Source organism: Cylas formicarius, unplaced genomic scaffold (genome assembly GCF_029955315.1).
Source record: "Cylas formicarius isolate icCylForm1 unplaced genomic scaffold, icCylForm1.1 PGA_scaffold_1__22_contigs__length_36826433, whole genome shotgun sequence".
NCBI lineage: Eukaryota > Metazoa > Arthropoda > Insecta > Coleoptera > Brentidae > Cylas > Cylas formicarius.
Window position 1 is genome coordinate 12,067,006 of NW_026844264.1, and position 254,349 is coordinate 12,321,354.

At 34.6% G+C, this 254,349-nt stretch overlaps 15 protein-coding genes and 1 long non-coding RNA gene across 26 annotated transcripts; 7 read left to right on the forward strand and 9 right to left on the reverse strand.

Annotated features, from left to right (window-relative positions):
* Positions 1-27,074: 27,074 nt before the first annotated feature.
* LOC132696055 (nuclear factor of activated T-cells 5) lies at positions 27,075-62,933 on the reverse strand. 5 transcript variants are annotated; one of them, XM_060660604.1, is made up of 11 exons: positions 62,547-62,933; positions 62,152-62,485; positions 38,680-38,857; positions 37,053-37,229; positions 36,824-36,993; positions 36,616-36,767; positions 35,581-35,763; positions 35,362-35,518; positions 34,470-34,657; positions 34,161-34,305; positions 27,075-29,409 (listed from the first exon to the last, which is right to left on the reverse strand). In XM_060660604.1, exons 3-11 carry the CDS (start codon positions 38,844-38,846, stop codon positions 27,794-27,796), a joined length of 2,955 nt encoding a protein of 984 aa, XP_060516587.1. In that variant the 5' UTR covers positions 38,847-38,857; positions 62,152-62,485; positions 62,547-62,933; the 3' UTR covers positions 27,075-27,793. The 5 variants fall into 5 exon arrangements, with proteins under 5 accessions (XP_060516587.1, XP_060516589.1, XP_060516585.1 ...); XM_060660606.1 differs by lacking the exons at positions 62,152-62,485; positions 62,547-62,933 and adding an exon at positions 59,872-60,151 and having other exon boundaries at positions 27,075-27,521; positions 27,811-29,409; XM_060660602.1 differs by lacking the exons at positions 62,152-62,485; positions 62,547-62,933 and adding an exon at positions 59,872-60,149.
* A 2,126-nt stretch (positions 62,934-65,059) lies between these two features.
* Positions 65,060-72,158, reverse strand: LOC132696878 (probable citrate synthase 1, mitochondrial). The gene is made up of 5 exons (XM_060661972.1): positions 72,015-72,158; positions 70,345-70,506; positions 68,155-68,629; positions 66,124-66,677; positions 65,060-65,606 (listed from the first exon to the last, which is right to left on the reverse strand). Exons 1-5 carry the CDS (start codon positions 72,057-72,059, stop codon positions 65,442-65,444), a joined length of 1,401 nt encoding a protein of 466 aa, XP_060517955.1. The 5' UTR covers positions 72,060-72,158; the 3' UTR covers positions 65,060-65,441.
* Positions 72,159-72,911: 753 nt separating this feature from the next.
* Positions 72,912-89,299, reverse strand: LOC132697190 (bcl-2-related ovarian killer protein-like). Its single transcript, XM_060662495.1, has 6 exons — positions 89,142-89,299; positions 76,028-76,275; positions 74,036-74,206; positions 73,316-73,470; positions 73,116-73,262; positions 72,912-73,052 (listed from the first exon to the last, which is right to left on the reverse strand). Exons 2-6 carry the CDS (start codon positions 76,254-76,256, stop codon positions 72,915-72,917), a joined length of 840 nt encoding a protein of 279 aa, XP_060518478.1. The 5' UTR covers positions 76,257-76,275; positions 89,142-89,299; the 3' UTR covers positions 72,912-72,914.
* LOC132696584 (uncharacterized) lies at positions 80,351-85,919 on the forward strand. 2 transcript variants are annotated; one of them, XM_060661491.1, is made up of 3 exons: positions 80,351-81,767; positions 82,920-83,370; positions 85,012-85,919. In XM_060661491.1, the coding sequence occupies exons 1-3, from the start codon at positions 81,118-81,120 to the stop codon at positions 85,276-85,278; spliced, it is 1,368 nt and encodes a 455-aa protein (XP_060517474.1). In that variant the 5' UTR covers positions 80,351-81,117; the 3' UTR covers positions 85,279-85,919. The 2 variants fall into 2 exon arrangements, with proteins under 2 accessions (XP_060517474.1, XP_060517475.1); XM_060661492.1 differs by having other exon boundaries at positions 82,920-83,334.
* A 2,161-nt stretch (positions 89,300-91,460) lies between the features above and the next one.
* Positions 91,461-97,357, forward strand: LOC132696855 (zinc finger protein 431-like). Of its 2 annotated transcripts, none has more exons than XM_060661940.1 (9): positions 91,461-91,571; positions 91,737-91,995; positions 92,113-92,342; positions 92,398-92,575; positions 92,627-92,835; positions 93,346-93,692; positions 94,955-95,693; positions 96,813-96,998; positions 97,052-97,357. In XM_060661940.1, exons 1-9 carry the CDS (start codon positions 91,563-91,565, stop codon positions 97,217-97,219), a joined length of 2,325 nt encoding a protein of 774 aa, XP_060517923.1. In that variant the 5' UTR covers positions 91,461-91,562; the 3' UTR covers positions 97,220-97,357. The 2 variants fall into 2 exon arrangements, with proteins under 2 accessions (XP_060517923.1, XP_060517921.1); XM_060661938.1 differs by having other exon boundaries at positions 91,477-91,645.
* LOC132696856 (ubiquitin-like-conjugating enzyme ATG3) lies at positions 97,304-98,931 on the reverse strand. 2 transcript variants are annotated; one of them, XM_060661941.1, is made up of 5 exons: positions 98,663-98,931; positions 98,165-98,608; positions 97,884-98,027; positions 97,703-97,830; positions 97,304-97,586 (listed from the first exon to the last, which is right to left on the reverse strand). In XM_060661941.1, the coding sequence occupies exons 1-5, from the start codon at positions 98,732-98,734 to the stop codon at positions 97,436-97,438; spliced, it is 939 nt and encodes a 312-aa protein (XP_060517924.1). In that variant the 5' UTR covers positions 98,735-98,931; the 3' UTR covers positions 97,304-97,435. The 2 variants fall into 2 exon arrangements, with proteins under 2 accessions (XP_060517924.1, XP_060517925.1); XM_060661942.1 differs by lacking the exon at positions 97,884-98,027.
* A 415-nt stretch (positions 98,932-99,346) lies between these two features.
* Positions 99,347-112,437, reverse strand: LOC132696599 (mediator of RNA polymerase II transcription subunit 12). Of its 3 annotated transcripts, none has more exons than XM_060661520.1 (22): positions 112,329-112,437; positions 112,082-112,271; positions 111,677-112,028; positions 111,085-111,621; positions 110,562-110,825; positions 110,406-110,515; positions 110,033-110,314; positions 109,665-109,826; positions 108,830-109,607; positions 106,501-107,156; positions 106,229-106,442; positions 106,030-106,168; positions 105,446-105,484; positions 104,493-104,754; positions 104,170-104,439; positions 103,922-104,110; positions 103,484-103,750; positions 103,217-103,429; positions 102,639-102,872; positions 100,324-100,639; positions 99,769-100,272; positions 99,347-99,714 (listed from the first exon to the last, which is right to left on the reverse strand). In XM_060661520.1, exons 1-22 carry the CDS (start codon positions 112,340-112,342, stop codon positions 99,482-99,484), a joined length of 6,225 nt encoding a protein of 2,074 aa, XP_060517503.1. In that variant the 5' UTR covers positions 112,343-112,437; the 3' UTR covers positions 99,347-99,481. The 3 variants fall into 3 exon arrangements, with proteins under 3 accessions (XP_060517503.1, XP_060517502.1, XP_060517504.1); XM_060661519.1 differs by having other exon boundaries at positions 106,229-106,445; XM_060661521.1 differs by lacking the exon at positions 105,446-105,484 and having other exon boundaries at positions 106,229-106,445.
* A 278-nt stretch (positions 112,438-112,715) lies between these two features.
* LOC132696482 (endocuticle structural glycoprotein SgAbd-2-like) lies at positions 112,716-115,518 on the reverse strand. Its single transcript, XM_060661321.1, has 4 exons — positions 115,461-115,518; positions 114,264-114,412; positions 114,085-114,200; positions 112,716-112,995 (listed from the first exon to the last, which is right to left on the reverse strand). The coding sequence occupies exons 1-4, from the start codon at positions 115,479-115,481 to the stop codon at positions 112,796-112,798; spliced, it is 486 nt and encodes a 161-aa protein (XP_060517304.1). The 5' UTR covers positions 115,482-115,518; the 3' UTR covers positions 112,716-112,795.
* A 4,926-nt stretch (positions 115,519-120,444) lies between these two features.
* On the reverse strand, positions 120,445-121,638 carry LOC132696350 (uncharacterized). The gene is made up of 2 exons (XM_060661122.1): positions 121,624-121,638; positions 120,445-121,077 (listed from the first exon to the last, which is right to left on the reverse strand). The coding sequence occupies exons 1-2, from the start codon at positions 121,636-121,638 to the stop codon at positions 120,445-120,447; spliced, it is 648 nt and encodes a 215-aa protein (XP_060517105.1).
* Positions 121,639-125,365: 3,727 nt separating this feature from the next.
* LOC132696444 (uncharacterized) lies at positions 125,366-127,368 on the forward strand. Its single transcript, XM_060661261.1, has 2 exons — positions 125,366-125,999; positions 126,306-127,368. The coding sequence occupies exons 1-2, from the start codon at positions 125,991-125,993 to the stop codon at positions 127,305-127,307; spliced, it is 1,011 nt and encodes a 336-aa protein (XP_060517244.1). The 5' UTR covers positions 125,366-125,990; the 3' UTR covers positions 127,308-127,368.
* Positions 127,369-142,242: 14,874 nt separating this feature from the next.
* On the forward strand, positions 142,243-145,183 carry LOC132696859 (pupal cuticle protein 20-like). 2 transcript variants are annotated; one of them, XM_060661945.1, is made up of 5 exons: positions 142,243-142,364; positions 143,790-143,934; positions 144,248-144,401; positions 144,505-144,671; positions 144,728-145,183. In XM_060661945.1, exons 1-5 carry the CDS (start codon positions 142,347-142,349, stop codon positions 144,880-144,882), a joined length of 639 nt encoding a protein of 212 aa, XP_060517928.1. In that variant the 5' UTR covers positions 142,243-142,346; the 3' UTR covers positions 144,883-145,183. The 2 variants fall into 2 exon arrangements, with proteins under 2 accessions (XP_060517928.1, XP_060517929.1); XM_060661946.1 differs by having other exon boundaries at positions 143,790-143,925.
* A 2,317-nt stretch (positions 145,184-147,500) lies between these two features.
* On the forward strand, positions 147,501-148,619 carry LOC132696446 (small ribosomal subunit protein uS15m). The gene is made up of 3 exons (XM_060661263.1): positions 147,501-148,010; positions 148,066-148,339; positions 148,398-148,619. The coding sequence occupies exons 1-3, from the start codon at positions 147,638-147,640 to the stop codon at positions 148,573-148,575; spliced, it is 825 nt and encodes a 274-aa protein (XP_060517246.1). The 5' UTR covers positions 147,501-147,637; the 3' UTR covers positions 148,576-148,619.
* Positions 148,620-148,775: 156 nt separating this feature from the next.
* On the forward strand, positions 148,776-151,646 carry LOC132696443 (bystin). The gene is made up of 4 exons (XM_060661260.1): positions 148,776-149,193; positions 149,251-149,728; positions 149,793-150,228; positions 150,283-151,646. The coding sequence occupies exons 1-4, from the start codon at positions 149,059-149,061 to the stop codon at positions 150,503-150,505; spliced, it is 1,272 nt and encodes a 423-aa protein (XP_060517243.1). The 5' UTR covers positions 148,776-149,058; the 3' UTR covers positions 150,506-151,646.
* A 15-nt stretch (positions 151,647-151,661) lies between these two features.
* On the reverse strand, positions 151,662-153,236 carry LOC132696445 (ribonuclease H2 subunit B). Its single transcript, XM_060661262.1, has 3 exons — positions 152,997-153,236; positions 152,457-152,827; positions 151,662-152,150 (listed from the first exon to the last, which is right to left on the reverse strand). The coding sequence occupies exons 1-3, from the start codon at positions 153,079-153,081 to the stop codon at positions 151,662-151,664; spliced, it is 945 nt and encodes a 314-aa protein (XP_060517245.1). The 5' UTR covers positions 153,082-153,236.
* A 369-nt stretch (positions 153,237-153,605) lies between these two features.
* On the reverse strand, positions 153,606-155,324 carry LOC132696447 (transport and Golgi organization protein 11). Its single transcript, XM_060661264.1, has 4 exons — positions 155,222-155,324; positions 154,446-154,979; positions 154,035-154,298; positions 153,606-153,977 (listed from the first exon to the last, which is right to left on the reverse strand). The coding sequence occupies exons 2-4, from the start codon at positions 154,657-154,659 to the stop codon at positions 153,790-153,792; spliced, it is 666 nt and encodes a 221-aa protein (XP_060517247.1). The 5' UTR covers positions 154,660-154,979; positions 155,222-155,324; the 3' UTR covers positions 153,606-153,789.
* Positions 155,233-165,326, forward strand: LOC132696448 (uncharacterized). The gene is made up of 3 exons (XR_009618028.1): positions 155,233-155,300; positions 163,599-163,705; positions 165,153-165,326. It is a non-coding gene; the product is annotated as an uncharacterized LOC132696448 (long non-coding RNA).
* The last annotated feature ends 89,023 nt before the right edge of the window (positions 165,327-254,349 follow it).

Consider the following 254,349-nt stretch of genomic DNA (forward strand, 5'->3'; position numbering starts at 1 on the left):
ATGCATGACTGTGTCCGTGTGTGAAGGTTTATGATAAATTGAAAAATCTAATTTGTTTTGCGCTTTCCTAATAGTTAAGTCTAAAAAATTAATAGAGAATTTTATACGATTATGTAATGAGTTAATGTAATTTAAAAAAGAATTCAATTGCCTGTCCGCCCCAATGAAGCAAGCAAAAATATCATTCACGTATCCGCACCACCATAAATAACTTTTACTTAAAAGATGTTCTAGTATGATATATTCCAAATTATCCATAAAAATCTCGGCTAACAAAGGACTAAGTGGGTTTCCCATAATTAAACCTTCCTTAGAGATGTAAATCTGTCCATTAAATTCAAAATAATTTTGGTCTAAAGATACGCAATCTAATAAATTTTGTTTCACCAATGGGGTAACCTGTTTCCGAGTTAGGGTGAAATCTACTAAATCTATCACATCCATAGGTGGAATACTGGAAAATAAGTTTTGTACATCAAACGACAATAGTGTTGCGTTAGAAGGGATTTTGATATCTTTAATTTTGTTGATTAATTCAAATTTCTTTTTATTGCAAATTTTGGTTTAAAATCTGTGTGGAACTTTAAAATATTTACTAATTTTGTTGAGAGTTTAACTGATGGAGCTGTTACATAAGAAACGACTGGTCTAATGGGCATATCTTGTTTATGTAATTTAACTAAAGAATATAATTTCGGCGGTTGTGGATTCATAATTGTTAAAAAATATTTGTCTTTGTCACTAAATAGTGTGGAGTTTTTTGCAATAAAAAATTCTGTTGAAGTAATCAACAAAATTAAAGATATCAAAATCCCTTCTAAGGCATCACTATTGTCTTTTGATGTACAAAACTCAGTTTGTAAATATGGTGTTGTCGAAACAATTGTCATGTAAAAATATATAATTTCGTGAAAATCTGAACTTTTAGTTCTTATTTATTTTGATAAATGGATTTTCATCAAGTAAAAGCCCTCAGTTCAATTATTTTTTCTGGTTACACAAAATCTATAAGTGGGCTAGTAAATAAGAAATTTTAATTTTGAACTTGGTCTCTCCTTTTTAATATCAATTTTTAGACTAAAGCAATTATAGCCGAAGCCAATTATTGCGATCTAAAAAATGCGTTATCGACTTTAACGTATGGATCGTTCAGCACCGATAGGTACTTTCGACGACTAGCAGCGCATCGAAGTCTCCGTGACACTGTTTACACGGCCGCGCGTGGTCCACAGCCCTGTGGCGCATTTCTTCTCGCAAATTAAGCTGGTTTTTGTAGGTAAACACAAAACGCGCCCTCATCGGTTATAATTAATTTCAAATGACGATTCAGAAAGCGATTAAATCGTCGGTGGCTGTGGCCGGAGAGGGGGGTGGGGAGAGAGAGCGTGGAGAACCCGAAAAGCGGTAATAGAGGAAAAGCTACAGGGCGGGGCATCGTGTGGGCGTCACACTGTCTCGCAGCAGCTGGTTGCCGTGGAAACGGCCCCGAACATCCGAAATATTGATCTATCTGACCGTGGCGTTGAGTTTCGGCAAGTGTCCCGGCCCGAGCACCTCCGGAAAATGAGGTGCCGCCACCACCGACTGGAAATGGGAAAACGTGGAAATAGCGGCTACTGTCCGCCGCCCCCCGGTACATACCTTTTTCGCGTACCTGTATCTGGGATTTCATTGTAGCTTTACCATTTCGCTAATTCGTACATCGTGGAAATTAAAAAATTCAACCTGAGGTCAAAATCCAATCTCTCGCTTGACACATTAAGTATTGTCTAATGCTTTTTTCGGATTTATGCATATAAGTGGATTTCTGAGTTCGAACCGTTTTTTATTCTGTGGTAATCCCTGGAAAATACTAACATAAATGTAGAACTAATAAACCCATTGGGAAGCCTGTACGACAATCAAATAATACAACAAATACAAGGGTTTTGTCTATCGTCCACTCTATTCAAAATATGTCTGGAAAATGTGCTAATACAGTGGAAACACACTATTGGCGTAATCCTCAGCGACCTAATACTATAGGCAATATATTTTGCAGATGATCAAGTTATCCTACCCCAGATTATGAAAACCCAAATTACGTAACAAGAAAACTAATTAATGAATACGAATTCTGGGGAATGGAAGTAAACATATAAAAAACCGAATGCATCTTTCTAGAGGGGCAACACGAAGACATGAAATTAGAAAATACATTAATAAAGCGCCTACAAATATTTAGAAGTCACAATTACTCAAGGTCATATATTGGAAAGCGAAGCATATCAAAAGAGAACAAAACAAGAATATATGATATATAAGCTAAGATCATCACAAGATGTAGATCAGAAGCATCGCCAATTACAGGAAGTACAGAGAAAACCCTAAGAGCAACGGAAATGAACTTATGCTTTCAGCCGGAATCTTTAAAAAAGACAGACAGAATTAGGGAGATTATGGGTACCACACACACACACACACACACACATTAGAAACAATCAACTGCTATGGTGTTTCTAAAAACCCTGGTTTGATAACCCGAAGTGCGAAAGAGACTAGGCAAACCACGAAAGAATTGGAGAGAAGGGATAGACAGAAAGATTCAAGAAAGAGAGCTCGATTATGTCCTTTATAAACCGAGAAATATAGAACAAGGAAGTCGGAAGACGTAGAAGAACGTTATGAACTAATCTATATATTTATATAAGTACCGTTGTATTCACTGAAAATAATGACACTTTCCGCACGCATGATCTGTGTATAATTATATTAATGTATGTAATTGTATATTACTATTTATTAGACACTTGCTCCGCTGGGCTCCGCCCGTGCCAAATATAATCGTAACTCAAATACCGTTTAGCACACTTGTTGCATAATATACTATTAATGTGTAATATACTAATTGTATGTAATATATGACTTATAATAAAATTATAAATCATTATAATATATGACCATTTTTTCCTACTATTTCTACCGATGTGTCTAGTATTGAGTTAATTAAATTCACTTAACATTAGAACTGGTTGGTCTAAAATTTTTTTATATATTTCTTTTAGAATTAGATCCCAAACATTCTTTATGTGATTAATATCAAGACTGTAAGCGCGCTATGGCAAAATTTTATTGTTATTAGGAAGCAATCATTACCTCACAGCATTTGCTCTATCATGATATATTTGTCCAACTCATGGGTAATTATATCTTTCAGAACAGACATATAATATTCGGCGTTAAACCTTATAAACACTTATCCAACCCCATAATACATTTACTGAAAATCGTCAAAGACTGAATAATGACTGCTAATGTAGCAATCATCGAGTTATGTGTTGTCGAATTGGTTCATTATATGTTGACTGAAAAAAATCTGCAAATGCCGTTTCCCGCACTTGTTGCATAATATACTCCCGTCTATAAAATACCTAGTTACATACCGATCTAGCGTGCGGAAAGCGTCACTTTACCACGTCAATTTCGTTTTGGGAGCAATCGGATGTTTTCGGAGATATTTCCCACGGTTTGAATTTTGACGTTTGTTAATTCTGACGGTCATGTCAGTGAATGTATTCGTGTTGTTTTGCAAAAATGTACCCAAAAACTAGCGGTCGTAGTTTATTTTCAGTTAAGTGACTAGACATCCTGAAAAATTTTGATACTGACTGGATTGTCGGCCGTACATTATTTTTAATTCAAATTCAATCAAAATCTATTGAAACTATAACAATTGCAGTGTACCCATTTTTTATTAATATTATTGTACATTTAAAAATGATTCTGAACCTACTTTGCAGTTAGGATGACACCAAGGAATTTGGTCAAATATCAATGTGCCTTTTATAGGGAATAATCCCAGAACCTGCCACTATGAAGTCCTTCTTTACTCGTGTCCAGAAAGAAAGCTCTGTTTTTTTGCCTAATTTTGAGTAGTATTCACATGGTCGCGCACTTTGGTAAAAATTCAAATTATATGTCAAACTAACAGATTATTAGAGGTATAATAATCGTTTAATAATAAAAGGAAGCAATAATCGAAATGTTTAACTATTCGTGTATTATAATTTAACATTAAATAATAGTATAGTATGCAACAAGTGTTGTAAACTTATTTTTCAGAAGGGAGTAGAAAAACAAATTCGCTATATTATTTAATCTTATAACTCAGATAATATTTTTGTTTATCCATTTGTAAAACAGGAAACTACAAAATATAAATAAATAATAAAAGATTTTGTTAAATTGTGTTATTTCCAATACATCCTATCTCAATGTCAACGAATTAGAAATTAGAATAGAATTATAAATTAAAATTGTATTTCTTTTCAACTCCAAACTCATTATCTTGAAAACTGTGAATTTTATCCTAGAAGAAGAAGAAACAAAGATCACAGATAATATAACTGAGAGGCAGTAGAAATGAATCCCATATTTTCTGGCTTTCTGATTATTTGACTGAACTCAAGAACAAAATGTTGATGCGTTGTGCGTTTTTTTTATTAAAATGGTGACACCTGGTAACTTTTAATTAGTAACAAGCAGCGAATTGAATTAGAACTCACACCATGACTATTAAACCCAAAGATCTACTTAGCAACATGGCTGCAGCCGTCACCAAAGTAATTGAAATAATGTGAACAATATTATAGTTTGGTTTATAAGCAAATTATGCTTTTGTGCGCGGAAAACTTGCTACAAGTTTTTGGTTTCTACCTGCAAAGCTAATAATGTGCAGGCTTTCAAACTAGTTTTACAGCAGCGTAGCTCAAGGCTGTCCCGCCTTTGAATTTTACGGCATGATGAGCCGACGTGAAACTTTCTATCATATAAATTTAAATAAGGCGTTCTCAGTTAGAAACTTTACATGATACATATAAAGCAGACGACAGTTAGATCACCCTTAGCGACGCTGTAAGTTATTATCAAAAAGTGATATAGAAACCAAACTTCGCCCAGCAGTTGCTGTTGAAAATACTTAAAAATTGGATAAACTGCTATATAATTACTGGAAATGGGTATAGATAACAATTGCTGCCTTTGCGTTGATGCAGAATTTTTTTAGATTTCTTCGTTTTTATAATTGACACTGCATTTTTCGGATTGTTCAGGATAGTCGAAATTGGAGGGTTTTCACAAAAGAAAAGATTTCTAAAGAAATATTTAATGGAAGAAGAGATTAATTAATTTTTTTCTATTTTGAAAGTTACCCCTAACTTTTTATTTATGAGAACTACTGATGCGGTTAATAGTATATTATGCAACAAGTGCGGTAAACGACATTTGACTCACGAGTTTATTTGACACGAGCGGAGCGCAGCGGAGTTTACCGAACGTGTTGCATACTATACTTTTTCTACGACCGTTAGTTTTTGGGTACATTTTTGCAAAACAGCACGAATACATTCACTTACATGACCATCAGAATTGACACACGTCTAAATTCAAGGCGTGGGAAATATCTCCGAGAACATCCGATCGCTCCCAAACCAATGCGGTAAAATCCCGGAAATGTCCGAAGTGGCTCGGATCCGTGGGAAACGAAACTGACGTGGTAAAGTGATGCTTCCCGCACGCTAGATCGGTGTGTAATTAGTCATTTTACAGACGGGAGTAGAAAAAACATTATCAGAACAATTTATTGAGTCAAATACCGCAACATACTCAGTTTTTTTCTATGATACTCCGTTTTTTCACAAATGAATGCAACTTATTTTATATGATAGTTGGTTATGATTTTAGATACAGATACTCGCATTGACGTGTCTTCAATCATGTATGATTGTTCATATTTGTCATGAACAATTCTTAATGAATAAGTATCTCGGTCATGTCATGTAGTTCAAGAAGTTTTGATGAAAAATTTAACTGACTTTTGTAGTTTAGGTTAGCTAATATCTCAATTGGTAATGTCATCTCTAATCAGTTTTTACTGTTGAGTACTTCTCAAAAATCAAGAAATAGAATTTTCTTGCTAAAACACTCTAATTGCAAACACCGTGTACTTGCATTCTTATAAAAAGCAAAAACAAATTCGGGAGATTTTTCATAACTTCTCAGATATTTTTAAAAATTGATCCTAAACAAAAACTTCTTGCTGTTAATATGATCATTAATGTAGTCATTCTCGTGGTAAATGAATAGAAAATTCTAAGTATTATCTTTAACAATTTTTTTATATCCAAAAATCAAGAAACTAATATAAGGTTAAACATATTTTGTGTGTATCTTTAAAAAGACAATTGAGTGAATCTTTAGTTCTCTTCAACAGGAATTATGCTGATGTTATTTTTAACCTTAAACCAAGGAACCATGTGAGTCATAATATAAAAGATTTAAAATGTCTAAATATGCAAGATCTATTAAAGCTCCATTTACCTGGACATCGTCATCACTTTACTAGGATCAACAGGCGATAGCCTACCGAATGGGAAATCGTATTGACAGTAGAAGTAGGAGAAGAATATTAGAGCCCCATTTGGTTTGTGACCCTTAGGTGAAAAATACTTAGAAGCGGAACACCCCAACATTTAGGCAAAAAGCTCACTTTTAGATCCGTTGGGCATAAGTCAACAAAAATTGTTAAGTTAAGGCTTTTTGAACTTTAAATATGATAAAGGCTGAAATTTTAGCTTTCTTGGTTACTGAATGATCTTTATCTATTATATCACACATTTCTAGAGGCGATACTTTTAGTTATTGAAATACTGTAATTTGATTATAGGTTTGCATTTTGATTGTAGCTGAATCTAATGACATTGCATTGTTGGTGATGGAATATTTGTAATGTATTTAATTTATATTTTCTTTAGTTTTGTTTTGTAACTTAAGCAAACAGTTCTGCTATTCCTAATACTAAGTGATCTCATGCTTGCCCTTTCAGAAAAGCGATTGTCTCTTGGTATGACGAAAGGTAGATTTTATCCAATATCTACTTAAAAGAATCAGGTATAAAACTACGTAATCCAAAGCGATAGCGATGTTGGAAAAGCTAAAAAAATCATCCACTACTTTGTTTTCGAGGTTCAAGAAACGTCTAATGCATAATATGCGTGTGCTCATGTAATTTTGGCGCGTTTGTAAGTTATCAAAAGAATTTCCCCCAAGTTTGCATTCTTTGGTTGCCCGCGTCGTCGATGATTCCTTTAAGTTGTTAGGTCGTTACGCAATCTTACATTTGAGGACTATATGCTATTTTCTACAAAATCACGATTTTCTGCTCCCGTCTGTAAAACACCTAATTACACTCCGATCTAGCGTGCGGGAAGCGCCACTTTACCACGTCAGTTTCGTTTCCCACGAATCCGAGCCATTTCGGACATTTCCGGGATTTTACCGCATTGGTTTGAGAGCGATCGGATGTTTTCGGAGATATTTCTCACGCCTTGAATTTAGACGTGTGTCAATTCTGATGGTCATGTAAGTGAATGTATTCGTGTTGTTTTGCAAAAATGTACCTAAAAACTAATACACAGAAAAATGTTATGCAGTATATCAGACATTTTAAATACTACGTGCTATAACCTACAACCAAAATCTAGTGGACTAGTCGGTAAGTAAAGTGGCATTTATAATTTAAGTTTCCCACAGAAATATAATTATATACCGTTCATATTAACTTTTGGGGTTTTCACAGTTTTTATATTACTATCTTGGCAGGACCAATTGTACGATTTTCAAATATCCATCATCAGTACAAAGAAAACAAAATTAAAGCTTAAGACCCGCTTTTTTATCCAATTACAGTCTTTTTCTCCAAATAAACTACTTAATGATCAATTGTTAAAGTTAAAAAAACAACATAACGTTTTAAAATTGTTTTTTCCATTGGCTATATGATATATCCAGTAATACATCTCTCTAACGTACACAGTTAATAAGAGACAACAATAGCAAAACCGATCGGAACGATAAACAAATAGGTTTAATGGCAACTAGTAAATATTTTGTTTGAATGGCACGAAATTTAGTAGTTGTTAAATTCTTCTATTTTTTGGTGACGGTCGTAGAAAAAATATATTATGCAACACATTTGGTAATAGTATATTATGTAAAAAGTGCGGTAAACGGCATTTGACTCAGGACTTTATTTGACACTAGCGGAGCGCAGCGGAGCCAGCGTTTAAAAAACGAGTGACTTAAAAAATTTACCGAACGTGTCGCATACTATACTTTTTCTACGACTTAGTTTTTGGGTACGTTTTCGCAAAACAACACGAATACATTCACCGACATCACCGTCAGAATTGACAAATGTTGAAATTCAAGGCCTGGGAAATATCTCCGAAAACATCCGAATGCTCCCAAACCCATGCGATAAAATCCCTGAAATGTCCGAAGTGGCTCGAACCCGTGGGAAACGAAACTGGCGTGGTAAAGTGGCGCTTCCCGCACGCTAGATCGGAGTGTAATTAGAAACGGGTGGGTAACGAAACTGATGTTTTACAGTGACACTTCCCACATGCTTAGGGCGTAGAACAATTAAATAAAATACTAAATGCTTGTACTATTATACAACATTTAGAAAGCTATTGCAGCCTAAGCCACATAAGACAGGACATACGAGATCTTGTAGAAAGTCTTATCTTTTATGCAGAACACAAGGTTCCATTTTATTTCTTAAAATGGTTCCTGCCCATGAAAAACTGATCACCAATAAAAACAATAATGTATTTAACTCATTTTTTGTAAACCTTCATAGGTAGGATCTTATATAGGAGTCATCCCGTACATATTTCCTTTTTTTCTTATTGGTTGCTATTTTGCATAGTTCAAAAACATCAGATCGCTCCCAAACCCACGACTAAAGTACCGAAAGGATCTGCGACCTTGGGTAACGAAGCTGGCTTCTCAAAGACACTTTCCGCACCCTTGGTGATTAGAAAAAAATGCTTCTATTATTACGTCACCTCTAGAAAACACGAAAGTGGTATTGCAGCCTAGGCCACAAGAGACACAGCTTATAGAAAGCTTTATCCTTTAAGAGAAATACAGGGTGTTCTATTTAATTTTCAAAAAATGATTCCTATCGTTGAAAAACTGATTAAACATAAAAACAATGCTGATGTTGTACTCTACTTTTTCTTGTAAACCTTGAAGACATAAGGAGGATCTTATGTAGAGTTCATCCTGTACATATTTCCTTTTTTCCGTAGTGGTCGCCGTTTACATCGTTCGCTATATCATTGGGCCACGAAAATGACGCGAAATTAAAAATTATTCCGCTGGCATTGTAACGCAAATTGTATCCGCCGAGCGTGCGAAGTTCGGAATGCAATAACTACAACGTTTGAAGTTCGTAACGGCAAAATGAATAAAAAAAAATGGAGCCTGGCATCACCTCTGGCAACGCTGTATTTATTCTGGGCAAAAGTATGCATTATTCCCGAACGCGGGGCCCGGCTCTTCGACTAGATTTCATCTGCGAAGGGGTCGTTTCCATGGGAACGGACGGAATCGATAATCGCAGCTGCCGTAGCCGGCCGGGTGTTTCCTGGGAGGGTGCTCCTGCTTTCCCCGAGCCAGCAGGACCACGCTGGAAAATTCAGTCCTGCCCCGGAATACCGAGAATCGTCTTGAATTTCTCGTTCCTTTGTTTTCGACTGGTCGATGAAAGATCCAGTTAATTTAGCTATACTAGGGTCTAGTGGAAAAAAGGCTAACCGAAACTTGGGAGAAAAGTTCGGGTCTAGGCTAGCTATCGATTTTAATGCTTTTTCATCACTTTTGAAAAAACTTGGATGATGATTCGTTAACAAAATGGAAAATTTTATGAAAAATTATTGTGGCTGCATCTTTTCTAGTTGAGAGTAGACAATGCGGGTGCATAAAAACGAGAAGTCAGACCTAATTTGTTAAAACTGACAGTTGTAATTATATGCAAATTTGATAATTTGATAATTGTCAAGGGTAGACCAACAGGTAGTTGGCCTACCTGTGCCTTAGTATCTAAAATTAGAATCTTCCGGCACCTGTTTGCAAATTTATTTCTTGAAAATGACAAGTGTTTCTCAACTCAACATTCGGAGCTGCAAAAATAGTTAAAATGAGTTCTACCGGAGTTGGACAGTCAACATTAGACCGATTTGTGAAGAACCAGGCCCCATCAGGATACGAAAGAGAAGTACTGGAAGAAAGGAAATTGTAATAAGTGAGGAGGAAAAGACTGTCATCAGAAGAGAAATACACTCGTTTCACGAAAGAAAAAACATCTCAACTGGAAAAAAGGTGCTTTCATTCCATCCAGGGAATTGTGGAATTTTTTGAAGGAATTTTTGAACAATTTTGGTGAATAAAGGATATAAGGTTGGTAAAATATACCAGGATAAAAATTTAAAAAATGCGAGGCAAGCTTTCATGGAAAAGGTATTAGATTGGTAGCAAAAATGGTTTACTAACACATTTCATCAATACATCAATGCTGATGTTTTCGAAGACTAGTGCCAGCAATTGCTTGATCTTATCCCTCCTGGGTCTGCTATAGTCATGGGTAATGCCAGCTACCACTCAATAAAATGTGGAAAAATATTTATGCTGACATGCTGTAAAAAGAGGAGATTGTAAATTTCAATAAACCTTTTTTGTTCTAAATTTGTTGTCGACGAAATCGCTTTAAGACGAAATCCAACAATACTTCGCGTTTTGTCATATCACGGTAAATTAAACCGCTAGGAATTGGTATGAGAGCAAGTAAAAGGGTTTGTAGAGGGATATTGGAAGCTACTTGCAAGAAGGAATAAGGACAGTGGGTTGTGAACAATGGAGTAAGTAAAAGCCTCCAACGACTACTTCATGTTGCTGCTGTAAACATGATGACTAAAATTTACACAGGAAGTGGAAGTGGATGAATAGTGGATATATATAAATAGTAGACATTCTTACTTCTTTATTTTACTGTTTATTTACTTGATCTTAGAATAGTTAATATCTTCGTTATCTATCCTTCCCTATAAATATATGATTATCTATAATTATTATTGTTTATTATTCTAATAGACTACCTGTAGACACGCCGCCATCACCTAAGTTTTATTCACCAAATTTGTCTTTCGTTTGTATGCAAATTTGTTTTACTCTAATTTAGAAACGATTGGAGGTATGTGTAGTTCCTGAAAATTGTGGAAATATATAGTGACAATGCCTGGGGAATAAGTTCATACCAAACAAAATTCCAGGGTTGACTTCATCATGAAGATATTTTGTTTCAATGAATTTTACATTTATTTGTTGAGTTGTAACTAGTTGAAATTTCGTTATTAATTATTGGATTATTTAATTGCTGTTCTAGTATATAGTACAATTTATAAAGTAAATCAAAATCAAATCGCTTCTAACAAATAAATATTACGCAATTAACACCTTTCATTTCGTCGTTCCGTTTATAACGCACATTGTTAAGGCTCACGATAGCTGATCCATTTTTTCCATATGCCTATAAGATTGCCATTGCCTAGCTAGCCATTCTGACTAGTTCTAGTCAGTTACGCGTTCCATTTCTATTTTGCACACACTTTCCAAAACTTTTAACAAATCAATGGAAATTCAAATTAATTGCTTATTATTGATAAAAAATATTGCTAATGCATTTTTTCTGACCGGAGAACGTAGTTATTTAATAAAAAGAAGCATTTCCCCTCGCAATCATTCAATCATTCTCTTAGTCTAAATCCTGTCCCAAAAATGTTTGCGTTGTGTTGTTGGACGATTTAAAGCTGAATAGTTCTGATATTCTCCTGGAATTATCAGTCAATGACATAGGTCGGAAAATTGATAATATATTAAAATCTACTAATCATCTGACGATTTGCCTAAAAAAGGGATATTCAACCGAAGAGCAAGAAAGCTATCCTGCAATTCGTTTATGTTGTCTCACTTATGGCGGTAATGTGTGTAGACTCTTCTAGATTGTGTTAATAAATAAAGCACAAAAAATGATAAACTCTTGTATTATGTATTATTTTATGCGGCGTCGAAATAAAGTGTATCGCAAACTGAAAGTTCTTTGTTCTGATGATATGTTTCAGATATGTACTTTACATTCGGTATCTTTTTTAAATTTAAATTCCCCATATCTCTATAAAAAACTTTTGAATTCAGGTTCTTAGCCGTAATAAAAATGTATGAAAGACAAATTTACTTACCATACCAAAACTACCTACAAAACAGTAACTTAAAACTCCAAAATACCCCCCAATACCCAATTTGGCACATAACAAGAATGCGAAAAGTGTAGTTTTAAAACTGTATCCACATTATGTCGAACGGTATAGATTGACAAACTCTAGATTAGTTGTTTAGTCTATGATCTAAATCATGTAATGAATTGCAGTAAAGAACAAACCATCTCTTTCATGGAAATGGGATCGCCTGTACTGAGCCCTAGTAAGAGAAATAGAAATTGAAATAAAGATTCCAAAAAATGCAAAACCGACCTAGAGCTAGAGCAAGAAATAAGTAGAAGCATGCGAGCACAACTGAGAATAGTGCAAGCGAAGCATACATTAGCAAATGATTAGCCTGCCAAATTATGATGTTTTTTAGTCGATTTCGACATCCCAACTACAACTCCGGATACAGAGGTAATTTTTATATTAACCCTATTGCTGACAAGAGAGAGAGAGCTTCTTCGAACCTTCGTCACATCACATCTGTATTCCCATGTTTATCTACCGGTACTATACCTTTAATGTTAAATTTGTCAAGAGTGCTCATCTTTTAGATGCATAGCTACGGTTAAAGAAATGAAACGTGTTCGTGCAGTGGTTATAGTAATAGTAACGAAATTTTTATAGACTTAAATTAATCGCCTTTGCAACTGAAATTTTCACATTATTCGTTTTTGACCAACTGGTTAGCGTTTAATTGTGTTAGCTTGATGCATACTACACCGTTCAAATTATCGCTTTAATCTAGAGTGGACTTCGCCAGTGATCTGTTGCTCTATAACTGGATATGATAGGCGCAGCATTCGAAGAGTATGCCAACGGTATGAGGAGACTGGATCCTTTGCTAGGCGCCCTGGAACAGGCAGAAGGCGAATTACAACGGCTCGTGATGACTGCTTTATTGTGTCAGCAATAATAAGAAATCGACACCTTAATGCGGTTCACGTGCTATTAGTCAATGAAAAGTGAGAAGAAGAAGGAAGGAAAATAACCTGACCCCAAAAACAACTGCAATTGATCCAAAACTTAATCCAGCTCATCGACAAGCACGCCTACGCGTTGCACGGTATCATCTGACTTAGACATTGAACCAATGGGGATCTGTTCTGTTCTCAGATGAGACCAGAATGTGTTTTTTGGTAGTGACCGACGAAAAAAAGTGTACCGAAGACCAGGAGAGTGATTTGCAGAATGCTGCAATGAAGAGCGGAGCCGTTATGGAGGTGGTTCCTGAATGATATGACGTGCAATTTCTATGGACGCATGAACCGACCCTGTTTTTATCCGTAGGGGCGGTCGTGGTCAAGGGGCAAGTGATTTAACAGGTGCTAGATATATCGAGGATATTTTATCAGATCACGTGGTATCATATGTTGATCACTTTGGAGAAGAATTCATTTTTATGCATGACAGTGCTAGATTACAGTACAGAAATCGGTTTTCGAATTATGGAGTGGTCAGCATGCAGTTCAGACCTCAATGCGATCGAACATTTATGGGATGAGCTGAAACGGAGAATTCGAGCTAGACTTCGTACCCCAACCTCGATCCCAGAGCTTATTGCTGCAGTAGAGGAAGACATTCCACAAGAAATAATAGGGGGTCATACCGATTATTAAAAAATATGTGTAGAGTTGCTAATTGTCAATAACCGTATTTGTTTTCAGTAATAAAAAAGTTAATTTGACTCGTGCAGTTATTTTACTATGTTAAACCTAAAAAGGAGAAATAAATTTTAATAATTTTAAACTCGTATTAAAGCATATTAAATTGTCTTTTGAACAGCATTTTTTTTATCTGATCAGTAGTTTCTAAAAAACAATTAAATTGAAGTGAAAAGTTCACAATTGGCCGATTTGCCAATGCACGCAAGCTTATGTCAGTCAACACGTCCGCACATACTGAATAAGTGTGGACCCGAAGTTGAATGTATCGAATGAAAACTTCGTTCGACATAGTGAAAACATCATAAGAAGTCAGCTAAAGTGTCACTTTAAGGTGTCAACTTCCTTATTCGTCACCGGTACATCATTCAGTGAATGTATTAGTGCAAACATGTACTCAAAAGCTAAGGGATGTAGAAAAGTATAGTATAGAGCACGTTGATAGACATCGTTAGTCACTCGCACTCATGTCAAATAAAACCTGTGACTAAAATGGTGTTTATCAAACCTATTGCTTAACACAAATATAAGATTTTTAATTGTGACCACCCATTTCTTTCGTCCGTACTTAATTGTATTTTTTGTTTAATTCATGTTTAGGTTAGAATTTTTTATACTCTAGAATAGAAATTCGCTTATCAACCTTCACCTATTGATAGGTTTGACAGTTCCATTTATTCCTCATTGTTCTTTCTTTTCTTAACGTGTCTTGCTAATTCCAACTATATGTATTGTCTTTAAATAATTGAAATAATAATAATAATTATTATTATATAAATATTCGTAGTTGTTTGATTGGTGTGACTTCTTTTGTTTTTTACCAGAAGTCCAAGGCATGGTGTTTCCTTTTTTTTATTTTTCTATTTACTAGGCCTGCTTGGTGCAATTTACTAGAAATATTTTGCTTTTGTAATTTAGTAATTAATTTAAATAATAATTAAAATCATTAAAACGCATCACTTTTTGCTTCAGATGATTGAGCCCCAGTCATGAACCCAGAAATCAGTTTTCGCATGAAAACGTCACTTTAATGAGAAAGAAAATAAGAGTGACAAAGACTGAATATCCGCTCCCAGTATCAAGAATCCGGCTCCAAGTAGTAGGATTAATAATCACGGGATGTTATAATGACCATTACAAGCAAGGAGTTGGGACAGAAATTTATTCGTGCATCACACTTAAATGGAGGGGGGATTAATGAATAAGGCCAATAATGTCTTTTCTTTTGTATACGGCGTCTATTTTGGGGTGCGATCTCCATAGCCCTTTCTTATTCCGTTAATCATTAAAATCTTATCGTTGCATATTTTTGTTACATCCTCACCATTAAAAATAGAACAGTAAAATAAAAAGCTCGTTGAGAAATATCGAAACTTTTTGTGGACCTCTTCGTGAAAGAAACTAACAAAAGTATCTGTGGAAAAATTAATTTCGATGACCCACGCTTTTCCACAAAATTTTACTCCACATAATACAAGTCTTTAAATTCTAGCAAAATCCGGCTTATTAAATCCACATATCCTGCAAGAGAATCGGTTCCACCATTTTAACTACGACATCTGCTCCAATTTTGAGCTATTGTTTAATCCACTTTATCATTGGCTATTGTTTAGGAATTATGCTGTCGGACCATAAGCAACCGGTATTAGACTTGCCGTTTTGGTATATATTGGAAATGGAAATGTTTAATTCTATTCCAATTTTTATCTGTTTTTACAGAAATTTGCTTTCCACCCACTTCAACATCAAATGGTGCTAAACAAACTTGTTATGTTCTCATCATCTACATTTTTCTTTTACCCCTTGCTGGCTAATTATCATTGTAAAGCTGTTTATAATAAGCGAAGTTTCTGTCTAAATTTAAAATAAATGAACATAAATTATGTTTAAATTAATGTTGGTATTCAAAATCACTTATTTCGGTTTAATACAAATAATTAATAAGAAATCTGTTTTTCTCTCTTTTCTACTTTGGTGCATGTTTTTCATTTGCTTCCAAGCGAAGGAATACTGAGTCAATAAGTTAAATGTCGTTTTATAGCTAAGTTTTATTTATTTAAGATACTTTTTCCAGGTACTTTGCAATTCAGAAAGCTCCTTCCATACGATAGGGATAGGCGGATGCCTGTTTTATGAATTACAGTCAAGTATTAAAAATCATCTGACACAACAAACCTTTATTCTCTTTACATTTCCATTGCTTTTTGAAAAACTGCTATGTCGACTAATACTTACAGGAAATTTTATTGACTGAAAACTGAAACAGAAAACGCGCATATTTTATTTTAAATATTATATCAACCGAAGATGCTTATTGCGATTTATTTGGAGGTATTTGTTTCCAAATTCAACTATTTGTAAGTTTCTTACCAGTTGTATGACTGTAGGGCTACTGGAGTACAAAGACTACAATTATTAAATTAAAAACCAAATACAAAGTAACTAAAAATTACAGCGGTTATATGTATCCTTAAGAAATTGTAAAACAGTTAAATAGATAAGACAAAATATCTAAAGTTGAAATTAGAAGCTTATAATAATTATTAATAATGCTCGAGTTCCTTTTTAGAGGTAAAAGTATAAAAGTTCTTCACAACTTCACCAACATGTTTCTATAATGTTAGTGACTGTCTATTAAAATTGTATTTGTTATTTACTATACGCTGTAGATTGATTTTGAAATATTCTATGCAATATTTTAAAGCGGGCTTACATTGCCAGCTGAATAAATTTATTCCGTTGGCTGACATGAAATATGTGTCGCCCCGAGCAACATTTGCGCACGGACTAATAATATTACCCCGCATTGACGCGAGAGACTGAATCGAATGTGAAAATCCCCGCGGTAATGCAGTCGAAATATTTCAGTGGGTGCAATCGTGAGTCACCCTGTACGAAACGAACGAGGGTGAATGCACAAATTAAATATGCACCGCCCATAAAAACGAAATCGCAACCCTTTTGGAACTTTAACCTAGAAAATTAGATTACGCTGCATGCCGGTTGCTGCACTAGACAACATGTGTGTGTATTACTCGTTATTCGGACCTGGGGTCCGTCCATTAAACGGAATTAAGAGTAAGTCCTTAATTATTAGCGATTTGCTCCAAAGTACACCATTTCCTTCGTAATATTGTAACTGTAGGTTCAAAATATTGAACAAACTGAATTACGTTACAATTATGTAGCCTGGAGGTACTCTTTAAACTAGAGGATTCTAAAAACATTCTAAGGGTGTCCTAATTCCTATATTTTTTATCACAGGTCTTTGATGATTGATGCTAGCTTTGAGCCGGCAATAACGTTGGGACATGGAAAATCCCTTTGAACGATTTAAATATTGCATTTGGTTAAGAAAGTCAAAAAAAAGAAAAAACAAAAGAAAGAAACTCTTCTTCCTCTGAGTCAAATCTTGTTTCTATTATTTTAGACGCCATTTTTACAGGAGTCGCATTTTTCCTTATTTAAGACATATGACATATTAGTTAAGGCTTTCGCTGCCAGTTGGTGAACTCTTGTCCTGAAGGTCGGCGTCGGCTAGAATTGTTTCCTAACGTTTCGTTAGCACGAGTGGCAAGCTTCTTCAGAGGTCTGCACAGATTTGAATACTTGAAAATGTAGGTTATTTCAGATTCAGATTACTGATACCTTTATGACCGGGTAAAGAAAAGTGAATGATACTTTAATTCGTAATTAGGGCATATAGCGCCTCTATGTATATACGTGTTGACAAGATGTTGAAATAATTCTTCACTATCAGTGAGTGAAAAGTGAGCTATTACGAAGCTTACTGTACAAGAACTGTCGATCGATGTTCCCGAATGACCTCGAGCAGTAGTCCAGCAGAGCAGTAAAAGACCTTGATGAAGATACTCTTGCTTTTAGTAAGAAATACCTTCCACAGATTTTATTATAGTTTGGCTAGGGTGACAGTATTTTTTTAATAAATAGAAAACTTTAATGGATCACAAAACCAGTAAAACATGTCGTTAGTGAGGAGAAAATGTGGATCTCGACTACTTGATCGATCGGACAGTCGACTTGTTTATTATACCTCCAAAAAGAGATGACAGGTTCCTCAGATGACGAAGAATATTATTCTTTTTTATAATTTAATTTCCTTATAATGTATTTTTTGTAAAATGTTTAATAGAAAATAAGGGTACTTAAAACTATATATATATATATATATATATATATATATATATATATATATATATATATATATATATATATATATATATATATATATATATATATATAAATGTAATTTATGTTCTGTTAAAATAAATTTGTTTCCTTTTTTTGAGTATCCTACCGAGACACCTTTGGTACATCATTTTCAGCGTTGGTGAATGCATAACAATAGGCAAAAACCGTAAATTGATACAAACCCGGGTGACCCTACTTGCACCTGATAAAAAGAAAGAAGTTTGCAATGAAATCAATGCTCAACAATGAAAGTGGCTAAGTTTAGTCGCTAAACTGAAATAAACAACTTTAGCTTCAGGAAGCTTCAAGGTTATGGTTTTGAAGAAAAATATTTTTTAAGAGTCAGTGTTGGATAGAAATTTAGGACGTATTGCTGTCCGAATTTATAAAGTTAATTACCCAGAAGAGACATTGTAAATTTTCTAACAAGTACTATTTAAAAAATATATATTCCTAAAGTATTATTTGTTGCCCAAGGGTGCTGTTGTATACAGTTGTTCAATAGTCAATTTAATGCGTTGCATGGTGCATATCGTTTTTGGATGTTCCATAATTTGACTAGTTGTAAAATGTACCTTAATCGCATGTCAAATCATATTACGAACACCTATTTTTTAAATAGATGTTGTTCGTGAAGTGTGTCGTATAAATGAAACTATATTTTTATTATTATAACAACGATGTATTTATTCCTGGCTCATACATGTTATAAATCAACATCAGCCTACCTATAAGAATTTGAAATTAAATATTACCTTTCGGTTATCGAAATATTTTCTTTTTTTGTATTTTATGTTATCATTTATCATTATCCTCCTTAAAAATTTTACCTTTTAGTTTAATACAGAAGGTGTATTTATTGTATTGTATTTATATACGATTTGTCACATAATATATCAAAGTTAGGTTTTTTAAACTGGAAGCTTTGTAGATTACTTTATAAAAATAAAAATCCTTTTACTAGGGTTCAAAATAATATAACATGTAGTTGTTTTTTCCATTGAGGTCAAAGTTAGCTAAAAAAAAATTCGTCACTTAGTTGGCCGTCATGCATCATCATGGAGTTACGCCAAGGCCATGTCTTTTGTTTAATTATGACAGTTGTGGCATATCTCGATTATTATTATTATTGTCTACAAATGGATGTAATATATGTGCAAAGTATATAAAAAATGACGAAAACGTAATACATTTCATATAAAAGATGCAAATCATTAATATTATTTATTTCACCTCCACAAAAAGGTATCGGAAAGAGTAAGATATAAGCCATGGGCAGACCACAATATTATGTAGTATCCTAGAGTCCATAATCAAACAAATCGCCCATCCTCGAGGTGCAAAAATACATGCAAAACTAAGTGAGGATATTATTTTTAGCTAATTCGGACCTTAATCTAAAAATTTCTTATAACATGTATATTTTTGAAATCGGCGTAAAAGGACATTCTTTTTATGAAATAATATACAGGGAATCCAATTTTAAAAAATATAACTTTGATATATTAAGTTTTTTGTCACTCCTTGTATATAAATAAGTATGTAATACTAAATCAACACATTCAATTCAAAAATCTTGTATTATTTTTTTTTCTAAAATGTAAAATAAAAAGGTTAATGCTGGGTTATATTTATAATGGATCACCCCTCTACGCTTCCGAGAGATTCCGAGCAACTTACCAGACACCAAGTTCTTTAATTTTTTGCGTCGGTAGGCGCAACGTTGCGAGCGTCAAATATTTGCGTTTTTGGCGGCACCTACTTAATATCTAGAAGCGCCACTAACGGAAGAAATCATATCTTTCCTCTCTTCTTCCGTCGAATGCTGCTTGCTCTTGGCATTCACCGCGTGCCTTATGATTTTGCTATTCACATACAGGCCCACAGTGAACACTAGGAGAAAGACAAAGCAAAAACGCTGAAGGCTGAAATAGATAGGGGAAAAATATTAGATAGTAATATTAATGGTAATAAAGAATATCTATTAAGAGAAAGTAAATTGCAATTGCGTCGGTTTTGCATCTCTTAGTGGAGGAGGATGGTTTGCACCTCCTAGACAGAACGCTTAGGCCTTCATCAAGCCTTGCCCGCATAAGAGATGGCAACAAAATTCTTCTCCCTGATTTCATTGGGGGATGGATACGATTCGCCCAGCATGGCTTTACGTCTGTTCGAGATATTTGTACAGATATTTGTAGGGGTGCTGCTTAAACCTAACCTGATTTATTGTTTCTTAAGTCTTAAGTTGATTGAATTAACGTAGCTAAAAAATAGGTAAAACTAACTTTTTTTAGTTTTAATGATATAATGACATATTGTGTAAATTTTTTTGTGTCGCAAATATGCAATCTACCGAAGAAATGAATTAAATGATATAATGTTGTGTACGTCATGCTTTTTACAATATGCAGGTGGCTTATTTTGAATTATTTTACCAAAAAACAATCAAAGAGTGGAGTATGTGGGCTGTACCATATCTGGCCATTTTGTTTCAATTAATCCCTTGTACCTTACACAATTAAATTGAGAGGTCATCTAATTTCTAACTATTTTGAAAATGAGTTTCCACTTTTACACTCAAAAATTCCTTTGATATCATCGAAAAAGCTGCAACATTCGAAACGCTGTGTGTAATTCATTTAACGCTTAACAAAGACAAGTATAAGCAGGTCGATATCATTTGTTGTAGCAACAGAACGATTTCAGTATCATTAATAATTAAATCCATGTGGCAGTCTTTCCTACTTTACGTATATATAGGGTATAGTTAAGCGGATTGCAACTTTGGACAACAATCAACGGCGAAAACATTTTTCCTAATTACGACAGATAGAAATAACCTAATATGCGGTAAGTTTCGACACGCCAGTCATATTATCGACCGTACTGTACCCGTCACGACGGCCTGATCGACGCCGATGACGTTTTCGACGTCACGACCATCTACGCTAGGGTCACGCTCTAAAACAGCTGATAACTAATCCTTTATATAGAATACAACCGCACGCCATCATGTTCCGGACAACAACTTGCGAACTAGTATGGAAAGGGAGTTAAGTATCCGTGATATAGCTTCAAACGATAAGTCAGACTGAATGGTATATTGTATGGTGCTACCTGTAGTCTGTAAGACCATGCAAACCAAGTAGTCCATGTAACGTGATTAACCAGTAGCAAATTTTAAATTATTCTGGCAACGAAAATTTTACTTCTTCGATCTGGATTATGTGTAGTTTATTATTATTTGTCTATGATTTATTATTATTTTGAATTTAATGGAACTGGAACTGGTCAAAAAGATTTGATTTGTATGCTAATTTGTGACGATGATGTTCTTCAGAAGAGCAACATTCTCCTGCTAGCCTCTTGGAAGTTCTAAGTAACAATTGAGTCTCGCAGTTTTGATAACCCAAAAATCTAAATTCGCGCAAATGCTTTCGCAAAAGAACTCTCATCAGGCATGGCCGCATGGAATAAACTCCAGTCAACTCTAATTGGAATGTTGAGAAAAATATTTATATCGTTTTACCTACCTGTAGTTCTATTAAATATATTTCCGTATGTCGGTCTTCATTAATCATGCCCCTCTGTTCCAACTAATTTAGTTTATGAGATAATATAATTGTTAATCATTAGCACAAAAATTTAGAGTATGTAATGCAAAAATTACTGAGTTTTAATTTGAAAAGACCTGATGAATCTATTATAATAAAAAATTTGCTAAAACCCATGATCTCACTACTTATATTTGGTTGTTCTTAACTGAAGACATGAAAGATTTTCTTCACCGGGCTCTTTTTGAATCTGGACGGCCAAAAATTTGAGTTGTGGCCGATAAAACGATCTTAACTTCTTCGAGTTCAAACATGAATTTATAAAATATAATTTTTGATACGAATGATATTCACGCCAACATAAAATTATAAAATTACACCCAAACGTCATTAATTTATGATATTAAAAATCCCTTCGATGTAATATGTGTCAACTACGAAATATTCCCATGTCTGTCGGCGATCTTGACACGTGTCGTCGGATTTAGTGTACGAGGGGGCGAATAAAATGGGGTGGCTTGAAATGCAACCGAGTGCGTGAACAATGACTTATGGGTCCTTTGTCTATTACTGCTTTACTGCTATGGAAGTATTGCCTCTGATTCGAGAATTGCCGATCCGGACAACTCAAATTCCATATATTCATACCAACATGGCGGATATACTAAATACTCAACGCAATTGCACTACACGTACTACAAAAAAATGAGCTGGTATTGTTAAAATTTAGTCCTCGGCTCTATTTAGACCTTTACGTTGCAATAGCCTGAGCTTTAATTTTATAATATTCACACCAAGATGGTGGATGCACTAATTCAAGTCAATTGCATTGTGTTTATGGGTTTTAAATTAAAAGAAATGCACAAGGAAACTATTCCAACCTGTTTGGTAGACGGTTAGCGAACTAGTAGGTCTTATCCCCACCCCCACTTTAATCTTTTTCGCTCTGTGCGATTAGTTTTGATAATTATCACGATTATCCTTTCGATGTTGCTAATTTATTGCATTTTTGCATTTATTTCAACATAGTATTTTATTTACTTTAACAACTTGACCGATATCTTGTACGCTTACTATTTTCTGTTATAACCAAGTTACTCTTTTGTAATAATAGAATAGAAGTTATAGAATTTTTAAAGATATTTGTAGTCTTCACGAAAAAAAACAAAAATTTGTGGGCGAAAACTGGTAGAATAGGTACCATTTTTTTTACAAGCACCATAAAGTTTTATTGCTTATTCCAAAGTTTAAAAAGATTACCACAAAAAGGCATTATGAAATCGAAATTTATCAACGCAATGGATGGGGAATTTTAGTAACATATCGAAGAATGTTGATTAAAAGCACTTTTATATAAACAACGTCATAGATTCATAGGTTCCTAATGCGCAAGTGTTCTACACGTGAGTTTTTCGTTTAAACATAAATAGACAATTTTGAAAGTGGTTCGTCCTAAATGTTTATTCCGTATGGAAAGAAGTTCCAAGTTTCTCTGTAACTCTGAACATATCAACTCAAAATCGGAATCATTTATAAGAAGATGGGTACCCAAAAAGAAACTGCAAGAGCCGAGGAATGATAACGTTAAGGTCATCTTAAAAAATGCTTCAAAAACTGCCAGAATCGAAGAATATACAACTGTGTTGCGAAATTCTCTTTAGCGAAAAAAACGACTTAACCGTTAAACTATCCATATTCGAAAACATCAAGGAATTTGTAGATAAGCTTGATTTTTTGAGCCACCACGTATCGGGACCCGACCGTATATCGCCCGAAAAACTTTTATCTAATCTCTATTTTCGTGAAATTTCCAAATAACAGAGCGTGATCGATATGATTCCGTTTGCATGTAAAATACGCGACCACTGTCGTTACAAACATTTCGGTAACATAATCCGAGCTATGCGAGAGAAGAAAAAATGGCTAATTAGTGATGAATCATCACGTCGCGAACTTAAAGACACTATCCGTCACCGTTTCCGCGTTCGTCTTCTCAAACGATCCTCCTCTTTCGATTACAGGAGTAAAAAAAAATCAAAAACAGATAAAGGTGGGATCCGAACCAACACGTCCAGCTTTGAACGATCGTTACGTAAAACCCAATTAGTCGCGTCGCGTGAGGTGAAGAAATCGACTTCATCGGCCCAATAAAATCCGGTCGTTAAATGCACTAAGTATACACCTTTATGGATGGGGAGGCACAACCACCAAATAGCAATAATGACTTACCAAACACCCTCAAGTAGCACATTTACACCGCCAGACTTGTAGACGCCAGTCTGTCTACTCAGTATCTGCCGCCGCGACGGCCGTCACTGCCTACTCCACCCCGTGCGCAGCCATTCATCCCCCTCGCCTCTCGAACATCCCCTCCTCGTGCGACGCGCTCTCGCCATTGGCCGCACGGATTTTATTTCAGATTAATTTTTACCGCATCCGTTTTTTTTTCGCCGCGCTAGTTTTTTAGTTTTTTTTTCTACGTTTTGTTTTTTTTTGCAGACATTTCGCAAATTTTTGCAATTAGTATACGCGCGAAATCTCGACTTTTCTTTCCTTCAGGAGTTTCGACCATGACGAGGCGTAAATGAATATTATCACCCGTTATGGTGATGATGACGTTGGACAATTTTTTATTTAATTTATGGCTTGGGATTTAGAGATCGGGGTGGTTTGATATTCGTCGGCCCCCCTGCCGCCATTATACATAGTAAGTTTTGATCGATTAGACCATGGGAGTGTGCGCGCCGATGGGCGGGAAACTGGAAGCCGGATCGGTTTAGCCGGTCTCTGGTAAAAAGTGTAACCCAATTTTGGCGTAAAGTTGCACCAACCTCCCGACCATCAAAAATCAAAAACCGTTTAACGTTATAACAGCCTGCTCCTAGGCTTGTACAATTGCCGCTGCATCGGGGTAACAAACCATCCACTCTACAGGTCCGCTTCATCAATTTTATTTAAAATGCTTTTTTATAAACTTTTATTAAGTTTAGTTAAAGTTAGAAGAACGCACTGAGAGCAGACTCTGTCAAGAAAGGCGCAAATGATCACCGACGTGTTACTCTACATCCTAGTTGCAGTACAATACAGGCTAAAAGCTAACCCTCAATCTCTGTTGATTATAACAAGAAAATTATCAACTTTGTCTTTCAATAGAAATCTGAATCAGTTGAAGAAGATAATTGGGAACGTATTGACTGTATATGCTCGCTATTAAATTGCGAATATAATTCCACTTTGAGAAATGTATAGGAATTATTTTAGAAATGTTAGAACTTTTGATTAGTATATTAGTTGAGAATTACTTTATTATTTTTAATGGCATACAACGAGTATACATTTCCCGATTTTGAGATATTTAAACCATTAAAATAGCATCATAAAATTAATAATTTCTAGGAGATTCTTCAGAGTAACTAAGCTGATTTGTAGAATAAGGGGTCCAAGAGAATGTCCAAAAATTATGGAAAATTAAGCCCGCGAAACCTCAAAAATGTTAAGCAAAAAACCTCCTTTTTTATTCGCAACTTTCCGTTGTCTTCCCTGTACACAAACTATAAACGTATTCTTGCAATTTAGAAATATTTTCACTGGAAAATGGTACCGATCAACGGCATGGGATTTTCTTGTGACGAATGAATTTCATATATGCCCCAAACTGACAAGATGAAATTAGTTTAGGAAAACTATATATATACGCCAAATACTGTTCTAAGATCACATATCTTAACAAAAAAAAAAACGTTGAAATGGAAATTTGACATAGAGTTGGAAAATGAAGATACAGGACAGCACAAAACCCAAATAGCTACTATAGTCGCGGTGACCGACATAGTGCAGGGAGTAAGTTTTTGTGTCGAAAAATTCCCGATTATAAATCCTTGCATTGGTGCTACATCTGTCTTGTTACCCTTTTATCTATATTTCAACGAAAACGGTTTAAAAAATGATTTGAAAATTATTATGCTGATATATCTCTAGTCAACCTGTAGTCTTTTTACTTCAACAGGCTTGCAGACCGTTACAGTTACGTCACATATATATATATATATATATATATATATATATATATATATATATATATATATATATATATATATATATATATATATATATATATATATATATATATATATATATATATATATATATATATATATATATATATATATATATAGATAGATAGATAGATAGATAGATAGATAGAAAAAAGCAAATATTGTTAGTTTTTGATAAAAATTATCCTAATACTACTACTCGAAGGCATAACCTAAATGACTAGACTACTTTTCCTTAAACACAAATTTAAAGGGCTGTTCCCTGATTCCTCTCTATGCCGGGCGAAAATCAGATTTGTTAGCCGAATTTTTCAATTTCCAACACATATATCTCTGACTCCCTCATCCGTCTCCACCCGTCGGCAGGACTACGAACTGACGTCAGGGTGCTGAATCGTAACTATGGCAACCATCTGGGGATGCCGTAATCCATCTTGTTCCTTCCTATTCGCGTTCTCTGTTTCCTGGGGTTAATATATCTTTTTCTAATACAACAAATTCTGCCATAGCCGCTCTCACTCGCACCCACAATGTGTGCGTACCTTATTTTCGACAAAGCATCAAAGTGTATTATAAATAGATGCAAATATTAAAATTTTAATTAACCTTGTTGTTTGGTTGCTCGGCTAGGTTGTTTGCACACCGCGATGAAGAATTGGTAATTTTGAATTTTTTTGTGGTTCTCAGCATATTTTAACGTGTTGCATCCTTGAGTTGAGTCAGATGTTTAAATATGGAACGAAAGTAAAATTTCCCAGAATTTTTGAAATTCCGTTTTTATTTTCTATTTGGTGCAAGAACGAATAACACATACCGATATAGAAAATGCGATAGTTTCTTCATTTTTTGTTAACAATGCCTTGCATCGTGCTCTTGGTGAATTTTATTTATTATTACACAACTCTTGCATCTTAGCTTATTACATTAGATATCTACCTTTGTCTTATTTGAAGCCCATGTTTTGACCTTAGATTGAACATTGGTTAATTTTTTCTAACGTTCGCGTAAATTTAGTCGAAGATTAGTCATTTAAACATTTTTAAGTGCCAGGTTGTTGAGATCAACTTGAGACAGAGGGTTGGTTTTAAAGGGTATTTAATTATTATCTAAATTATTGCACATCATTATAACTAGTAGTAGTAGTCATATTGATAAAGATAATTATTTTTTAGACAAAGGTGTGTTTTAAAGAGATTAAATTAATAATGCAAACTTTGATACTAGTACTTCACCAAACTACCGCGGTTGATGCTTATATTAACCACTTTTCAAGTTTTTTGCAGCAAATTCTCTTTGTCTCCTCACTGTCGAAAAATTCGTTATGGTTTTCAGTGACAGTCACTCAAATTGGCTCGATGGGCCACCATTTATTTTGTGTTTGTCAAAACGTTTTGGCATGGAACCCAAATAATTTTATATATTAACGTGTTAGAAAAACACAACATGTAAACAGGCACATATTTATTTATAACATAATAAACACAGTAATAACATTTAAGTATACAAACATTCTCATATATAATATGGATATAACATATATATATTTTCCTTAGTTGATAACTCATTTTTACGAAAAAACATATATATAAATAATTTAGAATTTAAAAAAAAGAACAACGTGTACCTTGTCTTTCTTTCCTTATTTCAGGATATGAGTATAAATCAGATTTGCTTCTCCCGAAGCGGTAATTTTTCAATTATGATGTCAGTCCGATTTGAAAATGTACATATAAAAAATAGGGATCTATTTACAGGTCTCTCTTATACTCTAATAACATTTGCAATTAAAAAGATAATAACACTCTCATCGATAACAAAGCTGCGCTAAAATGCAAAATAAGGCCTCTGACATCAATAAGTAGGACATGAATTAGCCTCCACCAATGATTTAAACTGAAAAAAACAGACATGAAAATAGCTATATACCTACGATACGTTTTGCAAGAACCATGCAGTCTACCACGAATTTTGTAAATTTACACGCATCCCCAAGGAACTCCGTTAAAAATACTACCATTACAAGCAATCGAAAAAAAAATCCTCTACTTACAATCTACTTAAAAATATGTACAATTTTCTACGTAAAACTTTACGATTATACGACTCTATATATTATGTACATACTCTAGGAATTACTGCAACACATCGACAAGCAGGCGTGCCTCTTAATGGTAGCTATTACCTTGGTCGAAACAGCTGGGATTAATAAAGTTGATCAACTCGTTTTCCGTCAGTGCAGTGAAAGACTGCGGAATCATCCTATCGTCGGTCTTTTTGTCGGTGGCGGTAGAAGGAGATGCCAAATCGTTCACGGGCAAAGGTACAAAATCGCTTTTGGACTCTATACTTTTCATAGCTGCCGGACCACCGAAATGCTGCACGAAATTGCGATCCATGGAGCCATGAATTTGTGTCGCCAGAATCGGATTAATAGAGGTCGACGAAGACACTGTGATGTCGTTCACGCTCGTATTCATCTCGGAGATTTTCTTTTGGGTTTTGAGGAAATCGACAGCGGCCTCCAACAACACCGCCTTTTCCGGGTCGGTCGCCAATATGGGTGCGTGCATATGGGCAACTTGCGACATCAACGGCCGACTACTGCTAGTGATCAAGCTCGAATCGCCGACCGGTGGTGTCGCTTGGCACACGGCCGGCAAAAGAGATTCTGGCTGCACGGTAGTGGCGCTCTGGCAAATCATGGCGGCCGGCAGTATAATTTCCGGAGTTATGGCGTGCGCGTGATTCGACGGTACCTCCATTACGGGAGATGGCATCCTGGCGTTAATTACAGGGGACACCATCATCTGAGACTGCGTCGTCAACATGACGTCTTGCGGTGTGATTATCGTTTCTTTGTTTTGAAGAAAGTTGGTGTCGGCCGCGGCACCGATGTGAGACTCCAGCGTCGTGTTGACAATCTCGTCCAGTTTCTGATTGATGATGATCGGCTCCAGAGCCGACGTTAGGGACACCTCCGCGGTTTTGGAAGGCAACATGTCGCCGGAAAATGCAGCGGTATCGGTTTTGACGGCGCCACTTAAATATCCGAATTGCGATGCGCTACTAGCGAGAAGAGGGGTAAGCAGTTTCATCTTGTCACCGTCGGCTGTAACGGTCGACTTGGACTCAATCTTCGTCAGGTAGTTTTCCACGCTTTGAGCACTCTGGGTGGGCAACGGGGCGTTAGTGGGCTCGATTCCGAGCTTCTTCAATGTCGCCATAGACGTAGTCGTCGCGTAGTCACCCTCATCACTTAGAGGCAATTTCATCCTCAAATCCATAACTTTCTCGGTGGCACTCATAACCGCGGGTGGAGTTTCGGGTAACGTCGTCTTAGCCGCTTCAGCACTCTGATGGTGAACCACGTCGACGGTGTCCTCCATCGAAACGCTCTGGTTCGAGTTATCGCTAATCACGGAACCATGGTGGATCATATCGATAGAGTTGTCGTTGATGAGCGACATGTTTGAGTCGTGATTAACGTCCAGGGAGCTTTCGGAGACAGGTCGGTACCTCTCACGGTGCACCTCGATGGTTTCCGTCATCGAACTCTGGCTATTCTCGTCGATGTACTCTTGTTTCATGGTTTGTATCGGCGGAGACTGTACGTCACTAGACGACGGTAAACTTACGGACGATCTACGGGTGGACATGGGTACCAAATTAGATTCGGGCGGGGGCATAATTTCCAAATCGTCCTCCCTTTTTTGGAGCGGGGCAGACCACAAGGCACTTTTAAAAAAGTGAGCCGGTTGAGCGTGTTGGGCATCTAAATGCACTGCAAAATACAAATTCGGGTATCAGATACTTTATCTGGCGCGGCCGGGTCTCAATCAGTAATCCGCCATCTTAGCCACATTAAAAATAGGAGGACTTGCCCTCAAGCCAAGCATTACTGTTTACTTTGTTGAATAATATACCAATTTAATTGAATGAAGCAACAAAGATTATCGTGGCTTGATAGACATAACCCATAATATTGACGCCTCTCGTGCACTGTCATTTTGTCACCTCAACCCGCACTGACATTCGCGCATCCATTTTTGACAGATCATCTGAATCCCACAACAACCGCAAGGATATGTAGGACCAAATAATATAATCTCAAAAATTGATAAAATTTCAGGCCCAATAGAGTTTGGAATACAGATAATGTGATACACAAGAAACCTCTCTACCCAACATTACATTCCCGCGTATATCTAGTAGCAAAATTAAGATTAATTGTTCAAATCAAAGCCTGAAATCGTAATATATGTATAACACTCGTTATGGACTTAACTAGCATGCTGGACCTTTAAATTATTGCACTTGTTTAGCACAAGATTATAAACGTACACGCAATAATATATAAGCAGTGATGGAGATGAAAAATGAAAGCGCTAGCAAATACTTAATACGTATAGCACTCAACATTCAAAAAATATTTGTACAGTCCGCATGCAATTTGAAAGAAGTTATCGTATTTATTAAACAGGCTAAATCTCATAAGCTTGACCGTTTTTTTCTTGCTTGAAATAAAAGCAAACCTTTTTTTTTTTAAACAAATACCACCAGGTTAAAAAGTGAGAATAAAATTCTGCAAAACAAAACCCCTTTTAATTCAGCAGCAAAAAAAATCTCGGCTAAATGTTAGCTTGAACAAGAGAAAAATATTACTGAATTCATGTTTTTTTTTTTAATATATATGTTTAAAATAGAAAGCATCACATTAATTGAAAGACATAATCATATCAAGCACTCCACACATTTTGTAGAACGATCGAATAATGTTTTTACATGGCTACATGGAACAGCATTTTGATCTTACCAATATCATACAAAAAAATCCTTTTTTTTACTATCTCCCTTATATTTATAATTTTATAATAGTGTAAACCCAAAACCCAGTTCCCTAACGCAGCTTTAAATATTAAACAGGTCACTAGTAACAAAAATTCTTTTTATGTAATTCGTGTACAATCGATCCGCATTGACACGATGTAAGTCGTATATTGTTGTACAATAAGTCAGAAAAAATGCTGTATTCATTATATGGCCGAATGGTGCACAGAATGAAGTCGGTTAAAATTTAGTTATTGCACCATGTTATGTATCAATCACCTGTAGAGAGGATTCTTTTAGGGACTTCATGGGAAACGGGAAAACATCATGGAAAATCAAAAATTGAATACTTCATTTTTGTAGTAATTCGATATGTCTCTCATTCTCTCACTGCGTTAACATTTTGGGTTTTGCACAGGGTACTAGCCATATATAAAAATACCTGTAAAAATATAAAAATTAAAGTGTCCCCCGTAGGTGCACCGATATTTTTTTAGATGGCCCTGCCTTAAAAATATTGCTTTTTTTTTAATAATTGCAAATCTGATAATGTATAATCGGCAAATTCTACAGAATAAAACTTGCAAAAAGGCGTCATATTTCTTTTGTATACTATCAGTCATTAATAAAAATAACTGTGTGGTGACGAAAGTTTGTAATTGTTCTGTTGAAGTTATATAATAGTGTATGTGTATTGTGTGTGACATGAGGGATGTATATTGTAAGGGTGTTTGTATTTTTAAGATATAAAGGAAAGTGTAACAGTTAAAGTAATTCGAACTTTAAAGAATTCAACACCGATTTGAATTAACCTGTATCTATAATATATATAATATAATATCTATAATACAAAAAAAGTAGACGGACTAATAGTTTTAAACGCAGGTGGTAGATAACGCACTTAAAATATTTTTCTAAATTTGCCTCATTTAATTGTTTCATTTTGGTTGAACTTTCAAACCTAAGAGAAGTGCAAATCCATTAAGTTTCATAGAATTTAATAAGACTGTTTTGCAACAATCTCTACACTTATGTTAACTGGGGCGATATCTACCTAACAAGTGCTGAATTCATTCAAATCGGAGTGGAATAGGATAACATTAACAACTACTACTATTAATTATAAAAGGAAAACTTGAGAAAATAAACATCTTAGTGCAATGTTATCTTAATATGCTAGCTTTTTATAGAAACTGATAAGAATGATTCAAAGCAAACAACACAAATCGAAAATGTCGGGAAAGATGTGAAATGGTGCACTTAATCTAAAGCGTTGATTAAAAAAAATTGGACTCGCACTATCTTCGAACACCCACAAGCATCCTGTTTTCGTTTTACGTATTAAAATTTCGATATTACTAAACGTATGGAAGCAATAAAACTGTATGAAAAATAGAACGCAATCGCAAAAAAAACCTTAAAAGTTTGTATAAAAGCCAGGATCGTATATGTAATTGTAAATATGTTTGAATGTAAAATGTATCAAGTAATTACGTGTTTGTGAGTGTGTAAATGAAGTGTATTTTATTTTTTTAAGTACCCGTGAGACTAGAACCTGCACGACGGACACATCAACGGACGTTAGGCACCACAGCTTGATAGTAGACGGTGGCAGGCAGCACCATTGCGTATACAGAGCCTATATGCTGTATGAGACAAAATGAAAAAAGCAAACGCATTGAAATTTGTACGTCAAAAAGTTTGTTTTCAATATCTCATACACGTAGGTACGCTCAAATTAGTTCGAGCGAACATTTTGTAAAATTTTTTGACAGGTCTGTCGGAGTGACATTTTGGCAATTATTACTCGCTGATCAAAAGAATTCTTATCCCAAGTAAATCACACACACTTTCGGTACTGATATTCCAAATGGTACAAATATGCTTAAACTACTACTTTATTATTTGAAGGAATTTTAATGTTCTCAATTAGTTGATATTTGATTTGATGTAATGTATTTAATAAACTTTAATAAACTCAATTATAGATTGAAATTCAGTCTACAGAATCAGCAACTTAACTTGAAGATTTCTTCGTTAAAGAATACTTGAATATATGCCTTCAGGCCTTTAACTCTTCTTCTATCCGGCGGTAGGTAGACGAGAACTAATTGACATCCTAGGACACTACACAAAAAAGTCCCTTGTGTATTACATCCTATCAATATTATTTATTTATTTACTTATTCATAGACTCATCCATTTAATGATATACATTGAAAGACAAGTTGATATTAATTTTGAAGCGAGTTAACACTACACAAAAAAGTCCCTTGTGTATTCCATCCTTTGATATGCAAAACTTATTTACCAGCATTCCCCAATCAATATTATTTATTTATTTACTTATTCATAGACTCATCCATTTAATGATATACATTGAAAGACAAGTTGATATTCACTTTGAAGCGAGTTAACACAAAGACGTCAAAAAATTTTACAGTACACAGTAAAAAAATGCAACCTTTAATAATCATTATTTCAACAAAAATATTGGATGAACTTTATACAAACAATATCATCATTAAATAATTATTACATTTCAATCGATATGAAAAATAAATACATATCATATGTGGAACATATAAATACATTTCACTATATACGTTATATTTCATTTTACACATTTCTCTTTTGTCAAAATGCAAAATAAAAAAATAATACAGTATTTAAAATATCGACGAATGAAGGTTTTCTTTTTCCTAAATAAAACACAAAAAAATGCACATTGTAAAATGTTCTGCTACTGCAATGTACTGAAACTTGGTTGAGGTTATGTTATACTTCATATAGACGCTATAAGTGTCTATTGGTCTAATTAATCGACACTTGGGATGTCAAAAGCACAATGGATAACATAACCTAATCTGAAAACGTTGGGGCAAATAGTGCACTTCAACATTTAAACAATCCTACCTTTCAATAATTTTTTGCACACTCTCCAACACACGATATACCTTTAGTTTAAAAGATTCCAGGTATATGCGTTCATTCACACTACATGTATACATCAATGCACCATTTGCCGCTTTTGGTAGTAAATTGTTAAATAATCAAAATACGGTTGCCCCAATTTTCAATAATGACCTTTTCTTATTGCAATTTCCAATCAAATTAAACAAAAATTGCGTCCCCTTAGGTTCGTCAAACTGACATGACAAGTTGAATTATCCAATGTAAACCCATATTATTTTCATTTTTTTTATTATTTTACTTCATTAGGATTTTATTTTTATTCTTTGTTTCTTCGGTCATTGTTGCAATTACAAATTTCATAATTAATATTATGTACTTATTTTCCTCTGCAAAAGTATTTGTCATTCAACCTTTGGAGTCATTTACAAAACATAGATGTAGTATTATTAAAGTTACCTCATAAAGAAATTGTTCAATTAATCTGGTTGGGGTAACCGTATTTGCTAGTAATTTTTTAAAAAGCATAGTGAATAATTAGAAAATTGAATACAAGTGGTAACTGTCATTCACGATACTTTTTTATTATTTTGTAAGGTTAGTAGCCAAATCCTATGGGCCAACTGAATATTAATTTGTTATTTCGATTTTCCACGATCCATTAGAAATAGAAGTGATGTAAATTTTGAGAATTTAATTTTTTCGTTTACATTATAAAAACGGGATCGAAATAACGATATTAAGTCAGCCTATCGTGCCTATAAGTTCTAATAAGATAAAATTGATCCTTACCGCTTGGAACAGCCCCGTTAACGGGGGTGTATACAAATTGATGGGATTCGCTAGTTTTACCGCTCGATACTACGCATAACCTAACCATTACTGGCTCGGTTATATTTGATCTGCGGTAGGGGGGTACAACACACACAAAATGTGTCTGAAACAAAATTTTAAGGCTAGTTTACACTTTTTTTTTAATTTTTTAAAAATATTTGAGAGTGCAAGAAGTGCTATAGCGCGAGTAGTTTTTATTTATCTTGTCCCATATTGAGTTTCCCTGTCCCCGTAACCATATTCAAAGAACCAGACGAAGAAACTGACCTGCTGCAAATATTCCTTGTCCGGAGCTACAGCCGATTCCCAGCAGACCCTGCTCTCTTCGTACTGCTGAAAATATACTTTTGTGTCTTTCAAGAAATTTTTGCCCAACACGAACAGTTCCAAGCCGCCACTGGCCGGACAGGAAGTCAATGATTTTTTGCATATTTCTGGTATTCCCGGTGGTTGTGCTGCAACAATATGCCACGAGGTTAGTTTTACGCGATATTTTGCGTTATATAGTGAAATTATTAGAAATAAGGACACACCTTGAGCACTGCTTAGTCAAGGAAGTTGAAAAGCCGCATTGCGTGTTTTCAGTTATTGTTTTAATCGTGGGTGCAATAAATAACATTTCCTCAGCTACGCAATTGATCTGTGATATCATCATTCCGGAAAGAGCTGGCTTGTTATTGTAAGAGTGTAAAAACATTCAAAGGGGGTTAAAAAAAGTACCTAGAATCAGGAAAAATGCAAGCTAACGGAATGTTGTGCGTGCGTTGAAATGATAAAAACGCTTTCTATTGCACGCTTAAAGATAAATTTTAGGCGCTAAAAAACAGGAAGCAATAAGTTTTATCACTTGAACTTATCTTATCGCCAGAAAATAAAAATAAAAATTTAACGTTTTTATAATATCCGCCATTGCCATTTTCTCGAAAACCCTCAACTGCTCCTTGCTACTTTTTCTAAAATTGGTGACGGTGGGGTGGATAACCCGCGATTACAGCATTACCCAAAACCAATGACTTGTAATTGAAAATGGAGCGCTTTGTATTTTAAAACTTTATGTAACTTTAGATTTTCCAAAAAGAACAGTGACACTGTTCCCTTGTCTGTTGTCTATGAATGAAGTCCTACGTGACCCATTTTGTCATAGCAGACTAATACTCACTGCAAATTATTGGTTGAGAACACACTTGTAGTGTTTCTTGGGTACCGTTGTCGTGTGTAATGGTGGTGCGAAATATCATTCTGCAACGAGTCGATTTCTTTTTGCTCCGGTTCCCCAACTGATCCGGAAACCTGTGTTCGACGTCCACGTTCCTCTCCTTAAATGATATAATAATGTGATGTTCAACCACAGAAAAGAGCGTCAGCTGCGCGGGACTACCTTGAGAATACCAACACAGTCGCACGTCGCGCACATTTCCTTCGACGGCTCAAACGCCAGTTCGATGACGCAGGTACCCTCTATTTTTTTTTCGGTACATGGCGTCGAATTTTTCCCACTAACTTTACACGCTTGGTAAAACATATGGGGCGTCACTTTCCCCACGTCGGTCCCTATGTAAACCTGCAATGTCACAGAATGTCATATTTTTAATACAATAACCTTCTATAAGACCCAGGAAAATATACAACAGACACGTTCTTTTTACACTACTTGCATTATGTCAACAAAATCGCAGCCCTCGATACGGTCTATGCAACAGTTCGAACTAATCTACCTGTTACGGTATTACAGCTAATAATTAACTCGCTATTACCATTGCCGACCAACTGCATTCGCCTCGTATATCGTGCAGCTTATACTTTACTCGAAAACGGTAAACGCAAAAATTGTAGCTCTCAAAGCTCTCTTAAAATGACGTTAAAACCAAACGCATGTAGTTGCCACGGTTTCTCAGTTACGACTAATAATTTACCCCAGAAAATGGCAATTTTTAGTTTTTTGACCGTAATGGGCACACTCTATACATTTTTGGCAAAATCAATAAAAGATGGATTACTGCCCGGAATCTCGCGTATATTCCCTACCAAACATTCTTTTAATAGAACAACAGACAAAATTACTTTATTTTTAATACTACGCAAAATTTGAAACCCGCAGCTCGAACCGTTCGAAAGTTGTCTGCCATTAAACAGCCCCGCAGCTCTATTCCGGAGAACAGACCCCGGAATAAAAATTACAATTTGTTTTTTTTTTCACGCTGAATAGATCTGAACCGACGGACGGCGGACCCGGGACCTCGAGGTTAGTAACAATTGACATCACAACCGCAAGTTTTATCAAAAAGTTTGTTCACTGTCTATTAAACGAATACTAGATCATGTCAACTCAGAAAACTTGAACTGTGATAATTTAAATAATTGTTAGGCAATTTAAATTTCAAGATCCTGAATTATTAAAAAAAGCGTTCCTCACCTGCAGCGTTGCTGGTTTGTAGTAGCCGGTGAGCTGTACGATCGGAAACCCATTACCCTCCCGGTCCTTGACTGCACCCCTGCTCCCTTCTGTCTGGTATCGAGCCCTATGCTGTTGCTCGGGTTGCTTGACGATGGTTAACGCGATATCGCCTGAAAGCACGTTGTTTTTAATGTTCACGAATACCATTTTTAATTGACACTCTTACTAGTGTGTGATGTTGAGCTGAGCTGAGCTGTCAGAGATAAGGGTGAGGTTAAGGACTGACGTCCAGATGTCGTCATACACCTCGAAGCGGTCCTAGTGGAAGTGGTGTTCGCGTTGCTTGATATACTCAGCGACGAAACGCTGACCGATGAGGGAACGGTTCGGATTAGTCTGAAGACACGTTTGGGTTAGTAAAAATAATGTAAAAAGAGGCCGACATTTTCACTCACGACAAGTTTTCCTTGGGTTCACGCGCATTGGCAGAAAAACAGTATGCGCTATTTGGATCTTCGTTTTCAACTTTAATATCCATACGCAGTCTCTTGGATTCTAATCTGTCGTCGGACCAGCCCAGCCTCTCGATCATGGGCATGGTGTGGTGGTGTGGATCCGTTTGGTGGTCATGGCTAGAAAAATAACTGAATTAGAGATGGACGAGTGATCTTCCGAAAGTCGCGGTCGATTATATACAGAGCGTTATTTTATTGTTATCTAGTTAGTATAATCAGTGAATCTGGACCACAACCCTGAAAAGTTATTTTTTAGTTGCAAATAAAAGTTGGTGGAGATACAACAATAAAAGTGTTTGCGAATTTGCGAATCCAAGTCGATTTTGGATTATCAACGACAGTGTATAACTAGAAAGAAAATCACGACCATATATTGAACTGCAGATGCGGAATGACGAAATAATGAAAGGTGACTTGTTAAATAATTTGTGTAGAACTGTACCTTTTTGAATAGGGAATTCTCGAGTGTTAGTGATTTTGTTAAAAAGAAAAACTAGTTGTTCTGGTGGCGTCACTTTCTTTTGTAATTTGGATATTAACACTTTTTGTACCTCGATTTATACGATCCAGAACCCTTTGTAGTGTTAGTACACAAAATAATAAGTCCACTGAAACAGTTTTTTCATATTTATGCTCATTAGACAACGGTTGCACGATTTGTTGCATGTCGCTGTCATTTCATCCCACCGAAAAATCCAGTGGCACGACAAACATTTTATACCAAATTGATGGAGCAAATTTTTCCAAAATATCAGGCGGAAAAAATTATAACCAGTATTCTTGGCATTAGTCCCTCGACCATGAGATTGATTTATGAAATTATCTGATGTTATTTCAAAACACCCTGTATTGACAGATGCCCGGGCTTAAAATATTACTTTTACTCAGTTCGAAGAACAAGCGAGGCAATTACCTAGTAACATGATTTTGTCAACACCCTGTATAATAATTTGGGCGATAGAAAAAAAAGGCTCGAGGTTTACGGTACGCCAACAAGTTAATGCGCGTTCAATTTTTCAATTATTTTATTTATTACGTTTGATTTTTAAAATGGCAATTCGAGGAAAACAAAAAAAAACAATCGCGTAAACTTATTGACACCGAAATAAAAATTACAAATTGCAAAATAAAGTTAAATTTTCGCGGACTTTGACGAACTCAAAAAAACGAGTCAGACGAGAATGAAAGTTTACTTTTAATTTGATAAAAATATAATTAAACTGTTCGCAGCTATAGATTCACTTGTTACGTTTAATTAAAATGCGATTAGTTAATGTTGGGCCGATATTGACAAAGTTAAATTCGCCTACAGAATGCGTGATTAATTGGTCTAAACATAATTTAAAATAGCAAGAAAAAAGCTGGATAAATTGATTCAGACAGGTAACAATTTTCTAATTAAAGTGGGTGATTCGATATATTTTATATAAATAAATCTAATTTGTATCAAAAACTGAAAAATATTAAAATTCTTTGGTATAGGATAAAAGAGGTAGTCATGCTAGCTTTGGTGTTACTTTACCACAATGAGTATTACCTCTATTATTCATAGGCTTGTGATACTCACCCCAAACCGCTATCGTTCGAGTTTTCACTGGAATCCAGGCTTCTCCTGTATTCCGATCGAATTTTACCTGATACTTCCCTAGGCAGCACTCTTTTCCCGCCGGACGGTCGCCCGACGCGTCTCTGGGACCTGGCAGAGCTCCCAAGAGGTTTCGTAGAAAGAGTCATTTTGCATAAATCTAAAACGAAAGACATACCCAGTCAAACATCGTCGAAAAAATATAACCAAGATATAACCCGATATTGAAATTGAAATCAAGACCTTACGGGGGAAGAAGCACCAAAGATATATGACAATCGATCACATCGAAACTGAATCGGGTGCAGTAGTTATAGTTATTAAAAACTGAATCGGGTGTTCCCCCAAAACATCGGAAAATACCCAACAAAAATAAACACGCGTACGTGATCTAGAAAATACTAGTTTAATTGAAATTAATTAAGGGACTAATGCATTAACTAATTAGTTAAATTAGAAAAAACATTAATTTCTGGATCCACCACATCGAGTTTTGATTCCCCAGGCCAGCGCTATTATTTCATACAGTCATACCTAATCCTTTTGTGTTGATACGGCAACCGCTTTAGGGTCGCTTAACCTCACAATTTGTGGATTTTACGCGTACGCAACTCCTGCACTTCAGCACATGCTCTTTGTATACATTTATATACACAACTTTTCGTTCACAGAAAGGATAAGAAATTGTCCTAGTTTCGCCATTTTCAATTTAAGAAAAAATTTAAAATGGATATATCTTCTTATCTTTTACATATATTAGCCTATTCAAATATCACCCCTTACTATACAATATACGGTTTTGTTTGGTTCTACACGTTTTTATGTGTGTCCCTGTTTAGTTTGTCATATTCAGGGAAAAGGTACCAAAACTCCAAAACAAAGGTAAATTAAAGGTTAGTCAAATAAAATTCCTGAAGGGTTTTTATTATTTTAGGAATTCTTTTCCTTTCCAACAATTCAAATCCAATCGCTTTTTTGTTTCATCATGTGTCTAGAGTACGTATTATATATATACATGTATCGTGTGATTAAAACTTTGCGTCTTGGGCCTATAACAAACGTCACACACTTTTTCTTCGATAACCGTACCACTTTTTTTTCGCAAAATAAGGTAGAAAATGTTTGTTTTTTAAACCATTTTTTATCAAATGTTTTTTTCATCTTTATTGATGCGCCAACTCTAATACCAAAAAATTTGCTTTATTCAACTGGGATCAGCATGACGGTGTTCCCCAACATGGAGCTAGGATTTAGTGTTAATGGACCGATAACATGGCTATCGCATCGCCAGACCTTGATTCTTGATTTTTTTCTTTGGGTAACTCTTAACAATCAAGTCTAGAAAACTTTCTCAAGAGACCTAGAACATTTAAAAGAACAAATTTCGGTGCCAAAGCTGGTAAAACAATGGAAACAAAAATTTTTGTCAGTGAAAGCGGCTAGCGTCCTACGCAACATCGAAATTAACGACTCCACGTAGGCGATGACAGCTCAAAGAGTCGTCTCATTGGTTATCCTAGAGGATGGATATGATTTCCCAAACATGACTAAAACGAGAGTTTAGGACATTCGCACAGGATGTGTGTTCTACTGTCCCGTCTTTCTGTTCACGTATCCAGCACATGGGGGTGCTATTCAAACCCAAACTGAATTGGGGTTTGGTAACTAAGCAATCACCAGTATGGATATAGTCATTTATTGTTTGGTTACTGTTTCGTTTGAATAGCCTCAATAAATTCCATTTATCATTGTTTTAGAAATTCTTTGTGGGAGTTCTTCGTTACCCAACAGTATGGTTTCTTCTGGAATGCGTATACCCTTGAATCCTACTAGAGGTGACCACATTGTCGACTTACGCGTCAACGTTCTAGAGCTAGTTCTAACGTAAAACGTCGTCTATGAAGTACAAGAACTGCCTGTTTGCTGTGTGTGTAGATGCATGCAATCGTTTATGCTTCTTTAATCCTGTTTCTGTCGATTTCCATGTTAATCGAGTGTCGCCCCAAGGTATTTTACCGCTTTGGTAAACCTGAGCTTCCTTTTCCTTCTGAAAGGAACCATTTAGGTCTTCTTGATGTTGATAGACAAAGCGTGCGTTGTACGCCATTCTTCATTTATTTTTAGTGCATGATGACCAAATTATAAGCATATACAGTAGTGTAGTGATTTTCGTAATTGAGGCGGTGCATAGGAGTGATGTAGGCAAGTCATTTAGAACCATGAACCTCCGGGTGTCGTGTCCCTTTCAGTGTATGAATCTAGGATGAACACTCCCAGTATTTGTTCCACACGAGCCACCACCACCACTGTCTTGGGTGTACGGATGTTGGTTTGAGTGGTGTCCTTTTGGTAATTGTACCGCTCATATAATAACCGCTCCAAAGAAAACGGTGTGAGCCTTATAGGGCGGCCAAAAACTTTTTATATAAATGTTTTTGTCTTGTTAGGATAAAAAAATGTTATCAAGAAAAGTGATACAAGAAAATATACCTTTATAGTGAACCCTATCAACCAAATTTGCATTATTTGTGCGCCAAGTTTAAACCACCCGGTACATATAACAAGTATTTGTATTATTTGTTTGGTTTACATTGGAAACGAATAGATAGATAGATAGAAAATTTTATTACCACCATTACTGTAGTGGTTAGTTCGGTTCGGTTCCGTCCTATGAATACTTATAAATAAGCAACTGGAACCAACCACTAGTAGGAGTTTCGCTGTTGATTTGAATTTTTTGCGTTTTTTATTTTTTATGTATGAAATAAAGCAACATTAGTTAGTAACCATTGCAGTTTTACTTAAGACATACAATCGTCGTTTCAATCAATCCAATCAGAAAATTGGTCTTGTAGCGCACGGTGGCGTTGGTAAATACGGGTAATATATTTACCAGGGAATCAACAAGTCTGTTTTATTAGTTTTCTCTATAAAGCAACCAAAGTTATCATTATTTGTATTATAAACACATATCGGCATCCTGTAATCCATCCCAGTAAAGTCATTTTCTAGTAAAGGTAAAGATTAACAATATTTTATTCGTTTTCTCAAATATAATATTAACGCTGCTAATACAATCCAAACCTAGGAACTGGTTCGCCATGTCGATTTTCTACTGGAGAAAGGTAAACAACGATCAAATAAAAAAAATGAACATCACTCTTTGCTTTCGTTCCGCCTTCCGCGATGTCTACTTTTAGCCAAGGAACGTGGAAAAGTATTTCAAAATTCTACGGATAGAATTTGTCGAAGACGTGACTTTTCACGAAACAATTGACGATCTCCGACGTCGTTGTGTGTTGAAAAATGCGGTACGAATTTCCTTAATGGGGTCGATAATAACCCGCGATAAAATGGCGATTGAACGGACTTTTTGCAACTGGAAACGTAGTTGCGGTTTAGAAAAAATCACGTAATGGCAGTTAAAACTAATTTCGACTTAATGAAGTTTCGAACACATTAAGGAACTTGATAAGCAAAGGAAATTTTTTTACATTAAACTTTGTTTTGTGTTTTGTGTACAAATGAATCCATACCTCACGCGTATGAGGAGACCTTACGATGAACAAACAGGCTCTACATGGCGACTAGCTAGTAATATAGATTTTAAAAAAGTAACCACTCTAATAACTAATTCCACAAAAACGGCAGTCATTTCAAATTGTAACTTCTACTTAAGAAAACGTGCATTTGGAATATACAGGGTATGCCAACGAGGATTGATCCAGGGCTTAAGAAAACAAAAACAATAGACTAACAATTTACCAAATAAAATATAAAATGACAAGAGATCCCGAGAGCTTTAATAATAATAAAAAAATTGGCTATTTACATAAGTAAATTTACATAAACAAACTATGAACTTCGTAAATACCCCGTAAGCCTCTAGTTGAATACTCTTAGGTAAAAAACGTTTTTAATATCCCGCAGTTCATTAAAATTACGTCGTACCAACGTAGAATAGAGTTTTCTGTAAATTTATAGTTTTTACTATAGAAACATTGAAGTGCTGATTGCAATATGATATTCATAAAAATTTGACCTTTTTCCAACCATAATTTGAGATAGCCTGGTTGGTGATCGTGCATAATATATGGGTGTATCTATCACAATTCAATATGATTCTCATAATCCTATTTTCTTGTAACTGTAACTTATTTAAATCTTCTTTTCTACAAGGTATAAGCAATTAACAAATATATGAAAAATTAGGGAAAATTATACTAGTATACACTAATATTTTAGACCACTGTGATAATAACCGCGATACACGGTTAATAACCCCTATTTTATTACCAATCTTTTTGTATACATATTCAAGATGATTAAAACATAATTGTGGATCTAAAGGCGGATTTCCACCAAACGGACTCGCTTGCGACTAGTTTGTTTCAAAAACAGAAAAACTAAAAACTTGTTGTAGTTTCGAAAACAAACTCGAAACTTGAATTCCAGCAAACAAACAAAAAATTAGTCTGTGGCGTGTTTTGTTTTTGAAGTGTTTTCTACACGTTTCTACTACACGAACAGTTTTCATTATGCCTTCTCTAGACGATATTTTATAATGGCGTGCGTTTTTTTATAATCGAATCTTTGGAGCGGAAAAAGCAAAAGCGAAAAAAACCAAGATACTGGATGAGATCATTTTTAAAAAGACGAACAGATTATGGAACGGACGAAATGATAACAGATTTGGTAACTGATGACATAGGAATAAATGGAGAACTGAGATCATCATTTCATAATTTTGTAAGAATGTCCAATCACGAATGTGAGAAGTTATTAAATGTAGTGGGTCCAAAAATTTGCAAACAGAATACAAATTACCGCGTTGCTATATCTGTAAAAGATCAGTTAACAATAACCTTACGATTTTTAGCTACTGGTGATAGTTTTAAAAGCTTAATGTATTTGTTTAAAGTATCCAGTTCTTCGATATCACGAATTGTGCCGGAAGTATGTGCTGTCCTTTGTGAGGTTCTACAAGAGTACGTTAAGGTAAGTACATATGTAATTGAAAAATCTTTATTCTTAAATTTTCACATGAACTAAATAAATATCATATTTCACATGAGTAAGTAGATATTATCGCAGCTTCATTCATTTAATGTGTTTGCACCAAATGACATCAGTAGATGTTTCATAAGTATGACTTTGTACAGGATTAGGAGATGGCGACGCCGTAGGAGCGTTGTTATCATCAGAAGGTGAAGTGTATGAATAGACTCTACCCGAGTTATGTAAAAAACACATTGCGGAATAACCAAACCATTTTGCCTTAAAAGTGTGCCCGGCTCCAGACTTCTTTAATTTTTTGTAGTTTCTTCTTTCGCGTTGATATTGGCTAACTATATTTTTTATTTTTCGTTCAATTTTTGGGCAATTTCCTTCAGAGAATCATACTTTCGGTTCGGTTTTTGTAATCTGTATGCGAAGCGTTCTATAAGTTTGGGTGCTCTCGGTAAAGCTCAATTAAACTGCTGCATTCCTCAACTGTCCATTGCTTTTTATTTGTTCATTTTCTATAAAGGAAAATTCATATTTTTTTAAAATAAACAAATCAATAAATATACCCTGGCTAGTGCCGAGAGTCGAAATTTATACCTACCACAGTTAACCCTTTAATAAAAATGTATGATAAATTTAAGTCGCATACCAGAACAAAATAGTGAACTGTTGCCGCCGACCATTTTCACACAACGAACTCTATTTGCAAAAACAAAAACAAAACTCCGAAGCCTTTTGATCTTTCGGCCCGGCGACGGGACTTTTCGTTGTTGAGGAAAACACGAACTCGCCACAAAGAGTCTTCAAAATGTTTCAATTTTCAACAACAAAAGTTTTTGTTTTGTCGAAATCGACACACTTACTGTTTTGTTGCGGTTTAGTCCGTTTGGTGGAAATCTGCCTTAAGATCACTCCTAAATATTTAATTTCGAAAACAAACTCAATTTTATTACCCTGTATATCCACTGAATATCCCGAGTCATAGAAGTTTTGATAGTTAACTTTAGAACCGATAACAGCGATTTATAAAAATACTGCATTTTGGTATTCAGTTTTGCAGCTATTTCTTTGAGATAAGCGTGTCATCGGCAAATAAGTTAACAAATGAGTTAAAAAAAAAATAAATAAATAAAAGCGGGCCCAACACACTTCCCTGTGGTACACTCCATGTGCTATCCCTATGACTAGGAACATTATTATTAATTTTAGCTTGGTGAGATCTATCAGTTAAAAGGTTCTTTATCCATTCTAATGCCATATAAACCTAATTTTGAAATAAGAATGAGTCAATAGTCTCAAATTCACGTTTTAAATCGACAAAAACACTCACAGTTAGCTTTGATGCGTTTATGTCTTTACGCCAGCGTTTCCAGGATTTTATCCACTACGGGTAGAAAGTTAATTGGTCGAAAATCATCCGGTGTTTTTGGTTTTGACACTTCAAATATGGGCACTATGACGCTTGTTTTTAGTTTATCAGTGATTACAGTCTTTTTAAGCTCCGATATACTTAATTTCTTAAAGCAAGATAAACTGCAACTGGTCATGTCACACACAGTGTGCCGTTGCTTCTTTTCAATACTTTCTGCTATTTCATTTAGGCTATCGGCATACAAGTTGTTCACGTTTTCTTCTTCTTTGTCACTGTAATGTCCAAAATCAATATTCGTAAAAGCTGCTTTTTTATTCCTATTTCCAACGAGTCCTTTTAACATTTTCTTCCCATTTCCCTTGCTTGGTGTACCCATAAACATAGTATTTGGTAAAATAATGGTTATATTCCATGGTTTCCATTTATTAAAACAATGCCGGCAGAAATGAATCGTATATAAGTACATACTAAATACTTATGCGTGAGACCTTCGCTTGTAAATTGTTCAAATCCCTCTGATTGCTTTCGATGACTACAAGTGCCAGGCATCTTTCGAGAGTCATCGTTAATAAGCAAATATTTAACGATACAATTTTTGCCGTTGAATTTTATAACCGTCCGTGAAACATTTTATGTCAGCGTTTATACAAAATTTATGTGTTTTATATGTTTATGTAACATCCACGAAACCCGGGCAATAAAATAAGATGGAACTTCCAGTCGGCATTTTGAATACATACACGTTGCGTCCTGCTTTTATTCGATATTAATAATTCAATTTTCTTAAATTTGGGGGAGACCTTATTTACGTTTTTCAATGGTACATACTGTGGAATGATATTAAACGCAATAATCTAAATTTGAGAAGCAAAACAACTTTCAGCCCCGCTTTTAACATAAACTCTCGTTTCAGTTACTGAATTTGATACGATCTTGTCATTGGAATTTTATGCTTAAAAATGAATAAAAAACTTATGATAGAGATTTTTAAAAAATGGATATTCATCGATATTCATCGATGTGATCGATATTTCACAGTGTTATTTTTCCAGTATTCCTAAGGTTAAAGGTTTCTAATAAGATGATAAAGTTTTTTTCTGTTTTTCTTTTGGTGCTGTATATAACAAATTCTAATTTCTCATATCAAAAGACCCTCAGGGACCAATGTTTGTTCAGAAACCGCCTCACTATGAAATAACGGGCACCCACAAAATAACAAATAAGTAATAGTATATCTTTCCACACTTTTGACTCACTCTGTATAATATATAAACTTAATACCAAGGACTTCCAACATTAAGCATGCCCTCAAATGCGTCGACAAATGTCACAATTCTGCGCAAAACGAATTGCTGACAACTTTCAAGCATTTTTGCATTCATATTTGTCACTGACCAGGCAAAGCAATAAAATAATTAACGATTTCGATTCTCGTTTTCCTCGCTCGTCTTGTCTGGAGAGAGAAAAAAAATGCGTGGTACAAGGCCGAGCCCCATATACGCAAATGCGACTTAATTACTGTCTGCAGTTTAGAATTAGGAAGGTTCAATGCTCAGAGCACAATAACATACCTCCGAGGTTCAATGTCACCGATAAGACCGTGCATTTCGCGCGACAAAATTTCGAAGATACTGGGCATCCATTAAACTTGACATTTAAAGCTTTGTTATTACGACTTTTATAAGTGTAAAAAAATTAGGCCACGGAATTTGTTCATAAAATAGGCGGTATGCTAGCAAAGTCGGCTTGTGGCCAAGGCTCAGTTTAAAACATAATAGCCATTAAACCACATTTATTTATTTATTAATGAATAAGACAGAGTTCTAATGAAAGATTACAGTATTTGATATCTATATATGCAATTAAATAAACAATTCTACAAAACAATAATAAACATGTAACACTCCATGTTCTTAACAAGAAAACGCATATCCTCACCAAACTAATTGCATTTTTTTCTTAAAATAATTCACGATTCATGATATTTCCGAGACAGCACGTATTATACAATGAAGAACTTAAACATGTACAGGGTGGCCTGTTTAAGAGGGGCCTATAGCTTTTCTCGAAACCTACGAGACAAATTCAACGATATATATTCAACCAACCATCATTGTTGGGTTGCTTAGTAACTTTTTAAACTTTAAAACTATTCTTTTTAAGAAAATAATGCTTTTCTTTAGGCAATGATCAAATTTAAAATATTTTATTTAAAAAACACGTTTCGCAAAATGATACTTTTCTCAATTTTCTTAAATTTAATAGCAATGGTACGTTTCTTAAAAACTGGGTATAAGATTTAAATTATTAAGGAATTAGCTCCCTATCGACTTGTTCACAACCATTTGAGAGCATTGTTAAGAAGTCATAATTAAAAACAGAATATTAAGCTTTGCACATTGTGCCAAATTTCGAAAATTACCTATTTCTACGCTTAAATGTCTACATGAAATGATTACAAAAAATTAACACTACTTTAAAACTACTGATGCATATTACTTATAAGTAAAAATTAATTAAACTAGTTTTTCAATATGTCCGCAGTTTTGAGGAATACAAGTAGTGCATGCTATTTCTAAATAGTATATGGCAATTGAGACGTAATTCGATTCATTCAGATAGTGTATTTCCGCGCGAACTCGTTGCTGCATTTCCAAAACTTTTGATGGTTTGTCTTTGTAAACCATATCGTTCAATGTGCCCAACAAAAAAAGTCATCGTGGTAAAATCTGGACTCCTCACTGGCTAGGAGATGATTCCGCTTTGTCCAATCCACTCTCTGAAATTTTCATTTAAAAAACGAATAATTCACTTCGATGGTAAGGAGCGCCATCTTGCTGCCAAATATAATTTGGACGCTCTCTTCGGAGAATATTATTATGTATAAGTATCCGAATTTCGTTCCTTAATTAGTTTAAATATCGTAAAGAGATTAAATTTTGTTTTAGATTCTAGATCTAGATACTTTAATAAGGAATAATAAATTTATCATAAACAAATAACGTAAAACATTAATTTAAGAAATGTGGAAAATATCCGCCAATTACTCCTTCGCATTATGTTAATCCCTTTATCATACATTGCGTTACTTGGAATAAAGTTTCTTACTTTTATTCCTAATGATAATGTTTATTAATTGATTTCTTTTGTATACACTATTTAAAATAACCCCTGGGGATAAAATACTACAAGGCATGTATCCCGAAAACGGTGTGTTTTATCGAAATCAATGTAGTACATCTTTTTTAGTCACCATAATCTTCAAAGAAAAAGTATCACATCAAATAGCGAGATTATAAGGAGTCACAAGTGTCCTCTGTAGGTCATGTGAAAAAATAGAATTTATTCGTATTAATCACTTCTAAAAATTGCCGAATATCAGTTTGCGAGTTGATATCTGAAAAAATACTTGATCCAGAGAAAAATAACAATTGAGCGACATGTTACTAAAGCATATTTAGCTCAATATTATTTTATTATTTAGTTTACATTATTCAAAAAGATCGTGCAATTGAATAAGTAGTGAGTGAGCTATATAATAGTATATTATGTCACAAGTGTGGTAAAAGGTATTTGAGTCACGGGTTTATTTGGCACATGAGGATGGCAGCAGAGAGACTGCTTAATAAAGTGACTTGGACACATTTTTGCAAAACAACAGGAATACATTCACCGATACGACGGCCAGAATTGACAAACGTCAAATTCAAGCCATGGGAAATATTTTCGAAAAGATCCGAAAGATGACACTTTCCCCATGCTAGATCGGTGTATAATTGGATATTTTAGAGAAGGGAGTACAAAAAATCAATTGCAAAGAGAAGCTCATCCATTTTGAAGATGATAAAGAACCTACCAACCTGAAGACCATAGATAGATGTGTCCGGGTAGATAATACCATCGATGAAACGGTTACCATAACTTATAATAAGTTTTGGAACGGATCTACTCATGCGCATATGACCAAAAACGTTCCATTCTTTAGGGTTATGATTCGAGAATGATTTCTTTTTTAGTAGATTTTGATGTCGTTTTAATTTCTTATCCGATCCAGAGGTTGTTTTCAACTTAACGTTACAATCCCCGGGAATAATTCAAAGTTTTTATATTACGAATAGGCATGAACTTGGAACAAACCTAATTTCGTTCTAATATTTCTTACGCTACACCGAAGTAAAAATAACATTCGTTTGTCGACGAGTTGCATAGCAATAAAACGGTTTTTTTAACGAAACGGTATATAGCCGCTTTTTATACTAGTTGACACACAAAATCCGACCTATGTCTTAGGCAATAATTACTGATATCGGCACAAAACATCTGCCGGGAGTGTTGTCGCACGGCTTTCGCTGCATTTTTCCGTTCACTAATTTGTGTTTTCAATCGCGCTACGCCTATCCCATCCCATTTGAAAGTGGGCTGAATATTAATTAATTGGTATATTATGAATAAGATTAAACACCGGTGGTGATACGTTGCTATAACAGTGCTCGGCGGTGTTGTTCGGACTTGCACCTACCATACTCGTTACGAAGTTGAGGTAGGCAGCTGATGGCGCTGTTCTGTGCCGGTTACTAGACCTACCGATAGATTCAAGAACCAAAAGATAAGAAAGTAATGGGAATGTAAACATGCATCCAGCAGAATCCAGATGGAATTTTTTACAAACTGTATTTTATTCACAAAACTAACTAAACACTAAACTAAAACTACATAGTACTAGATATTGCTCATTATTTATTTAATATTGTGAGTACTGGGTTGTTCAGTTTTGGTTGATTAATTAAGACCGTCCTCAGACCAGCAATTTAGCGTTAGGGTTTAAGATTAGGTTTGAATTAGATTCTAAGAAAATAGGTAATACGGATCAATCAAAATCAATCAATACAAAAATATTCTTAGAATTGTGATGACCAAATAGAGAAATAATTCACATTATTGCTAGTCTTAAAATTAACTGTCCTCCTCGATTAGAATCACGATAATCAACGATATAATATGCATCAGATTTCTAAAGCTGGGATTACAATCCATTTTGAAGCATCAATTTATAAAAGGGTATCGATCTATATTTATACATTTGTTCAACTCCATACTTAGATTAGAAAGATATGGAGTAATAAATGCTGCGTTGAATGTTACGAATAACTATTTCCAAAATTATTTATATGAACGCTTTTCGGCATCTGGACGCGGAGTGAAAATACCTACCTACGCGGATAACAACTTAATGCAATAATATACGTACGGATTTTTTCCTTTACTAAGCTGAGAGTTTGATCAAATCGTCTTGGATAACATTTCTGAGTCTGCAAATCTAAGCTAGTTAGGTTAGTCTAGTCAATTTCAATTTCGAACCGTCCGAACATGCTTCTGAGGACTGAATACAGTACGCAGAAGCTATATATCTCTAGGCATAAATATTTCTGAAACGTGTTCGACATTATTTTAGACTTGTTTGTTAAAATTTGATTATAAACGAGTGCTCTACAAAGATATCCCTCAGACGTGCCAAACTTCAATTTATCAGGGCTACAAGTGCGGCGATAACATAAAATTCGCGTGTAACAATACGTGTATTACATGAATGATAAACATTTTTTCGTTCCACGTGGATAAGTAACGAAGAACTGCACCTATCAAAATGGCAAAGATAAGCAACCAATATACTAACCAAAACTAACCAATATACGTAATGTAACGATAACCAAAAATATTATCCGCTCGTAGCCACCTCGAGTTAACAAGGAGACTCTTGGAGTCAAAGACAAAAACGCCAAATTACGCTGCAATCGCATTGTTAGGAACCATATATAGTCTGTGGCTATAAACTCATTTAAGAAAAAAACTGTGTAATTGTATTTAATAAAATCATCCTCAGAAAACTAAGTAAAATTGTCAAATTCAATACCCCTCTTCATCTTCAACGATGGTAAGAAACCATCATAGCAAGATGAACTGCTAACTCAGATCTTCATCATAAAATTGTAAAATGTTAGAAAGCAGACCGCACGGAACATTAAAGTTTTCTTCTATTGTTGCTAATTCTATTCTATCTGCGGTGCGTCTCTGTCCTTTATGGCCAGAGTTCTGCTTTCAGATCTATCTTTCGATCCATTTTGCTAGCACGTCTTCGCTCCCTCCCGTAGAAGATCCCTGTACTCTCGAAGAAGTACAGTACATGTTTCATGGGGAGTTTGCATAATTCCTTGAGCTCAATGAAATGAGCTCCTACCACTTTTTCCTTCTACTATCTTTCCGACTTTCCCCCTCTTCTAAACACAGCAGTCGTTGCCCACCTCCTCACAATACGGAGGTCCTTTCTTAGATAGCTGTGAGGATTCCTATCAGCGTTCGTAATCGCGCGCGACTGAGACTGAGAAGCTACTTTTAGTCCTGAGGCGCAGAGGGTCGCGCAATTAGAACCCTCGACTCGTCAGTCCCGGCAAAACTGTCGGACCATATTGACAAAATTACAATCCCCAGTCTCGTCAATGTTTTTCAGTAGTCAAGTAGCCTGAGCTCATCTTCACAGGTGTAAGAACCTGGATAACTGTTCGACTGTCGCTGTAGTTGTGCTTGTATGAGTACCCTCTGTTGAGGCTCTCCTGAACTGACACCAATATCGCATAGATATCTGATCCGAATACACTGGGATAGATACCCAAAGGAACATAGTCGTCCTTTGTAGGGACCCTCTAGATAGCTCACTCTCCGAATCGGTTACAAAGTCATGCTATGAAGAACGAATTGCGCTTTGCTTCCTTTTGTTTTTGTACAGTTCTTCTTCTTCAATGGGTAGGCGAAACGTTTCCTCAAACCAATAATTCCGTTGCATGGGATGAAGGGTTTTAGGAAAAGCAACACGTGTGTTTTTTATGTATTTTATTGACGAAATCACACCTCAATTTATTTTTTATTTGAAACGAAAAGAGTTTGCGATGTACAAATTTATTTTACGAATGTTAATTATCTTTCAAACTTGTTGCCCGATAGGTGCAACATGTACCTAATTAATTGGGTGAAAGTCGACACAACCAAACTCGTTTTACTGTTAATTTGGGAATTATTACGAGGTTGACCAGATGCGTTTTCCATAAGAAGTTATTGAGAAATCACTCACGGCCCGTATATTTTTTTTAACAATCGAAAAACGACGCGGTTTCATAGAAACGCGGGGGAAATAGAAAAACTAACGTGAAAATATCGTAAAATATTTTTTTAATAATAGGATGGATGGTTGGTCCGATAAAGCGTATCAGTATACCGCCACGAAACTGTCAAACCAAACCCGGCGAGCGTATAAGACCAAGGTTTTCTATATAATAAATTTAAAAAATTTATGGACGTATAAACATGTATACGGCAAATAACACTGCATCTAGTTTAAAAACAAACCCCTACGGTGGACATAATCAAAAAAACTTAATGTTAAATATGTTTTGGTGTAATGTTTATATAAAATTCGCCAAACAAAACTAATCATTAATAAAAACCCTTCAGTTCGTTTTCAATTGCACTTAGATGTACACCTTAAGCATAGATAAAATTATTAATAACAAAAATGAAGAACTAAAAACTACTCGTGTTACCAACTTCAAACCGCTGGTCTTCTTCAAGTGTCATGTCCCTATATCTTTCTCAATGTTGGGCTACATGGAGTAACTCATCTGCGTTAAAGGCATGTTGTCTCAGGTTTATTAACTATGAAAGCCTCTTATGCCCAATCAACTTTTTTCCTTTTATTTTTAGTTAAGGATAAGTCGAAGAAAGTCATATCGATGTCCGCTAATTATATGGCCTAGGTATTCAGGTTTTCGTCCCTTGATAATATGCAGAAGTAATCTGTCGTGTCCCATTCTTCGGAGAACTTTATTTGTGGTTCTTGTGGTTCAGTATATTTTAAGCATTCTCCTGTATGTCCACATTTCAAATGCTTCGATCTTATTGAGCATTTCCTTATTAAGCATCCATGTTTCGCATCCACACATAAGAATCGACCATATATAACATTTTATAAACTTTTCTTATGTTTTGATGTTTAGTGTATTATTTGACATGCATTTCTTGCTTGTTCTATGTGGCAGCTTATTTTATATGAAGGATCAATTCAGCTTTGCCACTCTCTCTAACAGTTCTCCGTTTAAAAACAATAGGGTCTGGTCACTTTACTCACAATCATATATTGAGTTTTATTTATGTTAGTAAATAGCTCCAATTCAGACAAGCTTTATTGACTCGATTTACTAATTTTTACAGGTCTACGAAATTTTCTGCTGTAATTACGGTATCGTCGGCATATTGTATATTATTAACTGTTTCTCCCTCAATTACAATTCCTTTTTGAATACTTACACATTCCCTGAATATGATTTCATAAAAAAACTTTAATGAAGGTGGAGGAGAGTATACAACCTTGCCTCACACCACACTCAATAGCTGTTTGGTACAGTACAGTACAGATGCGAAATCAGCCTAATGTGTTCGACATCGAATGCGGTCGAAGATTTTTTCAAAATCATTAAGCGACGAGTAAACAGGCTACCTCACCCCCCATCACCTTTGCAGAAGCTTTTCCATGGTAAAAAGTGCTTCCCTAGTTCCGATGCATCATCTGAAACCAAATTGCTCCGAACTCATAGCTTCTTCGCATTTGTTGCTGATTCTTTTTTGTAGAATGTGTAGAAGTAGCTCAAGCACATGACTTATTAAACTGATAACGCTATGATCCAAACGTTTTTTTTTTGCATTCGGCTTTTTGGGTATTGGGATGAATACAGATTTTAGCCAGTCTGTTAGGATATTACCAGTATCGTATATCTGGTTGAATAGCACAGTGAGTTCACTTATGTTTTAATCCGCTGTATATGTAGTTAATCTGGTCCAATTGCCTTATTGTTTTTGGCTTGATTTAAATCTTTCTCCTCTTCAGTTTTTATAGTAAATGATCCTGTCTCTGCGTTCAACTTTGGCATGACTGCTCTGTTATCTTCAAATAGGTTTTTGACGTACTTTTCCCATTCTTCCACTACTTCTGATTCTGATAGCGCATGTTTTCGTTATTCACAAGAGTGCTGTTTTTATTTCTCCTGTGTAATGCAGTGACTTCTTTAAGTCTATGGTCAGACTGAGGTAATCGCACAGATTTTTTTTGTATGTGGTTTCGAATAATATGGAAAGCAAAACATAACCTACTTTTGTATGACGTATGACGTACCAAGAATTTGGTATATAGTTGCAATAAGAAACAAACAAATAATATATAACTAATTGATACGAAAAACTAGAAACAATTATAAATAACTACCTACTAATTCTACTATGTACTGACTGTATATATGACTGTATGACTATAATATCTATTTTGCCATTTGCCCATCAAGACGTATTGGCTTGATACAAAAGAAAAATATGCCTGTTTATTATGCGATCTACCTAATATGATTTCCTGTTAATTTTGGTTTGGTATGCGGGCCAACCACACTTTGACGCCTACCGGTTTTTCAATAATTATAACAGAATAAATAAGAACTAAAAGTTCAGATTTTCACGAAATTATATATTTTGACATGACAATCGATTCGACAACACCGTGTCTTTATCACATTTGATATATATAATATATAATATATAATTTCGTGAAAATCTAAACTTTTAGTTCTTATTTATTTTGATAAATGAATTTTCATCATCAAGTAAAAGCCACCTCAGTTCAATTATAACAGAAATTACGTCCTGTCCACGCTACAAAATAAAGGTCAAAACTAGCCCAAATCCGATCAAAACAAACGAACCAACTAACCAATTCTGCACTTTTCAGATGGAACACGTATATAGAGGACAATTACAAGAACTATGCACAAGATTTGAAAACGTTAAAATAATCAATCGTTAAGTATCATTAAAGTGTCGCAAATACAATAAATAAAATATCAAACCTATTCGGAAGCGATAATTATAACCTTAAAAACAAAATATTCGACCTGATGCAGATGAAAAACTTGAAAAATATTAGCAGACCAACAGTGCTGGACTATGAGTAACGCGATGTATACACAAATCCGAAGTCGGACAATAAAATTTTGACACCACGTTCGGATAGACAATGACCTTCGAGCGCATTTAAACCAAATTAAACATACCTTGAATATAATACGACGATCAAGCTGGCGCGGTTCTGTCAGGCGACATTTTTTCGGTTTTGATATAGAAAACGGCCGTGTAATTAGGTTGGCACCACTGACAATTAAAATTTTTCGGGCCAGAGTTTAATAACCTTTGAAAAGTCGTCTCGCAGGAGCGACATATTTGAACCGCTAAAACGCAAGTAAAAACGTATTTGTCTGATAACGAAGCGAGTCGGTTTCAAAAGCAATTATCACTGACGCTACGAATTGGTAAACAACTCCGTTCTAATTTTAGAAAGACAAACATATACGAGGTATATCGTAACGTATGTATATAGTCTACAGTGTACGTGTGTGTGTGTGCTAGACGATCGAAATGCATTTTTAAGGTTACGTTGCTGATAACGGCCAACGGCGAATGGCACGAACAAATTTCGGGTCAAAAAAGAAAACAGATTAGGTGTACAAATTCTCAGGCAACAACCAGAAAATGCAGCGAGTCGCTGCGTCGAATTGCAGCAACTTGTTGCAACTTGAAAATTAGGCTTTGGAAACACTATCGCTGTTAGACGGACGACGGCAATTTTGGGTGGGAGTCTGTTGTTTTCATTGTTGGTGTTGCTTCCTATCTTACTTTTCCTACCTCTAAAAATCCACAGTCAAAATAAACAAAGGCTCTATGATGCGTTACCAATATTTGCCAGTGTGTCGAGTAAGGGTCGAGATGGCAGAATAATATATTGTTCCTTGTTTGCACTAGCTACATATTTTTGATCGATTTCTTTTTTGTCCGTTACTCCGTTGCCGGAGGTGAACGTTTTTATTCGCGCGCAATCGACTATATGGTAGGTACATGGTAAGAATCCTGAAAGACACTGACGTCATTTGGGTTGGCAACAACATACGCAGGATATGTTTAGGAGAGGAAACTTCTATTCATCTCCTAACCATCTGGCCGCCATTAGGGGAGCGGACTCAAATCGTTCAGACCTTAGAACTACGGGAGAAGAAGGGAAAATGTATGGGCATAAAGCAGCAGGTCTAAATCCATCGCCGCGGCCATTAAAGCGCCAGAATAATGTTTTTTATTTGTAAATGGAGTAAAAAATATTCAGTAAAGTTCATTGAGAGGTTTATGCTGCGTCAAGACTACCCCATTTAACTGAAATAAATAACAACAAAACGTGGAGTGAAATATTACTATAATCTGCATAATTATGCGGATGATAGTTGCAACGATAAAGCTATTGATTAGATGATAATGATGGAGAGATAGACAATACAATGGAACAGATTTTTTCCGTTATCTGTATTGAATCCTTACTGTAGACTTCTTAGTTAGACGTGTCACCTGATAGTGTATCGGTTACTTTTTCTTTGTTTAAGCTTTACTTCTAATTCTAATTCTAAAATCAGCGCAAGAGCTTGTCCTCCCAACGCATCGAAGTGCCCCGGTACTTCGTGAAATTGTTTATGAACGCATGAATTCACGACCAAGTCCTGCTTCGCTCACACGATGCAAGTAATGGACGGGTAATCGGTAGCAAATAATTGCCAGTTGCACATTACACCGACCGTGGTGGGCATAATTTTATTGTGCGTACACGATCATTTTTTCTACTCTTATTCCACTAGTCTTGGCGGCAAGAAAGGAATACGCAATCTTTTTTTATTATTGTTGTTGTCTAGCTTTTTTTTTTTTCAAATTAAATTAATATTGGTTCTTTATCATAGAGAATCGCTCTTTTCAGCTACAGAACGAGGCCTTGTTCATCTTCCCAAGTTCTTTTTTATTAACACAACTACTGGATATTCATCTTTTGTTATTCAAGTATATTTCTGTGTAAGATGGAATTAGGCAAACCCCATTTGCTCTCATTTCGGATAACTGGCCCCAACTCGCATGTGAATGTCAAACAAGGTTTGTTTAATGGCAACTGGTGTAAAATACCGAAAATACGCCTAGTCAGCAGAAATTTGACTATTTACGGATGCGACCTTCCTCGACCATCGAGCCACTACGAGTAACGAGAAACACTACGTTAGCCGACAAGCCATTGCCAGTAGGAGCTTGCGTACCTTATTCGAGTTAATGATTTCGATGTTTTATTGAGAATTCTCGTTTACTTAGAAGTTGTAGTAGCAGCCATAAAAGGGATAAATTAATTGTTGTATCGCTTCTTTCATAAAACATTGAAACCAAAGTACTTAATCTTTAGTAAGTTAAAATATCACAATATTCCACATCACATCGGGGGAAAGAGAATGACGTAATTTATGGATGACCCTAAATTAATAGACTCATTTTTTCATAGAGAGAGTGCAATCACGCCCAAAACGGAATACATGCCTACGTCAAATTTGAATGTTGACCAGATTGTTGTTGTAGGTATATTTTACCACTTTGTTTTTTATTCAATTATAATTTATTCCGACGAAACCGGCTCGAACCGGTTTCGAAACAATTTACGTGGATTAAATTCGGTTTACCTTCAACGTCACCAGAACAAAAAATTGTGCGCAAAAATAAGTTTTTGTAAACGCGGGACCGCATAATTTAAAAGCAGACGTCGTAGGACCGACTCAACGAAGAATCTTTGAGCAATATTTACTTTTTTTTTATTTTTTGGAAACTGGGATGGATTTGATGGTACTGGTAATTGAAACAAAATTGGATAGACTAAAAAGTGAAATAATAGCGGTGATCACCTTGAGACAGTTTGATAATTAAGATAGTGCATGCGCCACGCCAGTTCATAGCTGAGAAGCGCAGTGATTGATTTCTGGGCCGTGACGTGCAATCTTATCTTATCTTTTCCCCCAGTCGTCAACAAAAACCTACATTATTTATATAATTATTAATTATATAATGTAAAAAAATGCTTTTTGGTAGTGCGAGAAATCGCAAATTTTAAGCAAGCACTTCACTTATCATTTACCGATTTAGAATTTCAATAAATTATATTTATAGCTAGCATTATGGTTTTTTTTTTTGGTTCTTCATCTTAATTATAATTAGGAGCATCTAAAAAAAATAAAACGCGACAGAATCTATTTTGTGACAAGGAAATGGAGTTGCTTGCCGAACGATTTTCTTAATGGCCGTTTAATAGAGACGTCAATTATTGGGAGCAGATTCGTCGATTTTAGTGGCCCCGGTACATTGTTCGGGTGACGTCGATTTATGAAAGCTATTATTGATTTCCTTGCAATGTGCGTTCTGCGTTGCAAGCGTGACAATTTTCTTCATCGAACCTTTTACGCGCCCTACCCAGTCGGCAGTAGCTGGTTTTGCAAAAAAAAAAATGTCAAAGCAAAATTTAACACTGAAAAAACTTGAAAGATTAGTTTGTAAATTGGTTCCCTCTATCCCTAACAAAATTGCGTGTTTATTGGGTGATTATTTCCTGGGTATTCCCCAATTTAAAACGAGTTAATACAAGTAATAATACGATTACACATTATGTTGTTTCCAAGAACATTAGAACGCAAATCCAATGAGATAAATAATTGCTGATGTGACAAGATTCGATTATTCAAATAGGTAAAACGTTGAAAAAAACAATTCGCTTTTTCTGATTTTCTAAGCCCCTTAAATCATACTTAAAATAATAAATTGCATCGGTAATGTATTGTACACCACAATCCAACTAACATCTTTACTTAGGTGTAATTAGTGCATAGACTTATCAACATTAACATAATTGTAATACCTAAATTATTTGCGCCAAAGGCAAAGGGCATCCATCAACTTGAATTTGACGCTTCATTGCCTTTTATGCCCGCTCTACTCTACAGCACCTTCAACAAGTTCTAACATTCTTCCCATTGGTATTTTTTGTTTTGACAAGCGCAGACAGACATTTGGCATCAATAGTCCGCATTTAATATGCCAAGATTGACAACATTTTTGATATTTTTGGTATCAATGACATGTCGGATTCTGTAATGTAGGCATCCGTATATTTACCGTCAACTGCGCAATTAATACCAGTAAGTGTAAACACTAATTCACATATGGCGCCATGTCTCGTTCGATCGCCCGTAAAATCACTTTATTTCCTATTTTTTCGGAAAAACTGGCTCCGGGCGGCTCGAACGTAAACATCGCGATAACATTCTGGAGTAATCGCCTTTACAAATGAGCCAATAATTAGGTAATGTTAACGCACAGAGCATGTTCCGCGGTTATGATATTTGATCACGTACGATAGGCAACACGTTTTACATTTACCTCCCAATTAAGTATAATTTTATGTTAATCGTGTTTACTTCAGCATTTTTGTTAACTCTAGTATTATTGATTTGTTTTGACTACATTCGGCCATTTATCACAAAACCGGTTTCTTTTTTTTATTTAAATCTCATGGGTATGTGGTAATTTCGGGTTTTTGAACCTGCCCGGAATTGTGTCACTACTGAAATATAAACAAATTTTATAACCATAATATTTAACGAATTAGGAGTTAAGAAGATCACGCAATAAACGCCAGAGTAGGTAAAAGTATACCCACATGAGTTTGAAAATTAAGAACGCCCAACAAATCATCCAGCAATCAGCACTTACCTGTTTATTTATTCAACCAGCGCCATTGCAATTAAATTAAATTCGATCGCTGGTGCATCGTCAACTAAAAATACGCATGTTATTAATAATGGCCGGCTTACCTTTTATCACAGTTCACGACGAAGTTGGTTTATAACCATATCACAGGCGGAAAGCGGTTTATATCACAGGAGAATTGAGTTCGCAAACTACTGACGAAGTAGATTCACGCGGGTGTCGCGTTTTTCCGACAGAAAATGTAGTGTTTATATAGTGACGTTTCGAATAACCTCTACCATCGATCTTGGCAACTAAATTTACCACGCAACAGTTGTTATGATACTAAATCGGTTCAAGTTTCACGAAAGGTCGCGACAACGCACGGTGTTGACGAAACGGCAGTGTGGTCAGTGCGCATGCGTTGCATCCCGTCAACTTTAACCGCCAACAAGCATATAACAATTTATTTGAAACTTGGTAAATCGGTTTTCCGTTTTGGTGGCTCGTTCACGTGGGAAATTTTCGCTTAGCACACCACTTCGACGCGGTTTTTTGTTTTCGAACCGAAAGCCGGATCGAAGGACCGCAAAAATCTAGACATCACACCCGGAGCAACCACGACTGTGACAGTAGCCGAGCACAACGAGCCAATGCAATGCGCTAAATAAGCGAAATTAAACTGACAACGACAAACATTACCGATCATTCAGTTCATTTCTCCGTTCATTGTATGACTACAGTGTGCGGCTGTGAAGGATAGACGTTTCAAATTTAGATTACACCTTGGACCACATTTACCTCGTTTAAAATTGTCACTATAATATGAGGGGTGTATAGAGAGAAAACAAAGACATGATAGGGAAAATGTTCATCATTATTTCGAGTTGCCAGTTTAAAATTTCCTTATTTTGTTGTATAACAATTCACGCTTCATGCAACACATATAGACTTTTTGGCATAAATGTATTTATTTTGAAGTCATATCACCCTGTAGCTTCCGAGGGAATGAAAATATCCAAATATGACAATGACGACTTAATCACAAAACTTTAGAAATTTATTTTGCAAATTACAAGGATTTCGAAAGGATGCCAGTTTTCCGAAAGAAAATGAACAGTTATAATAGTGCGTCCATGTTTAATACTAATTTATTATTATTTCCAGCTTTAAAAAGCACACTGCTTAATGCGAAAGTCGTTTCGTCTTACCAATAATTAATATAATATATTAATATCATCGCCGACGTTATTTGCGATGTCTGGCATTGTGCTGACGATGGAGTCGTTGACTATTGAGCATTATTTATCATTTGATAAGAAAACAATATACTCTTCTTTCATAAATCGTGCGGCCACGAAGCGGATAGATAATAAAGCCAATTTGTTTTTATTATACATATTGTTATTAGAGAGTGGACTTTGTTGTGTCACATGACAGGGGCATCGTTCTTAAGTTATGGTCCGTGATCTTTCTTCCAATTTAAAATAAAGGGTGTAGAGTAGGAGGATTGGCTAGGGTTACAAATACTTGAGTAAAGTCGTACATTTTTGGATCCTCAATACTTCATTTCATTGAAATTAGAACTAGAAATTAGAAGAAATTTGAACTAATTCAATGCTCGCGGTCACAGAAAACTAAAATATATTTTTTTTTTGTTCAATAATGAAAACGACGAAATATTCGTCGCGAATAAGACATTTTTGTATCTGGATATCAATCTAAAAATAGCCACATCTCATAAAATCAATATTGTTTTGTTTACGTATTATCAACACTCTTCGACTTCATATTAGGTTCGATGCACATTTCTGATTTGTGTAGGTGCGTTCCTCTGTGTCTACGGAAGTAAACAAAACTCTGTTAAGCATATACGAAAAGAGTACTTAGGAAATTTGTTTTGCACCCGCGGATAGCGCTACGAAATTATAATAACCAACCTAAGGCTGATTGACCAGCCACCACCAAATGACTTTTTAGCCAAATAACTTAGAAGCTTGCCGTCGGGTATATGTTGAATGGCGAATAAAAAATTTAGAGCTATAAAGTAGTGTTACGGAATTTGAACGAGTTTCATAAGTGAAAGGGCAATTTATTTCACAAATTAAACAGCCGAAATTTAGATAGGTAGTTAATTATCTATTAATACTTTTACTATTATTACACAAAACACTTTTTGAGAAGCGCCAAACTGACAAAATCACACTAACCAAAAACATAACCTCTAAATGCAGCATCGTCAAAAATTACTACATTGCGAACCTAATGATTGTAGCGCACGCAAATTTAGTTATCGCAGTTTAAATCATATAACTACTGATTATTAAAAAAAATTATAAGCGAACTTCTATCACAAGTTTCGACGCAGACACCTCTTTTCTTTATCTGTTTACTGAGTAACTCACCTATTGATAACCAGTCCTCAACCTCACAAAAATAATTAAATTTATTATCGAGTAAGGGTCGCAAAAGCAATAACCGATTTCCCTTTGTTCGGCAGTATCCACCAAAAAGGTGATTAAATAATGCATTGTAAACTGATATAATTCCACTTCACTTAATGTATTCTTAAGTCCCACAACCAAATATTAATTATTTGGGATTTGTAGAACATATCATACAAAAAGTAATATGCAACCAATAAATCGACATAGGATAGTCATCATTATCGTTATCGATAAAAATTGGCTGTATCCACCGCCAGACAGCGCCTATACAAAGCGCTGACTACACCGAACCCTAAAACACAAGACCATATTAATAATGGATAGATTAATTTTGGTAAGACACCAAATTTTACCAAAATTTTTTCTGACTTCCGCTGCATCGCTGAAAGCAGAAGCAGCCAAAAAATTTAAGCCATATTTTCTCCTCCAGCTCTAAAGAGCGGCTGTAGTTGCAATCGTAAATCGTCACAATCTGTCAAAAATCATGCTGCCGGTAGAAAACTAGATTGCGGTTGGCTATATGATATTTTCATAGAGAAAGGAACAATATTCCACCCATGCCACTATATTTGTTTCGCTAACCTTCACTTTGCGGAATTTCCTTTCTAAACAGCGATCTCCACATACTTAACTTGCTTTTCCAGAACATTTAAAGAGATCTGAACATATTTTGACAATATAATGTTAGATCTACACTGAAACCTGTCGAATTTACGAACTGTCATAGGCCATGTTCGTGTTTGCGTTGCTAGGTTGCTGGTTAGTTTGAAACATCTAGATAACATAGTTGCTCTGTTACGGTAATATACTATTCCCCGCATGCCTTTACATTTCACCCACTAACCTTGTGCCATTTTCTGTCTAAACGGCGATTTCCTCACACTTAACTCGTTTTCTCAGACTTTACTCAAACTTAACAAAAACTAGGCATATTTTGACAAAACGCTGCCGTAAAAATTCCGCACCCGAACTTATTGACGATCTGTCAGCGGCCATGTTGTTTGTTGAATGCTCCAAGGTCATTGGTTAAAAATGAAATTTCATATGACCGCGCATACGCATATTAAATGGCCTACCTTAATATTTTTTTGATCGTCGGTTCAAAAATTTCTGTATTACCAGCATAGCCAGAGCATCTATATATCTAGTAGCTCATGTACTCATTAATAATAAGTAATCCAACAGAAGAAATTTTAATATGATTATGAATTAACTAAAACAAATAACCTGAAGTGAATGCTGTTGTAATTAATTGGTATTGCTAAATAAAGTTGATTCCTGGCCCACCGATCAAAGTTCTTACAGTTCCGGATGGGTATTACAGCCCGTAGTCCTAATTGTGTTTCGGTTGTACCTTTTTCCAATACTTATATTCCAGAGTTCAAAGCGGATCTTAAAAATCCAATGGCTCGGCAAATAAATATTTATTGCGACTCGTTGAGACATTCAAGTAGAATTTATTATACGATTAAGCCACTCCATTCTAATCAGAAGCAATCCTGTTGGATTTGAATTTCACACCAGGTCTGATTAAATTTGTGGGAGTTTTAGCTATGTTGGATTTAATTTTAACTACGAAAACCATTTTAAATCAGTAGGTATTAGATATACGCAGTAGGTAATCACAGTGAGATAACTTATAACGGAAAAAAGTAGGAAACTTTTTACCATGTGTTCAACCTTTTTTTTATACAATTATTTTACCCTCTTATTTGAAATTGATAATTTAAATTTCTGTCCAGACCTGATAATTTGTTCCAGTTTAATTTGTCAAAACCACTGGAAATTTGAATAGTAATAACTACAGAAAATTGTTCAAGGAAAATATTAGATTGAAAAGAAGAATTATTATTTATTTTCGGTCAGTCTCACAAAGTTAAAAAGGATTTCTGCGCCCTTAATACACTTGCGTTATATATTGCGTTAAATTCTCCTGAAGTAAACTGATCACACCTATATTGTGTTACTATATTATTTGTAACAAATATATATTGCCAATTCTTAAGAAGACTATAGTATCAACATGCCATACCTTGCTCCAAAATTCTATAATTGCCTACCTAAAGATATTAAAAAATAAATTCTCTAAATTTATTTAAAAAAAATGTAAACTTTGGATAACTGAACTTTTTTTATAGATTCTTGAAATACGTATTTATTATTCATTATATTAAAAAATAAATAAAATAGTAGGCATAAAACTGCAATTAATTTTATCTTTAAATATATTTTTAAATAATTCATTGAACTGTTGATTTTATCTTGTTGGCTCAATTATTATGTTGTTTATATCTACTAGAACTTAAGATACACTTTGTTAGTTAAATAATAATTTTAATTCTATCGTTGATTGTTGGTGGTGCTATAGACAGTTAATTGCGTTACAAGTTCGTGAAAAATATAATATATTTATTAACGCTGCCCGCGGTCAAGAGATTTGTTTAGTGGGTTTGTATTGTATTTGCTGTATTATAAAAAAGTAGAATAACTGTAAATTATTTAATGTTTTGGTAAATATATTATTATTATTTAATAATTATTTCATTTTGTAGTTATTTTACTAGTAAATAAAAAAAATCATTAAAATATGATGGCTCCACGTTTAAGAATATATATCAAAAATCATCAGGTATATGATAATATATGTCAAATTCAATTCGTTTTTAAACATGTTTAGTGTAAAAGAAAAAAAAGTAATTTTCTTCCAAAAGATATATTATTTTCTGTTTTGTGAGATTTTGTTGCATTTTATTTTTTAAAGGTTCTACCAACAGAAGCATTTGTAAAAATGTTAAATTTTGTAATTTTGAAAAAGGGATTTTTTTTTTAAATTTCTATATACGTCGTGGTCAAATTAAAACACCAATTAATTTAAATAAGTATTGTCTTATTTATTGATATTACTTTTCAATTACTCAACAACTATACAAAAAAAACTGTACAATAACGTTAAATACTTGAGTCCTCCGAGCCTATATTATGAACATCTGAAAGAAAAAGCTTTTCCCGTTATAAATAAAATAAATAAAAACAAATAGGTCCAGAGAGATGCCCTGACAAACTGACGCTTTGAACTTTTGTATCTATATGAGGAGCAGCGCGAACACCGAAAGTACTATAACTTAAAATCACTCAGACAATCACATTATAAAAACCCGAACGAAGTCGTTGCAAAACTCGGCTTCGACGACTGCTTTTCATCTCTGCTCTAAATTTACAGTTAAATTTGCGGTTAGGTTGACTGTTACTTAATTCGCTTTGAGCGCTTTTATGAGGCCGTCCGTTGACATCGACTTGGGCCTTTCGATGGGCAGGCCGAGGGCGCGATCCCACACGAGAGACGCCAACACTCCCAGCGCCCTCGAAACTCCAAACAGAACGGTGTAGTAGTTCATCTCTTTCAGTCCGTAATACTGAAATTTATTTTTTTTATCACTACAACGTTTTTTTTACACAGGAAGTCCAGGAAAATGTGAGTAGGCTCTCATATAGTCTGAACCAAATAAACTTTTAATGATAGGCCGACTAAGCTTGATATATTCTAATAATTTTCTTTCTACAGAGGTTAAGTTTGCCAATGAGGGAACTTCCATACTCAAATACAATACATTAAAAGCTTACTTGGTCAAAATTGCATTCAGAAATTGTTAGGATTTTGTATATACTTAAGCCGGTATTTCTAAAAATGTATAAAAAGTGGTGCCTTTGTGGTATTATACAGAAATAACATAAACAATTTCTAATCTTTTTTTCTCAAAAATAAGATATATCATAAACTTTTAAAGAAGATCGTTATGAAATATTTTTTTCTAGTTTTTCATCAATTCAGAAATTTTGGCTAAAATTAATATAACTCCCTGACCCTTACTGGGAAAACCTATAGAAATACTGGATGGCTGATAACCCTGTTCAATAACCAAGTAACCTTACCTGTAAAAGAACGCCCGAATGGGCGTCCACATTGGGCCACGGGTTCTTTACCTTGCCGAGTTCGAGCAAGATTGGAGGCACCACTTTGTAAATGTCCGATACGAGCTTAAACAGCGGATCTTCCGGCAAATGCTTCTGGGCGAACTCCCTCTGGCACGTGTATCGGGGATCGGTTTTCCTTAAGACCGCGTGCCCGAATCCGGGCACCACCTGACCAGATTTGAGCGTTTTCCAGATGAAATCCTTCAACTGTTGCTCATTATACTTGTCGCCGATCTGCTGACGTAGCTTCATAAGCCAAATGAGTACTTCTTGGTTGGCTAGGCCGTGGAGGGGACCCGCTAGACCGTTCATGCCGGCGGCGAAAGAGAGATAGGGATCGCTGAGGGCGGATCCGACGAGGTGGACGGTATGCGCCGACACGTTGCCGCCTTCGTGGTCGCTGTGAATCGTCAAGTACAGCCTCATTAGTTCGATGAATTCGGGGTTGTCATAGCCGAGCATATGTGCGAAGTTGTAGCTCCAATCTTTCGTCGTGTCGATCGCGCCAATACCTTTAATTTGTTGAGAATTTTATTAAATACGTTTCTTATACGCTCACGTTATACAAAATCAGTATTAATATCAGGGGAAACACGTAGACTAAGCAAAACCATAAAGCCAATTCTAAAATTGCCTGTATTAATTTACCGTATTGTTTTTCTTTTTAAATCAGCATCTATATGCGATAACCAATTTTACAAGCCAAAAGGAGGCGGAAATTCAATTTAAAGAAGATTCTAGTTGAGCTCTCAAGGTAAACTATATATTTTTAATGTTGACAATGCAAATTACACTAAAGTTCTAAATCCTCTACAAAAAGCACTGCACGAAAACAAGGAAAAATGACAGAAAAAGAATTACTTCTACGATATCCACTTAAAGAAAACTACATAAAAAAGCAAAAGAAAGTCGCTCATGTAATATTAATTATATATTGATATTTAAATGGGCCCAGAGATGTTTTTAAATAGTGCGGAATTTTTTTAAACAAAATATAAATATAAGTGAAACACCTTTTATAGTAGACTGTGCTATGTGCTTTACTATTTATTTATTTAAAATACATTATTTTATTCTATATTTTTATTACTCCACATATTTAGAAAACAATCCATGTATTATAGATTTCGTTAACTAGGTCAAACTTAGGTACACAATATAGATCCCGCAAATGAGACAGAAAACCACATTAAAAATTTCTGACAGAACAATACAGTGATAACAAACATTAATAAGTAAAATTTTTTTTTTGGATTTAAAAATGTTTATATTGCTACTGCTTTTTTGGCTCGGGACAAAAGTTTATTGTAGCCTCTGACACCCGTGTGCGCAAAATGTTTTTTTGAAAATTCTAGTCTATTTTTTTTTATAGAGAAACAGTCTTTGTTACGTGTATTATAATAGTGAAAATCTCCATTTTTTTGTAAGTTATTTTCATTTTTATACATCCATAAACAAACTTCCCTTTTCCTGCCTTATTTCAACATACTGTATATAATTTGTTAAGAATGATTTAAACCAGTTCTGAGCTATTCCACGAATTCCGTATTGGTCCATCCTATTCAAAAGAATTTCGTGGTTCATACAGTCAAACGCCCTGCTAGGATCCCAGGGTGTTCTTTAGATCTAACTTGGTCTTGGTGGCATAATGGCAATGAGCCAAAATCTTTATTTGTGAACTAGGTGTAGCCTTGTTTATGTTTTTTTGCGTTTCTGTAAAATATTGTTTTCAATAAATAACATTTCAGTTTTGGTATGCACAAGTATGCCATCATCGATATCCAGATACTACTAGCGTAATTATTTGAACTATAAAAAGCTATACATTTATTTCTATCAGGTTTCAATATTTAATTGTTTTTCATTTATCGGCAGAATCGTCCTTAGAGCAATTCGAAGTCTAAGTGAGAGTTAGTTAACGCATTGCAAATAAATAGGTATCGGAAAATGCAGACAAGAGATAAAAAAGACAACAAAAAAAGAGCTCACCAGATCCATCTTTAAAAGTGTTACGGTAGATAGTTGCTGCGACGACCGGTACTTTGGCGATCAAGTCCATCGTGTCTTCATAGACGTATTCCCAATACTTGGACTTGTGGACGCCGCTGGCATAGGCTTTCGCGAATTTGCTTTCGCTGTTGAGGACGGTCATCGCGGCAGAGAGTTGAGACATGGGGTGCACGGTCGCCGGCAAATTGTTGAGGAGGGTTACCACATGGGCAGGAAGTTCGGCCCTGTTGGCCCACTCCTTGGAGATGGCTTTCACCTGGGCCTCGGTAGGTACGTCGCCGGTTATGAGCAACCAGAAAAGACCTTCGGGCAAGGGCTCGTTACCGCCGGGAGCTTTGGGAAGGACCTTCTGACACTCGGGGATGGATAGGCCGCGGAATCTGATACCCTCATCCGGATCTAACACTGAAGTTTCGCAGACCAGGCCTTTGATACCTCTCATACCGCCGTACATCTATAAATCGATTTAAAACCCCACACTAAAGTCAAAATTCTTTATAGAAGATGGGAACACGAGTTAAGAGAACGAGTTTGTGAGCCTTTTAGAATTTAAGAACGTTCATGATCTTGAACCTGCGGTTACATGAACGTCAGTCTGGTCTAGTTATTTAGTAATCTCAAATTTATGGAGACACATTGTTATAGAGACTCAAGTGAAGACTTGACGAAAAGCTACCTACTCAACTTTTTTGTTTTACAAAATCCAGTAAGGCACGTCAATCTCTACTTTTTGAAAGAAAACATTTTTGTCGCCAGCCTCGCGGTAAAACAAAAAAATTGCCTTTAGAAGCATGAATAATTTTAACTCCAAGAATAAATTAGAATGATTATTTGGAGATATAGCTTTAATTTTCAAAGTCATCCCAAAATACTTTTTAAATTACGCACCACAATTGTCTAATCCTAAATATAAATTTAATGCACGTTCATAAATTTGTTTAACTACTTTAGTTGAAAAAATTGGCCACGGAATTTCTACGATAAGAGAGGTGCAAATTTTTAAAGCCACATTAAAAACTGAATCATGTGGTAGTGATAAATTTATTGGCTTAACAACATCGCAAATCCTTATTTGACGAACACAGTATTTGTTAATTCCGAATTTGTAAAATAAGCAATACAATTACATTTTTAGAGGTCTGTGCGTACTGTGCCTAAGATATATTTATTCATTAAAACAAGCTTAAAGCAAATTTACTTTGTAGAAACTCCGACGACTTGGCAAATAAACATCGTAACTTTTGGAAACCTTCAAATCTATAGACCCAGACGGCTTAAGTGAATAAATATCTTTCAGAAAGTTAACGACAAGTTTAATGTGACGTCAGCGAAAGCAATTTTCAATACAGCCGTCTAATGCTATTTGGATTTTTGTAAAGTCACGTCAATCAACTTCCCAGTTTGATTTTACAAAAATAAATAGTAAATAAATGACTTTACCTCGATAATAAAAATTTCTGTTGTTGACGTCACTTTAATCTTATCGTAAAATGCAATCCCAACGTCATCGGCGTGATTTTTTATTAATATTAGATTAAGTGCGTAATTGCTCAATTAAAAAGAAAACTGGATAGCTCTTTCCATATTAGCACTTAATAAATTTGAACAGATAAATTTATTCAAGTTATGTAGTTTGGTGGCACGATTTTTAATTTTCGAGTTCACCGTCCAAAGTTCCCAAAACAACCTAAAAATAAACCCAAAACGTTGAACAACAACCCATTAATAATGCAACGTATATGTTTTAACGCTATATGCAATTTCGATTTGGACGGCTCGTATTTGTAGATATATATACTCTATTTGAGTACCGTCGCTAGGATGATGACTGTCGTACTTTTTTTGCCTAAAAACGGGTTTGCGTGCAAGTAATTTCAATTTAAAATAGCGCCAATCGAACATATTCAGCAGCAAGGACACCGTAAGCCCGATAAATAGTTGAACAAATCATTATTGATGTCACGCCATTATTATACTAATGAAGATAACCCAGAGCACACCCGCTCGGAATGGCAATTGCATTGCTTTTTTTTGGATTACATAACCGAAGCAGAGATAAACGAAGATCACAAAAAGGACGCGACGTGATAATGTAATGATTTCTTCGATTTGAGTTATCGGTTTTCTTCAACAAAACACAAGTTATACAAGGCGAGCCGGACAACTTACCATGTCGACGGTAACTTCCCCGACTTTGGTGTTGCCGTGCTTCTTGCGGAAGCTCACGATGCGTTCTTGTTCCTTCGGAATTTTGGCGGCCAGAACGGCTTTGAGATCGGTAGAAGCATCACTCAGCTGTCTCAGAATGACGCTCACTTGTGGAACAATCTTCTGTTAAAAAAAAATGTGTCAAGGTACAAAAAATATATATACAGGGTGGGCAAGTAAGCGGAAACCGTAGACAGGTTCCGAAAAAAATATGGTTTAATAAACTTGATAAAGTTGACTAGACAGATTCGAAATATAGCCGTTAGAACAAGCACCACTAATTGCAAAAAGAAATAAAGATTTTAAAGTAAGTAAATGTCTTGAACAACCCGTTTTAAGTGCTTCTTTACAATCAACTCTTCAAATAAGGTGGTGCAGGACAGGGAAATAATTATTTAGAAAGTACGAGGAGGAACGTCTAACAAATATCTAGCTAGAAAAACAGGCGAAACCCATTTTTGTCCCAACATACCCTAACTAAATATCAGCTACATTGAATTTTGACGGAGAAAGGAATGAAATAACTTAACGGTAGAAATGACAAGTTTTCCTTATTGCACTCAAGGTCCCGCCCGTAATCGGAATGAAAATATATTTACCGTGACCATTAGCAATATGCAATATGCTTTTAAAATATCATTTAGAATTTTTTAACATAACATGCACTTAGTTATATTCCCGTGAGCAAATTAACATAGAACCATTTTCAAGGTCACCTACCTGGACTCCCAAGGCTTATAACTAAAATATTTCTTTCAACATATCTAGAAATTAGACGACCCACTAAGAAGCGTGTATTTGCATTGCATTAAAATACATTTGCATGAGTAGATTTTACAATTTTTCTTTTGATGTTCTTATTAATGAACCATTGATAAAAAAACTAAGCTGAATACGAGTGGGACCATATATTGTACGATTAGAGGGTCACCTCTTTTTATCTTTTTCAGATCAATTTCAATCGATAGGCGCCTATCAAAATCGACAAAAATTCCTATAAAGTATTGTTCAAGTCGAGATAAATCGAAGTAAAAGCATTCACCGACGTGTGTAATCTTTAGAGGCTCGAACCTCGAAAGATAAGACGAGAACTAAAGTAATTTTAATTAGCCTATTTTAAGTATACCTATTTGTGGAATTTAAGAAATAATATCTTACCTTACTTCCGAATTACTAATTTTTACCGTTATATACCCTCATCAAACTATCGTAAGCTTTATTAAAGTGTTAGTAAAATTTATACTTTAATAAGTTAATAATATAACTACAACTAGTTAATTCTACTGTGGTTTTAAAAAGTGATTATTGACCAATTTTCACAAAATCCCAGTAGGAACATGGTACTTTATGATCAGTGAGTATTTTTCAGATAACCTCCAAGGCATAAAAAGTGGTTTCGGATAAACCTTACGTAACTATCATTAGTTCACATTCAAGGACGTCTTTGACTAAATTTGTGTATTAAAAACTACGATTTCACACACCAAAATGTCGTGTACTGATCTGAAATTTCCTTGACTTTTTTAAATCACAGCTCGAGGCGCCAAATCCCCATTCAAAAATCGATGGTCAAGGATGGTGGGAAATACCTATCATTTAGGGAAAGAAAAATAAGAAAAAAACAATCTTACCTGTGTGTCGGCGAATCTTGTGGTAGTTATGCGAAACAACGCCATTTCGTTACTTGTAAATTTTAAATTTTTGCACCCCACTGAGACCGTCTGTTTGCCGTACAGCAACGCACCTCCTCAGCCGACGAATTGCACTAACGCAATACTCACAGACTAAAATTATTTTTAAAACACAGGCGTCACAGAACAGTCCACGTCTGGATAGTTGATCACAGTTTAGAATTATGCTTAAAGGGATCTATGGCATGGATGATATTTGAGAAATACGACAGAGTCTCAATTCGTTAATATTCCGCCAACTAGATGGCGCAACTGAATGGAAGGAGGCAAAGCACTTTTTTGATAAATAATGTATTTAGATTTTCACTGTTTTTACTCTGAGATTACATATAACAGATCAAAAAATTGTAGAGAACCACAATAAAAGTTATAAAAAAACTTAAATAAGTACCTGTAGAATCTAAATAGACAAATAAAAAGGAGGCTTGTCAGTTGTTAGTTATAATTTTTGATTAAACTTACACAAACAGATTGAAAACGACTTGAAAACTGTTTGTAACGTTCAGTTAAACATCTAATAGAACAAAAATGTAAATGTAACCATTATCTATTCTCATTTAATGAAAACCCATGAAGGATTTGGTCAATGCTAAATTATAGGTTATCCTTTCTGTATACATATAATCCTTTTTGGCAATGCTGCATTCGGACTTCGCGACATCTACCCACAAGTTCTAAAAATAAATGTGGCCGACGCTTAACTTCGTTAATGTAATGAAAACGAGATGGCATAGGTATTCTGAATTTTTGAATATGGGACGTGCACAACTCAATTAAAAAAACGGCGTACGAAGAACGGTAAATAATAATAAAAAGCACATTATCAAAAAACAGCTATATTTAAGTACCTATTTTAATACAAAATCTAACTAGCAGATACGCGACCAAAAACAGCACCGTGACGAGGCCAAAGATGGTCAAATACTGTCCCACGGACACTTCTTGGTTCATTTGGTGGCAATGCGACCCAAGTCCGCCCTAAAAAACTCGAAGATTATAAACCGAACCAGAAAAAATAGGAGAAAAAAAACTTTTAATTACCCAACCGCCGTTAGCTTGAATCCAGTAAGCAATCCTCTCTTCGAATAGTTCCGTCATATCTTCCAGGATAAGGTGCAGTTGTTCTGGCTGACCTTGCCGAACGCAGTCTACCGCCAAACCACCAGCTATGCAATAAATTGCAACGATCTATCAAAGAAAATCGATTTATTTTTTTTCTCAAGCGTTGTTTATCAACTAACTTTTCCCCATGTCGGTTCTGATCGTAAAATGTGATGTCCCAATGCCAGCAATAACCCCACGTTACCCTCGGTTGGGCCCGGACCCGTATGACGATGAATTTTGCTATAAAGCTTGGGGTGCATCCTTTCGAGCTCTGTGCAAGCACACGACATACCTAAAAAAACTCTACCTAGATAAATTGCCTTATGACTAACTAAATGATTAAATGAATGAATAAAAATTTATTGATTTTTTATTGTTGTTTTCCACTTATTTGAGAATTTTATAGTCATGAAATATTTTATCAAACGGTTGCTTTTATTTTTCTTACGTTACATAATATATCAAAAACATTAATATTTCTCAAAGAGCATTTTTTGAATTCTCATGAGCTAACCTAATTTATAAAATGCTTTTCAAACTTAAAAAGAAATGTTCTTAACCTTTCCATCGATCTTATTGAAATTTGAAATTACTTAATACTTAGATTACTTAAGTAAAGGGTTAACATTTGGTCTATGGGGTTGAGTTAGCTCCAATTAGAGTACAATTAATTCTAATGAACATCCTAATATTTTTGATAAACAAATTTCTATCATTTTCTTTTTTCTGCTTTTGTATATTTAGCAAATTTATTTCAGCTACTTTTATGTGCATTCTTTTGCCTCAAGTTTAGTTACATAAAAATCCTGTATATAACTACACTTATTCACTATAACAATACAATCGCGCAATATTACACGGAAAGATGTCCCTAACGATGTTGCTGCACCCATCTAGAGTCCCCACCACACTTCTAACCCTCGTCAGTCCTAGCTTCCTGTTGAACAACCCTGCTCGTTTCAGTCTTGTTCTCACGTAAAGGGTGCACATAGCTCGTCCCACAGCTACGATTTCTTGGGGAGGATTGCCTGAAATATTAAATTTGTAACATAATAATCAAATGGCATTCACAAATGTTCTGAAACAGTTTCGGTTAAGTGTAAAGAAGCCAACAGGATGATTGGCGAAACGTTAGCAAGTTCAATTCATCAACAACCGAGGCAGAACCAGAAGATTTGTGAATAGTATTACTGTAAGATTAAGTAAGATTCTTTGAAAAATTATTAATCAAATGTTACGCAACAAGTGCTCGCTGCGCTCGTGTCAAATAAACTCGTGAGTCAGAAAGTTTACCGTACATTTTCGCAAAAAAACAATACATTCACTGTCATGACATGACAGAATTGACAAACATCCGATTGCTCCCAAATCCGTGCGGTAAAATCCCGGAAATGTCCGAAGTGGCTCGGATCCGTGGGAAACGAAATTGACATGGTAAAGTGACGCGTCCCGCACGCTAGATCGGTGTATTATTATATGAGATTCATGACGACTGAACAATGTGTAAAAATTGTGCAAGCCTATTATGAAAATGGTCGATCAAGAAAAAATGCATTTCGGGCTCTACATGAATTTTTCGGCGCGCAAGATCGACCTTCTAAGAGGACAATTTGGAATGTGATTCAAAAATTTGAGCAAACTGGATCTGTAACTAACCTCAAAGTCCCTCAACGTGCTCGTGCAGGTCGGACAGATCAAAATATTGCCATTGCTTACGAAAGTGTAGCCGAAGATCCAAACACATCGATTCCTCATGGATCGCAGCAAGTGGGCGTTACGTATTCAACCACACAGCGAATTTTAACAAAAGACTTGCATCTACACCCATATAAAGTCCAAATAACTCAGGGGTTGAAACCTCGAGATCATCAATAGCGCCGCGTGTTTACAGAATGGATACGAGAACAAGGGGTTCATTTTTCAACGAAAATCATCTTTAGCGATGAGGAACATTTTCACGTTGGTGGCTTCGTAAACAAACACAATGCTCGTATTTGGGGATTAGAAAATCCAAGAGAGATTATTCAAAAAGCAATGCATCTTCAGAAAGTGACGGTTTGGTGCGCATTTTGGTGCGGAGGAATAATGGGCCCTTTTTTTTTGGAGGATAATGCGGAGAACGCTGTTACGGTTAATGGTGTTCGCTATCGAAACATGATATCTGATTTTTTCTGGAAGCAGTTGGAAGGTATGGGCATTGAAGATTTGTGGTTCCAACAGGATGCAGCCACTTGTCATACATCCAGAGAAACGATGCAATTGCTGCGGGGCAAGTTTCCTGGTCGGATTATCTCACGTAACGGCAATATCAATTGGCCGCCGCGATCATGTGATCTTACTCCCCTAGATTTTTTTTTTGGGGTATCTAAAAAGCAGAGTGTAACCAAACAAAACAGGAGATAAGACGCGAAATAGCCGGCATAGAACCTGAATTTTGTCAAAAAGTGATAGTAAATTTCAATAAACGAATTACCATGCCACATGAGTCGCGGAGGTCATTTGAATGACATCATTTAAAATTTTTCTTTTTATCTGATAAAAAGTTAATTTTTTAAGGATTGGGCGTGTATCTCATAGGAAACTATACACCAATTTTAAAAATGTAAACCATGCCTTTCAAAATACATTAGTTTAATTTAAGATAACTGTTGCTTGGTTCAAATATCCTCAAAAAGGTCCCACTAAAAAGACTTTTTCTTTTTGTTCAAAAGCTGGAAGGGGGCAGGGTCTGTCTTCGAAGCACTGTATATAGTTTATGTCACATATAAATAACCAAAACTAAATTTTGTTTGACATTGAAATGATTTAACAATGATTGCGATGTACAGCGATATGATTTATGCACTGACCACTAATGCCTGTCCTCCATCCTATAGTGGTGGATAATTTCCTGGTGACCACGTCCCCTACGTTACTGAACCTTCTTCGAAAAGCTGCGTGCTCCGTCACCGGCGGGCTCAGCCCGCCTCCCGGAGGCAGCGAGATCGGAATACTGAATTTACGGCGCACGCGGTTCGACGTCACTAGGCTAGGCGTCCGCAGCTTGAGTTCTTTGGCACCCACAGCGGTAGGTTCCATACCAAACCATCGAGCCGGACTAAATAAAGAAAACCACAGATCGTTGTGAGTACTACGAAAAACAAAAAAAATTCTCTACTTCAAAAATATTATTAGTATCGTATAAAAAGATTATTCTTAAAACCAATTAAAACTGTTTGTTTGTTTGTCAATTCTACATACGTTCAAGGACGGCCACTAAATAACATTATTTTTATGTAGGTAAAACATATGTAATATTGCCATAACATATACAGGGTGTTTAAATAATGATAACTCCGATATCTCAGAAAGTATGAATCACTTCATATTTCTAACCAAAAGAAACTTTGCCATAATAAAATCTTAAAAAAAAAGTATTTTGCAGAAGTCGCTTCTCACAATCTTGGGTTAGAGGAGTCAACTGTTTTGCGTCCTGGTCAATGCATGATGTAATTTTCGTAAAATAGAGTTTTTTTATGCATTCTCCCTGTGTAAATGTATTTTTTTTGCCAGAAACAGCGATTTCCAACTAAATTTTTTCATATATCCAAATTATTGCCAAAACCGGCGATTTACAATCCAATTTTTTCGAGTAGATAGACAAATGATAGACGAAAACCGTGGATATAAAAATTGTAGCTTTAGCTGCGGCCTGCGATACTGTTGAAAACAAATTGCCCTATTTTTTAAGACTTTCCATTTACGACTACTAATTTAACCCCGAAAAAGACAATTTTCCGAGAATCTTTTACCCATACATAAAACACCAGAAATAAAAGTTACTGTTTATTGGTTCAAGGCTTTTTTCTCTTAAGAGCTGACAGTTTTTCAGAAACAATATTTTTCTGAAACCCTAAATAATCCAAAAAAAATATCCAAAACTTTGTAAAAATGCTTGTCGATGTCCGATTGTCACATTTTGTACGTGTTTGTACTCCCTGTATGATATATGAAAATTTTAAATGCAAGACTGCTATACGGCCTAAATAGACATGGGTAAGAAACCGACAACTGAACTACGGTGTTTCAGTTATGGCCAAAGTGAATAATCCACACACCCTATATATTGTTGATACATCAGGGGCAGAGAAGTTTTCAAGTCCCAAATCGCACATCTTCTGGTTGAAGAATTTTTTGGGTAGAACAAACGGTTTTTGAGATAGAATGTTTTCCTCTCACTTCTGCGGTTGTGATTTTTGAATTTTGGAAAATGCTACCCAAGTTTTTACTTAGATTCTTACATGACCCAGGGGTTAATCTGACAAGTTAATAATAATTTAAAGCATTTTCTTTTGACGGATTTACCTGTGTTTTCACGGGTAACATTCTATCACCAATAAATACTTGCCGAGATGCGACCGAACGGCATAATTAATTATTTTACTTATACTGGCGCGAAACAATTTCCGCGTCTTCTGTTATAAGGCATGTCCAAAACGCCATTAATTTAATACCCTATTAACCCGTATATGTAGTTCGTCAGCTAATAAAAACAATCAGGCCAAACTGTAAATTTCGCCTCATTGCAAACTCGATATCGCCAGCGACGAGAGAACAATTAACAACCAAATGATTAATTTGCCACTCGACAACATAATCTTCCCGAAATTCAATCTGCTTACGAGGGATTTCGATAAGTACAACGTAATGTGCCAAATCCGGATCTTTAATCGCAGCTTTAACTAACTTTTAATGGAACTAAAAAACAGTAAAAAACAGTTTTTATAAAACGGTGCATATAACAAGCAATTTCATTTCAAACATTTATATTCATTTATTCTGATCTTTATAATGCGTATAATACAAAAAAAATATTATGTAAAGATAAAGAAAAAAGATTAAATTAATATTATTCCAGTGTATAAATTCCTATCTAAATGAAAATTATTTTTGTTTAATTAAACTAATGAGTTATCAAGAATCTTTTTTGGTAAGTTGAATATATTTTTTAGTACAGTTCATATATTAACCATATATTAAGGAGATTATTCCACGAAGGATATAGTAGGCTACATAAGGATATATAACCTTGTTTTTAAATTTTTATTTAATATTGCAAATTGTATCTAGGCGGCTGTGACCGCAATAAAAACTATTTACCAAATTGATTTTCATGATCCAAAATCAATGGCTAATACAGATCTCGGTTTTTCCTTCATGTGAGCTTATTTTTTAATTTTGGTTTCAAAATGTTGAAGAAAAAGTATTGGTTGTCTATGTTCCCAATAGGGCCCTATTTGAAAAAACTTGGTCATGCTAAAAAATTATTTGCGTTGTATTTACAACTTTTCTCATCACATTTATTGTGGTCATATTCGCGTAGATACCATATATTAATATTGGAGTTTTTAAAGAATAAAGATTCCGAAAAAAATTGTATTCTGCGTAGATTAATCTCTTGAATAAAAAAATGCAAAAAATATGTGCAAAGTGGTTTCCGCTTGAACGGGAAGTACATAAGAAATTTGTCAAATTTACATGCAGTATTGTACTCTGTTGAGGCATACTCACACCTATAAACTCAACAATGACAGTTTGACTGAAATTAATATTATTCCGTTCCACCCACTGTGGAGAAATTCAGAAGTAACAAAATTTTAAAAATGCCTCAAAAACGATTTCTTCAGTGACCCGATAAGACAGTAAATTAATATCACACTTCAAACGTAGTTACAAACTGCTTAGCTGTTTATGTTATTCTCAGCTAAATTATGCCAGGATCTACAAGTATACTGGAAGACAAATCTAAGGAAGAAAGTAATAGACTGTCAAATGATGACATGTCAAGGATTAAGATGTGGTTCCGAGACATTTAATTTAGTAAAAACTTGGACAATTTTAACCATGGAGCGCTACTCTCTTGAACAATGGATTTTAGTTACGAAAATTTATTATCAAAATTTTTAAAAATTTATTGCACCACTTCGTAAAATTCTAGTAGTTTTTTCTCGTTATCATCAATCAACCAATCAATGAGGAAACCCATTTTCCATTAGGCGGTTATGTAAACAAACAAAATTGGCGGATATGGGACAAAATTCACAAACAGTGCTCATAAAACCATTATATCCAAGAAAGATCTGCGGTTTGTAGTCAGGCGGCATCATCGACTCCTTTTTTTTTTAAATGATCAAGGAAAGGTCGTTACCGTGAATTCTCCCCGCAACCAAACCATAATAAGCGATTTTTTGCTGCCCCAATTGACTAATATTGAAAGCTGTTCCAAAATGTGGCTCAAAATTTTGAGAAAAGAACGGACATTTGACCGACATTATATTCCATACAGGTTGCCCAAATAGTGTGTGAAACTTCCACAGGCTACTGCAATACTTTTTACAAAACTTCTGGTTTCCTCCTGCGTCGGTTTTTGTTTGATTCGAACTAGCTGACATTTCGCCAATCATCCTGTTGGCTTCTTCAGAGTTTGACTGAAACTGGCTCACATTTTATTCTGTACATGATTTTATATTGTTTGGGGCGGGAGGGGGGCGAAGCTAAATGAGGGGCATAAACACAGTCTCAGATGACTGATTCCCATATTGATGACAGGTAGAGACCTACTTTTTACAAAACTTCTGGATTCCTCCTGCGTCGGTTTTTGCTTTGACGGACATCTTCGGTCCGTCAAAGACAAAATTCCATTTGAGATGTCAGGAGTTTACAGTATTCCATGCATATGCGGCAAATAATACATTGGCGAGACCGGACGAAAAATATCAACTAGGCTCAAAGAACACGAAAGAGCCTTACGACTAACACAAATAATCTCATCAGCTGTTGCCGAGCACACTCATAAAACCGGACATAAAATTTTATTCGATAAAACTAAAATCCTTGCATGTAATCAGTTTTTCTACCAATGAAAAATCCGAGAGTCTATAGAAATCTATAAACAACCTAACAATCTTAACCGACACTCTATACCTGTCACCAATATGGGAATCAGTCATCCGAGACGGTGTTTATGTCCTTCATTTAGCTGCGCCCCCCGCAAACAATATAGGTACAGAGTAAAATGTGAGTCAGTTTCAGTCAAGCTCTGAAGAAGTCAACAGGATGATTGACGAAACATTACCTAGTTTGACTCAACAAAAACAAAAACATACGCAGGAGGAGGAGGGGGAGGAGAAATTAGAAAAAAAAGTTATAAGAAACAATTTGAAATTATATTCAAATATACAGGGTTATACATAATATACTGACTGTTCGGATTTATGGCCATCTTTGCCCTATGTTTAATGCGCTATATTTTTGACGCCGTTTTCGACTGCTGTAATTTGATTTGGCCAACAATTTTTTGTAAATTTCATCCTATCTATCCTATAAATTTTATCCCATACTTGTCTTGAAGTTAATTCAAATCGTCGAGTCAAAAGAAAAATATTAATTTTCGTGAAAGAATCCATAACACTAAATATAATCCATAACAACCCTACATTGGATGATTGAGTATAAGGGGAATTATTTGCTAATGTCATAATATATAAGTTGGTTTTCCACATATTTGAAAATAATTTTAAATTGTTTCTTTTGTATTTAACATTTGCTCTAAAACAAATAATAAACTTTGACACGCTGTTTGGACACCCTGTATGTTTGTATTAAAATTAAATTAACGAATATATTTTACAATTTACAATCAGTCGCCATATTTAATACATTTGTGAGAGGGAAGTTTTTAATTTCGTTAATTTCGTCAACTTTCCGAAGTTGCTCTTCACAACTATACCTACTTGTAGACCAGCCACGGTAAAGGAAAACGCTACCGAAAATTTCTTCGAGGATTTACACGATATGTCACTACTACACGATTTGGGCCGTACGACAACAGGTTTTCGGTCACGATTTCCGTATTATTAAAAGCTTATAAATAAAAGCGCAGCAGATCGAAAAATAAACAATGGTCAGAATGTGCCTTACGCTGTGCGGTCTACTATTTTTCCTCTCGCCCGCATTTAGTGCTTCGTATCCGACAAACGACATCGGGTACTTCTACCCTCAACCCTTTCCGCCCATTTCTATCGACGTACCATCTCCACCCCCCGCGATATACCTGCCACCAGTGTTCGCGGATGAAACTCCGCCATCCTCCACGTATTCGCCGCCATTTTTATACCCGCCTTTAACGCCTTCTGAAGACGATAGCGTAGTGGTACCCGCTATTCCTCCCGGTACCGGATACCTGCCTTCCAGACCTCAGATTAAAGTGCTCAATATGTCCTGCGCGACCGACATTAATTTCAAGTGCACTTTCCAAATGGAAAGCTCTGTGATTCCCGTAATCGAACAAGGAGCGGATGATTGCTTAACTTCGATGTCGACGTCAACGTTTCGGATCGATTTAAACGATTCGAATCGTATGGCGCGTTGCGGAGTCAGGAGGTGTAACAGCTACAATCAGAAGCGGGATAATATGTGCGTGGTCGCTAGGGTACCGACGGTAAAAGGAATTAGACTTCCGGAAGACACCGTCGTTACTCTTCAGTGTGTGCCACAGGATAAGGTGGTTAGCACTACCAGGCACATCAAATTGGGCAACAAGAATATCCGGTGAGTAGGTTTGAAGAATTGGGATGTCTTTCAATAGTTCAGTGGCTTGCAGTATATGACTATTTTATAAGATAATTAAACGAAACTAAAATCTAGTACGGATGTTCATAACATAAATAACCGTCGACAGTATTTGTTAAGTACAAAAAAGAGTTATTTAAAAAGTGTTGTTCCTACCATCAAACGAAGAGTAAATTTATGACGAGTAGTAGTGGGCATTTATTTGAATGAATGTTTACTGATGTTCATGACAAAACATCTTTGTCTTCCTTTTTTAGTTTTTTTTTGCTTTTTTGTATATTTTTAATTCCTGGGTCTCTTTTTTTGATTAATTAATTAAGCTTAGTAGGCTTCAACTGTTGAATTCCCTCAGAAGGAAGCCGCTTAAGAGACCAATATTCTCTCTCCACATCGTTATATTTGGAGTAATATATTTTTTTTGAGGGCGATAACTAGGTGACATTCATTTTAATTTGTATCAATGGTATTGATGTGGACAAAATATATTTTACATGACAGTGTTTTGTAGAGATAAAAATTCGTAGCAAATTCTATGCCTTGACATTTTTCTTACACAACCGTTTTGCATTAATTAGTAGTCCTATAGAGGTCTTAAAAATCGCACTCTTAATTATACGCGAACATAAAAATGGCATCCTGTATATCAAGTGGAAATGTATAATCAAAACCTGTTTCCGTTTCCTTAGTTTGAATTAGTTCCGTTGGTGTTTTTTTCTATCGCTTAATTGTTAAAATTAACTTTTGTTCGCCTGTAACTAAATTTACATTTGCGAAATGCAACCCAAAATACTCAGAGATGTAACGTTGGCTGCTTATACTGTCAATTTAATTGTATGTAATTGCATAGAAATGCTTTTGTATAGTGCAGCTCTTACTTCAGCATGGATATCGTGGGTTTATCGATACTACATAAAACAAATAGATTTTATTTAAAATATTATTATTAAAAGCATCATTAAGCTTATTGTTTCGATTCTTATCTGAGATATTTTTTATATATTATATAGTAATAAAAATCAAATAGGTAATAACATTAATTGAAAATCATAAGAAATAAGCCTAATTCTGAGTTTGGCTGAATATATCCGTCATTGTAAATTCGAAACGACCGAATAAATCGCATTTTCGCAGATCGAACGACAGAGGGCGTTCCAGCAACAACGGAATAGTCGCCAACGGAGGCTCAAACGCAAATTTAAACACCAGAATTAATATTTTTCGAAGACGCAGCTCGAGTGACATTTTCGATCAACCCCTTGAATCCAACAGCGTCATCCAACTGGGTGAGGAGCTGCTTTTAAGGGCTGCCATAGACGACGACATCGCAGGCTGGAAAAATAGTTTCGTGGGGCCGGTAGTCGTCAGTGGACTGTCATCGAAAAAAACGGCGGTTTTGGTAAACCAAAACGGGTGCGTGAATCCCGCCATGAAGAACGTTTGTCCTCAACAACCCAAGCAAGTGACGCCACTGGAGACGGAGGTTCGATTTAGAGCGTTCTTATTCGAGGACACTCCCAGAGGCGATGAAATGGTACTGTCTACCAGGGTGAGGGGTTGCTTACAATCCCGCGATTGTTTAAGGGTGAGGCTTGGTTAGTTACATAATGGACGGAAAGGTGAACGGTTGGTTTAAGTCAACAAAATGATAGCCATTAAACCAATATAATATTGTAATCAGCTCGAATGGTATATCAAATAAAATGTAAATTAACAACAAAAAATACAAAAAGGATTTTTTTAAATTGGTGGAAACCTAAATTCTGATGTTAAAATATATATGAATTTATAACTTTAAGTGTTCTGAATTTTATATAAGGCTAAATTGACAACGGAACATAATTAACAAAAAACGACGGCTTTTATATTCCGGTAGACTAATAAAAAGTTTATCTGGCGTTTTACGGGTTGTACTCAAACACGATGGCACGATTTGTAATATTGTTTTTGTGTTGCTTCCATTATTAACACGTAAAGCACACTAAGCACAAATACAAAATGTAAATTAACAACAAAAAATACAAAAAGGATTTTTTTAAATTGGTGGAAACCTAAATTCTGATGGTAAAATATATATGAATTTATAACTTTAAGTGTTCTGAATTTTATATAAGGCTAAATTGACAACGGAACATAATTAACAAAAAACGACGGCTTTTATATTCCGGTAGACTAATAAAAAGTTTATCTGGCGTTTTACGGGTTGTACTCAAACACGATGGCACGATTTGTAATATTGTTTTTGTGTTGCTTCCATTATTAACATGTAAAGCACACTAAGCACAAATACAAAATGTAAATTAACAACAAAAAATACAAAAAGGATTTTTTTAAATTGGTGGAAACCTAAATTCTGATGGTAAAATATATATGAATTTATAACTTTAAGTGTTCTGAATTTTATATAAGGCTAAATTGACAACGGAACATAATTAACAAAAAACGACGGCTTTTATATTCCGGTAGACTAATAAAAAGTTTATCTGGCGTTTTACGGGTTGTACTCAAACACGATGGCACGATTTGTAATATTGTTTTTGTGTTGCTTCCATTATTAACACGTAAAGCACACTAAGCACAAATACAAACCGGCGTAGATTAAATACAAACACACCTTTACACGAGCCAAAAATAAAAGTAAATAATGTAATTTTCTGTCTATAATCTGAGAATAACACCATAACATGTCGACGTATCGATCGAAAAAGAGCGGTTTGACGTCACGATCATTCCCGAGCGTTTAGTGTTGTTTAAAAGGAATAACCGGGTGCCACAATTTGTATTATTTATTGCAACATTAATATTGGCTTTTGAGTCTTGATATTTGGCAAGCGTCATTTCTATACATAAACAAATGTATTAAAGAAATAAAAAAATGGTCAAGTTCCCTATTATATAGCTATTAGAATTGATATTTTCGAACAGAAGAGAATGGTTTACCACGCATGCCTCTAAATTTGACCCACTAACCTGCACCTGACGCCATTTTATTTATAAACAGCGATATTCACACATTTAATCCATTTTTATTGAATAAATTTAGTGGAGAAAATACTGTTAGCCATGTTGGTTGTTGAATGCTTCAAGCTCATTGGTATTATCAAGATTGACAGGGCCTCTATATCTCTAGTAGCTATATGACTTCACTATAGCGCTTAATAATACGATTTTAGTAACATAAGTGCAGTATTTTTTTTGTCGTTGTCATTGAACCGCCTAATTTCAGGCCGAGACTTGCTCTACCGAAAATCCTGGAATAACGAGGTTCAGAAGAAACGCTCCCGGAAAATTCGGCAAGGAAAATAAGAGCAGCCCACTGAACTGGGACGTCGAGAATGTATATTTTCGCGTGGTTCCGTACGAGAATCCCAAGGGTACGCTTCAGCCCCATATCAGTACGAAAGAATACTTAGACTTGGTTTTGCTTGGCGTCATATTGTTGGTTCTGTTAGTCGTTTTATTATACCAAATATCCAGTAAATATAAAATGTAAACAAAAAACAAATTGTTATTATAATATTATTAATTAGTGTTACTAAGGAAACTAAATATACAATTAAATACTTTTTTTTTAAATATAAACCAAAAGCTGTCTCAAAGAACCACTAAATTCGAATTATGGAGGTGGTCGATACTATTTATAGACAGTACCCAGACCTTGCGATATGACCCCATTCGGCTATGCCGTTAAATGCGTGGTCATACTCAGTCATCATACACTAGGTGGGCTACGAAATTTAGGAATATGGCGAGGTTATCGTCCTCGTCGTCACGATCACTTCAATTAATTTGTAGTCGATTGGCGATTTTTTTATTTAATTATTACACTCACGTAGTCCGATTGAGACTTCATTAACATTCGTTTTGGCATTTGACCGCCAAATATGGCGCACGAAAAAAAAGGCCAATCGAAATTTAATTTTAGAATTTCCTTTATTGAAATATCGAACCCGTAAAACTTCATCCTTAGATTATTTGCTGCTTTTTCGTAATAAAAATAGCTCGATCTCTAATGTTGTCTGACAACTTATTAACTAATGTCAATAAAACGAAAGATATTAACTAAATAAAAATTTCAGAGAGTATAATTATTAATGAAATGTCTAAGCGCTTCGTAAATTTTCTCCAAATGAATTGACGTAAAGACGCTTTTTATAGCAACGGTTTAAGGAGAGTTAGAAGTAAAGGATGCACTTCCATTTTATACTCGCGCGTATGCGAAGGCGAGAATGTAAAATCGAATAAATATTTAAACAGTAAAAGAGTATACGCCATTTGACACAGTAATGGTACCTACTGTTTATGGAGGAATATAAATTAAGTGTCCCTCTGCGTAATAAAAAAATATTTTCGACCTTATGTTAGTTTTCTAATAAGAAGAATTCTAGAATGTTTGCTGAGATTGGTGTTCATTATTTTGACTAACGCGTTTAATTTGATGATCTTGAAATTGATCTTAATTGCATGTATATATTAACTATAAACCAACCAATACTAATCGAAAACGCGCATTGTAATATCTTCTTTTTTTTTAATTTAGAACTGAATAAGATGACGTTTGGTAATGTAAAATTTGTAATTACAATCATGCCTTCCTAGAAACATTGGTACTGTAATTAACTACTTGCGTAAACGGTTGAATAAACTAGGGAAATACCTATAAGCACTTTGTTTTGGCTATAATTAAGAATAATAATAAAATGTAATAATCATTAAACCGATTTAATAAAGATGTGTTGTTTGAATTTTAGCCTACTTTTTAATGGCGATTCCACAAAATGAATTGGTACTAGCAGGCCCTTTTTGTCACTTCTTTCTTTTTTGGAGATACGCTGAGTTAAAAGTTGAAAGTTGCACCCCTCCGCAAACCATGCCACTGTATTTTGAGAAAAAAATCGAAGTAAATATTTTTTTCTGTTATTTAAAACATAATATCTTTTTAAATAAAACCTGAATGTATATTTAGGTAAGCAAAAATTTAAAAAAGTAACTTTCGTTGTATAAGGTAGGTAAATAAATTATATAAAATTTAGATAGATTTGATTTTGATAGGTAAATTTTATAAAGGTTAGCAAAATTGATTTTTTCATTTTCTTTCAAATTTTATGACACTGCGTGCCTCCCGTAACCTCACAAAAAAGCCTACTGAGTACTGAAGAATTATAAAGGACAGACTCTTATTTCCCTTATATCCCTACAATGGAAGGGTGGATTGTGGGCGGATCAGTTTGAAAAGCTAGATCGACACTGCCACATAAATCAGTGCAGCTATATGGTATGGACCATACATATAGGGTGCGTCAACACTCGGCTGAAGATTTGTCTTGAAAAAAAGAGAAAAAAAGTTGATCTAAACGTCCGGAAATGTTCAGTTTCAATATTCAAAAAATCACTTGTGCGAAAAATTGATCGTCGTAGGCTACATGGCTGCAATAAAGCTAATGGTGGTCATTTTGATAATTATCGTAAGTGTTATTTTTTTAGAACCAAGTCTCTCTCATTTTCGGGCCTACATTTATATGATTTTTTGTTCATTTTTATTTGGATGGCAAATCTCCAGTCGAGCGTTGGTGTATGTTTTGTGAAACACCCTGTATTCCTATGCTGATAATATAGATAATATGGGCATCTTTGAAGTTTTCAAAAGAATGTTGATAAAGGCATTTTTTCATAGGTTTTATGCGAAATTAATGCAACTTAGCAAAAAATTTTATTACTCCCTTATAATACTGGGGAGACTATAATAAACACCTAAAAGTCTGACGTATAGAGTTAAAGAGGTTTGGGGTTAAGTTTTTATCACCGGTTTATTAAAACGCATTCTAATTAATTGCTATTGTCTACGTACTATGTAAGTAATTAAATGTGACACCGTGAACGACAAGTGTAAGGTGCAAGGTGATCGCAATAATCGTATCATGTGTCGATATAAAACATAATACTCACGCAAAAATAACAAAAGTTTGTTTTACATCTATGCGAAGCGCATGAAATTAGTAAAAAATACAGAGCGAAAAAAATTTTTTCATTGCCTCATTTATAAGTGTATCCTCATATAAAATCGTCGCACCTCGACAGTGATTTAGGGTTTTCACACAAAATGAGATATTCTGAGTAGTTTTGCCAAACATCTAATATTTGTCAAGTCTCTATAATTTACTATAATATGTGCCATTAAACTTATCAACAAGAGGAGAGGAAATTTGTCATCCAAACAAAAGAAAAAAAGCGTTCTAAATATTAAAATGAAGGCCTTTTAAAAAACGTTAAATATTTTCTGCCCCATTTTGTTGAAATTTTTCATTTATAATGAGTTTATAATGGTAAAAGTGTAATTTTGCATACATTATATCAAAATACAGTGCCGTCCCGGGGTGTATCTTAACGATTAGGATTGTTGAAAAGATATTCTGACGCCACTGACTTTTTTACCATTTTCGTTATTTACTTCGAACGACCCACTTGTGTTGCAACCGAGCGTTGACGCATGTTTTTTTAAACTCCTTGTATATTTAGATTAGGTAGCCTTTGCGCAACACATTGATAAAGTTCTTCGCTCTGCTCCGCTCGTGCCAATTCAATCTCGTGACTAAAGTGGCATTTATAAATCTTGTCACATAAAAAGATTATTTTTCGGGTAACTAAAGCATCTACATCTATTGCAAATTACATGATCTGAGTTTGTTTTCTTAATATATAATAACCCCTCTTCGAGTTATTGTATAAATAAATAAATATATAAATTTAATTGTACCAATGAAGTACTTTCTTGTAGATATCGAAAATTGTTAATAACATAATGTGTTTATTAGTTGGAAATAAAAAATAAATCAGAATTTAGTAGTCGCAAAAATTTAAAAAATGTATATTTTTCCTTTAAGAATAAAAAACATTTATTAATAACATATTATTAGGTTTCTTAAGTTTTGAAGTCGAAAAAGATTTTTTAAGAAGTTATTAGCTACTTTATTTTACACAAATATTTAAAGAAAATAATTTTTGATCGCTAAATAATAATATGTAAATAACTTCAGTAATACTTATATCGGTAAATGAAGTAGTCAAACAACGAGCCGTCTATACCTATTGTAAAATTTGCCTCACTTTTCTATCACTGCCTCAGACTCACTATTTTTACATTTTGTACCTTAAGTTTAAAACCGACAATATTTGCACTTTTTTTGGCATTGTTGGTTGATTTTTCCATCTTTCAAGTTCGGATGGTAAGATTTTCTACATAGTTAACGTTAATTTAAACCACATGCGCAAATTAATTACGGTTTTACACCGCATTTACTCCGGAAAATAAAATAGCATGATTTAATATGCGTGAATAAAACGTGTGAAAACCCCTACCTAGCTTAATAATCGATTCGAATGTTTACACTTTTTATCGTTCGCTATATCGCATATTATAATCTCACATCTCGCCGCGGCCGACAAACTTTAACTGAGCAACATTATTACTTTTTGCGCTATATCTACAACAACCGTTTATTGCTGTTAGCGGATGATCGAACAATGCAAACTGAGCAGCCGGGTTCTTGAAAATTGACTTTAATAAAAACCAATGCGCTTGCCGTCAGTAATTATATTGTTTACATCATCAATCATTCCTTTGAGCTTAAGTTTCCTTTGATCAAATAAAAAATGGCCAATCAATATCTAACCGCAAAACATCAGGCAAATTTTTTTCGAAATTGTTACCATGACTAAAAAAGCTGGCAGGCAATCTTAGGAAGAGATTATGTATTTTTTTCACTCATTATAGAAGAAAATATCGTGACATATATCACAACATCATAATACATTTCGAAAACTAAGCAAAGTATGTAATGCCTTTTTTTTAATTTGCACCATTATTCGCATTAATTATTTGCAATTTTCTTTAAATTCACATTTCTTTGTGCTATATCATGCAAGATCCGAAGAAATTTGTCTGCATCATTTTGATTCATATGGGGTTAAAAACTCCGGAACAAACTAATGTGTTAATAATAATGAAAATACATAGCTTATAAGGCATAAATTAAAAAGAAAATTATCTAAAGGTATCCTAGTCCGTTGCGAAGTAGATTAGTCTTCAAAATTCGGCAACTCCCTTGAACTTTATTATTAATATTTTCCTAAAAATTTAAAAATGCGTTGATGTCATAGGTCTCGTGTGTGTAATAAGTGATAAGACTTTTATTCGTTTAACGGGGCTGAGCAATTAAAAATATCACCGGAAACTTCATGTGAATAAAGGCACCTTATAATATGGTACAAATTGTCTTACGTGTTTCAGGGTCACTAAATAATTAAAAAAGTTATATTAGAGTAAGAAAATTTGATATTAGTTTAGGAAAGTGAATCACAAAACATCAATTAATAGAATAGAAAAGAAGGGACATATGTAATAAGTAAGGACTTTAAGCATGTTAACATGGCTCTGAGCCAATATAAAGGTGGCCGGAAACTTCATCTGAATAAAGTCAATCGCTTTTTACTGAACACAGACATAACATATTTTTTCTACTCCCATCTGTAAAATAGTTAATTACCCACCGATCTAGCGTGCGGGAAGCGTCACATTACCACGTCAGTTTCCTTTCCCATGAATCCGAGCCACTTCAGATATTTCCGGGATTTTACCGCACGGATTTGGGAGCAATCGGATGTTTTCGGAGATATTTCCCACGCTTTGAATTTTATAGTATGCAACAAGTTCAGTAAACTTTTTAACTCACTCGTTTATTAAACACTCGCTCCGCTCGTGTCAAATAAACTCGTGAGTCAAATGCTGTTTACCGCACTTGTTGCATAATATACTATTATTTACAATAGGTAACCACCGGGTGGTACGAATTTTAATGGAGAAATTATAACAGCGTATTCAGCAGATAAAAATAGTTCATATAAACTTATGTCCTAAAATGCTTTTGGAGGTACAGGGTGTTGAAGTATTGAAAAAAAAAAAACGTTTTTTCTTATTAAAAAGAAATTTTAGATTTTGCGTTCAAACTTACTAGGGATTATTGACAATTAAAAACAAATTTATACCATAGATAAACATGATTTTGTTTCATCATTGGCGTTTGTGAGACCGTTTTAATTAATTTAAATAATACAAAAAAAGTGGTACGTCAATTAGGTGCACGTATGCAACTAATCTTTGTTTAGAATTGATCAGGGCATTTAGATAATAGAATTGCGATAAAGTATTGGCATACCATTAATTTTATTATTTAAATTCATTAAAACTGAAATAATTTTATCTGTGCTATAAATTTGTTTTTAAGTTTGAGGGCAAAATCTACGATTTTTTTTAGAGGAAAAACATGTTTTTCTATATTTCAACACTCTTTTACTTATTTTTATCTGCTCAATACGCTGTTGAAGTTTCTCCAGTATGTGGACCACCCTCTATATTGTATCAACGAAAGATGCGATGCTTGAAATTTAGTAGAAAATTTGCAGTAAAGAATTATGTTCTGTGTAGTAGCCAACCAGGTTATAGATAAAAGATAGAATAGCTCCCAGATGGTGTGTGGAGGTAGCCAATAACTTGTTATTGATTTGTTCCGTCCTGTTACCATAGAATATAAAATTGTAAGTTGTGAGCAAATTACACATATCAATTAGTGCATGTCGGTAATGGGAGAGTGATCGTAACGATTTTGATCATCATATAATGTAAAAGGCAGGGAGAAGAAGCAATTTCGTATTGAAAAACAACAAACATGGAGGCAGCAAACTTATGTGATTCAATTTTCTGTAGGCTTTGTTGCGAAGAAAATGAAAATGGTATCAATTTATTTACATCTGACGAAGAAAAAGGAGATTTAACTAGCTTGATAAACAGATATCTGCCAATAAAGGTTGATTTTTTCTAACAAGCAGTATTGCGCTTGACTTTCTCAGTTTGTCTGGGAAATTTAAAATTAAAATATTCCTTTGATATTTTTGTAGATAGAAAATGACGATCGCTACCCGAAATCGATATGTCCTGGATGTCATATTCAATTGGAAGCCACAAAGTCATTTTTGGATCTTGTTATAGAAGGGCAGTCAAAACTAAGGAATTTGCTGAGAAACCAAGAACTCCTTAACCGTGAAGAATATAAGAGGTTGCAGCTGGAAAAGGTCCTCCACACACACAATCCAAATGCTACTGTGGAAACTTATACAATTCAAACAGATAGCAATGGCGAAAAATATATTATACAAAGTATGCCCTGTGTTGCTGTTTTTATAGATAAATGTTGTATGAATACCCTAATAAATTTAATTACAGTCTCCAACAAATTCCAAAGTGACTTTTAAATTAACCGAGTCTTGTTATCAGTTTACAGTGAAGGTCCGTTGTTCCCTGCTGACCATGAGCTGTCGCTAAAAGCTGAAGGTCTAGATAAACCAAGACGTAAAAGAGGACGACCACCAAAAGCTCAAAAAGTTGTTCCTAAGGAGGATACAGTAAATAAAGAAATCCTTAAAAAAGATGATGGTGTGGATGATTCTGATGGTAGAAGAAGGAGGAAAATAAAAACTCCTTTCAGATATGATGGAGTTGTGCAAGTAAATATATCCATCCCTTTTTTGTTTGATAGTAACATTTTAATTCAACTTTAAGGGGGAAGAGCTGGACAATATTTTAAAAAAAGAAGGAGTAATAGATGAGGATGATATATCAGAGGAATCAAGTGGTGCAACACAAAAATCTGAAGGTGTTATTATTGGGCGGGAGGTTTTAAAAAATGGTGATGGGCTAGGAAAACCAATATTTCGCAATAAGAAACTTAACTCTAAAGGTAACCATATGCCTATTGGAATATTACTTTGCAGTTTCACGTAATTTATAGGATCAAGGAGGAAGTTTAAATGCAATATTTGCAAGAAGGAGTTCTTACACTATGGAAGATATGAATTGCATAGGAAGAACCACAAAATTAAATATGTGTGTAAAAACACTGAATGTAATTTTGAAAGTAACAGGAAAGAGGCTTTAGTTCAGCACCAAAGTGAAACAGGGCATAGTGATATGTCCATTATGGAAGAAGCTAAGTCAGCGGTATGTGGCTGAGAAAGGTTATGATAGGGTAGGATAACTAGATCTGCTTTTATGGTCCAAACCAAATGTAATATTATAATAATAATAGCTCTTTATTTCCAACATGCCCGAGCCCATTTAAACGAAATTTAAACAAGTAACTCAAGCTCAATAAGCAAATCTTACAAAACAAAATCATATGTATAGAATGCTTAAAGTACAAGTATAAGGGGGAAAATTAAAAGTAATATTAACAAAAACTAAAACTAATATAGAGCAGTTTGCATAATGGTAAGAATGATTTTTTTTTTATATTTAAACAGGATAAATTGTTTATATTATTGAACTCGGAAAAGTTGTTTAAAAAAAAAAAAGAATTAACATTGAAAATATATCATTTTTGTGATGTTGAAATTTCGTACCAGCAAATAAGTTTATTTATTTAACATATATTTTGTACTGTATGTATAAAAATAGTAGTCATTTATATTAAGATGTCAGATAAGGTAGTGCAGAATTCTCAATCTTTAGGGAGGTTTGGTTATTCTTCCGGACGATGCTGCCAATGCACCTCAACCTACAGAATCTAACGTCGAAAGCCCCATTAAGTGCGACAAATGTAACAAAACCTTTAGCTGCAAACAAAACTACCAGGTGCATTTAAAGGCGATCCACAACCGGGTAAAGACCTTTCAGTGTACTTACTGCAACAGAGCGTTCTGTTACGCCAACAGTTTAAAAATACACACGCTCAGGCACGAGAATTCCAACAGCTCTGGCAAATTTAAACACGAGTATAGTTGCGACAAGTGCGAGAAGTTCTTCCACCACCCGAGTAGCTTGTTTTACCACAAAGAGACGGTGCATAGCAAACATTTGTAAGTGAATATACCTATTATACAGGGTTATTCATGGTGAGTGTCCTATAAGACGAGAATGACTTACCGTAAAAAATTTTTTATGTAACATGTACTATCTTGAACATTTCAACAATAGATATTCAAAAAGAAACTACGAAAAAAATTATTTAAAAACGTTTTTGAAGGTTTTTATACAAATTTTATGATTTAAAAAGATGAAGGTAGCCGAGGTAGATATACAAATGAAAGCAAATTTATTTACAAGCAATTATTTATACGGACTTTTTTGTTGTTGTTTGTGTTCTATTGCAATAATAGCAAGACTACAAAGTCGTATTTGTTGTATGATTGTGGTATTTAATTTTTTTTTTTTTAGTTTAGTTTTTTTCTTTTTTCGGTAGTAACTGTTATTGGAAGTGTTAAAAGGATCCGGATGGCTATTTTTAAATTGGAAGCAATTTCTAGTTCCTCTGCATCCACAAGCAGTTGATCAAATTGACATTCTTCTAAATTATGAAAAAAAAAATGTCCAAATTCTTCAAAGCCTCAATGACAGAAGGAATATCATAAACTTCTGTTTGCATAAGTTTACTCACATGGTTGACATGGTTTAAAATATTAAAAAAAATAATATAACATAAAAATTTGAACTATTTAATTTGCGTAAGTAAACCAGATGCTTGAATCAATATGTGCATCATAAATTTTACCCATTTGGTATCTCACAGGCTTTATGTCGTGTGTGCGTATTTATCTATATGTCGACGGAAAAAATATAAGTCTTTTATACATTATTAAAGAAGTTGGCAGCTTCTAAACAGGACTTGGCAAGATTGCTCTTCTTAGGGACTAGACTAATAAAAAACTAATATTTTGTTTTAAGTTAAGCCTGTGTAATAAGACTACGAAAAAATAGTCTTTTTTATCGGATTCGAACCAAACAAAATATCGATTCGGCATCAGGGTGGATGATGTGAAGTCATTAAAATAACACCCTGCATAGAAGTCTTATCTATGGTGACAAAGAGATACTTTTGAAACCAACATCAAAAAATGTTTGAGTGGGATGTTCGATGTGCGCGTGCGCGAGTCATTTCAAAACGACGCCTAACATGACTGCTTTAAAAAATTCTCAGAAAAAACAACAAAGTGTAGGTTAACGCATGAAATTTCGGTGAATGTATATCATTGCCTGTGTGTGGGTGTCAATTTTATATTTGCTGCCTTTGTATTATCTAATAGCTTCATGGATATATTCATGGCAAGATTCCATTTTTCAGGTTCATGTGCAGCAAGTGCGACAAAACTTTCAGACATCGGCAACTGTTGCACAAGCATCAACTCGTGCATACGGACGAGCGCCCGTTTCAATGTACCGAGTGTCCGTTGGCTTTCAAAACCAAACCGAACCTTTTCAACCACCAATCTGTCCATACCGGGATGAAGAAATACGTTTGCCCGCAGTGCGGTCAATTTTTCGCCCACAAGACGTCGCTGTCGTTGCATCAGAGGTGGCACGACGGCGACAAACCCTACGAATGCGAGGTGTGCCATAAATCGTTCTCTCAAAAAGGGAATTTAAAGGAGCACAGGCGGATCCACACGGGCGAGAAACCGTATTGCTGCGACTATTGCGGTCGCAGCTTCACCACTTCCTCCCAGTATAAGTTGCACAAGAAGAGACACACCGGGGATAAACCGTTTCGATGCACTCACTGTTCGAGAACGTTCTTGCATAAAGACACGTGGAACTTGCACCTGCGCCGCCACCTGAACATAAGGCCGTTCAAGTGCAAGCAGTGTCCGAGAAATTTTGCCGAGGCTTGGGCATTGAAGCGTCACGAGAGGCTTCATCTCGCCGAAAAACCTTTCAAATGCACGCAGTGCGGGAAGAGCTTTGGCGACTCCTCCAACCTCACGAAGCACAAGAAGTTGCACGCGAACGGGGTGAAGATCCGCATCGCGGCGAAACCATTGCTGCCGGACGCGCCCCCATCGGGTGAACTTGAAAGTTCGGAGGTTCGTATGTGGAAATTGATCGGGATACCATTTTGGAAACGATTTCAAAGTTACTTTTATTTTTGTTATTTCTGAAAAAAAAAACGCAAAAACACTATAGGCGAATTTAAAAGAGTAACTTGATGCATCTGAATACAACTATTCAAATGACGAGCAAGGCACGGTCAAAATTTTCCGAGATTATTTGCTTTATTTGTTGCAGCTAACTGGAATTGAAGGCTATTAAAATATTGTATATTTTCAATAATCTACAGATATCCTGATTAAAAGATTAACAGAGTTTTTTTGCCTATAAACATATAGCTACGTGAAGGAATAATCGATGTGCGCAGTAACGCAGTGCGCGCTTTCAGCCAATAAGATTTACCAACAACCAACATGGCCGCTGACAGTTTAGTAATTTTCAGTTGAAATTTAGCATTTTTACAAAAGTATTTTCTGAAAATTTGCCCAGATCCAGTTAAGTGTTTAGGGAAAACGAGTTAAGTTTATTAAAGTAGGTGTTTAGAAAGAAAATGACGCGGAGTGTTGGCTAGTTTGTGCATTTTAGGAGCACGCGCGGACCACTATATTAAGTGATAGCTATGTACCCATAAATACTATAGTAGATATTGGCGTGACATCGGTAGCTTGAATGAAATTGCTACTTTAGCGAAGTATTCACTGATATAAAAGCACTTTCTCTTTAGTCGTCAGTGACATCATAAGTCCATTGTTACAGTTTATTCTATTTCTATCGCGGTTTACCTTCCAAATTGGTTTATAATGTAGCATGCACAAATATGCCAATACAGCAATATGGCATAAATCATTAATTTCATAGTTTATTATGTGCAGTGAATATTCTTGAAAGATTCGTAGAAGTTCAAATGAACTACTTTGATGTACAAATTAACTTCATAATAAACTTGAATTAATTAATTGAATTTATTGTGCCAGGAGAGACAATAAAAGTAGGTTCTTCTAAATTTCTGTGTCCAACTTTTTCTGTTGTTTTTTCTATATTTTTTGTATATAATTTGATATAAACCAGTCCAAACATATATTTAATTAGCAAATCAACGGCTGCTAGATAAGATTTGTGGTTGTTAGTATTGTTATATATTTTCTGTTTTATAGGGGGCAGCGCAAGCTCTAGAAATCAGACAAATTCTAGATGACCAGGGAAACGCTATTAATTTCGCCACAGCTGACGGACATCCGATACCCATTGTTTCGTCAAACAATAAAATACAGGGTCTAATGCCTGATGGGACGTTAGTGGATATCGATTTTTTGAGCCAGAACAAGGACACGGAAGAACAAGTAAGAAACAACTTGATGACCCAATTATTATCAACACAACTGTTATTTTCCAGGTCGGTTTGAATTCAGACACAAACTTGATTAACACGGATATCCAATTCCTCTCGGAAAATTCGAATGTCAATGAAGGAAGGTTAAATCAAAATGGCCCCTTCTTGAGTGAAGATGGCAAAGTATGTTTCATAACGTCTTTTAACGAGAACGCGTTCTTGTTGACGTGATTGTTGCCAGCCTTATTGTTGTAGTGTATTAGCAAAATATTAGAGTGTGTTTAAAAAAAAAAAGTTGGTAATAAAACAAAAACATTTTTTATTGCTAAGATTTATTTTAATCAAAATAATATTTTAAATGGTAAAACATAAAAGTAACAGAAAAATAAAATTTTACACAAAAATACAGAAAATTTTTATATTCGGACAATCACAAAAATTTTTAATTTACATGGTGAAGTTTTGAGTATAATCGTATTCGATAGTAGGAATAACCGACTGCATAAACTTTAGAAATATAATCAAATACATGTGCACTCCTAATTCTCCGCCCCCTTCAGTGACAGTTTCAATTATGCTCTTCATTACCTCTGCGTGCCTTAATCAAAAAGAAATATCAAGTTCAAAAATAGCAGAATAAAAAAATTCCAAAAATTTATTTAATCATTAATTTAAACCATTTAAAAAAATTTCATTTATCAATTATTCAAATACCTGCAAGGATGGACAGATGCCATCTTGGGCACACTCAGATGTGGGTGGGATTCCATTGTAACTGTCTTCATTGCATAATCTTTGCTGATATCCTGATAAAACTCATCTACTGTTAAGGGTTCATGTTTCTGTAACAAAAAGAGGTGTGAACTACTTCTGTACTGTTATTATTATTGCAAACCTCATTATAGCCCGTAATCCACAATCTGGGAGTTTGATAATACTTGTCATATGTTATATGCAAATCATATGTTCTAGTGTGCAGAATCTGATCACCTTCCTCAGTTTTGTTCCTGTTTTCGACAGGCTTTATAACCTTTGCTATCTACAATGTCCAAAAAACGTTTTTGGGAATTTTTTCTTTCAGTAAAAATAGAAACAAACTATATAAATGTGATGAAATAAACCACAAAATATATCAAGTAAGTAATCAATTAACATTGAAAAATAAATTATAACAACCTGATCATCATCCAACATTCCACTTTCTTCAAACTCCTCCATATCTGCAGCTTCCTCGTCATCATCTTCATCTTCACATTCTTCAGTCTGATTTTTCAATGCAGCTTCCTCCATGCTTTCCTCTCTCTCCAATGTCATTTCTGAGACTTTGTCCTCCACATTTCCCAGTTCCTTATCATAATGGTGAGTATCTACCCAGCCATTATCAGCATCGTCTGATTCTATTATTCTCTCCAACTCTTCAGAGTACTCCATCTGTTCGCATCGTCTGGTACATGGCACATTACGGGTGATTAAAAACTGTTTGTCCTTTGGTAGATATGACTTTGCTTTAGATTCATCTCCGGATGCCCACTGCCAGGTAGGACAGTGATGCACTAAATGATCTCCAGCAGCAACAAACTCTTCAGGAGTAAGAACTCCAGTTTCTTTAAATTTTGACTCCTAAAAAGTGTCAAATTATTAAAAGTTTAGAATATTTGTGGCCATGTGTGGCACCTTTAAAACCGGCGTTAAACATTCTCCCACGGCCAACGCAGTGCTTTTCACGCTATTTATCACGTTTTGCATCGCTCTTCGCCGATAATTTTTAATTAAATGCGGATTTCCTCAAAAAATCTCAACTGATTTTTCATAATTGTGGAAAGAGATTTTTATCTGACGGAAATTTTTATTTTTTCTTGTGATTTATTCAAATATCAGACAAAAACATAAGAGATTATCATATACCAAGTAGATAAAACATTTTCATTCGCTGAAATCACAAATCAAATGTAATTCCATAGATAAGGGATTGGTAGGTTGGCAAATTCCTAATTTTGTAAAGCATTGAAAAACGAATAAATGTCAAACGGACACGTCATCGATCCTATAACTTACGTTTTATGGATGATAGAAGCGAATTATTTAATTTATTCGCATTAGAAGAAATTTCAACAATCGCACATATCAAAAAACAACTATTTTTAGTTAATATAAATAGGTTTTGTTTTAAAAAGAGAATAATACAAACGAATATGTAATTATATCATTATAAATTTTGAAGGGTTGATTTATCTCAACATATCAGTCTTTATTTTCCTCAATCACTGATTTTCTCAGAACTATTATTAGGTGAATGTACCACTATTGCAGCCAGTGAGCGAGTTAATGAAGGTGGACTACAAAAATAAGTAAAAACAATTCATTTTAAGCGGCATTTATACTACAAAAATACAGAACAAAAAATCCAAATGTTGATTTATCACAAAAATGATTCTAGTGTGTGATAATTTAACCTACCAATAAATAATTACACAAAATGAAGAAAATAGCAAATTATTGCATGTTGTATGGCGGTGGTTGGTGATACCCGCCCGGATTCATTTGCTGCCTTTGCAAATGGGCCACCAAACCGGGCTGATTACCCTGAGGTCCTCCTTGCTGCTGCTGCTGTTGCTGCTGCAGCAGCATCTGGTGCCTTATCCTCTGCTGTTGCTGAAAAGTGGCTTGATTTTGGACGCCAGGCTGCATTACCTGACCTGGACGCGAGTAAGGTGGAGCCGGACCACCTAGTAAATCAAACCCAATATAAATTTGTCAGTTGAGACTATTTTGTCTACTACCTTGTCCTCCCATACCGCCCATATTTCCCATATTTGTGTTCATTGTCACATTTGGTGCCTGTTGCATGTACGGAGCCCTCGGGTTTTGCGCCATTTGCCTGAAATCTGGCTGGGCAGGTCTTGGTTGTCCAAAGCCCTGTTGCTGTCCCCCGAATATGTTACCCTGAGCGCCTTGCATCATTTGCGGGTTATTTTGCATGTTGCTTTGCATCATCGCTTGGGAGTTTCCGGCGAAGTTGCCATACTGGTTGGGCATGCCGCCTTGCATATTGCCGTACTGATTTGAAAACATTGCCTGATTCGGCTGCATAGCACCAGGATGCTGCTGCCTAATAGCCTGTCTAGGAAATCCGCGTTGCATCTGGTTGTACGCAGCACCTGGAGGCGTGGCCGCCTGGTTGGCCTGCATGCCGGGCATGTAGTTGTTGATGGGATGTCGTTGGCGCAACATGTTTGACAGGGCTTGTTTGGACGTGTTCAGTTGAGGTCTCTCGAATCTGTTCACTATACAAGAACAGGGAATAAATACAGAAACATCAGATAATGTTCAATTACCCTGCATTGGAGGATAGTATCCCTGCTGAGGGTTCTGGTTCTGACCGTACCACTGCTGGCCTGTATTCGCGCCATACTGCTGGTTTTGCTGCATGGCGGGGTTCTGCCCATACGCGTTCATGTTGTGGCCCATTTGGGGGTTGTTCCCTTGTACGTTCATGCCCATCGCGGCATTACCTTGACCCATCGGGTTCTGTGCCATACCCATCGGGTTTACATGCATCGGACCTGGTTTAGGTTTGCGTTTCCTCTGACCCTTGCCTCTTCCTTTGCCTAAGGCCGCGGGGCTTTGGTCAACGGATGAAGGCGTATCCGCCTAAATATGGCATTAGTCATCACATTTAATAAATTCTATTTCTAAATTTTTGGAACAAAATTTTGCAAATTTCCTTTTTAACGAAAGTTAAAAGCAATTAAAGAAGCGGGATCAGCCATTAATACCATATTTCAAAACATTTTTTATTTTTTCTTATTGTCTAAAAAGATTTATACACAATAACAGAGAGACCTTAATAATCAGTATAAACAAGATTGCCTTCGAAACTTTGATAATATATAAAAATTATTACATGTTTCATAATTTTTCATTCTACGGCTAATAATTTATCCACGTAAGCATTAATTTTCAGGGTGTTTTAGTTTTTGTTGTCCATTAAAGACACACCTTGCATATTTTCGAAAAAATGCTAAACGTAGAGGTGATATTCCTGGATCTCCCACGCTTTCTGGTTCATGGCAGATGGAGAAATTCTAATAGCGTAAGTGATTTTCAAGAAAATATTTTTTTTCTGAAATCATTCAGTGTCATGACGTTCAGAGCGCGAGGAATCCCATTTTGATATGGACTTTGTCAAATATCTCGAGCAGCGTATGTGATTGACGAAAACCGTAAATACAAAAATTCTGGCTCCTGATGCTGCCTATAATACTGTGTAAATTCGCCATTTTTTTTTCACGGACTTTTAGATTTTTGTCCACAATTGAAAAATCCTGTATATAATCGAAAATATGCCTGAAATAAAAGTTATAGCCCCGGATATTCCCCGCTTCTTGGTTCTAAAATTTTGCCAATCGGTTGAACAGTTTTTAAGAAAATTATGTTTTCTGGAAACCAAAATATCCGAAGACAAATTTTCAAAATTTTTAAAAAAATACTTGGCGAAATTTGATTACGCCCAATATCTACTTTTTAGGTGTCGGTACGGACTTTTACTATTCTGCTAAATTTGAAGTCGATAGGTGCAAATTTAGAACACTTAATAAATTTTTTATATAGCAGGGAATATCGGGAACATTCTGAAAACCTTAAATACAAAAGTTTTAGTTGTCCATAAGGACTGTATCGTGGTGTAAGACAAATTGACTACTGAATCACAGCCTTCTAGTTATAGCCAATATTTATTAGAATAGGAACTAAATTTTATGTTTTTTGCGAATACCGGCCAGCACCCTGTATATTTTTGAAAATTACCAAGAATAAAGATTTATAGCAGTGGATCTTATGGATCCTTTCGCCTAATAACTTTGACGATCGCATTTCGAGAATTTTTAGACACTTGAGAACGCTATTTTTTTTTAAACACTTGCTGACTTCCCCAGCCCCACCAATTTCAAAAGGTTCCGTCAGCGGACAAAACGCTATTTGTTGTGAAATTTGAAGTTGATAGTTTCAAATTTCGGACACTCGTGTTTCATAACAACGTCCAAAAAACGGTCGAAAATCGAAAAAAAAAAAGATGGACGAAAAAGGTTCGACAGCGACCATTTTTAAATATCTTATGGACATCGCAGATCGTTGAAAAGCATCTAACTCAAAGAACAATTGTTTTTTCGACGCTGATCATTTCTGTATCAATGGGGATCCCCTAGGATCTAGTCTTATTGAGATATAAAATTTTTATACGAGCGTAGATACTTTCGAAAAATTCGATTTAATCGACTTTGAAAGTAACAAGGAGCTGTGAGTACATCAAGCTATTTGAAATAGCGTACACATGACAATATTTAATGATACGCTTTTGTGCCACAAATGCACGATTTGTAAATGAGGAGGATTTAGCAAAAAGTATTGCTTAACTAATTGAGATGAAATAGTCTATCTCTCAACCTCCTAATTAGATCACCTGTCCTGCCTAATTTTGACACAAGTATTTCAGCATTTTCGGCAAAAGGTCAACCTTGGCATATAATGACTCAATACACTTTAATTTCTAAAGAATTACTGTTCCAGTTTTCTTTATTCTTAGTAAAGAACTTTGTAATAGATGTGTAAAAGCTTCCAAGTGGAAACCAGAATTAATAGAAAGAATGCATACCGGTTTATCGGGAATTGGTTCGAGATCTTCTGGCGGCAGGGGTGGCGGGTCCAAATAATGCGACGACGGTTTCTGGAGGTTGTGCGTGTGAAACTTCAATAGCCGATGCGTGTCCTCGCACGTTAGCGGTTTCCTTTCTAACCTAACCGCACCGAACCAAGACCAAGACAGCGGCGGCGGATTTTTCATACCTTCCAAAATATCCCAGCTGCTTACCCGTTGCTTATCCGTTACCTTACAAAATAAAAACTAAATACCAAGGCAACCAACCAAAAAAATATGAGCCACGTCTTCATAAATTTCCTATACCACTTTTTTCTACAGATCACAATTAGAAAAATATGGGCCCTGGAAAGTGCATTTTCCTGTGGTGTCCTCCCAAGGTAAAAATGTTATACAAACTTATGTTTTTATTGTCTATCCCAAACAATTTCTCTAACATACACCGGTTTATTACTTTATAATTAACAGTAATTAAAAAGAAAAATGAAACCCCAGCAACTTTCTACTTTGAAGATTTTAAATTTGTAAAATATCTAAAAATGCCACATTGGATGATCGGAAATTTATTAAAATACCTGCAAGTCATGTTTCTTGTCGACGCTATCGAAGCTGATTTTATTCCCTTTACTGTCTGTAATGCTGCCTGCGGGTTCGACGGCTATAATTTCAGTGGTCCACCTAGGCAACGGCAAAAGCTGCTTGATGTGCAGCAGCGACGCATTGAATCTCTCGCCGATTTCCTTTTTTATCTTTTTCATCAGGTTTTGATGCATTTTTCGTCCCTCATCCTACCGGAACATACCAAAATCGATCACATAGTACTTTTTTTTTCTGTAACATACCTGGCTGTCTGTAGCCAAGGCAGAATGGACCAATGTAGACAGCATATCGATCACTGTGGTGAATAGTTCGCTGTTAGTATGAAGATCGATGATGCCATAGGTTACCAGTTGAACGAGTAACAAAGCCCAGTCTATAGCGGCCGAATGATTTCTTTGGAAAGCTTCAAAGACCCCGCCGACCAACGCAAAACGCAATCGAAGACCGTCTAACGTTCTTTCTCCGTGACAAACATCTTGCAAGTTGCCCTCCTTGGCTTGCTGAACCAACTAAGATAAATAATTAAATTGCGATAATTAGAAATGGTCTGGAAAAATTGTAGACAGTAGTTCAAATATCCCGCGAGTTTTATATGAATCAAATTTAATTGGCTCCAAAAGACTGCACCGGTAAATTTAGATTTTCTTTGCCAAAAACTTTCAGCTTAATTCAATTGTCACCTGCGAAAGTTGTTGGTGAAGAGACGAAAGTAAACCCTCTCTTTGTCCCTCCTCTTGCCCTTTGAGGCAGGTCAGCACCAGACTTAGGAAAGGCTGATGACTCAGCAAACTCTGATTCTCACCGTTGCTTCTAGTTTTTGTTTTTTGTTCCTTGCACCAGCCACCGCTTTCCAAAACTTGACCAGCGACCTTGAAGAAGGTCATTTTTGAAATTTAATAGAGTAGGGTATACGAGAGTACATGATTACCTTTAATACTCGCCCCTGTACAGCACTGGATAACTTGGCAACCAGCGGCGCGACCAACCAAATAGAATTGGTTTTGTTACGAATTTCTGACTTTTTGCCCTCCTCTGCTTTTGGGGAATTTCCGCTTGTAGAATTCAAATGAAATACGTCTATTGCCGCTTTGGCGACGGTGTCTAGCCATTGCGAGAGTTCAGGTGTATTGACACTATATTGTTTAAACATCAGCTGAAGGTCAAGCCAGGACATCCTCAATGTCCACAAGTCGAGATTCTAAATGACAAACCATTATAGATTTGGCAAACATCCTCCATGGTAAACGTTACCTCAAGAATTCTACTAATCATGCTCTTTTCGTCGAGCTCGTCGATACTGGACGCTATATCCGGATAGCATATCATGTGCAATAACCGTTGGGCCTGGGAGTGACTCAATAAATCATCGAGCAAATTATCACTGTCGCATAGTTTCTCCGGATGACACAGGCATCTGTCGAGTACCCACTGTTGGGAGCAAATCTCCCGCAAAACGTGGTTTGCGAAAGCAGATAGCGAAGCAGTACCTTCTGGGTTTCCGGTACTAATTTGTCTACAACGAAGGTCACGTCTCACGGTTTGCGATTAAATTAAATCAACCTAATCCAAACACTAGTCCAATTCTCGAGTTATTATTGCCAACGATATAACACTCGAAAATAAGACCGGGCATATATGTACACCCCATATGTTTAAGAGAATGGAACGTGCAAGGTTTTGCCCATTGCGGAACGAACGGTGATTTGTCGGAATTAGTTACAATCGGTGGCGTCAAATACCCATTTAAAGAAAGGACTTGGCTTCCAAACGTAACACTAACATAACCTTGGAAAGGGATGGAGGCAGTTGGGTGACTATTAGAAGGAACAGGCGCATAAAGTATGTATAGCGTGATGATATAAAGAACTGCCTCGCGGCAGTAGTTCAAATGACACCTGGTATTGCATGCTATTGTTTTGTCAGTTATCCCAAATATTTTTTCCATTATATACAAGCTTTGATCTTTTTTATTTTATGGAGCAATTTTGTTATCAGGCTATATATAATTTACATATTTATATATAAGATAAGAAATTATACAACATAAAAAAAATAAGCGTTGCATTGCAAGAACGAAGACAGATAATTTAAAGAGTGCAGTGGTAAGGGAATAGATGGAGGTTCGGAAGTCGGTGACACACTCAAAGCGGGGAAGCACATGATTCAGTTACAAGGTATTATAGAGTATCGAGTTTGTGACGAACCTATGCGCAGTCCTGGATCCGCAAACATCCACGTTCACCCTGAAGGAATTGAATCAAATAAAAAACAATAACTAAAAAAAAGTATAAAATAACGTACATAACACGTAATCGTAAATTCTGCCTACGAAATGCCGGTGTAACATTAAATTGTCAACTATCTACTGTGATTCTATTAAATAATGCCATTATAGGTACCATTTGAAGAGTTTGGGAGAGGGGCTTTAAAATGTGCACAGTAGAGTATAATATTGCAAAAATATCCAAATAGAATATGAAAAAAATGAAAACATGAAAATAACCAATTAATTGTTTTTAAAATATAGAAAATGAAGTCAAATCCACAATTCATTTTTTAAAATGCTTAGAACTGTAGAAAAAAATGCAAAAAATAACAGATCAATCAAACAATTATAAGTTTAGTACTTTTTTAGGCAATCTCTTGATGGCGTTGCCTTTTTCACTACTTAAACATTTTTTAGTGAATGTGCCTTTCATAATTAAACATTTACTTATCTTTCTCACTAACAGTCTTATTCATTGATCTATTGATGCCTTATCTGCTTAATTTTTTAACAAATACTTACGGCAAATCCAAGTTTGGACCGTCTGGGCCGTTACGCAAGTCGCTGGTGCCCAAAATGTTGGACAGGCTGAGCTCGGTGCCCTCTTTCGCCGTCGTATCACCCACTAACAACACCGCCTTTAAAACCGCCAACACGGGACCTAAACAGATCATCGACCATTACTGATCGCCCCACCAGGAAAATTAACCTCTTAACTTACCAACGTCGATATTCCTGTGTGCGGCCGCCAGCAGATGCCTATCGCAGCTCAACCGAATTCCCAACGGTAGCCTAGGAGCTGTCAATGGCGGCGAGCCGACCGAATAAAGTCCGGGTTGGGGCCCTTCGGCGGTTCGAAACAGTCTCAGTAGCAAGTGACACGTCAGACGCATGCCGGCTTCCGCGACCCCGCCCCCGTTATCTAAACATTTCACCTGCTAAATGATCGCCAGTATATTTTCAACAACGGTATTGAGCAGAGCACGAATTTACCTTTAGTAAACTTGGCAACGCAACTCTACCGACGAAATCTTCGAGGGAGAAGCAATGCCTCGCGATCAGAATGCACGTAAACACCGCTAAAGCGTTGTGAATACTGACGTCCTGTATATCAAGTTGATTCATGACGTCGGTGTAATAACCAGGATGCGACATTGGACTGCATAGCACCAGCAGCACTCCCAACCACTCGGACGCCAGCGAATTGCAGCAGGCGGTCATTTCCGCGCACATTATGGCCAAATCGTTTAACCTCTCGTTGTCGTTCTCTCTGCACACGCGAATTACGGCGTTACTGACAAACGAATATCGATTGTTTCCGTTCTCGTTTAGTTGTTTCGCCCACGCGCTCTCGATACGACCCATTCGCCTCGGATTCATCAGCATCTCTTGCATAAACTGAGACGAATAGACGTAAGTGCTGGGCGTGGGCTGTAGCGTGCTGTAGAGGGCCTGTTTGATTTTGGGGTAGGCGTTACCGAACGGCTCGACCGTGTGGGGCTTCGATTTGAGAAGGCTGCACGAGGAATAGAGGTCGTAAAGGTGGGCGAGTATGCAACGTTCGGCGGAACTGCAGTCGCCCGGATTGGTCACGTGTTTGACGACTTTACACAAACCTTCGAACACGGCCGACGTTTGTTCGGGGGATACTGGGTATAAAAGCATCAAGTCGATTAAAATTTGAAAATATATGAAACGCATGCATGTTGAGAGTATAACGCCACATGGTACATTTATAAGTAGTTCAAACATCAAAAAGTGATGAGTTCATTAAAAGTAATATAGGTACAGATCTTTGGTGTCACGCAGTTTTGTTTGAATATACACGGTCTACCGTTGTTAAATATTTCCAAGGGCTACTTGTACACTACTCTGTATAAAGTATGAAAACGTCGTCCTTTTTTTTGCTAAAATTTCATAAAAAAATTTCAACCTCAGCTTTTCCGTAAAAAAGTGCGAATTATCTTACAAATTTCACTCACACAAGCCTTTTACTATTTTTTTTTTAAAGCGTAAAATTGAAAACATTATGAATTCAATCATTTACAAAGATTTACTAATTCTGTTACGAAATTTTGTAAGAAAATTGTAATTTTCGTAAAAATATATGATTTTACAATTTTTTTTATACAATTTTGTAGAAAAGTGTTATTATTTACAATTTTTTTGATAACACTGCAGAAAAATGTGAATTTAGTAAAAAAAACTTTGTGAATAATAACTTATTTACGACGAAATTAGGTTTACAATTTTTATTACGAAATATTGTAAGAAAAGTGTAATTTAAAGAAAACGAGTTCAGATGTGGTCGTTCTGCTTTCCTAATAATAGCAGTCTTTCCAAAAACCATCAGTTTAAAATTTGATTCAACCCATGTTCAAAATCAATCTGTTGTGCATCATGTAACTAACAAAATATTTCAAATTCAATGTTTTAGCCATTGTCATTATTGAACCAAATGCTAGAGGTTTTTTTAATCACATGAATACATTTCCAAAACTTCTCCAAAGGGATTCAAGTTTTGGTTAGTTTTCGTTAGTTCGAACCTTCGAATGCCGCCGTTTGTTCGGGTGATACTGGATTTAGAAGCATCAAGTCAATTATAATTTAAAATTGTATGAAACGCGTGCATGTTGAAAGTTTAACGCCACATTTTAAGCTACATGTCCAAGTAGTTCAAATATCCCACGACCTATTGACCACAAATATAAACTTCTTCAAGTTAAAAAATATGATTAATTAATCAAAAGTAATATAGGTACAGATCTTTGCTGTCGGTCACTTTTGTATGAATATACAAAGCTTAATGTCTTTTACTATTTTTTTTAAGTGTTTACCAAATTTTTAACAAAATTTTATACAAAAATTGTGAGTTACATAAAAACTTTATGAATTCATTCATTTACAAAGATTTACTATCTTTATTATGAAAATGAAAAAAAGAAATTTTCGTAAAAAGTTTGTGAATTCACAGTTTTTTTTACAGAAAAGATAAGACTTAACACTTTTTTAAGAAATTATTTAAAATGTGTGAAAAATTAGATTTACAATTTTTATTACGAAATTTTGTAACAAAAGTGTAATTTAAAGAGAAAGAACGAGTGTGAATGTGGAATTTTCTATGCTTTCCGAAAAATAGTGTTCTTCCAAAAACCATGAGTTTAAAATTTTTCTGGGGCCGCCGACAATTTTTCAATTTATGTTTTTCTATGTATTTGTACTTTTAACTATCCAAAACTATAATGAATATTGAAAAATGTGCAAAAGACTCACTTTAATATAATAATAACAAAATAAAACTACACCATTTAAATATACTTACACAACAGACAACAGTGGTACCTTCTCAGGATCCCCACAATGTACAAACTCAAGCCGGTGGTGTAGCTACGGCTGAGCGAATTCTGATTGGCAAAGTTCTTGTTGTGCAGTTGGTTCTCTACTTCAGGCAACTCCTTAAGAATTTGGATACAAACGTCGATAAGACCATATATGTTCAGCGCGAGTTCCATGAGATCAAATAGAAAAGCAACATGCTCTTGGACGGGCAGATAATTGGAGTTGCCTGTAGCGAAGGAGTTCAACATTTCCACCACCATGACGCTACACTGCCACGTGACCACGTGCTGGTCAAAATAGCTCAGACTCTGACATTTCTGCGTCGTCGCCTCGAAGTTGAACTCGTTTCGTGAGTGCTTCTTCACTTTGCCACCTTCAGCAACGTCGATGCTAAATTTCTTTGAGAACAATTTGCAGATTTCTTTAGACATTTTCTTAACAGTGTGGCGGGCCTCATCGCGCACTTTGCCCACGCCGTAAAGCAGGATGTGCCTTTGGTTGCAATCGTGTTGACTAAAAGGGTCGTCCTGACTCAAAGGAAAATGGGTGGTGTATAAGAAATGGCGCGAAGGTTTGACTTTATGGTCCACATGACCGGTTTCCATGGGCACGTGACCCATCTGAGGAACTTGTGGATGGTGGCCGTGTTCATGATCTTTCGGGCTGTCGGGAATGTCCATAGAGTTCTGTTGGTCCTCCTTGATGTTCTGGAGTATTTTGTCTAGATCATTGTCGACGTCGGCATCGTCGTAATCCATTGGCTGGGACAAAACAAATATATATTACGAGGGGTTACATAGACTGGTGCCTTTTACCACCTCTATTTTGCTGTGATGATTTGTTATACTGTCGGTATTCTCTTCATGTCCCAACAAATCACCTCTCGCGATTAAGGTGCACATATAGGCGTCATGCGAAAAAACGTCCCTTCTAATGAGCTCGGCAAAAAGATGAACTAAATTTGAAAATGCTGTTTTCTTCTGCAAAAAGATGCAATGTTAGAGTTTTAAAAATCTAATTCTTTATATTATCAAAAAGATGAAGTAACAAGCATCATTGAAGGATTTACAAGGGCTGTCTTAAAATGTTTAATCTATTCTAGTGCTTTCATTAGTTTTATATTAATATATAATAAGTGGTCGGAGAGGTCACAAAATTATCATATATAACAAAATATTAAACTGACTTGAGCACAATCGTCTGGGGAAGGCAGGGGGGCATCAACGTCCAAAAATTTCATTAATAAGGATTGAAACATTGGAGGACCACCCGGCAATGAACTGCTACTGTCTTTGTCGTCGCCTGCAGTTGCTTCTTGATCGTTTAGAGGGTTAGAGTCCGACTGCCGCCTGTCCAAAAGGGCCGCCACCGCTAGAGCCCGGTGCTCGCCTGTTCTCTCAGGTGATACCGCCCATTCACATAACAGCTTCACTACCGAGTTTTCTTGATCTGGCGGACCACTAAATACCTGTAAAAAATATATATATTTTTTGATATTTCAAATATGTTTAGTAGTTCAAATGTTCCAAGCCAAATCAAAATGAATGCAGGACAGTTACCTTGGCATAAAGGGTATCCAGGGAGTTTGTAGAATCCATTTTATCAAAACGATGCCTATCCAAAGCATCTAAGGCCGCTAATACTCTTGTTGTAACAGTCCCTTTAAAAACTATACAGAAATAGGAGATAGTATACCCAACCGCTCTCAAACGTACCAGCAGATGTTGGCTGCCATTTATCCGTACACCACTTCCCTTCCACCCGCTTGCTCCTCTCTCTTATACAGTTCTCTGCATGCAATATTTGTTTACGGTATGTATTCATATCACAACGGGCTGGCATTGGCAAAATGGAAGGTGAAATGGGCAGATTATCTAAAGGTGATCCGTGCCACTGGGTACCTACACCGGTAGAACACCACACAAGACTTGTGGGACATTCAAGCACAATTGTATGAATAACTGTGCTAAGTTGAAGTACTAAAATTTTAAAAATGCAGACCTTGTTATTCTGAAAAGGTTTTTTTTGATTAGGTCTACTGGAGATGTGATTTGAAGTTTTATAAATATAAATGTGTTTAAAATTAAAGAAAATTAAAGAAGTAGCAATTTTCAAAAATAAAAAAGAAATTAAATACCATACAAATGAATAAATAATACTGAATAAGGCTATAAAACATGGTTTAAGTTTATTCTTTTAAATTTTAAACATTTTCAATAACAAATCAAATATTCTCACTTATGTCCTTGTGGTGAGGGCAATTATGATACTCCAGTAAAGTGCTTTGCACAGGGTTAGGTGGAATATTCTCTTTCTTGTCCTTATCACTATCCTTTTGATCAGTTTTTATTTCACTTTGAGGAGATGTAATAATGTTTGATTCTGCAACATTGCAAAGCATAAAATTGATTTTTTTAGCCGCGAAATGGCACAGTCTTCTTGAAAGTAGCTCAGACTGAACAAACTCGTCCAAATACTGAAGTGTTAGAGGTAAATAAAGCCGTAAAATGCCATCTTCTTGTGGCTGAGATTTTTGTTTGTCTTGTTTTTCCAATAATTCAATAATCCAAGTCAACACCTCTTGCCTTTCAATTAAGCCTTCCTCATACATATACTTAATAAGTCGGGTGCAATAAAACCAATGGCGCAATGCTAATTTCTGTTCAGTATCATTACTGGCTATGGGTGGAGGAGGTGCTTTATCATTCTGAGTATAATGCTCCTGTAACTTTGGAATTTGGTCTTTTAAAAATTTAAGAAGAGTGCCAGTCCATTCTAAAAACATAGTGTTGAATATTATCCCTTAAACATGAACCAAAATTTAAATTACCTGTTGTTGGATCTGTCATTTGCCTTTTTTTATTTTTTACTTCAGAAACGGCAACTGTATAAGCCCAACTGAGTTTAATAAACCAGGCAGCTCTCATCATCGGCACTTGATATTCTGTTAACATCATGAAAATCTCCTCTTTTTTGTTAAAATTTGGAGCTTTCTTTGATAAGTTCATGAGAGGCTTACTACCAGCCAAGTCTTTGAACCAAGCTTCAATATGAGTTTTAGTTCTAATAGTTGCGGGCCAAAAGTTATCCTTATGATTAATCTGCTGTCTCTTTCTGCCAGAATCTGGCAACATACTCAATTCCTCCTTTCTCGAGATGATGGAATTAAAATAAGCTCCAACCTAAAACGTCAATTTAAATTTTAAACTGCTAAATAAAATATGTAAGGCAGTACCTTGCTAGCAGTGACATTACAGTTTCTAGCAGTTCCAAATTCATCGCTTAGGTGCGTCATTGTGGGGAACCCGTGTTTCACGTTAATGCTAGTGAGTTCGTCCTCCTTCTGTTTCGGCTCCTGAGGGTAAACATCGGGCGGCCCCATCCGCTGCTTCTTCAGGGGCCTTTTTTCATACAGCGTACTGCTGCTAAAAAACGTTAATATTACGCCTTTGGTGGAACACAAAATTAATATATAAACTAACCTAGTCATTTTCATTGTTGAGACTTTGCCCTCCTTAAATTTAAATGACCTAAAGCATGTTTATATACGGATTTTCCAAAGGGGTAAAAAAATGTAAATATTGACGTTGTCAAACCACAGATCAAAGTGACAGAGGCAAGATCCATCTTATGCTCTTCTTCTTTATGTTTTAATGGTCACAGATTCATGGAATTGTTTGGAAAGGCGCGAAAATAGATTTCATTTTAATAAGAAAAGAATCCCCATAAAGACGGACGAAATTATGAAAATATTGTTAAGCCAATCAATAATTTCAGTTTTTGCATTAGTTGAGGATAAAGGAAAACCAAAAATGTAAAAATAGACATTTATATTAAATAATGATATAAATAACACGAAAAAACGTTGGTATGTACATTATTGGAAAGAAAAATTGAACATGACTAAAGATTATACGAATCAGTTCGTTTTAATCTGGACAATATGAACCTAGAAACGGTACGGCCTTTGCTGATACTGCTGGCGGAATGTATCTGGTTCGTATTGGCGTTGACCTGTTGATTGCGTTTGGCTTATTAAAGCTAAGGATTTTTGAATTTCTTCCGGGATAGGTGGTGGAGTGGGAAGATGTGCGCCTTCAACTCTGAAGCCGTTTTCGTCCGCAATGTATGTTACTGTGATTGGAGTACCTGTAATACATGTTTTCATAAAATTTTCTATTAATGAGGAACAACTAACCCAAAATATTTTTTGGCATAATAATAGCGTAATAAATAAATAATAAATTATTTTTGGATAACAAATAAAATAAAACCTACGAAAACTTTAAAATAAATTATTGAGTAAACGTGAAGTTTTTTTTACTATGTGCACAAGTAAATGCGGTCTTCAAGCAGAAAAAATTAAGTGCTTCGATTTAGGCACATACCATAAAAATACGCACAAACGCGAAAGTGTAGAACTGCGATTTATTTATCGTCATAGTTATAGGTGTATTTCTTTTTCTTTCACGAAAGTAAAAACACAGGAAGCCTAAAAAAGTTGATATCCGGTGAAACATTTACATTATTGGCAGTCGACAGATAAACTACAAAATTGCGAAACACAAACAGCGATTAAAACTGCAGAAAAAAAAACGATAAAACGCATCATAATCAAAAGAAACTAACGTGATGTGCTTTCATCGTTACCACACAAGGAAAGAAATTTTAACTTCTACTGGCGACATTGTTTACAGAGGGGTGCACCAAAAGTTTTCGTTGCCTAGTTATTCCATGCCAATAAACTTGACAATGAAACTACACCGCACAATTATAATCGTCAGAACAAAATCCTCGTTTTTAGGCAAAAACATTTAATACTAAAAATAAATTAATATAAATGAAAGTTAAAATTTTTGCGGGGAATTTTGATTCACACAAAACAAACGATTACAGCAAAAAATCCTTAATATTAATTTACTTACTGGGCTTATATTGAGTACCTACTGCATTTGGCGAGTGCCTCATTGCTTTGTATAGTGAATATATAGCAGCCCCAGAATTATTAGAGAGTAATAAAACATGATTAGGGAACTCGACATAACACCTTAATAAGTCTCAAAAGCTTGGTGTTCATTTTTCTAATCTTGTAAAGTAATATATAAGTACCTACCTGTATTTCTAAAATTGACATTAATCTCAATAAAATGTATCATATTAATAAAGGATTTGAGAATAAGGTGCGTGTCATAATAGGACTCCTTTATAGTTCTGGGATGATCAGTAATTATAGCGTACCGTCTGGAGCTGTGTACGAGTATGATCCTTGAATCACTTCGGCTTCAGCATCTTTCTGGCCCGCGTTTTTCAAGTATCCTTGGGCTTGGGCTTGGGTTCCGTCCCCAGAAACGTAGCTTTAAAAAAATCGCTATGAATGTCTCCCAATTTTAAGCTAAAACATTTCCACGAAACCTTACTTGTAGCTAAATGATCCGTCGGGGTTAATTTCACTACTTTCAGATACGATCGGTACGGGTTTGGGTCCGTTGTAGGGCTGTTGTGACTGAGGCCTGTATTGTCTTTGAGGGGCACCTATAGCAGTCGCACAGATGCACACTGTAACAATCTGTAACAATCGACAAACCAGTTTTCAAAGAGAAAAATGTTGATCAATATCCTTGCCTAGCTGAAATATTGAATTGTTAATATATATTTGGATGTAAAATCATATATAGCTAGCATAAGAATTGTGAAAACGCTCGGATCACAAATACGAATGAGAAAGTTCTTCATTTGGTGTCAATACGGCCAAAACATGCAGATAATAGCTGTAATTACAAAAAAATTATAATGGTAACCAAACAGGTGGCCAGGCTAGGTTGGCCAGAAATACAGAAAAAGAAAGCGAAATCAAAGTCAGTCAAATAACACTAATTCAAAGCTTGGAAATTTCGAAACAAATTTGAATTTATAATGCGGCACCAGATATGCAGCGAATTGCAAAAAAAACATACATTATTAAATTTAAATAGTGCCGTCACCAGCCATATTTAGAAAATTTCCAAAGTGAAAAATCCACTATACTGGTCCATCTGTTATGGGAAAACCTAGCAAACTAGCAGAAATTTAAAAATGTGATATCATACACAGTCGATATCCAAAATCTTTTAAAGATAATAGCTGAAATAAAATTTAATTACATTAAAAAATTAACGTATTAGGCAGATAATTCTAGACATCTTTTATGTAAAACTAAATTTCTTTCTGTTTTTGAGTTATTTAATATTTAATATTTCTTGTCAAAAATGCAGACGGAAGAATAGATAATAATATAAGCTTAACTTTATTGTTATAAAAAAATCAATATTTTTCAAATACAAGTGAAATAAATACTCAGTAAATTGAACAAACCGGTATAAAGTATCTTATTTAGAAAATAAAATTTTTTACAATGTTGTTCGGATATTTATAGTTTGATTAATACTATTAGTTACCATTTCAAAATTGTCCTACATTATTAACAGGGAAACACTTTATCTACCTAAATATTTTTTATGTAAAATGAATTATTAATTAATTATTTCCTGATAATGGTTAATGAAAAATATTTTTTTTATGGTTTTGATTAACCCTGTTTAAAATTTTGTTTAAATTGGCTAGAAATTAATACGCACCATAATTGTATTAATCGACATGATGACACTACCGCAGAAACCCAGAACGACAAAAAAGTACTAAAATTTTTGATGGTTTGAAGATGCGTTGAAGAGTTTATATATAGGGTTCCCCCGCTTTGCGCTTGGGGTCATCTCACCGCCCGGGCACACCCTTCCCCAATCTGTATACGCGTATTCATACACATAATAGACGATTTGGTGGAAGGTCACCTAAAATTTCAATCAAATGTATTCTGTAACTTTTTCTTGTTTTTTCATAATATCATTTTTTAAATATTTTAATATGAAGAATAAGATTTTTTTAAGTTTTTTTGTGATGACTTATTTTATTATTATTAATTAATGGAGGATATATATGGGTATTATCAACGCATGCACAAAGAAGAAGGGACAAGTGATTGAATTGACTTTTACTTGATGAAAATCCATTTACCACAATTAAATTAGAACAAAAAATGGTCAAATTTTCATAGCAATTTATTACCTTTTGACAGCTGTTTAGACAGATACAAAATACGACAACATTCGGACATCTCTATATATATAATCAGGTAGGAATAGATTTTAGTTATCGGTGTAGGGTTATAAATTTAAATTTAACAACGGAGCCGCATTTAAATCCAATTCTCTCATTTTATTAAGCTCCATAGCTCCAACTTGTTTAAATTACTCAAACAATAAAACGGAGTTAAATTGTTTAGGAGTTGATTGCGAGCTTGCTATTAACGGTAATAACGACAATATCGCAAACAAACACGTATTAGCTAGTTAATTAAAATCTCAACTTACAATTAATAGTAAATTCAAGGATCGTTCAAATATGTCAATGGTAAAATCATTTAAAAATAATATAGTAAAAAGACAGTCATAGCTATCGATTGTCTACATTATATTACAAAAACCAAACAGTTTCTTATACTAGACATATACCAGAGTATCCGATATGATCCCACTGAGTTATATCAAAATCAAATCAAAACGGTAATTACAGATTCATCACTTTTTAATGCCGGGAAAAATACCAACTAATGGTTATGAATCCTCAAGTTCCAAAATTATATTTTTTAATTAAGTTATACAGACAGGATATGCCAATTAGGCCTGTAGTTTCTTTTGTAACAGTACCATCAGTTAAACTTTCAGCAAGAATCATCAAAATTTATAATATGGTATTGTCTTTAAATGTAGATATGCTATCAAAAATCAAGATTAAAGACATTAAAATTCCTCCTATGGCAATTCTAGTTTCCTTTGACGTCCAAAGTCTATATCCTAGCATTCCACGGTTTCCCGTAATAAATATTATTGACAAAATTCTTACTCAGAGAAAAGTCAACCCTATTATAAAACAAGACTTATTAGATAGTTCAATAGTTTGTTTAGACCAAAATTATTTTGAATTTAATGGTCAATTTTATATTGCTAAAGAAGGTCTTGCAGAAATGTTCATGCACAATATAGAAGATACCATTCATAAACATGCTCTGAGTAAAAGATTTCTTTTGTAATATAGATATGTAGATGATGTTTTTGCTTGTTTCACTGGAACGGAAAGACAATTACAGTCCTTTTTGAATCATATTAACTCCATACATAAAATTTCGAAACATCTATTTAAATATCGTCTTAGGATTACTTTTAAAACTGAAAACACCATTGGAAAATTTTTAAAGAACAGTAAGACTAAATCACACAAAACTCAAAAATCCGGAGTCTTCAACTTGAAGTGTGGATCCATGTCCCAAAATTTATATCCAACAGGTAGAACATTTAAGAAACGAATATAAAAGAGAGAATAAAAGTAAAAGTTCTAACTGTTCTAACTATACCATTCATTTAAATTCAGAAATACACATGTTTGACTATAATTTTGATATTTTATATAATCAGATATTTCAATCTATTACCTAATGACCAATTCGATTTAAATGCATCTCCGTTGTTTAATTTAAATTTATGACCCTTCAACGTTAATTAAAAGTGTATTACTACCTGTTTATATATATATACATTATATATATATATATATTTTCACGTATTGATTCACGGATGGATAAATGTGATGACACTATATTCCGGGATATCATCCGTTCACTGTTCGAACACTGTTCGAAGTGTTTTCGGATATATATATATATATATATATATATATATATATATATATACTATATATATATATATATATATATATATATATATATATATATGTATATATATATATATATATATATATATATATATATATATATATATATATATATATATATATATATATATATATATATATATATATATATATATATATATATATATATATATATATATATATATATATATATATATATATATATATATATATATATATATATATATATATATATATATATATATATATATATATATATATATATATATATATATATATATATATATATATATATATATATATATATATATATATATATATATATATATATATATATATACATAGGTGTCACAAAGTAATAAAAAAATGTAAAATTTGAATAGTTTTTGTTCTAATTTAATTGTGATAAGTGAAAATGCCAATTTGCAGTGGAATTTTGGTTTTTGTTTAAAAAGCACTGGGCGTAGCTTTTGACTTTAACTTTAACAGCTGCTTCGTTTTGATACTTATACACAAGTCTTAAAAATTAATTTAAAAATCATCAAAAATGTAGGATGAAACCATACTGATGTAAACAAGAGCGCAAACGCAAGAACCGAAACCGAGATTTAGGACTACTAATCACGCGCATTTTGAAAGACGTTTATCTGCCTGGCGTATGACCTCAGAATCTACCAATAAGAGTCGACCCATATTGTCATTTTTAGTGCCTATAAACCGTTTTTCGCTGTGCGCTGAAAGTCATCCCAAATTCTTGCTCTTAGTCTTGGTTAGTTTATGCAGTTGATAAACACCTTTGATTGTCGAATGTCAAACGTATACGGCACACGAACGCAATTTTGGGCAACACACTCGTTTATTGTTTCTCGAACAATGGACGATCGCCACGCAAGGGTGACTTTTAGTGTTTTAAGGCCGCGATGCACCATCGCGATACCTTTGAAAGCTTTAGGTATACCTCGTTGCGTCACCAGTTTTGCCCTCCAAAAAGTACGATCCACTTCGAATGGAACGTCCAAACTTGACCTCAAAGTTTGTTTTTACCAATGAAGCGACACCGTCGATTTTACCAAAAACATTTTTTTTCTGTCCTCCGGGTCGCGAAGCCATGTTTAAAATTTGTTTGGATTATACATTTTTGTGACTTAATTATGTAAAAATGAAACATCGCGAAGAACATACTAATGAATATTCCAAGGTCTTTTTTAAATACGAATCATCACAGATAAAGATGTCGTAGGTACCAAACAAGATTCGAGTTATATTCTTCTTCCAAGAATGGGATCGTAAATCGCGTGTAATAAAATTGTAAAATTACAGCAACATATCAGCGTATAACATCTAGAACGAGTTAGAGTGAGAGAAAAATACTAGATAAATGCAGCTGTATTACTTCTTTTTGATTTAGAATACAGCAACTAATTCTATGGTTTCTTATCAATCGGCCAAGTTGCTTTACAGAAAATAACTGTCTCCATTAGTTGTAATGATAACGTTGTCAAAGTTGAATCGGATTGGGTAATGTCATTATACATTGTATGTTTGGAGGTGATACAGTACTTTTAATTAAAGCGAATCTAAAGTGTAGATCTAAATTCGACTGAGTTATGTTTTTATCTGCAATTTTAAATACGATATCATAGCGATTTCCTTTTTTTTATTTTCTAAAAATCTGACTATGCAGAGTTTATTAAATAACTTTTTGACATTTTCCCAAGTTGAGTCATGCTTTGAAATTCCCCATTAAACCTACTTTAAGGCTCACAGAATAAAAAACGTTTTCTATTTTTGGATCAAAGTTGCAAAATTTACCGTTGCTATGTCATTTAATTACTATATTAAAAATTGGGGATACAAAAAAAATAGCAATAAATATATTTTTTTGAATTCACATTTTGAGGATTTCAACACATGCAACATAATATGTTTTGCCTATAAAGAGACCTGGCAGTCAACATAAAAACTTCGAAAGCTTATCTATGAAAAATGTAGTAATTTTACCCATACTTAGTATGGATAAGTTTCAATGATTTAGAAGGGATTCCTTAAGGTTTGGTGAAAATTTACTCTACTCTTTACCCTAAAATACCCAATTATCCACGAATCCGGAAATGCGGAAAGTGTCACTTTTTTGCAAAAATGTACCCAAAATCTCATGGGCTTAGAAATAGCATATTATGCAACAAGTATGGTAAACGGCATTTGAGTTACTAGTTTTGGCGCGAGCGGAGCGAATGGCTTTAAAAGTTTACCAAACGTATTGCATACTGGACTTTTTTTACAACCGTTAGTTTTTGGGTAAATTTCACAACACATTTTGCATCGATTCTCCAAATCCTACAAAATCCAAAAACCACTTTAGATATTAAGTGTAAGAAATATTTTACAACAAGGATTTTAAAAAATTTCATTCGGAATGTTAGAAAATAATGAATTGTTCTAACAGATAACAGACAAACCTATATGCTATTACTATATGCTAAATTAAGAGACATTTTTTTCGAATAATAATTGATGACATTACAACAAACGCCACAAAGTATGAAGATTTCAAATAAATGAACGCACATAAATTGCCCTTTTTAAGAAACAGGGAGGAAATTTTAACTAACCAAAACAACCAAAACTAAAGAAATAATAAAACCAACCATCGGGATATTTTAAATATAGAATCACTATCATGTACGTATAATAAAAGACGAGTTCAATATCGATGTCAAACATTTATTTAACAAAAACCAAATAAATACATTTTTGTATGTACGTACAATGTACAAAACGAAATATATTACTGAACCAACAATATTATGGCTTGTGTTGATTTCCAGTTTCCAGTTATTCGCTTGGTGGGTACGGTCCGAAAGAGTGCACCACCGGTTTTGGTTCCGCCGGGGGATAAGGCAAGGAAATGGTTTGTATTTTAGGTTCCGCTGGAGGGTAAGGTAACGATATGGTGGGAACTACTTTAGGTTCTGGAGCAGAGTAAGGTAATGAAGGTTCTGCTGGCGGGTAGGGTAAAGAAATTGGTACCACTTTGGGTTCTGCTGGAGGGTAGGGAAGAGAAATGGGTACAACTTTGGGTTCTGCTGGAGGGTAGGGCAGAGAAATTGATACCACCTTAGGTTCTGCTGGTGGATACGGCAACGAGGTTGTCGGTATTGGTTCCGCTGGCGGATATGGCTGAACTGGTGCGATGGGTTCCGCTGGCGGGTAAGGCTGAACTGGTGCGATGGGTTCCGCTGGAGGGTAAGGCTGAACTGGTGCGATGGGTTCCGCTGGCGGGTAAGGCTGAACTGGTGCTATGGGTTCCGCTGGCGGGTAAGGCTGAACTGGTGCGATCGGTTCTGCTGGTGGATAGGGGTGAACCGGTGCAATCGGTTCCGCCGGAGGATACGGCAACAGTGGAGCGTCCGAGAGACAACCACTTACGAAGACAGCCAACAGCAGCACAAACGATCGTAGCTGAATCTAAAAGTTGAAATTAAGCATTTCTACATGTAGACGATAAATTTAGAAAGTATATAAGTTTGAAAATAAATAAGTTTGGGAAAAGCGAAATTTGAACTACACTGTAATACATACCATGTTTAAAGTACTAATAACGCTAGCAGAATGTGTCAATTTTCACGGGATCGATAGTATAAGTACTCTATCAAAAAATTCAAATATCAGGTGGGGGTAATTCGGTTGTTGTTTAGAATTTGAACGGCATAATTAGTAATTCATTATACTCTATGGGTATATAATAGATAATTAAAAAGCGCGTTATCAAGTGAAAGGAATATTACATTTGATAAAAAAGATACAAAATTATTGAATGAAAATTCAACTTTTTGCCCATCGCTAAGATATCAAAGAAATCCTCGCAAAATACTGCATCTACAAATTATTTCAGACAGGACCGGACTCGCTATGTTTTTTCCACTGAAAACACTAAAAAAATATAGGGTATATTTTTCCACTATCATGCGCATTTCAGCAGGCTGGATCTATCATCAAATGTGAAGATTTTACGCAAAGGGCAGACATGTTTTGATGTCGGAGTACCCAGGTTAGCATTAAAATGCAATTTTTTTTAAGACAAATAAAAATTACACTTTATGCAATGTCAATTCAGAACGACATTAAATTTTTATTATAACTGGGGTTTGCTGCTGTTTGTACTCAAAATTCGACGAAAATGCCACCCCTGAAATCTTGTAAAATGTTCATATATATTGTGAATATTCATGTCTTAATTTAATGATATTCGGCAAGAAAATTTCACACTTGATTATGTTTAAATAGTATATTATGCAACAAGTACGGTAAACGGCATTTGACTCAGGAATACATTCACTAAAATTACCGTCAGAATCGACAAATGTCAAAATTCAAAGCGGGGGAAATATCTCCGAAAACATCCAATCGCTCCCAAATCAGTGCGGTAAAATCTCGGAAACATCCGAAATGGCTGGGATTCGTGGGAAACGAAATTGACGTGGTAAAGTGACGCTTCCCGCACGCTAGATCGGTGGGTAATTAAGTATTCTACAGACGGGAGTAGAAAAATTCATTTGTGACAATGTTTAATTTGTCTTCTTAATTAGTAAGTGAAGCATTCGGAATAGTATATTACGCAACAAGTGTGGTAAAAGGCATTTGAGTCACCGGTTTTTTTGGCACGAGCGGAGCGAGTCTTTAATAAACGAGTGACTTAAAAAGTTTACCAAACGTGTTGCTTACTATACTTTTTCTACAAACGTTAGTTTTTGGGTACATTTCTGCAAAACAACACGAATGCATTCACTGACATGACTGGCAGAATTGACAAACGTTAAAATTCAAGCTTTGCGGTAATATCTCCGAAAACATCCCATTACTCCCAAACCCGTGCCTAGTAGTGAGTAGAAACATATTATTTGATTTAAAAAGTTCTCTGTTTTGTAGCAAAAGCTTGTTGGAGTGGGGTTGCTGCTGTGATTAAGAAGAAAAGGCTGGATATATAAACCAAATTTCTAGTTTATGGAGAACCATTTAAATAAAAAAAGCTAAAAGAATATTTTGTGGTAATATCAAAAAAATTAAAATATAATTTGCCGTTGGTTACCTACCATAGAAAGATTTCCGATAAAATAAAAAAGAATCAATTTTGATTGGTTAGAAACTATTGGTGTGAAATTTTGTTACCAAAAACTATTCAAAATCTGGACATATTTTCTCGCTTTGAATATTAAAGAAATAATAATAAAACTAGTGATGGTAAGTTTTGCTCAGTTAGAAATCATTTTCCTCTATTTGTAAGTTACTATCGATACATGTGGTAATTGATCATAGCCCATTAATTATCCGTTATCCATTTCCGAAAAATGCATTTTTCCCTTCAGGACTCTATTTTCGGGAACTATTCTCGAGTCTTAAAGCATGTAGATTTTAGTGATACGGCCCTGAAGTCCGGACAGTATGAAAGAAAAAGTAACTGGATTACTTTTCAAAGTCGATCTAATTAAAGCACGTTTAGAAGGACCGACCGCCTAATTCGGTTTTAATTGGGTTGACGCATCAAGCGGACGGGCAAGAATTGCAAGAATTGGTAGCCTTTGTGAAAATCAATTTTAAATATGGCAAAGATCACTTGATTTAAAAAAATATATTCAAAAGTATAATTTTCTGGGGATCTCATTTGTCTATATTTAAAATTTGCAGATTTTGACAGCAAATTTCATTGAAGATCAATACTTCGGTAGTAAAGTTAATAAAAAAAAAACGAAACAAAGAATCGAACTGGCCAAAGACTTCTATATTTTCTTCTAGCATTGATTAACCATCCTTCCCTGTAGGCCGATCTTTACAATACAATACTTAATATTTTATATATATTTAATAGCTTGGCTGAAGGAACTTACAGAGGAAATCCAATTTTTAATTGGCGATACTTATGTACAGAAAGGGAAGCAATAGTAAAAATTAAGTTCATTCCATTCATTTGCTCATATGTTAAAAGCAATGAGAAATAAAATTACAAAATATATACCCCTTTAGTCGAAATTAACTATCTGATAAAATAATTATATTAATTAATTAAATGTGTAGCTACTATAATAGTATATAACAATAGCTATAATACCAATATACGATAAAACGCATATTTTTTTTTAATTGTCTTATTTTGGTGGCTTACTGTCCCCCAATTTTCACTTTTGCAGGGTTAGATTGCACTGAGTTTCACTGATCTTATTGACGCAATAAATCAACTTATTCGTATTATTTTGAATAGGCAATTTATCTCAACGGGAAATTAAAAGGAAAGAAAGTAAATGAAAGAATATGTAAAGAAAAACACTATTTAAAAAACAATAAATTTTAAAGAAAACACTTACATTATTCTTTTATATTATATTATATATTATTATTTTAAGTTTAAATTGTTGATGCCTGACATACATTTGTCCTACGTAAATGGAGACAATATATGTTAAAAGTAAAAGAAATAACATAAAATGACAAAATATACGCCCCTTTAGTCGAAATTAAGTATCTGATTAAATAAATTAACAAATTTACAAAATAAACGCTGTTTTTGATATGATTATATTATTTAATTAGATTTGTGACTACTATAATAGTATATAACAATAGTTATATCTATATAGGATAAAACGCATGTTTTTTTTTAATTATTTTTTTTATTATTATTTATTTATTATTTTGGTAGCTTATTGCCACTCAATTTTCACGTTTGTAGGGTTAAATTGCACTGAGTTTCACTGATCTTATTGCCGCAATAAATCAACTTATTCTTATTATTTTGAATTTATTTCGACGGGAAAGGAAAAGGAAAGAAAGTAAATTAAAGAATATAAAGAAAAACATTATTTAAAAAAGCAATAAATTTTAAAGAAATTACTTACATTATTATTTTATATTATATTAGGTACAATTATATTAAGTTAAAATTGTTGATGCCTAACTCGCATTTGTCCTAGGTAAATGGAGATGAAATATATAGAGTAGCTTACTATGCTGCTGGATTCTTTTGTATCTCTATAATAGTTAATTTTAGCTAACAATTTTAAATACAAAAGTTGTTGGTTTGAATGTGCTGAATACGATGAAATTGTTGCCATTATTATATCTCGTAAGTGCATCACCACAACTTCTTATTTTAAATATTATTCATTTTTCGATTTCTGAGAAAATATCATAGTAGCTTCCTTAAGGTTTCGCTATATTTAATCCCAATAGTTTCTTAGATATCTTGATTATTTTAAAAATTTTGGACAGTGCGTCTTTTAACCATTTTTTGGTTCATGGTAACCGCCTGTATGGTAAGCAAAAACACAAGAATCCTCATTTCGAAATCGATATTGAGAATTGATTTATCGATTACAGGGTTTCCAAAATATAGCAATTAATTACATCATTATAGAAGATACAAAACTGCGTTTTTTCTATTATCACGCCCCATAATACGCGACTAAAAATGAAGCATTGTTTAAAATAATGTTACATTCTTCAAAATTTTAAAATTAATCAAGATATCTAAGAAACTGAAGCCAATTTTTATCAAAAATCCAAAAATTGAATCATATGCAAAGTTTATCATTTAAAATAAGGAAGTTGAGCGCTGGGATATGCTTATGAGCTACTCTATATAACAACAATTATTTTCATTACATGCAGCACATCCATACAAGTAACATTGGCATTAAAGATTTCTCGATAAAATTATCTCTTATGCCTAGTGATGCGCTACCCTGTATATATAATAATATAATATAATATAATATATAATATAAAATAATATATGTATAAAATATATATAATATATAATAATAATATAATAAATCAAACATTTGTTATCAAGCCATATTAATATCCGATATTGTAATTTTCGTCGTGTTTAATTGTCTTTTGTGGTTACTTGCAATATTATGATTCTATTGAATTTAATTATATTAGAAGCGTCAACAAACTAATTACCCCATATCTTTTTGTTGTTGGGTGAAACTCAAACAATATTGTCGTTCCTGGACAATAATATTGTTTGATTTTTCACATTTTTATGTTTAGCAATTTCTAAAACGAAATTTTTAAAACTGCTTTTGCACATTAGATAATATCACAACGATAATTTCGCAAAAAATGTGGTTCTATTGGCGAAAGTTTCCACCGTTTTCGAAAACAGGATACGACAATGCGGAAATTCCAAGAGCGACGGGTGCTCACGATTTCCTTACTTTTACCGATAAATTCGACTTTTAAATTCCGAAACCTTAATGCCACTAATACAGTCATTAAGTTGAAATTAGCGAGGGACGTGTCGGGACAAGGGAACGTATAAAACTACTTAACGACTACCCACCAATTGTGAGTTATTCGACTGCCATCGAACAGAAAACATGAAGATGGTAAGGAATCGTTTTTAACAATTTTTATTAAATTTTTTACCTTTTGGATACCTAGATTTTTAACTTTTGCAATTGCTATGTAATAAATTTAAGGTTTATTTAGTTATCTAATGGTTCAGTACGACAGGCTAACAATCAAAATCAATAACTATAGGTCTTCCTTTACTTTATATTAGTTGCTTTTTATTATTAAGGTTTATTTTATTATTATTATTACCTCCTGCCATCTCCATTCAAGATACATAAAAAAAAACACAAATTATTGATCGGTACCCCAACGAAGACTAACGCGCATGAACTTTTTAGATTACATTGTGCGTAGTACTCAGTGTGGCCGTAGTTAGCGTCTACGCCGACGCACCAATTCCGCACACCGTCTACGGGGTGCCCAAAGCTTACGCAGCTCCTACGACCGAATCGCACCCCACGCTCTCCCAGGAATACGGCATACCCAAGGTTGTTTTGCCGCTTGAACCCCACCAAGAATACGGAACTCCTCGGGTAGAGGTCAAACCTGTCGTCACATCCTACGACTACGCTGTCCCCAAAGTCGAATATGGCGTGCCGAAAATTCATGAAGAGTATGGCGCACCCAAACCTGAATACGGCGTACCAAAGTTACACGAAGAATATGGCGTTCCTAAACAGGTCGAACCAGTCATTACTTCTTACGAATACGCTATCCCCAAAGCTCCGGTGCCTGAGTACGAAGTGCCAAAAATACACGAAGAATATGGTGTTCCAAAAGTGCACGAAGAATACGGCGTACCCAAAGTACATGAGGAATATGGCGTCCCCAAACTGCACGAAGAGTACGGCGTACCAAAGCACGTGGAACCAGTCATTACATCTTACGAGTACTCCATTCCCAAAGTGACAATCGCCGCGCCGATTCGTCAGGTGTACGGAGTACCAGCAGAAGAGTATGGTGTGCCGAAGAAGGTGCATGAAGAGTACGGAGTTCCCCAGCAGGAATATGGCGTGCCTCGTCATGTAGAGCCCGTCGTTACGTCGTACGAGTACGGTATCCCCAAAATCGACGTCAGAACTCCCGCCGTTGAATACGGTACTCCCAAAATCCACGAGGAGTACGGCGTGCCCAAATTGCACGAGGAATACGGAGTTCCAAAAGTTCACGAAGAGTACCGCGCTCCTGTGATCACGTCCTACGATTATACGCTTCCCAGAGGACCTGCCCAAGAGTACGGAGTTCCGGTACCCTACCCAGAATACGGCGCACCCAAAGCCGAGTACGGAGTGCCGAAAGTGGTCAAGCCCCACGCAGTCTACGGCGTTCCGAGTGCCTGAGTTGACTAGTTAATCTAGAATAATTAAATTATTAGAACCCTGTTGGAAATAATAAAATTTAAAATCGAGTTTTGTGGTTTGCTATAATATAAATTTGTTCCAAGAAATCGTTAACTTTAAAATGTTCCTTCATCGATTTTTGAAATCATTTAAAAATTAAACAAGTTAAATTTTTAACAGGAAAATCAAGGCCTAAGTTTTGGTTAGTTTGTCTATGTAGCGTTCTGATTTAAACGGTAACCGAAGTAAGTCCTCTTTCTTATTTAAGGCGACTTAATTCAGCCGCTAACCTATAGATGGCAGTTATAATGCTTTTAGTCTTGGCATAAGGTTCGAAATTACAATCATGGATGTATATATAATGTACAATATAATTATACAGGGTAATTCAAAGAAAACCTAGAAGCTGCAAATATTACACAAAATGCGAGATACGTGGCATTTAAGTTTTTAAGCAACGGTTACTAGGTTAGTGGATTTTTACTTAGTTTTAACGATCTCGAAACGCTAGGTCCAACCAATTTTACATGGTGTTTTTTAAATACGATACTAAACGTCAACGCTGATTCTTTCGGTGATGTTAACACAAAAAGTTTATATAAAAACAGATCTGGAAATGCTTTCTTTTCCTGAGAGTGAGTTAAACTTAAAAAAAAAAAAAATATGTTGATCAGAATAGTATGGACCGCTCATATTTCACTTGTTTTGTTCGAGAAAACATTTAATTCGAGTCTCGAAAGTAAATTAAAGACAAAAGAATAGCGTTTTCAATTGTTACTTGTTACAATGTTACAAAAGTCTCGACAAAAATACGGATCAGTGTCATCTGGGCCACGTAATCTGATTGGGGCTAACTTATTCTTTTACTGCCCTAAACACCTCTATCAAATGTAAACAAAAAGAGCCGGTAAGATATGTATCTCGAAAATATAGGTTATATTTTCTGAAGTATATGTTTATAAGTGGCGTCTTCATTGAAAACGCACAAGGCAGAGATTTTTTAACACTTTTTGACACAATTTCCTCCTCTTTATCAACATCACGAATGCTGACTAAAAAATCAATCAATGAAGTAAATAGATAATGTAGGATTTTAAAGATTTTTAATTAACTAATCAAATTGCATTTTTTTTTGTTGGCAACCAATAAACAAAACGAGTTCGGTCAGTTATAATGGCGAGGTGCGCCGTAAAGGATTTGAATTATTCGGCCATAACAGGTAAATAATTGCCCGCGAAACCGATTTTGCCCGAGTCTTAATAATATTCGCCCTTGAAACCCATACCAGCGTCCAGAAACGGACCAAGATGACCATCAATTACGGGCTGAAGATGTTCTTGTTGCGTAACAACACGTGCGTGCCTCTGTACATGTACCGTAACAATGTTAGTTTTTTTTAAACCAGCTACACCGCGTCTCCCATATAAAATTCAGCGACGTCCCAATTCGTTGTCCCCGTATCATGTAAGTTTAATGAAAATTTAAAATTTGCGTCAGAAATGTCAACGAAAATTATTATTAGCCGCGATAATTAAGCAGAAAACGAAACGAATACAAAATTTTCGACTGATTCGCAGAGTTGACATACACCAATTGATAAGTTCGTCTTCCATTTTAATTTCTAAATGCAGTCTTAGTCTGGTTGCATAACGAATGAAAAAACTTGTCTGAGCATAGTTACAAATTAAGCTAATAGGTGAATTACTATAAAGTTTAAAGCAAAGGAACAGTGGTGCCTAATTGACACAATGATATTTTGCTGAACCCAAACCTTATGCATGTCCGCCTCCACAGGTTACGGCTTTAGATACCTATATGAAATTCAGAGCGCAAATATTTTTGATCGGATCATCAAAGTTAATGCTGATAAAATTTAAGTGCAATAGTTGTTCATGGAATATAATTATTTCCTATAATAACAGCAAAATCAGTAATTCTTATGATTTTTTTTGAAAACAACAAATTCTCTGAACAGTGCTTAATAGCTCTGGCCTCGAGAATACTTACAATTATTTATCACAGTGTTGATAGATTCACTTATTTATAACAATAACTTAGTATATATTAATTTGTCTACCAAACATTCTAATATTTCTTAAGTTTTATGAATTTTTGTCTATCTTCATAGCTAACAGAAAACGGTTATTATGTCCTATATTTGTTCTTGTATGCATTTGGAAAATATTATTTACCGTAGTCCTTTGTAAATTAGTTTAATTTGTTCAAACCCCAATATAATATTAAGCCTACGAATATTAAGTTCATCATAGAACCTGTCCGTTGTTTTGCTAATATTCCATCATTAAATAACAGTTTAAAAAGTCTATTCTGAAGCAGTTGAGCAGTGTTAAAATTAGGTTTACCACCTGCTCCGCATATTGGCAATAAATATAGCACATATGAAAGGAAAAATGCATTATAGACTAGATTCGTTTATCATTGAAGTTTTTCCTATTTCTGTATATTATTGGAATTATTGCTATTATTTATTTAGAAATACATTCAATATGCTCAGACCAGTTTAATTTATTATGAATTAGAAGCAGGTATTTTATATGCTGAACCACTTTTTTGGTTACTAATTTATTTTTTTTTAATTTAAACATTATTTATAACTATATTTATTTTAGTTTATTATAATAAAATGTGTCCGAGATTCGCTTCTCTATACAGCAATCTCCGCTCCTATAGCAATAGTTAAATGGGAATAGTTTTAGAAGAAACTTAGTGTATTTGATAACTCGCTTCAGAGTTGCGTCAGTAAATCTAAAACACTTTTTTAAGACGAGTAAGACAGCGTCTATGACATATCTCAAGCGCCTTTTGTTATCTCGCAACTCGCATTAACTTTCATTTTTCTTATGCCCGCCAGATTGGAATTTTGGATTTTTGGAAAGACCTGTCACTTTGTGGGGGTTTTCCACAGCTCAATGATGAACGTTGTGCTTATTAAAAGCGCATGTCAAATTTGAACTGAAAATTTTACGCTCTTTCTAGAAATCGAACAATTTAATGTGGCATCCATAAAAAAAAAGAAAGTTAATGCGAAATAGCAAAAGACAATTGAGTCATACACGCTAGCTTATTGGTTTAAAAAACTGTCACATTTTGACAGTTGCCAATTGAACCGTTTTGAACTTACTGCCGAAAAACGAAATCTGCCATTTTTGGCTTTTCATCGATATTTCCTAAAACATAAATCTGTTGGTATAATAGGAGCCGAGATTCCTGTATAGTGAAGCGAACTTGAGACACATTTTATTTTGGAATTGTATTGTATTGTATTGTTCAATACTAGTTTCTCCCCGTCAGTATCATCGGCAAAAGCAAAGTGTGTTTTAAGTCCAACATTTTTCGTGGTCGCCCCAGAACAAAACCCTGCGACACCCCGCACTCACTTAACAGTATGTCGCTATTTACATCATCTTGCATAATATTAATATTAATAATGTATTAATTAATATAGTCTCCTAGCTGTTAAATATGACACGATATTTCTATGCAAAATTCGTCTGCCTCCCATACAATGCAATGTCAGAGTAAACAACGTCAAATGCTTTTTTAAATTAACGAAAGAGACTACCTATTTCACAGCAAATTGTTTCAAAATATAATTTGCTAGAAAAAAATTAAACAAGTTTTCTAACCAACCAACCCCCCTTTAACGACGCTCCTACACAAAATATTAAAATTTTGTCCGCAGTAACTTTTATCAAAGCTCGAAAGTCAAAATTTCATTTAGGTATCTTCCACCCTTTCAAAATTAAATTTAAAAAACGATACTTTGGGTAGTTTTCTACAGAACCGTATTTGAAGAAGGCATTTTCGCAGACGTACACAAGTAATGTCATTTTTTATGTCAAATTAGTCTGTTGCAAGGTAAAAGTTCTCTTATATTGACTAACCACAACCACAACCACAAACCACCAGAAATTTTTAACCGCAATATCAATCAAAAATTGCGGTTTTAATTGCCATGTTTTTTACTTTTCGGACACCGCGTATATCGCCATACAAACTCGGGTCAATAAATCGGTAAACGATATTAGTTAACCATCAGAGAGATTCCATCTAAAAGATCGGAACAATAGCCGATTCCCAGTACGATCTGAAATAACATCGCGGGATCACACCCTGTACGTCCCAAGCTTGACTTTTATTGTTCTTGTTCGGGAGTTATGGTGTCAGGCTTTCATAACTTGAGCATCTTCGCGCGTGCATCTGGGTTGTGCAAGTGTATCAAGGAGGATACTTGATATACGAATATTGCCTGACGCAAAGGTTTTAATGTCTGGGAAGACAAAGAGACATTCCAGAGGATGGAATCTGTGTGTTGTGTTTAACCTTTTGCCGCCGGATATACCCGGTGACGTAACGTTTTCGCGGATAACTGAAATGTGTTGTTTAAGAATATTTGTAGTGATGAATCGGATAGCTCGAATAGTACTTCAAAATATATTTATGTTGGGATTACTTGTAGAGGATTGCACTAAATAACACATTCTCCTGTAGGTGTATACTCAGATATTCTGGCAAATAATTTTCCTTGTAAAAATTTCATTTTCAATTTCAATTTAACCTAAGAAAAATAAGAAAAATAGTATCCACACATGTCAATCGAGTAATAATGCTTAATCCAAATAACACTTACAATTGCTAAACTACCAAGTTTACAAGGCGGCAGGTTGATTAAAAACAGTCTTCTTTACTTTACAATTAAAACGACCGAGAGAGTCAGAAAATAAATCAATATGCTCGTTAGTTGAGAGTAAAATATTTGTCAGCTTGCACATTCAATTCAAAGGCGAGTTATCGCCATAGTTGGTCCTATGAAAATCAATTTTAAAAAGAGCCTTATTTCTTGCATTAATAGGAGAAATATGAAAACCAACAGGTACCAAAAGATCTGTGCGCCCATCAAGTTATTAAGGATTTTGTACAATGTAGAGATGTTAAAAAATATGCGCCTACTCCCCAAAGATTTCAGATTCAAAAGCTTCATAATCTCCTCGTAGTTTATTTCCTCAAATGACATTCCCAATTTAAAACATATCCCTCTAAGGAACTTACGCTGCACACGCTCTATTTTTTCCTTGTGAATTGCATAGTGTGGTTGCCAGACACAGCTAGCATACTCTAAAATTGAACGGACAAGTGCACAGTACAGCTCCCTATACGTAAAGATGTTTTCAAAACCCTTCGAAGCCCGAAAAACAAACCCAAGCAATAGAATAGCTCTGTTAGTCATAAAATCAATGTGATATGTAAATGTGAGCTCCGAATCGAGCCAAACTCCAAGATCTTTAACTAGGTTTTGTGTCTCCAGCGACCCAGAATTCAATTGATAGATGAAAGTTACTGGATTTTTGGATCTGCTAAAGCTTACAATTTTGCACTTGTTTGTATTAATCTATGACAGTCAAGAGGTGAAACCATTGAAAATGGAGTTAAATTGTTCGTCTTTTTTTCTTAGAGATTAACGGGCAAACCTGATTTCAGACCAAATTAGCTGGTCTTAAGCCAAACCAGTTTATAAGAAACGAACCAAGGAACAAATACTAACAAAAACTGACCAAGAAGTAGTCCCCTTAGTCAAACGGGTTTATCTTAGGCGGAAATTAATACGATGGGATTGATAACCTTCAACCGGATGAAGCATTTGCACATGCGACTCCTGTTTCACACGTAAATATTCTTTCGATTTGATATCAATAAAATTTTTAAAGTTTTGTCATGGAATTTGATGATTGTAACGCACACAAGAGGAAAAGAAAACCCTTGAACTTTTTAAAAGATTGTATTTGTGAATATATAGTATAATACCGAACGTGAAACATCTAGGCATTTTGTTATAATGCTTCTTTTGTTATTTGTCTTTCAGGAAAAGCCTTGTGGTACATGTTAATGTTAACTATCCTTTAGTTCTCGCCGTGCGGCTTGCGCCACAGATGTTGACCCTTCATCTTGAAATGATAGCCTAAGTGGTCATGGCGTTATTGACGTAGGAGAAATCCCGCATAAGTGTACTTCCAAGTTCGGAAGTTTCTTTGAAAAACTGATTTAATATTTGTTGATTACTACTTATTATTTATATTTCGATTTTATTAAAACTTATCTGAACCATAAATCCTTAAGAAAATGCAATAGTTTTTACTAGTTTAGCTTTCAATTGTCCTCCAATAAGATTAGTTTGTGCTAATGTAACGCGAATTTTAATCATTTCCTTGATCATTACGACGTAGTCTTGACGAAGGCACACCATTCGTCATCAAGCTTTTCAGTATGGTTAAAGTAAAAAAGAAGAAGACGGTGGGTTTTTATTTATTTCGCGGCTGCTTTTGGATTTTGGTTGGGGTAGTGAATGCGGAGACGATTAAAATAAATAAATATCAATATGTTTTCAAGAACCCCTCAGATATCCGATTGATAACTGCATTCATTTGTCATTTGATTTGTCTGATTGTGAATATTCTTCTCCTCAAGATGTTTTTTGGCGACCAGAACCACGATTTCGCTCTATTTTAAATATTTTCCTCATTTCTCTAAACAGATGGCCGGAGGATATCCCCTTGCTCCTTAATGGGAACATTAGAATAGAAATCTAAAAAGTTAAATTTTGAACAACTGAGAAGGAAAATACTTAGTTTTTGTGCACATCTACATCGACGTCAGTGTTGGTCAGTGTCAGTCCTAAAAAAAACGCAATCAAACAGTTAGAATCAACTTGTTTTTTATAATTTTTGGACACGAACGAGACAAGATACGCTATTTTAATAAAAAAATATATCTAGTAGATCTAAATACCTCTAAGTGAGAAAATTACAAAAAACTCGCTTCTCCTCCGTCTCGTCGCCCGCCATCTCTTCAGCCTTGTTTTTGTTGGTGGTGTTGGTGACTTGGCGTCTATTTTGAGTATTTTGTGCTTACTGCTTTCAGTGCTTTCATTTCAGTTATTTTTTTGTGGTATTATTATTACTGAAGAACTAATAATTCATATAAGTATTAGTTCATGGTAATATAACATAAGATTTGATAAATTCTAAGCTGAACGAACCATTGTTGTGTAGTCTACCAACATCATGCCTTGTTTTATTTTATTTGTTTTTTATTATTTTGCTAAGTCAAAATTAAAATTAAGCAAATTAATATTTGGTATGTAGGTATTATGTTTTTTAAAAATAAATACGACGTAAATGTGATATAAATCAAGTATAAGAAATACAATTTAATAAAATATATATCATGGTGATTGCTTAGTTGATACCTTTTTTAAAGAGAAGAACTAACTAATCAAAAGTGACTTTTTTGTAACCTATATACTTTTTAGATTACATACCTTTGTTGATTCTAGACTTGTTTTTGTATCTTATTGCTTAGTTTATGAAAACAAAAATAAAATCCACTTTCTCTTCATGTTTCTCGAGCAGTTAAATTTAGACATACAAAAATAAACTAATTTTTTATTTAAGTAAGCAATGTTAGAGAAAATCCCCCACAACAAAATTATATTTTTAGTTATATAGTATGGTTAGTATATTTTTTTCTTAAAGTGGATGCAAGAATTGCCCCGCAAAAACATAGTATTAATTTTAGAAATCATCCTTCATAAAGTACAATTTTCACATTAAATTTTTTTAAGGCTTGTTTTCATGGTGATAGTAGGTACCATCACGAGCAAAAAAAAAAAACTAGGAAAATTTTTAGGTTGAAAAAAAATATTGCATGAAAATAGGCCTACTCTCAAGAAAGAGATCTTAGAGTTTAATGAGGTTTGTATTTAATAAAATGAAACACATAAATGTATACCTACATCATCGTGGAGATTAGCATCTAAGATCACTTTGATGAGAGTACTATCAGCGTCAAATCAAGCTATTATTTAAAAAGCGGAGGAAGGGTTTTTTTAAATCTGTTTTTTAAATATATAGGATATCAGTGTCTTTTTTTTTATTTTATTTTTATAAAGTACATATATATATAAAACCTGTCTTTCTCAAAACTAAAATATTTTCAGATGCGGACAAGAAGGCAAACACATCACAAACATCAAAAGAATGTGAGAATTCAATAGCTGCTTGGCTGAAAAAAAGCTACTTTCATGAAAGAATGACAGAAAACCTGTCAAATATTAGTTATTCTTTTAGAGTTTAGTTCAAGATATAGTATCTTACTCTATTTTTAAGATACTGTAGGTTAGGTTGTTCTATGTTTTTGCTGTATTATATACCTACAATTTTTTCATATCTACAATAGAAAAACGGTAACGGTAACAATCGGCAGTCCTTCACTTTTACCATCAAAAGCAAAATTAAAGATTACATATTAATTGTAAAAAACTTATGCATTTCAAATATCGCCGGCTACTCCAGTGATGAGTTCACCAACCATACCCAATAGGTTAATTCCATCACACGCGAATACCAAATATTGGGATAGAATTTTTGTAGTCGTACAACCAATTGGCTCATAGGCTGTTGGAAATAACCTAATAATTAAGTAACGTCCACTGGTATATCTATATAAGACCCTATATCCTCACAGTCGGATATACTAATAGTATGTCCTAACAAACATCCTACGCATATAAGTATCTGATATACTGTGGACGTTCCAATTAGTAAGGATGTCCCTTAGCTGAAACAGTACATCCCGCATTTGATCGTTTAATGGATTCATGGAAGCTTCCATTAACATTAATACTAAATTAAAATTTAGAGTATAACCTTTAACGATTACACTGTGATTCCAGATGAACAGACATTTTCACTAACCACCAAAACAGCTTTTTTACATAGTTCAACTTTGCTGGATATTTAAAAGAAATTAATTTTAATTTTCGATTATTGTTCGTTTTTTGATTTTTCGATTGTTTTACTTTCCTCGTGAGGAGTTATGGTAATTGTTCAAAAATCCTGAATTGGTTATTTTTATTAGAATTGGTACAGCTTTTCATGTCAACGAATAACACTATTTGTATAGTTTTTTATTACACTATTATTGTGAGTCTCTTGAATGTAGTAAATGCATAGTCGAGTTATTTGCTGGACAATTGGGCAGCTCGCTAAAGTTGCCCGGGATAGCTGGAATTTAAAATCGCTTATATTTTACCACGAAATTGGTAACCGTCTTTTTAATGCAACCTTAATTTGATGAACATCGTCGTCATCCAACGTACAAATGACCGGCCGTAAAACTATAAGGCCATAGATAGACGCTGACCAACAAAGCTAATAATGCCAACGCGACTCCGCAGTTGATGAAGCGTTTAAGTCGACCGTAATCGATTATACGGCGAAAAATGTAATAAAGAATTATATTTCCACACAATGCAGATGATACGGATCGAACAAGTCGGTAGAATGCCGCACTCGTGAGCGCGACTCTCCTAATCGGGTTAAGTCAGGATTTAGCTCATCACCTACCGAAGGAGAGTAAAATATACACGGGTCGATCGTCGCCGCAGGGAATTTTGTTGTCTGCCAAAAATTAGCCAAAATGATCTATAAGAACAGCGTTTTTAGACCTCCTTAGTGTCGCGACAAAGGAGAGTTAAAATGAAAGTATATCGATAAGAATTTGTGCCAAATTTTCTGAAGCTACTTATATAGTAGTTCGAGTTTTCGATGTAGGTGGAGCAGTAGGCGGTTATAGTAGCCCTAAGATTGACAAATACAATATACGTACCATACGCGAATAATATTATAGAGACTTGGCACATGTTTTTTGAAATACCCTCTATAGTGATTAAAATTAAAAAATTTATCAAAGCCAGGTGAAAACTTTTATTATTGTACAGCGTGTATCATTTTTATTACCGAAGCTTAAGCTCTTTAGTTGAACCCAATCAATCCCATTTCATTTATTATTGCCAAACTTCGCTGAGTGAGAACGTTTGTAAAAATGCAGCAATACGTCACCATATGATGCCTACACTCAGTATGTACAAAGGAGCCAGTAAAAACTCCCTTTTAAGCAAAAATAAACAAGTATATCGAAAAAGTAATAATATAATAAAAATATTTAGGGGTTTATATGTCAGATATTATCAATATTCGCTTTTTGTGTATTATATATTATAATATACAAATGTTCTTATTCGCGGGCATGAAAAGCTGTACCATTTCTAGTGAAAATAAGCAATTCAGGATTTTTGAACAATTACCATACCTCCTTGCGAGGAAAGTAAAACAATAGAAAATTCAAAAAACGAACAATATATGAAAATCAAAATTAATTTTTACCCTTTCATTTAAATATCCAACAAAGTTGAACTATGTAAAAAGGCTGTTTTCACAACGTAATCATTCACGGTTATACTCTACATTTAAATTTAGTGTTAATGTTAATGGAAGCTTCCGTACGGATTTGAAATGTGAAAAAATCCCAAGGCATGATCAACTAACCACAACACATCAACAACATCAACAAACATAATAATTATAAATGGGGAACTAGTTGCCATCACACGGAGGGGTAAAGTATTTCTAATTACGCTATACCGTTTGGACATGTCAAGGAAAACGAACATTTATAATAATGGAAAATCGGTTGCTTAAGGCGATAGAATGAGTCTTAAGTAACTTGGTTTCAGTCGATCAGGCTCTATTTTTTGATATGTGAAAACTGTAATAATAGTAACAATAGCCATAAATACGGAATTCCTTTCTATATTGTGCTTATGTTTGTGTTATTTTGAGAAACCACCCTCTAGAATACTCTAGAACTTAGGACTTGATCAATGTTTTTTATTTCATATACCTTTATTAATATGGAAATGAGGAAAATAGTTAATCATATGGTCTGCTTTTCATTGGTTCTAATTCTAGGAATTTTATTAATAGAATAGAGAAAAAAACGTATTTAATTAAATGAACAAGCTCCAATATTCTGCGCGTGTATTATGGTATTCGTATAATAATATTTGATCTATTATTCAGTGGAACATAAAGCATTCCCAAAGCAGCGCCCATTGGACCACATCAGTTCCATCGCGGTTACTTCGCAATATAAAGTTCATATGCATAAATATTATCGATAATCTTTCGCGTATAAGATTTCATTTATTTATACCTGCGTACATGCGACATGTAACACCAACTGGTTTAAATCAAATTCATATGCGAACATAAGCAATAAGTCGCAACAATTAACGCCGTTAAAGTTTCTATGCTCGCGTACGGAGTGTTCAGAAGATTCAACACGGGCAAATTTTGACCTGCCGAAAAAAGATACATAATGGATATTGTTCACTAAAATTTCGTTTTATTTGGCTTAAAACTCGAGACGCTACCCGGTAGATAGTCAATTAATTCCAGAAACATGAGCTTATATAAGAGATCGTGAGTCAGTTTGGGCGCTTCTGTTAATTTAAGCCTTAACGAATAAAACCGTGTAGCGTGCCCCTGACAATTAAATTAAGATAAGTAGGTATTTAAGTAACACTATTTCGACAGCAGCGTAGCGAACAAAGACGCATCTAATTACTTTAGGACCACCTAAAACTAGATCAATATTATTATTACAATTTTAATTTAATTTTCTCTATCATCTACAGGGTGTTTCGTAATAAGTTGCTTTGACATAAAAGCTAGAATAATGCGTCGGTAATAGCGCACTGGATTTCAAGAAAAACTGGACCGAAACATGGCACTAACATTAACATTAAGAAGGTTATAACAAAAAAGTAAGTGATTTTTATTAAGAAACAACAAAACTTGACAATTATCTATTTTCAATCAGTTGGTGTCCTTGGACTGAGGTGACTTTTACTTGATGAAAATATATTTAACACAATTAAATTAGAACAAAAAATGTTCAGATTTTCAAAGTTATTTATTGATTTATGACAGGTGTTCCGGCAACACAGTGACATATTCTTACTAAGAGACAAGTCAACTCTATCATAAAGCAAGACTTGCTATATAGTTTATTAGTTTGTTTAGATCAAAATTATTTTGAATTTAATGGTCAATTTTATATTGCGAAAGAAGGACTAATTATGGAAAACCCACTTAGTCCACTACTTGCAGAAATTTTGAAGGATAATTTAGAAAATATCATACATAAACATCCTTTGAGTAAAGTAATTTTTTGGAGGTATAGATAGGTAGATGATGTTTTGCTTGTTTCACTGGAACGGAAAGAAAAGCGCAGTCCTTTTTGAATTATATTAAATCCATAGATAACCGTATAAAATTTACCATAGAGACGGAAATAGATAACTCTTTAAACTTTCTGGATGTAACTATAACGAAACTACAGAACAAATTAGATTACCATAAACCCTCATACACGGACACAATAATACATAATAATTAAAATCACCTTTACATGCACAAAATGGCTGCTTTTTATGCTTTTATCCACAGACTAATTAATATACCACTTTCCCCAGAAAATTTTAACAATGGTTACGGCCCCTCCTTGATAGATTATAACTAAAAAGCTTTTTGAACTGACTTTGAACTCTCTATCCCATATTAAACACCGACCTAAAAATTTATAAAGCAAAAAAATACATAGGAGAACCTAGCAAGAAAATTTCGAAACATCTATCTTGGTCTTAAGATTGCTTTTAAAACTGAAAACACCATAGGACATTTAAAAATAAATAAATAAAACTAAATTACCAAAAACTCTAAAAATCCGGAGTCTACAAGTTGACGTATAGATCATGTTCCAAAATTTATATCGGGCTATTCATTTAAACTCAGAAATGCACAAGTTTGACGATAATTTTGATATTTTACATAATCATCAATAAAAAAGTAAAAAACTACATTTATTGGAAGCTATGGAGGTTAACAAAATGAGATATTTGAATCTATTACTTCATGACGAATTGGATTTAAATGCGTCGCTGTTGTTAAATTTTAATTTATAATCCTACACCGGTAATCAAAAATCTATTACTACCTGTTTATATATATATATATATATATATATATATATATATATATATATATATATATATATATATATATATATATATATGTATGCTAAATCTGTTTGAAAGTAGAAGATTCTCTATGGCAGCGAAATGAATCCCAAATTAAACGGACGCTCAGCCCAGAAATATATATATATATATATATATATATATATATATATATATATATATATATATATATATATATATATATATATATATATAGATGTTGGAATATTTTCATATTTTGTATTTGATATAGGCATGGTGTTTCCGAAAGAGCTGTCATAAATCATTAAAATACTGTGAAAATTTGAACATTTTTTGTTCTAATTTAATTTAGTTAATGTCCGTATAAAGATGAGTTTTGACTCTTTGTATTCGTGTATTACTCTCTAGATCCAAACATAAGATAACATAATAGACAGAATATGTGTCTTTGCTGTAGATAACAATTTCAATTGAGTATCATGAATTTTTATATTAAACCGATCGATGGAAGTGGTAGTTTTGTTCTTTCCCGGTCATCCGCATTAAAACAACAATACAACTACAGGTCATCGACAAATGCTTATACTTTACAGTACAGAAGAAAGTTCCGAAAACTCCAGAAAGTAAAGCAATATGATCAGAATATTTATTATTGGAGTATATGTTTGAAACTTGTTAGATAAAAACTGTCAAAGTTTAGTTTACTTATAAGCAAATTGTGATTAGTAGCATCAATGATCATATTTTTGTCGCATGTTCCAAGTATGTCGTTCATAACATTTAAAGAACACACGAGAAAAACGATCTAGGTCACTTTGGGAAATTTTGTAGACAAAACATTTTATAAGTTTGAAAGTGTCTTGTCATTACACATTGAAGAAAACATCACAATTTATCTTTACTAGACGATTTACTAATGTTTTGACAAAAAATAAAGCAATTACATATTTCCCAAAACAATGAAAAAACCTAAAAAACATAACTAACTATATAAAAAAAGAGCAAAATCCACGATGACCTCGCTCGTCTGTTGTTTTTGAACAAATGTATTAAACTGTCAATATGACAAGCTATCATTAACATGTGAGCAAAGGGTTCTCTTTTCTTAACAGTGTTTTTGCTTGATAGTTTCTGCAAAGTAGAAATGTTGTACTTTTTATTAAAAAATGATCAGTAAACTTAATATCAAATTCGTCATAATGCTATCAGATTTGGGTTGGTTAGATCGCTCTTTCAATGTACGCTTGTACTTAGGTTTTAACGAAATTATAATTGGATTTTTGATCGCACTGTGGTTCAAATGATATTATTATTGATAAAGTAGTTGTACCTACATATACCATACAAAACTCTATCAAATATTTTTGATATTGCTTTAAAAATATTGATTACACGAAGATTATTTATATTCTTAGGATTAATTGTTTTCATCAGTGGTTTCCCTATTGATATTTTCTAACGATGTACGTTATATATCTGCCCGGTCACATTGGCTTTTAATAGAATTTGTTAATTGGTATTAATCAAGCAGTAACACGATTCATAAAAACTTTTAGATTTCATGTTAATATTGACGTTCAATTAGAAAACACCCTGTATATAATTATAAATTAATAAATAAATGTTATTTTGATAAAAATATTTTCTTTATTTTTTTGCAGAACAACAACTTCAAGCCATAAAATATTGATACGATTTATTTGCAAGATGAGGTCGTCGAAATTACCATTTCGAGATCTACCTTGACAGATTGCAGTATACAATCAAAGCGCGTTAATTAGCTTTAATCATTTGTTTAGCGACGATTTTTCACTTTTCCGGACAATTGAACCGATTCATGTGGTAACCACAATTAAGTAACCGCGTACTCCTTAGGATCCATATACGCCGTCGTACTCAAGTGCTAGCGATGTGAAAGGTGGTACTGAGACGCATCCCGCGCGTATAGGGGGTCATCTTCGGCGTTATTTCTCTATATAGGAGACAATAATCTTGTTACACTGTGCTGATTAATGCATCGGAGTGGGGCTGCTGGTCCAATGTAACATCCAATAGTATAAAAGCACCGAATTAGCCTCCAGAGGATTAGTTACATTTAATTATTTAGTCTGGTAGTTACTATGTGTGATATTAGGCTGGTGAGTGACAATTTTGCAGATATTTTATACGAATACCGTGTGAGCGAACTGACTAACTTTTAGAGTTCGCACTTTTGTTATTTGGACGTCCTGTATATTCCATTTACATCACTTTTTTCCTCATAAAAGCTGAATTTTGCCCTCAAACCAACAGTAAGAGAGTTATTTCACTATTTAACGTGAAATTTAAAATGAATTTTTTGTTATAATTATTGTTAATGTTTCCCCAAAATATTCCAATGCGTTTACTTCATGATACTGACATTTTTGCGTAGATTTAAAATTTTTTCGTGTTGTCTTTGAAACTATAAGTATAAATCGTTCGCACACTTACAAAACTTCTAGATTCCGCCTGCGTCGGTTGTTGTTGAGTTGTTGCTGACGTTTGGCCCATCATCCTGTTGGTTTCTTCGGGGCTTAACTGAAACTGAAGTAACCAACAGGATGATTGGCGAAACGTTAGCAAGTTCGATTTAACAACAACCGAAGCAGGAGGAATCCAGAAGTTTTGTAAATAGTATTACGGCGACCTGTGAAAGTTTCTTTCAAAATCAGTTAGGACAGTATCGAACTAACTAATTTTGATGCCAAATATTAGTTAATCGTGTGGCGGTCTCTGTTAGAAAGAAAATGTCGGAATTTAAAATGCAAGTTGGTGTGATATAGTACATAGTTACTAGAGATATATATAGAGGCCCTGCCTATGCCGATAACACAGGAAATTAAGGAGGTCCATTCAACATGCGCATGTTCAAAATTTTAAATGTTGTTTTGAACCAATGCCCTTGCGGCATTCAACAACCAACAGGGTCGCCGACAAATCCTCGATAGTTTGGGTACGGCATTTTTACGGCACAAACCGAAACTCAATTTTACGTACTCGACGCGCGTTTCCAAGTTGGCATCTTCAGAAGAAGATTAAAACAGTTTTAATCTTCTTCTGAAGATGCCAACTTGGTCGGAGAAACGCGCATCGAGTACGTAAAATTGAGTTTCGGTTTGTGGTAAAACGCGTTATTGTGTGTTAGTATACTGCCGAAGGTTCCAGTCAAGACTTTGATTCTGAAAATATGCCTAAATGCTCTGAGGAAACGAGTGTATGGGAATCGCTATTTAGAAAGAAAATAGCGCAAAGTGAAGGGTGAAATGTAGAGACATGCGCGGAAAATCATTCCCTTCTCTATGATAATATCAGTGACGCCTGCTGTGCATTAATTTTTAGGGCATATTATCTAAAAGTTATATGGATATAGCCAAACATGGCGAACAATGATAGGGTCTCGACATATATTTTACATGTTTTAATTAAGTTTGAACAGTATTAAATTTAAAGAAACACGTACGCATACATATACAGAGTGTTTTACAAATAAGTATACACCCAGGTTGTAAAAGTCGTTATATTATCGAATATATTCTTTTCAGTTATTAATAGCAACTCTGGTGGGTCTTTGTTCTACGGCCCGACTAGACAGCACTTATTTGCCGCCAGGTGGCGCTCAAGGAGCCGGCGGAGGCCCCGGACTAGCAACACCGTTTGGCGGCGGGGGCAGAAATGGCGGTAGGCCTGGTAAATAATTATTATCATCGATTGCAAATATATCTATTTGGCGCGATTGGTGATGATGATGGTTCAACCTATGGACTGCAAACCAAACCAATAATTCGAAATTTTGTGGTTCGTTTAATACACGTATTTAACTTTGTACGTATTTTGTCATTAACAATCGGGGAAGAAAACAAAGCGACTATTCAAAAGTAAGAAACGCATTTTCAGGCTGTGCATAGAATAGTAACTGTTATAGAACACGACATTCATATTAATTAATTTATTTCATGATGATGGGTCCGGTAATATAAAAATAACACACATCTATTTAAAGGTAATGGCGGACCCAGGCCTACATATGGTGCGCCAGGCGGTGGCGGTGGCGGTGGCGGCGGCGGAGGCGGCGGTGCTGGGGCGGGTGCCGACGCTCAAGCCACGATAATCTCATACGAAAATAATAACGACGGGAGTGGAAACTACAAATGGAGGTAAGGCCGGGATCCATTTGATCAGAAATTTTTTATAGTCAGTGCTAAGACGAAAATGATAAAATGACGTCACAACGTTACCCTCAAAATTTTGTGGTTTCAGTTACGAGACCAGCAATGGCATTAAAGCGGAGGAAGCGGGCGAACTTAAAAACGCGGGAAGTGAGGCGGAGGCGCAATCGGCTGTTGGTTCGTTTTCTTATACTGCACCGGACGGCACCGAAATCAAAATCGAATATACCGCCGACGAGAATGGATTCGTTCCCAAGGGTAATTTTACATTCAAACTTCTAATTCTTATTAAATATGTAACCCGACGCATTTAGGAGATCATTTGCCCACCCCGCCACCAATCCCACCAGAAATCTTGAAATCGCTCGAGGAGAACGCGGCTGAGGAAGCGGCCGGTAACGGATACCCTTCGGGAGGGTCAAATGGGAACGGCAATGGAAACGGTGCTGCCAACGGTTACAGATATTAATACTAATATTAGTTATGATAACGTCATTTATGGATTGTGTTATCTATGACATTTAATTATAGTTATTTATTTTATTGCATTACTTTACTTGTGAATATATGCCATTTCAACTTGCATCTATTTTGTAAGTCAATATGTACTAAGTTTTCCTAGTTTTATATCAAAATGTGTAATTATGACGACTACGCGACGAAACGGCACTTGATCTTATGAATAAGTACGTGTTATAAGATTGTGATTCTTCCTTGCAAAATATGTAAATATGCCCTTCAAAGAAATAAATTGTTCTTTTTTGGAAGATTTTCTTATCTAAATATTTCTAGTCTTTAACTTTAACAGAAAAAGCGATTGCTTGTATGTGTTGTACTCAAATGTCCGAATGTTTCTGACACTTGTTGTCTATGACAGTGAACGAAGAATACACCACAACTGGCCTTCCTGTATTATATTCTATGTTCTATGTTTAACACACAAAAAACATTTTCCGGCAAAAATGTGTGGTTAGAGGGTTTGCGTGAGTTATATATCATTGAAATATTTTTTTGAAAAAATATTTTTGGACAATTTAAGCCACAAAATGGTTGTTAGACAGTATCAGCAAGAGTTAGAATACTTGGAAAAATTATCGCCGCATTGTTGGCGGATAAAAAAAGGGTTTCAGCCTAACATGAAAGTTGAAGGAGTGTTTTATGTTAACAAAACGTTGGAGAAATTAATGCTGGATGAGTTACGAAACGCCTGCAGGCCCGGCATGGTTGGGGGTTTTTTGCCAGGTGTGAAACAAATAGCTAATGTTGCCGCTTTACCTGGCATTGTGGGCAAATCTGTGGGCTTGCCAGACATTCACTCTGGGTATGGCTTTGCGATTGGAAACATGGCTGCATTTGACATGAACGACCCTTTATCTGTAGTGTCACCAGGTGGCGTAGGATTTGATATAAACTGCGGTGTAAGGCTGTTGAGAACAAATTTATTTCTCGATGATATCTTGCCAGTGAAAGAACAGTTGACTCAAAGTCTCTTTGATCATATTCCAGTAGGTGTGGGATCCAAAGGTATAATACCAATGAATGCCAAGGATTTGGAAGAAGCATTAGAAATGGGCATGGATTGGTCATTAAGGGAGGGATACATCTGGGCTGAAGATAAAGAGCATTGCGAAGAATATGGGAGAATGTTAAATGCAGATCCCTCAAAAGTGAGTATGAGGGCGAAAAAGCGAGGTTTACCTCAGCTAGGGACATTAGGTGCGGGGAATCACTATGCAGAAATCCAAGTTGTTGACGAAATTTATGATAAATGGGCAGCCTGTAAAATGGGTATTGAGGAAAAAGGTCAGATTTGTGTAATGATCCATTCAGGCAGCAGAGGTTTTGGACATCAAGTGGCCACGGATGCCTTAGTTCAGATGGAAAAGGCCATGAAGAGAGATAACATAGAGACAAATGATCGACAGTTGGCTTGTGCCAGAATCAATTCAACCGAGGGACAGGATTATTTAAAGTCTATGGCAGCTGCAGCAAATTTTGCCTGGGTCAATCGTAGCTCCATGACTTTCTTAAGCAGACAGGCATTTGCCAAGAAATTTGGCATGGCCCCAGATGATCTGGACATGCATGTAATATATGATGTGTCACATAATATAGCCAAAGTTGAGGAACATATTGTTGATGGCAAACAGAAGACCCTATTGGTACATAGAAAAGGGTCAACTAGGGCTTTCCCCCCTCATCATCCACTTATACCCGTTGATTATCAGCTAACAGGCCAGCCAGTATTGATTGGTGGCACAATGGGTACATGTAGTTACGTTTTAACTGGAACTGAACAGGGAATGCTAGAAACTTTTGGCTCAACATGCCATGGTGCTGGTCGGGCTCTCTCTCGTGCGAAATCCAGGCGAAATATTGAATATACAGAAGTTTTACGCAAACTGGAAGATATGGGTATATCAATTAGAGTAGCATCCCCCAAACTGGTTATGGAAGAGGCTCCAGAATCCTACAAGAATGTCACGGATGTAGTAAACACTTGCCATGCAGCTGGTATTTCCAAGAAGGCGATAAAACTCAGACCTATAGCTGTCATAAAAGGATAACATTAATTATAAAATCCTTACTAATTATTTATTTGGTTATGACTGAAATTTTTTGTGATTCTCAACTTTTTGGAGTCTTCAAGTAATTATTGCTCTATTGTATTATTGATAAGTGCTTAATCATGAGTTTTAAATAAAAATAATTGAAGCCACTTTTTGTTTGTGTTGTTTTATATTTCTGTCAACCAAAGGATTAGGAATTGCAACTGGTTTCTCGCTTAGTTAAATACATAATGTTTTTCTTTTGAAAGATACCAACTGACAAAACCTATTTCTACAAAAATTGGTTCTTTTGGATTACCAAGGGGCCATATTACGTCATAAACGCTGTCATTATTCTTTACAGTAGACCAAAATGGAGCGAACGCAGCTCTAACGACAAACAAATGAACTTGACAATTCTAGGGTTTTTACCTTCCTTAAATTACTCACCCCTTGTTCCCTCCTGGGCTCATGTGACGTGAGGACCGGCTGATTTCACTTTCATTCACTTTTATTTCTATTTCTTCTTTTCATCCATGGTCGTGTGAAACTAACCTTAGTTATCCCAGTAAATCTAGTGGTAAAAAGTTTTCTATGATCGTGGAGGTAGTAGGTATAAATATGTAAGGAAGCAACAAAAAAAAAATCTTAAAAAAAAGGCGATAGAAATTAAAAATGATTACGTTTGTGAATGTAGCTAACATTCTAGTTCGCGAGAATAGTGTATTTGGAAACGTCATCCGACATTATGCGTTTAAAAGTGATCTTAAAATCAAGTGGGTTCGACCGTTGAAAATACCTTGCTTCCTACCAGAAAAATCGGGCGATTTGGAAGGAGTTCCCTCTGTAGACACGAAACAGCCCATTCTTGAGTTCCGCAACTCTGAAGAATTGGAAACTGCAAACGAGCATGTCAGAAAACTGTTTTCTCTTGAATTTTCTCCTCTAAAGTACACTAGAAAGGTTTATTTCCATGAACTAGTAAATCAAGTTCAGAGGCATAATTTTGATCACTCAACTATAGAAGCGAAAATAGCAAAATGGACAGGTCATTTAGGCAATGCCTGTTTTGAGCCAGGTTTTTAAAATTACTTATATTGCAGGAAGGATCAGAGCATGGCAGGAGTGCATGGAACGCTATCCGAGAAATGTTCGTCTAAAGGTAAAACTTAAGGAACTAATTGACAAAAGGAAAAAGCATCTCAAATATCTCAGAAGGTGGGACTATAAAAAGTTTGAATGGCTACTGGAAGTATTAAATATTGTATACAAACCTCCACCGAATGAGTTTCATTGGATTACTCGCAAAGAGTCACTTGTCAAATTAACTAACAAGTATTGTGAGAATATCAAACAACAAAGACTTGAGGTCTATAGGTAAAAATTCTACCAATCTTAATTTTGCATCCTTTTACCAATACTTTTTAATTTTAAGGTTGCAGCTCGAGAGTGAACATCCCGCATTCTTAGAGGAAAAAATTCGTGCTCTGCATTTCATTCGTGATGAACAGAAAGAGTGTGGTGTAGAAGTGACCATTTCTGAAGAAGAAATTGAAAATGTTAGGGTTCAACTCCAAAATCTAAACAATAAAATGAAAGAAACTGATGAATAATTTGAACAACAAAAATAAAGAAAGTACCTTATTACCAAAATAAATTCGTTTATTAATTTGTTCCCTGTTTATACCTATATTTAATTAATACTGTTAGTCAGTGGCACCCACTGGCTACCCTTGGCGAATTGGCTAATAACAATACGTGGTGTCCAGGATTATTCTATTCTGTGGACGGATTCTGTCATTGACCATGGCGGTTTAACCTCCATTCGCACCCCTTTGTAATCCCAAAAAACTTGCAATCGTCCGCCCCGCTGTTTTGGTCATTCATGTCGATTTAAGGGCCGACGGTACCGGTTGGTTTGGAGCGGAAACGGGGGTGGCCGTTTTTTTGTTAACGGCAACCTGAGAACAGTTTTTGGTGTGACCAAAAGAAATATCCTTAGGGGATACTCTCTACTCTGTGGACCTAACCAAACTTAGTGGCGCATTCCAATTTATTTAAATAAAGCAGGAATTGAACAAATAAACTGTTTTATAATGGGAAAAACAAAGAAAATGAAGCCCTCGCAAGTTGCAAACAAAAGTTCTTTAGAAGAGGATATTTATAATACAAAATTTGCGACATCAAAAAACCGGAACAAAATTCGACTACGTCAGGACGAAGAAGGACAGGTAAACGAGTATAAATGCTCATTCGAAGACAATTTTACTTACCTATGGTACTTGTAGTATGTAGATTCAGGCTTAACTCGGAAAATTTTAACAGCCGCCCGTCAGCAACAAAAAGAATTACAAGAATCCGATTGCGAGGTTGGTAATAGCAGGAAGAAGATTTTAAGTTTGGAAGATGGAAATGAGTCTGGATCAGAGGTGGAGGAAGATGATTTGGAACCAGACACATACTATGAGAACATCGAGATAAACGAGGAAGATGAGAAAGCGATGGAAATGTTTATGAGTAATAATCCACAGCCAAGAAGAACTTTGACCGATATAATAATGGAAAAGATTACTGAAAAGCAGACAGAATTGGAAACACATTTTAGTGACGCCGGATCTATGCAATTAAAAGATTTAGACCCCAGAGTTAAGACAATGTTTGAGGGGGTTAGGGATGTACTACGGAAGTATAGAAGTGGAAAGTTGCCAAAGGCTTTTAAGATAATACCCAGTTTAAAAAATTGGGAGCAGATACTCTATATAACAGGTATGCTTTAGTATAGTTGATTTCTACTAATAAATCAAAAGATGCCTTATTTTGGTAAATGAAGACCCACCGACGTGGTCAGCAGCAGCAATGTACCAGGCCACAAGAATCTTTGCATCAAATCTAAAGGAAAAAATGGCTCAAAGGTTTTACAATCTGGTACTGCTTCCAAGGATCAGAGACGATTTGGCCGAATATAAACGATTAAATTTTCACCTTTACCAAGCTTTAAGAAAAGCACTCTTCAAGCCTGGGGCCTTTATGAAAGGTATACTATTACCTTTATTAGAAAGTGGAAATTGCACATTACGAGAAGCAATCATAATTGGCTCAGCGGTTGCCAGAAACTCTATACCAATTCTGCATTCCTCAGCCGCATTACTTAAAATAGCTGAAATGGAATATACGGGGGCCAACTCAATTTTTTTGAGGATATTTTTGGACAAAAAATATGCCTTGCCATTTAGAGTTGTTGATGCTTTAGTGTTTCACTTTCTGAGGTCGGTCGAATTGGTAAGTCAGTTAGTTAATTGCATTTAACTTGAAACTCTTAGGTTTGAGCGGGATCAGCGACAGCTTCCGGTGTTATGGCACCAGGCATTTCTAACCTTTGCTCAAAGGTATAAAGCAGACATCTCTTCTGAGCAACGTGATTGTCTGCTCGAATTACTCAAAAAACAGAAACACCATACAATAACCCACGAGATTAGGCGAGAACTGCAAAACGCAAAGTGTCGCGATGCTGAAGACGCGGAACCCAAAATGGATATGGATTAAAAGTCTGGAATATTTGGAGTGTATATATTTTAAGATACATTTATCACAAACACGGCTACATAATATACAATAAAAAATGTAAAAAAATGCAAAGTTAATTATTTATAAACAAAAAGTTAAGGAAAACAAAAAAATGAGATTCTGATTTGAAAAACACTATGGAATATCAAGCATTGTCACATAAAAATCGCAGGGTCATCATTTTGTTTTCGAAATTTTATAATTAAACTGTAGGGGTATACATACTTTGGATAACAAAAACTATATTTTAAATATTTTGTCATCTTACCATTTTATTAAACTTGCGCCGCAGGTGATGTGATATGTGGGCTTTTTCTGGCTGCGGAAACAGAATTTTAAAGAGCTTAGCTTAGGTCGAAAGTACTCTCTCTTTAAATTCTGTTCTATTATTTATAACCCACCAGTGAATATTTATTGACAATTTGAGACTGGCAGTTTTAAAGAAAAAAAATAAGCTAAATGTAAATTGTATAAAAAAATAAATTGCAAATAACCACAACAAAGATGGGGGATTATTTAGACATTTCTTTAAAAATCAAATGGAACCAACTGTGCCTAATAATAATTAACACAAAATGGTTTATCAAGGCATCTAAAGAAATATACTAAATTTGAGTCTTTTCCATCCTTGGAAATCCCTTTTCAATTTAATTTAAGACAAATCTGGCACAGGAGCAAGATGAACAGTTTATTTTTGTTACTACCCTGAGCGAATATGCAATTTAAAATATCTTTCTATTTATTTTTTCGCGAAAATAAGATATTTGCATTCCGTGTATCAAATCGGAGTATAAAACATTACATTTACCTGGAGTCAATAGATAAATCCAACTTAAAAACTTTTTACAGCCAAATTCAGTGGCAAAATGTTGGCTCCCCTAATAATTTTTTAAAATTAAGTACAATTAATTCCGTCAATAATGAAGTTTTTACAACAAAAACATAAATTAACCTAAAACACTGGCCCAAACTTTTAAATTTGAATGTCACGAATGTCAACTTTTGCAACAAGAACTTCTCACGCTTTTATTACTAGTCTACATTTGGAACGCAATACTGAACAAACAATAACTGGAAAAACTGTCTTATAAAGGCTCTAAAATTGACCTAAATCGATGCAGCCTTAGGTGGACGATTAACTCTTCTTAAAAAATGAACTGATCGATTTACTACCGCTTGCCGCTTTGGCTCGGGCCTTATCTTTCGTAGAAATCATTTGCGTCTTACCAGTCTTAATTTCTGGTTTGCTTAGATCTAGAACATTTGACGAACTGCTTTTGGTCTCCTCATCAGTCTTGACCTTTTTCGGGTCAGGTCCAAGGGCGCTTGCACTCTTCCTCTTTAAGTGTTGCTGCGATTCTTCTGGCAAATTTAGAAACCGCAGTAGCTTTTGGCTCAAGTCCTCCATCAAGTATTCAGACACGATACCATGCGCATAACGCAAATAGGATTCATTGTCTGCAGAATCGCTTTTTGATTTGACAAAGTTTGCTGAGATTGCCCCACCACCAGTTACATGAATGTTTTTCTGTTTGAGGATCTCCGCCACTCTTTCAGTCTTTTTTTTGAGCCAGTTTAGCGTTTTTTCTTCATTGTATTTAAAAGCGTTTAATTCCTCGTCTCCCTTAAAATAAAAATAAACATTCCTGTGCAAAAGGCCACAATGTCAAAACATTAATTGCAATTGTTTCTGGATTCCTCCTGCGTCGGTTTTTGCTTAGTCGAAATTGCTGACGTTTCGCCAATCATTCTGTTGGTTTCTTCAGAGCTTGACTGAAACTGGCTCATATTTCGACTAAGCAAAAACCGACGCAGGAGGAATCCAGAAGTTTTGTAAAAAGCATTACAGTAGCCTGTGGAAGTTTCTTTGAAAAACTAACATGCAATTGTTTTGTACAAAATAAATTACTACAAACCACAAAGTGCTAACCTTTCTATCGGCAATCATTCCTAAATAATTAAGACCACTGGACTTCAGTAGTCTTTCAGTCTCTGGATATTCTTCATCTCTCAATAGTTGATCTAGAGGAACTGCCTGAGTCAGGCAGTATTTCCTTAAATATGGCAGAACTAAGAATATAGGATCTATAGGGGTGGACAACTGCATTTTGCCATCACTCTTTATAGATTCATCTATAAACCAAGACCTTTTGCCCTCATTAAAAGTTAAAATTTCTTGTACTGAGTTGTTGGCTGGGGAGAACAAAAATACTGCTGACTCTCCTGTGTTGGGGTGACGTAGGGTTACAATATCAGGAGTCCCGCTTCCCGTATATTGTTCTGACAATTCCAGAGCCTCGCCTAACAATATTTAAATCACAGTACATTTTGGTCAACTATAAAATTAAATTAAATTATTTTTGTACTTAAGAAATATGATAGATATGCTGTGAAATAAAACAATCTTCAAAAAACCCCATCGTTTAGAAAACCCAAAGTTTCGGTACACGGCATTAGCAAATATACACACCTTTCAACAGAAAAACCCAAGAATTTGTGGGTTGTTGTAAGTTCGTTTTGATGCATTTTTTGGGGGATGCCTTGATGCGCGGCATCGCGACTCTTGAAATTAATGCCGCGAGTGAACACAAACTTGTTTCGTGAATAGAATTATAATTTTTAATAACGCATTGCTCATTAATTTAATATTTTGGATAAATGTGGGGTTACAATTTATGATGATGCTAGTGACCATCATATTTTTATACTATGGATAGTCAATCAAATCCTGTGAGAGATAAAAGCGAAATCTTCCCATTGTTTATCTGGACGAAGGCAAAAGCAAACGTTCAATTTGCGCAGAACAGGAATTATTTATTTTTTATTTTTTGGGGACGGGTCGCCAGCACGGACTTGTAAGTGGTCGGGTCAGTAAATCAGTGACCATAACTGGCAAACAACAGAATAAAACGTAATAATTTGATTGAACATGATATAATTTTAGTTTTTGGAAATGATACTAGCCAGGGATTCATGTGATTAAATTTCAGTTTTAAACTACTGGACAAAAAATGCAAAGATGCATCTTTCTATATAAAATGGTTTTGGAGTCACTCATTACAAAAATTCTAGTGCTAACCACAATAACTAGTATGTATTTCAAAATAAGTGACAAAATCCATCAAAAATAATTGTCTACTTAAAAATTCATTCCGATAACACATTGTATGCTTAACTTTCTAAATTTAAAGAATACAAATTAAACCAAAAATCGTTGCTAAATAAAAAGATACTGCAATCAGACATATTCATGTTTTAAATAATTAGTCTCTGCTCATCCAAAGAATAACCTTAAATAGGAAATATGCCATCCCAAACCCCAAAACAATCTTCTCTTTCTGAAGTCTGTTCAAATTTTCCATTTCAAGAGCTATTAACCGTCTGTTTAGCTTGGCCATTTGCCTTCTCAAATGCAAGACCTCCTCTGCGGGGGTCAACGGATCTCCTCCACCTAAAGTAAGAAATAGTTATCGTAATATTAGACAAAATTAAAGTTTCTTTTAAATACCTAAAGGAGGAGTTGATTCCCTATATGAATTTGACATGGAAAATGTAGAATCATTTATTCTGACTTTGGCTTTTGGTTTGGACACTGGTAGTTTCTCTTCTGCAGCAGAAAATTCTTCTTCATAGTCATTTACTCCTGGAAACACATACTTGTCAAGTGTTAAGTTTCTTGGAGGCGTAGCGACCCGAGGTAAGTCTGATGGGTAAGGATCAGACTTTATAATCGAATTATCAAAAGCAATTTCTCGCGGCGGTGCTCTTGTACCTAAAATTCAATGACTGCTTAAATCATATCTACAATTTTTATAGTTATTTAACTGGCAAACATAGTAATGATTTCATAGCAATCGCAATGCATCGTGAAGGCTTATTTATGTCACTGTCAAATAATATCTATATGGAAACGACATACCAATGTGTTGATGTTGTCCGACCACCAGTATTCTTTCAGGCACGTGCATATCAAACGAGTCCTTGGTCCAAAAATTTCTAGTCTCACCATTCACCTCCGGATTAAAGCTGATTCTATCGGGCACCTTCATCTTCTCATTAATTTCTACTTTGAAATTTGCATCTGTCACGAAAGCGTCTTCGGTATAATGTGAGGGGCTGGCGTTAGAAGTCATTTTAAGTGCTAAAAACTAACTGACAAACACATAAAATTGTCAAATCCTTTAAGCTACTAGCTTAATAAGATAAAAAGATTGTAAAAAACGTTACAAACAACACTTGCTATTCTTTCGTATCAACATTTTATGTATTTTGCTTCATTAACAATTTTAATGCTTTATCTTTTCATACCGTTCCAATTTGACAGCTATAGAGGGAATGGACAATTAATCAGCTGGTGAGGCCACAGACTAGGTTCGGTTAGTTTTATCAGGAGGTTTTCGTTTCTTCTATGCATACTTTCAATCTTGGAATTTGTAGCAACCAGGAACCGATTCTAAAAATAACATTCAATTTTATGCAGCGTAAAGACAAAATGGATATTTTCGAACTATAATATTTTTGACTTGTATCCTAACTACCGCAAAATCTTTGAACACCATCCCGACAAACAGCAATATTTTTCTGAAGTCATTTGCCAATAATACAATTGTATATAGTTTTATACATCTCGTTGGTTTTAGATTACATTCAATGTGAATATTATCAGCATAAATACCGATATACATACATACTTACAATACTATGTACAAATCATCCTGATGGCTCCTTCAGAACTTCACTGAAACTAGTTTCGCAGGAAGAATCCAGAAGATTTGTAAGTATTAGTGGTATTACAGTAGCCTGTGGAAGTTACTTTGAAAAATTATACCTATAATAAGTATTTGAAACTTAATGTTATTTTTGCGACTTTTCATTCAATCAATTTAAATGTCACCCATCATCATTATACAATACGTCTAATGCTTTACAAAATTAAGCAAAATAAAAGTAGTAATAACTTCTTACCTCAAGAAAATTAGCCAGCTTGCTGTAAAACTTGCGTTCCTAAAGCGAACTTCAGCCAGTTGTATGTCTGGTTGTATATGCTAGAAACGGAGTTTTCTGTAACTCTATGTACATAGTTCACTAATGGTTTAAGTCGGCAAATTTAATTAAATTCAACCGACCGTTTCCCACGAGCGAATTCCCCATCCAACGATATTTATTCCAAAACTATTATTGGATTACGAAAAAGGGTGGCGTAGCGCGCGTAAAACGCACCCCGCGGATTTTATGTGTCGACACGGGGGTGGTTTATTAAAACATATCGTCGCCCCGGGGACTGATTCATTAAACCGCCGACACAATATTAAACAAGTCGCCCGTTGCAATTAAAAAGCGCGTTAATTAGGTTATACAGCGGTTGCGAGGCGCAAGTATTATACGCCCAACTTTGTTAATTTTGCTTTTAGGTATTTTGGTTATGTTTTTAATTAATGAGGGGCAACTTGAGGAAGCTCACCTTTTGTTGCGAATACTTATTAAACTACCGTTATTTAAGACATACCTATTTCAAACTCCAATGCGAATTGGACTAGGATATTTTATTTTGTTCACATGGGCTGTGGTTTAAGCGACAAAACTGTTGACACCATATAGCTACTAGAGATACAGAGGCCCTGCCTAATAATGGTAATGTAGGAACTTATGAAACAACTATGAAATAATTTTAGAGGTCAACATAAGCATGTGCGAGATTTAAAATTTACTTTTAAACCAATGACCTTCCCGCATTCAATAATCAATATGGCCGCTGACAGATTGCCAATAAGTTTGGATTAATTAAGAGGCATACGCGGGAGACCATTCCCATCTTTATATCATAGGTACCTGAGAAGCATCAATTTTTGACCGTAGTATATATTATCTAATAACTATATGGTTCAGACTGTTGAGTCTCACTTTTCTTGGTGCCAACAATCAAATTGCTTATTCGGAACGCCTCACTATTTGGTTGAGCGGAAAAGTTATGCGATCATTTTAACATAACCTCAACATCATGTAACATTCGATAAAAATATGGAGCCGGTGGAAACTCAAATTTGTATGAACGGTGATAGTCGGCCTATAATAATAAAATGGCCTATTGTTTGTGTGCAGCGAAAAAAAGATAAAACACTTAAGATAGTGTGTAAAAGTTTAAAAACAAAAACAAGACAAATTAAACATTAAACTCAAAAGTTCCTCTTTATAATACAGCAATTATAATTTATTAAAGTTAATTTTAATAATTGTGTATGATTTAACTTTTTAAATTGAAACGATTGAAATTGAATATATTGAACAAATTAATTTAACAAGTAACAATTTGATTGACCAACTTACATGTTGGTAACATAGCTTTATACAAAAATCAGAATTCCAGGTTTTAGCGAACTTTTCAAATGCTAATAATAAAAATTATCATCAATGACATTTTTGAAATAAAATATTTGTCAAAAATTTTTATTACGAAATTTAAATATTTGATATTTAGTTAATTAGAATTATTAAAATTATTAATTGAATGCAATTTTGAATTGGACGCTGTAAATTACGGTGGTTTTTTATAAGTTTTCTGAAGTCACGATGCTGCAACTAGAACTCTTCTTCTTTTTTTTTATCCATTAAGACATATATTTGATATTCCAATATAGACAATACTTTGCTGCTGCATATGATTTAACGTTAACAATATAATCGGCTATATACGGTGGAACAATTACAAAATTATATAGATTGCCCACATGTCAGCAAGTTCGATTCATCAACATTCCTACATTCCTAAATAGTCGGTCGAAAATACTCTTTTACTGTAAAAATAATTTATCAGATTAATGTCTTAAAGGAGCTGCCAAAAAGGAAAGAAAAATGCTAGTGATGCTAGTGTGCCCCAATTAAAATGCTGCTAATTTAAATTCAAACATTTTAATTCGTCACACATTTTAATTCTTCAATTATAGAAATAGCAATTATTTAAATCGAGTTAAGTAAATGTTTAATAAGCATTTAATATCAGAAATATCTTTCATCCCATTTTTTTTATTTGACAAATTAAAAAGGAAAAGGTAAAACATGGAATTCTGACGTTTGAATATGATTATGTTACCAATATTTATGATCTATTAAATTGTTTCTTTATTTTATGTTTCATGAATTAAAATGTTTCATGAAGTTGATTGTTGGGAATGTTAGTTTGGTTCATTGTATGTTGCAGAAGCTTTGGTTTAATATTTCATTTTAATGAATAATTTTGTTTTACAAATTATATTTCAATCGGTTAACCGTTAAACATTAAAATTATACAAAAGTAATGAAACAAATAACGCAGTTACTTATTTTTCTCAAACTTTTCAATGTAACTTAGAAGTTCAAGAAACATGAGAGTCATTGAAATGGAGTATTATACCATTTGTATAATACACTTTAAAATTGTCCAATGTTTTTCAACAGGCAAATTAAATTAAAAATGTTATTTAACATAACATACTAAACAGTTACAGTTGCATATTTTTTGTTTCTATTAAAGAATAAAGCTGGGTTCCATAATCCAGATTGTTATTTCAAATTATTCCTAATTGCGGATGCTTTCATATAACAAACCAAATTAAAAGGTTTTACTAAATTGTTAATAACTTCACCAACAACATTAAGATCAATGTCCTCTACCAACCCGTTGGTAGTAACTTCTTCCAAATTAAATTCTTAAAGATTAGTTGACTCCGCACAAAATAGTTACTAAAAAAAAGATAAATTTAAATAATATAATCATACTTTTTACTGTCAACACTATCAACGACACACAAATGAAATGTTAATTAATTAAACTCTTGAGTAATGTGCCAAATGATCTCAACTGTTCTGTTTTTCTCTCATAGCGATGGTTGTGTCAATTGGAATGCACCCTTGGTCTGTTTCTAAATTGCTAAATACATAGTTATCTAAGCCGTAACAACAGTTTTACGTTTTTTAGTTTTTAAATAAGTTGTCACAATTATTCTTACCATCAGGTTTATCCTCACATCCAATCCCGAACAAGTTATGGTTGTTTCCAAAATTGTGGTAATGATTTTATCATTACAACCAAGAACAACATTAAAATTAATCAAATGTTTCGAGCTTATTGTATCCAAATATTACAGGGTTTTTGAACTAGTGCCTTTTTAAACCAATCAACTTTTGTTTTGCGCGGTTCTGTAAACCAAACAGTGAAAACGACGAGCAATCTGCCTGATCGAAAAGGACGCAATTATTCAGTTATTTTTGACGTCCCGCAGGCTCGTCGTGGTAGCTGATAATCAGGTGATCCAGCGATTACATCTATGACATTAAGCGCTCGGCTTAATTGAAGGCATTGTCCTAGCCTCTTCAGGAGAGGTCTTGTTCTCGCAGTGAATGGCCCTCATCAGGCACGTGTCACCGATTAGGGCGCCCCCGAAATTTCCGGCGCAGTTTGTTGGTCAAACGATGCGATTTTGACGATTATCGTCGTTGATCGAAAAGTTGCGTCGTTTTTTTTTTTATTAAGCAGACAATTAAAATTAATGTCTTCGTTTTTAGAGGATGGGCGATCAAGTGCACTTTTCGTCCATCGACAATTTTTTAGACAATTTGAAAATTGTCTACATAAAGGATACGCACATACAAAGAAAATTTATACTCTGTTACTTAATGCTTAAGAGTTGTAAATATGTCAAGGGTAGCGTGAGTGGTAGGACCGCTAGTTGACCTACCTGTGCTTTGGTGTTTAAAATTAATATTAGAGTTACTTTCTGGCAGGCGGTGGTAAAGTTCATTCTTGACAATGACTGGTGTTTCCGAAGGGATTAGTAAAACTGCCCTTTCTAGAAATGAGAAAATTAATTTTCTCAATTTGTTCAGTGCTTTTCGCCACCAAAACTCAACATGAGTTCAAATGTGACTGGAGCTTAATAATCAACAATATGCAAACTTGTACACGAGGATAAACGGGGCCCCATCAAGTCACCAAAGTTAAGTATGGGAAGAAAAGAAACTGTAATAAATGAGGATGAAAAAAGACAATAGCTACCTTAGACAAAAGAATGACTGAAGTGGAAAAGGGTGATTTCGTTTCATTTATGCATATGAAGAAATTGTGGAAAACTTTGATGGAAATGAAATTTAAAATAAATTTAAAACAGAAAATCACTTTTAACAGAGAAATACTAGAGACACGACTTTTAAAATGCGGAACGTTAAAACCCTCTTGCAAGAGGGAATAAAGACGGTGGATTGTGAACACTGGAGAAAGCGAGTCTAACATGTGATTGAAATGGAAGAAAGAATGCGGTAAGCTATTGCTGCCCAGAAAACATGTTAGAGAACACTGCAGAGCCCATTTTTATTTCCCTGGGCTGCAACGACTATAAATTATCTGACCACTAGCAATATGATGACTCAAATTTACAAGTGGTTTTCTAAATAGTATTTTTTTTTTACTTCTTTTTAAGTTTTTATTTACTTGATATTAGTCTGGCCCTAATTTAGGTGTGTAGGGAATTTAAAATCGAATTACGGAATTTATCGGGAACGATCATGTATTTGAACTTTACGATATAATATTTAAATTAGCCAACTTGTATAACAATCAACGTGAAATTTGCATTTTATTACTTTCTAGGATTAAGAAACGAAGTATAAGCCTATTAGTTGTAAACTTACATATTCACATTGCTACAAAAAACATCTAGATCTACGTTACATTTATAACAATTAGGTTTTAAAATTAGTAGTAGAGCAACTTTTTCCACAACCATCTCGGACAAAGATTTGAAAGATAAACACATTATTTTATTCCATCTGTCTTGATAACGCTGTTTCAACCGTTGATTTAGCTTTTTCCCGCGTTCCTCGCTCACGTCACTCAAAATTTGTTATTTGGAATTGCAAGCAATACCTACATGTCATACATATACATAATTTTATTGTTTTTGCTTGTTAATAAATTGTCGGCAACTTCCACGCAGTTGTCGCTCTTATTGTTGCCCAGAAAACATTTTGTGATAGCGCGTTTTTTTTTTCAATTTTAACTAGTTTGTTCTTAAAGTTTTCATGCTCTCGATCAGTTACCTTCGTATGGCGTTTTACGTCAACAAGAGAAAAATAGCAATATTTTAAGGTAAAATAATATCCAAACGCTCATTGCAAAACACAAAATAGTTAACAGGGTTAGATTTGACATTGTGCAAAATCAAAATATAATTCAATTTTATCAATTAAATTCTAATTTATAAATTATAAAAACTCGGATTAAGTAATAAAGGGTTTCGCCCGCTTCATACATTCCTATTATATGAATCTTGTCTTATTGCGGTAGATGTCACATGCTTCTTGAGCGCCAGTAATAGGCATTGATTGGTTGCTGTACAGGTTTAATGACATAATCCCAAACGAGTTCGATGGGACTCACTTCTGGTCGATAAAGCCGTTCTATAGTTAGCTATGTGGGGACGAACCTTATAATCCACAAAAAGATGGTTAATTTTTTTTTTTCAAGTAAATCAATGAATCACATTTAATTGAATCCAACAATTCTGTCAACAATTAGTTTTAAAGCGCCAAATCTTAAATACAGTCACATATTTCAAATATTTCATTTTACCATCCAAATTATTTGTACACCCCTCGTTTCGTAAAAACAAGCTGAAGTCAAGCGGACTTTATAAATTAATAATAGCAATAATAATGACTTTATTGGTATAAGTGAATAAGCAGAGTGGCTTAAAAAAACAATTATTTGGTGACAAAAGATAAAAACGTACTCTACAAAGATAATGAGCCGGTCTTATAAATCTACCCTACTAAATTTAAAACTAATGAGACCTTTTAAGCTACTCGGTACTTTATTGTAAGAGCTGTAACCTTGGTACCTAATTGATCTTCTGTTAGATTATGAATAAGTCATCCCTCATAGCAAACCACCATTTTGGCAGTCACTCCTCTGTATTTCCTTATTTTTGCTACGGCAATTGAATAATTTTATCGGAAAGGATTGTCTAGCTGCTATGCTCTTTTGGTGTTATATTGTGGGGAAACTCAATAAAATATATAAAAATTTTTCGTATGCAAACAAAAACGATCATTGTCAACCGCTGTTTCAGAATCTTGGGGTTATGCCACTGCCATTGGTATACAGGTATCATACGGTACCTATTAGAAATTGATAACTCAAAAAATATGTTTTCAGTTCACTCAGATAGTCATTTTCTCCTCAAATTTACTTCGAACTAGGAAGCTTAAATACACTAAAAACATGGAATATTTTCTTGACCTAAGTTTATATAACTTAATTAATTAAATCATTAACTTTTAAAAATTTCAAAACCAAAATAAAATCTTTTTTTTAGCATTGTTTTTACTCTGTAGAGGAATAGAAACAGAAGATAAAAGATATTATCTGATTACCCGATCCTTGATGGTGGCGACAGTTTGGTTGTGTTTGGTATCTTCCTTTTTTTTTCATTTTAATCCCTGTTGTTTTTATATGTTATTTATTACGTTGTTATACCTATTATTATTGTAGACTTTATCTAATCGTAGGTATTATTGTATATTTTTTTCTCTTTTGTATTTAGGCGTGCTGTAAACATACTATGTATTGTAATTCAGTCAAATAAAAATCTATTTATCTGTCACACCTGGATTCGCTGACAGCGTTTCATATCAAATTCTAAGAGTCATCGACAGTACACATCACAAAAATTGTGACCGAACCAATCTTTCAGGTTGCAGTTTTTTCGACCTTTTAATAAATTACTTTGGTTCTATATAAGTTTAAGATTGGTAAAGGTTTTTTTTAATAAAATCGTCAATATATTTTGTCGTCGTCCAATACCATACCGAAGTTCCTAAAATTGTTGGTAATATCCAGTTTTTCTACAGTACTGTTTAATTAGTTTCGATGTTGTGTTCGTAAAGCTGTGCTTGTAAATAATAACAACTGACATTTTTTGGGGTTTAATTCCAAGCAATGTTTCTTAAAAGCTGCAAAAAAGGGTCTTAGATCCTCATTTACTTTATCGTAAGTACCTAAAATTAGTTCTAGCTTAAAGGGCAAAAGAGTAAATATTACTTTGCGTTTTAAATATTATTCTGCAAATTTTGCATTTTAAAAGTATTTTTTTAAGGAATCATTAAAACTGCTCCGTTACATTATGGACAGGACTTTACTTTATTTACTCTTTCACAAAAAAGAAGAAAAAGAAACGCTATTTATATTAAAAAAATATTTCAATTTTATTTTAGAAAATGTCCACTTCATTAATAATTTCCTTTGTTATGGACGGCTTTGTCAAGTACATTCTTATTTAGAAATAATATTTCAAAAGCACTTTCTGCAAAAAAAATCAATTATTCTACATGATTTGTGAGCCCATTTTTTACACAAACCGACTTAACTATTTTCTTCTTGCTCTATTTGAGCTAAATATTCGTTACTAGTCTATGTTTTTTTTAGCTTTTTAAACTTTTTTGAGACACCCTTGTTCTGCCTCTTAGTAGTTCTTTCTTCGTCCGCTTTCAACGCATTATCTTTTGTTCTTGTGTTTTTTTAACAACTGAGCCAATGAAGATTTCGACAACACTTCTTATGGAAATGTTCTGATTTATAGCATCTTGAGGTTGTTCATTAGACCTTACCTCCTTTAATTTATTTGTTTCAGAGTTTACAAAAAAAGTTTAATACAAATGTTGCAGAGTAGTACAAAAGAAACCTTTATTCTATATTTTTTTATGTATTTAGAAGGATACGAAAAAGGTAGGAAAGAAAAATATATTTTTTCTTATAGAACCTTTATCGCTACGAGCGCTATTCTGAATTAACTATTAACATAAAATCATCACTTAGAGGGCCCTTCTATGAGGATATAATACACAGGACCTTTCATAAGAAAAAAAAATATTTGCTACTGTACATTTCGAATGATCTAACATATGAAACCTTAAAATGTAGTCTAAAAATATAATTCTTACATATAACCAAAATCGCTAAATATTCGCCACTAGAAACGGCATTATCCACTTCGCATAATATAATATAATATTTAGTTTAAACAGAACGATTTTTTTAACGCAGGCACCTGTAGACATGAAGCAAGGCACTGATTTCACTGTTGACAACAATATGTCGCTATGTGCTGTGGACACGGGACTTCCATAGATGTTAATATATTGTCGAATGTGGTAAGAATCTTAAGTAACCGGTTCGCAGGCTGTCTAATGCAAAAAAACCCTTCCCTACCTGTACGTTGAAATTGAGATCGTTGGTCTAACAGTACTTAATATCTAACCCCTCCGGTAATTTGCCACAGCAAAGCACTGTTACAGAAATCACTCCTCGGGCAATCAATTGCCGTTAAAATGAAAGAAAATCTATTTGTTATTTATATTATTTGTTTTGTTTTTCACTTCCGTGTTGCCGAAATTGCTCGAAACGCCTAAATGGCTGCGCCCACGGTCGGAAAACAAACGAACGTCGAAGCGGAGGGCGGCACTCTCAGGGGCTAACACACCTTTTTATACTTTGCTCGCCGTATAGACATACCAGGATGCATTAATGAATATATATATAACCCGGTTAAATTACACGGTGATGACTATGAATTTTTTTCACCCGTCCCTGAATAAGTCGCGTATCACTTCGGTGTTTTGGAAACTACCTGAAAGCTTCAGGCTTTTCGAAAAAATTAAAATATGTGCCCAAATTTAACGCGACACTGAAATTATCTAGTTGACGCAACTCTTTTTCACAATGTAAAAAATGTGGTAAGCGAAGTTTACGATCGCATGGTATGTTAGTTTGGTCCAACTGGGGAGTAACATGTCGTTAGGAAACTTCTGAGCGATGCATATTTTCAAAAAAATGGCAAAAGAACCTTCAATATATCAGGATTTCACTATTTTTCTTGCTTGAAATTATAAGAAACATTTGAAACATTTACCTATACAGGGCGTCCAGTTGTAAAGCAACAGATACTATAATAGAAAATAAAAAAACTTACTTTTTACAAAGCTTCTGGATTCCTCCTGCGTCGGTTTTTGCTGAGTCGAAATTGCTGACGTTTCGACAATCATCCTGTTGGCTCCTTCAGAGCTTGACTGAAACTGTTTCAGGAGGAATCCAGAAGCTTTGTAAAAAGTATTACAGTAGTCTGTGGAAGTTTCTTTGAAAAATTAATAAAATTTGCAATAATTCTGAGACGGGTAAAAATATTAAATTGAAAATTGGCGCTTCAGTATTTGTGAGAAATTTGGTGTTAGTTTGAATCTAGAGGGAGCGTCCTTCAATTTAATAATGAATGCAAAACTGAGCCTGTTTTGATTTAATACAAAAAAAGTAATTATTTTATGCCGCTGTATTATGGGACTTAGTAAATATTTAATTTAAATTAAAAGACAAAATATCAGCACAAATAATCAATAAAAACACTAGAACCAATAAATTGTACCAATTCCATTGTTGCGATCGATACACCTGACCCCTAAGTCATTCTCGAGCATCAACCGGCTGTGTGGGTACTGGGTGTTATAAATCGGGTTCCAAACAATCAAAGAAGGTTCTAATATCGAAGGCCCTCCCTAGCGAGTTATCTGTAGTTCCCGACTAAGCGTTGTTCTTTCACCTCAACAGGTGCAGATCAGCTCGCCCGATTGGCAGCCTGAGGCTTCGGCTCTTCATTGGCCGTTCTTCCTTTGTCTTAGGGAGCCACCATCATGTGGGCCGGCAATGCAGCTACAACGGTTCTCGCTCGGTGAACGAAGGCTATACGGATGTCACGAGTCGTTGCTTTAAATTTAATTGAAAACAAATAACGGACATTTTTTTTGTATTGCCTTGGCAATGCGCTAATCATGTAATTTTTTAAATAGAATAGTTTTGTAGGACCCTATTGTTTATTATACAGGGTGTTATTGAATAAGTGTCTGATATTTCCCAGTATGAATTTTTGAGTATTTTTAAGCTGTCCAAGTGGTTTTTTTTTGGAATTGGATATTTCCAAATTGTGATTATATCAAACCAAAATATTTCGAAAACCGTAGCTCCTAGCAGTAAGGTACGAGCGCTATTCTGAATGAACTATTAAATATTACCATAACGGGTTTTTAAAATCAACATTTAAATGGTCCTCCTATAAGGAGTTTCATAAGAAAAAAAATTTTTCTTTGCTACTATACATTTCTTAAAACGTGACCTAAATATCTAATCGTTATATACTGCAATAATAATTTTTTCATACATTAAAATGTAATACAAGGTTTTACAAAAAGTTATAAACCTTCAAAAATGAGTAAAGAGAAGTAGGTAGCGCTATCTACAAGTAAGAGTTAAATTAATAACAAATTCGTGTCAAAACACTTCAATTTTCGTTAAAAAGTCCGCATTATTTAGGAAATTATCCAGGAAAAATAAAAACAGAATAGTGTGCATATCTCGGAAACAAAGTATTTTATAGTGAAGCACTTATTAAATAATACTGTGTAAGGTTTACAAAGATATGCTACAACTGGAAATGAGATAATTCAATTTGCTGATCACGCATATCTGACAGTTGAAGAATATAGTAATTGTTATTCCGAGGAGTTAATGAGCACTAAATTTTATGACGATGTTATAAATGAGTTACTCATGCTTTCTCATTTGGTTATAAATAATTAAACATTTAATGACAAATTATTCATCAGAAAGTAATCAGACCTCTTGAATCCCCAAACTTGAATTAATCAAATAGATCAAATCAATAAAAAAGCTTCTTATCGACTGGTTTAAATAAATTTGTCCTTTATGTAATTTTGCTTAGGTACTTATGCAAAATTATTTACTGAGTGTCCAGTCATCATAAAATTGTCTATTCCTTTATTACTAAAGTATTGTTGTTTTTAAAGTAACGTTTATAATATGCAACGTACGTATACAATTTTTGAAAATTAAAAATTTTATGCTGATTGTGTCAATAGAAAATAACACTGGATTTTGTGTCCTATAAAGACGACTACTAAACATAATATTTCAACTTAGTATTTTGTACTACTTGCAAACAACATGAATGAGTTACGATATGGCCTAAACATCAATTTCAAGAAAACTAAATTCATGATGCAACTCATAGAACGGGTCGAAAAATATCAACATCTTGGCTGTTGGCTGCATGCAGACTGGAACCCTGAAAGAGAAATTAGAACAAGAATGAGAAAGCAAGTGCAACATTTATAAAGTTTAAAAACGTACTGAGCTGCAGAGATATCCAACTGCAACTACGTTTGCGCTACGTGGTCTGTGGTCTGTCTTGCTCTATGGCGTAGAAGCGTGGACCACGAAAACTAGCAGCGTAAATAGAATAGGAGCCTTGAAAATGTATATATCCTTGATCGATAGAGTAACAAATGAAGAAGTACTCAATAGGATTCAGAATTATTTAGTACCATTAAAAAAAGGAAAACCTCCTACTTGGGACACATAATTCGAAATAGAAAATATAACATCCTACAATTCATACTCAAAGGAAAGATAGGGGATAGGGAATAGGTAGAAATCAGCTGTTATGGGCGAGAAACATCAGACATTGGAAGGGTCTGAAGACTATACCAGAGCTCATAAACACTGTAAGAGACAAAGACAGATTCCAACATGTGGTCGCTAACACGCAGTGAATGTAAACAAACAAACAAAGTAAAAGAAATTATTGTTTTCTATATTTAAAACACACAACTACAAGCACACAAATTTTCGGCCGCTCTCTTGCCTTTTCTACACCTTGCGAAGAACATTAAAATTTATACAGTTCGAGAAGTGAAGGTAGTGGTTAACTCCTGCAGTTGGGGAAAGTTGGGGTGCCAGAACACCCGCAGCTACCGGTGAGTACCCTGTTTCGGTTATCACCGTTGTGTGTTGCGACATTGTACCTACGTAATTATCCTTTCGGTTATAATGTTGTACTCAGGGAATAATTAAATTCCAACAAGCTCGAAGTCCTCTTGCGTACTTTGAGTTTTCGAACCGCTGTGTACTAATTAATGTAAAGCAGAAGAAAGTCGGAAGCAGATGGCAAATAATTTCGACTGATTGGCTGATTCTAGATTCCACATTAATACCCATCTCATAATAACCAGACATATTCATAATCTCTACTTTCATCGATGATGATGAGTATTTTCCAGTAATGTTGTTTAACTATGTTGATAGCTTTTTCAGAGGTCCTTCCATTATTGACAATTTGCATTCAATGTCTCCTACTGCCATCACCAACTCGGGAAATATCTGTAACAAAAAATCACAATTTATGATATCATTGTCTTCTCGAAAAGGTTGTTGCCAATACTTAACATTTATCATCTTGAAAACTATTGAATTATAAAAATGATTGCGTTTTCCTTTTTCATATTTATTTATTATTATTATTTTCTTTATTTAGACATCGAAATTGTTACCCATTACGCCACATTGGATTAATTTTGGAACTTAGAGGCAAAGCTACTTTGTCACATATACTATTAAGTCAAAACTAACGCATTAGTCGTAGGATAGACCTTAGAGCTAGATAAATGGCAGAGCGTCGATTAAATGGCGGAATCGGACAGATGCTTCGCCCCCGCATAAGTCTTCATTGGCGCCCGTTTACGCAATCACTCGGGGCCATCTTCAGGATCGCTTCCCGTACAATAATAAAATATTTACCGTATGTTTTCGGTGATGGGGCATTTGCACCGACGCGCCCCCGTCTGGGTCCGAGCAGATGTTCTCGACGGGTATTGTAGTTGCCCCGCGGGGGCGCTTTGTGCTCCCCTCCTCGGGCACACCTCCGATTTACACATACACTCGCCCCGCGTTGCCCGAGACATATATTGCCGGATCCCGGATTGTTATTTCGGGTAATCCCGGACGTGTTCGGACAGGTAAGGACGAACCAAGTCAAGTTTGTGTTATTTTGTGTGCCGAATAATTCAGGCGTGTACTGGATATAAGTTTGTTCTCTGGCCACGAGGAATTAAAAAAAAAGTGTCACGGTCTTAACATTCGGACGCTTTAACCAAATTTTTGAAACCACAAAAGAGGCGTTTTCATTAATTAAAGGATACTTCCGAGAAGGATGGCTGAGCAGGTGATTAATCCCTATTCAATATCTTCAAAAATTTGAAATCCTCTTCACTGTTACTGTAACCAACCGTGTTATACATGCTGTACACAAGGTGTTTCAAAACATTAAGGGGTGTTTTCTAAGTCAAAATAAAGGATAGTTAAGTCAAAAGTAAATCCTGAGGGGACATCGCGCTGCAGATATGGCGGAGATTTTTTGTAAATTTGATTGAAGTATTTCTATTTTAAAAACACACTTTCAGCGTATTTTTCATTTTTACAGAATAAGTCAAGGGGGTTGAATTATATTATTATTAATTTTGATAGTTAGATTCATTTTGATTTTTTTGGTCTCTAGTTATATTTTATTTGTAAACGTTCAGTTTCATTTAAAAAAAGTAAAAAATATGCAGAGAAAGTGTGTTTTTATAATAGCAAACTTCAACAAAATGTCCATAAATTCCTTCCTTTTTAATATACGAAATAAAAACATCATTTTCCGTCATATAAACTAATAAACCACCTTTTTTTAAAATTTTTCTCATTTGTTTTGAATCACTTTGTTTACCGTTCTTAATCTTCCCCACGTTTTCGAGCAAATTATATTACTTTATAATTTACGTCTAATAAAATTGCTTTTTGTTGCCTTATCTAGTAAAGCAAGAAAGAAGAAAAAAACAGAAAATCACTAGAAGAAGAAGCATTGTGTGTGATGAAAAATAAAATGTTACCACGATAGGATGAAATACTAAAAAGACCATCAGAATAGATTACAAAACTAAAAAATATGCAACAAGTGTGCTTTTCTAATAGCAAACTTCCATAAAATTTTAATAAATGTCTTCGTTTTTAAAATAAAAATATAAATACGTCATTTTTTTTCCACGACGCTTTTTTTAGAAAGGGAAATCATTTCTTTAAGTTTTTCTCATTTGTTTACCGTTCTAAATTTTCCAGCAATTCGGAATAAGTTATAACTGTTAAAAATATGGTTTATATTATCTTATAATGAAATAATTTTTGTTATTCATCATTGAAGTTTCTCGTTGTCATCTTTATTTTATTGGTTTTTGAGATTATGTTGCCGTATCAAAAGCTTCATCATTGCTCTGCCATACAAAGCAAGTATGCCTTGTATGGAAAAATTTGGTCAAAAAGCTGTTGGGCGAACTAACCCATAATATGCTGCAGAATTAGTCAAGGTAGCTTCATAAACAAATGTTTTTTTTCAGCTTTTTCAGATTGGCTATTTGTCGAAATATTATTTATAAATTAAAGTCATGATTGGAATAAATATTTTCCTTTGAATTATACCTTTAGGTTTAATTTTATGTTGCTCTCTCTTATATACCCCCAGTTATTCGTAAAAAACTTAAAACTTTCTAAAGTGCTCTAACTTAAATATTGTAGTTAAATTGACAGTTGCTTTATGTAGCGTATAGCTTTTTCGAGAGCCGCAATTATTTTTTTTCTATTCGGAGGTTTCGTCTGTCATACAGAGTGAGCGAGATATTTGAATTTAACCAACCAGTTAGAAATATCACTTTAAAGTTAGAGAGAGGGTTCATTTGACGAACACTTTTTCTTATTTTATTAGTTCATTCATTTCAGAAGGTTCCATTGTATTAAATATGCTTCCAATAACAGACAATTATATGTGATAAAAAAAGGGAGGGTGGGAGGTGAATTCCGAATGATGAATTGTGAAATATATAGATCAAGATTATAATTTCGCAAAAGCTTAAATCGTGTTTTATCATTCCCGTTTAAACTAAATGTTAATCTTAGGCGATAATATAGCCCAAGACCATATTGACAACATAATCCAATCATCCCCCTTCGAAAGCCGGGACCGCGCAGTTCAATCACGGACTTGTTTACGGACCGAATCGAAATTAAAAACTGCCCCCTGATCTCATTTTAATTAAATTTATTTGGCTTACGTGTCTGTTAGTTTAAGGCTTTAGCGGATTTAGACTTTGGGGGTGACTCGTTTATACGCGACGTGATAGATCAGCGTCATTATACGGTTATTAAGCGATCGAATGTATACTATAGCTTGATTATATTATGGGGGTGGTTTTTACACGAAGTCGAAGATTTCAACTATGTTTCGGCTCTTGTCCAACCGGAAATAGCACACAGTTAAAAACAAATTTTAAAAATTAATCAAAAGGTTGAAATTCGCCTTAAAACTTACTTTTGAGAGAGACCTCAAAGCGGAATTTAAATTCAATTGAATTTGTTGAAAAAGTGATTCTAAAATTATATTGTTTCAATATAGGAAGCTTCTGAGTTAGCAAATCAATTAATTGAATCAATATCGCGCGGCAAATGTTTACGTTAAGCGTCAACAATCGGGCCTCTCAAACCAGTCAGTGTTAGATACATACAATTTGTTTTATAAAATAGGGTTATTTTAATATATTACTTTATTCTAACCCAAAATAAAGAGGAATGTATCTGAGTTATGATTTTCAAATTTATTTCAAGGTTATTAGCAATTAATTTTGACAGAGTACCTTTCACTTTATTTTCATTCTTTTGAAACACCAAAAATTATATTTACTCATGAATCTTTGAAGAACACTTTTTTCTATTAATTTTTTCCAATGAAGTATACTATGCTTCTTTTTTGTACGTTAGTTTTTTGGTGCATTTCAAGACTGTTATGGTGATTAAAGCAGTTTTCATCTGTTAACTTAATTAACTGCAGAAAATATTTCATTGACATTATCTCTTTGTAAGTCAATTCAATACCATCAAAACCACCATCAATCAAATGTTTGGCGGCGTTTTGACTGCCATGTGAGTTAGCTACTAACAAAGCAGATAAATATTTTCAACCACATTGAAAGAACTATCTGCGACTTCACCTAGAACGTCTACCCTATCTGTAACATTAATATGTTCTTACCTTTCCAACATATATCTCTACAAGACTTTAAAAGTTCTGACAATTCTTTGTTATGACTTTTTACTACGTCAATATTTTCTCTATTATAACTAAACTAACCAAAACTACTTTTAAGTTTATAATTTTTTTGAGTAATTTAAATTCTCCCAAAAGCTTATTAATAAAATAAAATATCTATTATTTGCCTTCCATGTCCATCTCCCAGTCTCCCAGCGGCATTGCCCTACATACATCTACCTCAGTTCCACCATATATTGACTTATTCTAATTTAGCTTCTTATTGTTATCCGTAGATGTTGTTTTTTTTTCCCGATGCAATAAAAACACACTATTAAAATCAGCAAAATCACACCTATAATACAATAACTGATATCTGTGTTGACCTATCCCATTATATAGAGGTGATGTGCATGTCCTCACGAAAACCTCAACAGAGAACCATCTCCAATTCGTTCTGCAGTGGGAGACATTATCGAGACTGATTCAGTCGAGGGTTGTAACTGCTCCTCAGAATAATAAGTCAGCTCTTGGTCTCAGTCGCGCGCGTCTGTGAACTCTAGAAGGAATCCTTATAGAACACCGCAATCTAAGAAGGACGCCCATATCATGTGCGCGAGAACGACAGCATATGCAGGCTGTGTTTAGAGGAGGAGGAAACTTCATTCATCTCCTGAACAGCAGCGCACCATTACGGGGCAGGAACAATAACTTTCGATAATGAGACCACTAATTTTCTCCTTCAACCGATACACCAACACTGTTTTCGCGTTGAATTTTTATAACTTCTTCTTTCGACTTTACTTTGCCCATGTTTCAAACATTTAATCAGTTTTTGTGCACATGCGTATTATGTTTTCTCACCTGAATAATAATGTAATGCACCAGTCATTTGAAAACGGTTTCTGGTGAAGGGTAGAGTTCTCCAAAAGGTATACCATTTTTACAACATAGTTAGGTATTTAACTTTAGTACATTTTTCTGAAGGTCTAACCGCAAGCCTACCTCGCTTGCGTTTCTCTTTGTAGCCGTCAATAAATAGATTCGCAATTCCACAATAGCGTTTTAGATCTGTACTTCGGTACTTTGTGCATACAAAAACTTGTCTCTTATTGATGGTTTGGTAATAAAAACCAATTCTTAATTCAAACGCAGGCAAAGTCTTGCAGTAACACTCAATGTTCAAAACTCTAAGCAACTCTTCATGTAAAGTTTTAATTGTTAAAACAATATTCTTCTGACCTCATGATCTTTCACGTTAATTTTATGGCTCCATTTTCCCCAGATGTCAGTTTCAGAAACAGAAACAAATTTAAAAATATAATTTTGGCAGCAACCGGCGAATGCGTCCGAGACTTTGATCCATTTGAATCTGACGGATGTTCATCTTCAACGATAATTACGTCACCAACTTCTTCGTCGCTGGACATCGCAAAATTGAATAATTTTAGAATTTGGTAAGAAATAAATTGTTATAAAATTGAATGGTACCTCAATAAATATGGCACACAGCGTCTTTAAAAACAATTGAAGGAAGTATGTAATTACAAACACATGACGGAATAGAAATAACTCCAAAGCTTCGACGGCTAAGAAAATGTTAACCCCCACAAATCAACCAATAGCAAACTGGGAAAACATCCATTATAAATCATAAATAAATCTACATAACATTTTGTATTGCTTTCCTAGAAAAATATTTTACAGTCATTACGTTAAACCCTTAAATTGGCAATGAGTTTAGACTTTCTAATATGTTTTTAATAGAGGAGATCAACCTATCTAATGTGCAAATTCAATTTGAAATCGAGCTACCTCAAGTAGCGACTGTTTTAGGAAGATTTATAAAAAGCACACTAATATGAATTGATATAACAGGAAATTTCCCAACTCTTAAAATACAACAGTCCGCTAACATCTTAAATACGGCCCTGGGTTGTGATACACGTGCGGAAAACAATTGGCCCCTTGCGCTTAAACTCATTCTGAAGTGAAAATCATAAAAGTTTGTAAAAACGGTATATCGTTTGGAGAACTCTAGTATGTAAGAATGGTAGTTCCCTCAACTGCAGACGGTAGCAACGATAACGAGCCAAGGTTTATTAACTTTCAGTGGTCCGTTGAAACCATCTACAATTCAAACCGAGCTTAGTTAAACTGGGTTTTTCAACGAAACGGAGCATAAGCGTTTACAGCGTTGAAAAATTGCGAGGCGCCAAGCGCCTAGGTGGTTAAAGGATCAATGTTTTCGACGCATTAATGGTTTGTAAAACGCGTAACCCCCTCCCTGGGCTAACAACGACTACCAACGAACCGCACGGCAGAATTACGATCGTCCTCGATCGAATAAATCGATTTCAAGAGAGTACCCGAGTCGTATCGCGCCGCGGTACATATTTTAATTCGTTTTATTTTTTTATCGTGGGGCGGCGGATCGGATCCGTCGCGGCCGCCATGTTGGTTCTCGCGTGCCGCCGCGCATTAAATAACGCCGCGAAACAAATTGAACCGCGGCCGACTTTTTTCACGTCAAACTCGCCCATTCTGGGGCTGGGGCATAAAACGCCATTATTTCAAATTAAAATAAATATTTCTGACAGTGGTGCGCGCTCCACTCAAATATTAATGGCGAACGTTTATGGCCGAGTGGCGATTGTACGTATTCAGTCGTTGGAGCTTGAAGTGTTTTGCTGTGTATCGGTTCGAAATCTGGTATTTTTTTTCTGTACGATTTGGTATACGGGTTGTCCCAAAGGTGATAGATCGCACGATGTAGGTAGCTACTAGATAAACTGAATATACAGCCTTGTACTTTCCTTGTGCTGCTTCGAAGATATAAAAAAAGTAATAAATATAAATAACGTACTCTTATTTTGATACTAAACCTCCTACTTGGTAAATTAGAAACTAAAAATAACAACCAAAAAGTGGATAAAGATATCGAAATGGGTTCTTAAGCGACGATTTGACAACAAAAAAAAATCATATCGTTGCACTTATCTCTTTTTAAGAAAATTTTTTGGGGCGTTTATGTCAGAAAACTCCATCTGGTGGCAAGATTAATGGCCCAGGAAAAGCATTTTTTAGTGACACTACGTTTATTAAAATCATGCGTTAAAGCTTTCTGGAGTTATCAACATTTATTTTCACAAATGTTAGAGAGAGATAGAGCACAGGACATTAAACAAAAAAGAATTGAATTTGTCTTAGCTCTAAAACAGTACTCACGATAAATATGCTTCATATGAGGAAATTTTGCAGAAATCGGGTTTTAAAAACCAAGATGGCGGCTGCGCGACTAGTGATCATTTCGGAAAGAAGAAAATGATTTCCAGCATTCTCTCTCGATTTACCAGATTCTTTCGTTTCATTTCTAGGAACCTTAGTTTCCGCTATATTAATGCCTGCAAGGTCTTTATTTCTTTAATTTAATCCTTTTTATTACTGTTAAACGATTTGCCAGAGGTACTTCAGAACTCTGAGCGTGCATTATTTGCCCACGATTCTAAATTGTATAGAGAAATAAAGAACAAACAAGATGCTATATTTAATATGACTTGGACTGAGTATATAAGTGACCCCTCGCAAATCGCTTATCATTCATCCTTGAAAAATGTGTTAAAAGAAAAGAGCAAAGTATTAATTCGTCTTATTCAATTAACAAGGTACAATTGGTCAAAAAATATGACTGTAAAGAATTAGAGGTGATACTGGATAGTAGACTCGGGTTCGAGTGACATATGACCAATATAGTGAATAGAGATTATACAAAGCTGGTAGTTGCACTCAGAAATTCATTTAAATTCACTAAACTAACCACAATGCAAATGCTCTACAATGCGTTTGTTCGTAGCATACTAAAATACGCTGGAAGAATCTGGTCGCCCGATTACATAGTTCATAAACACTTAGTGCAAAATAAATGTTTAATATTTTGTGATATTTAACATACACATGCGATACATAACATAGATAGTTTTAAGAAAAAAGTCACTTTGGAATTATTCAATGTGATAGTTTAAAGAATTGGCACTAATTGGTTTAAACATATATTGGTGAGGATCTTATTCTTCTTGTACAGAGTGTAGGCGTTCTATTTTTATTCTAGTTTTGTAAATTCATTTATTTAATTACACATGTAAATATCAAATATTGTAATCTTTCATTAGAACTCTATTCTGTTGGTTACTTAATAAATAAATAAAATCCGTAAACAAAATTTTTTCTCATGGGTTGGATTATGGTAATGTCAAAAATGAAGTAATTTTATTTCTCGCATAAAATGATAATTAAAATAGCAATAATAAAACTTGATAACTAAACGTTTTATGAAGAATAACTAACGTAGTAAATAGCTGTATATTTGCAAACTTTCGAGTGACAAAAAATTTTACAATTATTTAATATTTGGATATTACGGGAAGTGATTAAATAGTTTTAAATCAAGACAATTTGCAATTGTGGCAACATGCATGAACTGAAATCAGAGAGTAAACACTTCCGCTGGTGTGAATCTTTCGCACCCCATAGTAGACAAGGTGAACTGCAAACCTTATAGCCCAAGCTTATAGCAAACTTTTGAAGAAGGAAACTGCATATCTGTTATTACCCTAAAGGGCTACATGCTAAGAGTATGCGGCTATGAAAAATAGCTAAGTACTTTCAGACAACACCGAATATAAGCACTTCCTGGCACTCTTATTACGAAAACCGAAATGTGACCCCTCTTATCCCGTTTATGTTCTTTACAGGTAGCCACTGCAGACAGTTTTTAATTACGACAGCTATAGATTTAAATACTTTAGATTAATATAATGAGATAGGGAAAAATAGAAATATAATTAGCCTGAACTGGCGCACAGCTCATACTGTGAAAAATATAAGATTAAAAGTTATCGTAAAATAAAGGGATTTACATCTTAATTGCGGCGCAAACGTGTCGTCTAACATTTCCCTTTACGTGTCCGAAATCAATCCGGCGGACAGATGAACATCTTTACGACTTGGCTCGGCGTTTTTGGTTTTTGTTCATCTATAAAAATAAAAACATACTAAAATAGGAGCTAAGCCGGTCGTAAAATAAATCAGAGGGGCAACGTAAAAATGTTGACAAGACATTAACATTTCACTGGGAACAACGCGGTCTCGCTCCCATTTATGAGTTATGGGGAAACAAAAGGACTTTATTGCGGTCATCAATTCTTCGGAGACCTCCAAAATTGGACTTCTCAATATGCAAATTGACATTCGTCGTCCGTGTCCATCAGGAATCGGAATAGTGACGAAATAAACAAATAAAATAGTAAACTAAAAAAATAGTAATAGCGACCCAAATAACATTGACATTGACCCATAACTCTGATAGAGATTGGATCAGAATCACCACCTACAAAATTAACATAATCTGGATGGATAAACCTGTAGCTAAACTCTTGACATTGATTACTTCAGGAACTTCCCTTAGATGATCAATTAACCGACTTTAAGAGAAACTGAACCAAAACATAGTCGTTCTCTTTTTTGACTTTTGAACTGATACTTTTCGAAATTCGTTGGCTTTGGCGTTTGACGCTACGCAAAATAAAATTTGGCAATTGGCAATGGAAACTAAATTTTGCCATTGGATGCAAAAAATACTGGAATAAAAGTACTTGAACTAGTTCATTATTGATGCTCTAAAATATTTTTTAAATGAATTTAATTCTATTCAAATTTAACACAATACCTACACATATCAATCGATAGGTGATATTGACTACAGCTGACAATGCACTTTGACATTGAATAAGATTTAATAATTATGGGAAGGGCATTTTTTTATATTATATGTTTTAACTAAAAGATATTAATAAAAATTAGAAAAATATTGTGCGAAACTCATTTATCGTAGAAATCCGCTAGTTATGAAATCTATAAAAATAGTTTTTTTTTCCCAACTAGTAGTGCAAATAATAATTCTCACTATTTTTCATAGTTGTGTTTGATTTCTAAATTTGGGAAATACTTTCTCTAAAACATATTTTGCCATTTTTCAATACTCCTCTTTTGTAGCATTACTTTCTTTTTCGTATATCCCTCTCCTTTTCTTTTTGTTATTTTTCTTTTCCGCTGTTTGGTTTGTCCCTCTAGGAAGTTATTCTATTGGTTTTTCATGCATGATACAAAAATAAAAGGAAAATCTTCTTTTACAGTTTGAACGTTACTATATTATTGGTTTAATGCGGCAAAAACAAATTATACTGGCCAACGGTGAATCAGAATTTGCATTGGCTCTAGACTGAGGTAAATTTTGAGTAGTGGTTGAAGTTACTGATAGGTTGAATATTTGCTAATTTATTTTACAATGGAGGCGCTGCTGGCTGGCTCCTTAGCCTAAAACAATGTAATAGATTTTATGATAATTTAAATTATAATGTGGAAGGAGAAGCATTATTAAATGCCAGATTTATAATTCAAAGCATATTTTTGCATAATTAAATATTCCGAGTAATGGTTATGAGCGACATCCATCAACGCAGTAATTTGTGTTGCGTTTTTATTTGAAACCGGTGAGTTTCTTCTATAATGCTAAAGGTGCCAAACGAATTTTTTTTTTAAAGCAATATCAACGTAAACCACAGAACGCAAAAGTCAAGCTCATATAAAAACACAACTATTCCAAACTTTACTTTCCAACTAGATTAACATATTTTATATTTCATATTCGTAGTTGCCGCCAATTTTAATTGGCGATCGATACATTTGCGTTGGAAGTCTATCAATCTATCTAGGTTTGTCATATGACAACGATACTAGGCTTTATAATGAAGTTAGAACTATAATGTTGAAAGATATGGAGGTTTTTCAGGAAAAATTGGATAAACTTATACCAAGCCCGGGGTGGATATCTGTGCGGGCTTGATATCCATTCTAAAATTTAGTTCGTTTCTTATTAATCAATAATTTATATTTTTGCCTTCTTAATGGTTTCCAGGAAAATATTTTAAAAATGGGGTTATAGATTTTTTAATTGTTATTAACATTCTGTTTAATTCTAGTCTGTTTATTTTGCCTATTTTTTCTTGTTTTTAAGTAGGTAAGTAGTAGTAGGGTAAGTATGCTTTAGATATTTTCGTTATAAGAATGCTTGTATTTCCTCACCAAAAATAAATTGACTGATTGATTAAGATTTTTTCCGCTAGAGGTCTTGCCGAATGACAAAAATGTCAATAACTGGGACGAAATTCGAAACAACCGCTAACGATTCTCCGCATTTTTGCCTCCCGTCGCCCCCACGCCGCCGCCACCGTCGTTGCTAAGCCGACGCCAAATCGTCTAACATCTCCGAGACAAATGAATCCGATTCCGAGAACACGGCTCTCGTTTAAAACAATTTATCTCTCATCATTCTGACACCTGCAATATCGAGTCTTCTCGCGTTGGAACAATGGTCCGGAGGATTCCGTTCTGTGAGAACCGACCAGAGCGTCCCGACGGGTTTCACCTTTTATACAAATGACACCGTAGAATAGGATCGCCTTCCCGAATGCGAAATGAAAACATCCACGTTTATACCTACCTGTGTTTTTCATCGTGTTTTGCCGCCGAGACCTACCGAGGCAAAGGCAAATTCGACTATGATCGATTCCTTAGTTTTATTTCGATCGAGGATGTGGGAAACTATACACAGAAACTATAGTCGGTACGATTTATGATGGCATAATCGGCAATAAAATGGTAGACAGATTAAAATTCATCGTTCATCTTGCTTCCACTTATACTTCACAAGATGTTGTTCCGCCCGAAATGTTCATCTGATCAATGCAAGACAGTCGTCACTAACGATCACGATTCTATTATACTTCCACCAGAAATATAGTGCTGTTACAACCGACCTCGTAATTAACTTTGCCTACTGTTTATTACTCCAAAACCGCAGCTCCTTCTCGAAAACCCTGCCGAGCAGACTCCTACTCGTAACCATTCCAGGACCGTCCTAGGAATTTATCTACCTACACTAACAAGCGGGATATAGGTATGTTTTCAATCTTTTTCACCGGGCAATTCTTGAAACATCTACATAAAAAAAATAGTACAAAGTAACAATTTATTACGCTCTACTTCATTGCATTTCTTCATAGTATCATTATGAATATACAAAATATTAAATATAATAATAATAAAGTATCAGTCACTTAAAAAATCGTCACTATCGCTACTGTTGTCATCTAATTCAATGATCCACTCCGCCATTAATCGTCCTCGATAAATATTTTCTTCTGTTATTACTAAATTTTGGTGCAGTGTTATTTCTTCTTATATGCGCTTTTAAATCATCTCAATCGGGTTAAATATACAATGATACGGGGGCAATCTCAAGATTTCATGGCAGTTTTGTTGTGCTATCGCGTCGATTTTGTAGTCTTTATTAAAATGTTTTATTTTTAATAATTCCGGAAGTTATTTTTTCGTGTAGCTCTCTTCAAAATATAAATAATTTTCTTACAGAAATTCTTTTCCTTCTTTATTTGGGGAAGTATCATGAATTTTTCTAATTTGGGCTGAATGATACACACATTTTCATTTTAAGCCACACTTGAATCTTGACGTTGTTGGCAGACAAAAATAAGGCATCTTCCACCCAACCCTTTTTGGACCCAACATTATTACGCGTTTTCCATGTGAAGGCCCGTCTTGTACACACTCGTTACTGTTATCACACCATCCATCCTGTTTTTACTGTGTCGTGAGTGTCGAACCAAAGTTTCGTCTAAATAGACTATTGGCCTATTTTGCCCTCGAAATTTTTTTCAATTGCATTTAAATAATCCACCCTCCAATGCGATATTCTTCGAGCTTCCATTGGCACTGACGTTCATTAATTCTTTGGCACAACTATTGTTTAAGTTTGTCGGTACTTTTTTATGAAGTACTTCTAGGGTTAAAATACTATTCACTTTATATGCGTCGTGGATTATGCGCCTAATTAGATCTCTTTAAAAACTCGCGAAGTGCCAGCATCTTCTCTCACGTTGCTCTTGAATAATCCATTTGCAACAATTTTTCTTACAGTTGACTTCGGAATTTTCGTCATGTCACTTGTTTTCATTGCTGTTCCTACTTCCCCTTCTGAATTTCTTATAAAATTATAAACATTCAAAACAATTTTTTTAGCATCCGAAGACAAATGGATCCGTTTTTTTATTTGCTGAGGTAGTTCGTCTTCTAAATTGTCATTAGGTTCGATTACTATCTCCACTTTGGCTTCAAATTCTGCGTTGTTTTCCATGTCTTCTTCTAACAGGGGGACATCTGCTTCATTCCACGGTTTCCACATTTTAAAGTGTTAAAAAACAGGAACCTTGAAAAAATGTTTAATTTTAAAATTCTAATAAATATTAATCTGTATTCTTATGACGTACCTTTATCCACAACGAAATTAATCTATAGTCTTAAAAAAGAAGAACTGTGTATGTTAATCGACAGGCACACAAGACAAAAATGATTATTTTCAAACTTACCTGCAACATAAATAGAGTACAGGTAAAGTCTGTTCATAGATATAAGAAAGTGAATAACTGATACGAATTAAGGAAAGACCCATGCAAGCTGGAAGAATGAAATATGGCCGACCAGGAATGTTTGGAACTAGTTTGTTTATAAACCAACTTCCAAATAAATCAGCAGTGGTGTGTTCATGGTAACCCAGAGAAGAAACTTTAATATTTTTCTTAGACAGAGAAAGTCCATTTGGAATCCAACCATCTTTAGAGCCGGCATGCAAAACAGTTATTCTTTTACCTCTTTTTGATGGCGCGTTTTTTTACACTTATCAGTTGAGTCAACCCAACCCTTTTCTGGGGTATCATAAGTGGCGAACCAGGTTTCATCCAAGTAAATAATTGGCATTTGTTGTTCTCTGTGAATCCTAATTTTTTCTAGATATTGCAGTCGCCATTTCCGAATTCTAAAAGATTCCATTAAAACTTGCCTTTTGTCAATTTTTTTTAAATCTAAAACCCACTTCCATAAGGTAGTTCTGCCACATTTTCATTTTTATATGCTTTTTTTTGTATACATACAAGCATTAACCACTGAACTCATTTCCAGAGAGCTTTTGAAGATGGCATCTCAATTATTTGTGTTGATCATTTGGTTTGCAATATAACTGTACAATGTAAATTAGTGGTGCTCTGTAAACTCTCTGAAACTTAACGTTGTCAAATGTCAAATGTCAAAATAATAGTCCCATGTTGTTGGACTATACACTCAGCGGAGAGTTACGATATGGTCAGAGATCTGGGTGTTTCTTAAATTGTTCTCAATAGAAGTTTATTGAGCACATATTAAGAATAACGCCAAGCGTGTCTACATTATTGGACTACTGTGTTAGAAACTGGCAAGGTCTGTCCAACATCTCTACCATTAATAGTATATTATGGAACAAGTGTAATAATCAGCACTTGAGTCACGAGCGTCTTAAAAAGTTTATGAAACTACTCTCAAACTATGTTTTTTCTACGACCGTTAATTTTTGGATATATTTTTGCAAAACAACACGAACACATTCGCTGACATAACCGTCAGAATTGACGAACGTCAAAATTGTGTAAAAATGTGACTTGTGTAATATTCAATTTGGCTTACTGTAGACTGTTTTTTGTAAATATGAAGATAGTCTAAAGGTTTATTAATTTATTTTTCACAGACAGGCACACAAGACAAAAATGATTATTTTCAAACTTACCTGCAACATAAATAGAGTACAGGTAAAGTCTGTTCATAGATATAAGAAAGTGAATAACTGATACGAATTAAGGAAAGACCCATGCAAGCTGGAAGAATGAAATATGGCCGGACAGGAATGTTTGGAACTAGTTTGTTTATAAACCAACTTCCAAATAAATCAGCAGTGGTGTGTTCATGGTAACCCAGAGAAGAAACTTTAATATTTTTCTTAGACAGAGAAAGTCCATTTGGAATCCAACCATCTTTAGAGCCGGCATGCAAAACAGTTATTCTTTTACCTCTTTTTGATGGCGCGTTTTTTTACACTTATCAGTTGAGTCAACCCAACCCTTTTCTGGGGTATCATAAGTGACGAACCAGGTTTCATCCAAGTAAATAATTGGCATTTGTTGTTCTCTGTAAATCCTAATTTTTTTCTAGATATTGCAGTCGCCATTTCCGAATTCTAACAGATTCCATTAAAACTTGCCTTTTGTCAATTTTTTTTAAATCTAAAACCCATGTGTTGAATACACTTCCATAAGGTAGTTCTGCCACATTTAACACCGATTTCATCTTTTTCAAGCCTCCTAATTAAGATATCTAATGTAGGCACGCTTCGTTCCTCGTATAACTGGTAAATTTTACGCCGAATTATATCTTGATCACTTTTTTTCCGCGCTGAAATGGGTTTATTTACAATTTTCCATACAGTTGATGTGGCCGTTTCTTCTAAAGATGCTTGCTTGCTGGCACCACGTTCAATGAGAGTCACATTGTTTATAACTTCCTTAGTCTCAATAGGATAGCGTTTTCTACATTTGGGCGGTAGCGTCTCCTGAGATACACTAGACTCGCACATATTTCGCATAATTCGCACACGTTTCAACACACGCTGTATTACACACGAAATAAGAATGATTACTAATAAACTTAAACTAAGTAGTATACTAAACCAAAGAATATTAAACACAGGTAGGTATAAAATTATTTTCTATTACCCACCACAATTTTACCTGAATCTTGTTGCATTGTATGTTAATGACCACCCTTGGATAATCCCATTCAAAAGCAATTGCCCACTTTCTTATATCTATGAACAGACCATACCGTCCCAGACCTGTCAGGAGCCTGCTCAATTCAAAAAAAGTGTTCGTCGAACTGATTTAGGACAGTTCCCTGATCAGAAGTTTAGAGTTAAATTGAATTAAATTATAACCTGTGTTCGAACAGTCTTGGGACTGTCCTATGCGATTCCTGTTTCGGAGCATCTTATGTTCTAGGATGCTATGCTATGCGCTTTGGTGACGATTTCTTTAGTATTTGTATATCTTTGTAGGCCCTTTGTGGTAAATCAGTGAGGACATAAAGTCCGTCGCACCCGCCTCTCAGTTTTGTACGGTTTGCATGAGACAATTCTCAATAAATACATAAATTGCGAGCGATTTGAAATGGTTTTCTAAGTGACTTAGTTTCGGGTTGCAAAATTTAAAAAATAACCAATAAATTAATTAGTGCTAATATTAGATATAATAACAATCTCGCTAACACATTATTAGTTTGGGAAAAGAAGATTTTTCTAGACGGGGTTTTAACAGATTTGTCAGCTTCATAGTTGGGCACAGAAAAATGTTAACTTATTTGAAATCCAACACCCAACAATTAAGATTATGCCAAATTATCATAAAAAGGCCTTCTGATTTTTACTAGAACATAATTCTAGGATCAAACCAAACCAAACCAAATGAACATGTGTAAAATAAAAGCATGTGTACATACGAGCAAAAAAATTATTTGATCAATTGTTGTCATTTGATCCGGCCGTTCGTTAATTCTATTTGCCTTTCGGTTTTTGTAGCTCGGCGGAATAACCAACAACTAATTTCAGTTTTTATTGCATTATTATACTGACCCGTAGTCTAACCCCTGAAAACTGAATACAACAAGGCTACCCACTAAAGGGTTTTATAAAAAAAGATGATGGTTGCGAGTGAGTATATATAGATAATATGATATTCACCTGCAGGTCACAGTTATTGTTATTAATTTATGAATCAAAAGATTTCTTCTACTGAAGTCTGTTTTTAAATGGTGCGGAGAAGCCAAGCTACGTAGAAAATTAAAGCATTCTTTGAAATAATATTTTTATAGAGATAGGACGTGGATTAATGAGGGCCATATGGTACCAAAAATTTGGTATGCTCAAAATATTGACTAGTGCTAGTCAAGTTTTCATGGAAGGCTAGTCGATGGGCTTAAAACACCACACAGGAAAAATTTAATAGTTGTACACGTTGGAAGCTAACATGTATTCGTAAACCATTTCCTAATAATATCAAGCGTATTATTTCAGAGCTTATAAAGCTGTAATAAGTTGTATATTACGTATAGAATTGTAAATTGTATAGGGTGTCTGGCCATATTTTGCAAGCAGCATTATGAATTAATTTAACAGAAGTTTCACCACACCATAAAATTAGTCTATAATGCTAAACCACAATAAACTAAAACTTTGGTGAACGCTTTTTTTGTTCTTACATTGCTTTCTAATTTCCTTTGAGCAATGTTTTTTTATTTTTTTTATTTTAAATTTTTAAAGCCTTGTAAAGAGGAACCTTTTTACGCTAATTGCTATTAAAGTTATAACCATATTCTACGGATGTTTGTTATTGTCTCTTTTATCTCAGTTTTTATATTAGCTTTGTAATTGTTTCTTATTGTTATTGTGCGTTGTTTTTTGTATTCTCATTATAATAGTGGCGTCTTTGCAAAGAGGAGCTGAGTCAAATTGGCGGTTTTGTCCCAAGGAATTAATAATCGTCTCCCAATGACTCTTAAAAATATCGTATTTACTCCATTTTTTAAATTTTATTCATGTATTTATTTCTAAAGGTTTTTGTACGTTTTATTTTTTAAACTTTCATTGTAATAGTCTCTTCTTCATGCTTTTCTTAAATTATTATGTAATCAGCTTTAATTTGCATTTAGGCGTGATTGACTATCAAAACAAAGAAGTCTTTCTCTCATTCGCATTTTTGGAATTTATAAGTATTTTTAAAATATAAGATATTGAAAGCTACCAACAGAAGTGCTCCTTTTTTCGAATATGACGCGTTGCGTTGGTTCTGAAGTCGATCTATATATTACAAAAGATTTGCAGAGTTGCAGCGGCATCCCAAAAAACTTAATCCTCCGCCGCGTTCGCGTACAATATTTCTACTAATTGTGAGCACGGCAATATCGCAAATCCGCCATCGCCGTCATCGTACCAACGTATCGACGCTTTTCTTTTGACCGGGGTCCCAAAGCCCACTTAATTGGATTATAAATTATATAGGGACCGTCCTTTTTTTTTTCTTTTCCTCTTTCGTCCCGCGAACCGACCGAGAGAAGAGCGGAACGGCAATTTATGGCAGTCATATTTATTTATTGGATTAATACATGTAACATATTACCAACACACGAAAGATATAAATAACTGGTGAATGTACGGTATTAATTTACTAGACTGGTTCTTTATATCGCGTTATATATTGTCTCGTGATGTAGTGGAACTCGGCAATATAAACCGGACAACAGCGGCGAGATGTGAATTATGTGAGATACTTGCCGTCTAATAAGAAAGACTCAATCATTTTCGGCGGGGTCATGCGGGCGGGGGAGAGGTTTGTTTTTTCATTGGTTTTCTGATTGTGGAACTCAGACCTCAAACTTATTTAAAATTTTTCCCTTTTTCTATTTGAAATGAGTATCTTAGTCACATATTTTACTGCAACAAAAACAAAAAATTATAACTATAATTATAAGTAATTATTTATTATTATTATAACTGATCGACTCCGTAAAAACAAATCTGCGAAAAATGTAATGTTAAAGTGGTATGACTTAATACTGTTTTTCCACTCCTTTCTGTAATAGTATATTAAGCAACAAGTGCGGTAAACGGCATTTGATTCACGGGTTCATTTGACACGAGCGGAGCGCAGCGGAGCAAGTGTTTAATTAACGAGTGACTTAAAAACTTTACCGAACTTGTTGCATACTATACTTTTTCTACGACCGTTAGTTTTTGGGTTCATTTTCGAAAAACAACACGAATGCATTCACTGACATAACTCGCTCCGCGGATATCGAACTCATGCATCAAATGCCGTTTACCGCACTTATCCTCTTTTCGGAGATTTTACAGAACGGCTTAAATTTTGACGTTTGTCAATTCTGACGGTAATGTCAGTGAATCTATTCGTGTCGTTTTACAAAAAAGTACCCAAAAACTAACGATCTCAGAAAAAGTATAGTATGTAAACTTTTTAAGTCACTCTTTTATTAAACACTCGCTCCGCTCATGCCAAATAAACTCATGATTCAAGTGCTGTTTCCTACACTTGTTACATAATATACCATTACACATATGTGTCGGTGTTCTCTGCTTTGTAATTTTTTAACATTCCGTTTAACATTCCGTTTTAACATTTTTTAACATGAAGTGGTTTGTGGATTTTCTAAAATCGGTGCAAAATAAATAAAAGAAAAATAAGTAAAAACGCGTTTTAATTTTCATAAAACTGAAATTGTAGGGCCAAACATAATTAAAAAACACCATAGTCGTAGTACATTAAGTCAATTTTAAGGGCCAATAAGTGTTAACTTCAAAATAAGGAAAAAAGATTATTTTACTTATACCTTTACCAATAACAATTATTTTTTTGTTTCTCTCTACTTTAAGTATCATTACCGATCAATATCTTAATATTTTGAAAATTTTGAAAGATGGATCATTATTTCCAACTGTGCAACGTTGATGTTGACATATGCGAAAAGGGGAATTCAATAAGGGTCTCATGACAAATTCAAGGTTTGATCAAATTCGATTTTACACTTTCAAATGATTATATTTCATTTTTCATATCCCAAATACATTACATACCGGGTGGATATCTCGGAAAAGGAATTAATCAAAACAAGCGGTTCGAAAAATCCACCTGACGTGCTAATTTTAATAACAATGGCCCCTGATTTGGGGGCGGGCCGACTTTCAACCCAAATAAAAACGAATTAACAAGTTTTCGTATCTACAAAAGCCACAAGGACACATGTCCAGCTAACTGAAGCTTGTAGAGCACCGACGGTGGTCCAAGTTACAGGCCTGTACCTCAGAAGTCAATCGTAATAAATTTTCCTTAATATAATAATATGTTTTTTTTTTCTTTAATACTAAATAGCTTTTCAAATGGTCAATATTTGATACATTTTGATTTGATTTTAAAAATTTAATAATAAATAATAAATTAATATATTTTTATATAAGTTAATATCTATCCAAAATAACAAACATATTTTTACTCGTAAAAGTTGCCTGCTGGTTCCAGATTTCAAGCGACAAGTGACAACGTGAGGATAAATATTTGAAATGATCGCCACTTTAATTGGTGATTTAAATGTTGACGTTTACTATCTGCAAATTAGGACAACAAATGACATATTTACATATATTTGGCAATGGTTTTTTATTCTTACAATATGTTAACTATATGTAGAAATATTCAAGATTAATCGAGAATGGGTACGAAATACTTACTTGGTAAGAATATATAAGGTAATCATAAACATAACCTATTACGGCAACTTGACAGCGGTAAAAATAATATTCGATATGTTTATGATACAAATATCCTTAGAGATTGTGGGTCTAGCAAGTAATTTACATCAATGTGATTATAAAATAATCGATTATTTAGCCAAGAGAGAAGCTTATAGCTACTGTCACGTAATCGGAAACAGTCCTGATCCATTGACTAGTGACCAGGGGCCATTGAATTTTAGTAAACAAATAATATTTTCATGTTTATTTATTGACGGAAACACATGAATTATTCACTATATTATTAACATTTCTATGAGTACATTGCAATCATTTTCATTTTGTATGTCACGAATAACGACCCAACTCTCTGAAACTTAACGTTGTCAAATGTCAAATGTCAAAATAATAGTCCCATGTTGTTGGACTATACACTCAGCGGAGAGTTACGATATGGTCAGAGATCTGGGTGTTTCTTAAATTGTTCTCAATAGAAGTTTATTGAGCACATATTAAGAATAACGCCAAGCGTGTCTACATTATTGGACTACTGTGTTAGAAACTGGCAAGGTCTGTCCAACATCTCTACCCTTAATAGTATATTATGGAACAAGTGTAATAAACAGCACTTGAGTCACGAGCGTCTTAAAAATTTATGAAACTTCTCGCAAACTATGTTTTTTCTACGACCGTTAATTTTTGGATATATTTTTGCAAAACAACACGAACACATTCGCTGACATGGCCGTCAGAATTGACGAACGTCAAAATTGAAGCCGTGTGGTATAATTTCACAAAACATCCGATTGTTCCCAAATCCGTGCGGTAATATCCCCTTTTTTATAATTTTAAGGTTAGGAGCAACCTGAACCTAAACTTTAACTATATGTGACTTGTGTAATATTCAATTTGGCTTACGTAGACTGTTTTTTCTAAATATGAAGATAGTCTAAAGGTTTATTAATTTATTTTTCGCTTTTTTAATTAAATGTTTTTTAATTAAGTGTAATTATTTTTATTTATTTATTATTTAAGTATTTGCTTTATTTTGGTGTATAACTTTATTATTATTATAAATTTGACGTCACGCGAGATATACGAAAGGTCCGAGCTGACGACACAATATTTCAGACATCTTTATTTATTTCATATGGTGCTTCATACATTGTAAGAACTGATAAATGTAATGTTTGTAAAGCTAATATAACGCAATATATAAAAATGGCGGCGGCCTGAATCCGAGCAGGCTTTGGAAGGTCGATTTACCTGTGGCGCCCTTATCTGGGAGATCGGGCACCCCGATATATTTCAAAAAAATATTATAACAAAAGGCATAAGGCGTTTGTCATATTTTTTACGGTTTTCATATATTACCGTCTTCTCTCTGTCTCTCTCTCGTTTTTTCGTGCGTTAGGTGTTTTGAATAACTTTGAATAATTTTATCGCTAGCGTCCATTGTGTCTTTTCACTCGCTCTCGTGGTAGGCGTATTATGATCCCGAGCACCGGTAAATCATACGCGTGTTTACTTACACTTTATTGTCGCGTTTAACGTTATTTATTTGTTTAAAGACGCCAGCGGATACGTCACGGAGAGGCGTCAGTTCCTGATACGCTTTTATCCTTGCCGCGCCGATGTCATTATATTTTAGACCTGTCGGATTGGGTTTCTCATTTCAGATATATTTTTTTATTGGATCATAAAAGTAGAAACCCGGTGGCTGATGGCGAGAGAGGCTACATAGGGTTAAGACTTTTCCGGCATATTAAAAGAATTCACAAAACAGTGCTTAAAACAATTGAATAATCTATTCACTTAAAGCTAAAGCCGCTGACATATATTTGTGAGAGTATGGTCTGTTCATAGATATAAGAAAGTGACCAATTGCTTTTGAATGGTTATCCAAGGGTGGTCATTAACATACAATGCAACAAGATTATTACCTAAAGTTTCGGAATTTAAATTCACGTAAAATTGTGGTCCGTAATAGAAAATAATTTTAAAAAGAAGCGATGCTGGCATTTTCTCAAGTGTAGATGAAAGTGATCAAGATATAATACGGCGTAAAATTTACCAGTTATACGAGGAACAAAGTGTGCCCACATTAGATATCTTAATTAGGAGGCTTGAAAAAGATGAAAACGATGTTAAATGTGACAGAACTACCTTATGGAAGTGTAGTCAACACATGGGTTTTAGATTTAAAAAATTGACAAAAGGCAAGTTTTAATGGGATCTTATAGAATTCTGGACTGGAATATTAAAAAAAAAAATAGGATTTACAATTTACAATTAGGATAACAATATTTTTCCCCGTGTTCACTCCAATGTCCTCAAACTTATAGAAACCGAAGTTTTTAACATCTCTCCACAAAGTTGGGCAATATAGAAAAAGCAGAACAATCGTATATCCATATTGCAAATAATATAGAACAAATAATAATTAGAACAGGCGATGATAGTGATACTGATATATTATGTGAATAATTTTAAGTAATTTAAGTAGGTAACAAAAATAATTTGTAATTTTATTTTAGACTTAAACATAAATTCATACATAAATAAATAAATATTGTTTAGTATCTTTCCTAACAAAACCCCAAATAATTAAATTCTAAGCAAAGTACGGACCTGTTCGGCCATATTTCATTCTTACAGCTTTCCCGGGTCTTTCCTTAATTCGTATCAGTTAGTCACTTTCTTATATCTATGAACAGACTTTAGCCCGTATCTCAATTATCTTTCGTGATATGTCTTCTGATAGAAGTAGTATGTCTAAATAAATCGACTGGCAAACAATTTCCTTAGCCTACTGTTTTTGAGTTATAACCTCAACAAACTTTAAATGTAACGCCCAATATTTTATTAGGTTGAAAACTTCAAAATATTCAACAGATCGGTACACTTAAAAATTTTCTGTCCGTATCAATCAATTCTTCAGAAACAGTTTTTATTTTTTTTGTCTTTGATAAAACGTGTAAAACATGAAACATGCGCTAAAACTCGGCAGGAGATTCGCCATAAAAAAAAGTTCATAGAAATTTAGGTCCGGAAATGCTTAGTTTCCAAGATAATGGATGTTCAATATAAAAAGATCGCATTTTTTACAATCTGTAAAATATTTTTTTTGTAGATATTGCTGAAGTTTGGCAACCACTTCTTTGCACTTTATGTTATTTGCTTTGCATATGTCACTTTTTTCAAACACTCTATATATAGCAGTAGACTATCGATGTACTCAAAAATTCATTTATCTAGAAATCATTCTCTAACATTCGAATGTAAGTTGGGCTATTGCTTTCCTAATAAAAAAGGTAGCTCAATAAAACAAAGTTAGAAATGTGTTTGTTTAATGGCACTCATTATAACCCTATATGGGACAGTGAGTTTATGCAAAGGAATGATGTAATAATAAAAACGCATTTCGGAGATTTCCACTGTTCTTTTTTATTCAGATCAACTGGAGCAAACAGTAAACGCTGACTCGTCAAGATTTTGTGACTCATTGCTTTCAAATAAACTAAAAATTATTGTCGACAAGACTAGCTTTATGATTGTCAGAAAAACAGAACTGTCCGTCTTATTGAATTGGAAAGAAAAAACGAGGCAATCACTAAAGTCTCTCAAGTAAGTGGATTTGGTTGTTGACGACAAGATGAGTTGGAATGAAATTTTTAAAAATAATCTACTCTCTGATGTGCGTGAAGTGTCACTTTAACATGTGAGTTTCTTGTCTCACGGATCCGAGCCACTTAAAATAAAATACACGATCTACCAGTCAATTATATTTCTTGTCCGTTTTTACTTATTTCATTTCGAAACACAATCCGCAGAGTTAAGGATTCCAAGGGTGACAGTTTTGTTATAGAGAGAACAATGTAAACTATTATAATAATAAGTGCAGTTGTGCATAACTGTGATGTGATTAGCACAAACATATATTTGGCATGTAAGACTTAACTTATCTCTCAATAATCTTATGTCTCGTGCCCTTGAACAATTTAATAGATTAACCTAGGACTTTAGAGATATTAACAATTAAAACCCGGTTTTTCTAGAGGAACAAAATCTTTGTATAAAATTCCATACTTACATAATTTACTACCCCACTACCAATGCTTTGTCATTGTTTTAGGATTTCTCTATTCAGTGTGGAAATATTTATTTATCTTTTGTTATTATGTAAACTATGGTTATATTGACAATGATGTCTGAATATATCATTTAAAAAAGAGTTAAACCAAGCACAACTGTGTTAAGAACTGTTAAATTTGAAAATTTAGCAGAAACTAGAAAAATACAAAACAATTTGAATATGGAGGAAAATTCTGTATCATGAAAACCATTTCCATGACAATATAACTGGCGATATAACTCAATGAACAACTAATAATCTTTTGGTCAGGTTTTTTTTCCCTAAATTAAATGCAATGGCTTATTTTTTATGAACCTTATGCTAAACTTTTTCTACTTCTACTATTTAAGGAAAAAAAGGAGGTGACATTGTTTTATCTTTAGTACATCAATTTGGTGTTTGGGAGACTCGCGAGTTGTACGGGAACTGGAGCTTAAAATAAATTATGAATCTGTTTTTGGAAGAAAGTAACGTGAATTTAAAATACAAAAAAGTAGAATGTGATCCTGCGCATTCAAAAACTGTGAGTTTATAGACTTTTTACGCAATTGACACTTTTTTTCATAAAATGTGAAACGTTTGTTTTTGTAATTTGTAATTTTTTTACTTAATTTCTTAAGAAACATGTGACTTTAATGTTTTTGTAGGAAAGTGTGCATGTAAAAGGTTTTTAACATATTTTTTGGGGAATTACAAAATTTTTATGAAAGTGTGAATTAAAAAAATATTAGGATGTGGTCCTTCTAAGCTTCAAAAAAATCGAGTAGACTCTTTTGCAAGATTTCTTAAGAAAACTGTGACTTCAGTTTTGTAATTGTTTTTACGAAAATTTGTAAAAAACGAGAAAATTTCCTAAAAATACCGGATTCAGAAACTTTTTACTACACTTTTTTTCACAAAATGTAAAACGTTTGTAATTTTGTAAGTTTTTACTTAATTCCTTAAGAAGACTGTGAATTTTCGGTTCTTGTACGCAAGTGTAAATTATAAAGTTTTCATAAATTTAATAAAAAATGTATTAACTTTGTAAAGTGTGAGTTAAAAAAAAGGATGCGGCCTTTACGTCTCAAAAAACTGTGAATTTGCACTTTTTTTTTAAATTAATTTCTTCAAAAAAAGTTTTTACAAAATTTTGTGAAAATTTTGAAAATTTCTAAAAAAAGAGTGAATTTAAAAACTGTATTATGTGCTCCCTCTACGCTTCAAAAAATTCTGAAAGACTCTTTTTGCGAAATTAACACTGTTTTTTCAAAATGTAATTAATTTTTGTAAAATTTTTTACTTAATTTTTCAGAAAAATGTGACTTTCAAGTTTTTATAGTAAAGTGTGAATTAAAAAAGTTTTTACAAAATTCTTGAAGATTACAAAATTTCTAAAAAATTGCGAGTTCAAAAATTTTTAAGATGTAGTCCTACTAAGCTTCAAAAAAATCGGTCAGACTCTTTTTGCAAGAAAGGTTTGTAAATTTTCACATTTTTTTTTATGTAAGAAAACTGTCACTGTAAGAAAGTCTGAATTTAAAATGTTTTTACGAAATTTTGTAAAAAATATGTAAATTTCGTAAAAAAAAAACTGATGTTATAAAGTTTTCATAAAAATCACATTTTTTCTACAAAATGTCTTAAAAGGTTTAGAAATGTGCACTTTTCTTACTTAATTCCTTAAGTAAAGTCTAAATTTTAGGTTTTTGCAAAAAGTTTTTTCGAAATTTTCTAAAACGTGTAAATTTCGTCGGTGTAAAGAAACAATATTTAACTGAAAATCTAACCCTGATCGATACTTAACCCGTTAACATATCAAATTTAGTCGATATGTTGCGGTCCCAAGGCCGGACCGCAAAATATTCTCGCGACCGTCAAACCGGAACGCGTTTTTGATTTATTCGGTCGATATTTTATTCGAATTATTATTAATTGGATTAAACGGCCGACCACGGACGTTATTAATACGAAAATCCTAACAAATATGCAAAGTATACGAGTCGCAATTTATTAAAACCGTTAACAATTTACGAAACGACAAAACATTTTATTGGCGGAACGAGCCCCACAGACGTTTCTCCGCGCGATCGGCCAGATGTTCCGTTTCTGAGAAAATCCTAATATAAATATCGAATCGACCGCGTCTTTTCAATTTCTGATTGTACCCGGGATGTATAATTAATTACACAACAATGGCAGACTATTTTTTTTCGAACGAAAGCCCGAAGCCGTCCCAATAATGGGATACATTGTTCATACGTAAGAGGCATTTTAAAATTCAGCGGGCCGAACTATTAGCGTTATTGATGATGCCGGGATTAGAGATGCATTGATTGATGGAACTCTTTGACGCGCGATCCCTTAAAACTTTTAAATCGAACGCTCTCTGGCTGATCATTATTCTGGTGGTACTTTTTCGCGCGGGACGATTTCATACCAATGGGGTCTTTTAGTCAATTTTTTTTTTAATGAGGCTCATGAACTCATTTAACAATAAAAAAAAATTTATAAGTATTATGGCTCTATCTACGTGTTGGTCTGTTACTCAAATTAAATACGCAAACTGACATACTCGATGAAGTTCGGTAGTTTTCGAAAGATAGCATTGAGTGTTTTGTCATGTGCATTATCCAGTCGAAATTATGATAATTTATGGTTCAACGGCGGCGTGTTTTAGAAAAAAAAGGTCAGATCAAGAATTCTAAGAAAAGTAAGTTTTAGTTTACACATTGATACAGTTACGAAGCCAGTAGCTAAGAGTAAATTTATTTTTTTTTATTTAACATATTCTCAACTTGATTTCGTAGAAATGTAGGTAATAAGGGCCAGACAGATATCAGTTGGGCCTTATTACCCGGCACTTGAATTTAATAGGCTTTACTCCCTTGTCCATTTTTTATTTTTTTTTAGCTGCTTGAAGGCCAATTCGCCACAGGACATGATGAAGAAACTGATTTAGTTCAGAAAATCATTAAATTTTCTGACATAGGATTTCTCTTGACACCAAAGGCCCTACTACGAAGTGTATTCAAGTATGTTGAAAACCAAGGTATTTCTAAGCGTTTCAACATTAAGACAAAAATTGCTGGATGTGACTGGTATACGCAAACGCATTAGGAAATGGTATCCCACAATGGTATTGTTTAAAGGGCAGAGGCTGAAACCAACTTTTAGTGATGAATTACCACCGGGATCTCAAGTGAAGATGTCTTCAAAGAGCAGCATGTCCACCTGATGTCTTGAACGTCTCAGTCATTTTTACAAGTTTATTCAGCCGCCAGTTCTCTTAATATTTGACGCTGTTGCGTCACGTTTCCACGTTTCAATTGTTCATGCTGCCGACCAACTGGGAATTCACTTATTATGCCTTCCTTCATTTGGTATTTACCAAACGTGAATTGCAACTCCTCTACCAAAGCGTGCTCCGTTATTTCTAAAATTTTTGGGATGAGGAGTTGTTGCGTTATTGGGACAAATTGCCAGATAGGAAAAGGAACAATGAAAGATTTTCTGAAGTTTTTACGCCAGTTTTTGTAATTCTTAGAAGCATGATGATTGTATGGGACTCACTGAAAATGATCTGGAAGCTGTTACATATATGGAGTGCAATGAGTCGTGCTTATTTTCCATCGCAAAAATAAATTCCCAATAACGAGTTTACGTTTAAGTAATTTTTAAAGAAAAACTGTTTTATCTTGTGTTACATTTTATTATTCTATGTATTCTTACAAGAGAACTGTTTTAGATAAAAATATCAGTTTGATGTTTTAATATAAATAAAAAGGAATTGCAACATTTTTGTTTATGGTGGGTCTTAAAACCTCCGTTATCCTTAGTCTTGAAAACGTGGAACTTTTTATTTTTCAACACACTTCGTATACTGATGGTGTAAGATTTTTGGACTATCAGTAAAAACGTTTTTTCCTTTGGTGGCAAATTACACACTCGAATTAACCTGGAATGGCAACGTCATAGAACAGGTAAAATTGTCACTAGAAATAATGGGGATTGTTGTCTTAAGCTCAGGGTTGCAAACCAAGTTGAGCATGCAACGGTTTGACAACCAATATAATAATATAATGTGTGCCTGCAGAAGGAAGACTATTGATGACTTTGAGGTAAGTTATCTTTTATTTATCTACATTTACGTTATACTTTTTATAAAATTTCTGGATTTCTCCTACGTCGGTTTTTGTTAACTCGAACTAGTTAACGTTTAGCCAATCATCCTGTGGGCTTTTTCAGAGCTCTCACTCTGTACGTGCTTTTATATTGTTTGAGGGGGGCCCAGGTAAATAAGGAACATAATCAACGTCTCGGATGACTGATTCCCATATTGGTGATAGAGACAGAAGAATTTTAGTTTTATCGAATAAAATTTTATGTCCGGTTTCGTGATTGTGTTCGGCAACTGCTGATGAGTTTATTGTCTTAGTCTTAAGACTCTTTCATGTTCTTTGAGCCCAGTTGATATTTTTCGTTAGGTATCTCCGATTGGATAAGTGGTAAATCTGGTTTTGAAAAAAAAAGATACTACGTCATCTATGGAACGCATCCTTAAATTTATCATTAATGCTTCTTCTCTATCAGACTCCGTGAAAAAATCTGTCATCCCTCATCACTCTAAAATTCCTTATCTCTACGGACTTCCAAGGATTCACAAACCAGGATTACCCCTTCGATCTATTGTCAGCACCATTGGTTCTCCAACATATTACCAAGCAAAATATCTAGCTTCCTTATCAACACCCTTTACAGAGAAAATTGACAGTTTCATACTTAAATTCATTGAACAAATAAAAAGCACTACATTGATACACAGGATATGCTACTTAGTTTCGACTTTACGAAAGTTCCTGTTGCTGAAACTCATTAATTAATTAATTAATATATCTGAAACCATCATTTCAGATATATTAAGATCCGAGAATTTGGAACCAAACCTTCTCACCTTCATTGAAAAATGCTTGTCTGGAACATATTTTTCTTATAACGGTCAAATTTTTGAACAACCGTCGGGAACAGCTAGAGGTTCTCCACTATCACCATCGCGAATATATTTATGGAAGCCTTTGGAGAAGAAAGTCCTCGACACCTTCAATCTAAAACCAAAATTATGGAAACGCTACGTCGATGATACTTTTGTTATTTGACCTCATATAATAAATAATAAAATCTAATTTTCCTGGTATCAAAGTCTGTTGCTTGTGACATATCGGCTTGATGTGTCGTTTCCGAAAAATGGAAATTGGTTGCTTCTGATGGGACTTGTGGGTTGAAGCTTGCAACAAATTAAAATGTGGTAAGCATGCCTGGTTTTGGTTAGTTCATTGATGAGAAAGAAAACTCGGGGTTTAAAATAGTTGATTTGGTAATCACCAAGTTCCTCCATTTCCCCTTAAATACTAAGTAAGAATAATTTAAGACCCTCGTGCTTGTCAACGTTCTGAGATGTAGCACATTGATTTGTGTTTTATTTTTTATTCCTCAATGTGAATTTCTTCTTTGATGGAGTACGTAGTGAAAAGTATATTGGTCAGTCATTATTTTGTTGTTCTGAAGTTCTAGGTTGAGACTGTGAAAGAGCTGTGGTCTTGCAGGATGATAGTTGTGTGGATGTTACCGGTAGGGAGCTCTCCATGGAGTCACTGGCACACAGTGGTACTGGCTGCAAGTTTCCTGCTGAAGAAGTCTTTATAAATTGCAAACAAAATTGCATTGCTCTTTCCAAATAGTATGCTTTTTTCTTTGTTCGCGACCCAGTGGGTGGATATTTCATTTATCGCATGTAAACGCAGCTGCAATCAAAAACATTAATTTTTAAACAATAATATCGTCACAAGTAATATTTATTTTTCAGCTTTTAGGTTTCAAATTTATTTACAATGTTATGATTTATTCCTTTGTTGCAGGCATTTGGCTACAGGTGCAACAACAGAAAAATTATTAAAAATACTACTACTAAAAGAGATTTATATGCCGGTAAATATACGAGAAAAATTGCTAATCGTTTTGAGTTATTATGGAACCTTCCGAATTCCATAGGAGCTCCAGACAGTGTCAACAGGATATTCACTTATAGATTGAGTCAAGAAAGCAAAACTATTGATTGCGTTTTTGGGATGGCAGCTTATACGATGTTGTGATCCAGTAGTAGTCAATAATATAATAAAAACTGCCCGGATTCTTCGCAGCTTCGTAAGGAAACGAGAAGGTACACACCCCAAGAAGAAATAAACGAGACAGTGGAAATACGGAACACTAGTGTGAGAAATTATTTTACAAACTATTTTTTTTATAATTGTATAGTTTCTCGTGTTTTTCCACTTCTTTGACAAATTCTATGTTTAGTTCTTGATCACTCATATTGAAAAAATAAACAACACCCGCAACGCAACTGCAACCGAGCAAACTAGCTTCATTCGAGTCACCCCAGCTACTATACGTTGCCGGGGTTCCAAAACCATTTCAATCTTAACTGGTTTGCAACCTTTGTTTCCAGATAGTTGTATTGTGGGCTTTGCGCCTTAATCTTGCCCATTTATGAAAACGAATATTCTCGTTATTTGTTGTTGTTTGACTGTTTGTTTAGCGATATATTATCTCTGAAACTACTTACATATTCCTATTTGGTGATATAACAAATATCGTCGTAGTCTGTCGTTCCCGGATTAGGCATATTTGCTGTTCCGGTTTTACCATCTCAATCTTGGTCTATCGGTGGTTTATAGTGTAGAGATTTCTTGAGAATTCATACGTTCTACATGTGTCGGATTAAAAGAGTGATATGCCAATTTCCGGACCCTTAAAACTGGAACAAGACTGCTAAGAAATTAAAACCCCAACAGAAAAGTCCAACGTCCTGCCTGCCTACCGCACGGTTTGAATTTTGACGTTTGTCAATCCTGACGGTCTTGTCAGTGAATGTATGCGTATCTTTTTGCGAAAATGTACCCAAAAACTAACGGTCGTAGAAAAAGTATAGTATGCAACACGTTCGGTAAACTTTTTAAGTCGCTCGTTTATTAAACACTCGCTCCGCTCGTGTTAAATGAACTCCTGAGTCAAATGCCGTTTACCGCACGTGTTCCATAATATACTATTACCACACTTACTGCACAATATACTAATTCATGTCTCATTTTGTGAAAATAGTGAATTTGTTATAATTTGCTACTTATAGAATTGAATTTAAAACAATGTACATTGGATTGTAATCAAAAATTAATCGAGAACTGTGTGCCCTGTTGGCAATGTAATTGCTAACAATTAATCTAGAATTCTTTGTAGTGTTAGTATACATAATACATCTGCAGAAATATATATTTTTTTATATTTAGGCCTTTTAACCGCGGCGTTGTAATATTTGGCAATCCGATACCATGTCAGATAGATTATTTCATGACGCCGAAAGATACAGTGGCACGACAAGAATTTTATACGAAATGTTGGGAGAAGCTTTTCGGAAATTCTAGACAGAGTTACTTTATAACGGGTATGAGATTCATTCGTGAAATTATAGGATATTATTTCAATAACACTTTGTACGTACTTAAAAATGCAAAACGTCCAAAGGTTTAAAAAAATATAGCAAGATTTACAGTATGTATTTTGTCAGGGGAGTTATTTCTTCAAATTCAAAAATACCTAAATATGTACATTTATTCAATATCTTGTATTCTTTTAAAAAGGGAAAGATTTTAAATTTTCTTTTAAATTTTTTGTAACAACTAAATTAATAGATAAAGCGTGCCCAAATATAGATTCATTTTTTATCAAATCATCTCATAAAAATTCGTTAATTTTGACAAAACTTCTGGATTCCTGCTGCGTCAGTTTTTTTTTGAGTCAAACTTGCTAATGTTCCGCGAATCATCCTGTTGGCTTCTTCAGAGCTTAACTGAAACTGTCAGACGCAAAAGGAAGCCAGAAGTTTTATAAAAAGTATTACAGTAGTCTGTGGAAGTTTCTTTGAAAAATATAAAAATTCATTACTTGTGACACAGATGATATGAAATATATCTCCTCGCAATGATACATAAACAATGTGTTTGCATAGAGACTATATAAGGTAATACCATGAAGGTGATTCAGGGAATTTTACATAAAGGTAAAGATCATAGGACGTTTTAATGGGAATAAAGACAATATTTGAGGAGCAGAATTGTAAAACGCGATTTTTCCAAAATCGTAAAGTTTCAGGACATATGGAGTAAACAATTAAGAAAAATAGGTAGTCTCGCAAATTGAAGAAATCGAAATTAGATTTATTGTTTAAAGAAAATGCTGGAAAAAGTGCTACTTGCTTGACTTTTGAGTATAGCAGTCTAAAAAATAAAAAATATATGCTTCAGTTTAAACAAAATTCATCATTTTCTTCAACAGTCGTTTTCTTCTTCTGCACAGCACTCAAATTGGGGCTAACCGTTCCAACAGTTGATCATTATTCCAGTGTTGCCTAGATAACGAATCCACTAATTTTTGCATCTTATGACCCATTTGGATATTTAGAATTTCGTTAATTTTGATATGTATCAAAAAAACCCCATCAGAGAAAATAAAATACAATTGTCAAATATATAAAGGACAAAAATAACAATATTGCTAATTTAAGAAGCACCTTAGAAGGTTTCTTTTCCGTTGTCGCATTTGACCTGTTAGAGACGATATTGAACAAAGTATTAAGTACCCAATGATAATATGATTTAGTAAAGTTAAGGTAGAAATATTTGACTAATAAACGAGTCACAATAATAATAATAAAAACAAATTTCGAATTTCAATAGTGCATTTTCCATTGTTCGACTGTCATATCTATCTCTATTTTATTTACAGAGTAATGCGTAATAAACAGCCAAACCTAAAAATCAGCTAGTCTCCGATACGAACTGGGACGAAAAGATGTTTAAAACATGTTCGACATTTTTTTTGCCTTTTAAGTGAGCGCCGTGTACGTTTGCTTTAGAAAAAAAGCATCGACTTTATATAAGTTCATAAGTGAAATCGTCGGGCAAAAAACGCGACGAATCAACTCGTCCTTCCGTTATCTGTTCGCCGATCAGATTGGCCAAAGAAACAGCGCGTTCGCTATGCTATTGTCCAAGATGATACGACGCCGATGCCCAAGATAACCCCGACCGTGGACGACGACGACGATCCGAACATTCCCCGGTATTCGCGACCTTCTACGTATTCCTGCTACCAGAATTTTTTCGTTCGCGAAAGAGCCACGAAATGTAAAGTTTACATCTCCGTTCTCTGATCGTTGGCGCCACGTCAGCTGATCGATCGCGATTTTTTTATTCGCGAAGCATATTCCATCTATTCGGCTATTTGTTGCAAACATACGATTATTTGTCATACAGGGCCTATCAGTGTTTTGTATCAGTACTTAAACAGTTTCCAAAAACTTTTAAAATAATTATTGAATTTTAAATTTCACGTCTTATTGATTATGACGTAATTTTGAAACTAACTGACTAACGTTTTCAGTTTTTGCACCCTCGATTGCTCCGTTTTGTTCATCTTGCCTACGTTACAAGGTTATGTTGATTTGTTTTTTTTTTAATTTTGTTTATTGCGTTGGAAAATGTAACTAATATAGTTTTAAGAAGCCTAAGGGCAACCTTAATAATAACACTGTTTTGTGAAATATTAGTGTCAGCCGTACAATGAAGATTGATCCTTGCATCATTTTATTGTTTCTTAAAAGGTTGCGAAGTAATTTTTGCGGTAATTTTGAACCTCTCGTTTTTAGTATTTGCACGCCCGTTGCTCTGTTTTCTTGATGTTACCTTAAAAGGTTAGGTTAACTTTTTTTGATTATTTTTTCTTAAATTGCGGAAAAGCATTTGGTAGGACTCACAGCTTTATTAAAAACATTGTTTTGTAAGATACTTTAGTGATCAACCACTCAATGAAAAAAAACAATGGAGCTACTATTTACAAATCTTCTGGAGTCCTCCAAGTTTGATTTATAAACAACCGACTCAGATTTGCACACAGTAGACTGTAGAAGTTGCTTTGAAAAATTTACAATGGACTCATTAAATTTTCATTTTGTTTAAGCCATAATTGAATTATCAGCATTAAATGATCCCTTTGGGACCTAATTGTGAAAATTTTCCTTGTTAACGACTTTAAAACGTAACACTGGTTGACAAGAACTCTATTCCACAGAAGTTTATTGGTTGCCGTTGCCAAAAATGGCGGTGCAAAAGGGTCCAAACAAATTGAAACTGGGCACAAATAATTAAAATTTTATAATTATAATATATAAATAAATAAATAAATAAATAAATAAATATATATATATATATATATATATATATATATATATATATATATATATATATATATATATATATATATATATATATATATATATATATATATATATATATATATATATATATATATATATATGATGACACTATACTCCGGGATATCATCCGTTCGCTCGTTGAACTCCGACTGGAATCCTGCATCCGACTGGAATCCTGCAGACGTTTCGCCAAAATCTCACTTGGCATCTTCAATGCTCGCGCTCCGCTAAGTGTTCGAAGTGTTTTCGGAGCGCGAGCATTGAAGATGCCAAGTGAGATTTTGGCGAAACGTCTGCAGGATTCCAGTCGGATGCAGGATTTGCAGGATTCCAGTCGGATGCAGGATTCCAGTCGGAGTTCAACGAGCGAACGGATGATATCCCGGAATATAGTGTCATCATATATATATATATATATATATATATATATATATATATATATATATATATAACTAAATTTTAATTTAACCATTGGCTTAGCTCAAGTTTTAAAAAAAATACCGTCTCTGGTTTTTGAAACACACAATTTAAAAAAAAAAACGTACATAACTTTTTCCTTAAAAATCTTATTAAAATTATATCTACGTCAATGGTTAGGTACTTAACAGTACGTTTTAAAGCAGGATTCCAGCTAAGTATAAACAGATGTCCTCTGTGTCTATAAAAATCATTAACTTACAAACATATTTGCAGACTTCAACAGATTGGATATGGATGCTTATTAGGTTAGTTGCAAGAATTGTTTGTTAGAAAATTAATGGTTACGACTAAAATTTTCACTTACCCACTTGTGAAGTATCCATTCTAAATACTAGTTAAAGGATGTTCGAGAACAGAACACACACTTATTCCAAACAACACGGCTATATAAACAATACAGTTATAGTTAACTTAACAAACAACTAAGCTCCCCTATCCAAAAATGAAGAATATAGTTATAACGTTATACTGAACGTAGTGTAGTTATGTCTCGGTTTTAAATCAATGTTTGTAGCTGGAGGCTTACTTATACACCTATACTATTAGCAGACGAAGTGCTAAGATTACCGGTCAGCTTTTTGTTGACAAATCGAACCAAAAATAACCCCAACCCAAATCATTGAATTAAGGATTACAACATCAGACATCTTCTCTTCTCTTGACTCTTAGGAATATTGAGCACTCTATCACAAAATACATTTCACCACAAGCTTCGAAAGAAAATGAGCCCGAAAGCAACATCACGCTTGCCTTGTGGCTCTTCCATACATTCAAAACATCACTGAGCAAATAACGGAAGTTCTTAAAAAATATAACGGCAAAACCAGATTTATTACTTGTCCAAAAATCTCTCAATATATTCAACGCTTGATACACGAGGAATTTGCAATATTTCATGCATATGCGGCAAAGAATACATTGGAGAAACACGACGAAAAATGTCAACTAGGTTTAAATGTACGACAAATAAACTCATCAGCAATTGCCGAACACAATCATGAAACCGAACATCAAATCTTATTCGACCAAACTAAAATTCTTGTATGTTATCAATTCTTTAACAACTGAATCCACAGAAATTTCTAAACAATCAAACACTCTAAACCGCGATTCAGGTCGTTACCTGATAAGTAGTGTTGTCAAATACTAGTATTTTTGCCGTTTTTCCCTCGGTCATGAGAACTCATTCATCAAATTATATGATGCCGAATCTGTAGCACCCTGCATATTCACCTTTTGGGTCTTCGCTAGAAAATCTCGCTACACACTCCATTTAGCTGAATATCTTCCCGGCAGCTACTCAACAGCGATCTTCATCTAAACACACATCCGCTACGTTGTGATGAAATTGATGAGTAACCCAATCCTGCCCCGCGTCTTCTGAGATAATTTATCGCTTATGGTCCATGAATTATTGATATCGACTAGAGCGTATGCCGCGTGTGTGATTGCGGACGCGAAATACGAGGGGTACGATGAAATCGGCCGGAAGATAGACAGTGGCGCCACCCTCCCGCAATAACACCCGTGCACACGCTTCTTGACTCCGCGCACCCAATAATTCACCCGATAATGGGACAAAACGATTAAACCAAACACTGCCGCCGAAGAAGGGGGAGAGGGAGGACGTTTGCGTCTGGCGCTGATGGGATGAAGCAAAGTTTATAATTCTGATCGAGTTCACCACGAGCCTTGGCTTATATGCGTTTGTGTTCCGGGAAGTCGATTACGCTCAAATTTACTGGCGTTATATTATTTGTTAATGGAAGCAAACCGTCCATTGAGCGTCTAAGACTATTCGGTATGTCCCCAGGCTAAAAACATCTTTCAAAAATACTGTGTTCCAAACATGTCCAAATATATTTAGATGTCTTGAAGCTGAAGCCAACCTAAACGAGCGCGTAATTTCATCCTCCTCCCCCCCAACCCTTTGGGAGCTGGAAGAGCTTTCTTATAGATTGGGTAAAAGTTAAAGTAAAGTATGCCTGTTGTAGAAAATGCTTAATAAGAACAAAAAAAATGTATACTATGAACAAACGACACTTTAGGCACTAGTTTATCTAGACACCGGTGGAACGGGTTTTTAATAAAATAATTATTTAAAATAAAATAATAAAAAAAAGTGAAAAAGTGACGTAAGTCGCGACCAGAACATATGAAAGAAAAATGTGTTGCATTCATTATTATTTATATGATCGTCTGGATAATAAATAAGTTTAAATAAATAAATACGATTAAACAAATTATAAAACACTCTTTTGGTGCAACGTTTAATAGGAACTTTCAGAATTGATAAAAATACGGTTCGATTTCAAATATCTACCTACTGACATTTTAAAGTAGCACCTTGCGCACGCCTAATCAGTCCTTAATTTGGTATTTCAGACTATGCAGCAAATTTGATAAAGGACACTTTAGTCACGAGTTTGTTTGGGCACGAGCGGAGCGCAAGGGAGAGTGTTAATAATCTATGGTCCATTGAAGATGTTGATAAAGTTTTTGTGGACTATACTTTTTTCTGTGACCAATATATTCATCGCTGAGTCACGCGTGACGTTACCGTCAGTTTTAATGAAGGTCAAAATACCATCAGTGTTTAACATCTACCCAATACAGCCAAGCGTTAAAATTTTTTTGACATAATTGTTTATTTTAGAGGGAGGAAAAAAAACTTCTTAAACCTATTAAACCTCTTAATCATGAATTTCAAGGAATAATCTAAGCATATGATATGATGTTTTTGGTGCCTCCTCTCGCAATGTATCTATTACCCATCATATTTGACGCAGCTGCAATTGATGATAGTTCCGCCCATGCAGGTTGATTGACACACTAAAGTTTTGATGACGGTTTACAATTTCCGTACACATCTGAAGCGGAGTTTTGTATTATCTTGCAACGAGTTACTCAATTAGATTGTTCTGCTTTACAAATTAGTTCTATGTCTATTGAGCCGCACAGGCACTGGAGAAATGAGCCGATTTATTTACTGTACGCTTTGTTATTTATACGAGGGATTTGCTACTATAAACAATACGTCAAATTCATCAAATTAAACATGCTTGAAAGAGAGATTTTAGTAGTCAATTTTCAGCCATTTTAAGTTCGCTGCTTGCTTAAATATTTGTGAATAAACTGGGAATAATTTTCAATAATTTTAAGTTGTCAGTTGCCTTAAAAGTTACAACAAATAATTATTTCATACCTTCAAAGGCATAAGTCAAAGGGTAAATAAGTAAGCCGTAACATAAAAGGGTTGCTTAAAAATGGTTACTATAAGCAAAGAAAGACCCAGTTCAGTTTGTAGAGAAAAGAAACAGTTTCGGGGAAATTATCATCTCGATTCGGGCGCCACTCAAAGGAACTGTTTACGAAAGACGAACGTGTATCAAAAAGTCGAAATCATAAAAGCCCCTCGTCTGAGCAGACTTCACTTGCAGGATAAGACGCGGAGGACAATAATTACAACCCGAAAGAAACCATCTCTTTGTGCCTCGCTGGTGGTGACGGGCGTCGTCATCGGAACGAGGGGGTAGCGGGAGGGCGTTTCGCTCCCCTTCACGGTTTTCGGGGAAGCACACGCACAATCGTTTTATACGTTCCGGAAGGAAAAACGGGCGCTAGGAACGCGGGCCTAGGCGTGGGGGTGAGCGTGTTTTAGTGTTTTTTGTATGGTGGTGCGAGGGGGATGAAAATATGGATTTAAATCCTGATTTTGGTCGGTTTTTGGAGCGCTTTTTATAATGTTGGGGCGTTAATAATTACGAGAGTTGAATTGGTGGGTAATCGCTATGATGACGTGGCACGTCACGTAACGTTGTTGCGGAAATGTAGCCAAAAGTACAATATGCAACACGCACCCATTTATTAAATACTAGCGCGTCTGGTGTTTAAACAAGCTTGTGATTAGGGTGTTGTTTGGGAAACTGTCATATTTATCAAAATTTTGAAAGCCGATAGCGTGTTCTGACAGTGATCCAATATCTATCATTTTAAAAGTAACAAAACGAGGTTTAATGGACGATTGCTTGGGTGGTGATTGGGAGGTGATCTAACGTGTTAGCATACTATATTATTTCTACATAACCACATATAATTTTAGACATATTTTAAGAATCGGAACATATATATTATTAGATGTTCTTCTATTATATGCATGAATTTCATTTTCATAAGTTATTTTATTATGTAACATATCATGTAGCATTTTATGTATAAAGAAAGGATAATATAATTGATTGGTTGATACTCATACTTTGGAGCATATCCCTGTCTCTGTCATTAACATACAAAATTATCGTCGGACAATACTAAAAATGTGTTGCTATAATTGTTTTGTATATTTTAAGTCTAGATTATAGAATTATGTACACTAATTCTTCCAAGGAAGTTTATTTTTTTACTAACCTTTTCACATATATATAAAAAACATGATTTTAAATTTTCAGTTCAATATCAATAATCAACCCTAGGTACAATTTGTAATGACTCTTTAAATATTTTAACTCAAAATTTGAAATTTGAATATTATCCCTTTGTGCATCAACAACAAAATCTCCTCTTACTGAGAAAACAGTATCATCGGCGAACAAATTAATTATCACCATCTTGAATACACTCAACTATATCATTTATATAAAATAGAAAAAGAAAGCAGTCTAACACAGTCTCTTGAGATATCCCAAATTTATTTACTTTACATCTTTACAACTCCATATTGATTTAACTTTTTAACTAGTACAGTGATGATTTGGATGATGATTAAATAGAGTGATAATCTCTAAAGCCTGACTGGTTGGATATCGAAAATGTTATTTGAGTAAACGTGTTCAGAAGCTGATCTTGAAGAACATTTTTCACAATCGGAACATGTTGATAAGGCGGTACTCTTGGCATTGTTTGGTATTTATAACTTTGAGCACTGGAACAATTATAGAAATCTTGTATAATTTTTCAAAGAAAACTTCCACAGGCTACTGTAATACCTTTCATAAAACTTCGAACGTTGAACTTGCTAACGTTCCTTTTGGCTTCTTCAGAGCTTGACTGAAACTGGCTCGAATTTTACTGTACCTGCTTATATATTGTTTGAGATGGCGAAGCTAAATTAGGGTAGAAGCATTGATTACATGCAAGAATTTTAGTTTTACCCCATAAAATTGTATGTCCGGTTTCGTGATTTTGTTCGGCAACTGCTTAGTTTTAAGGCTCTTTCATGTTCTTTGAGCCTAGTTGATATTTTTCATCCGGTCTCTCCATTGTATTCTATTACGCATATGCATGGAATGCTGTAAATTCCTGGCATCTCAAATGGAATTTCGTTGGATCGAATATGTTGAGAGATTTTTGGACAAGTGGTAAATCTAGTTTTGATGTTATATTTCTTTAGAACTTTTGATATGAGGTTAGTGATGTTTTGAATATAAGGAAGGACCACAGTGGCAAGTGTAGTATTGCTTTCGGCCTTATTGCTAATGGAAGGTTGTTGTGCAGTGTATTTTGTCATTGAAGGCTTTATATCTTTAATGTGGAAATTATTAGAGAAAAAAGCAGAGGTAAGGTGTTTTAATTTTAATTTAATTTAATTCTCGGTTCAGTGACTCGGGCTGAGATAGTTTTACGTCTCTGTAAACTAGAGAGTTATAACCGATGATTTTTGGTCCGGATGGTGATGTAAGGTCTGTTTGCGTAGGTTTTCTGTAAACACAATAACCCAGTATAGGGCCTGATTTTATATTGATAAGAATATCTAAGAATGGGAGGTTATTATTAGTTGCCAACTAAATACTACTAGTTATATAAATAACAAAACTATCATCCACGTAGCGTTTCTATAATTTTGGTTTTAGATGATAGGTGTCGAGAGCTTTCTTCTCAAAGGCTTCCATAAATATATTAACGATGACTGGTGATAGTGGAGAACCCATAACTGATCCCGACGTTTCTTAAAAAAATGACTGTTATAAGAAAAATATATTCCATACAAGCATTTTTCAATTAAGGTGAGAAGGTTTGGTTCCCGATTCTCGGATTTTAAAATATCTGAGATGATGTTGAGAGTTTCAGGAATAGGAATTTTAGTAAAGAACGATTCTACGTCGAAACTAACTAGAATATCTTGTGTATCTAATTTAATACTTTTTAATTGTTCAATGAAGTGAACGAAACTATCAGTTTCCCTATAAATGGTTTTAATAAGCAAGCTAGATATTTTGCTAGAGAATATGTTACAGAGCCAATGGTGCTGACATAGGCCGAAGGAGTAATCCTGATTTGTGAATCTTTGGGAGTTTGTAGAGAAGACGAATTTTAGAGTTATAAGAGATGATTGGCGAAACGTTACCAAGTTCGACTCAGCAAAAACAGACACAGGAGGAATCCAGAAGTTTTGTAGAAAGCAAATCTTGTACAAGTTTCATACATTTCTCAATAAATTTGTTTATTATTGGTTACAATTTTTCCGGTGGTAAATTTCCAGCCAAGTGTTCTTGAAATTTTGTCTACTGAGTTTTCTTTTGATAAGATCTTAACGGCATTGTTCATGTCTTTTATTTTGCATATCTCGAAACTCTTTAGTCTTGCCACCCCCTGTAGTGAAATAATTTCCATATTCTTTTTTGCATCCCTTTCTCTTTTCTATAGTTTTTCTCCATTACCTTTTTCAAACAAATAAAACACTTTTTCGGGCTTCTTTAAGAGTATTTAAATATGTTTTAGCTCGTTAACTATTGCATCATCGGTAAATTATATTTTTTCAAAACCGTGCTTTAAGAAAATTATTCAAAATTTCTTATGCTGACATGTTGATATGGGCGCAATGAGTCTCGATTTATAACTTGTTGCCTATGTACAAATTTTTATGAAAAACTGCGGTCGCAACTGGTCCACTTGGTTAGCTTTTTGTTTACGACCAAAAAAGAATCTTTTACATTACTGTACTTCCTTAAGATTGAAATTAAAGTATATGTATAAATATATATAAATAAAAAAGAAATAAATTAAATGGGTATTCCTACTTTTCTGTTTAAGATGTAAAAATGTTTATTTATAAATAATAAACTGCCTCATTTTATTGATGCAAACATCATTATTAAGCAAATGGCAGTACAGTGCATAATCCCATATATACAAGTAACGGTTCCTTCTCTCGTTCAAAAATCACGAACATGGTTTACCAGTTTAAACCGGTGAGGTTTGTTCGCTTCTTTCTCTTGAAAATTCAATTAGATTCGTCTCTAAACGGAATCCTTCGATATTACCAATGGAGACGGGCGAAATTTAATTAATTTTTGACATGAATTCCGCACAAATCCTCGCCCCGACACGACACGATTAAATAATTATATCCTCGATGATTCGGCGTTTTGGCGAGATCTTATAACTTGGTCAAACTCGGCTCCGTCCATCAGGTACCTATATATATATTCTAGAGAAGATTAATGACTGGTACGATCTGATTCGATAAACTAATGAACTATTGTGTTTGAAATAACTTACTCGATCTGTATAGGTACAACACGGACAAATCCGACCGGGCCATTGTGCTCGAATATCGAATATAATAATAATATAATAACCGCGTAAAATAAAAATATTAGGGGACGTATTATTTATCCGTCAAATTCTGTGCGGCGCAATTTGTCAGGTGTTTTCCATTGCGATAGATGGATTACGTGGGTCTCATTAGTGGAGAAAGGTTTTGGTTTTACTTTCTATGATTTATGTGATTTATAGAGGTAGAGTATCTGTTCGAGTTTTAATTTCATTGGTTTCTCCGACGCAGTTTTTTAGTAGTAAGCTAATACTGTACGAAAAATGCTGTCAATTGAATTCCTTATCCTATCGCGTTTCTGAACTACATGGCGATTTTGAAAATTTTGCTATTTGCGGCACTCCTCAAGTCTCCGTTAAAATTTAAGTTTTCGAAAAGATAAAAATACGTCTATAGAGATTTTCTTACGGAAAATCTACTAGAGGAGCTAGTTTTTTCACATTTTTTAATTTTTTGAATTATGACACAAAGTTGGGTTTTTAAATGGGAAACGAAGGCCTGTATAATTTTACGGCATTGTATTGCATCCACTAAGGGCTTTCCGAATATATATAACACTTTATTTCCAATTCAGATCTCTATTCAATATTATAATATTTTAATATGACTTCTTAAACTAGGCCATGAAATGGATATAAATTATTATCGTTATTATTATCAAATATTTTATTTTTAACTATAACTATATCAGACCATAATTTTATATATTTAACAATTAGTTAGTTTTAGTTCATTAATATTAATTATTAAAAAGTTTATTCAAGAAGTATTTTCATCCATGTTATCTATTTTCCTCTCGCAAAAAAGTTTAAATTACTATCAGTTTAAAAATTATTTTCTTAGAAAAAAAAAGTCTAAACGTAAATCATTTGGCATAATTTTCTTGTTCTGCATAAAGCATCCAGTAATATAATGCGGCGGGCTAGTACATATTCAGTGTCATTTCGCAGATCTTTGATTTTGAAGTTAGCCCCACAAGAAGTTATCAAGTGCTGATAAGTCGGGAGACCTGGGTGGCCATCTTTTGGGACCACTAATCCAATGATTAGGAAAATGAACATCTAATTATGGACATATGATTTGAGAATTGAGATATCTATTTGCTGCGAGGCTACCTTTGTATATTAATCCCTAAAATAAAACACGAAATATTAAAGCTTAACCTGCCTTCTTATTCAAGAGTATATCCAACACGTTCCTGTTCCTGGGACTGGTAAGTATTTTACCTCTTTAAAATGATAATATAAGGTTCATCAGAGCAGATAATATTCCTATAAAGAGATATTTGGTAAAAATCAACAAATTGTAGTCTTCGTTGTTGTTCCCCACGATGCAAATTATGAACTAACTTACATTTATGTCTTAACTGTCTCCAAAACATTAATTTCAGTAATTTCCTGACCGACCTTTGCGAAAAAATCCAAAATTAAATAGGTTTATTATTTTATTAGGTTGTCTTCGTTCTGCATACCTGCATAATACATATGCAAAAGTTACATACAAGTAAAACATACTTTATTATCTATTATACATGTGCAAATACAGTTCAGATGCTTCATAAGTATTTTCACGACACAGCACACCATATTTTTCAACATTTTCAAGGTTTTTGTTTTTTTTTGTTAATAGAATTGGTGAAGCAATATTCAGCTCTTGTTTTAACATTAATAATTCAACAGAAAGTGCGTTTTTTTGTTTATGTCAGAGCCAACTCTTTAAAATACCAAATTAGAACAAAAATTGCACTTTACTAAGTAAAATTAAATACAAATGGTAAAGTTAGCATATATTCGGAAAGCCTTTAGCAACTACAATAAAATACCCTATTGCTCAGAAACGCTAGTTTTACTCGTAACCTTGATATGCCACAATGACTAACAAATTTCGGACACACTGTACAGCTGCTTTTAGATTTTTTTGTTTTGCTAATTATTTTTGTTGTCGTTTTTATTATTACGGACAAAATGAACAACAGAGACGTAAAGAATAGCTTTTTAATGCTTTTTTAAAATCAAATTCACTTTTATTTAACAAAAATATTATGTTGTTGCATTGCATTTATCAAAGTTGTCAAGTAAGAAACGGGCTTTACTATATAAATCCACCAAGAGAGAATGCTGGGAACTATTTTCGAGTTGAGAATTGAGATATCTATTTGCTGCGAGGCTACCTTTGTATATTAATCCCTAAAATAAAACACGAAATATTAAAGCTTAACCTGCCTTCTTATTCAAGAGTATATCCAACACGTTCCTGTTCCTGGGACTGGTAAGTATTTTACCTCTTTAAAATGATAATATAAGGTTCATCAGAGCAGATAATATTCCTATAAAGAGATATTTGGTAAAAATCAACAAATTGTAGTCTTCGTTGTTGTTCCCCACGATGCAAATTATGAACTAACTTACATTTATGTCTTAACTGTCTCCAAAACATTAATTTCAGTAATTTCCTGACCGACCTTTGCGAAAAAATCCAAAATTAAATAGGTTTATTATTTTATTAGGTTGTCTTCGTTCTGCATACCTGCATAATACATATGCAAAAGTTACATACAAGTAAAACATACTTTATTATCTATTATACATGTGCAAATACAGTTCAGATGCTTCATAAGTATTTTCACGACACAGCACACCATATTTTTCAACATTTTCAAGGTTTTTGTTTTTTTTTGTTAATAGAATTGGTGAAGCAATATTCAGCTCTTGTTTTAACATTAATAATTCAACAGAAAGTGCGTTTTTTTGTTTATGTCAGAGCCAACTCTTTAAAATACCAAATTAGAACAAAAATTGCACTTTACTAAGTAAAATTAAATACAAATGGTAAAGTTAGCATATATTCGGAAAGCCTTTAGCAACTACAATAAAATACCCTATTGCTCAGAAACGCTAGTTTTACTCGTAACCTTGATATGCCACAATGACTAACAAATTTCGGACACACTGTACAGCTGCTTTTAGATTTTTTTGTTTTGCTAATTATTTTTGTTGTCGTTTTTATTATTACGGACAAAATGAACAACAGAGACGTAAAGAATAGCTTTTTAATGCTTTTTTAAAATCAAATTCACTTTTATTTAACAAAAATATTATGTTGTTGCATTGCATTTATCAAAGTTGTCAAGTAAGAAACGGGCTTTACTATATAAATCCACCAAGAGAGAATGCTGGGAACTATTTTCGAGTTTGTAAAACCACTACCAGAGGGCGTAATTGCGTAATTGGGCTATCTCTAAAAGGAGAGTCGATTTAAATTCGGACATTTTGATAAAATTCGAGTAAGTTACCTTGATGGTAGCAAAGTAAGCATTGAAGGTATAAACAAAAGAACCTAAGCCTCAAAAGCAGTTGAATTTTGGGAAGTATTTCCACTTCAGGGAATTGTTATCAATGTCATATTATTCCTAATAAACGAAATAAAACACTAATTTATTATTTAACGTGTCAATGAATGATGATGGATGATACTGTCCTATTAATTTTTTCTACGTTTTTCAACTTCGAAGGGCACCAACTTAGCTAATAGCTGAAATTCTTATTTTGACATCCGTAGCTCCCCTTTTTCAAATATTTAACATTATCAGTTACTTTTTCATGAAAAATTAAAGTTTATTAATTAATCAGAGTTGATTTGGGGTTATTATCGAATGGTATGTAAGAACTACAGTACAAAGTAGCAACATTAACTGATCGTGTAATAATACCTGTGAAGGGTTGGTGCTAAAGTTAAACTTGTTAATGGGGTATATGTTATTTATGGTTATCTTTTCTTTGAAAATGGCGTATAGTGCTGAGAGCGAAAGTAACTGGCTTCTATTTTTCACAATCCCGGTTAAATAAACGATATTAATGTTGGTTTGAATTTGGATAATTCATGCCAAAAAATAATCCAATGCCTTTTGCAGTGGAAGTGGTAGTTAATTCACTCAATAAATTATATGATGTTAATTGTAGCACAACATTGAGCAGGGATGTTTAGTTAATGAAATTAATTGAATTGTGTACATTCACAGTTCTGATCGGCATAATTAAATAATTTAAACAAGTAATGTTAATACAAGCAATTAAAATTGCTCCAAATTAATTCAATCTTTCTGTTGCCAAAAGATAAACCAAGAAACGTATATCAAAATTGTATTCCTAAAATTTTAAAAAATCAAACTTGAATATTATTTAGCTTTTCTATAATATTGACCACAACTTTTATTTGAGGATACACGTTGTAGAAAAACGATATGAGAGCGAGCGATAGCCCTTCGCGGGAGCTTTATGGCTTGGAAATTAATACACCAACGCAAATATTATGAAGCCGATGCGTACGTGGGGCGGTATTCCCATTCAGAGCATCGGCGGCGGCTGCTTTGGCGATGAATAGAGAATGGATGTCAAAGTCAGTAAGGCAAGAGTAATGCACATAAAATCCCTCATTAAGCCGGTGTACACATTTCACGCACAGAAGACCGACGCGTGCTGCCGCTTCTGCCGCCGACAGCTAGTCAGTGGCGCGCGCCCCTCCCACGTCATTAGGTCATCGAATGCAGGCGATGATTGTGTAATACGTCCATTAATTAACCGTTATGGCGCATGTACACGTCGAAGATAAGCCGCGTGCGCACACACGCTACTTAAACTTTATTTATGGAGTCCAAGGAAATTTGTTCCGAGTCATCGCCAATGACATCTCTTGCTTCACCACCACTTTATGTCTATATAAGTGGAAATATGCAAATGTGGAACCCATATCTGAAATCTTATGTGATCCACATCATTATCCCCTTGAGCTACATATATTTTTTCCTTATTAAATTATACATGGATATTTCTACCGCTTTTGGTGGAAATATCTAATATTTAAAAAGTATTCTTACAAAAAGTCAGCTTCTAACCATTTTTCGTGTAAAGCATACTGGTTTGAAGCTGGGTGACTCTTTTAGAAATGCACATTTTGACCCTTAACTCCCTGTTTAACCCAACAAAAATATTTTTCAACTAAATCGAAATGTGCATGATCATAAAACAAATGTAAAGACTCTTGTAAAGATTTCCCAAAAGTTTGAACAGTTCCTGCTCGGGTAGTGTACGTGTATTCCGGTCTTTGATATCTTCCTGTACCTTTCTGCATTACAGAAACAATTTTCATTAAATTTATTCTATTTTTCCTTTTTCGTTTTGGCATTTTGTTGTTTGTAATGTGGTGTATTTAGATGACATAGCAAAGGAAATTATTGTTATGATTATTATTATGATTAATAAAACTATTATGTTTAGATATTTTTTGACTACATTTAAACTCAAAGAAATTCCAAAAATATGCCTATTTTAAGAATCAAATATAGCACAACAGAAACACATAATGTTGAGATGAAGTAAATTATTCCAACAAGCTAAAATGATGTTTTACTTGGAAATAACTATATACATATACAACTATATATTTGTGAAAGCCAACTAGAAAAAAAAAATACATGGTATAGATAATCGACTTCGTATGCTTTATGTGAGTAGCAATGAAACACAGAGGAGCAGGTCATTAACCTTTCGATAAGTTATCAAGAAAAAAAACGCAGTCCCAGTTACCATGTTCAAGAAGGTCCCGTATCGATACGGCAATCAATACAATACTGTGTGTACCTAGAGAGTGTATTGTTTTCTAGTTGATCTTATAAATTTGGCTTAATTTTTAAAAACCCGTAAAGCGTCGAGAGACTCGCGATTAGTTAGCGGCGTCCTTTGGCAGCGTCGCGACGCCGTCGTGCCGTCTCATCTGGATGAAACGTATTTCGCCGAGCGTCGCTGGCGTCGGGTCGTCATGTGGTCCCCCACGACACAGTGTCGCGGTTTCCATGGCGACACGTTCTCAGCAGGGGGCGGGGCAATCGATATTCCCCCATGTGTCCCCATTAACCATCAAACACAATTCAACCGGGGGTGCGTGCATGGATACAGGGGGATTAGATAGATTAAGTTTTGTTGACGTCCCTCTCCGTCGTCGCCGAAGAGGGGGGACGGGAGAAGAAGGGGAAAGTGGGAGGAAGAGAATGGCGCAATGGTTGAGTTTTCTTTTGGACCGAATTCGGGTTGGATCGTCTAAGCTCGCTCTTAAAATGCAGTGATTGCCGTAAATAGAATATTTTGCCTTCACATTCGGTACCATTTGACCATGTAGTTGGCTTGGATCCTTTTTTTTCTTTTCGTCTCTGATAATTTGTAAAAATTGTCAGGATTATTTACGAGTCAGATAGCACAAAGTGGAAGATTTCGAATCCAAATCACTTCGTATCGTCAACGAAGATCGGTTACTACGATCTTAAAATTCCCAATAGAGTAATATATATGAAACGCATTAAACTGTTACATCCGTTATTTCGACTTGTCTAGAAAGAATTGTTATGGGCATTTATCTTCAGTGAAATGGAAAAATAACGAATTTTATGTGAACTATACAGACAAAGAAACAAAAAAGTTAGGAGAGCTTACAAAAAAAATATTGTTTCAAATTTATTAAAATAAATAAACTGGATAGCGGTGAAACTTGTCATTCGTTCTGGTGCAAAAAATATGTTTATAACCCAATGCAACTGGGAGGTTGACAGTAAATAATAGTGAAATTAAACCAAGAGACTTCATCAAACTGAGTACCCACCAAACAAACATTGATATACACAAAAACTGAGCACAACTCTGACTGGATTTTGAGCTGCTGTATTACAATCTTCGCTGAATACACCAGCACCTTTTTGAAAATTCACTTAACATAATTTTATGAAATTTGTCAGCATCTTCCCGCATCCAGCCCGTATTAAAATCATTACATCTGGGCTAAGGGTATATCTATATGGTCTTTTGTCAGCAATTTGCTATACAATCCATACCATATGGAGCTAGCAATTAATATTGTCTAAATATAGTTTTGTAAAAAACTTGTCGCGTTTATGCCGAACATGAAAGCTCACTTCCTTTTTTGACGCTGTGGTTGGAATTCCGAACTGGTATTAAATAATAAATATGACGAATAGCGTACAAAAAGTGGACGATCTCGTGGACAATACGAAATTTTAAATGACGCATTGTTTTTTTCGACGGCGAAAGCGCAGAGAAATCGGAATCTTCGACTGGGGTGGTCCGACCGTGCTTTTTGATTGACAGATGACGTTTGACAATTGCCGTTTGGTCCATATCTTGCCATAAGCGTAGCGGTGAAACGGCCGGTCAGCTCTGTCGTTATAAGAAATTTAGTTTAAGACACACTGCGCAAATTTGGCAAATGTTTTTTAAAATGTTTTTGTACATATGTTTTCTGCATTGTATGAGTCTTTATTATTAAAATCTTGGAGGCTTAAATTAAAATTAAGTTGGTCGCCCTAGCAACTTTTTGCAACTTTTTATCCATTTTTAGTATATAGGCGATATTAGATCAACGCATAATTGCTTGTCTTTGATATACTCAACAAATTTTACGTTGGTTTTAAACTTGAATAACAAATCTTAATGTTAATCTTAATGTTAACCGATGATCACCCACGATTTATAAAATTTTGACGTTGTATTATTTCAAAAAAGTACCAGATTTGAAAAGCCTTTGTTCCGGTCAAAAATTGGAAAAAATTGTGACCTTTCGAATAAATTATTCGGATACTATTAAATTCTTACAATTTTGTATAAATTTGTAATTTTGGCCTTAGTGGTTGATGGCGTGCTTTAAAATAGCAGGTGTTAGTACTTGAAAGCGAATTTTGAAATGAGTTAAGCATGCGCATGCTCGTAAAACAAAAATTAATTAATCTCAACAATATCAAAAAAAACGTTAAGACAAAAGTTGTTCATATTCCCTTATACTCTTAAAATATTACATTTTATTATACACCGGGTGTTTGGTGAGCAAGAAACATGTTTCTCCTGCTGAGGGCCTATGTGATGTAATAGAGGTTGAGTTTTTTATAGAACGGGATCTGCGTGATTCTGTTTTAACTGTGATTTTTTATGTCTTGCATTGTTTGTTCTCATTCGTGATTAATTAATAACATAATATGAAATTTTTGTATTAATTAGATGATGATGAACATATTTCCTCATATTTTTATATAACATAATTTGTCATTCAGAGAGATCCTACAATATATCAGATAAATGTTAGTATCGTATCATATTCTTTTCTAAAATTTACTAAAAAAAAATAATATTTTATTGGTTAATCTTTCAAGTTAACACTGAATTCCGGTTCAATAAGTTTTGTGTTTAAAATTAAACGAAATTTTGAATTTTAATTTTTATGACTCAAGGGCTATCTACCTTCAGATTTATGAAACGTCCAGTGAGTCATCTGACACGGACACGGATTTGATGAAATAGTCCTAAGATTTTGATGATTTTAGAACTGAAATTTATTTTTTTTGTGTCAGTACCGTGGATAGGTGAGTCACTACCGTGGAACGAAAAACATTGAAATTTGTTTCTCGTTTTTGACGCTTTCAAGTTGCAGTAAAATCCTTTCAGTCGATTACTTTTACAGTAAAAACGTTTAAGTAAAAAAATAACATTTAGAACAGAATCACCCATCTAATTTAGTAGTCTGTTGATATTTTTAAAATATATAATTACAGGGTGATCAAAAACAAAACAAAACACTAAAACAAAGAAAAAATTTAAATGAGAAAATAGTTAAAAGTAATTTTTTCATAGAAACATGCGATTGAAGACTACACAAACCTCACTATTTTGACTTGCTGCATTTATTTTAAATAATTTCTTTATTGCCATTGCTATTGCTATTTGAATACAATGTTTTTCTAAAAATAGAATATACAAATATATATATATATATATATATATATATATATATATATATATATATATATATATATATATATATATATATATATATATATATATATATATATATATATATATATATATATATATATATATATATATATATATATATATATATATATATATATATATATATATATATATATATATATATATACATAATACATAAAATGTATTATATATAAATGAGATTTTTTATTAGACGGTTCTATTAATTAATTTATTATTTAAATCTCTAAAATGGAGTCAACACTTAATAGATCACAAAGGTCGAACGAATTCGATAAATATATTTAGACTTGCAAAATTCAATTCAGAAACTGCAAGTATAGGATAACATACGAAAAATATGTCTAGACTGTTGAATGTTGAATATTTGAAAGTATTACTTGTAGACTAAAAACGAAACACTGTGTTTATTTAGCAATCTATTATTTTAAAGGTATAGCGAATCCAAACAGCTTGTCTCTAAATTTTCTGGATATTTTTTGGAGGTTCTGATCTGATATAAAGTGTTAATCTCATAATAAACTTATATTAGGCAGAAAAAGGTTAATAGTCTTAAAATTAAAAAAAATACGATACTCATCATCAAAATTATTTTAAACGAACCATAGCCGCGCCATGCCCATTGAGACGGCCATCCGAGTCATATTTTACGAATATGACAGAGTCATTTTGGTCATTCGTGTCTGCGGAATGCGGCTTGGCGTCTGTCCCGGTCCCATAACGACTCGCGTCAGCGCTATCTAGCGACGATCAAAAGTATTACACACGTTATTAACAAAATATACGATGTTGACTTCGGACTCGCGTACAGCGCGTGTAATTTTTTGATACTTTGTTGTAATACAGAATCATTGATGCTGGTCGTACATTTTGTCGAACTGAATTGGTTGAGGATTAGGTTACGATTTTTGGCAAGCACGCAAGCAGCAATTTTTTAAATTTTTAGGATTTTCCGGGGAGGTACCAAACATTCGGGTTAGATATTTGAAAGGGGAGATTTAAGCGAAAGGGGCCCAGTCAAAATTAAATGAGTTATGTTGGGAATGCGGTTCCGAAAGACATCAGCATTAACATATTCCTCTAATTAGCAGCGCTCACGTGCTGAGCGAGATCTGTCCGGGCGAGGGGGGCAGGGGGCGAAAGGGAATTGGATTTGTTCTTTTTGGTCAGAAAATTCGTGTGTAACAATTTTCGAGCTTTCGGTGTATTGACTCAAGTAGTCAAAAACATTAGGTATGGTAAACCAGTGGAATGTATTTAATTAAAAAAATTATTTTTACGTTTTTTATAAGAAATTAATATAATGGGGCAGTTTTTTAATAAGCTCTACTTCAACAAATTTATTCCGTGTTTTCTTCGACCCGCCACTATATACGCTTAGGGCAATTCTGCAAATCTCGATATTCAAAAGTTAGCTATTGGGTTGTCCGAGAACTGCAACCCAAAATATCTATCGTGACTTTTTCCACAGCTAAAGCTTTATTTGAGTTCGTCTCTCAGATAGGGACTCCTTGGAGTAATTTGTTTCCTCTGATATGCTTTCATATTGGCGTAGGGCGTGTGTGTTCCGTCAGTAAACCTACGGCCTTTTTTTGTATACTACACGTCACTTCACTTCACTTTGGACTCGGTACTGTTGTAGTTTTCACGGAGGAGACCCCGTACCATCTGCTCACCGAGTGCCCTGCTTTGACATGGGCAAGATTGGGAGTCTTCGGAACCGCCCTGATCGATCCGAACTCAGTGCACGGTATTGGGCTAAAGGAGTTGCTAGGAGGGGCGGCATTCTGGACCCCCTCTAGAACGGGCCCATCGGGTGGCCTAAGTGCTTGGATGCCAGCGAGGGCGCTCCCCTTTAATATCAATACCAATACCAATACACGTCACTTCACTTCACTTTGGATTCGGTACTGTAGTAGTTTTCACGGCTTAGACTTTAGAATGGGTTCACTTTGAATACTTGTGGAACGAAAAGAACTTGAAATGCTTAGCTTAAATTGCCTTACTTTTTCTTTCCTTTTTACTGAGTAATTTTAGAGTTGTCGAGTCTTTTTTTTATTGGTGATGTACTCCTTTTGTGAAAAAACTAATTGGGATAATCTACTCTTAAAAATTTTGAAGATGATTATTCTAAGTCTAAACTCACTAGATGTACGAAGGGGTACAAAAACGCTTTTTGTAGGTATTTAGGTATTTAAGGTTTTGCCTCCTACAAAAGCACCTGAAGTTGAGAGTGGGGTAGATGTAAAATGATTGGAAACGGAAAAGTACAAAACTAATGAACAAATTGCTATATATCTTTTCTATTGGAAAGAAATTACAAAAAAATCGTTATAATTTAGTTTGAATTAGTTATTGATAATCGATCTTAAAATAACTATTGATAGTTAAAATCATTAATATTCAGTATATTACTCTGTATATTGCCAACGAGTTTTTACAAATAAAAAAAATGTTTGACCACTCACGAATCCGAAAGCGGGATCGATATTTTCCCGACGGTCTGGCTGTTGTAATTACGTTAATCTAATAAGTATCCTCGTTATTAAGGGGCTTCCACACGCCCACAAGCCGCCCAGGGTGGACGACGGAATGGATAAATTGAAACGCAACCAGGGCCATAAATAATGCGCGGAATTTCAGACAACACGATCCTCATCTTATTATAATAAATACGAGAGACCCATATCGGCTCGTAAATTCATTATGGCCGACTGACCGGTCGCCGCCGACGACGTCTCCGGTTTAGAGGATTTTTCCCTCTAGAAAGGTATCACTGATGACTTACCTCAAACCGCTGAAAATAAAATGTCGCATTTATTTTATGCGAAGGGCAGCAAAACATTTTAACTACAGTTTCAAATTATTTTTTTTTCAAATTTCGGTTTATATCTTGGTTAGGTTTAAATCAGCCGACCTATATAGATTGTTAATTAGAAGGCGATTATGAATATCCTCTTCTAGCTTTTTATTGCTAAGGAATTCTAAGAAGAACGAAATAGAACAAGCAATTATTGAGGGAAACTAGAATTCACTAAATTAGCGATGTTCAGTTGCCAAAAGAAGAAACCCCTTCCAATCACAATTTTAGTAGAAGTTCCAATATGTCTGAAAATGTTGTTAATGCCTCTCTTACCAGCTGGCCTTGTAATTCTCAGAAATGCTTCATCTTAAAAACAGTAGCTTCCAATCTTTGAAAATCTTTGAAAATCAAGAATAAAGCATAAATTCTAAAATATTTTGTTCAAAACTGTTGGATTCCCGTATGAACCTGAACAGTGCTATTTGGTCTCAATCGTGAGCAAATACAAACGCTTGTGAGAATCTTATCAGCACACCTCCATATAAGAAGATACCTTCCTACCAGGGGCGTGAGCGACGACAGTCCAGTGTGGTCGAAGTTCGTTTTCAATGTGGGACATTTCCGTTATGAGTTGAAGCTTACAGTTTGCGTTTGTTTCATGGTGCTACTTTTCGAAAGATGCCGTTTACAGAATTTTCTTAGCTCATTGCGTTTCTGAGCTACAGGGTATCTCCGTGAGTATTTAGGCTATCGAAAAAATAAAAGTACGTCTATAGCGATTTTTTATTGTAGAATTCAGTGGGGCGGCTCGTTTTTTCAGATTTTTTATATTTTTGAATTATGACATAAAGTTTTGTATTTTTGCAAATTACAAAAAGTTTTCTAATTTTACATCGCTTTGTCGAAATATCAAAAAGTCCTGAATATTGCTTCGGCAATTTTATGAAGGCATTTAATTCATTAATTAAATTATTCTGCGTATTATGGATGTCAACGAAGATTTTTGAAGTGCTAAAAAATATGACATGCTGTTTTTTTTGTCTGTGTCTTGAAAATACGGATGAAGCATCTGAACTATATTTGCACAGATATAATGGAAAAAAGTATGTTTTACTTTTAAGTAACTTTTACCAATGCATTATGTAGGTATGCAGAACCAAGACAACCTAATAAAAGAATATTTGGTAGGCTTAAAACCAACTTAATTAATTTTGAATTAATTCGCAAGGGTCGGAAAAGAACGTGTAATAAACCATATTGGGAAATTAATGAAATTAATGTTTTGGCAACACTCCTGAAAATTCTTCTAAAAAATTGAGGATATATAAGTAATTAATAACTTCTGCCTCCAAAATCAAATGTACAGAAAAGCATGCCCCATTATTTTACTTATTTACAATATAATGGAGGTCAATTTTAGCAGTTTTTAGCTGTATATTTAGATTTGCGTTTAGACTATTTTTTTTAAGAATTACAATTTTTAAACTAATACAAATTTAAACTTTTTAAGTTAAAATATTAATTAAGTACTAGATAATAATTAGTATTAATGAACGAAAACTAACTAATTGTTAAATACATAAAATGATGGTGTAATGTAGTTATTAATTATTAATAAAAATAATAATAATAACTTATTTGCATTTCATGGCCTACTAAAAGAAGTCATATTGAAATATTATAATTTTGAATAAAGACTTGGATTAAAAACAAATGGTAATGTGTTACATATATTCGGAAAGCCCTTAGCCGATGCAATATAATGACGTAAAATTATACAGGGTGTCCCATTAACGGGTAGCCGATTAAGAGTACTAGGAGCTTAATTCATGTGTATTAGGTATAACATTTTCATTTTTTTATTTAGTCTTGTTATATATCTTTTTACATATTTTTGTTTTTATACTGTTATACATATTTTTTATATTGCTGTAAACTTATTCCATCAATTTAATGAGCTTTTCGCTAGTTATCAATTGTTTTGGCTTCAATATCTCTTTTTTCTTATTTTTGTGGATTTTTTCCTGGCATGTCTCAATGCGATATTATTTATTATTAATAAATGTATTTATAATCATATATCTTTGATTAGTTGCTTGCTTTAAAGAGTTGCAAAAGATCACCTACGAATATCTTATTTTATGTATTTATGTTTTACCGAATAAAAGCTGTTATTATTTTAAAGAAAATTGTAAGAGTTTTGTTTAAAAATTAAGGCGACTTTTAAGTTTTATCAAAAAATATTTATTAATTTCTCAAAATTAATGTTGTCTAACGTTTTCTCCTATCCTCGAAGCACTTCTGGTAAGCACTTTCTGGTATAGTCTTAAGTTCTTTCAGTGTTTTTTTTCTTATCTCCTCAGTCGTTGCAAACCTCCTTCCTTTCATGGTTTTCTTGAGTTTTGGGGACAGAAAACAGTGGCATGGGGCCATATCCGGTGAATATGGTGGCTGAGGCATGATTGTGGTTTTGTTTTTGGCCAAAAAGTTAGACAAATGCAACGATGAGTGAGCAGGTGCATCATCGTGATGCAAAATCCATAAATTGTTTTCCCACAATTCCAGACGTTTTCAATGTATTGCTTCTCTCAAACGGCGCATAGGTTCTTTATTGACGATAATCAAAGAACAGTACGCAAAACCTTGACATTTGAAATTGCTTTTTTCGGTCTGGGCGATTCTGGGTTCTTCCGTTGAGACGACTGGACTTTGGTTTCGATATCATAACCATATATTTATGATTCGTCATCTTCGTGACCGTTTTGAGCAAATCAGGATCATCATAGACGTCGTTTAACAGCTCTTGCGCGATGCTCTTTCGACCGTCCTTGGGTTCAAAATTTAGCAGTTTAGGAACAAATTTTGATGCTACACGTTTCACGCCCAAAACTTCGGAAAAAATATTGAATGGCACGAGCCAATAGAGATGCCGACGTCTTGAGCCACCTATCTAACAGTGATTCGACGATTTTTCAATAGTATTTGTTTTTCGTTTTCAATGTTTTCATCAATTATTGACGTTCTGCGTCAGCGGCGTCTTTTAACCACTATTTTTTTTTCAAAGATAGTTTTGCAGCACTGTATTCCGTTGTTTACACAAAAATTTATGTAAATTCTTCAATCAATTTTTTTTGACAGCAGAAAAAATCCGAGCACACAAAACACGTCTAATGCTTCTGTCTCGCAAAAAAGTACGTAGCCCCCCAATTACAAATGTTTTCTGACTTTTAGAACACACCTCGTATTACATATTTGTTCAATGTCTGTCAAAGATAATTTATTTTTATTATGTTGATACGAGCGACTTCAATCAGTTGTACATTTTCCACCATATTTTGATGTAGGTAATATTTATTATTTCTATTAATTTATGCCTATCCATTTGTTTAAGGCGAAAAAAAAATTCTTATATTTTCATTACTCGGAATATTCATGGTTAATTTCTAGGCGCTTTTTCTGGGGATTGTTAAATAGAGATAGATATTCGTAACGGTAGATGCGGCTAAACTCCTGCTCAAAAATCATCAAAGCATTGGTACAGTACAACAACGCGTATATAAAGGCATTTTAATAGGCTCCGCTTTATGAAATATTAATACGAATGCGTCCAAAAACTAATACTATTAAGTGTTTTACACCGCCCGGCTCGTATAACAAATTAAATTTTATATATCGCGCGTCGCGCGAGGAAAAAAGAGCGCAGCTTTTTTCCGGGCCGGTCCGCATGAGAAAATGACGAAAGCGCGACGATATTATAAATTTTAAATGCCCGTTTAAAGGCAGTTGTGCGCCTTTTGTGTGCCGGTGCCGATGATACGTCGAAAAAGGAGCGAAATCGTTTTAAATGCCCCCGTTTGCCGATACAGTGTGTGGTTAATGCGTTATGCAACACACTACGGTCTGATAAAACACGTTGCTCGTTCGACGTCTGGGGCGCGGAAAGTTTGTAAATCTGTCGATTAATGTTTTACAGGGCCACTACGTGTGAATTTATGCCCCCGCTGCCCGCGGTAGATCGCCTCGTTGGTTGAAACTTGTTTTTAAAGAAGTGTCAATGAATATACAGTGTGAACCATTTAAATTGGAGATCTGCTAATTTATCAATGGCTTTTTTTCGATTCCCTGCTCTAAAATATCCAATTTTGCACCTATTAAATGTGCGGAAGGTGTCACCTTAAAACGTGAACTTCATTAAACACTATTGCCAGCCGCTTTAGTTGGTAGAGATCGGATGTTTTCGGTAGATATTTAAAAAACTACCTTTTTCAGTTATGACGGTCGCGTCCCAAGTTACTCAGTGTATTTGTGTTGCGATGATTACAAACTTCTTGTCTTGGTATAAAACTGTTCCATCGTATAAGGTTCTATCTTGATTAGAATACTAAAACTTCGTTTGTTTAAGATGTCTGGTAGTAAGGGTAAGATGGGATCACTCTCGGAAAATTATTACTCTAATAGAAAAAGCCCGCTCAGCATTCAGCCGCGTCAGAAACGTTCTCTATAATCTAAACCTTAATCTCCAAATACGGCTGCTTAAATGTTACGTAGAGGCATGGACTCTTACAGCAGCTGCAGAAAAACAAGTGGGGGTGTTTGAAATGTCCGTCTCATGGACACACCATGCAACTAACGACACCATGTTCCAAACAGTAAATAATAATAAAGAACTCTTAAAGACGATTAAGGAGAGAAAAAATCGAAAGAAAAATATCGAATACTCAAACTTAAAACACAGGGAAAACTAGAAGGCAAAAAAGGTCCTGATTGGCGCAAAATCTCATAGTCAACGTCAACAGATAAGGCACTAGAAGGAAAAGGTAATAAGACCCATTTTCAGTCACTGACAATTGAAGATGAGGGAAACTAAAATACTTTAACACGTTAACAATTTAAACTCTTCTAAAGTCTACTTTTTAAACCTATAAGCTTTCTGCTGGCACACGTTTTTACTATAAATACTTTGTCAATGTCTTTACAACTTCCATACATATCGTATTGTATTGTAGTATTTTTCTGCGATACGTTTCTGTCCTAGTAGTCAGGGATGGAAATACATTCCGCTAGTCTTTCAATTTTTCTCGACAGTCAAGTAGACATTTCGGCTTCAAATTAAGTTCTCGAAAGCACATAATGTTTGTTTGGAAAACGCTGCTGTACATCCTGAGAGGCAGAGATATCTGCGGCTTGGGAGTGGTTTTTATATGTACGAGCTTGTGTCTGTGGGCGTTTTGGGCCTGTCTGTGGACCAAACAAACAGAGGGATCTTCGTTCTGCATGGTGTCTGAAAGCATAAGGTAGCTTCAATCTTGCCCCTTTTCATAGAGAGATCATCTTCATTCCCTCCTGAGACAGACAGCAGTTGTCGCCTCTATTTTCCATGCTTCCAGTTTCCAGAACCCGCAATCTTAGATCCTCTTTGGGCTCGAGCCTCACTTTAAGATGTAAAGGCTTGATTTCTAGAAAGGCCTCCAACGAACACAGTTGTCATGGTTTTTAAGGAGCCGGTCACCATTAAGCAGCCCAACCTTTGGTGTATTCTCTTATCAAAAAATAAGGCAAAAGTTTGATAGGTAATATTCTTTTATTATAAATTTGTTAGCACTAAAAATTACGACCTTCTAAAACTCGAAGCTTCACGAAGCCAAGGGTCTCCCTGTATCAACAGGCACAGAAAGTATATTTTAACTAATGTAATGTAATAAGTAATCATAAGGTTAATTCAGCTTATTAGTTAATTGCGTGTTACCTTCATATTAATTTAGTTACTCTCACAAAAAATTATTGCTATGCTAAACATCCAGTGGTTCATTTTTACAATAACTGAAAAGTATATTTCGATGGCTAGAGTTCTTTTTTTTTAGTTGCTGTAAGCTAAGTTTCTAATTCCATTCTTCCAATCTTATTAAAAATCAAATAAATATTCCTTAAAAAAGCACCAAAAATAATTGTAAAAATGTGTTCCGATTATTATTAGCAGTTATATTTTTCTTATATAGGAAGGATTCAGTTGTTGTGCATTGCTTGTATCACTATTCCACTGTTTCCTCAATTTACCCGACATTGCATGGGCCTGTCGGCTGTCAGTTTTCGTCACTAAGTCAAGTTCCCAACTAAGCCAATTGCATAAATATTTTGAAAAAATAGGGTTTCATGTTTATTAGTGTTATGACTCTGTGAACGTCAAATTGGGTTCCCTGATTCACCAGTTCTGTTGTCTGTCAGATCTGTTGTCTATAACATAAGCTTAATTGACTACTGTATTTCTGCTCATCAGAATTTAGTTTTGGTTAGTTTGGTTAATGAATTTACATGTCTGGGTAATACTATGGACCTTCGTTATCTTCAATATATTTATCCTTATAACGTTTAGCTTCCGATTCGTTTTTAACGTCTTTTAGGTTTTCTCTGCGTGTATTTATATCGGTACACCTCCCCTCAGGTGCCTCCCCCTGAGTGTATTGCGCCCTCCACAGTTTTTCTCAGCGGGCACTAAGTGTGTTTCGAGATCAAAGACTCTACTCGAACCCACACCACCCTCACCGCCGCTGATCGTTTTATGCGTTCGCATTACCAACATGTACACACAGTTTAGCTTAATTTTCTCCCGCTGAGAGCCACTTTATTACTCAAATTTATGACTTTAAATGGACGAAAAAGCGGACGAGAAATTGGCTGCCTTTTATTTTCACGATATCCAATCGAGAGTATTTTCCTAACAGATTTTCGCTAATTATTAATAAATGGAAAACATATTTTTGTGGTTATGTTGATTAGTACCTATCAGAGGGTAAACCGAGTTACTAATACACCTACTTAATAAACAAGCATGCACCATATCCTAAGCTGTCTGAAATTTTCTGAATGCTGTGATATATTGTAGTGAATAATTTGACCCCACCTACCTGCAATTAATTGAATGATGATGAACACTAAATAAATGTTACTTGTAGTTTTCTTACAATAGGCCTCTAATAACACAAAATTTTGTTGAAACCTGAAACAATGAACACTAAACATTGAAGAATCGAGACTAAATTGAAAAAGAGTCAAAGCAAACAATAAGACCAGAACTTTTATTTTTAAAAAATCCAGTCAAAAATCGGCCATTTGGAAACAACAAGCCAACGATAGGACCTAATTCCGAACAAACTATACCTTATGCATATAATTATGGTTTTATTTAGCCTAAAGTTAGCTTCATCAATGAGAAAAATCCCTGACGCTTATCGTCAGGATCGGTTGTCCATCGAGCGGTAATAGCTTCAAAATGGAATGTTGTCACGCCCCGCTTTGTCACTTTTAAATGTCGTCCATTTCGAACACACCAGATAAATAATAGGGCACAGATTTTCGAATGACAAACAAATTATTGTCTTAAAAAAAACGTGTCGTACTGAACGGGGCGCTATAGTTCGTTTGAAAAGACTGTGGGATTATTGGTTAAGCGTTCAAATTATGTTAGTACGCATTAGTTGATGGAAATAGTTGGAAACACGTACTCTACATACTTACCCTAACAAAAAAATTATGAATGGAGAACCCCTAAAATCGGAAAAATGACAAAAACAACAATAACATTAGCCCTTGAACCCTCAAAAGATTCGACTAAGCAGTATGATGGGATAGTTATTTTCACAAGAACAAACAATAAAATTAAAATGTGACAATATCAGTAGTATAATAGCTAGTTTTGGTTAATAAGTAGTATAGCATTATTTATATGTTCAAATGCACTCGGAATGTGATGACCACCTAAAAAATCTTCTTCAGAGATATTAATATAATTGCCCACGTCTCTTTACCTTCTCTATAAAGAATTTAACTCAGGAATCTCATTTGTGAATTCCTGTTATGTTATGAGGCTACATATACAAACGTATCATCATCGCCGTGATTTCAGTTTCGACATGAGCAATTTATTAGTGGATTAAATGTCTTTCAATTTGTTTACGTCGGGTATTAGATATATAGAAAAAATTTGCATTTACAGATGGGTCAGAAAGAGAAACAGTTTTTATAATGTTTTATGCCATATTATAATACTACAAAACTAACACGATATCTGTTTTTCTGCTCTATTACCATAATCACAATCTTGACATAATATATTCCGGTAAGCCTTCCATTGTATTGCCGAGGTGCTGTTTTGATATTCACATTTTGCTCCCTACAGCCTACGTGACACTCGTAATAAATTGTTTAATCAGCTCGGGATATTAAAACCTGTATCGCTTTACTTGACAAAGCTTTTAGTGCGTAATATCACCAGTTTTTTGGAAACCTGTACACGAACAAAACGGTATCTAATACCGGTACAATTTTTTGACGTTTCCTTAATTTAATTTTAATTAAAACAATCGTCCAGATAGAAAAGGGCACTTTTTTATATGCAATACCGTGAACTTTAGATATTTGTGATTTTGCTTTCACATATTTTGGCAGTCGTGGTATGAGTAATGTTTATTTAAATAGTATATTATGCAACAAGTGCGGTAAAGGGCATTTCACTCACGAGTTTTCAATAAACGAGTGAGTTAAAAAGTTTACCAAACGTGTTGCATACTATACTTTTTCTACGACCGTTAGTTTTTGGGTACATTTTCGCAAAACAACACTAACACATTCACTGACATGACCGTCAGAATTGACAAACGTCAAAATTCAAAGCGTGGGAAATATCTCCGAAAACATCCGATTGCTCCCAAATCCGTGCGGTAAAATCACGGAAATGTCCGAAGAGGCTCGGAATCAGGGGAAACGAAACTGACGTGGTAAAGTGACACTTCTCGCACGCTAGATCGATGGGTAATTAGGTATTTTACAGACGAGTGTTGAAAAAAGATATTAAATAGGTAGAAATGCCCATTATATTATTATTTTTTATTATCGAAAAAATATTCTTAATTTCTCTCGGTAAATGAACAGAATTATAGAGCGTTGTTGTTTTGTCAAATATTGATTTTAAAAACATCTTTATGTTTAGTTCCTGGAGATACATTTATTCGGCTAGGCACAGCCTTTCATTAAAGAAAAAGCGTTTATCTCTCGATGCCAAGCAAGAAATAAAAACTGTTTATAATTCTTTATTTAACGCTGGTGCTGCTGAAAATGAGTTATGTGAACTGACTAAGATAACCATCACTTCTGTGAAAAGAATAGTGGCAAATCCTATTCCAACAAAGGTTTTGACGAAGGCGATAAAAATAGTAAGGCGCAAACTTTACGACATGGACAAAGAGCAAGTGGTACTTATACTAGGAAGTCTGAAGGAATAGCTTGTGAATAGCGAAACTCAAGTGCCAAATTTTTGTTCTCAATGAGCTCCAAATACCACAAAATAGTCAAGAAGCATGGAATTCCAGGCAGTGCTAAAATGACAGCATGAGAATCATTCTATCATTTGCCTTAATGAAATTTATTGTTAACATATAGAGCACACCGTAGTGTTAGCAAGACACCCCATCCAAACTATGGTTCGATTCTTCCGGAAGGGGTAGAACATTTAGGGTCAGAAAACGATTGGGTCCAAAATGCTTTGTGGCTTAGCTGTAAAAAAGTTAAAATCTCGATTATCATAGACGGTAAAATTTCTCAGAATTCCGTCATAGTAATGGACAATACCAGTTATTACAGTCGTAAGCTACGTAGGCTTCCGGGGTTAAATAATATGAAGTTTAAAATTCAAAAAAATAAACAAAAAATACAGATACTTGGACGTAAAAACTACAGCTGGAAAATATTTGAAAATCATACAAACCTGGTTTTAAATAAACAAATTATCTCTAAACTCGTAATTGTGAAGAAAAAACAAAATACTTACTGTTTCCTATTCATCCCGGAAGCACTCTGTCTGAAGCATGGGATCATTCTGTGGAAATCAAATGTCGCATAGGAAAAGCTCAGAGCACTTTCACTACAATGAAAAATCTACTCACCCACAGAGACTTTAATTTCGAGCTGAAAAAACGAATAGGAAACTGCTACTTCTATCCGGTGCTTCCGTATGGAGTGAAGAGTTGTACAATATCGAGGGCTATGGAGAAACGAGTTAATGCCTTTGAGATGTGGATTTCCAGAAGAATCCTGAAGATAACTTGGATTGATCACACAACAAATAATGAAGTTCTGGGCTGAATGAGATGCCAGCCATAACTCTTACTTACAATTAAAAAACGTAAATTTGAATATTATAAAAGAAAAGAAAAAGAGGCCCGGGTAGAAAGAGAATTTCTTGGTTGGCAAACCTTCGCAAATGTTATGGTGCTACCTCTACCGGCTATTCAGATGTGCTGCCAATAAAGTTCGAATAACGATGATGATCGCCAACATCCGAAACGGATAAGGCACGAGAACAAGAAGAAGATCCGTATAAACCATTTGCCAAGCTTTGGTCTTTTAAAAATAAACATTACAGAAGAAATTCCGCAAACAGAATAAATTGATATAATATAAACTTTAGTATAGATAGGGCATATTAAATGAGATTTACTAATATAAATTCTATTAAACAAAATACGGGGAGTGATATTTAAATTTAAATATCTTAAGAAATTTCTAGAAAAAGATCAACCAAGATTGCTTTATTTCTCATTAGTATAGTTCAATCAATCGTATAGGATTTTAGGATGGGCTGGAGGTGGGGTTATTTAAAAATTAAATGCAATAAGCACTTTTGTACTCTGTAACTACGAAATCATTTACTTTTGATCTGTGGTAAGCGGGTTGGATCGTCACAACAAAAGCGTAACATTTGCTTGGTACGCCGCATAGCCAGATCGTTCCTCTTCGCTGCTGTTTAGTGTCGGTCTGTGGTAAACATTTCCTGGCGCGCTTGACTGTTAAATATTCGAAACTGAGAGTGTGAAAAAGTTCGCGTTAAACCGAGTAGCATCGCGGAGTAGTAAAAATAAGCTTGACGGCATTTTGGGGTAAATCTGTTTATGTGTTTACGGTGCACGTATGTGGGTAACTGTATTATCGGGGTAATTTATACGCCGCGAGATTTATGCCGGGCGTGTTAAAATAAATATACGAGGCGTTAGAAAAAACATTGTGCAGTCAATAAATAACTTGACGGTTCATTAGGCGGTGTAAACATACGTTTTGTACTTTTTATTGGCGACTCACCTGTATAATTCAGCTTTTATACGGGATAGTTTTTGGTGCAAAATTCACTTTTTTAAATTAATCTTCTGTTAACAAAAGTTAAAGGCAAACTTTATCCCAGCCCATGAACAAAATTCAAAAATGTTTGAAATAAAAACTAAATAAAACAAAAATAAGCAATTAAAAAATACTTGTTTAACTATTTAGAGGCAATATTATGTTTCCATTTTATGTTCATAATATATCACAAAATAACATTTAATATTACAGTGAGCGATGAACAAGTCGGTAATAATTTGATTTTCAGAAAACTGGTTTAGCTCCAGATAGGTTGCTATATATTGCGTGCGTAATCTCACTTTTTGCGTTCATTCTCAGGAAGACTCTTTTAGATTATAAAGCAAGTTGTGATTTTACATAACTAAATTAAACGAATTAAACGAATGATTGCTTTCCTTGTAAATTGTTAGTAGTTTCAATCTTCATTGAGTAGTCTAAGTTTTTGGAACTGCCAAGAGTGTATTACTTTTCTGGTTATTGAGCTTGGAGAATATGCTGTATGCCTGCATATTTTTAAATTACTATTTGTTTGTTTGTGATCTTAACTTAATATAATTTTATTACATACAATAGACACATTCAAAAAAATAGTTATACTATTTACAAAACTTCTGGATTCCTCCTGCATCGTTGAGTCGAACTTGCTATTGTTTCGCTAATCATCCTGTTGGCGTCTTCAGAGATTAACTCAAACTGGCTAGCATTTTACTCTATACCTGCTTATATATCGTTTGTTTTTTTTTTGGAGGGGGGGGGGGGCTAAATGAGGGGCATGAACATCGTTTTGGATGATTGATTACCATATTGGTGACATGTGACCTGAGTCGCGGTTAAGATTGTTAGGTTGTTTATAGATTTCTATGGACTCTCGGATTTTTTGTTTTTTTTTTGAGTTTTAGTTTTACCGAATAAAATTTTATGTGCGGTTTCGTGATTGTGTTCGGAGACTACTGATGAGTATTTGTCTTAGTCTTAAGGCTTTTTCATGTCCTTTGAGCCTAGTTGATATTTTTCGTCCCTTATTTGGCCTCATAATTTTGGTTTTAAATGGAAGGTGTCGAGAGCTTTCGTATTAGAGGCTTCCATAAATATATTCGCGATGACTGGTGATAATGGAAACGCTACGTCGATGATACTTTAGTTATTTGGCCTCATAATTTTGGTTTTGAATGGAAGGTGTGAAGAGCTTTCTTCTCAGAGGCTTCCATAAATATATTCGCGATGACTGGTGATAATGGAAACGCTACGTCGATGATACTTTTGTTATTTGGCCTCGAGGTCAAGAATCCCTAGTATATTTTCTTAGACATTTAAACTATATACACTCCAACATACGTTTTACTATTGACTTAGAAACTAATAATAACCTCCCATTCTTAGATATTTTTTCTAATAAAAAATCAGACCGAACATTGAGTCTTTGTGTTTACAGGAAATCTACGCACCCAGACCGATACCTTAATGCATTGTCACATCACCATTCGGCTCAATCGGTTATAAACTTTCTTGTTTACAGGGTCGTGAAACTATCTCAGCCCGAGTCACTGAACCCAGAATTAAAACATCTTATCTCTGCTCTTCTCTCTCATAATTTCCACATTAAAGATATTAAGCGATCCATCACCAAATACACTTCACCACAACCTTCCAATAGCAATGAGCCCGAAAGCAATCCCACACTGACCACTGTTGTCCTTCCTTACGTTCAAAACATCACTTACCACATATCAAAAGTTGTAAAGAAATATAACGTCAAAATCAGATTTACCATTTGTCCAAAAATACCTTAACATCTTCGAAACGTCGATATGCCACGAGTTTACAGCATATGCCGCAAAGAATACATTGGACAGACCGGATGAAAAATATCAACTAGGCTTAAAGAACATGAATGAGCCTGAAGACTAAGACAAATAAACTCATTAGCAGTTGCCGAAAATAATCACGAAATTGGATATAAAATTTTATTATTTATTATCATTTAGCTCCGCCCCCCTTAAAAAATATATAAGCAGGTACAGAGTAAAATGCGAAACAGTTTCATTTAAGCTCTGAAGAAGTCAACAGGATGATTGTCAAAATGTTAGCAAGTTCGACTCAACAACAACCGACGCAGGAAGAATCCAAAATTTTTGTAAATAGTATTACAGTGGCCTGCCGAAGATTCTTTGAAAAATTAAATGGTTAAATAGAATTCTTTGCACCTTCATTTGTACGAAAAATTTTACGATTAAAGTTAAATGCAACCAGAACATGGGGACGTTTATGGGGACTATCGAAATTAAATAATTGAAATGATTCTGGAAAACCAGGTATCGCAATTTTCGTCCTCTTGATGTACATTTTCCGACGCTTGCATTCAACGTACTTCTCCCGCCTTAATCGATAATGATTAAGCGTCCGTCGATAACAAAAGAAATCTATACCTGAATAAATTGTGTTTCGTCCTGTTCACGTGGTCTGGCGGAGCAGTTCTCTCGCGTTATTATAACTGATTGTTTTTTCGACGTCAAATTTAAAAGCGAAAGGTCGAGAGTATAGGCTCAGGAGAAACAATGGCAGCTGGCCCGAACTAGCCAGCTCGAGTGACAGCGGGTTATAAATGATCCACCGGACCGTTAATGAAATGATAATGGTAATAAGATGCATTCCACAGGTATGACCTGACCCCGTCGTATAGCCGGCTCGGAGAGATGTAATTTATGCAAAAATTTACTCCAGAAACGATAAATTATCTATACATACCCACCACCGTGGAATTCGTGCCCAAAAACACCCCGGTAATTAATTGTTTCCTGTCTGCAGTCCGTTGCCATGTTCCGATGAATAATGTTATTAAAACTCGATTAGTTTACCATACGTTAAGTCTCAAAATAATAAATAATAATCCATATTAAATATCCGTTTTTTGTGTACGACACTTTCTCCAGCAATCACTTCACGAATTTTGTTCCTAAAATTTGCTATACCTCTACGAAAAATTAGTTTTGGTTTGTTTCAAGTTCCGTTCATGAATGAAGAATAAGTGAGTGAAAATCGCCTTACATGTTTGTGCTGTTCGAAGATGCTTTTAGTCCTGCATGCCAATATATTTTCTGTTCCTTTATTCCTATTTGTCGCTCTGCATTATGTGACCAAAATACTCGAGTTTTCTTCTCTTGATGGTGTGAGTGAGTTCGGTTTGTCGGTTTGTTCGATTTTGTTTGTTCTTCCTCGTTTCTGACTCTATCTGTCCACGGGATCCCCAGGACTCGCCTATACGAGCACATTTCGAAGGCTGTTATTTTTTTCAGCAGCACTCCTCTCAGCAGACAGTCCATGGGTCCATTCCGTATGACAACACTGGAAACACATCATATTCCAGCGTCCTTTTTGGGAATTCTATGGAGAGATCACTGATACACAGAAATATTCTTGTTTTGAAAAATACTTGTAGAGGTTGTTGCATTTGCTAATTCTCTCATTCCTTCTCCACCGACTGTGACTCATGTACGTGTTTGTTGGCGTTCGATTACCATGTACTTTGTTTTCTTGATGTTCATTTCCAGTCCATACCGATTACTGACTTCATTCAATCAAAAAGCTCCTGCAGATCTTCCAAATTATCTACGTATCTGAGGATTCTGATCAATCTTCCATTATCATTGACACCAACTGTCACATTTGTCAGAGTATATATTAAATAGCAGTGGCGACAGGTTGCATCCTTGTCTCATTCCCGTAGAATCTCTTCTTCAGGACTGCGTGATTGTAAAATAACATCTGCTTTATGGTGCCAATAACGATTGGATATCAATGAGAAATCCCCACTATCTAGGTTGAGTTTTCCCAGTACTTCGATGAGCTTATCATGACGTACGTATATATTACTGTAAAACAATCAAAAGGAATTTTAAATTTATGCACAAAAAGCAATTTGTATGGAGAAAGCATTATGCATTATGTTCTTATTTGTCATTCCTTTCATAATTCTTTTTTATTAGCGGCGTATTTCGAGTCATTAAATTTTAGTCAAAATTTGCTTTTCATTTTGCTACGATCTCTAACCTATAAGATTTGAGATTTCAATCACGTATTTTGTGATGAAGAATCCAAAGGTGCTGGAAAGTTTACGCTACTTAGAAAAATCCAATTTTGGTCCATAGCGCATACATTGTGTGAAATAGTGTTCTCCAATCATCCCGATCTCAGTTTTTATAGATAAGAAGTTCTCTATGATGTGCTGAAAGTTGTTCCCTGCACATTCTATTGCCAAATACCTATAAACCTATATGTCAATTATATACAGTTGAATATACAATATGTCATTGTTACACCCAGTACGTTATACTAGAACCTCGATCAGCGATTCCGGGACGTTGCTCTCTCCGACAGTAATACAAGTGAAATGCAAATTACGACAAACCGGTGCATGTGTGCAAACCTTTTTTCCCGCAATAAATAATACCCGTGCCTACATGACCGCACTAATGTGTTTTGATTTATTGGCGAAGGTTGGTTTCGAGAAACAACAAGCTTATTCCGACCGAGGCACAGCCGAAAGTTTTGCGATTTTCTTTTGTCGTACAACGTCGCGCTGGTCCTTGCAATCCTACGCGCTTGGCCATTTCTTGCCCTCAAAGCCACACGCGTACCGAAAACCCTGATTACATTGTACAAGGTTTTCAAAAACGTTTCCATGAGTTTTGTTGCATATTAAGTAAGAAAAAAACATTTTTATGGATAAGCTTTTAATGTCGAAATTCTAAAAAAGCGGTATCAGCCTTATTTTAAATACAGTTTAATTTTTTGAAGCAATACATGTCTCGCCATCTACCTTCCTACGGGTGAACCGAGTTCGGGAACTCAAACAGACATGAACGTGAAAAAACCATCAGCATGGAGCACAATGGGTAGAAAATATTTTTATCAGAATTTATTTGGAAGTACTAACGACAGAGAGGCGGGAATAGAGTCGAAAACTGCTCTTAATATTCTGTGCAGCGCAACGTGGCATCTTAATTGGTTAAGTTAACATTAATTTATTGTTGGTGTATTAGCTTATTACCAGCAGAAGGATTCCATTTAATACACTAAATTATAGCAAATTTAAAATTTCAAAGTATAATTAATTACCTTAATGATAATGGAGTGCATCGGCAAATTTTATCTTTATTTTTCGGTTAGTTTAGGCAAAGTTTCGCGCTGGATTTTTGTCTATTCTCTGGCCTAGTGATGCTGCATATTAGATGTATTATCAGGTTTCGTAACGGGAAACGAAAAAATACAATAATTTTACGTTGTATCTGAATGGAATTTTAGTGGGTGGTTGATCATTGATGATATCTTGCAAAGTAATTATGTTATCATTCAGCCCAAGTGACTCTTACATAGAGACGTGTGACAGTCAAAAGAGGCGCAAGACGTTTCTAATTACTACTGCTGTAACTTGTTGAATAAGGCAGTTGACAGACTTTTGGAAGCTGATTCTTATAGAATATAAGAATATTAGTTATTTGCTTGTGCTTTAAGTCTTCTTATCATTGGAGTAGCTGACGACGACGACAACTTCATTATCGTTCTAATATTAAGAATGGTATACGTAAATTTTAGCCCTCTAGTTTAGAAACCGTATCGACCAGAATAACTGGCGTATATATATCAGCCGAAAATTAGGTCCTCCATCTTTATTGCCTGCCAACGGAACGTATATAAAAAACCGAGGGCGCATTGTCCGTACGCGGTGCCCGCTGCGCGAAGATGTTCCTGCATAGGCGGGGGTTGGCAGCAATGATTCACGGGTACCAACAAAATAATATCGTACGCATGACGTACGGCATAGGATCTTCCGAACTTATTATATTCGTCATATTTATTGCCCGTATATGATGCCGAGGTCGAGTATGGAGGAATTAAAAGAGCGGATCCTCCGTATATGATATATGAAACCGAGAGGAAATGTTTTAATGGCGATTGCTCTTTCTTCACTTGCCGCATACCGGAAAGTAAGTAGACTCGAGGGAGGATTTATTGGATGAGGTTGTTATTGCTATTTTAATTAGTTTAACGCCATATAGACAAATGCAACACTTTGTCAAGTCATTAAAGTGAGATGTGATATGTCTGGCTAGACAGCAATTAGTAAACGGTTAGGGTCAGAATATATCTACAGGACACTGGCAAACTTAGACATCATTTGTACAAAATAGTTGGGAATAGCTTAGCATATATTGTCTCCAATAGCCTGCATGAATATCATAAAACCAAAGCATCGCATCATAGATTATATTTATGGTTGTGGGAGTTTGGAGGTGTATCTGTCTCTAATTTAGGATCTAATAATTACTACTGTGTGTCTGGGTCTTCATATGTACTCAATCTGTTTTTTACTGTACATATGTATTTCTAGCTAAACATAAAATACAAGATTTGCGTACTTACACTAGATATAGAATGGCATCTCCCTATTACAAATGACCTTACACAAGAAGCAGTCATCCAAAAGCCTGTTGTAACAATACCTCAGAAGAGACTGAAGTGTTCGGAGAGCCTTCCAGTTAAGAAACAATTGATTGAAATTAATGACAACGATTGGTTTGATCAATTATTTTTGGTAAGTAGTATATTACCAAGTATAAGTATATCCTACTGGTAAGTAAGCAAAAGTGGGTAAAAATCTGCATTGTGGGGTTTTCGAGGACAAGAAATTCAAACTTGTAATTATTTTTTGAAAATATCTCTAAATTATCGACATTTTTTGAAAAAAAAAACTTTTTCTACCAGTATTTGCGCGCCCAGCGGGACCAAAAATATTATAATTAAACAACCGACTATTTTTTTATACCCATATATACTTTAATAAGTTTATCAATATGTTGCTTACTATATTGTTTGTACGACTATTAGTTTTTTATTCATTATTGTAAAATAGATCGCATATAATTACTGAGTAACTATCAGAATTGACAAACGTTAAAATATGTATTGCCTAAAATCTACCGAAAAGCAGTGGCATCTGAACGTGGGTAATGCCGCTGTGATCATCGTTGATTAGTGTGTAATTAGGAAGGAGTAGAAAATTTATATTTAATTGACTTTTTTTTCCATGTAACTTTAAAAGATTATGTATCAAACATGTATCAATTAAAATTAATTGTGACTATCATAATAGTGCAGCTATCACAATTGTGATTTGTCAAATATTGTTGTATCTACCTATTACTAAATGCTAAAATTTTTCTCAAAACCAGGGTTGTTCACAGCAAAATAGTATCAAGCCGATACGCTCAATTGAAGTACTCTACCGGTGTATTCCCAATTAGTTCAAGCCCGCGTATTAACACAAACAAAGTGGGAAAAAGTAGCTACACATTGCGGGCGTTCAAAAACGTAAGCACGCGACAAACGACTTTATCCACGAAATTCCTGCATCGTCACTTGACGTGTGTTTATTTTCCATTCTGCCTCTCGTCAGAATAAAAAAAAAACAAACGACCGCGTTAAACAAAATGAATCGGGTGCCGTTCTCGTACGTGCGTGCGTTTTTTTCCGTGTTCGACAATTAATAAGGCGTTTTTTTTTTAATACGACACGCACCGTTATTAAATTTGGTGGCGGCGTAAAATGTCACGCGTCAGTTCTTTAAACATGTCGCACCTCTAATTCAGCGCTGACCGAAGTCGATTCTGCTCACTTTCGTAGAGGATCCCTGTATTCTCTAGAACTTACAGTACCTCTGTTGTGGGTAGTTTGGATAGTTCCACGCGGTCAATGAATTAAAATAAAAAGAATTGTAGTTTCTTGCCCTTCTAAGCACAACTGATATCTTCACCTATCCCTACGTGTCATTTACACGTTTATGCGTCCTAAAATGCTTTTGGATGACGTCAGACGGACCGGACAGTTTTGGTAAAATTATTTGTATTTTTCTTTTCCGTCGGCATGATACAATTTTGTGGTCGTGATGTTGCTTTAGTTTCCTGCGTGGTTCATTGCTATATTTTACAAATATTGGATAAAGTACAGTAGGAAAAGTTCAACTTGAATTGTTGTGTCAAGAAAGGGTTGATAACCGAAGATTTTCATGCGTTTCTAAAAAAATTCAGAGTAGGACTAGAAGAGAAATTGGACACAAGAAAAGCCTAGAAGACAGTTTTACTTCGAATTGTTTTTAAAGAACAATGCAAATATGTCTTTTGAATTATGGATTTCTGCTGTGCATGTAAGATATTGTTGCCGATTTCCAAAAACTAAATAATATTTCGATATTCTCTAAATCTGGTTTCTAGATTAGCATTTCATGTGGCAAATATCGTTCAAGGTAGTCAGTTTTGTAGATGGATACATAGATATTTTACCGACAACATTTCAGTGAGACACAGAAGGAAGCTCAAACTTAAAAGATGAACAAAATTGCAATTGGAATAATATGTAGATTTTATAAATAATATTAAATATAGGACAGACACGAAAAATATACGCTAACATTCATTGAGACATTTATTATTGAATACGGTACTAGATACTCAGATATAGTGTAGAATGCTTGAATGTCTAGAAACTCTTCAATCACAGTTTTAACTTTTAATTTTTTTTTTTTAATTAAGGTCTTCAATATGATTTGGAAGAACAGTTCTATATTCAAAAAGTTTTATACAGCCTTAGGGAAGGTAAGAAAAGATATTTAGTTATGGTTTATAGTCATGACGATCTGCAACCTAAAATGCCAAAACAAGCTGCTCGAGCTGCCCTACAAAACAACAAATGACAAATATTTTTAAAAAGCATTCCCTGATTTGTTTACATTTTACTATGATTTTTTATTCCTTAAACTGTATTTCTGAAGCTTTTTTATTTTTTTTATTTGAATGCCAACATGTCACTCACTTTTCTAGAAATTCAACCGTTCGCTGTTTATCCAACATCTATCTATCTAACATTTTACGGAAACGGCAAATATTTAAAAGTCCAGAACCGTCAAAGAAACTAAAATATCAACCATTTCCTCCGGCCACCATAAGTTTCTTATTACTCGACCGTGTGATTGAAAACCCAACGGAAATAGGAAGTTTAGATTTGCGTATTTCCTTATATTAGTCTCCAAAATTAAAATTAAAAATACCGCCACGTAAATATTTAAAATAGACAAACGGAAACTCGGTGTCCAAACAATAAATATCTTTGTTCGGCTGTGCAAAGAGTCGTGAGCCAAGGCAATGAAAGAACCGGATTATTAAGAGAAACAATTAAAGAATATTACTGTGCACTATTGTGTTGTCGATCGATTTATTTAATCGACGATTAGCTAATAGGGCTTGTTAAAATTCCTTTTGCAACTCATTTAAGACAAAACGATTGTTATACTTTTTCAGATCGTCATCCTGACGACTTGATCGGATCGGAGTCGCCGCTAACGAAATGATCTAAATTAAAAAAAAAATGTTAAAATAAAAATATAAAGAAGAAACAGTAAAAACGGAGCAGGGATTATGATATTTAAATTCACACATTTTACTATATTTATATTTATTAAATATTTTTATCTCACAAATATTAATAATATAAGAAATTAATTATATACTAATAACACTCAAATGATTTTGATATAAATATAATTTGTAATTTATAAATAAGACGATTCCTACCAAATAATAACATAGGGGTCCAAATGATAATTAGAAAAATAATAAAGAAGGAAACATTTAAAAGAAAAACTAAATTAATTCAAAATATATTTTATTCTAAACTTAAATTGATCGGTACCGACGAGCACTAGATTTAAAGGTGAGGTTTTATCTGATCGTAAATTAGGTAATTTTCTGGGGGACCACATGGGTCACGCCTTGGGCCTCTTCTCTTCAAATTCTTATTAAATGACGTGCATGTTTTGTTACTCTTAAGCATTATTATTATTAAATCACCTGACGAGTTAATATAAAATATATCTATGGCATTGGATGATGTTTTCCATTATCAACGATATAGGGTTTACACTGAATTCAAGTCTTAACTTTTATAATCATATCATGAGGGGGATCCAGGACTTCATCAGCCTAAATGTATTATAAACTTTGAATTGTCCTCTTACGTCTGGACTCCCTTTTATGGTGTACATAAAGGACTCTCTTCTGGTCTAGCATGCATTATTAAAACAAATTGCACACAAAATACACATTTCTAAGCAATATATATATATATATATATATATATATATATATATATATATATATATATATATATATATATATATATATATATATATATATATATATATAATATCAACCTACCTTAAATTGTCGAAGAAATTTTTTTATTATAGTTGAAATAATTGAGTGGCAGTGTAGCCATTGTCAGTCAGTCTTCATAATTTATTTACCCCCTAGAAATAAAAGCGACGTGAAGATTAACTTCCATCATTCACTCGGAGTTTTCATCGCGGTTGATATTTATTAAACACCTCATTATACGTTTATTCCTTATCGATAATTTATCCCGGCGCATGTCCAATTTTTAATTTATCGCACGCGTATATCACTGGTATCGTCTTGCGTTCTTCGTACACCACTCCATTAACGAAAGATTTAAAGACGGAAAAACCCTTAACAATCGAATGGCATGAAACTTGTCACGATCAATCTTAAATGTAAAACTGATATTAATTTCATTATTCAGTTTTTTCGCATTTTCCGCTGACTTTTAAACCTTCCCTAACAACAAAAATACTACAACATTGCTTTCTCCAAGCGATATCTTCGATTGACTTTGACTTTTCCCATAGTCCAGGAGTTCTGTGAATGCCTTGCGTGTGTTTTTATCACAATCAGATCGGCGCTTACGAATACGAGTTATATTTATGAATGTCTCCTTTGCTTTATCAATCAACGAGTGAATACTGGGTGATTTTAAAAGGACCGTAACTGAAATTAGCCCAGGTAAGTTTTTGGACAATCTTCAAAACTACATTTCGTTTCTAACGCACATTTGTCGAATTAATATGTTGTCCGTTTTAATAGGTCCATAATTTTATTTCGGAATTTATTACGCGGGCCGAATTTGAATATTTATTAAGGGACTTGTTTTCGTGTGTATTTTTTTTTCTTTCGTGTATCGTTTTCTCTACCTGTCTTGATCTAGACATAATATTTTCATGCATGAACCGAGATTTTATGGAATGTTAACAACGCGTCTGAACAGCGAGCGTGATTTATCACGTATACAGGACGTTTTGTTTTCGGACCGTATATCTGCAATTCGGCGATATCAAATGAGGATGGAAATAGCATTTTTTGAATTTACGGGGAAAGTATTTTTGCGTCGATCAGAATTTTTTTTGTTGGCTGATGAAGCACACGCATAAAAATTAATTGAGACGTTTCGAAAAATTGATGTATTCAAAATAAAGACCTCTGAAATGTTAATGAGCACAGAATAACTCCTCTGGATTAAAAATCTCATATTAGGAAGCGTATTAATTTTCAAACTCATTCGGAACATGTTCAACAGATTCTAGAATTCAAAGCTTTCAAAAAATCTTTTTCGCTTTCAATATGGTGGACTATTAGCCCCTTTCTTTTTTTTCAATCTTCTCATTACTTCTCGAGTAGTGTCATCAGCAGGAGCTTTCCAGTAAAAATGCTTCAAGTTTATGCTTTTCCCAGAAGAAATTCACATATTTTTTAGATGGTCCATACTCTATTAAAATCTTATCTAGGGTTTGCACATTTTTTTTTTTTAATAAAATGAAAGACCTTTCTGCGATAATTCGTAAGTATAATTACTTTTAGTGTCTTCATCAAGGGCTTTTACCGGTCTAACTGGAAAATTTCACTTGATCTGCTGTCCTCTACCCCAAGAATTCAAGATCATCAGGGAATATTGGCCGACAGTTCCTTGTATTTGTTGTGAATTTGATTACTAATTTTATAATACTCTGAACACTACTGATTTCATTAGTCCTTCAAGTGTGTGAATATATCAGGTAAGTGGTAGAAAATGACAACAGAGACAACAATTAGTATAAAGTATATTTTATTTGCCGAAGTGTGGGTAATTACGCCTATGTCTTCTCCTACTCTACACTTTTCCGAGACAACCTACAATATAATAGGTATCGAAGCACGTTGCATCAGGAAGATTAAACAATAAAAAACCCTAAATTCTTGAAAGTCGAGTTTTTCGTTTAGTTTTCCTTCTACAGCAGACGTTGTGACGTCACCACATAACACGTTTTGCGCCTCCGGGGGTGGATACAAGTTACAGGTGCGTCCGCTTCAGTTTTAGCGAAATAATTAGCGGAGGCGTGGGCGCGAACAGACTTCCAGGTTTGCCGGATTGGTTGTGTTTGAGAAGCGCATTAGCTTCCACTCCATGCAATTTCAAGTTTCGTCAAAGAATGTTAACATCTTAGATTAGAATAGACTGAGTTACAATATATATAATACTAATTAGATTTACGAACAAAATTGATATCAAAAAATTATTCACGCAGAAATTTTAAAGTTTAAAATTACAAAGGTTTCTACAACTATAGGTTCCTTTTCCTTTTCAGTTAATTTTTGTCATGGGAGAGTGTAATTTACTCATCGCATCTGATGGTCGGAGGGCGCGGTCATCAAAACGAATGTTGTCCTATTTTGGGGCATATATATTCCAAGTTTTCCACACATCAAGTTTTGTATAATAAAGTAAATATTATAATGTAAAGGTTTATTATTCTACATATTATCTAAAAATATCCTTACAAACGAAAGGTGTGGTGTGGCAACGTTGCATCCATGGCAAGTATCTTTGTCGTGTACGCGTGTAACGGCTACCCACTTTTTGAGTTTTGTTTCAATTCGTCTTTTTCGACCCCCATTTAACGGCTTGTCATTCGGACACGGTTTTATTTCTTCTGTTATAAATGTATTGTGATCGCTATCGCTTTCTTCCGCACGTGCAAGGTGCGAGTTTTACTGTATACACCATAACGAAGGCCATACAAATATGCTTAGATTTTGGAGATGCGTTACATGGGCTTTTCGTCCACCAAGGAAATGTAAAACGTAGGTCAAGTTGCTCAGAAATCCCAGAGATCGCCATTCCATATATAGAGAATGTGCCTCAGTATTTTACCCGCTTCCACTCGTATACTAAGATTGGTAACACCCACTCATTACTTACCAGTGTTCTAACTTTGTTTATTACGTCCTGGTGTCGTACACTCGACAGAGATAGCACCAATAACCGGATGATTCAGTAGATTCCACTATAAAACAGGGTCGCATTTTTGAAAAAGTGCTGATGAAACTCGAAAGGCCGTCTTTAATTGTTATGGATAATGCATGGTATAATTCTAGATTTCGTGAAAGTGTACTAAATGCATCTACAAGAGAAGAAGAAATTATCAATTAGCTGCGCAGTAAGCGGATTAATTATCCATAAAATGATGTAAAATGTGGGTTGTAAAAAATTTACAAAAATTAATAACAAACTTGCCGTATGCTATAGACAAAATAATTGCTTAAATGGGTCAAAAAGTTTTAAGATTACCTCCTTACCATTGCATATTGAATGCCATAGAATTGGTGTGGGGTCAGTGAAAAATATTTTTTAATAAAAATAAGTGCACTATCATCGTGCCTTGAGATGATACTGCAGTAGTATCTCTATGGAAGCAGTTAATAAAGGAAATTGGATCAGACGTATAACATATACAGAAAATATGATAAAAGAATACTGGAAAAAGGAGAACACTTGCTATTAATGTAGACGAAGGATCATTTTCTGTTAATGGCAGTTCCAAATTTGGCTCTGATGATGAAGATGTTTCATCGTAAATAGAAACTAAATATAGTTTACTTGTATATTTCGTCTGGCCAATTTATATTTTATGTGGTATTATATATATTTTTTAATTTTCGGATTGTTTTGCTATTGTTTTAATTTTTAATGCATGGAATTTTCGGACAACATTTTATATAACAAATTATTATAATTTTTTTATTGAAATTTATCTACTTAAATATTCGAATATCATTAAGGAATATCCTGAACTAATTTTTCAAAGAAACTTCCACAAGCTACTTTTTACTTTTTACTTTTTACAAAACTTCTGGATTCCTCCTGCGTCGGTTTTTGCTGAGTCGAAACGAAAACTGTTCAGTTTCAGTTGAGCTCTGAAGAAGCTAACAGGATGATTGGCGAAACGTCAGCAAGTTCGACTCAGCAAAAACCGACGCAGGAGGAATCCAGAAGTTTTGTAAAGGGTAATATCCTGATCTATTATTACATAGAAAATAGATGAATCCACCGCTGAGTATGGACATACAAGTTAAATTAATAAATGTCAAGTACAACTGTTCCTTACTTCCAAATAATATAATCATGATCGTTTATGAGAGCTGTCTTGCATTGATCAGATGAACATTTAGGGTGGATCATCAGCTTATGAAGTATAAGTGGAAGATGAACGATCTATTTTATTCTGCCTTGGATTTAATTACCGACTATGTCATCACAAATCGTACCGACTATAGTCTACTTCCGAATTTCCAGTCACAACTATACCACAACTTATTCAAAACCGCGAATCATTGAAGATCTTCCACCCCAGGTTTCAGTTTTAGAGTAGCATTTTGTTGTCGGAAAAACTGTCTTCAAACAAAAGAAAGTAGACGGTTTTCTAAGTTCACTAGTACACAACAATGGTTGTTTAGGGTATGCTACAAGTACTCTAGTATCAATTTTAACAGGTACCTTATTTCAGGATAACCAGAGCTATGCCTATATTTTTTTTCTTACACATGTGACACGCATTATATCGCCAAAAATGCACCGGACCCTTTCAAATCAAGCCTTGGCCCCCTTGGCGCCAGCGGTCTTATACGCATGGCGCCATCTTTTTCCCAATTGAGGATCCTATGCCATGTTTATCGAGCGACGTCATAATAAAATAAAATCAAATTAATACCGGGTCCATATTCAACGTAAAGGATGACTATAAAAAAATCCGAAGAATGCCGTTTTGTACCTCCATAGCGTCGCGTCGTGCAGGTTTATCATAGTCCGGCCCCGGAGGTCATTTTTAAACGTTTTAAACGTTACGTGCGGTCAGTTGTATTTCATTTCTTCCCGACCAGTTAACATTATTCGAATTTTTGTTCTCGTCGTTTGTACACTATTCTAAGAGTTGCGTTTTGGGATTTGAATACTTCAGTTTTCTTTTGGGCTTGGTAAGTGTTAACGTTTTGTGCGTACCTATGTATATCATCAAGCTACGCTATAGGAAAGCTACGTGACTTCGTTACGTAGCTTTCCTATAGAAAACTTTAGAGGAAGTGTTTATTATTAGGTTTGTTCCAGTACGGAACAATAAGAACATGGATCTTATAAATTTGAAGAAATAACTCTTTTGCATAACCTAGATTTTTTCATTAATTCTAAGCCTAAGCGATAAATTTCAACTATCAACAACAAAACATCAAAACCCCATACAGTGACTTCGTTACGTGGTTTTCCTATAGAAAACTTTAGAGGTAGTGATAAGTATTAGGTTTGTTCCAATAAGGAAGAATAAGAACATGGATGTCATACATTTGAAGAAATAACTCTTTTCCATAACCTAGTTTTTTTATTAATTCTAAGCCTAAATGATACATTTCAACTATCAAGATTAAATCAGCTGACTGATAGCAGCATGTTGGCTAGGTTTGTCTGCTGCATGGCACTTGGAATTCCATTATCGATGAAGGCGAGTTCGTGCTATAATTCGGTTAAGTGAATAAAAATTCTTCAAATATAGATTCCAGAAAAAGAATACAATATCTTATTAGCAGAAATTTACTACCACTTATTATCTTTGGAAATTTGATTCATTATAAGATTTACAAATTTCCCTAAAACGTCATTTGCGAAGCCTAAGAAATTATCTATTAGATTTCTAATCCTGTCTGTACTATAAGATAGTCAATTCTGGATATATATAATGTTATAATAATATTTTCCATAATATTATAGTAATTCAATATTTTTCATTGTTTCCTCTCCAATTTCTTTCGCTTGACAATGGCAGGAGACGTGCTTCGATTTGAAATATCAGAATTATTTTTATCATTAGTTCTCTCACTTATGGCTACCTGGAGACTCACACTGAACTTTTGTTGACAATACATTTGCTAACAGTTGGGCTGAGAAATTATGGCAATCCATATCCATAGATTTGACACCTTTGATTTTCATGTGTGGAATCGAATGAAAGAAGTTGATATAAACAACTGTGATCACCTTGTGTTTCATTGTTTGTCGATCAATCAAAATTCTACCATACTGTGTAAGCCATTATCAAGAATACAGCAAATGTTTATGATTAACTTGAATTCCCTGAACTGCTTCTGGTCCTGATATAATTCTATTTGAAAGAATTTACTAATTGTGTTGCTTAATGATGATTTTACAATACCATTGTTTGACTTCGCCTTTATACAGTTGATATATGTTGTGAAAATTCTCAATCAATGTATGCATCAGAAAATATTTGAATTTATAATTTATAATAAACTTAGTTTAATGCTGTTCCCAATAATATGGAAAAAGGTCTTTTGGAAAAAATTATAAACCTTTTTTTTATAACCAGTCAATTATCCAAAGATAATTAGTCTTAGTAGATTTCTGTTAATAAGATATTGTATTCTATTTTTTATGTGTACACTTTTTGAGTTTATATATTCAGTATGTATCATAATATGCAAGTGAAAATAAGTCATCAAGACATTAGGGACTGGCTTTTGATCCTTTTTAAAATGTTTTCCAGTTTTTTTCTTGTGCTTTTGGTTTATCGCATGCATATTATTATTATTATTGTGAGTCGTTTATGCGTTTTTCAAAAACTCCGACACCATCGCTGACGGGCCCTCGTTCGCTTTACTGAATTATAGCACGGAATCGCCTTCAAATAAACTCTTGGATTTTGTCCAGGATCGCATAAATCGGCGAGACAAACGAATAAGTCAATTGTTATCTGGCGGTTCGCGATCTAAACCGATTTTGCATTATTCCTGGAGCCGGCTGCTGTCTTGTGCCATTTCTCCGGCAGAAAAATTATTGCCAATATAAATATATTTCGGATAAATATTCCGAACAAATATTTTATCGAAGATCTCTGCCGGGGAACGTATATATACGATCTCGAACGATTGTGGATTTTTATCAGCGCACACACGTCTGCTGATGATCGGTCGAAAAGGAAAAATATACGGATTTAGCTATCGGATTGTTTCTATAACAGGGTGGTGGTTTAACAGGGCAACTTTTGGAAATAATCTTTAAATGGACGTGTGAAACATTTACTGTTCAGACCAAGTTGTACATAAAATGAATCGTTTCAATTAAATTTGACATACAGGTATCAAAAGGTGTACCACATATCCTTTTATTTTCACTAGTGACGGTTAGAAAAATTAGAAAAATTCAAGAGATCGTATCTGCTTTTAAATATATGTTAATCGTGTACCGAATATTATTGAAAAATTATAGATTTTTAAAAATTTTACTACTCCTTTCTCAAAAGGATGTAAGACATAATGTTATGAAGTTTTATTAATACATTCGGTCCACAATTCACTGCCTTTAATATTGACATTGGAATTGGTGAAATGAATTAGTCATTTTAGTTTCGTATTTTTAGGTTTCGGTTTTTATTTTTCTGCAGTTTCTAAGTGGAAAATTTTCCGAATGCAACGAAAATGTAACTTGGAAGGTTTTCTTCTAACCACGCGATGATTAACGATGTAGTGACAGCACCGCATTGCTGCTCGAGTTGCGGCAAATACGTGAAGAAAACTTCTCCGTTATTCATTAACTCTATGAGTAAAAAAAACCACAAAAGATCCATAGCAAGGCAGATGTATGGGAATAAAACACCTAAACAAATGACCTCAGGGAAACAATACCTTTATAGATATTACAGCACATGAAACTCAAATATAAAGTAATAATTAAGTTGTTCCACTCAGACAGGCAGTAAAAGTTAATTGTGGCATTACCCAAGCTAATAATTTAGATTGAAGAATATTCTTCTCTCTTTTACGTAATGTAATAGTAGAACGCGGTTGATAATCGATGTTTTGAATTTTTGCTTATGCCGTTTAACATTGGTACCTGAGCGTTCTATTTATTTAAAAGAAACAATAATTATAAATAATTCAGAAGTTATTACTTTCTTAGTATTTTCGGGATAGATAAATGTGTGTGACGAGTAATATAGTCTTTCCCAACTTAACTTCTAAGACTTCTCCATTTTAAGGTACGGCTCAGAAAATAAGCCAACGCAAAATTCGGTTTGCTTCTTTTTTGTTGTAGTTATAGTTTATAGCCGTTCAAAATTTAAAACGTTATTCAAACTTGCTGTTCTTCCTTCGTAACTTGGTCTTTACTTAGATTTCAAACGGCAGATTTTCTCACAAAATCTTTATAGGGTCCGGAACGCTTTTCTAAACCACAACGTAATTATCTTCTCAGGTAAATTCTTTGAAAATTAACAGTAAGCGTATCTGTTAACAGATACGATATTCCCAGGTTATTTTGTTACTCTTTATGCGTTGCCAATGACGCATAAAGATGCTTAAAGTCCGTTCTTGCGTGGTCGCATTTTCGTTATTACCTGCCTCGAAGTCGAACTAGAAGCAAATAACTTTTTTCCATGCGATAACACTCGATATCGAATCGGAACCCGCGTTTATGTTTCAGTAAATCGTAACCCATTTCCCCGCTCATTAGGCAGTCCATGGACGACGAGTATAGCTGGTCAAAAATAATGAATGTTCGTAACGGCTCTTAAAAGGTTAGGCAAGACGCGGATAATAAAACAACCATAAACATCAATCAGTCGAATTTATTTATTTATTTTTTTAAAACCGGTTTCGGCGGCAAACTATTGCGTTCACCGAATTGTATCCCTGACGAAGATGGCGCGCGCTTTTTATGTACAATAAAATAAATTTTACAATATCGCTTTTTATTAATATTCTCCTCCAATACGAAATTTGTACAAATTTACAGGAAAACTTTTAAATTCACAATATTAAAAATCTCTTTCGCATTCGTCCAGGTAGCTCGACGCCCTGCTTTTTTCTTTAATTGCACGAAGGAACGCTCAAATATATTAATAAAACATATAACTATTCACAGTCATTTCGCCTGGCGGTGATTTGTTCCGTTTTCTTTAACGTTTCCTTCAAAATGTACAAAATTTTGGGATGAAACACATGACACACGCAAACTCCAGAATCACCGGAGCACATAATCTCTGTAATGTCATTATTCACCAACCCTAGTTACGTTTCACTATCGAATAATGCACGACGGTGCAAGAGGAGGAATTAAGTGCCTAAGATCACACTAGAATAAAATGTCTAAATACAGATTGAAGAGTAGTAGCGGTTTTTTCCAATATCCAATACTTCGAATGTCCGACAAAGAATGTCCACCAGATGTGGAAGAATCTAAAACAATTGTTGATGGAAATGATAAATAGACAATTGTAAAGTTTACGTCACCAAAAATTTAAAGTGAAGTTGTTTAAAGTTATTTAATATATAAGGTACAAGAAGAACATTCAATTTAATAAAATACTGGTTTTAGTATTTTAGGAAGGTATTTTAAAAGTTGTGTAGATCATATAATATAACAATGAATAAAGAAAGAAAATATATTAAATTAATGACTTAGCAGCTGGGTAAAGCCTGCAATGTTCGAAACCAAACTGAACAGGTTCAATTGTCACCAATATATTATTTTTTCTTACTTTTTGTATGAGAATTAGCGAAATCTCAAAAATTAAAAATTATTAGTGTAATAATGGACTAATACGCTATATTAGCGTGACATTTTTGTGAGGGCTGTCAACGTTGGTATGGTCGTTTATAGAATTGTTACAGTAGTTTCAGTTTTTATGTGCTTTTTAATTATTAGAAATTATTTAACAGAGTTCGTGATCATTTATCAGTAATAATGTACTATTCAATTATTGTTTTGTAAGAATTGGAAATCCAAAAGATAACCTATAAATATCAATAGCGGCAACAGGTTTTAAGCACATTAAACATCTAAACTTATTATTTGAGGGCACCATAACTAGGAATATTACTATCCCATATTTACATTTGGTCTTAATGAAGATGGTATACTACAGTAATTGTTTATAGGTTATATTTTAATTTTTAGTAAAATACTCTAACTCGTTGCTTCATTTCTGATTTTGAAACTTATAATGCCCGAATTGAATAGCACTCCCCATTAAATAGTCTCTAATTATTAAAAAATATAGAAAAACTAAACTCATATGTCAAATCGGTCTGTTTGGCCGAATCGACGTTATTAATTAGTTAGTTAAAATGTTTGCATCGTTTGAGAGCTAGGAATACAAGAAAAAATAATTGCTAGTTTGACCACTGCAAATTGAACAACAAATTATCAGATTTTTAAACGACTTTACTTAATTACAAACATAAGGCTAAAAACCTTTATTTTCGGCAATAAGGACATATATTTTTTTAATTTGTCGTCATTAAATTGAAACGTTTCTTGTTTTTTTCATATTCAAGATATAATAATAATCATTAATATATACAATGAAACCTCTCAATACGAACACTAGGCGGACACTCCTCTTTAAACGGACATGTTTTTTGGAACGACATATTTGCCTTCTCATTTACCTGTAAAACAAACTCTTGATACTACCCTGACTTTAAAAAAAAATTACCTCTCTTAAACGGACATGAACCTCCAATAACAGAACAACGCAATGCTAAAATATCGGGAATTACCTTTTTCCTAATCCTATAGGGGAATTACCTTTTTCATTTTTCATATCATATCGTATTATTCATTACGCCGTGACTTGCAGTTTTATTTTGCAAGCAAATGCCGTAAGTGGATTCCACAATTTTTAAAGTGGCACCTAGTAAAAAAATTGTTAACGTTTCGGTAAAGGAAAATTTGTCAATGCGCAAGCCTGCAGAAAAATTTAAAATGGGGAAAACTCAAGCGGCGGAAATTGTGAAAAATAAGGACAGCATTCGTGTACAGTGGGAGTCGGGATCGAACAAGAAATTTTGTAAAAACTGAGGGACTTCAAATTGACAAAGTGTGTTTTGATTGGTTTTCTCTGTTGCGAAGTCAAAACATTCCAATATCGACACACTTAGAAAAGGCCAAGACTCAAGAAATAGCTGAAAAACATAATGTTCGAAATTTCAAGGCTACCGATGGATGGCTGTAAAAGTGGCTCACAAGTTTTAATTGTATCTCCG

Coding starts and splice junctions, on each gene's coding strand:
- LOC132697190 (XM_060662495.1), bottom strand. CDS start 76,256: ATGGAACCTACCGCTGTGGGTGCCAAAGAACTCAAGCTGCGGACGCCT. Junction 74,207..76,027: donor ATGGAGGACAGGCATTAGTG/GTCAGTGCATAA, acceptor TTAATATTTCAG/GCAATCCTCCCCAAGAAATC. Junction 73,263..73,315: donor CAGAACCGACATGGGGAAAA/GTTAGTTGATAA, acceptor TTTCTTTGATAG/ATCGTTGCAATTTATTGCAT.
- LOC132696859 (XM_060661945.1), top strand. Junction 144,402..144,504: donor AGTGGAAACTACAAATGGAG/GTAAGGCCGGGA, acceptor TTGTGGTTTCAG/TTACGAGACCAGCAATGGCA. Junction 144,672..144,727: donor GAATGGATTCGTTCCCAAGG/GTAATTTTACAT, acceptor CGACGCATTTAG/GAGATCATTTGCCCACCCCG.
- LOC132696446 (XM_060661263.1), top strand. CDS start 147,638: ATGATTACGTTTGTGAATGTAGCTAACATTCTAGTTCGCGAGAATAGT. Junction 148,011..148,065: donor GAAAATAGCAAAATGGACAG/GTCATTTAGGCA, acceptor CTTATATTGCAG/GAAGGATCAGAGCATGGCAG. Junction 148,340..148,397: donor CAAAGACTTGAGGTCTATAG/GTAAAAATTCTA, acceptor TTTAATTTTAAG/GTTGCAGCTCGAGAGTGAAC.
- LOC132696055 (XM_060660604.1), bottom strand. CDS start 38,846: ATGACTCTTTCTACGAAACCTCTTGGGAGCTCTGCCAGGTCCCAGAGA. Junction 37,230..38,679: donor TCGAACGATAGCGGTTTGGG/GTGAGTATCACA, acceptor TTATTTTTCTAG/CCATGACCACCAAACGGATC. Junction 36,994..37,052: donor GAACCCAAGGAAAACTTGTC/GTGAGTGAAAAT, acceptor ACGTGTCTTCAG/ACTAATCCGAACCGTTCCCT.
- LOC132696856 (XM_060661941.1), bottom strand. CDS start 98,734: ATGCAAAACGTGATAAATAGCGTGAAAAGCACTGCGTTGGCCGTGGGA. Junction 97,831..97,883: donor GGATTACGGGCTATAATGAG/GTTTGCAATAAT, acceptor TTTTTGTTACAG/AAACATGAACCCTTAACAGT. Junction 97,587..97,702: donor GCATCTGTCCATCCTTGCAG/GTATTTGAATAA, acceptor TTTTTGATTAAG/GCACGCAGAGGTAATGAAGA.
- LOC132696584 (XM_060661491.1), top strand. CDS start 81,118: ATGGTCAGAATGTGCCTTACGCTGTGCGGTCTACTATTTTTCCTCTCG. Junction 81,768..82,919: donor TTGGGCAACAAGAATATCCG/GTGAGTAGGTTT, acceptor GCATTTTCGCAG/ATCGAACGACAGAGGGCGTT. Junction 83,371..85,011: donor AATCCCGCGATTGTTTAAGG/GTGAGGCTTGGT, acceptor GCCTAATTTCAG/GCCGAGACTTGCTCTACCGA.
- LOC132696482 (XM_060661321.1), bottom strand. CDS start 115,481: ATGTCGATTAATACAATTATG. Junction 114,413..115,460: donor TGTCGATTAATACAATTATG/GTGCGTATTAAT, acceptor CGATTGTTACAG/ATTGTTACAGTGTGCATCTG. Junction 112,996..114,084: donor CTCGTACACAGCTCCAGACG/GTACGCTATAAT, acceptor CATGTATTACAG/GTACTCCAATCACAGTAACA.
- LOC132696599 (XM_060661519.1), bottom strand. Junction 110,826..111,084: donor CCCTCACCACAAGGACATAA/GTGAGAATATTT, acceptor TTAAAATTTTAG/TACTTCAACTTAGCACAGTT. Junction 109,827..110,032: donor CCCCAGACGATTGTGCTCAA/GTCAGTTTAATA, acceptor ATCTTTTTGCAG/AAGAAAACAGCATTTTCAAA.
- LOC132696878 (XM_060661972.1), bottom strand. CDS start 72,059: ATGGCGTTGTTTCGCATAACTACCACAAGATTCGCCGACACACAG. Junction 70,507..72,014: donor CAAGATTCGCCGACACACAG/GTAAGATTGTTT, acceptor TTTTTTTAACAG/AAGATTGTTCCACAAGTGAG. Junction 66,678..68,154: donor CACTTTTAAAGATGGATCTG/GTGAGCTCTTTT, acceptor AACAAATTAAAG/GTATTGGCGCGATCGACACG.
- LOC132696855 (XM_060661938.1), top strand. CDS start 91,508: ATGGAGGCAGCAAACTTATGTGATTCAATTTTCTGTAGGCTTTGTTGC. Junction 91,996..92,112: donor CGAAAAATATATTATACAAA/GTATGCCCTGTG, acceptor TCTTGTTATCAG/TTTACAGTGAAGGTCCGTTG. Junction 92,343..92,397: donor GATATGATGGAGTTGTGCAA/GTAAATATATCC, acceptor TTCAACTTTAAG/GGGGAAGAGCTGGACAATAT.
- LOC132696445 (XM_060661262.1), bottom strand. CDS start 153,081: ATGCCGCGCATCAAGGCATCCCCCAAAAAATGCATCAAAACGAACTTA. Junction 152,828..152,996: donor TTGGGTTTTTCTGTTGAAAG/GTGTGTATATTT, acceptor AAATATTGTTAG/GCGAGGCTCTGGAATTGTCA. Junction 152,151..152,456: donor GAATGATTGCCGATAGAAAG/GTTAGCACTTTG, acceptor TTTTATTTTAAG/GGAGACGAGGAATTAAACGC.
- LOC132696447 (XM_060661264.1), bottom strand. CDS start 154,659: ATGACTTCTAACGCCAGCCCCTCACATTATACCGAAGACGCTTTCGTG. Junction 154,299..154,445: donor CGGACAACATCAACACATTG/GTATGTCGTTTC, acceptor ATTGAATTTTAG/GTACAAGAGCACCGCCGCGA. Junction 153,978..154,034: donor GGAATCAACTCCTCCTTTAG/GTATTTAAAAGA, acceptor TTCTTACTTTAG/GTGGAGGAGATCCGTTGACC.
- LOC132696443 (XM_060661260.1), top strand. CDS start 149,059: ATGGGAAAAACAAAGAAAATGAAGCCCTCGCAAGTTGCAAACAAAAGT. Junction 149,729..149,792: donor GCAGATACTCTATATAACAG/GTATGCTTTAGT, acceptor TGGTAAATGAAG/ACCCACCGACGTGGTCAGCA. Junction 150,229..150,282: donor TTAGTGTTTCACTTTCTGAG/GTCGGTCGAATT, acceptor TGAAACTCTTAG/GTTTGAGCGGGATCAGCGAC.